The sequence below is a fragment of the Pelodiscus sinensis genome, chromosome 14 (assembly GCF_052426305.1).
Source record: "Pelodiscus sinensis isolate ZL-2025 chromosome 14, ASM5242630v1, whole genome shotgun sequence".
Lineage (NCBI taxonomy): Eukaryota > Metazoa > Chordata > Testudines > Trionychidae > Pelodiscus > Pelodiscus sinensis.
Window position 1 is genome coordinate 25,072,472 of NC_143065.1, and position 283,151 is coordinate 25,355,622.

The 283,151-nt window shown below is 42.6% G+C and overlaps 4 protein-coding genes and 2 long non-coding RNA genes across 9 annotated transcripts; 3 read left to right on the plus strand and 3 right to left on the minus strand.

The window, feature by feature from the left end:
• Positions 1-3,356: 3,356 nt before the first annotated feature.
• On the minus strand, positions 3,357-180,500 carry ATP8B4 (ATPase phospholipid transporting 8B4 (putative)). Its single transcript, XM_014579493.4, has 27 exons — positions 180,322-180,500; positions 170,323-170,381; positions 145,870-145,983; positions 143,622-143,720; positions 130,332-130,393; positions 109,273-109,345; positions 106,111-106,181; positions 100,466-100,548; positions 84,325-84,483; positions 82,400-82,488; positions 80,974-81,170; positions 72,536-72,744; positions 71,061-71,104; positions 69,217-69,382; positions 57,388-57,576; positions 49,140-49,255; positions 45,327-45,491; positions 42,380-42,491; positions 40,835-40,940; positions 35,389-35,536; positions 32,128-32,311; positions 29,813-30,036; positions 20,501-20,584; positions 19,648-19,893; positions 12,393-12,531; positions 10,487-10,617; positions 3,357-7,789 (listed from the first exon to the last, which is right to left on the minus strand). The coding sequence occupies exons 1-27, from the start codon at positions 180,383-180,385 to the stop codon at positions 7,640-7,642; spliced, it is 3,483 nt and encodes a 1,160-aa protein (XP_014434979.4). The 5' UTR covers positions 180,386-180,500; the 3' UTR covers positions 3,357-7,639.
• On the minus strand, positions 49,294-51,555 carry LOC149523598 (uncharacterized; the record flags this gene model as incomplete). Its single annotated transcript, XM_089781866.1, has 2 exons — positions 49,294-49,443; positions 50,662-51,555. Coding segments are annotated over 2 exons (1,044 nt in total), but the record flags the coding sequence as incomplete, so codon positions are not given.
• Positions 180,501-204,543: 24,043 nt separating the features above from the next.
• LOC112547750 (uncharacterized) lies at positions 204,544-225,553 on the minus strand. 3 transcript variants are annotated; one of them, XR_016350662.1, is made up of 3 exons: positions 212,854-213,801; positions 206,886-207,001; positions 204,544-206,291 (listed from the first exon to the last, which is right to left on the minus strand). It is a non-coding gene; the product is annotated as an uncharacterized LOC112547750 (long non-coding RNA). The 3 variants fall into 3 exon arrangements; XR_016350663.1 differs by having other exon boundaries at positions 213,099-213,800; XR_012895753.2 differs by lacking the exon at positions 212,854-213,801 and adding an exon at positions 225,206-225,553 and having other exon boundaries at positions 204,547-206,291.
• Positions 225,554-225,561: 8 nt separating this feature from the next.
• AFG2B (AAA ATPase AFG2B) lies at positions 225,562-245,959 on the plus strand. The gene is made up of 8 exons (XM_006135047.5): positions 225,562-227,135; positions 230,159-230,344; positions 237,854-238,012; positions 239,573-239,782; positions 240,225-240,452; positions 241,654-241,788; positions 242,962-243,087; positions 244,047-245,959. The coding sequence occupies exons 1-8, from the start codon at positions 226,059-226,061 to the stop codon at positions 244,197-244,199; spliced, it is 2,274 nt and encodes a 757-aa protein (XP_006135109.3). The 5' UTR covers positions 225,562-226,058; the 3' UTR covers positions 244,200-245,959.
• Positions 245,960-246,246: 287 nt separating this feature from the next.
• COXFA4L3 (cytochrome c oxidase associated subunit FA4L3) lies at positions 246,247-253,134 on the plus strand. Of its 2 annotated transcripts, none has more exons than XM_075897186.2 (5): positions 246,247-246,393; positions 248,711-248,771; positions 249,084-249,172; positions 250,199-250,259; positions 252,138-253,134. In XM_075897186.2, exons 2-5 carry the CDS (start codon positions 248,727-248,729, stop codon positions 252,204-252,206), a joined length of 264 nt encoding a protein of 87 aa, XP_075753301.1. In that variant the 5' UTR covers positions 246,247-246,393; positions 248,711-248,726; the 3' UTR covers positions 252,207-253,134. The 2 variants fall into 2 exon arrangements, with proteins under 2 accessions (XP_075753301.1, XP_075753300.1); XM_075897185.2 differs by lacking the exon at positions 246,247-246,393 and adding an exon at positions 248,328-248,540.
• A 7,475-nt stretch (positions 253,135-260,609) lies between these two features.
• Positions 260,610-272,117, plus strand: LOC142818269 (uncharacterized). Its single transcript, XR_012895654.2, has 3 exons — positions 260,610-260,980; positions 262,182-262,300; positions 271,600-272,117. It is a non-coding gene; the product is annotated as an uncharacterized LOC142818269 (long non-coding RNA).
• Positions 272,118-283,151: the final 11,034 nt, after the last annotated feature.

Genomic DNA, 283,151 nt, shown 5'->3' on the forward strand with positions numbered 1-283,151 from the left:
CCCAGTATTCCTTGTAGACATGGTAGTTCTGTCTGGTTCAATACAGCTCGTTCTCCCTAGTCCTGACTTGAAACTCACACAAAGAAAAATGGCAGGCAGGTACATTTTCAATTCAAATTTCAACACCTTTTCCCATTGGCTCTTCTGGCTTCCTGCTAACACCCCCTAGCTACCTGAGTTTAACCCTTTAGTTGCTGGGTGCTGGCCAGCTCTCTTTCTATCCATCACAGTCTCCCGTATCAAAAATACAATTCTCTTTTTTCATCTAGCCACAAACACAAAAGGGCAATCTAGCAACCTACAGCATGGACATTTCCTGTTTCTTTTAACAAATAGTGGCAACAGGTCCCCCTAGAATCTGTCTCTGATAGCTGGGGATACCATAGGGTTTAGCAGAAATATGTTCTTCTGCCTCTTTGACTCTTATGAGAATGGGGAAATGAGTTCTTAAAGACTATGGTATACAATCCTGGAGACTGCACTTTGACAGAATGAGAAAATTTGGGTGTTCCAAACTCTGTTCCAGCAGAGTTTTAACTATTAGTCAGGCAACCTGTCCTGAACAGGTCAAAGAGTAGGTACTAGATGAAAGGCAGTCCATTGGTCCTCCACATTGGAGCTTTAGGCCAACAACTTATTCTTACAAAAATTTTGAGTTATAAAAACATAGTAAGATAGCTATTCTAGCAAACAGCAGGACAGCCAGGGGTGGCAGAACCTTGTTTGTGTTGTAAGCAATGTCTGATGGCATGGGAAGAGATCAGAGGCGATACCTAGCCCAAGCAGGGTAGAGGGTCAGCTCCAGGATTGAGAGCCGTGGTGTGTGGTAGACAACATCTGTTGCTTCTCTTTCTCACTACTCCCTGTGTAGGTGGTCTTAAGGGTCTCGGCTGGTTTGACCTTTTGCAGCAGACTGACCTCAGCCAATAGCAGAGCCAATATCAAAAGAGTATCTTAGATGGGTTAGGGCCCCATGTAGCAAACTTTAAGACAAAATTGACTCAGGTGAAAGTTTAATTTTTTTCAGTTACTTTTATAGAATTTGAGGAGGCAGATAGAAATATTAGTCAAATAATTTCTGACAGTGGGTTTGGGTCTGTCCCGAGGCGCACCTCCCTGTCCTGGAGCATACCCCTCTGCAAGCTCAATCTCAAAGTTCAGTGCCCCTAACTCTGGGGAAATCAGGCCCCTCTGTGCCGAGTCACAAAGTTCAGTGCCTAGAGGCCTGAGATGCCGGAGGGCTCTCCCTGGCTATTGAAAAGCTGAACTCCAGTTAGGATAAGGGTAGGGGGACTCGGGCCCTCCCACTCCACCGGGTTCTGACCCAGGCCCTGTTGGCAGTGGAAACTGCACTGCCAGCACAGCGGGATGTCCGCCCGAAACACGCTAAGCTCCCAGAAGGGTAACCCTCCACCCTGGGCCACTTCCTACCATCTCTGGTAAGTAGTTCAGTCCCTGGGGTGCGGCCCGGGGTACCTGGGACTTGTGGCTGTCTCTCCCCTTGGTCAAGGCAGTCTCTGGGATCATGGCGGCTGCTACTCCTGAGAAGGCTGTGGCTGGGTTGGCTGCTCCATGTGTGGCTGCAGTTGCTTGCCTTGCTCCTCCGGAGGTGGGTGTGACTCCAGGGACAGCTGCAAAGGTTGCTCCTCAGAGGGCAGCTGCAATGACCAAGCTGGCTTAGGAGCTCCAACTTGAGCTCCCTCCCTCCTTGCAGTTCCCCCTGAATGAGCTGTATCCAGGCCTTTTATATAGTCCCCACGCCAGGTGCATGCCCAGCTGGTTAAAAGGGGCGGTGCTTCCTCTACCCACAGGCCTTTCTCTCCCCTCTCTTTAGTATGGGGCATATCCTCCCCACCATAGGGTCCAAGCTGAGAGAATGTCCCTCTCTCTGTGCATTGTAATGATGACCAGATTCGTTGAGGCATTCTGGTTGACCTTCAGTGCAAAGTTCAGGTTCCTTACCACATATTTGCTTGCTTTTAGTTTATGGATTTTGATGGATGACAAAGAGATGGATATACTACCTACCTGTAGGCAGGGGCTGAACTACTGCTTGCAATGAGCCAGCTAAAAGGAGAGAGCAGCCCTGGGGGTGGGTATGCTCACTCAAATTGTTTAGGCCTGCAACCTAATTAACTGTCGGTATGTAAATACAGCTTATGATGGGATGGGGAAGGAATCTGGAGTGTGGTTATGTAAATCCAATTCAGCCAGGGCTGATCGAGGATCAGTTGTTAGAATGGAATGTGGTGTATTGTCACTAATTTGGCAGTTGTGGGGTCAGAAATCATGCTACCCCTAAATGTAGGAACTGTAAAATATGACACCAGTGCTGCAGGAGAGACACGATCATTGAAAGGGGTCTCAGATAAACAAGCCTCGCCCTTCCAGAGCTGAGTGAACTGAATTGAGGGAAAGGACTTGAGCCAGCCTGCTTCATGCCTGGCAGGTGTGAGCTGTAAGACTGGTTCGACCTGTCTCTCCTCCCCCCACCCCCGTCTCCGCCCCTCCGTGTTCTAAGGATAGATTTAAAGCAGACTCCATCAGGAGTCTTTTTGCCAGCCTAGGTGGTGGATAAAGAGTTGAAATCACTAAGAGCTGAAGTCACTGGTTTGGCTTCGAGCCAGACCCATCACGACCAGCAGAGCAGTTGGTGGGAGCGACCAGCGGGCGGCCGGTAGAAGAAGCAGCAGGTGACAAGCAGAGTGGCTGGTGGAAGTGACCAGCGGGTGGCTGGTAGAAGAAGTGGCAGGCAGCCAGCAAGGCGGCTGGTGGAGCAGCAGACCACAGGAGCAGCACAAAGGCGGCATGGCCTCAGGCTCAATGAGTGGAGTCATCAGGGTCATGTGTCTGGGGCTACATCTAGACTACACCTCTCTATCAACAGAGAGTTGTAGATTAGGCACACTGAAATTGCTAATGAAGTGGGGATTTAAATATCCCATGCTTCATTAGCATAAACATGGCCGCCACTTTTTTATGACACAGAACTTTTTCGAAAAAAACAGCAGTCTAGATTCAGATCTGTCGAAAACAAACCCTTATTCAACAGATCCTGTAAACCTCATATTTTGAGGAATACAGGATCTGTTGGAAAAGGGTTTATTTTCAACAGATCCGCGTCTAGACTGCCAGATTTTGTTTTGTTTTTTCGAAAAAGCTCTGTGTTGAAAAAAAGCGGTGGCCATGTTTATGCTAATGAAGCACGGGATATTTAAATCTCCGCTTCATTAGCAATTTCGACATGCCTAATCTACATCTCTTGGTCGACAGGGAGGTGTAGTCTAGATACACCCTGGGTCCACACTGACTGGAAACAGCTGTAAGTGAGGCATTTGAAGTAGAGTACGGAGAAAGTTTGGGTATGTGAATGGGACCCTTACATTGTTGGATTGGTGAGCCTGAGAGGCAAGGGACATTGCTCAATCCATTTGAGCTGAGATGGTTACTCATGGGTTGGTTATGAACTCTGTTGTGGTATTTTCCCAAGCTAATGCCATGTGACCTCTCTCTCTTTCATTAAAAGTTTCTTTTCTACACTCAGACTCTGTACTTGTGAGTGGAAAAGCATTATCTCTCAGAGGCGCCCAGGGATGTGTGAATTTTCCAGGCTACTGGGTGGGGGCTCAAGCCAGTTGTGGGTGAAATGGATGAAAAGGGGCCCCTAGATATTGAACCTGGCCCTGGCTGCTGCCGGCACTACCTGGCAGAAAGATTACATACCCACTAAGGAGGGGAATCCTATTGCTTGTTTTGAAGGTAGGTTAGGCACTAAGAAGCCCCTTGTTAAATATAGCAAAAGCTAATATAAATGAAAAAGTTCTTTGAAATGCATGTAATGTAGCATCTTTGTATGTACTTTTTGGAAGAAGAGCAATGCATATTTTGGATGACTGCCTGGGAAATTCCAAAGGGTTGAAAATGTACAGATGCCATTGATTTTAGTGGGAACCAAGGATACTCAGTATTACTGAAAAAATCAGACTGTTTTTCTTTCATTAGCAAACCAGCATCTTTCATTTACTATAATGCACTTATTTAATTTTTAACAGCATTTCTGTAGTGTTCATCATCAAATAAAAGTAGCTGCTAATGTGCTTTTATATGATCTAAGCAGCTAATCACAACATTTTCACAAAGGCATAAAACCCAAACCAAATGTATTATTAATACTTATAAATAATATAATTGTAAAAAATACTGAGGACATACATAATGTAAATAAACATGAAACACTGTGTAAAAATGCAAAAAGTGTTTCCTATTACAAGATGGTTCAGACAGTTTGGAATGAAATTTACATACCTATACAGCTTTAAATATTTCCCATTACCTAAGGGTATATCTAGACTACAGGGTTTTGTCGACAAAAGTTGGCTTTTGTTGACAAAACTGTACCTGCACCTTCACTACCGCCGCATTCTGTCGACAATAAGTTGACAGAACGCAGCAGTTTTGTTTACAGTGGTGAACCTCATTGTACAAGGAATAACGCCTTTTTTCAAAAGTACTCTTTTGAAAAAAGGCGCTATTGCATGGAAACAGTGCTTTTTCGAAAGAGAGCATCTAGACTCTCTGTCAAAAAAGCGGCTTGCTTTTTCAACAATACTAATCGTAGTCTAGACGCTCTTCTTTGACAGAGGCTTTATCAACAGTATCTGTCGACAAAGTCTCTGTCGAAAAAGGCGTGCAGTCTAGAAGTAGCCTAAAGGTATGTCTACACTTGCACCCTCTTTTCAGAAGGGAGTTCTCCCGAAATAACCGCATCTACACAACGTTTTGTATTTCGAAATAGCGCCATAACATGATTATGCAAATGAAGCGTGGGATATGTAAATTCCGGCTTCATTTGCGATTTCAAATGTCTTCATTTGCATCCCTCTAGCGAAAGAGGGTGCAAGTGTAGACATACCCTAATAGAAAAATGTATCAGGCCAAATGCAGTCTGGTATAAATGGGTATATAATTTTGTTCAAGTTCTTGGAGTTTTCATGGATTAAATTGGTCCACTGTCCAGTCAAGTAAATAAAGTTTTGGGTTCTCATTAGGAGTTGTCTCCATGAAGCACTTTTGGAGTATTATCCTGACATATCCCTCTTGTTTACCTAGGCACACTGATTCGTTCAATAAAGCCTTTACTTACAGATTTACCTGACAAGTAGTTAATAAACATTACTAAAACAGTGAACTACAATTGGTCTTTCCCACACAAAACTTAAAACTGCAAAGTTTAATACCAAAACTTATTTTTCTTTAGAAACTACAGAATGACACAATTTTTCATCAACAATATTAAGAACTAGTTTTGCTAATGCAATGCAATTACCAAACAGTTGCCAGCATTTCAACATCTTTCTATTCTCCGTGGCCCATTCTTTTGTGTAATGTTCAATTAATTATAAGTACAATTTTAAAATAATTTACACCTTATACACTTAACCTATAGGTCATGAATATTTATTTTACAAAACTCTTGTAATTTGGAATTGTTCTTTTTTCCCCTTGATAGGACTCAAACAAGGCACTTATTAATCTACAAATAAGCAACATGAAGACCTCATTTGTTATGCTCTTTTTATTATTTGCAAACTTAAACATTTAGATTGTTCTGCATTTGGATTGTTCCAAGTAATTTCACTAAAATTTTGGGCCTGATAGCTTTCAAAGGATAATATGCCAAATTCTGTGGTAATTTATACTGCTTGCAATCCATTTAGTTTGAACAGAATTATATAGGATATAAATCACTACAGACTTTGACAGAATGATTTTTTGTGCTAGAAGAAACACACTGCAGTGTGCAAATTTGTGAATATCTTGTGCCAGATCTGGAAATTAATGCGCAGCATGATTATACATTCCTTCTACCCAAAATAATCATGTACAAACCTAAAGAAAAATAAAACATGTAAGGCAGATAACCCCTGGCTATTTCAATCTTCAAAAAAATATTTTTTGTTAATTACAATTTGCAATACTAAAATTTAGGTTCCCTTTGGTGACATCATGCTGGGTCAGTTGGTGAAGGTATATTTTAAACATAAGCTTACACAAAATATAGTATAATTTCTCCTAGAAGCTAAATGGAGTTTTTTCCTCATTAACTTCAGTTATCACTTAGCAGTATTAAATAGCATTAAAAAATCTTCCACGTCAACATACCGAAGCTAAACAATATAAAAGATAATTCTCTGCTTACTATCATCTATACTCCAGGAAGAAGCGATAGCTGGAAGCTTATATTTTGTATTTCTTTCCTCTCTTCTACACATTATTTAAACTGTGGACTGGGAACTTGCTACTGATACATGCACATCAGGGTTGGAGCCCAACCAAAAACCTGGATATACAACCACAGAACTGTGTGTTCAAAATCCAGAACTGAAAATATATGGTCTCAATATCAACAATATACAATTCTTACTGTCCCCCAAATCCAAATTTCTATCATAAGGTAGCTAAGGTGCAAAGTAATATAAGGGCACATCAATCCTTTTTAAAATGAAGCTAGACCTCTGCTATGTTTTCACAGAGATTTACATTGAAAAGTACGGGTTTTTGTGAAATTTTTGAAAACAGAATTGTAAAGCAGATTTCCTAGATTCCACACAAAATCTGACAAAGCCCCTTCCTTATGAGCATTTCTTTTTTCAATTGTCACAGTAAAACCTCCAAGGTGCTAAAGACAATGAAAAAAAAAAGTTGGAGCTGATTCTCTTCCCATGTATGTTTTTGAAGTTCTACTGAATTCTTTAAAGTGATATCCAATTTACAAGGGAGCAGAGAAGAGAATTCCATTATATTTCAACAGGAATTAACTTGAAAGGGTTATGCCACAATTTCTAATAATGCATTTACCTACTAAACAGCAAATAATATAGACATGAATGCAAACAACAGAAATGCCCTGCACATGTGCACAGATATTGTATATATTATACAGTATTTTGTTTTTAGTTTCAATTTACAATATAAACAATTAAAAAACTAAACTACAAATATTTAAAAACATACACCCTGAAATCATTTGACTTTGAAATTTCAAAAATTTTAAATTGTTTAAAAAAGTACAAGTCAATTAAAAAGAGGTCAATGACTTTTTAACATGGTTTTGTTTTAATAGTTTTCAACATTGTAAAATAATTATATTGGAATATATAACTAATTCAGATAGTTGAATACTGCATTTTCCATTAACTTGGAGGGAAATTTCTGATAGATATTCTCTTGGATTGTTCAACCTCTTAAAGTAGCTACACACATTGTTTTGCTTTGCTACATGCTTTTCAGAAAAAAAAAAGAAAAAAGAAATAAAAACAAGAGAGCCCTTTGAAAAGATTGTATGTTAACAACTTACTTGAACACGCTGCAAAATATGGCAGGTAAGACACTTCTGCTATAGTACTAAGCATACACAGAAGTTTCATGCTTAATGTTTATGAAGTGGCAAACAGTGCAAAGATATGGCCACTGTTGTTGTTTTTAATAAACTTGTTTTCATTGACTCATAGTTTCACTGTTCTGTCGCTACTAAAGCTGTTCACTGTTGTCTGTGCTGCTTTCTTATGTCAAGTCTCAATCAACTGATGCTATTATGCATGGTCCTTGCTAATGATGATATTTGATGTGAATTACTGACTCACATATTCTTTCCAGATGTTATAAGTTCCCCAAAGCCCTCTTGATGAGAAAAAGCATATGCAGATCTTCTTGAGGTTGTTCTGGACACCCGACGCATGTGTCTTTGTAATGGTTTCTGCTTCCTTCTAGCCCTCTGCAACTTCCGAACCTTGGGAGGGAAAGTTTCTATTGGTATGTGAAATTATTATTGTATTATAAACTCTGGCTAATTTTTAGGTAACACTTATACTGGTGAAGCCTTTATAATAAAAAAAACAATTAAAATGGAAAAACAAAAGCAACATCATAGGTGAAAGATTTTCATTGGATTTCAAAGTAAAACTGTGTGTTGAAGCATGATGTTCTGTAGGGCTGAGCAAAGGCCTTGAGAAAGATTCTGTGGTATGCATCTAGAGGCCCAGCATAGAACTTGTAGCCCAGGGAGACATAGGACTAAGATGGCTTAAACCACTTTTATACACTCCGGCTACGTCTACACTGGCATGAATTTCTGAAAATGCTTTTAACAGAAAAGTTTTCTGTTAAAAGCATTTTCGGAAAAGCGCGTCTAGATTGGCAGGATGCTTTTCCGCAAAAGCACTTTTTGCTGAAAAGCGTCCGTGGCCAATCTAGACGCGGTTTTCCGCAAAAAAGCCCCGATCGCCTTTTTCACGATCGGGGCTTTTTTGTGAAAAACAGTACTATGCTATCTACACTGGCCCTTTTGCGCAAAAGTCTTTCGGAAAAAGACTTTTGCCCAAACGGGAGCAGCATAGTTTTTCCAGAAAAGCACTGATGTATTTACATGAGATCGTCAGTGCTTTTCCAGAAATTCAAGCGGCCAGTGTAGACAGCTGGTAAGTTTTTCTGGAAAAGCGGTCGATTTTCCGAAAAAACTGGCCAGTGTAGACACAGCCTCCCAGTCCCAGAGTGTCTGGCATAACTGCAACAGCCCTGAGGCCTCTCTGAGTTATGGCAACTTCCATGGGCTACCCTCTGTGCAACAGCACTGCCTGGAATCTCAGTGCTACACTCCTGCTTCCTATGCCAGAGTTTATGGAGAGGGCCTTGGAAAACAGACTTACGGCTGTCTTCCCCAGTGCTTGCACCAAGGGACTACTTCCATAGCTGAACCAGTGCTTTTAGACCCCTTTATGCCATTCTGGCTCAGTGAAATACAGAGGCCAGAATAAAGCTAAAAATCCATCCCCCTCCAGAAGCCAAGAGTTCTAATCACGCTGTCACTCTCTGTGTATAAGGGACTCTCTGTCTTTCACAAACCACTTGATCTGTCTCTTCTTCCAGATCCGCAGAATGGGAATAATACTTAGCTACCTCAAATGTCTGTTATGAGGAGTTTTTAGTTAATGTCCATAATAGCACTTTGAAGATGTGAGGTACTATGTAAGTGCTATGAAAAGCAGGGGACCTAGACCTAATTTATCACCTTGGTGACACTGACATTTGCATCATTTTGTCAACTCCTTTTCCCTCCTCCATAATTAATGCTTTTAAATTAAAAAAAAAAATCAAAATATATGTTGTTATCGAACTGCAACCTCCCCTGACATTCTGTTACACTTATTTATACCCAATAATTATAATGAATATTAGAACACAATGGGGATTTTTATATTGCTTACTAAAGTACCACATAGATGGAATATAATTTACAATTTTATTTTTATACATTTTTATGAATAGTGAAGGAATATCAGAAAACAATCTGTTTGTTAAGATTTGGCATGGATTAGTTTTACCTAGACTTCTATTCTAATAAAGTTTAAAACAGCAATTTATGTGAACTATTCCTCTACAGTCAATGGGATAATTCACATATGTATGGGAAACAATATTTGGCCCAAAATATATAAACTATTAAAAGATCAACTATTGTGATGCGAAATCCCTTATTATTCAGTGTTAAGAATCTAAGACCTTATTATGCTATCAGTAATTATACAGAAGCTGCCATATAAATCAATTTGCTTTAAAAATACTGGGATAACATTGTCCTTTGTGTGATTTAAATTCTTTTACATTTATAAATGAAGTTTTTAAAAGCTGACCCAATAGTCTATTATAAATTAAAGATTATTTTTCACTTCTTGCATGTGCGAAACTCTAAATAGTTTATGGTGATACTTTGAGGGAACTAATGGTATATTTTCCCCAGTATGGGTTGGTCCTCCCTGATCCAGCCCCCTCGGGACCTGATTGGTCCTGAATGAAGGATGTTACCAGACCAGGGGAGGTCAATTCTGCTCCCCTCCCTTGACTCCACTCCCGGCTCCAACTGCCAACCCTCCTCCTGGCTACCCCTGAACTGGCCGCTGCTGCCCTGCTGGGCTCCTGGCCAATGGCCCATTTGGGCTGCTAGCCCTGTGGTTTCTGCCTGAACTCCATCCACCCCATAGCTGCCCATAGCTGCCTCTGGACCTGGCCCTGGCTGTCCTATGGCTGCCGCCAGATCTGGCCCAGATCCATCCCGGGCTGCCTTGCAGCTGCCTGGCCCTGGAACTAACCCAGGGCTGCCACTGGATCCAGCTGGGCTGCCATCAGGCCCACAGCTACTCTGTGGCTACTGCAGCCAGCCCATCTGCTCCATAGCAGGGCTCCCAGCCCAGCTCTCCTGCTGCCTGGGTCCCCACCTCCAGAGCTCTTTGCTCCAGGAACATCCATGGTTCTGCTGAACCTTGGATGTTGCCGGACCAAAGAGTCTCGGTTTTTAGTGGTTCTACCTGTAGTTCTTATATCAATAAGAATTCTTATAAATTCTGTCTGTTTGGTAACATTTTAGTTCTCTCCATAAAGGGAGGGATGTAATGATAAAGAAAAACACCCACATAATAGGATTAAATCATACCTTATCCGTTAGCGTTGGATGTAAATCTTCCTTCAAAAATCGGAATATTATTACAGGCATGACTGAAACTACAGTAGTCAAGAGAATGACAAGCCAAACACTTATCTGGCCCAGGGAAATACGAGCATTTCCTATTAACACAAGAAAATGAAACATGTTTGTTAGGCATACAAGGCTGTTGTTAATAGTTTGCAGTTGTGAGATATATTAAATTGCTTTTTCTTTAGGTTAACATATGTTTCTGTTACAAAAATTCTTGAATTTTTCTAGAGATACAAATGCTTACTGCTGCAATTCTTTGGCAACATCTTAAATTTGACATGATCGAAAAATACAACATGGATTCTAAAGGAGGATTTAAGTTAGTGGCTGCACTGATGAACACGTGCAGCAAGAGAAGACAGTGGTAGCACTACTATTTTTTTTCTTCATATCAAATTCCTCATCTATTTTTTAATTGTCAGATAGTTCTGTTCAAATGCCCTGATGACAATCTCCACTTTTTGGACCAATACTCTGATTGCCTTATTCTTTTTTCACATATGATTCATGAGAAAGTTACATTTAAAGTATCTACTCTCAATGAGACACTCATTTTGAAGCATCATCATCAAAATATATCAATTAGCTTTACTGCTAGAGCCACATTACAAGCCATGGTCTAAAGGACAAAAGATCTATATCCAGTTGCTTGTCATATGAGCCATCCAACAGACATTTAACTAACACTTTCATTAAGAAATAAACACATTTTCAACTCATCTCGTTAATTATTTTCATTTATTTAATATTACTCAATTTCCCTCCCAAACCACACCCAGGTGCTCTATACTGAGTAGCAATTTTCTGTTTATCATGATGTGTTGACCGTCATAGCAAAATTGTCCAACCTACACTATAGACAGGCCTCAGTGGAATTATTCAGCTCAAGAGTAATTATATTTCCAGTTGACCATTTAAGTTGCTACTGGTGAGTTTTCTAATAGTATCCTATGGAATAAAACTATTGACCCATTTGTGCCATCAAAATCATTCTACAACATTCAACCATGACTCTGATTATCAAGATTTCCAAGCATACAAGGTAGCGTGATTATCTGCAATATTAAGAAAGGTTTATATTCTTCTAGGATTTAGAAGACACACTTTTAAGTTAACATTATTCAAAATTTGATTGGAAATGCACACAATGTAAGCAATGTAGGACTGGAATTTGTTTATGAAGGTTTCTCTGAGGTTTGGGTAGTGACAAGTATTCCTGTTCCAGAGGATTTTCCTGGGTGATTCAACCTGTATCATACTATCAAATTTTATCTGGCTCCAGCTATCTCCAGCATAAATAAACTCATCTTAAGTCATCAAATAGCTTTGGAAGTTTCCTGATGCTTTGAGCTTCTTGGCACTGTGAGAAAAAAAATCCATTTCCTGTAGCTTTCATTTGGCTACCAAAATGCATTTGAAAGAACACAGTAATCATCTGACTCAGTGATTATTGAAGTGGACTTATATGTCTGCACATACTACATCTTCTCAGCAATTGTTCTGACCCCATTGTGCAGGGGAGTTTTATGGATGCCTGGGATTGTGGGTGTTCTCGCTAGTGCTCTGAGCTTTAGTAACAGGCAAGAAAGGAGGGGAAAAAAAGCTCTCTAAAGCTCTCTAAAATGTAAATTTCACAAATGTTCTTCATTCTCTTTATTGTTTCCAAGGCCTCTCAATACAGTTAGGATGCTTTTGTACACTTGCAAAGCATTAACATTACTTGAGCAATATCAGTTCAGTTAAGTAAAATTTCCCTCCCATACCTGCAATTCTTCTATGTACTTATGAGATCTCACCCTATATAGATTGTGGCAAATTGCATAAATATTGCCTATATAAATCTCATATGAGGTAACAGACTCACCTACAAAAGGAAAGTGGTTTGGGAATATACCAAAAATCCCATTACTGTGCATTGCAAATAAAATAGCAAAATACACAGCTATACTACCCAAGATGAAAAAACGATTGATGGCAGTCCAGTAACTGGTATCCAGGACTATCTGCAAATAAAATGAGATAAAACATATTATACAAACCATCTTTACGGTTTGGAAATATACTACCGTCTTTTAGCAAATATACCCCACACCCGAGAATAACCCACACCCGAATATACCCCACGGTTTTTGCAATTTGAGTAAAAAAATCTTGTATACCCCGCGCACGAGTATAACCCGAAGAGTATACAAGACTTTTTTTCAAATAGTGCGGGGCAGGGAGGGCTTCTACGGGTGGTGTGGGAGGAAATTAGCCACCCTCCAGACGAGGGAGCACTCACCCCGCCTAGTTCCCGCACAGCTGCACAACCTCCGGGCACTCACCCTTCTGGGTCCCGCGCAGCCACACAACCTCCAGGTGGGGGAAGGAGAGTGCTCCCCCACCCCTTCCTGCAGCTGCGCAGCCGCCAGCCTCTAGCCTCTGGGTGGGGGAGCGTTCATCCCCCGGTTCCTGCAAAGGAGCGTTCCCCCTGCCCCTTCCTGCGGCTGTGCAGCCTCTAGCCTCCGGGCAGGGGAGTGCTCATCTCCCGGTTCCTGCGCAGCCGCAGGAAGGGGCAGAGGGAGCGCTCCTGCAGAGGAACCGGGAGATGAGCGTTCCCCCGCCCAGAGGCTGGAGGCTGTGCAGCAGGGGAAGGAGCGGGGGAGCGCTCACTACCAGGTGAGTAAAAAAATGTTGTATACCCCGCACCCGAGTATACCAGGCAGGGGGCTGCGGGGTGTGTAAAAGCGAATATAACCTGCAGGTTATATTCACTAAAATATGGTACATAACTTAATCAGTGGAGTAAGATGTATCTAAACAGAGAAGGGATTTGGGATTTTTTTTAAAAAGTGATTCAATGTTCTGCATCTGTTTGGCACTTTTTAATTTTTCCCATCGCATGTTCTCATTTTAAAAACTTTTAATTAAAGATTTAATTGAAAACTGCACCAAAACTGTAGCAGATAACTTATTTAATCTCTTCCACCATACATACATAAATTTTAGGAATTTAGTTTAACTTCCAAATGAAATGTTCTTAAAAACACTTTTTAAATGGGCAGATTAATACTTACGTCTGAGATTATGTATATTCAAGTCCAGGCACAAGTTCTTAGTTACATTCAAGTCAGGAAAGCAAGATTTGTATCTTCCAAACAATAAAAATGTAAATTTAGGAACTAAGGTAAAATAACTTTAATTATATGCCACCATGTGGCTCACTTGACTTTTGCATATTTTTGTGCAGGGAGAAAAATTAGTTTATAATAAATAACTTTGTGAAAAGTAATGAGCAGTCCTGTGGCACCTTAGGCTCTGTCTACACAGTGTTTCTTAAACTTTTTAAGACTGAGGAACACCAAACAATAATTTTTTTTAATGAGAAACACCAAACATTTTTTGTGGACAAAAAAAAAGGTCACCTGCTCCTTTAAAGACAGCCATTTGTTTTCTATGACACATCTCCGACTGCCTCACAGCACACCAGTGAGCTGTGGAACACTGTTTAAGAAACACTGGTCTACACTGTAGAGCTTTTTCGGGATACTGGAGGTATCCTGGAAAAGCTATGCCTCATCCAAGGAACGCATCCACTTTTTCGGAACAGTTTCCAAAAAAGTGGACCTGCTCTTTTGGCATTCCTGTATTCCTCATTGTATGGGGAAAAAGGGATGTTCCAAAAGAGGAGGTTTTTCCAAAATATGGCTCCGTGTAGATGGGCCAAATTTTGGAAAAGCCACTTCCAAAAAAAAGCAGAAAAAGATACGCAAATTTCAGTTTGCTTATCTTTTTCCAACTTTTCTTTGCACTCTACACATAGCTTTAGAGACCAAGAAATATATCATGAGCTTTCGTGGTGTTCACCCACAGGAGATATGGGTTTTTTTACTTTTATATTTTTTCTGACAGTTTATTCAGCAGAGTAGTGATTGACTCATTTCACCTGCCTGGCTGTCATTGGGGCAATCACTGCACTTGGCTGCAACACTATGGGCATGTCTGTATTACAATTAAAAATATGTGACTGGCCCATGCCAGCTGACTCAGGCTCACAGGCACAGGCAAGCAGATGAGGACCTCTGGAGAGAGCACATTGCCATCCTGTGAGCCCTGCAGCACTCCCTGGACCAGCAGGACTCGAGACTGCAGAAGGACTTGAAGCTGTGCTGAGATGCCTGGCAGGAGCTGCTGCAGCAGAGCCAGACCACGCGCACAGCTTTCACCGCCATCCTTGACTGACTGGTGGCTGTTCCTGATCCCACTCCTGTTCCTGCTCCTGCTTCTGCCCTCCCTCCACTTTCCTCTAGCCCCATCCCCCAGTGGCCATTGAGGGCCCCACAAAAGAGGTGGTGGGACCACCCAAATCAGATCCCAGTCCCATCTCTTAACCTCTCTTCCACACTCCTCCTCCCTCTTTCACCAACCTCCCCCTCTCAGGTTCTTTCCCCAGTTTCTCCCGTTACATTTACCCTAATAAAACAAAACCAGTTTATTCTTTCAAAACAAAAAGTGTGGTTTATTGTGACTGCAAGGAAGGAGGAGAGGGGAGGGGAAGGTGGAAAGAGAGGGCAGGGGAAGAGAAGGGTATGGGAGGAAAGGCACACTGGGCCACTATAGAGGCCCCTTCTGGGGAGGCCCAGGGGAGAGTCTCACAGCTGGCCCTGACTGAAACTCTCCTTTAGGATCCCCCTGATGCATACAGCCCCCTGATGGGCCTGTCGGATGGCAGCCATGTGCGGCTGCTCGAAGGCCCTGCCAAGCCACACAGTCTCTGTCCCTCCACTCCCATCCTGGCAGGAACTTATCCCCCTTAGGTTCCCAAAGGTTGGTGGAGGACACAGCATGCAGCCATCACTTGGGGGATGTTCCACTACCTGAAGTCCAGCCGGGTGAGGAGGCAACGGAACTTCCCCTTCAGGTGCCCAAAGGCACCCTCCACCACAATGGCCTGCTGAGCCTGGTGCTAAAACGTTCCTTGCTTTAGTCAAGACGTCTGGTGTAGGGCTTCATCATCTAGGGGAGCAGAAGGCAGGCTGCATCCCCTACAATGCACATCAGCATGTCCACATCTGGACCCCGATAGTGTGGTCAGGGAAAAAAATGCTGGCGTACAACTTCTGGAAGAGGCTGGAGTTTTGGAAGATGTGAGTGTCGCATATTTTCCATGACCACCCAACATTGATGTCTGTGAACTGGCCAGGGTATTTCACAAGGGCTTGCAGAACCATCTAAGAGTACCCCTTGCAGTTGATATATTCGGAAGTTCGGTAGCTGGGGCTCGGATGGGAATATGAGTGCCTTCAATAGCTCCCCCCTCTCCCTCGCAGTTGGGGAAGCCCATGGCGACAAAGCCGGCAATGGTGAGGGCCACGTTGCCCAGGTTGATGACCATGTGCAGTAGGATGGTGTTGATGGCCCTCACCACCTGCAAGAGACATGCAGATAATCACCTGGTTGCCAGGGCTCTCAGGAGTTCCCGAAGTCCAACCGTCCCCTCCCCGACACACCAGGAGCAATTCCTACTTATCCCATCCCATCTCCCAAGAGGGCTTTGTGAAGGCAGGACGGAAAAACCTCCTATGGGAAGGAGCTACCTCCACCACCACCACCACCACCACCACCACTCTCCCCACTTCCCTAAGAAACCCCATTCCTGCTGTTCACCACCCTCCTTGGACAATAACACAAGAGCATCATACCTGCATGACCACGCCCCCAACAGTCGATCTCCTCATGCTGAACTGATTCCCAATAGAGCGGTAGCTGTCCGGTGTGGTGAGCTTCCAGAGGGCAATGGCAACCCGCTTCTGGAGGGGGATGGTGGGTCTCATGTGGGTGTCCTGTGGTGTAAGCACAGGGGCAAGCCACTCACACAGCTCCAGAAAGATGGCCCTCCACATGCAGAAATTCTGGAGTCACTGCTGGTTGTCCCACCACTCCAGGATGAACCAGTCCCACCAGTCAGAACTGGTGTCCAAACACCGGAAGTGGAGATGCACAATGTGTAGGGGAAGTCAAGTGGGGTCAAGATGCATGAGCAGAGCCCAGAGAGAGGGAAGGAAGTGCCACGCAATGAGCTGGGGGTCCTCCTCCTGCAGGGCCACAAGCGCAGCCTGCAGAAACTGCGGCAGGAGGTGCAGCGTGCAATATAAAAGCCATCAACTGCTTGGAGGCAGGTCCGGCTCTGTGGCAGGAGTGCTATGGTGTCCACAAGGGCAACCAGAGCAGGCAGAGAAAAGGCTTTGTTGTCCCTCAAGGAGGGCAAAAGAGAAGAGCCTAAGACACGACTGTACAGAGGGGTCCCTTTAAATTCAAGCAGCTACAGGATATGACTGTTGTCCCAATGCCCTGCCTGAAGTGCTTCTGGGTGGCCTTAAGTCCGATTCAACATCCAATGAGTGTGGACGCTGTATTTCGAAATAGCTCTGCTCTGTTTTAATGGGCATTTGCTTTGTAGATGCTTTATTTCGAAATAAGCTATTTTGGAGTATTTCTTCTGAAATATCTTATTCCAAAAGAAGTGTGCTGTGTAGACGTGAACTCTGTGTGGAAACCACGCACACCTCATCAGTTCTGTTAGAATTTCCCATGAGATTTGAAGTTCAAAGGTACCACAACTCAAGGATGTAAACCAAATGAATTAATGCTGGAAAAAAATACTTACATGAACCCGTGTGTACCAGAACCACCACCGAGCTCAGAAGAGCTCTAATATCAATAGAAGAATATCACCCCTTTATTCTACATATACAATGATTGATTGTACAGTACATGCAGACCTACTGACAGCAATTCTGGGCTCCAGGGCAGAACAGTCAATGCGCCCCCACACATGCACAAGCTGAGTCTATAGTCCATCTGTGTTGGCTGGTGCTCAGCAATCTCCCAGCTGCATACAGGGCCCGGAACAACCCATCGTCTCTGCCCCAGGCAATGGCCACACACCAGTCCTGCTTCTTTCTGCCCCTGATCTGCCTCCATCCTGCCCCTTTTCCCAAGCCCCCCGCTTCGCCCCTCCTCTTCCTACCCCCTCCCAAACCCAAGTCCCCTCCCCTGAGTGATGGCAGAGTGGAGGCTGTGAGAGGGGCTGGCCCAGCCCCTGCTGCTGGCACCAAGCCTTCTGCTTATCCCCTGGGCCATGTTGCTTGGGGGAGGGATTTGGGGAAATGGGCTGGAACCACAACCTGCTCTGCTGGCTGCCAGGCATGTCACTCCACTTCCCATCGCTGGTGAGAGTGGGGGTGGGCCCAACCTCTGCTTGTTCCTGGGTTGCCCTGATCATCACGGGGTTTGAGACAGTGGCCCCGAACCATTATATAGACAGGACCACTCTGCTTCCACATGGTGCTTATCTCAGGTGGCTCCTGAAAGCAACTGGCACACCCCTTTGGCACCAACTCCTAGACGGAAGGGGGTAAGTGATCTCCATGTATTGCTATCCCAGGCACAACTCCTGCAGCTCCCATTGGCCACAGTTCCCGGCCAATGGGAGATACCGAGTTAGTGTTCAGGGTGAGAGCAGTGCTTGGAGACCTTTCCACCCCAGAGGTTGCAGGGACTGTGCTGGCTGTTTCCAGGAGTCTTAGCCCTGCAGCAATGCCCGGCTGCAATGTAAGTTGCCCAGCCCCCTGGTCAATTGCTCTCTTTGCCCCTCCACTCCCATACCATCACAGGCCTGAATATATACAGTAATCTATGCCAGCAAAAGTAAGATTAGAATCAAGCCTAAAATGTGAAAGCTGTTTCTGAAAGATTTACAGGGATTAGGGACAAAATATGAAAAGGTAGAGAGAACTGTTTTGTGTGATTAATTCAAAAAAATAGGAGCTACAAGAGCTGGGTGTATTGTAGACTCTACCACACACTTCCCTGCGTGAGCTTGTGCAAATCACTTAGCTGCTCTGGGGTCCAGGTTCCCTCTCTGTAAAATATGGTTAGCTGTAGTATCAAACTCAAGTCAATAATACCTGTAAATTGCTTTGAGATCTTAAGAAGGAAGGAGCTATACTATATAAATGCAATTCTGCTCTGCAGTGACAGATCATTCTGAAATTCTCTATTCAATTCATGATCCAATAAATATGAACTCTGTCAATCTTCTTTCATTCTTTAATGAACATAGCACTTAAACTAAATCCTGACCTTATTTTGATTTATGGTTCACCAGCATCCCAAAGATTAATCATGTAACTACTACATACATTCATTATATGCTTCCTTATCAAAAGCACATTCTGAATTCTGGAATAATTTGTAACAATTATAGCTATTAACTACAAATAATATGGTATGTCAATGTGAGCAGTTGCTCAGTCCCATCATAACACAAGGTGACTACATAGCTAAAGTAAAACACAATACAGCGTTCTGAGAGAGTATTAACTAAATGTTTCCCAGTCCCTTCCCTCCCACCCAGGGAAAGAAACCAAAGGCAGACAGGGAGCAATCTAGTAAAACTAAATTATTTCCTCCTGCCTGATGGCTCAATCAAATTTGGTGAATGTGGCTACTTTCTATCAGAAGGTCCACTGTCCCCAAAGTTACCACTCACCCTGCTCTTCCATTTCTTAATTGCTCTCATCAGGTCCCTGTTGTCTTGGGAGACATTAGACAGACTTTTCTGGAGATCAATATCTTCATGCCAGACAAGCAGGACAAGACATAATGGGGCAGATTCTCTTATTTCCAGGGGGAAACTTTAACTTATTTACCACACAGTCAAGTTTGGGGTTTGCCCATTACAATCCTTTGCATTCAGTATTAAAATACCTCAAAAAAGGGAATGGTTTTACCTAACAGAAAACTATTATGGGGAATTGACTGTGACAAACATGTTTATTACCTTCAAAAAACTCTCTCAAAATTGTTTAAGGCCTCAACAGGAACAGTTTTCTCAGTTAAGTCTTTGATTACCAAGCTCTTTAGCCTATACTCAAAAAATAAATCATGTTGTTGAACCTGTTTCTAAGAGTAGGAACATCCTGATTTAGACTATAAAGTATATTAATATATGCATTTTAGAAATTGGCTCAATCCTCTGCAACCTTAAACCTTTAACAGGAATTTCTGTAATTAGAAATGAGGGGGGGGGGGGGGAATACGGAAAAATATCACCAAACACAAATCTTTATTTTTACCTGAACACTGACTATAATAACTAAAGATGTTGCCATTGTGACAGCAAAAGACTGGTAGTCAGCAATATGTTTTCCATCTTCACCAGCTGTGTTGTAAAATGCTCCATAAGGAATGAAGAAAAGGGCAAAAGAGGTGTAGATTCCATGTGCTATGCAGATGAAAAACTTGCGTTTATTGAATAGTAGATTTAGTTGCCCAAGTTCATAGAGTTTTCCATAAGCCATGCTATTCTGCTCATTAACGTCCTGTAACAAATGAATATGGATAACGTGTTACTTTAATAGTGTCAGAAAATATTTAAGTTTGTATGCCACAGAATGAGTACAATCTCTGTGACTTTAATAAAGTGTGGTAGGGAAGAAGATCCTTTTTCCTGCTTTCTCCCACTAAAGTTGCAAAGGCTGATGAGGGCTCCACTGATATGGGGGAGTCTCTAATAAGCATGCAACCATCATAGTTAGCTCCTATGCTATGTTCCATCTCCCCTGATCTTGGTATAGGAAGCAAGAGGGGCAGGTAAAGGTTGTGGATATCACACAGAGTGCTCTAGCAATCCACATTCTCTGATGGGGACAGTCTATTGCTGAAGCTAAGGCATAGGCTTGTGAAGAACCAGTCAAAGATTCATGAGGTGACAGCCAATTTCTTAAAGAACTACTCTGCCTTATACTGGGGCCATTTGGGAACTGGATCCCAGCATTAATTAGAGTAGCCTGAGGAGCAGATAAATAAAGGGGATTTAATTATACATTATTTGCATATAAAACTGACTTATTAATGATGTTATCAATACCATTTACTGCTTCCATTTTAGACATTTTAGACAATGGTATAAATAAGATAAAATGGTACCTGGTCAAACAAACCCATAGCTAGTACAGGCAGTGAAGTATAAACAATGTTGAACAGGGTAATAAACCACGGGTCATAAACAGTCTGAAAAGAAAATGCAGGTGATAAAGAGAATAAGTGCCATTTTCAAAATTATTCACTAATATTATTTGGCACAATGGAACACACAACAGGATGCTTTTCACCTTCTCCTCATGAATAGGGTAATTCAATTTTGAAAATAGGTAAAATAATGGCTAAGAGTTTAGTGATTTGCTTTCTATGCAAGGGGTTATGCAATAGTACAGAATACTTAATTAAGAAAAATGGGGTAGCTGGCAAATTCAAAATGTTTAATAAACTGCTTGGTTAGTGCATTTTTCCTTTTACGCCAAAAAAAGATGTAATATTATTCCCAGGCTGAAAATGGCAGAGTGATATGAAGGGATGATTACTGAACAGCAGTATCAAAATCCCAAACAATCTCATAGTTTTATTACACATTTGTAGCACACTTGGCTGCTTGACAGGTTTCAGGCATGTGGTATGGAGAAGGGATCTGGCCAGCTTGCATTCAAGTCAACTTCTCTTGTAACCTTTGAACAGGCTCGCTATATCTTAACTCATCAAGCAGAAAGGATGTCTGGTTCCATCCTAGGAAAATGGCCATGTCTGAATTAAAACATAAAGGACCTCTACAAGGATCAATTTGGATTTATGCCTGAACTTTCCTAGCAACTTAAAAGCACATTAGCTCATTGCTAAGTTTATACAAACAATAACTTGTGAATCCATTGAGTGATGAAGACCTTTTATCCTGCTTTTTAGTTTCCTTTGCTTGAAAGTTATAAAACTATATTATTATGAAAAGCCAGTCTTGCAGAAAACACAATATAGAATAGTAAGAGGTGCTCTGCATCATCTGTTCCTTATTTATGCAATTAACAGAAATGCACCGGAGCACTGCAGAAGGAATTAAACATATTTGAATATACAGTATTCCTTTCTGAAATTTTAGACAGCCACTATATCTGTTAAGAGCTTTGGATAACTATTTCACAGGTAATATAAGCCTTTGAGACTAGTCTAAGAATCACCTGCTATTTTAATGTTTTCAACTGTGACTTGTTTATATGATTTGGCATAATACAAGGGTTTTTATATTCATGGGCAGCATAATTGTTTCCATATTAAGAAAGTTTTCCCTTACATCTCTGTAGTGTTGACAATGGCATACTGTCATCAGATACTTTCATTTCTCAAGCAAATAATGCCAGTACTTGCAGCTTGTTTGATTCATAATTTTCCTAAATAAGGCCCCAAGAAATGTTTTGGTACAATCACTTCATGTGTTTTCACGGATATCCATGAGTCCACATATATGTAACATAACATTGTAGAAGGTTGCAAGATTACAGCACAGAAGTAGTTGCCACAAGCTTGTGAACCCTGTGTGAGTATTTGAACCCCACAATGGGAGCCTGATTCAAAATCCCACTGTGGTCTATGATAGACTGTCTATTGACTTCTGTGGCAGCTTGAGTGGGCCCCAAAAGTACACACCAATCTCACAAACCAGGGCACCATTCCTGAATCCCTGTCTATAGTCTTGTCAGACTAGTGCTAGCTGGCTGGAGGAAGAGAGTAAGTTCTCTAACCTATGTATCTATTTTAGAAGCTTAGATTGCCTCCATTACCGGGATATCTTACCCTCTCAGTTTTTGCTGTACACTTTACAATATCCCTGTGAGATAGTGTTGTATCTTTGCTCTTTACATAACATTAAGAATATGAGGAAGTCAAACAGACATGGCTGGGTTCCAAATAACCTTATTCTTATATGGCTACATATATAACCTGCTACTTTAGGGCAACCTGAAGGTTCGGATGGCTTCTGCAATAGAGACTGGAATGCCCACTGGAGAGCTCCGAAACTATTTCAAGGGATACCACGCAATCCCCATTCTATAGAGGAGTACTTATTATCCCCATTAAAGACATGGAGAACTGAAACCCTATTCTGGGCTTATACAGTTGTACTTTGGCTTTCATAGCATCAAATTCACATCCCACAGTTACGGGAGGCAACTGATTCAAATATAGGTGAGAAGAGACCATAATTTATCACAACTTCAGTTGCAGAAGATGGCAGTCCTGGGGATGTGTGTGTTGGGGGGGATGTAGCTGTATGAATCATAAGTGTCAGATATATTGTTCAGGTTACTTCATGAGGGGCTCAACCAGGCTGTTGGGTTACCATTAAAATCAACTAAATATCAAAGTCCTAAAACTGAACCAGCCCTAAAAATATATTAATGTAAAATGTCTAACAAGGTGGGTTTTTGGTTTAGGTAATGATTCACAAACAAAACTGGACTTTGAATGGAAGAAAAAAGCATGTTTAAAGAAGATAAGAAATGTTGACATTAAAGAATTATCATGTTTTCCATCATCCCCTCTCCCTTTAAACAGATTAAAGGGTACAGAGGGATAACATACTGATTTATAACATTGAAATAATTGCTAATGGTTAGATGAAGAGCTTTGATAGCTATATTTTTTAATGATTAGTAATTATAGTCAGTGAAGGAGTACAGCTGAGGTAACATTTAGGCCAAGGTCTTACTGGCATAAATATGGTTTTGCCAATTCTTCTTTTACACAGAATTGCTAATTGACTTAAATGCTAACTTGACAATGCTGTGCTGAATGTTTTGGGGTGAAAATACACAAACCAGTAAAATCAAGAAGCCATTTTACTGGGAAGATCTAGGACAGAGTGATACAAAATAATTCCATGACACTGAAACTGCAAAACAAGCAGAAAAAAATGCAGAATTTGAGTAACTGAAGCCTGACCATGCATACTGCACGTGTAATCTAAAACTCAAAGGGTTGATGTGTTAAGAGCCAATTTGATAAAGGTTTCTTAATTTGTAATGTAAATATACAGACAGTCCCTGGGTTACGTACAAGATAGGGACTGTAGGTTTGTTCTTAAGTTGAATTTGTATGTAAGTCAGAACTGGTACATATTGTACCCCAGGTGTCCCCAATTCAGCCGCTGCTGAAACTGACCAGCGGCTGACTACAGGAAGCCCGAGGCAGAGCTGCTTTGCCCCGGGCTTCCAGGAATCAGCCGCTGATCAGTTTCAGCAGCAGCTGACTTGGGGACACCTGGGGTAGAGCAGCTGGGGCGCTGCTGGGTTGGTCCCGCCGCGCCAAAGGTCGGCGCTACCAGACCAACCCAGCAGCGCCCCAGCTGCTCTGTCCCAGGCGTCCAGATTGAGCCGCTGTTGAAACTGACCAGCAGCGGCTGAATCGGACACGCCTGGGGCACAGCAGCTGGAGTGCTCTGCCCCAACCCTAACCCTAACCCTTGGCGCGGCGCGACCAACCCAGCAGCACCCCAGCTGCTCTACCAAGTCCCCAAGTCAGCTGCTGCTGAAACTGATCAGTGGCTGATTCCAGGAAGCCCGGGGCTGAAACTGACCAGCGGTGAGAAAAGCCTGGTCTGCAGTCTGGAGCATTGCCGCCAACATGCTGCTTCCATGAGCAGTCACATGTGATCCTATGGGGGACAACCACCTTCTGTAGCCAGTCCATGGATTCCTTCCAAGACACTCCTCAGACAGTCTTGGGCAGCAGCATGGAGGATAGCATGGATGAGGAGGAGAATGGTCAGCAAGTGAGTAGGCCACCCTATGTTACAGAGAGCCAAGAATCTTTTATAACCTTGGAGACAACTTCTCTTCCGAGGCACTTCTGGTGAGTTCACATTTTTATCTTGCTAAAAGTAGGTTGAGGCAATTGGGTGTGATCTGTGGCGGCCACTGTGCCTGCCCAGTGAGGGGTCCTCGCAACAACTTATTAAACGTGTCTGAAGGTGGAGCAGGAATCCTCCCTGTACATCTCTATAAAGCTCTCACAGAGGGACTCTTTAATCCTTCTCACAAGGTTGCTGGGGAGGCCTGTCTTATTCCATCCTCCACAGCATGACACCTTTCCATGCCAAGCCACCAGTAAGTGGTCTGGCATCATTTCAGCACAAACCATTGCACAAAAGGTCCTTTCTGGTCTCATGCAGTCAGCATCTGCTCCCTATTACTCAGTGTGATTCAGAGAAGACTGATATCTCACATGGCAACCTGGATGACTGGGAAAGCTACTAGCTGAAGCCTCTGCAGTAAGCCCTCATCCTCAATGAAGAATTGCTTGAGTCCCTGTGCTTCTCTGCTGCCACGCCCAGAACACGTGTCCCCCTCCTGCCCATCTGCCCCTTGTTGCATAAAAAAGCCTCTGCCTGAGCTTATTTGATTTATATAGATGGATTTTCTAAAGCTACACCAAACTGCAAAGTCTAAGGTTTTAAACTGCAACTCATTGTGATCTTTGTCAAACTTTGTAATCTGTGTAACTCTCAGAAACTTACTGTGAACTGCAACTTTGTAATCTTTTTTAACTCTCAGCCACCCTGCTTGTAACTTTCTCTAAGCTGCATTCCCCCATCAGTGAATGAAGAAAGAGAGTGAGAGTGTGTTTGAAGAAGGCTTGGAACAATAGAGCACATTTCAATGAGTCATCACAGTCTGGGCATGCTCCCTGCTGGATAAAAGGAAGTCTGGGCATGCTCCCTGATTATGAGGTGAATGAGTCACAGAAGCCATTCAGACACTATATAAAGAGAAGGAGCACATGTGAGACTCTCTCTTTTTCCTTCCCCTGCTCCTGAGAAGCTCCTCTCCAGTGTCTCTCCTCCTGACCAGCTTCCCCAGCCATGATGAGCAGATAGACCCTCTAGGATCCACATGCCTTGGCTCCTTCTGCAACCCATATGTCTGTAGAATAGTAATAGATATGTAGCCATGTTAGTCTGGTCTAGCTGAATCAAAAAACAGGACTATGTAGCACTTTAAAGACTAACAAGATGATTTATTAGGTGATGAGCTTTCATGGGCCAGACCTACTTCCTCAGATCAAATAGTGGAAGAAAATTGGCATGACCATATATACCAAAGGATACAATCAAAAAAATGAACACATATGAAAAGGACAAATCAAATTTCAGAACAGAAGGGGAACGAGGGGGGAAGTAAATGTCTGTGAGCTAATGATATTAGAGGTGATAATTGGGGAAGCTATCTTTGTAACGGGTAAGGTAATTAGGGTCCTTGTTAAGACCTAGATGTAAAGCATCAAATGTAAGCATGAATGACAGTTCAGAGCATTCTCTTTCAAGTCTGGTGTTAAAAGGTCTTTGAAGCAGGATGCAGGTAATCAAGTCGTTGAGACAATGCCCTTTCTGGTTGAAATGGCAAGAAACTTTTGTCTTTGTGATCCTGTCTAATATCTGTTTTGTGTGCATTGATTCTTTGGCGAAGTGTCTGAGACGTTTGTCCAATGTACATAGCAGACATGTCCAATGTACATGTGCTGACAATGTCCATCTGCTATGTACATTGGACAAACGTCTCAGACACTTTGTCACAGTTTCTTGCCATTTCTTGCCATTTCAACCAGAAAGGGCATTGTCTCAACGACTTGATTACCTGCATCCTGCTCCAAAGACCTTTTAACACCAGACTTGAAAGAGAATGCTCTGAACTGTCATTCATGCTTAAATTTGACACTTTACATCTAGGTCTTAACAAGGACCCTAAGGACCTCCCCTCTCATCCCCCTTCTGTTCTGAAATTTGATTTGTCCTTTTCATATGTGTTCATTTTTTATTGTATCCTTTCGTATATATAGTCGTGCCAATTTTCTTCCACAATTTGATCGAGGAAGTGGATCTGGCCCATGAAAGCCCATCACCTAATAAACCATCTTGTTACTCTTTAAAGTGCTACATAATCCTGTCATATGTCTGTGTAAGTGTGTGAGTGCCTGAGGGCAGGAATGAATGGATGTGAATGAGTGAATGAATGGAGGGGTGTGTGCGTGCTTGCTTGCGTGTGTGTGTGTGTGTGTGTGTGTGTGTGTGTGTGTGTGTGTGTGTGTGAGTGAGAGAGAGTGTGTTCTATCTTCTTTAGTTTAAACCTTTGGTGGATGCTTTCTCCTCTTTAGTTTTACCTAGTGGAAATAAACCCATACTAGTGTAACTCTGGGTGGTCTCCAGTGAGAATATTTTTGGGGTAACACCCCTGTGGTAAGGGAAAGTCACACTCTTATGGCAAACAGGGGGTGCCAAACACAGGGTCCCCATGTGAGCTCCTGCCTTGCCAGCATACCCAGACCTCCTCCCTCTCACAGCCTCATGCTCTGGGCCTGTCCCTTACCATTCCTGCCATCAAACTGAGTCCAACTGCACCCCTAAGAACTCTGAGGTGTACCTACTGCATAGTGGCTACCTAAAAGCTTAACTGTGGCCTTATACACAATATATCCCTATTGTCTTTAGACTATACTTTTATACTAACAGATTAGGTTCTACACTCTACAATGTATCTCCTGTAAAGTCTGCCCTTCACTTTTTATTACAGCAGGATCAGCAGTGAGACTGCTTCGCACACCCTCTGTGTTGGGCTGGCACACATCTGCAGGCAAAAATGGAGTAGGGATGACATATTCAAGGAGCAAATGCAATCCACCCACTTGGACAGGGAGCGCTTAAGCAAGCAGAGGAAACACGCTGCTGAGGAAATGCATGCAGAGCACAAGGACAGGAAAGTGTGCAGGGAACTGGAAGTGTGGAACCAGGAGAGAGTCTTGTCATCCATGGCAGATACGAAGGACTGTATGGCAGCTTCCAGGGATGCTTACATGCACAAGCACCCCCTTATTCAGCTCTGGAAGACTAACATTCCCTCCTCACTGAGTTCCATAGCCTCCTCTTCCAGGGGCCCTAAAATTCAGGGGAGAAGGGAAGGAGGGAATCAAGGGTAGCCTCACACTCGGCCCCTAGGGATGTGTTATGAAACAAAACACTGTCCTCGCAATTGTAATGACTCCCTCACTCTGAAGCTCCCATCCTGGAGTCCTTTTCTATCCCTATTGTGTTCCTTGAATAAAAACACATGATTTTTGTGCAACAGTCTCTTTATTGCTTGTGTTGGGGCAGGAGGGAGATTACAGGCAAGCACACTGAATGCAGGGCAATTTGTTGAAAGCAACATTCATGACTCTCAAAACTGTCCATTCATAAAACTGTCTTTCAAAGTCTCTCTGATTTGCACTGTCCCGCACTGTGCCCTTCTTATTGCCCTGGTGTCTGACTGCTCAGAATCGCTCAGCCAGATATCATCCTCCCTTAGTCTCACAAACATTATGGAGCACACAGCAGGCTGCCACAACAATTGGAATGTTGCACCAAGTCAGCAGACTGTGAGACCTTCCCTTTAAATGCCCAAAAGCACATTCAACCATCATTTTGCACTTGCTCAGCTTGTAGTTGAACTGCTCTTTACTGTAGTCCAAGCTGCCCATCTACAGCTTCATGAGCCATAGGAGCATGAGGTAGGCTGGGTTGCCATGGATCACTATTGGAATTTCAACATCTGAAATAGTAATTTTTTCATGGTCTGGGAAAAAAAGTTCCAGCTTGCAGCTTTCTGAAGAGGCAGGAATTCCTAATGATGCATGTGTCATGCACTTTTCCTGACCATCCCACACTGAAGTTAGAAAAATGGCCCTTGGAATCCACCAGCGCCTGCAGCACCATCAAGAAACCTTTGTGATTCATGTACTTCTTGGCAATGTGGTCAGGTGCCAAGATGAGGATGTGTGTTCCATCTATCACCCCACCACAGTTAGAGAACTCCAGTGGGGCAAAGCCCTCCACTACGTCCTCCATGTTTCCCAGTGTCACTACTCTCTGTAGCAGGATATTGATGGCCTTGGCTACTTGGATAACAACATCTCTCACTGTAGATTTTCCTACTCCAAATTGATTTGCAACTGACCAGTCACTGTCTGGCATAGCAAGTTTCCACAGGGCAATTGCCATGTGATTCTCTACTGTCAGAGCAGGTCTCATTCTGGTATTCTTGCACTTCAGGGAAGGAGAAAGCAATTCGCAAACTTTCATGAAAGTGGCCTTATGCATGTGAAAATTTTGCATCCACTGCTCATTGTCCCATACCTGCATCACAATACGGTCCCACCAGTCTGTGCTTGTCTGACGGCACTAGAACCGGCATTCCACTGTGTCCAGAGTATCCAATGATAGTGACCTTTGCTAGTCACTCAAGTGCTTTGCAAAAAAGTATTTTCATGACCTCCCGAGATTTATCCTAATTCCAGCAGACCCTGGATACATGCTGAACATACTCTAGCATTAGATGCACCATAGTTAATATCATTATCATAATACTTTGATGCTCAATGGGATCCATGCTTACATTGCTATGGTGTTGGTGTGAATAACCAAGGGAAAAAAGGATGCAAAAAGACTGTTTGCTCTCAAGCGGGGGGGAAGGGAGGAAATAAGTGCATTATGGGACATTGATAACATGTACCCAGAACCACATGCTGCACAGTTTTGGTTCCAGCATGCACTGGGAGCATAACCCATCATGAAAAGGGGTGTAGGTACTGTGGGATAGCTATCCACAGTGTATTGCTCTCAAAGTCAACAGTAGCCACCCTACTGGGGAAATGCTACTTTACATTATGTTGAATCTTGCACACACACACCTTTGACTTTACAAAATCTGGTGCTAAAAATTTACGTTAATAAATTTGACCTTATCTCTCAATGTAGACACGGCCTCTGACATCAGGTGGTTGGCATTTACTAAAGGCCTTAGACTTTCAGTAATTTCTGCAGGTCAAACATGAGGACAGAAAAAGCAGGATTTGCTGAAGGACACCAGGAGTTCCCCATGCCTCCAAGCAGATTTGAGAGACACTTTATATTACCTTTCACTTTGACTAGACCTTAGTCAGAATCAGTTGGCTTAGCATAAAGCCTACTTACATGACTGCAGAATTTGTAGATTTAAAGCACTCCTGATAACCACACAAATAAGCCTCTGGATTTAGCCCTAAATAAACTATTTACTGGATTAGAACATATGCTTAACAGAAAAAAAAACCCTCATAAAACAGCATGGCCTTACAAATAAAATCATGAAATGTCACAAAAATTTGGAGGAAATGAAGGAACTCATAGTATAATAATTACAGATTAATTTTTAAAGAAAGAAAATAAATGCTAATATGATTTTAATTAACTTCCAAATGATTTTCACTAAAACATTTGGATTGTTCAGTTCAGTTTTCTGACTTCTAATAATCCAATAATTAAAAGGAAAACACCTTTTAATAGTTGGATACATTAAACATATATAACATTGTTTTGTTGGTTTATATACTTAATTCCTAAAAACTAACCTGAGCTGAGAAGCCACAGAAGAAGCCAAACCAGAAATGTACCAGAGTGAAGGCAATGTTTTTGTAGAAGAAATAACACAAGAACTTGCACATTCTGAAATAGGACCACCTGCCGTGAACAAGCAAGAGCCGCTTCAGATATCTGAACTGGGCAAAGGAGTAATCGCTGGCCAAGACTGCTTGCATTCCTTCCTCACCACTGATGCCTACACCTATGTGTGCACCTGTGAGTAAAAAAGAAGCAGAAATGTGTCTTTACTAAGTATTTGAAATAGATTCAGTGATTTGTTAAATGATCACTGTAAACATTTTGCTTAGTGAAACATAAATGGATATCCATTTTCAGATGATCCCGGCCTTACAAAGTGATATCCTGTGCTTCCCAGAGGTGTTTATCAAATTAACAGGAAAGACCCACAAATTTAGCATTATCATTACTATTATGCTGAATCATATTCTGCTGCGCCTCACCCTCAGCTTTTTAGGAAGTGCTAGCTGCTTCTCTAATAGGCTATGTCTACATTGCATGCTTATTTCAAAATAACTCATGTTAGTCTACACAGCAATCTCATTATTTTGAAATAATTTCAAAATAACAGACTTCTTACTGTAACTTCTGTAACCCTCATTTCATAAGAAGTAAGGGAAGTCAACGAAAGAATGTACTTACTTCAAATTCTTGCTGTGCAAACAGCGTCAAAAGTCGAGTTAAGCTAGCTGAAGTTGCATATCTTAACTCAACTTTAGCCCGCAGTTTAGACATACGCATACAGAATAATGTTTGTTATGATTATTTTTAAATGATTCTTTCTTTCTCTTTTATCCTTTCCCTTCTCACTGGAAGAAAAAAAAAGGTTATTTTGCCATTCTTTGCCAAAATAAGTGAATTGGAGGAGGATCGTGCTGTTATTGATGCTGATGCAGGAAACTTTTTTAAATGAATACAATTTAAATATTGAAAACCCAACTTGAAACTGAGAGTGTGCAAGGGATTCTTTTCTTTCTTCAGGTATGGGGAGTAGAAAAATAAGAAAACTGGTGGGGAAAAAAATACATGAAGTGACTAGTCACCGGGAACTAAGAAACCTGAGGAGCAATCATTGTGAAATTCTGAGAGCACAGCTGAATGCAGGGAATCACGTAACTGTTGCAGTGGTCTAGTAATTATTTTCCATCCTTGTAGTAAGACAGGCTCAAACCATTCAATTACAGTCTAATGGGCCATATTTTTCTTGACTATAGAATAGGGCTCAAACCTGCCATTCATCTGCTTGAAGAAATGACATTGAAATGTAGAGTTCTGTACAATGGCAAAATTGGGCAACAGTCAACAAGCAGATGACATATTGTAAGCAATCAATGAAGTATATTATTAGCTATATAAGGCATCTTAATATTTTATTTTAAGGGCTACCCATCAATGTATTATAAAAACAATATATTTACTATGCAATCTACTTACACAATAGCATATTTTAATATACAAAATATCTTCCAAGAAACTGATGCTACAATAAAAGAATTTACAATAGTTACTAATACTGTACTTGGGAAATGCATTCTTCCATGCAAATATTATAACACATAAGCGGTTTCTTCATGGCTGTACTGCATCCACCACTTAATCAGGACACAATTCAGTTGGGATACCTCTCAAAGTAGCCAAACTAATGATACTTACCACCAAGGAATTTTACTTCATTGGGATGCCAACATATGATTAAGTGGTACTCAAATGGAGATATCATGTCTTTGTAATTTTCAGAGATTGATCATAATTTGATACCTTTAAAAAATTCTTTACCTCTTCCAGTGCTTGTTTATCAATGTAGAAGTATTTTAACAGCATTTCTGCAGGCCCATTGAAAACTGATTAAAATTAAGCATTTTAAAAGTGGAAATAGTACAGAACTACCAGGATGCTGGAAGGTCTGGATTTGGTAATTATATTTCAGCTCATTCTGGGGCAAAATAGCTGTTGCTGTTCTGTGTGGTGTGGTTTGTTTTGTAAATGATAGAGACAGACCTCTATCATCTTTATTTCTTCAAAGAAACAGCAAGCTAAATGTGAGCAAAACAAAACAATCTGAGAACCATTTTAGATGGAAGCAAAAACTGCACCGTCTGGTTAGCTAGAAATTCTTCTTAGTCAGAATGAAAGGTGAACTAGTGGGGTATTCCAATTAAGATGGATTCATCAGTACATTATTTATCAAATACTTATACATATGAGTCCATTGATAGGCAAATCTTAACATGCTATTGGCATTTCTATTTATGTTTTTATCTGAAATTAGGACATAATTTCCTCTTACTTTTGATCATGCTGATGTCATTGGCTCCATCCCCTATGGCCAAGGTGACTGCATTCCTGTGCTTCTTAACCAGTTCTACCACTTGTGCTTTTTGTAAGGGAGTCACTCGACAACAAATCACAGTTTTACACATGCAGGCAACGTCTAGGAATTCATTCTCCAGATCAGCCTCAAGTGCATGAGCCTGCAATACAAAGAATTCCCTGTCAGAGTGCTAGTTCTGTACCTATAATTAATAGAAGAGGTGATGGGTAGAAAATGGAGACTAAATAGGAATAAATAGGAAATAAATAAGAATAAATAGGATACATATCTTTCTAATATTTCAAACTTACTAAACAGCTGAAAGCCTTTTAGCAGAAGATACCACACGTTGCCAGTAAAACAATAAAACAATCTCATAAATTGATATATAGCAAAAATATACATAGACAGAATCCATATACCCTAATGCACAATGAAAGCAAAGCTACATTTTATTGTAATATAGTTTCTTTAATAATATGTTCAATACAAAATGTAAAAAGGGATGGAAATAATCAAAAAATTGATATGTTAGTTATTTCAGTCTAGCACTTGACTTTCCAGGTAATTTTATAGAATTAAAAAGGGTCTAATGCAGTGAATCATCAGCTCCATTGCAAGTTTTTAGCTGCAGATACTCAGTGTATCTTTGTGGTTCAGCACCCATAGAGCTTCCTCACAATTCAGACACAGAAAATTCTGGCAATTATCATCACATAGTCTGGCCAAGCTCTGTGGTCTGCCTGTCTCCCTTGGATTGACATATAGCTAGTTCAACTATATGTGGCATGTGACCAGAGCCACTGGAAAAATGCATAAAATGTTCCCATTTTGACATATATTGTGGGATTTCATTCACTGTGTGGCAATTTCATTTAACTATAGTAGGGAAAGAAAACCCTCAGAAAGCACCAGGCAAGAAAAGGACTCTTCAAAATCATGGAAGAGGGAAAAATTCAGGTCACTGGTTTAGATATGGTGGTGATGGGGGTCATATATACCTGGAATGGTAAAAGATAATGCTTTTCTCATTCTTTGAAAAGGCATGAGTTGAGATTGCCTTTGAAACTGGTATCTCCAAGGATATATCTACACAGCAACATTATTTTGAAATAATTTTATTTCAAAATAACTTAGTCCGCATCTACACAGCAGGCAGTTATTTTTGAAATAATGTCAAAATACTGTCAAGCTGGAGGACTGCTTACTCCGACTCCTGTAACCCTCATTGTATGAGGAGTAAGGGAAGTCAGAGGAAGAGTGCTCTATTTCAAAATACATGCTGTGTAGACTCTCCCAATTTCAAAATAAGCTATTTTGAAATAAGCTACGCAATTGATGTAGCTCAATTTTGAGTTAACCCCTGCTGTTTAGACCACCCCAAATGAAAAGGGTAACTAGAAACTTTATCTTCTTTTCAGGTTGTAATCTTAAATTTTCCAAAACCTGATAACCAGTGTCCCCTGTAAGTGTATGCTTGAGTGGCCACCCAAGAGAAATTCAAATGCCACCAAGCTAATTAACAACAGCACTCTCAGCCACCCACAGCCAACAGCACATGTTTCTATTGGTGATACACATCTGCAGATGCCTTGTACATACAACAAAATGTATTCCATGCATGGGGAACACTGCAGCTAATATCCCATATTTTTCCCCTTTACTTTGACTCTCTGGGTACATCTAAACTATATCCCTTTTTCAATAAAGGGATATAAATTAGACGTATCGAAACTGTAAATGAAGCCAGGATTTGAATTTACCATGCTTCATTTACATAATGGCGTTCACAGCTTTTTTTCAAAATGACGCTTCTCAAAAAAAATCTTGGTCAAGATGGGGATCATTTGACAGAAATGCCCCGTTTTGAAAGATGAGGGTTACAGGATCTTTCAAAATGGGGCAGTTCTGTCGAACGATCCCTATCTTGACCGCAGGTTTTTTTCGAAAAGCAGCTTTTCAAAAAAAAGCCATGGCTGGCGTTATGTAAAAGAAGTGCGGGAAATTCAAATCCCAGCTTCATTTACAATTTCAATACGTCTAATTTACATCCCTTTGTCGAAAAAGGGATGTAGTTTAGATGTACCCCAAGATAAGACTGTGAATGAGGAAGTCACTTGATGTCAGTGGTGGTGTTTTCTCAAAGTTTTCACAACAGAGCAAGTGGTCTTATTCTAATTTCTTGACAAAGGCTGCTAAACAGTTTTGAGATGAAATGGAAACTACAAATCTGGGTATAGGAGAGAAACAGTTTCTGCAGACTACAGTCTTTCTGGTGAATCCCTGGAGTGGAGACATACTTTCCATTGTTTCCACTGTGTAGAAAGCAACACATAATTATGGCTGGAATGTAGCTGGAGAGAACTATGCATCTTAAACTAACTTAAATGGCTGTGGATCTTAGGGAAAAGCTTAAATAATATTCCCATTTACATCTTTTTCTAGCAAGAAACTGTCTGAAGGCAGAGCCATTCTTATTCATAATTTTTTAAAAAGAAAATAAAAATCAAAGAATGTGAATGTACTAAGATTATTATATGTCTTCATGAGTAGCTTATTTTTCAAAAGTGAAGCCTGAGCTTTTATGTCTCTTAAGTGAACAAGTCAGAAAATCGTTTTGATTCTTTTTTAAGATTTTGAACCTGAACTACATTAAAGTAATTATGACAAGAAACAGATTCCTAATCACAGCAAATTGTTTTGGCATCCCTGTAAAATGCTGATATTTAGAAAACCCACTGGAGGCATCTTAATGAGATTAATTTAATTTAATTTAATTTAATTTAATTAGTTAATAATTTAAGGTCAGGTTGTGCTCTCAAACAGCAAACATCAAAAATAAACAGCATTATATTTGCCTAATTGCATTCCCTTAATTAATTGGCATTGATTTGTGATATTCCGCTCACACCCGTACTTAAATAACAACAGCAGTAGTCTATGTCTAGTTAAGAAGGGATAAGATTGTGTGGACTAGTTTTTATTATGGGACCTTCTCCATTGTGGCAGTTATTAAAAAAAGCTGTATACAGTTACTCATTTGATTTCTCTTCCATGCACATCCAAAAGTTAAGAAGTAATTTTAATTGTCTCTTGCAATCATGTTAGCCTTTGTTTGTAGCTTTCTTATGAAACAGTTTTAGAGTCTGGAGAGAAATCTGTCATCATTAGAAAACAAAGCAGACATGATTATTTGGGTTGGGAAGGAAAGGACAAAATCTGAAAAAACTGACTTACCAGGCTATATCCATTTATGACTAATGCATAGTCACCATCGACAATTTCTTCCAAGACTGAGCTCTGCTTTGATTCTTGCTTTTTTTCACAACTTGCATGACCATTGGAAAGATCTTTGCTTTGTCCAAACAAATGTTCTTTCACTTTCCTTAAAAGAAGAAAAGAATGTGTTATTCTTAATTTTAATTAGACAATGATTTAAGCTAATTTCAGTTCTGCTGTTCTCATCTATCTACTACTAGATCCAAGGTCTTTCCTTGTCTGGCACCCTCAGGACCTTACTCATCCAGAATGAGGGAATTAGTTGGATATGGGGAGGTCCTCTGCCACTGACCTCCCAGGATGCTCCCCCTGCCTGCTGTTGGCTCTGCTCTGACCCCACTGCCACTGGGCTCCAGCCTGAAGGGCTGGCTTGGACTTGGGCTCTGATGTGCTAGTGCTCTCCAGGATGGAGCTCCCCCAGCCTCCACCGGGGATCCACGCCTGGGATGGGGCTCGTCTATCCAGCTGCTGCTCCGACTGGCTGGGACCCCCCTGGATGCACCCCCAGCCGCATGGCCCCGCTTCTCCCCATCCTGACCAGGGTTCTCCAGGGACAGGGTTCACAGTCCCAGGCGCTGGGGCTCTCTGATCCAGCAACATCTGTAGTCCTGCCAGACCACAGATGTTGCCAAATCAGAGAATCCCGGATTTCAGAGGTTCAACCTGTATATATTTCAGAAACTTTGTCTGTTTGTTCAAGAACCCCTAAACAGTAAGAGCTAAGACCACCACATTTGGCATGCAGCTTCTTATCATAACTTAAAGCAAGGTCAGGATTTGGTTGTGCCAGGAAAATGGGATGTGCCTAGAATGGGATTGCTTCCCATAAAGCCATGCAGAAAAGAGACATAATCACCAGTCAGATTAAAGGGGCTGGTCTCGGAGCATACTGCACCTGTCTGGAACAACCTCATCCCTGAGCCAAGCACCTTTTGGGAGGGGACTGAAGCTTACCCCCGATTCACATGGGAACACTGCTGGCTGTTCCCCCTTTTTAAGGGAGCATGGGAAAAGGGCACAATTTTCTGCATTCCTCACTCTGACTGGGGAACACAGGGGGCAGACATGCTGTGTACTATGCTCTTGCTCCCAGTTTTTGAAAAATATAATAATTTAAATAAAGCACGTATATTTCCTTTTATTTAAAAAAAGAATTGAGTTAAGGACCTGGGTAAATGTGCTAATGTATCAGAAGCAGCAAGGGGGGGAGCAGGAGCTGGTGCCGATGAGGAGCTGGCATTAAGCAGGCTCCCCAGGAGCAGTGGTGCCACTTACCCCTCCCCCCCACACACACACACACATTCTTTCGAGAGAGGAATGCAAATGCAGTCAAGCAAAATTGCAAATGCAGCACGGATTTGAATTTCCCGTGCTTCTGGTGCATATTGTGTCCGGCCACTTTTTCAAAATACCCTATTTTGAGATAAAAAACACTGTGTAGACACGGTTATTTTGAAAGAAACCCCTTCTTTTGAAATAACCCTTAAACCTCACTTTTTTAGGAGTAAGGGTTATTTTGAAAGAAGGAGTTTCTTTTAAAATAACCACATCTACACAGCATTTTTTATCTCAAAATAGGATATTTCGAAAAAGTGGCCAGACGCGATTATGCAAATGAAGCACGGGAAAATCAAATCCACACTTCATTTGCAATTTCGCTCAGCTGCATTTGCATTCTGCTCTTGAAAGAGAAATGCAGTGTAGACATACCCTTCCACTGCTTACTAGGCTTTTAGAAGACATTTAGAGGTAAATTAGTGCTAAATAACAGCACAAAACACTGAGTGAGGCCTGGTCTGTACTGGGACCTTAGTCTGAAATAACTCCCCTAAAGTCGAATTTGTAAGCAATCAATCCACACTACCAAGCCTATTATTCTGTACTCCTGCTTTTCATGAGGAATAACACTATTCCCAAACTTGTAAGTCTGAAATTACATTGGTGTGGACACTCTGGTGCTTCCTGGAGCTCTGAATCTGAGGCAGCATGTCCATATTAACATAGTGATAGAAATGTAGCCGTGTTAGTCTGGGGTAGTTGAAGCAAAATGCAGGACAATGTAGCACTTTAAAGACTAACAAGATGGTTTATTAGATGATGAGCTTTCGTGGGCAGACCCACTTCTGCCCACGAAAGCTCATCATCTAATAAACCATCTTGTTAGTCTTTAAAGTGCTACATTGTCCTGCATTTTGCTTCATATTAACATAGCCTGCCTCAGACTATATCTGATGCTTCCCTGTAGTGTGGACCCGGGACTTCAAATTTGTAAAGTCGAATTTAGTTAATTAGAAATAATCTTCTAGTGTAGGCATGGCTTAAAAGACAAAACTGGTGGCTGTAAATAAACGTTATAGGACTGTGGAAAACTTAGCCACACCCATGATAAGTGAACATCTGGCTAATTTAAATCATGCTGAACCACAAATGTTGCTAGACTGGAGAGTACCAGACTAGAAAGGTTCAATTTGTATTAAAAACTTCAGTGGAGGGAGAAATTTGAAAACTCTTAAGTCTCTTTGGCTTGAAAGAGAGTTTGTTTCAGAACATCAACTAAGAAAATAACCACTACCTACACAGAGTTAAAAGTTAGAGGCAACAGGCCACTTGCTCCATTAGAAAGTTTAGATAGATAATTCTCCCCATTGATAACATCTCTAAACAAATCTTTTCACTTCAGTGACATAGCATACTGTGCATGCAGACTTCCTAGATGTGTTTCTCAGAAACAAATATGAAAATGTATGGGTTCCCTGTTTTATTAAGTCCTTTTCTAGTCAGCATTAATGACTTAATTTCTGCTTTTCTTTATCAGTAGCATATTCCAAAAAGAGTAAAATGCAAGCCAGGATTTACTTGTATTCAGTGATGTCCTCAGATACATGCTGGAATTCATATGGGTTTACATATCTGAGAGAAGTACTGTATTTTATGAACTAAAGCTTTTCTTCTACACCATCTGATAACTGGAATCACATACGCATATATAGTTATTTACATATGTGTACTACATCACCCAACTCTTTGACAATCTTTTGTCTATTCAAACCATGGTACACATTTGTATCTCATTTGTTCCTATCATCCATATTTCTAAGGCTATATCTGTACTGCACTCTAAACTCGAAATAAGATACACAATTTGCACTATGCAAATTACATAGCTTATTTTGAGTTTATTTCAAAATAAAGTGCTATTTTGAGACATCCCTTAACCCTCGTGGAATGAGGGTTACTGGGATGCCGAAATAGCGCGCCCATTAATTTGAAAAATATTTCGAAATAACAGGTGGCTTGTGAAGATGTGGGGTAGCTATTTCGGGATTCTTCTGGTATCCCAAAATCACTTTGATGTGTAGACATAGCCTCAGATTTTAAAAAGTATACATCGTTTACTCTGATTCACCATGTCCATATTTGGTTCCCCCACAGCTTTCTTTCTTGAACCCTGGCCTCAAGCTCTATGAGTGATTTTCACACTGGATTTCAACCCTCCACCTCTATGCCAAGCTCAACAATTCATACCCAAATTAATTCCTACATAAATAGTTTATGTAAAAATAGATCCCATGTTGACATAACTCATTTTATCAAGCAATATATAATGTATAATGTTTAATCAAAATACACAAATCACAAAGGCTAAAATAAAAGTGCTTGTTTACTTTAACTGTTGTATTATGTAGTTACCCATTATTCAGATTCAAGATGCATTAGTTACAGGAATAGGTTGGGACTGAAATGCCCAAACCTCTTGGCTGGCTCTAAAATACCAAGGGATAATTAGGTAAACTGATGCCTTGTTTGTCTGATACCCAAAATAGGCAAAAATTTTATGTCCGTGGTAATTATTGAAAAAATGCTATGCTTGGCTCTACTGCAAGTAGAAAAAATACACAGAAATGAAAAAGAGACTCAAATAAGAGAAGAGAACTGAAAAAGGAACACATTTTTAAACTTAAAGGAGGAAAAAAGGAAGGGAGAGAAAGATATGGCCTACCCAACAATCTATTCAGTATGCATCTGGAAAATGTGAAAGGATGCTACTTCCCGAAAGACAGGGTTCTAGTAATAATTTATATTGTGCTCTAATCTATTCCAATTAAGGAAATTTGCATAAAAATCCAACATTAAAATCATTATGCCATCTATGAGTATTATTCAAAAAGTCACAGCTGTCACATTGAGTGAGAGAGAAGACAAGTGTGAGAAAGAAAGAAAGAGGTTGAGATCTATGCCATGCAAATCGTGGCATATGGACCATGAAATCTTTGTCCTTCTGTGAAATCTGGCCTTTTGTGTGCTTTTACCCTATACTATACAGATTTCATGGGGGGAGATCATCGTTTCTCAGATTGCGGGGCCTGACCCAAAAGGGAATTCCAGGGGGAATCACAAGGTTATTTTAGGAGGCTTATGTATTGCCACCCTTACTTGTACACTAGCTTCAGAGCTGGACAACTGGAGAGTGGTGATTGTAATGTTGGCCATGAGCCTAGCTCTAAAGGCAGCACCTTGCCAGCAGCAGTGCAGAAGTAAGGGTGGCATGACTATACCCATGTCACCCTTTCTTCCTTACTGCTGCTTTCAGAGCTGGGTGGCCAGACAGTAGTGGCTGCTAAAGGCCCAGCTCTGCAGGCAGCAGCACAGAAGAAAAGGTGGCAACACCATAAAATACCATTCTTTTACTTCTGTGCTGCTGGTGGTGGCGGCTTTGCCTTCCTGCTCTGCTTCTTTCAGAGCTGGATTCTCAGCAATCAGCCACCATTCTCCATCTGCCCAGCTCTGAAGGCAATGCTACTGCCAGCAGCTGTGTAGAAGTAAGGGTAGCAATACCGCAGCTCCTATACAGTAACCTTGCAAGCCCTCTACACAATTACAACACCATGACATTTCAGATTTAAATATTTGAAATAGTGAAATTTACCGTGTTTAAAATCCCATGACCATGAAATTGAGCAAAATGGTTTGTGAATTTGGTAGGCTCCTTAAATAAAGGTAATAAATGGACAAGAAGGAACCAAGTAGTGAGGTGGTACAGGATGGGATCCATGAATATGTAACCCAACAGGGTACTGCTACCACAAATTTCTGATTATAAGCATAAAGGCGCATGAACACCTACAGTAGAGCATGCACAGGGACAGCACTCAAAGAAGAACCCATGCCCTATCAGCATAGAGGGGGAGGCAACTAGTACTCTAGCTTGGAGTCTGGAGTACTAGCCTCAAGAAGCTGGCTTTTTGTCATCAGATAAGCATGTTGTCACACTTCTCCGACAACTTCTAGAACTTTAACAGATGGAATGTTAAGGAAAGATTTGTAGCATCACAGGGAGGGAGTCTAATTGTAGTATTTTGTCTGCATGAAAGAATAATACAATATATTTTAAATGTGTATTTACCTGAGTTCTTCACGCACTTCCGTTACCGTGTGACCAGCCACTATGAAAATCTCATTCATGGTATCAGTGAGTATGTGGCAGGAGTAACCAACATTCATGGCAGTTTCTGAGAGACAATATTATCAGTTTTGCTTAGCATAGTTATATTAAAATAATTACTTATTTATTTTGTAATGTCAACAGAGCATACTGAGAATACAGCAATATCATAATTAGAGTAATTCTCTAAGGGTATGTCTACACAGCAAAGTTATTTCGAAATAACAGCCATTATTTCGAAATACTTTCCTAGTGTCTATACAAGCAACTGCTATTTCGAAATTAATTCGAAATGGTGGAGGGCTTATTTCAAAATTGGTAGACCTCATTCCACAAGGAATAGCACCAATTTTGAAATTGCTATTTTGAAATAAGCACTGTGTAGACGCTTATTAGGGGGCTTCCAGCCCTTTCCCAGAGTGGCCTGCTGTCTGCCCTGGCCACAAGGTAACTTCTGACCTAATGCCCTACCAGAACAAGTTCTGGCTGGTCTTAAATGCAATTCAGTGTCCAATCAGTGTGAACGTGCTATTTTGAAATAACTATTTCGAAATTAGATATTTCAAAATAATGCTGTAGTGTAGACATACCCTAACATAATTACTAGCTTTGATATAAATGTATTACTAAAATGTACCTTTCTCTGAGCTATATTTTATAGATATTCTTTATAGTGCATTAGTGCTTAAAGTCCAACTGAGATCAGAGCCCTATTGTTGTAGACACTTGTTCAAAAAGTTTCTAAATAGAAACAGAGGTTTCTAAATAGAAACAGCCAAGAACAAAGTGGGAAGGGAAACTGAGGCACAGGAAAGCAAAACAATTTGCCCTATTCAAACAGAAGATCAGTGAAAAAAAGAAGAGATTAGAACCAAGTATCTCAACTCCTAATTCAATGCTTTATCTGCTAGATCACATTGCTTGCCATGTGAGGTGTATTTTTCTATCCAGTGGAAATTACCTATAGGCAACTAGTCTTGTGCACTAGCAAAAACTGATTTAACCCAGATAGGATCATCATTAGAAAAACCATAAATGCTATTTAACTATCTATTTGTAGAGCTTGTTTCTGAAATAAAAATGCTCACGTACACATGTTCCACTGAGAGCATTTTTAAATTTCCACTGGGCACCGGTGGCAAGTGCCATATCCAAATAATTTGAGACCCAAACAAATACTAAGTTTATGCGGAGAGAACACTGCCTGAAAGGCCATAGGCTACAGGAACTCTCCTCTGTTAAGGTGGATGGTGTTCACCAGGAGATCCAACAGTCACTGCATTGCCATACTCTTGGCATGCCCATGCACAACTCAGCAGTATCTGCATTGTACATCAAGCTCATAGCATTCTTCTTTATTAATAATTTATTAATTTTAAATGAAAATAATGTTCAGGGAATGGGCTCCCTGAGCACCATACAAGGGAACTGTGGAAGTCTCACTACTTATGGCTTTCTGTCACCCCACGTTTTCACCCCCAAAATTACACATTATTAATGAATTACCTTGCTTGTCTCCTGTTAGAATCCAGATCTTAATGTTCGCTAGTGATAAACTGGCAATTGTTTCCGTGACTCCTTCTTGTAACTTGTCTTCTATAGCAGTGGCACCTAGTAACTTTGTAAGGAAGCAGAACATTTAAAGTGACTTTCAACAAACTTTGCAAATAATTTTCACCAGCAACTAGAACTGGGAAATATAAATAGGACACATTACATTGTTTTATACATCTACAGATAGATAATATCAAATCAAACTTTAATACAATATAATACCCTTGACCTGCACTCACAGCTTCTATTGAGAGCAATGGAATTTTCTCCAAGTCTAAAGGCAGTCTACAGTGTAATTTGCATCAAGAACTACATAACCCATAGTTTCAGGGCAAGCTCGCCAGGGGATCCCCCGGTTGTGGGGACAGAGAAGCAGAGCTGAAGCCCTTTTCTTGCCCAACAGGCTAGCAGCAGACCTAGAATTGTCTACAGAATCTTCTAGGTTGTAGTTTCAACTTACTGGGTTAAAACTTGCTTACTAGATACTGGTTAACCAGTGTGTAGGAGCAGCTTGCTGTGAATGGAAGGCTGCCCCAGTGGGGCTAAGAGCTGGCAGCAGCCCCCCCAGCTCCGGGGCCATGGCCGGAAGCCTCCAAGCACCAGCGTTGGTGGCAGTCCCAATGCCAATGCCAGTGCCAGTGCCAGTGCCAGGGTTAGGGCCAGGAGCCACCAGCTGAGCCCCTGGGCTGAGGCTCGGAACCTTTGGCCACCGGCAGCAGTGGCAGCCTGGGGCTGGGAGTCTCCTGCCCCCGGAGGTGGTGGTGGCATCCCAGGGGGTAGGCCCAGGAGCTTTCTGCTGCTGGCAGTGGCAGCAGCAGCCCCAGCCCTGGGAGCCTGCTGTTGGCGGTGGCAGCAGCCCCAGTCCCATAGCCAGGGATCCCACTCAGACAATTAACCTACCATTTAACTGGATTAATCAGGATTTTACATCTCTACTCTTAATATGGCTATATCTCTATATCAGCCTCAACCAAAGGCATCCTTATGGGGATGGGATGACCCTGAGGCTCTGACTGGGCAGGGCTGATTAATCACCTGTGAAGCTGGGCTTACAGGGAACAGTGATGGGGACTCACTACTGACCATCACCAGAAAAGTCAGTAGCAAACAGTTTATGAACCCTATTTTGATAGGAAATTTTTTCAGTTAAAAAATTAGACTAGTTCTAATCACCATAAGCATTTGTAAGGCCATACAGCACTTTACAATAAGGCTCCTATACACCATTTAATGTAAAGGAACCTTAAAGTGTTTACACCTCTTTTACACTCCTCTGGAATTTAATAAGAAAAATGGGAACAATTCACTAAGCAGGCAGGTTGCTACATTCCTCTCTATCTGAGGGGACACAGCCTGCCCCAAATCTATCTCCTCAGAAACACCCCAAACCTATGCCCCAGCATGCCAAGCTTGCCTCAATCACAGAGGGTATGTCTACACTACCCTCCTAGTTCGAACTAGGAGGGTAATGTAGGCATACCGCACTTGCAAATGAAGCCCGGGATTTGAATTTCCCGGGCTTCATTTGCATAAGCGGGGCTCCGCCATTTTTAAATCCCCGCTCGTTCGAACCCTGTGCCGCGCGGCTACACGCGGCACGAACTAGGTAGTTCGAACTAGGCTTCCTAGGTCGAACTACCGTTACTCCTCATTCCACGAGGAGTAATGGTAGTTCGAACTAGGAAACCTAGTTCGAACTACCTAGTTCGTGCCGCGTGTAGCCGCGCGGCACAGGGTTCGAACGAGCGGGGATTTAAAAATGGCGGAGCCCCGCTTATGCAAATGAAGCCCGGGAAATTCAAATCCCGGGCTTCATTTGCAAGTGCAGTATGCCTACATTACCCCGCTAGTTCGAACTAGCGGGGTAATGTAGACAGACCCAGAGTGTCTCTCTTTTTCTCTCTCACATGCATGACTGCCAAGCTCCCCTGCCCAATCCCGGCAGTAATTTTATGTCTCAACCACCTGCTTTGGGTGCTCAAACCAATCTGCCTGCACTGCTGGGAAGGGACTCCTGACTGCTCTTGTGGCTTCCCTTTACTTCCACATCAGAAGTAATTTTCCTGCAGGGAAGCAAAGAAATCTGTGAGGGCTGTGAATTCTGCACATACAGCAACACAAAATTCCCCCAAGAGTATTTAACTGAATATATTACATATTGAAAGTTGTCTTTCTGTTTACAAAGCACCACAGATTATGTTTTCTAAAATGGAACATACATGTGACCTGATGAGTATTTTAGGGGAATTTAAAAGAAAATCAGGTTAATTTATATTTAAAATGAGTCATTACCATTGGAAAAAAATCCCCTCACTGATTGCCTCGACTATTTTAAAGCCTAACCACAGCTGGCCTAGACATTCATTGGCGTCCTTTTTAACAAAGAGAGGCACTGATTGAATGTGAGCATATATCAAGACCACAGCAGTCTTGCTTGCAGCACAGAATCAGGAACATAAAAAGATATAAAAGTATTAATCTATGGGTACGTCTAGACTACAGGCTTTTGTCGACAGAAGTTTTGTCAAGCGATACTGTCGACAAAGCTTCTGTCGACAAAGAGCAACTAGACTACATCCAGTTCTGTCGACAAAGCAAGCCGCTTTGTCAATATGACAGTGTAGACGCAAAGGATGGAGTGGATGCAATAACGCCTTCTGTCGACAGAACTCTGTTGACAAAAGGCATTATTCCTCGTAGAATGAGATTTACAGCCGTTGACAAAACTGCTGAGTTCTGTCGACATTATGTCAACAGAACTCAGCGGCAGTGTAGACGCAGGTATAGCTGTCGACAAAAGTCCACTTTTGTTGACAAAACCGTGTAGTCTAGATATACCCTCTAATACAGCATCACATTGCAAATACACTTTTCCTGTGCTGTATCTCTCAGAACATACCATCATGTCTCTTTCAATCTCTTCATATGCTGCAGCAAGATGTTCATTCCTGCTATCCAATGAAGTGTTTGCCTCCTGAAGTATTGTAAACCACTCTTTAAAGTGCTCTTCAGTCAAGTTTTTGTATGCAAGGGCTAAGGTCCGAAGGCCTTCTCCAGCAAACTCCTATCACATAAAAATAAAAGATGAGCAGTATCTATGGGAACTAAAGTAGTCATAACCAGATGATATTAATTTCTCACTCTCTTAACATCTACATTGATTATGGAGTCAATAAGCGAAGATATTCTAAGATACCATGAAATAAAATTCTCATAATCCTTGTTTCTACAGGATTTTAATGCTTCTTCCTTTTACTTAAGGTTGTAGGCAATTTTCTACTTATAGCTAGATTTTGTTCTTTAAAAAATAACTTTAATGATTGGTGATAATTTTTATGTATACGAATATTCTAACAAAGATTTGTAGTTTCTAATATTATGTAATGTCAGATACAAATTAAAAAATGGAACAATGTTAATAAGAGAAATGTTGCATCAGAGCTGAATATGAATCAGTATCTAGGTATTAAACTGATGAAGGATTTAATCTAAAAAGCAGCTAATGTGCCCAGACTACTCTCTTTAGCACAATTAACTAAAATACTTAGCACATTTTGGGTGCTACCACAATGTAAACAATAAATAATAATGTTCATTGTGTACATTATCACAAATCCATCATCTTAAAAGCATAATACCCAAGTAGGTATCAGTGGAAGAACTATAAGAAGCTGGACTGTAAAGTAGGAGCAGAAATGTCTCAAACAGGACCTCATTATCTCCAGCCTGATTCTGGCCTGAATATTTATACCTGCCTCTGGAAATTTCCACCACATGCATCTGATGAAGTGGGTCTTTGCCCACAAAAGCTTATGCTCCAACACTTCAGTTAGTCTATAAGGTGCCACAGGTCTCCGTGCCGCTTTTGCAGATTCAGACTAACACGGCTACCCCTCTGATACTCAAACAGTATGTTAATCATAATGGTTGCATGACATAGTATTATGGTTCAGGGTGCTACCAATTTGTTATGCTTAGGGCACTACCAAATTCACAGTGCACTTTGATCATTTTCATGGTCATAGGATTGTTAAAATAATACATTTCATGATTTGAGCTATTTAAACCTGAAATTTCATGATGTTGTAGAGGCCCTAACACCCTTCCCCCCCCCCCCCAAAAAAAAAAGAATTGTGGGAGGGGGAGGTTGCAAGGTTATTGTAGAGGTGGGTGTGTGTTCATGTTAACCTTACTTCTGTGCTGTTGCTCATGTTGGAGATGCCTTAAGAGCTGAGCATCTGGACAGCAGTGGCTGCTGGCTGGAAGCCCATTTCTGAAGGCAGAGCAACAGCAAGCTGAAGTGCAGAAGTAAGGACAGCGTGGCATTGCCACCCTTACTTCTGTGCTCCTGCCTGTAGCGCGAGGCCCTCAATCAGCAGTCAGCTCTGCCGAAGTGCCCAGGCCTGAAGGCAGCAGCATAAAAATAAGGATAGAAAGGTATAGTATTGCCACTCTTACTTCTGCACTGCTGGCGGGGCATGGCTTTCAGAAGTGAGCATCTAGCCAATGGCCATCACCAGTGTTCCTTCTAAGCAGCGTGGCAGCACAGCATCACCAGTAATTAATCAGCCATGCCCAGTCAGCCCTGTGCACAGAGCCCTGAGCCTCTGACTGGACAGGGCTGATTAATCACTGGTGATGCTGTGTTGCTGTGCAACTTAGAGGGAACACTGGCCACCACTGTCTGGCTGCCCAGCTCTGAAGTCAGTGCAGAAGTAAGAGTGGCAATACCATGATCCCCCCAAAAATAACCCTCCTAAAATAACCTTGTGACTCCCCTATAACTCTCTTTTGGGTTAGGACTCCCCAATTTGAGAATGGTCTCCCGACTGAAATCAGTATAGATTAAAACACACACAAAAAGACCAAAGTTCATGGAGGGAGACCAGTTTTGACAGTCTGTAACATGTTTTTCATAGCCTTGAATTTGGTAGGGCCCTAGATATGCTGACAACAAAGGCCTTAGAGTGAATGAGAGTTGTGGCTGAGTGAACCACACTAGGGCTACGTCTAGACTACATGCCTCTGTCGGCAGAGGGATGTAAATGAAGCACTTCAAAAGTGCAAATGAAGCCGGGATTTAAATATCCCATACTTCATTTGCATAAGCATATAATGGTGGTCTTTTGAAAAAGCGCTATTTTGAAATTAAAACCACAGTCTAGATGCGTTTTTTTCGAAAACGGGGCTCATTTTTTGAGGTTTACAGGATCTTTCGAAAAAGAGCCCCATTTTCAAAAGAACCTGTGTGTGGGTGTGTGGGTTACAGCTGCCCAGAATCCAAATTTGAAATCACTGGCCAAAACTCACAGATATGCATACATACATTAACAGGTTAGGTCCTTCAACCTAAAGAAACAGATATAAAACTAACAACCCAAGACTTAAAAAGAATAAAAACAAAATTCTCTGATATGTTATTAGCTCATGCTAATTAATTGAGACTCTGATCCTGTATCAGGATCGCCTGGAGCAGATTGCTCAGCTCATGCAGAATCCCATTATTTCTTTAATATAAAAATGATTGCATACATGATGTTATTCAGAATGCACACATTCTTACAGATCACACAGCATATTACATAACTTTATTATCCAAATTACATTCCCTCGTTCATATCTTAGAATTTCAACGACTGACTTTTTTCGAAGTCTAACAACTATCATGAGCAATTTTACTCCTAAAAAACAAAAACATTTCAGGAACTGCAGCTCATCTTACCAAATAAAATGGTTTATGGTGCTTCACTAACAATATTTTTCATCTTCAGTGAATATTTGAACATCCCATGTTCTTTTATAGCACTATTACAATTAATTTATAAGCAAGAATGAAAAACTTTAATTTAATGGACTGAAAAAACAATAAGGCTTTGGAATTAAATTAATATAATGGAAAGAGAAAATTAGAGTGATGTGAACAAAAAACCATAACACTGCAATATATAAGTACACATTCCTTAATTTTACTGGGCAAGTATGAAAATTCAAGGTCTTAGTATTTGAGCAATTGTAAAAATCATATGTGTGTGAATCCAGCCTTGCTTTCATAAAAACCATGTTGGCCTTCTGGAAAAGATTAAAAGAAAGCCAAGAAAGCTCTATTACAGAGATGAAAACAATAGTTATGTTTGTAACCAATATTACTAAACCATCATACTGTATACTTAATGTCAAAGGAGTATTTTTAAAAGAAGCATGGAATGGTTTGTATTAAATGTGGACACTTACAAAGAACATGAATTCTAAAAAAATAAATGAAGGAAATGAGAGCTTTATCCAGTTTCCCTTAAAGTTCACATTAGGTTAGACCCTAAAATTGAATAAAAGAGACCTATTTTCTTTAACAGCATAGTACCAAACTGGATACTTTGTATCCACATTCACAGATTCCCACTGACTTTTCACAATGGACTCAAAGGCATAGGATACCTGACAAACACCCTAAATATACCAGCTGTTTCAGGAGTTAACTGTGCACCTTAAAAGCTTTGTCACTTAACTGGATTCCTCTTTCTGCGAAACCAAATGAGGCTGAAATTTAAGAAATTCTGGCTCATTTCATAGCAGAAGGCCTATTACGGTATGGAAGCAGAAAGCATCTGTATTTAGGAAAGTACTTAAGCACATGTTTAACTCTAAACTTAAGTCCCTAGATGCATGCTTAATGTTAAGTGTGTGGTTATGTACTTTTTTGCATCAGTGCACATACCTCAAGATGATCTGATGTCAAAGACATTAATTCTTCATTGGAGGGATGAAGTCTCTCAAATAAAATGGTATCTGCTCCCTTGCAATAAAGTTTTATCTGCCCATCTGGGGTTTGAACTGAATAAGAGAAGAGAAGTAGAAATTTAGACTGACAATTACTTTTCTTCAATTTTCTTCAAATGTTTATTTGGCCTACCAGGTCTAGTTAGATGTTCTCTATATATACTAATAGAAATACAGCAGTCTGCACATAGAGAAAACAATCCCATCACCTGGGTAGGAGTTGAGTACAGTCCCTGTACACTCTAAAAATTAACAGAACATATAATTGATATTTTTTCAGCCAGAGACTGGGCAAAAACTGGAGCCTCTCAAAACTGAACTCCTTTGAATCCAAGGGGTAGCTGTGTTAGTCTGAATCTGCAAAAGCGGCGAGGAGTCCTGTGGCAGCTTATAGACTAACTGAAATGTAGCATAGGTAGAGAAGGGGTGTAAGTGGATGAAATCTGAGGAAGCGTTGTTCCAGGTCAGCCATAAAAATGTTGGCGTATTGTGGGGCCATGTGGGTGCCCATAGCAGTGCCACTAGTCTGGAGTTATATATTGTCACCAAATCTGAAATAGTTGTGTGTGAGGATAAATTAGTAATAGAAATGTAGCAATGTTAGTCTAGTGTAGCTGAAGCAAAATGCAGGACTATGTAGCACTTTAAAGACTAACAAGATGGTTTATTAGATGATGAGCTTTCGTGGGCCAGACCCACTTCCTCAGATCAAATAGTGGAAGAAAATAGTCACAACCATACATACCAAAGGATACAATTAAAAAAAATGAACACATATGAAAAGGACAAATCACATTTCAGAACAGAAGGGGAATGCAGGGGAGGGGGGGGGAAGGAAGGTAAGTGTCTGTGAGTTAATGATATTAGAAGTGGGGAAAGGTAGATGTCTGTGAGCTAATGGTATTAGAGGTGATAATTGGGGAAGCTATCTTTGTAATGGGTAAGGTAGTTGGGGTCTTTGTTCAATCCCCCCGGAGAGTGTCGAATTTTAGCATGAATGACAGTTCAGAGGATTCCCTTTCAAGTGCAGATGTAAAAGGTCTTTGTAGCAGAATGCAGGTAGTTAAGTCGTTGAGACAGTGTCCTTTCTGGTTGAAATGGCAAGAAATTGTTTTTTCTTTGTGATCCTGTCTGATATCTGTTTTGTGGGCATTAATCCTTTGGCGAAGTGTCTGAGACGTTTGTCCAATGTACATAGAAGACGGACACTTTCGGCACATGATAGCATAGATTATATTTCTGGATGCGCAGGAATATGTGTTCTTGATCTTATAACTCACTTGGTTAGGTCCAATAATGGTATCAGCAGAATGAATATGTGGACAAAGCTGGTAACGGGGTTTGTTGCCAGGGAAGGTACCAGGGTTGGTATTAGTGTGGTATGTCCTGTGGTTGTTGGTAAGAATCATCTTGAGGTTACGTGGTTGTCTATAGGAGACTATGGGTCTGTCTCCTAGAGCCTCTTGGAGTATGGTATCCTGTTCCAGTATAGGCTGTAGTTTATTGATAATGTGTTGGACAGGTTTAAGTTGGGGCTTGTAGGTGATGACAAGTGGTGTTCTATTGTTGGTTTTATTGGGTCTGTCTTGAAGTAGATGGTTTCTAGGTATTCGTCTGGCTCTTTCAATTTGCTTTTTTATTTCTCCGGGTGGGTAGTTGAGATTTATAAATGCTTGGTAGAGATCCTGAAGCTTCTGGTCTCTGTCAGTGGGATTAGAGCACATGCGGTTGTATCGAAGGACTTGGCTATAGACGATGGATCGTATGGTGTGTTCTGGATGGGAGCTGGAAGCATGTAGGTAACTGTATGAGTCAGTGGGTTTTCTGTAGAGAGTGGTGTCTAATTTTCCATTGTTGATTTGTACTGTGGTGTCGAGGAAGTGGACCTCTCGTGTAGAATGGTCCAGGTTGAGGTTGATGGTGGGGTGTAGGTTGTTAAAATCTCTGTGGAATATCTCCAGTGTTTCTTGGCCATGCGTCCAGATCATAAAAATGTCATCGATGTAGCATAAGTAGAGAAGGGGTGAGAGGGGACGGGAGTTGAGGAAACGTTGTTCTAGGTCAGCCATAAAGATGTTAGCATATTGTGGGGCCATGCGCGTACCTATGGCTGTGCCGCTGATCTGGAGGTATAAGTTGTTCTCAAACTGGAAATAATTGTGGGTGAGAACAAAGTTACATAGGTCTGCTATCAGGTTGTCAGTGGTGTCCTCTGGGATAGTGTTTCTAATTGCTTGTAATCCGTCTTCATGTGGGATGCTGGTGTATAGAGCTTCTACATCCATGGTGGCAAGGATGGTGTTATTGGGGAGGTTATCGATGTTTTGTAGTTTCCTTAGGAAGTCAGTAGTGTCTCAGAGATAGCTGGGGGTGTTGGTTGCGAAGGGTTTGAGAAGAAAGTCTACATAGCTGGATAGACCAGTAGTGAGCGTGCCAATACCAGAGATGATGGGACGTCTGGGGTGTCCAGGTTTATGGATCTTTGGAAGCAGACAGAACAATCTTGGTCGGGGGTCAGAAAGTGTTTCTGTGTGGATTTGTTCCCGAGTAGCTGTGGGGAGGCTTTTAAGGAGATAGTGTAGTTTCTTTTGGTATTCCGAGGTGGGATCAGAGGAGAGAAGTTTGTAAAATGTGGTGGTCAAGGATAAATTCACAGAGTTCAGCCACCAGTTGTGCTGTGGCATCATCAGGGATACTGACAGCTTGTACTCCATCTGCATTTGGGATGTTTGCATAGAGAGCCTCTACATCCATGGTGGCTAGGATGGTGTTTTCTGGAAGATTTCCAAGGCATTGTAGTTTTCTCAGGAAATCCGTAGTGTCACGGAGGTAACTGGGAATGCTAGTGGCGCAGGGTCTGAGAAGAGAGTCCACATAGCCAGACAGTCCTTCAGTGAGAGTGCCAATGCCCGAGATGATGGGGCGTCCAGGATTTCCAGGTTTGTGGATCTTGGGTAATAGATAGAACAACCCTGGTCGGGGCTCTAAGGGTGTGTCGATTTGTTCCTGTGCTTGTGTAGGGAGTGTCCTGAGCAGATGGTACAGTTTCTTAGTGTATTCCTTAGTGGGATCTGAGTAAAGAGGCCTGTAGAATTTGGTATTGGAGAGTTGTCTGGCAGCCTCCTTTAGGTAGTCAGGCCTGTTCATGATGACAACAGAACCTCCTTTGTCAGCTTCCTTGATTATAATGTCAGAGTTATTCCGGAGGCTGTGGGTGGCATTGCGTTCTACACGACTGAGGTTACCAGGCAAGCGATGCTGTTTTTCCACAATTTCTGCCTGTGCACGTCGGCGGAAGCATTCTATGTAGAGGTCCAGACTGTCATTTCGGCCCTCAGGAGGAGTCCATGTGGAGTTCTTTTTCTTGTGCTGTTGGTGGGAAGGTATCTGTGTGTCAGTGCATTGTTGAGTATTGTGTTGAAAGTATTCCTTGAGACGGAGACGGCGAAAGTAGGCTTCCAGATCACCACAGAACATGAATCATAGTGGGGGTGGCGGGGAAAAAAGAGAGTCCCCGAGATAGAACAGACTTTTCTGCTGGGATGAGAGTGTAGTTGGAAAGATTGACGATATTGCTGAGTGAGTTAGGGGTACCACTGTTGTGGCCCCTTGTGGTAGGTAGGATTTTAGACAGCTTACAGTCCTTTTTCCTCTGTAGAGAAGTGAAGTGTGTAATGTAGATCTCCTGTCTTATTTTAGTAAAGTCCATTTGTGGGGAAGGTTGGTGTTTTATGAGAGACTCCAGATTGGAGAGCTCTTTTTTGATGTTTTCCTGTTTGCTGTACAGGATGCTGATCAAGTGGTTCCTCAGTTTTTTAGATAGTGTATGGCATAATCTCTCACTGTAGTCTGTGCAGTATGTAGATAGCAATGGATTTTTCACCTTCAGTCCATTTGGTATAATGTCCATCCGTTTGCATTTGGAGAGAAAGATGATATCTGTTTGTACTTGTGCAAGTTTCTTCATGAGGTTGATAGATTTCCACTCCATACGGCTAAATGCAGTGCCTTGCATGGTGTCAAGTATCAGAGGAATAGCCGTGTTAGTCTGAATCTGCAAAAGCAGCAAGGAATCCTGTGGCACCTTATAGACTAACTGAAGTGTGTCTATAAGGTGCCACAGGACTCCTCGCCTCCTTTGAATCCCTGGATCTGAAACCTCCCCAACAGTGTTGTTTATAGAACAGGTTTTTCGGTTTCTGTGCCCTTAAAGCCTCACAACAGCAGATGAGCTTGTAAGATTCCAACATTTGGGGGTAGTATATCACAAAAGATTTGCAAGATATTGCTACGTTCAAATTTGATCAAAACTTACTCCTAATTAAATTTCAAACACAACCCTTGAACTTTAGTCTAAGTAATCTACATCTAAATCCAAACTCTGGCATTCTCAGTCCATCTTTAGTTATCATACACAACCATTCTCCAAAAAATCTTCACAGAATCATAGAGAAGTAGGATTGGAAGGAACCTTGAAAGACCATCTGATCTAGTCCCCTGCACTGTGCAGTACTAAGTATTATCTATTCTAGACCATTCCTGACAGGTACTTGTCTAACCTGTTCTTAAAAACCTCCAATTGCAGAGATTCCAAAACCTCACTAGGCAATTTGTTCCAGTTCTTAACTACCCTTAAAGTTAGGAAGTTTTTCCTAATATCTAACCTAAATCTCCCTTGTTGCAATTTAAGCTCATTATTTCTTGTTCTGTTTTCAGTGGCTAAGAAGAACAATTTATCACCCTCTTTCATCTATCCTGTTATCCCCCCTTCACATCTTCTCTTCTCCAATCTAACCAAATCCAGGTGGGTTTTCTTCTATCTTTTCTTGTATGTCACGTTTTTTAGACCTGGATTTTTTTGTTCTCTTCTCCGGATTCTTTCCAGTTTGACTTTCCTAAAGTGTGATGCCCAGAACTGGACACAGTACTCCTTATCAGACTTATCATTGCTGAGTACATTGGAAGAATTACTTCTCATGTCTTGCATACAAAACTCTTGCTAGTATGTTCCAGAATTATGTTTGCTTTTTTGTCAATAAATATTATGTTGGTGATTCATATTTACTTCGTGATCCGCTATAACCTTACAATTCTTTTCTGCTGTACTCATTCCTTGGCTGTCATTTCCCATTTTATATTTGTGTAATTGATTAGTTGTTCCTAAGTATAGTACTTCGCATTTGTTACTGAATTTCATCCTATTTATAGCTCACCATTTCTCCAGTTTGTCAATATCAGTCTGAATTCTCACCTTGTCCTCCAATCCAGTTGCAACCTCTCCCAGTTTAGTAGTGTCCACAAAGTTTATAAGTGTACTCTCAATGCCATTGTCATTTATGAAGATTCACTTAATTCCTTTAATAATTATTGCAATTTCTCATTCTCTTTTTTTATGACACAGGTTAGATACAACGAGTATTCCTGTGGCTCCTTAGCAACTAACAAAAATATATATAGTATTATGAGCTTTCATAGGCAAAACCCACTTCTTCAGATGAGCTTCTGCATCATCTGAGTTTGTTTCTATTGGAATGAAGTACCATAACATGAACATCACTTTACAGCGCAGAACCCCTGAGGCAAAAGCAAGATAGCAAATAGTATATTATGAAAGATACTCAGGAAGAGAGTCCTGTGTAATCTCAGGGCAATAGCTTCTGAGAGCATGAGCAGTTGTATTTAATGAGATCAGGAAGGGCTCCAAAGAACTGATTAATTGTGGATGATGGTTTTCTACCTCAGAAAAGAAGTAGATATATACCAGTAAACCAGGCATTTTATAAATATATTATGGTGGATACAGAATCTGTTCTATAGAAACTTTTTAGGGCACTAATAACTCAAACATCTTGCAGTAAAAGCTTCAAACTTGCTTTTGCCTTTAATCCTCAGAGAGAACTAGTGTATAATGATATGTTTACCAGGTTGGAATTCAAGACTTTTTAGTTATTACTTTTGGTCTCCATATGTGTTTTAATTTTCATGAGAAAACTGGAGAATTTCACAAGCCCCACTTCATATAAGCAGGTGCTGTCTTTCTCATCTCATATTAAAAAAATGTCCAACCTTTTTCGTGTGAAAACTCAATCAATAGATTTGCAAGTTTCTCTTGGTAATTTTTCTTTTAAAAATAGATGGGTTCTTAATAGTGTTTTATGTAAGGTTCATGGTTAATAGATGGAAGGCAAGCAGAAATGTAGGATACAATTGGTATTGAAACTAGAATAGATCAGAAAAAAATTGTCCAAATTTGCAGCTTCATCAAAATTGAAACATTTTACAGAGTTGTGTCAATTTTGGTGAAATTAGGATGGAAACCAGGCAGGTCTCCAATGCAGCCCACCTGGTTTCCCACTTGCTTATCCATCTGCCTGATGGGATACAGAGAGCCCTGGATCTCAGGCTTTCGGGTCCTTGATAGCCTTGCTCCGAGGATCCACCAGCTCCATAGCAACCCACCAGACCAAGCGCACCAGTCTATTTCAATAGAATTTTAAAATGTTTAGATTTTGTTCCAAATTGGAACCAAATGAAATTTCAAAATGTCAAAATCCTCCACAAAATGGAATTGCTTTTCTCCTCCCCCTCAGTTATGAGGAAGCAACTGTTTCTTGTTATTTAGCAGGCTCTTGTTTGTGTAGCTCCTTTCTGAGTAAAGGGGTTCAGCTTGGGAAGTAGCTTTCAGAAGATATTAAAACAATTCTGAGTCTGTTTTTCATCATGTCTTCCATTACCATCACTTTTCTTTTCTTCCGTTTTCTAGCCCTATTCATCTCTTCTTTCATTTTCCTTCATCTTTTCATCTGTCACCTGAACATGCTCTCTTGTCCACCGTCCCCTTTTTCTCTCCATCATAAGTGAATAAATTATTAAATGATTTACATTTTAGTCTTTGTTGTATGAAATTTTTCCTAGTCTTCTTTCTCCTTACATTTTCTAATTTCATCTGAAACGGAAAGCATTTAATATATACTATAGGGTTATAACAAATATTTCCTATTCTAAGCATAGGGGAAAACTGTGGTAAATGTTCTCGAAAGCTCACTTTTTCAAGGCAACAAATTAATCATGTCTTTGCAGACTTAGACCTTTTTTCTAGTCTTATTCTGAAAGCCAATTTTTATGTGGTTTTGAATCACACTCTACAAATTTTTTCCTATATACTTAATATTTATATTATTTAGTTGCTAATATAAATAATTTATACTTGTTTGATTACTGTAAAGTGCTTGATTAATAGAACTATGTAAAACCAATAAATCAGTACTAATTGTAAATCCCCATAGCTGCTAGTCACTTGCTCTACAGAAACAGAATGAAAAAAAGAGCAAAATAGTTTTTCAAATGCATTTCATTATCAATTTTACAGAAAACAAAATTAAATGTAGTTAATAAACTACTGCTTCTATGCTTTGCATCCTTTCATCCAAGGATCACAAATGTGTTTTACTAAACTGAAAAGTATTATAATCCCCATATTACAGATAAAGGCTATGTCTACACTGCAGGCTTCTTGCACAAGAAGCTTTTTGTGGAAGAGATCTTCCGCAAAAACTTCTTGTGCAAAAGCACATCCACACTGCAATAGCGCATCGGAAAAGCGATCTGCTTTTGCACAAGAGAGCTTCCAGACTGCATAGATGCTCTCCCACAAGAAAGCTCTGATTGCCATTAACAGAATGGCCACCAGGGCACCTGTGCTTCTTTCAATAGGCTGGTTTTGCACAAAAAAATCCTGCTGCCCATGCACACACACCTTTTTGCACAAGAGCTCTTGCTCAAAAAGGAGTTATTTCTCATAGAAAGAGGAATACCTATACCACAAAAACCCCTCTATTCTGTTGATTCACTGTAAATTTTCTTGTGCAAAAACGCGCTTGAGATGTGGATGTGCCACGAGTTTTTGTGCAAAAACTCCGCAGTGTAGACGTAGCCAAAGAAAGGCACAGTCTAAATTACTCCAAAGTACTGTGATTCTCTAGCAGAGGAGGAAGTGGCACCTAGAGATTCCTACTTCCTTCCTTTTTCTAACCATGAGACTAAATTAGTTAGCACTCTCACTGGTAGTTAAAGCCTAGCTTTTAAAGCCTAGTTAAAGCCACGCACAGCTAGGCTTTAACTACCAGTGAGAGTGCTAACTAATTTATGAAAGAAAGAAAGAAAAAAGAGAGAGCTATATTTTGTACCTATTACAGACATCCTTTTCCTGATATTGTTAAAATCCAGAATTGCTAAGAGCTGGTATGTAACAAGTTTGCCCATTTCTTCCACAGTTATAGTATCTGGGGTCCGAGACTTAAAAATGAAGCCAAAGTTTCTGGCAGCAGTTACTAGAGCACCTTCATCTGGCGACTGCACTTGGTAAATCAATTCGCCTACAAGGGAAAAAACAAATATTGTAAGTAACAGAGTCCTGAGCCATGAATTAATAGCTTCACTTCTAGCACATTAAAGATTAGCAATATTGAACAGTATTTCATAGCTGATACCCTTTACTGAATGGGGAACTTTACTGTCTGATTGCACTGATCCTTAGACTGGGGGAGAAGGGAAAAAGGGTGGGCAAATTTTCTATCACAAAACTTTTTGTGAAAGTATTTTTTCTGGGAACAAATCATTACATCACAAAATGCATCGTGTGTGTTTGGGTATCTTTCATTCTCCATCAGTGCAACATAATGATGTGGTGTCAGCCATGAAAATAGTCTGTGGAGTTTAATATCAAAACTTAATTAAATGGCAAGCAAACCAAAATTTTGCCTCCTCTGTTGTCCAGGCCCTAGGTGCTACTGCCAGGAGGGCTCTGCTTTGGATGGCAAGCCTGCAAATCAAGTAAGACAACCGTGTGGGTTTTGGAAGAAACTTGTAGTGGATAAGTGGTCAATTTCTGAATGCTAGGGACAAAGATACATTCAGGGCAAGACTTTTCAGAGAAAGTCCATTCTATCCCTCAGCCTTGGGAGTGCTGTACAGTAATTACCATTAAGCATTTGATATTTCCATTAGCAGATAAAAATAACTTTACCACCAAACAAATTGAAAAGTCCCTTCTACTCAGGTAAAATGTTAAAGAATGTACTCAGCATATTTGAGCTTGATGCACTGCATGCATCAGTTGGCTTTATATACAGTAGAATCTTACAGGAATTTAGGTCTGGATAGAGTCCTAGATGTATAAACCTATAAGATATTGCACATGTAGATAAGGTCACTGGACCCATTTTTCAGATATAGTTACTTTAATATGTCGACATTTCTATATGTGGATACTCCACACTGAAGTTAAGGGGCAGTGTGTACTAAGATACACAGAAATGTATTGGAAGACCAGTTTTCACATTGTCATTCTGTAAATATGCACAAAAGATAGACCTTTTTTAACCATAAAAGGTCTTTCTGAAAAGGTCAAGAAATCTGTATGGTATCTAGCCAATAAACAGAAAGAAATGAGTAATTGCCTCGGAATCAAAGTTTAATCATCACTACAAAACCCATCTGAAGCCCTGCTACATGACAGACCCAGAAGCAGTCAGGTGGCACAAAAAATAGGAACTAAATTATTAACACTCAAGTGACCAAAATAGTCCCAAGAAGGAACTTTAAACTAGTGCAGATGTCTCCACTAAAAAAAACAAAACCAACCAAACAAAACTTTTTTTCATTCTGTGTCTCACTTCTGCAGTCCTGAGATTGCTATACAAAAGTAAAGAAAATTATAGTTAAAAGAAGAGTAAAACCAACTTTAATGAAATGGTACAAGTTGGAGAAATAAATTCCATGAAGTCAAGAAATTCAATACATTAATGAATCAAATTCTTCTCACTGCACTAGCAACAAAGTGTCCATGGACGTTGATGGAGATACAGCAGATTTACAGAGAGCAGAATTTGCCCCTTGTTTCTAAAAGTCTTAACTCAGTTTCAGTGCACATTCTATATATTTCATGCTGTACTGCAAATAAAACAAACAATATTAACTAATATTAAGATGTACATTTAAAGACTAACATCTGTAGGAAATATTTATTTGCATGCCTAATTTTTTAATGATGTACAACAAAAATTGCATCCAGTATGAAGTAGCTGAATGTATTGGGCTGAGACTAACAAATAAATCTTTGGACTGAGACAATGCAGTAATATACAGGCAGTCCCCGGGTTATGTACAAGATAGGGACTGTAGGTTTGTTCTTAAGTTGAATCTGTATGTAAGTCGGAACTGGCGTCCAGATTCAGCCGCTGCTGAAACTGACCAGCGGCTGATTCCAGGAAGCCCGGGGCAGAACAACTCTGCCTCGGGCTTCCTGTAGTCAGTGCTGGTCAGTTTCAGCAGCGGCTGACTTGGGGACGCCTGGGGCAGAGCAGCTGGGGTGCTGCTGGGTTGCTCCAGTAGCGCCGCTCCTCGGCGCTATTGGACCAACCCAGCAGCACCCCAGCTGCTCTGCCCCAGGCGTCCTGATTCAGCCGCTGCTGAAACTGACCAGCAGCGGCTGAATCAGGACGCCTGGGGCAGAGCAGCTGGGGTGCTGCCGGGTTGGTCCAGTAGTGCCCAGAGCGGCGCTGCGGGACTAACCGGCAGCGCCCCAGCTGCTCTACCACAGGCGTCCGGAGAAAAGCCTGGTCTGCGGGGGGGGGGGGCGTACTCGCTGCGCCCCGCCCCTCCCCAGCAGACCAGGGAGATGCGGGGGGCGAACCGAGACACACTGCGGTCCCGCCGCCCGGGTCCTCCGCGGCTTTGCTCCGCATCTCCCTGGTCTGCTGGAGACCAGCAGACCAGGGAGACGGGGAGCAAAGCCTCTGAGGACGCCGGCAGCAGGACAGCCGCAGCGCGTCTGGGCTGTCCGCTGCCCGCATGCTCCCCGGCTTTGTTCCCCGTCTCCCTGGTCTGCTGGTCTCCAGCAGACCAGGGAGACGCGGAGCAAACCCCGTTCGTAACTGCGGATCCGACATAAGTCGGATCCGCGTAACTCTGTGACTGCCTGTATTCATCCTTAACAGATTTTTTTTAGAACGTTCTGAACACATAAAAGAGGAGAAGGTGGTATAACTACAGCAAAAACTGAAGCTCAATCAGATTAGCTTCTCAAAAACAAAATATATAAAAGTACTGCTCTGAGCATTAATAATAACAATACTTAGCATTTCTGCTGTGCCTGAGTTACATCTTTAGAGAGAGTCTTACAAGCACTAATTATTCTTGCATAATCGAAAAACAAAGCATTAAAAAAGGAAATTGTGTAATTCTAGTAAAATTAAAAACTGTTCCATGGAAACTAGAACATATTGTACTTGCTCTCTTATTAATTAAAAAAATCCAATAGATATAAACATAAATACAGTCCACCTTTTGTCACCAATATAAAACTCTGCCACCTGCCAGGGAAATCTGAGATCACAGTGCACTTCAAACTGCTCCAGAATGAATAAAGGATGTGGAAATCACAAGCTGTTTTCTGTAGCTAAATTTGCTCAGTGCAGTGCCCCCCTCTTACACAAATGCTCAAAAGTGCAGTTCATATTCTGGGTATTAAAAATAAAAATATCTATGGAACTATCTTAGGAAAATAATCATTAACAACTTTGCTGAACAACAAATGAATTTCTTCCCATTTATATTCGGAGTTAGCTAGCAATGAAGCTTAACTATGTGGAAAGTGTGAATGTTGCCATGCCAGACATTTACAATTTTTATTAATGTTTACAAGTACAATAAACATATCAAAATATCAGATTCATCACAAGCCAGCCATTTGTTGGCAACATGGTTATGAAAAGGTCAGATGAAGAAGAAAAAATTCCTAAGGCTACGTCTACACTGCAGGCTTCTTGCGGAAGAACTGTTTTGCGCAAGAGTTCTTGTGCAAAAGGTCTTCTACAAGAGCATGTCCACACTGCCATGTGCTTTTGCACAAGAGATGTGCTTTTGTGCAAGTGCGTCCATGGCAGTGTGGATGCTCTCTTGCGCAAAAAAGCTCTGATTGCCATTTTAGCCATAGGGGTTTCTTGCACAAGAAAATCATGTTGCCTGTCTACATTGCCTTCTTGTGGAAGACCTCTTACGCAAGAAGGCTTATTCCTCGTGGGGAGAGGAACAACTCTTCCGGAAGAAGTCCTGTTTTCCAATGCTGTACTGTAAATTTACTTGCGCCAGAACGTGCGTGCAGTGTAGACACCCGGCAAGTTTTTGCGCAAGAACACATGTTCTTGCGTAAAAAGCCTGCAGTGGAGATGTAGCCTAGAGGTCTCATTTTTTTAATTAATTTTAATTCAGTTACAGATTTGGTAGAAAATCTGCAGAAATGAGAATTTTTACATACAGAATATATATTGTATATTTTGGGAAGATACATTGTATCTGTACAAAACACAGAGATTGAAAACTTAAGTGAAAAACTGAACCCAATAAAAATGATAGAAGAGAGAAGTTTTGGATGCCCCTTCTTTGCATTTATGAAATTCTCATGGAAATTATTCATTAATTTTTGGGGATTTAGCTATCATCTTTCTTATTAGAAAAAAAAATGAAAAAGGCTAAGTCAACAATCATATGAGCAGTGAAATAGACTGATTGATCCTACACTGAATGAAGGAGGAGGATTGAAAATTAAAATTGTCCACGTTTAAGGCACTGCTTGAATTCAACTTTAGACTGTAGTGACACAGTCATTAGCAATTGACACAGGTTTATGAGGGCTGTATGCAGCAAGCTGGTCTTTGTCTAGATCCTAAACATAAATGGTGTCTTGTTGGTAGTCTGAAAGAAGCCAAGAATAAAATAGGCATCAAGACTAAAATACCTGCTGAGTCCTAAGACTCTCCAGTTCAAGTCACATTGCCAGTGCAAACATTCCCACAATAATATACCATTCTCCCAACTGAACTTATGAATGGACAGAGATTATGAGTGAACAGAGGACTTCTTTAAAACAGAGACCTCCTGACCCTACTCTTTAACTTTAAAAAACTGTAAAGGCTGTTTACAGTGTCCAAATGAGTTAGTATTAACCGGATACTTACTTCCTAATGAACTGGAAGAGTTTAGAGTTACTCAGTATTTTCTAAAACAAAGTTCCTGATTTTTTGTATTCAAGAACTCCTATCAATTTCAATCAACTTCAAAATCAACATAAGGGGGTTTTAGTATGAATTAAAGATTTTTGTGCCGTTTGAAGTTGAAAAAACATGCATCAGAACAAAACACAGAAAGACAATTACAGGTTATGAGATCATGTCTCAAAACAGTTATGCATAAGCACTAGCCAAAATGTGTTGCATCTCAGTTAATCATTACGATATGGTCCATTTCCTTTTGAACACACCACAGCAGCAATATAAACCAACACAATTTGATGAGGTTAAAAAAAAAGAATTTCTCCTTTGCAAACCTACTCCTTGGGAGGCAGATAGGCTCATTGTCTCACAGATTAGATAAGATAGTTACTTGTTCCGTAATAAGTGATTTTTGAGATGTGTCCATTCCACATGCACTGGTGCCAAAAGTTTTTTCCCTCAGCAATATGCATAGAGGACTGGCTCTTGCACCCTTTGGAGTAGCGCCTGTATAGCACAGTAGAAGGGGCACCACCAGCTTCCACCATCCTCAGTTCCTTCTTACTGGAAAATCTGAAAGTGCGGAAGGAGATCAGTTTGTAGAATAGACATGAGCAACACATCTCAGGGTATGTCTACACTACAGAGTTTTGTCAGAAAAATGCCCGTTTTTCCAACAAAACTTGAGGAACGTCCACACTGCAGTTGTGTTCTTCCGCAAGAAAATCGAAAGAACAGAGGGTTTTTCCGACATTGGTAATCCTCATTCTATGAGGAAGAAGCCTTTTTGCGAAAAGATGTGTGTAGACGGGGAAGAGGGAGTTCTTTCGAAAGAAGAAGAAAGAAGAAAAAGCACAGGTACCCTGGTGGCCATTCTGTCCATGGCAATCACAAATGACATGTGAGAGAGCATCCATGCAGTCTGGACACTCTCTTTTGAAAAAGCAGATTGCTTTTTCAATGCACTTTTGCAGTGTGGACTCTCTCTTTCAGAAGAAGTTTTTTCGGAAGATATCTTTCGAAAAAAGCTTCTTCCAAAAGAAGCCTGTAGTCTACACGTAGCATCAAAAAATACTTGTTATGAAACAGATAACTGTCTTTTCTTCTCTGAGTGCTTACTCATATACATTCCACATTTGGTGACTCCAAGCAGTGCCTGTGGATGCAGGCAGGAGTTGGTGGCTGTGTACATTGTTGCACAGCTCTGCCAAACCAAGTATTGTCTCTGGTCTGCTGAATGATGGCATAATGAGACATGAATGTGTAGACAGAGGAGCATGTCATAGCTCTACAGATGTCCTTAATCAGGATGTGCACCAGGAGTTCTCTTGTGTTTGGGTAAAAATCAAGATCCGGTCTGATAAATTATTTTCTTTGAATGAGAACTAATGGGATCTTTTTGTTGCTGAGCAAGAGTCCCAGCATTACGATGGTAAAGTATTGTCTCTTTAGGTATTTTTTTAATTTATGTAGGTCCAAGATGGGCCTCCATCTTTCTGATATTTTGGAGTCAACAGGTATCAGGAATAAAAGCCCTTTCCCCTCTGTAGAGCTGGTGCTGGTTCTATTGCCCCCATTAGGAGAAACTTATCTAACTCCTCTAGGAGTAGAGTCTCATGAGAGGGGTCCCTGAAAAGAGACGGGGAAGGGAGTTGGGTTGGAGGGAAGGAGAAAAAGGGCTGGCATAACCTTTATTTCCAGAGCCCATCTGTCCGAGGTTATTTGGAATCAGGCGTGATAGAAAAGGTTCAGACTGTACCAATGATGTGTGGCAGTAGGAACTAACGTTGAACTCTTGACCAATTCCTCAAAATGCCTGTCTAGACCTTGCAAGCTGGGATGAGGCAGGTTGGTCCTGGGGCTGTCTCCTCTTTTTCTGTTTCTGGCAGCACTTTAGGTTGAAACCTCTCTGTGCAGTGTCCAACAACAATCTGGATTGAGGAGTGGAGAGGCAGTTCTGTTTCTTCTTAGGCTGGGGGACACAACATGCCTAAGGTCTTAGGAGTAGCCCTGGAATCTTTCACTGGGTGCAGAGATGCATCTGTGGTTGTAGAAAATAATTTTTGACCTTCAAAGAGAAGATCCTCAACTATATTTTGCACCTCCCTAGGAAATTCTGAGAGGTGCAGCCAGGATGCCTTGAGCATGACGACAGATGTCACCAGGGAGCGTAATACCTTGTTCACAGAATCCAGAGAGACCTGTAAAGAGACCTGTAAATCCTCCAGATAGGACTTGAGAGAGGCCTTGTATTCATCTGGAAGGTGTTCAATGAAAATTTTCATTTTGTCAAAGAGGCTATATGGGTACTTCGACAGTAGGGGCAAATAATTTCTACTGAATTGTAGGAATGTGCAGGAATATGCCTTGTGGCCCAAAATATCAAGCCTCTTCCAGTCCTTGGTGTATTGTATGGACTTGAAGTGGATCTGCTTGCCCCTGGTATAAGCTGCTTCAGCTACAAAAAAGTTGGGAGCCGGGTGTGTGAAGAGAAACTCAGCACCTTTGGCTGGCACATAGTATTTTCTGTTGGCTCTCTTAGATGTTGGCAGTATGGGGTCTGGAGTCTACCAAATGATTTTTGTGGGATTTAGGATAGGCTCGTTAATAGGGAGGGCTATTTTAGAAGAAGCAGGTGCCTGCAGAATATCAGTAAGTTTGTGCTGAATTTTGGGTACCTCAATGTCATGTGAATCTGCTACCCATTTTTACAAGTCCTAGAAGGACTTAAAGTCATCCCCAACTGTCAGTGGTGGGGGCATTATGGAGTCATCAGGTGAGGATGACGAGAGGTGCGAAGGAGGGAGAGTGTCCTCCTCTTGTGTCTCCTCCAGGTCCTCCACATCCTCCTGGATGGTGTTGGATCTTGTGGATACTGGAGGCTTCGGAGCCAATGCCTGTGGTTTGCTCTGTGGGGCAGCCTGAAATGCTGCCATTTGGGTTCCAAAAGGACCCTAAGGATCCCATCTTTGCCACGACTGAGGGAAAGGTATGAGTGGGAACCATGGCTGTCCAGTATATTATGTGCAGGAAGGCTTTGCCTTTCTAAACTGTCAAGCATAGCCTCGCCAACACTCCGCCCCCAGAACACCTGTTGTAGGTGTTCTGGGTGTAGAGCATTGCTGCCCCCAGCATTCACCCTACCGGTGCTCTGGGGCTGAGGAGGCTGGGGCCACACTGTGCACCCTCCGCCCTCCTCAAGGCTGGAGAGGCTGGACCATGCCGCCTGGTGCGGCACACCCTCCTCCATCCCACTGTGCTCTAGGGCTGGAGAGGTTGGGCCATGCCACATGGTGCACTTTCCTCCCTCCCCCAATGCTCCGGGACTGGAACGGTGAGGCTGGGCTGGATCAGGCCAGACCAGGCTATGCGGCATGCCCTCCTCTGGGGCTGGGAAGGCTGAGGTCATGCCATGCACCCTTTGCCCCCCCTCGAAGACTGGAGCGAGTGCACACCTGCCCGCTCCCCTCCCCATGGTTGGGAAAGGGGAATGCATGGGCAGTGCACTATCCAGCCTCTCCATGTGAGGCAGGGAATAGGTGGGGCCTCTGCATAAGGGGCAGAGCTGGAGGTTTGCCTCCCCAAGCCCTGCCTTCACCAACCACCCATGGTGGGAACCATGGAAAAAGCTGCCAATCTGGGCTTTGTCCTATTGCTGCTGCCACTGTAACTGCAAGGTGGGTTTGCGTGGAGAATGGTGAGGAGAGAAAGAGAATTCTTCATCATCTTCATCCTCGCTCAAAAACGGTAGAGCTGAACTTGAGGGTGTAGCAAGCCAGCCTGGTCCCTCTACAATAGGCATGGCCCAAAAAGTGGACTACTGACATAACTTTGAGCTCCTGATATGTGGTCAAAGAACATGGTGGAAGAAACACCAGTACCAACAGTGCAGTCACCTGTGTACACTGTGGTGCGGAGTTGTCATGGCAAGTCTTGGTTGCCATTGGTACTGAAGAGGTGTCGGTACACAGCCCCGGTACCGCCTTACACAGGGTCTGCGCCGATGGCTCTGAGTGGCCCTTATCTCCGAAGTGGTGCATCAGTTTCGGTGCCACTTGCCCTGGTACCAATGGTACCGGTGGTGCAGGTGAGATTCATCCACACACGTCTTTTTGCGCAAGAGCTCTTGCACAAAAAGGCTTATTTCTTGTAGAAACAGGAATAACTCTTGTGCAAAAAGCCCTGTCTTCTAACTATCTACTGTAATTTTTTTGTGCAAAAATGTGCTTGTAGTGTGGACGCTCCGTAAGTTTTTGCACAAAAATGGCCATTTTTGCACAAAAACTCTGCAGTGTAGATGTAGCCGGTATGATTGGTTCTAAAGAGTGCAATACCATAGGGGTATGTCTACACTGCATTCCTCTTTTGAGAGAGGAATGCAAATGCAGCCAAGTGAAATCGCAAATGAAGCGCAGATTTGAATTTCCCACGCTTCATTTGCATAATTGCATCTGGCTGCTATTTCGAAATAAAAAACGCTGTGTAGATGCTGTTATTTTGAAAGAAACCCCTTCTTTCGAAATAACCCTTAAACCTCATTTTTTTAGGAGTAAGGGTTATTTCGAATGAAGCCATCAGTATAGAATGAGCATGCAACAGGGCAATACAACATTATGAAGATAATTAATCTTTATCCTGAAAGGGGGACTGTGATGCAGCAGACCACCCAATATTCCCAATACAGGCAGTCCCCGAGTTACGCGGATCCGCAGACCAGGGAGAAGGTTAGGGTTAGGGTTAGGGTTAGGGTTAGGGTCTCCAGCAGACCAGGGAGAGGAAGCAAAGCGGCGGAACACGCGGGCAGCGGACAGGGCTGTCCGCTGCCCACGTGCTCCGCGGCTTGGCTCTGCTTTGCTCTGCTTTGCCCCCCCGCCCCCCTGGTCTGCAGACCAGGGGAACGGGGGGGCAAAGCAGAGCAAAGCAGAGCCAAGCCACGGAGCGCGTGGTCAGCTGACAGCCCAGACGCGCCTGGGCTGTCAGCTGTCCGCGTGCTCCGCGGCTTGGCTCTGCTTTGCCCCCCCAGGGGGCAGGGGGACGGGAGGACGGGGGGACCGGGGGGACTAGGGGGACGGGGGGCAAAGCAGAGCCAAGCCGCGGAGCACGCGGACAGCGGACAGCCCATACGCGTCTGGGCTGTCCGCTGCCCGCGTGTTCCGCCACTTTGCTCCCCGTCCCCCTGGTCTGCAGACCAGGGGGACGGGGAGCAAAGCAGAGCAAAGCCACGGAGCCCGAGTGCAGCAGGACAGCCATTGCGCGTCCGGGCTGTCCCGCTGCCCCCGTGCTCCGCGGCTTTGCTCCTGACAGCTGTGGTACAGCAGCTGGGGCGCTGCCAGTTGGTCCCGTAGCGCCGCTCTAGGCGCTACTGGACCAACCGGGCAGCACCCCAGCTGCTCTGCCCCAGGCGTCCGGATTCAGCCACTGCTGGTCAGTTTCAGCAGCGGCTGAATCAGGACACCTGGGGCAGAGCAGCTTGGGTGCTGCTGGGTTGGTCCAGTAGCGCCGAGGAGCGGCGGCGCTACTGGACCAACCCAGCAGCACCCCAGCTGCTCTGCCCCAGGCGTCCCCAAGTCAGCCGCTGCTGAAACTGACCAGTGGCTGACTACAGGAAGCCCCTGCCCCGGGCTTCCTGGAATCAGCCGCTGATCAGTTTCAGCAGCAGCTGACTTGGGGATGCCTGGGGTTCTTAAGTTGAATCTGTATGTAAGTCAGAACTGGCGTCCAGATTCAGCCGCTGTTGAAACTAATCAGTTTCAGCAGCGGCTGAATCTGGACGCCAGTTCCGACTTACATACAGATTCAACTTAAGAACAAACCTACAGTCCCTATCTTGTACGTAACCCGGGGACTGCCTGTACTGGTATCGTGATGGGGATTTTTTACAAAAATGAGGAATTATAGTAAGACTAGCATCTCTTCATGAACAACACATGGCACGAGTCAACCACATTCAGAGGCTTCCTAATTTTCCATTTCAGAGTTGTATCACTTTGCAGTTGAAGATATTGTGAACAGTACCAGGCCAAGTATTATACACAATTTGTTCTCAAACACATGAGCTAATTGGCACATCCAAGATATGTACCATATATTCCACTTGTAAAAATATCCAAATCAGTACTAACAGGCTCAACAAAAATAAATCTATGCAATACTCCAAAGAGAGGGAATAATTATTCTTTCTTCTCCTTTGTGGGAAGACTTTTAATAAAGATCCGCCTGAGTTCTAATTTTGCACATGAATTTATGTGCAATAGTACCTACCCATGTTTAAACGCTTGAACTAAATTATGGACTGGTATAATAAGAAAGACAATACAAACAGTATATTCATATGTGGAAACCAGACAATTTCAATCATGAAAAAGTATTTGAATGTGTCAAAGAACATAAAAATCAATTATTTGTTCGTTCAGCTAATATTTGAATGTACCGTCACTTAATTTGAGCTCAGAAACATCCAACATTGTGCCCAAATACAGAGTTTTAAGGATGTAAAATCTGCACCTAATGGCTCACTTCTCTCTTTAAAACTTTGGCCTTAACCTATACATTCTTAAGTTAGAAAAGTTGTATACGAACCAAATACAGTGAAAGCTTTGTTATCCAGCACTCTGTTAACCAGAAAACTTTGTTAACCAGCATTGCCCCCAGCCACAATACTGTCGCATCTTCAGGTGCACAGGCCTGTCTTGGTTTACCATTATTGGTTTAACAATTTTTTATTTAAGATGTACTAATCATCTTTAACTCAAAATAGAAATGTGAGACCTCACGCTACAAAACTACCAATATTAAAAACTCGAGTTTTACTATTATTGTCCATTGGTTTTTCCTAGGTTGATGGGACCCTCAGATAACCAGAATTTTTAGATAACTGGAATGCTCTAATCCCCGAGCGTGCTGGATAACACAGGTTTTACTGTAGTTAGAATAGCTTTTTTATAACTAAGTTTTTCAATAGTTTACCTGATTTTTTTTCTTCAGGCATGACTGTATGGCAGAGGGAAAGCAATCTAAAGAATTCATATACCATTGGGTCTTCTAATTTAATGGATTCAAGCAGGCTGTGATCATAAAACTGGAATTTTTTATCTGCTAGAGGGTTAAATGAAAAATCCACTGGCACTGTTTTCTGCAAGAGAAAAAAAAATTTTTTTAAAGAGTAAAGATTTTAAATAGTTGAGGTCCTTTCATTTTGCTGTTTTGGTATTAAGAGACAATATTAGAAACCCACACAAAGTGAAATGGCATAATTTAATTTAATGGTATTACATATCTGGATTTTGCATTTGTAATGAACTTTTTGTTCTCACAGACAATGGTCCATTACTGTAGGCCTTCTTCTCTGGAGTACCTGGAATGAACATCTGCTATACACTTAAATAATGAGTTGCAACATGTGGCCTACCGCCCATCATCTTCTGCATGAACAGGGCACACCCAAACTTGCTATGAGGAAGGTGGAAAAAAACCCAACTGCACCTGAGCTAATATGGTGGAAAGGAAAAAATTCCTTCCCAGCCCCCTTCGAAAGGGAGGCTAGGGAAATGCCCATAGCAGATCTGACCAACAACCTGGTATAATTACCACCAGAATAAGGAGAGAGGGTGAGTGCTACTAATCCTGCTCTGTGAATAAGAGGGGAGGGTCCCAGGATGATCTTTTAAAATCCTTCATTCCTGGGTGATGAGGCAGCCACCATGCTGGCCTTGTTTCAGGTAGTTTTACATCTCTCACCTCTCCCCACAAGCCATCAAGTATCACTCTCTTCTTTCAGCCAGCCCAACAAACAACTCCTCAACTTAAGATAAAGAATGGTGATTGTTACATAAAAACATTAAGTGCTTTAAATTACCTTAAACAGTACTTCTTAAAGAGTCCTAAAGGAAGATGTAAGCAACTGGGCCCCTTGCCAGGCCCCTGAACAAGGCAGGGGGAACTCTGCTCCACGAACCTGGAAGGGGTGGGGCCTTGGGTGGAAGTGGTAGGGCTAAGGCCAGGCAGCTCTCAGAGCCATGCCTCCCCCAGGCAGCCCTTAGTGCTGTGCGACTATCTGGCAGCAATTTAAAGGGTGCAGGACTCCGGCTGGTGCTGCAGTAGCAGCAGTGGTGGCCAGGGGATCTGGGACTTTTTGTATTGCTGGGCCCTAGGGGCAGTTGTCTCCTTTGCTCATTCCTGTCTGTGAGTCTGCATGTAAGGATATGTCTACACTTCGAAGTTCACCAAAATAGCTATTGGAAAATAAGAGTGTGCATACAGATTCTCACATGGCATAATTATTCCAGAATAGCTATTCTGATAAATTTTTAAATGTAAACAAACTCTTTGGTCATGTCTACACTACAGATAAGATCGAAGCAGCCACAGTCGATCTTCTGAGGATCCAATTAGCGGATTTAGTGAAGACACGCTAATTTGAACTGAGAGCGGCACTCCCATCGATGCCAGTAGTCCAGCTTCTATGAGGAGTAAGAGAAGGCAAAGGGAGAGTTTGTTCCCTTCGACTTCCCGCAGCGTGGACAGCACCAAAATTTGAGTTTAGATCTTTGACTTAAGCTACACAATTAATGTAACTGAAGTTGAGTATCTTAATTTGACCTTATTCTGTAGTGTAAACCAGGCCTTAGAGGGAAAAGAAAATTCAGTTTTTCATCTTGCCTATGACTTACTATATGTTATTCTATAGGATGTTTCAAGTTCAGGAGAAATTAGTGATTTATTGAAAATTAATGATCTATTGAAAATATTTTAATGATGAAATAAGCCATATTATAAATATTAAATATTTAGTAACGTGGTCATATCTATACCTCATTAACTTCTGTTTTCCTGCCCAACTCATCATATACATCACCTACAAAATACAAAGTTAATTAACGCACAAAAAGACATTTAATTCCAGTTTTAGCATTTTATGAAGTAACTTTTTAATTTTTTTTAGACTATTAAGGTAAATGGCAAAGACAAAAGCATTCAAAAATATATAATATTGCAATGGATTATGATACAGCCAATATTATAATAAAGTAAATGTTTCCATTCTATTGTTCATGGTATTTTTTTTCTCCGGCTATTGTACTTATTTTGATTGTGTAGGGCCTGATTCTGCAATCATTTATGCATAAGAATCTACTTAGTTCACATGAGTAACCCCATACTAGTCTATGGAACTATTCTAAAGTAAAGATATTTGTTGCATATTTGCTGGATCAGGCCCTGAAGTTTTATACAGCATTTATTAAGTAATTGAGACATAAAAATATTCACTTGCTGCAAAAATAACCATATTTGCAGTATTACCTAAACTTCTCTATATTTGCTATAGAGATTACCTAGAATACTAGTACATATTAATGTAGTTATATTAGTAGTCTAACATTCTCTAAGACAGTTGGCAGGCTTTTAAAGAATGATCACTTTACACTATATGATTTTAATACCATGTTTTTTATATTATACCTGTATTTACTAGTGTAAAAGTCAAGTAATACATATCAGCCTTTCACCTTAAATTATTCAGTGTCTTTTAATCTGAAAGTTAAGTATTGGAGTAGCTTTTTCACCTCTGAAGATGTGAAATCTTGACTTAAATTACAACTGAAAAGGAGTTCACTGGTCTCAAGCTATTCCCTAGGGAACAGGTGTTAAGGTTACACAAATGTTGTAAAATAGACACTTGAAATACTAGGTATTAAGCCTGTGGCAGGGCATGATTTCATTCTATTTGTAGAGATGTGGGATAATTTGCCCAGTAACTGCTAGGTGCTAGGCAATCAATCATTTTCTAACACTGGACATTATTACAAAATAATTATATTATAAAGAAGATTTCTCAGACTTTACAAGTAGTATCATGAATATGCATTTTTTAAAATATTACTCAGTTTTAGGAAGATTTCAATAAATCACTGAAGGTTACAATGTGCCCTGAAAGTTCATGAAAAAGCCCCCTACATTTAATTTATATATACAGTGTAATGACTATTTGTGTTATCTCCATTCTTTAATCCTGCATTAAATCCTCGACTATCAGAAGATGGACATGGTACCTCTAAACCCATACTTACATATTTAAGCAACCACAACAACATCAAAACCTGTTTCTCTTATATAGAACCTGATCCCAAACGTACTGAAGTTGTTCAGAGTTTCTACATGGACTACAAGAGAAGTTGGATAAGTCTCATAAGGAACAAATGTACTTAATAATCAGGAAATGAGCTAAACTCAACATCAAAATTAGAAGTAAACTTTACTGGCAAAATATTAATAAGAACTGACATACCATATGTTTTTCCGTTAATGGAGCATTTGTTAAAAGTCATTATGTTCTGAGTGATTGTTCCAGTTTTGTCTGAGAAAATATATTCAATTTGTCCTAACTCTTCATTGAGTGTGGTAGTCCGAACTTCAGCAGGTGTGTCTTTTTTGGGATAATACATTTTAAGATCACAATTTATGAAGTGGCTGTGTCCAAGTCGAATCACTTCCACACTTAAAAAAAAAAAGACACAAAAACACTTTTCAGAATCATAAAATCTTTTGAATGAAAATATATCAAATGTAGGCCTTCAATCAAACTAGTCTTTACAATTCAGAGCAAAAGAGCTATACAAAGTGAACATTACACTACTCTATACAATAATATCTCAAACTTTAATTCCTCTGTGAAGTTTCATACGTGGTAAGAATGATGCCATTAAAAACATTATGCAAAGTTTATAGTTTATAAGCTTCAGGGGGTAGGCGAGTTACATACAGGATAAACTTAAAAGAACAACAAATGGTCTGGTAGCACTTTATAGACTAACAAAACATGTAGATGGTATCATGAGCTTTCATGAGCATAGCCCACTTCTTCAGATGAATTCAAAACACTGGTCATCTGAAGAAGTGGGCTGTGGCCATGAAAGTTCATGATACCATCTACATGTTTTGTTAGTCTATAAAGTGCTACCAGACCATTTGTTGTTTTTTAAGTTTATAGTTTATGTAAAACTATGTTAAAAAACTTGATATGACATTACCAAGAGAGAATAAAATACGGACTGTCTAAATTAACATATACTAAGTCTTTTCAGGTTAATACTCCACGAATGAGTGAAGTTATGTTTTCCCTTATTGGGCGGAGGCCTGCATTTTTAGAGATAAAGATCATGGGGTCTACAAAACTATCTTCATGAGGTCAGCTGACAACTGGGATGTCTGTTAATGTATACAGTTACAGATTGTTGCAGATATAAAACTGATCTACAATGTTCTATTTTCCCCCTGATCTTGTCAAGAGTTGGGGGGCAAACTGGAATTCATTGCACATTAGGCTGTTCTATGGATTCCACTGCCTTTTATTGGTGCTATTACAAGATGAAGATAGCCATAGCACAGTGTACTACAGCCCTGTCTCCAGCCTCCAAAATATCAAGACTTCATGTACTACTTTGCAGATAGGTATACAAAAAGCCAAACTCTTTAGTAATCTATATAAATGAGTGAGTAGTCTCAAGTGAGTTCCTAAGGGCCATTGCAAGTATCACCATCAGTGGCAGTAATAGTCACTTTTTAATGGGAGTGCCAGCAGAGAAGGGAAGGAGTGAAAGACTCTGGACTGCCCTAGTCGTGGGAGGAGGCATAGGTGCAAGGTGATATAAGATAAGATGGAAGTGCTGGTCTGGATAAATGGAACATTTTGAATCTCTAAGGGTGTGCAATGTAATCTCTTTTCCACAGATTACAGTAAATTAAATATATTTTAAATTTTATATTAAATGCTTGCATACAAATAAATCATTTTTAGCCTCTTACAAGGGTTTTTAAGCATTATAATCTTTTTCAATAAGACAGTTGTCGGTGCTGATGTATTTGCATATAGCATGTACATGTTTAAGGGCACAGCACACACACTTAGGCTGTGTCTAGACTACATGCCTCTGTCGTCAGAAGCATGTAGATTAGACACATAGGCAAAGGCAAATTAAGCCGCGATTTAAATGATCGCGGCTTCATTTACATTTACATGGCTGCCGCGCTGAGCCGACAAACAGCTGATCAGCTGTTTGTCCGCTCAGCGCGCTAGTCTGGACGCTCCCCTGCCGACATCAAAGCCCTTTGTCGGCAGCCCCGTTATTCCTCGTGGGACGAGGTTTACCGGGGCTGCCGACAAAGGGCTTTGATGTCGGCAGGGGAGCGTCCAGACTAGCGTGCTGAGTGGACAAACAGCTGATCAGCTGTTTGTCGGCTCAGCGTGGCAGCCATGTAAATGTAAATGAAGCCGCGATCATTTAAATCGCGGCTTCATTTGCCTTTGCCAAAACAACAAATCTACATGGCTCCATCGATGGAGCCATGTAGTTTAGACATACCCTTACTGTCTATGTAAAGCCATGAAAACTTATTTATTGATATTCTAAGTTAGGAACTGGTTGTGCTTCAGACTTCATAATTCGATAAAAAAAATCTTAAAACTCTAAATTGAGTCAGTAGGAAATACCTTGCAAATAGCTTGTTCTTACCACTGGTCCAAAGTACCATAAGCAATTTGTGGTGAGATCTACTACAGCCAGATCACAGAATCATAGAGCTGGAAGAGACCTCAGGAGGTTATCAGGTCCAGCCCCCTGCCCAATGCAGGACCAATCCGAACTAAATCAACCCAGCCAAGGTTTTGTCAAGCCGAGACTTAAAAACCTCTAGAGATAGAGATTCCATCACCTCCCTAGGTAACCCATTTCAGTGCTTCACCACTATCCTAGTGAAATAGTTTTTCCTAATATCCAGCCTAGACCTCTCCCACTGTAACTTGAGACCACTGCTCCTTGTTCTGCCATCTGTCACTACTGAGAACAGCCTCTCTCCATCTTCTTTGGAATCTTTCTTCAGGAAGTCGAAGGGCTGCTATCCAATCCCCCCTCACTCTTCTCTTCTGCAGACTAAACAAACCCAAATCCTTCAGTCTCTCCTCATAGGTCATGCGCTCCAGCCCCATAATCATTTTGGTCACCTTCCACTGGACCCTCTCTAATGCGTCCACATCCTTTCTATAGTGCGGGGCCCAGAACTGGACACAATATTCTAGATGTAGCCTCACCAAAGCCAAATAAAGGGGAATAATCACTTCTCTGGATCTGCTGGCAATGCTTCTCCTAATGCAACCTAATATGCCATTAGCCTTCTTGGCTACAAGGGCACACTGCTGACTCATATCCAGCTTCTCATCCACTGTAATCCCCAGGTCCTTTTCTGCAAAATTGCTACTTAGCCATTCGGTCCCCAGCCTGTAACAATGCTTGGGATTCTTCTGTCCCAAGTGCAGGACTCTACACTTGTGCTTGTTGAACCTCATAAGATTTCTTTTGGCCCATTCCTCTAAACTATCCAGGTCACTCTAGACCCTATCCCTGCCCTCTAGAGTATCTACCTCTCCCCTAGCTTAGTGTTATCTGCGAACTTGCTGAGGGTGCAATCCATGACCTCATCCAGGTCATTAATAAAATTGTTGAACAAAACTGGTCCAAGAACAGATCCTTGGGGGCATGCTGCTAGAAACCAACTGCCAACCTGACATCAAGCTGTTGATCACTACCCGTTGGGCCCAACAGTCTAGCCAGCTTTCTATCCATCTTACAGTCCATTTATCCAATCCATATTCCCTTAACTTGCTGGCAACAATATTGTGGGAGACTGTATCAAAAGCTTTGCTAAAGTCATGGTATATCACATCCACTGACTTTCCCATGTCCACAGAGGCAGTTACCTCATCATAGAAGCTAATCAGATTGGTCAGGCACAACTTGCCCTTCGTGAATCCATGCTGACTGTTCCTGAGCACTTTCCTCTCTTCCAAGTGTTTCAGAGTAGATTCTTTGAGGATCCCCTCCAGGATTTTTCCGGGGGCTGAGGTAAGGCTGGCTGATCTGTAGTTGCCTGGATTGTCCTTCTTCCCTTTTTTAAAGATGGGCACTACATTTGCCTTTTTCCAATCATCTGGGATCTCTCCCGATCTCCACGAGTTTTCAAAGATAATGGCCAAAGGCTCTGCAATGACACTTGCCAACTCCCTCAGTACCCTCGGATGCATTAAATCTGGGCCCATGGATTTGTGTATGTTTAGCTTTACTAAATAGTTCCTAACTTGTTCTTTCCCCACCAACGGTTGTCCACCTCCTTTCCATGCTGTGTTGCTTAGTGTGTTTGTCTGGGAGCCGACCTTGTCCATGAAAACAGAGGCAAAGAAAGCATTGAGTACTTCAACTTTTCCCACAATCTCCCACTAGGTTACCTCCCTCATCCAATAAGGGCCCCATACCCTCTCTGATCACCCTCTTATTGCTAACATGCCTGTAGAAACCTTTCTTATTATCCCTTGCTAGCTGTAATTCACATCCCTTGCTAGCTGTAATTCCAACTGCGCTTTCGCCTTCCTGATAAGTCCCCTGCAGGAGCGGCCCAAGGTCGGCTGCGGCAGCTGGTGCCCCAGGCGGAAGGCGCGATTGGCGTCCCCGCCTGCACGGCCGTCAATGGCCATGACGTAATCATCAGGTGCCTGGGCTGGCGGCACCCTAGGCAACTGCCTAGTTTGCCTAGGCTTACCAGCCGCCCCTGCTCCCCTGCATTCTTGAGCAATATATTTATACTCCTCCCTAGTCATCTGTCCAAGTTTCCACTTCTTGTAAGCTTTCTTTTTGTGTTTAAACTCACCAAGGATGTCCCCGTAAGCCAATCTGGTCGCCTAACATATTTGCTTTTTTTGCTGCGCATTGGGGTGGTTTCTTCTTGTGCCTTCAATAAGGCTTCTTTAAAATACTGCCAGCTTTCCTGGACTCCTTTCCCCTTCATGCAAGCATCCCAGGGAATCCTGCCCATTAGTTCTCTGAGGGAGTCAAAGTCTGCTCTTCTGAAGTCCAGGGTCTGTATTTTGTTACTCTCCTTTCTTCCTATGGTCAGGATCCTGAAATCTACCATTTCATGATCACTGCTTCCCAGGTTGTCACTCGCCTCTACTTCCCCTACTAGTTCCTTCCTGTTTGTGAGCAGCAGGTCAAGCTGCAAATGGCCCCTGGTCGGTTCCTTCAGCACTTGTACCAAGAAGTTATCCCCAACATTCTCCAAAAACTTCCTGGATTTTCTATGTACTGCTGTATTGGTCTCCCAACAGATGTCAGGGTGATTAAAGTTGCCCATGAGAACTAGGGCCTGCAATCTGGAAGCTTCTCTCAGTTGTCCAAAGAAAGAGTCATCTACCTCATCCACCTGATCCGGTGGTCTATAGCAGACCCCAACCACAACATCATCATAGACCCATAGACTCTCTACAGTCTTTTCTTCCTCTATATACTGGAGCTCTGAGCAATCATACTGCTCTCTTACATACAATGCAACTCCTCCTCCTTTTCTCCTCCACACAGTTTATACCCTTTCATGACAGTGCTCCAGTCATGTGAGTCATTCCACCAAGTCTCCGTTATTCCAATCAAATCATAGTTATTCTACTGGGCTAGGGCTTCTAATTCTTCCTGTTTGTTTCCCAGGCTTCTCGCATTGGTGTAAAAACACCTTAGATAACCAGGTGATCACCCTACCTTTTCCATCCAAATCAGGGGTTCTCCTTTGTTGCTCGTTCCTTCTGGTGATTCTTCCTGGTGTCTGACTACCTCACTTATCTCAGGGCTTTGGTCACCATCCCCCAATGAACCTAGTTTAAAGTCCTCCTCACTAGTTTTGCAAGCCTTCCCTCGAAGATGCTCTTTCCTCTCTTGGTTAGGTGGATCCCATCTCTTCCTAACAATTCTTGTGCCTGGAACAGAGTCCTAGGGTCGAAGAAACCAAAGCCCTCTCTCCGACACCACCTGCATAACCACGCATTTACTGCCTCAATTCAAAGATCCTTACCCAGACCTTTTCCTTCAACCGGAAGGATGGATGAGAACACCACTTGCACTTCAAATTCCTTGATCCTTCTTCCCAGCGCTACATAATCTGCTGTGAACCTCTCAAGGTCATTCTTGGCCGTATCATTAGTTCCTACATAGAGAAGCAGGAAGGGGTAGCACTCCATAGGTTTAATCACTTTGGGAAGACTCTCGGGTCACATCCTGAATGCGAGCTCCCGGTAAGCAGCACACTTCTCGAGATTGCAGGTCTGGACGGCAGATGGATGACTCAGGCCCCCTTAGGAGGGAGTCCCCGACCACCACCAGCCATCTTTTTCTTTTGAGGGTTGTGGGCATGGAACCCCCATCCCTAGGACTACGCATCCCATGCCTTCTGGTAGATGGTGTTCTGTTATGATTTCTTCCCTGAGAGGTCCCTGCCAGAGCATTCTCCACCACAGTGCCTGTGGAGAGAGCCTGATAGCAGTTACTTAACTCTACAGAGATAGGGGATACCTGAGTTGGCCTTCTTCTCCTTTTAGAGGTTACATGCTGCCAGATCTCTTCCTTAACTTGTACTGCCCTGACTGGCTCTTCAGCCTGCTGTGCCTGCAGGATTAAACGCTGCCTTCTATCGAGGAAGTCTTCATCCTCTCTGATAGAACGTAGGGTCAATACTTGGCCCTCAAGTCCTTTAATTTTTTCTTCCAAAATGGTGACCAGCTTGCACTTAGTGCCGATGAAATCCCTTCTGTCTTCTGGGAGGAAGACAAACATGGCATATGCTGTGCAAGTAACAACAGCAGCCCTATCACCATCCATACCTGGCTTCCTTCTGAGAGATTCCTCAGATGCTATTCAATGCCTCCTTGAAGGGGAGGAGTGTAGTGAAAAGATGTTAAAGAATGGCAAGTGTATCTCTCCCCCTTCCCTCTCCCCTTCCCAACTCACTCTCCAAACTCTCTGTTAACAGCCCCTGGTTGCTGATTAACTCCTTTATAAAGCCCTGGACTGCCTGATAGCCCCTCCTCCTGATTAAGGCTCAACCAATGAGCAGAGGCTTCTAGATTTCAAACCCTGATTAAAAGCTCACAGCTTCCACCTGCCAGCCACAGCACTCACTCCATGGGGACTGGAGGGGGAAGGGAAAGGAGAAAAAAAACCAGCTAAAAACAAGCTCAGCACACAGCAAGAAAACCCCAAACACAAACGCAAACACACACTACAGACAGTCACTTCCCTCAAGGGTCCTGTATTAGCTTCCTCCTTTATCTGGAGAACTCCCTCTCCAAACTCCCTGTTAATAGTCCCTGTTCGCAAGCCACTATAGGAAGCAGATTATCCGCACCTTGGCATTTATGTTTTCGGACTGTCATTCAAAGCAGGGAGAAGAGGGGTTGTATGTGGAACATTGTAGCATTCATTCATTTATTCTCTATCCCATTTTTTTTTACTTTAAAAGTGCATGGAGACATATATATCCATATCCATATCCATATCCATATCCATATCCATTTCTATCGATCAATCGATCGATCGATCGATCGATAGATAGACAGATAGATAGATAGATCACTGATCACTAATGGCAAGGACCTGCATGCACCATAGCCAAGTAATCAAGTAACTGTAAAAGATAAAACAATATGTTTTTCTCATAATAAGCAAAAGATTACAAAAAGCTTTAAACAGAAAATTGCACTTTTTTAAGATCAACATAGCTGGCCTGGGGAATGGACATAGTTTAACTGTGAAAAAAGTAATGGAAAGCTCTCAGGACATTTAAAAAGAACACTGAAATATGAAAAGATCACAACTTTTCTCTGCTATACCCATTATTTTGATGAGCCTCATTACATTTTGGCCCTGTCAACCATGGTAGTCTTATTTCCTGTACTGTACATACCTCTATCAAGCACAAGTTTTACTTCTCAATGACAAAATGAAGAAATGTATTAGAAGAAGCTCCAACACCATAAACGCTACTCTTAAACCCATACTCCAGCAGAAATAATCAGCAACTGACAAACACTGCATCACTTTTATTCTTTATTAAGATGGATTTGAAATTTGAGGAAGCCATAAAACTATTTTAGATCATTTTGCTAATTTTCTATTGTGTAACTGCAATGTTAATATTAGCAAAGCGAAAGATGGTGTTTTTATGAATAAACACTGATTCGATTAGATAAGCCCTCAAATAATATAAATTGAGGATTTTAATTCCCATATTTTTGAAGGAGGAGCTGGAACAGTGTAAAAATTGTGCAAACAGGGATCTTAGTTAAGGAATAAGGCCCTCTCAATAATCTTGTTCGACATCAGGTTTAAAAAAATGTTTGCATAAAGCCTCAACATTTAAGGAAGAAGAAGTAAATGTGCACACCAAGGACATTCTGAGGAAAAAATGAACAACAAATATATCAGAAAGGCGATGAATCCATTGCTATTTGTCAAACATGTGGTCAGGTGCAGGGAGTGACAGATGTCCACCACTGCTTACCTGTCAGCTGTTGGAGAACGAAGCAAGAAGGAAACAAAAGAATTGACATAAGTCAATGAAAAAGAATTCTAGACAAGAAAGAAGACAAGAAAGCCAGCACATACTGTTCTCCAATTCTAAGCATTATCTCCATAATGGTATGTCTACACTGCCACCCTAGTTTGAACTAGGGTGGCAGTGTAGACATACCCTAAGAGAATTGAGTTTCTCATATACAAAGTTCACAGCAGACCAAGTTTTAAATACACAAAAATTAAAAGGATAAAGCATAATATTGCAATTAAGGGAAAAAACTTGAGATGAAAAAGCCATTAAGATTTATATGCTTTATAAAATCATAATCTCTCATCTTACCTCACATACAGGGAAATAGGCACAACTGAATTGAGTATGATAATGTACGACCAAAATGTGAGAAATCCTGAAAACACAGAACTGTCCACCACTTCATTCCAAGAAAGGTAAATTCTGAAATGGGCCCCAAACTGATGTTCCCATATTGAGCTTCCTATTGCCAGAATTATTCCCATACATACCAAAAAGCCAAAGATCTGAAACAAGAACAGCAGAAATGGTTAGCTTTTTCTAAATGTGCACTATTTTCTAAAATGAATGCATGAAAAGGACACCTTTCATCTACAGATAAATATTGCCTAGTCTAAGCAAACAGATGCTTAAGATCCAAATTAGAATTACCCAAGGTATATAATATTTCATGTCTAATAAGCTGGAGGAAAAGGGAATCTCATTTGGTTTTATTTTGCCCCAAATAAAGGCCCATATTCTGAGTCCATACTTAGTTTGTCCCTATTCCTTAGTCAGTTTGACTAATAATGCTATACAGTAATACATAAGCTACAAATAGTTGCAGTTATTACAAGAGTTGGCAAAAAGGTCTTTTTTATTGCTGTGGTAAATAACAAAAATGAACACTTGCTGTGAGTGTTATTATAAGAGTTTGGTTTAAGATGTGTTTTTCTAAATCATGGGTAAAGTATTAATTTTAACATGGGACAGAACAGCTACAAATAACTTAAAAAATGCAAGTAATGTTTAGATGTGCTGAAAAAATATCAGTATTTCTCACATCGAAACTTCTTTCTTCATCCACAACCTCTTCTCTGAATCTTTGGATTTATTCAGATAAAAAGTTTCAGGAACTACATAATTTCTCCCATGATCAAAATCACAACACTTTAAAAAGTAGTAGCTCTGAAGTCTGCCTATGCCAAAATAGCAATGTTTTGTTTCATTAAGAAACCATAAGGAATTTGGATGTGTCCTAGGCATTAGAGACCAAGTTGACACAAAAGTGAAATACTCAGTCTGCTTAAAGTTCCTAGTTACAAATTTTCTGTGCCAGATCTTTACTGCCTGGGGATAACCAATTACAAAAAAAATTATCAGGAAGGTTACAGTCTTGTTTATACTGAACTTTAGGAAGTTTGGACCAATGGTAAGAGATAAGAAAAATATCTGTAAAACTTGTGCATTTGTCTTCAACTCACCATACCAGTGGCTTCATGAAAAGATACTACCCTAAAAACAGAGATTACTACTGCTTATAAGTACTCTTGTAATGCAGGAGTGATTAGTGACAAATAATTGTCTTCAGGCTAGATAGTGTGTGTCTTTCAACCTAATCTATGTATCTGTGTTGCATTCTTATTAGTATTGTACAATGCAGAAATATCTACTGATACATATAATTTAACAGAGAAGATTAATTATGTGGATGCAATACCCACTGATTTTTCCTGATCTGACTATAATAACTTACCCATAATACTAAAGTATTCATCAGACGGTCAATGCTTGTTCTTTTAAATTTAGTTCTACCACTGTTTTGCATTAATTTAGTGTCAGGGCCTATAAAAAAAGTAACAGATCTTTTTTTTAATCATTACATCATAAATTATTCACTAAAAGTATTAATTATTGAGTTTTTTAAAATACACATATGTAAACTACTTTTTTCTAATGTACATACAAGAAATACATTCTAAAAACTGAGATATTATCATTTTGTAATATTTAATTGTCTAAAAGCATTCCTGAGCTTTCACAAACAATTTTGAAAAATATTCAGTAGCTACAGAAAGGTGGTTAGGCTGGCATGGTGAAAATCATCATATAATTTGAAATCTTATTACTCCAAAAATATTTCATTCCAGACTGAGGTAATTTCCAACTACCTAAATTCATTAAAACTACAAAATTAAGAACAAGATGTTCTGTGTTCTTGTCTTGCCTCTGCTACAGACTTCTTTACACATCACCTCACTGAGCTTCTTGTCTACCTATCACAGCAGGATTATCTGGGGTTCAGATTGTTAATGTCTTTAATGCACTTTGAGGTGACCAATTGAAAGGTGATACTCAAGTGACAATTATTCATTCATTCGTCCATTTATTAATAGCAATTAGTTTCCACAAATTCTGTAATGCTGGCTCACTATAAAGCAAAAGCTCAGACTCTCCTCTCGTTGCTGAAGCAAAACTTACCATGTGCTGGGCTACATGGAATATAGTTGACTTTTATGTCACTGGAGATTATTGAGCATATAAAGTAATGTATGTTAACATCAACATGGTCTTCAAGGTGCATCAGCAGGCTGCTGTTTGATGGCAGCCACAGAACTCATAAAAGCTCCTTAAAGCTAAGCCTCTTTTTAATTCCAAAATTTCAAGAACCATGACCAAAAGCAAAGGAATCTGACTTTTTTTAGGTATGGGTTTTAAATGTGAATTCTTCTTCATTGATAATTGTAGTATAACCAAGGGCTCTGAGTTAGATCAGATGAATATTGATTTGCACAATGCCTTAATTTGACCATACAGAACTTAATTACCTCATATATCTTTACATATATTATTAGTTTAAATTCATGCAAGGGTCCCTCTCTCTCTCTCTCTCTCTCACACACACACACACACACACACACACACACACATTTTGTTTTATATTACACACATTTGGTGTAAAAATAAATAAAGTGTCAGCTTTTGCTCATTTTCTATGCCCATCGAGCCATATTATGTTGATGAGTATGGAAGTCCATCTTTTATTTGGCAGGCAATTTTACAGCTGCATTCTACTGTGTTGTATCTACCCAACCTGATCATTTTCCTTGTCTCCATTACTTTGCATTACTACGACACATGAAAATCTATGATATATCTGTGAGCATCTATTGCATTCTTCTTACAATCTGGCTAATTAAAATACCATTCGTTTTTTCATCAGACATCATGTTAATTGGACAGGAAAGTACATTTTGTGCTTGGGCTGGTAAAGTCATGACTATTTTGTAAGGCTGATCTATTAGTTTCATGTTTATTACATTTTTGTTCATGACTTTGGAACAATGACACCCTCTAGAACAACTTAAGTTTGAGATGCTTGTATAGACGGATACAGTCAGATGGCTAGTGCCTGCTACCATCTATTGGTAAAAATAGGAGAAAGGGAGTCAAAAAACCAGGCCCTACTCCTGCCTCTGCTAGTGACTCATTGTGACACTTTGGCCAAGATAGTTAACTTCTCCATGCTTCACTTTTTGGCCCACCTATATACTTTTGTAAAATATTTCTGAGCCCCAAATACTATGGCTCCATAAGAATGTGGAGTATTTATGCCAGTTGTTACAGATACCAAGCCATTAGGAATTAAAATTGCTGTTAATCTATATAGGTTTGTCTTACCTGCAAAAATAACCATTCCAAAGCACCAGTTTGTGTTTCTCAACACACAGCCTCGTAGCAGCATCTTTTCATTATTAAGCAAATACCTATTATTTTTCCAGAAAAGAACTCCTATGAATTTATCCAGCTTGTTGTTAGGAGGTTCACAGACAACAACACCTGTAAAATAACAAATTAAATTCTTATCCCCCCTTAACAGAGTTTACCAGGATAACATTTTATACTAATTAGCAGTTTCTGGGTAACTTTTCAGGCTTGTCTACACTTAAAATTCTGTAGCTGTTCCACTATAGAGCCTCAATGTAGACATAACCTTCTCTGACAAAAACTTTTACCATTGGTATAGGTAATCCACTTTTCAGATGTGATAGCTAAGTCTACAGACGAAAATTCTTAGAAATCAACAGCACAGATCTATGCCAGGGTTATGCCAGTAGAACTATGTCTCTCAAGGGGAGGGAATGGATTTGTAGGAAAACCCTGCAAGACTCACAAGCTCTTTTATACCACAACAATCGGTGGTTCGATGGCATTTACAACCCAGGAAGAAACATCACTGTGCCATCTATGTGCGTGGACTATTAGGTTAATTATTTCTTTACAGTAATTCCTAAATGCCCCAACTGAGATCAAGACATTGTGTTAGAAACTGTACAATCACATAATGAGACATAGTCCCTGCCCCAAAGAGTGTGCTGTTTAAACAAGCAAGAGAGACAGAAGGTGGAAGTGGAAACAAAGGCACAGAACAGGGGCATGATTTCCCAAAGGTCACACAGCAGGTCATTGGCCTAACAGAGTAGCAACAGGTCTCTTGATTGCCAGTCCAGTGCCCTATTAAATAAATGACACTATCGCTTCCTAATAAAACACCTAGTAATATTGATGTTAATGTGGCCTATTAGTATTAAAGTAGCACACTGTGCTGCCATGTGGGAGTTTTGTAGTAACAGGCGATTGTTGACATCTGTGCCCCTACAGACGGCCACACAGATTAGTAGCAAGCTGGGTCTTTGGAGTGGGAGAGAGGAAAAAGCTTCCTGCACTATTCTTGTGTGCATATCTTTTGGTCAAGAGCACAGAGAGACAAGATTACGTTCTCAGCTTCAGATAAAGAACTATGGTTAAAGTCCATAGAAAATGAAATGGGGTGAGAAAAGGAAAAAATAAGTTGAGCACCAATATCCATGTCTTTGCTTTTAAACAAAGTGGAAACTATATCAAGAGGAAAATGTCCCTTTGCTTTTCAGGACTCATTTTTCTACATTCATCTGCCAAAAATCCTTATCCTTTACAGGAACATTATTACAAAGGGTTTGTCTACCAGGCAAAAAAATTACTCACTGCAATGAGTTGTAGAGCCTGGATCAACAGACTCAGGCTCACAGAGCTCATACTATAGCCCTAAAAATACCATGCAGACATGCAGTCTTAGGCTGGAGCTTGAACTCTAAAGCCCAGAGAAAGGTATGGGTTTCTACAGTTAGATGCAGGGCAGTGGCTTGAACATCATGAGCCCAAGACTGTAGGCCTGGGCTCTGAGATTCACTGCCATGTAGAAGAAGAGTTTGGTTTGATTTGGGTTTTTTTGCCATGTACACACACCCTAAGAGAGCACCTGCAGGAAAGGTTACTATTCTCTTAGGCTACGTCTAGACTGCAAGCCTCTTTTGAAAAAGAGCATCTAGACTGCAACCAGTACTTTAGAAAAAGCAAGTCGCTTTTTTGAAAGAGAGCACCCAGTCTGGATGCTCTCTTTCAAAAAAGCACAGTTTGCATGACATAGCACCTTTTTTTCGAAAGAGCATTTTCAAAAAAAGGCGTTCTTCCTCATAAAATGAGGAGTACCGCCGTCGAAAGAAAAGCCACATTCTTTTGATTTAATTTCGAAAGAACACAGCTGTAGTCTAGACGCAGGTGGAGTTTTTTTTTAAAAAAGGCTACTTTTTTCAAAAAAACCCTGCAGTCTAGACACAGCCTTAGGGTATGTCTACACTACAGCATTATTTTGAAATATCTTATTTTGAAATAGTTAATTAAAAACAAGTTATTTCAAAATAACGTGTCTACACACAAAATGCATTTTGAAATAGCATTTTGTTATTTCGAAATAGCGCATCCACTGAATCGCATTTAAGGGCGGCTGAAACCAGTTCCAGCAGGGCATCAGGTCAGTAGTTGCTTTGTGTGGCTGCTGACTGAGGCTATCTGAGGCTTGTGCTTAAAGGGACACCCCTGGACAGCCGGTTCTTAGCTTTCCCTGCTTACTTGCCTACCTTGCTGAGGGACAGCAAAGCATTTTTGTCTCTGCTTGATTTGGTTGCCCTGACTCGGGACACCACAGCACTCGGCACCATGGAGCCAGAGCTGCCCCTGGGCACTCTGGTGCTCATGTTGGATGTCTTGCTGCAAGCCTGTCTGCAATTGCTGAGACTGCCTGGCAGCATCTGCTGCAGCCCAAACTCCAGGCCCTCTTCCAGACTCCACTTAGGGCCACGGAGGAGCAGCAGTAGCGCCCGGATGCCAGCGTGCCCCACCGCATCTGGCGTCTGGACACCAGCAGTGACTGGTGGGACTACATCATCCTAGAGTGCTGGGGAGACCAACAATGAACCCAGAACTTCAGGCTGCAGGCTGTGTCTGACCACCGGGGCCAGTTCATAGACATCAACGTGGGCTGGTCTGGCAAAGCACATGACACACGGGTTTACCGCAACTCCTCCATGTGCCAAAGGCTGCACACCAGGACATTCTTCCCTGACCACCGCATCAGCGTCGGGGACGTGGACATGCCTGTGTGCCTGGTGTGGGGTGCAGCCTATCCCCTACAACACTGGCTGATTAAACCCTACACGGGACACCTAACCCCTCCTGACAGGCCTTTAATGTCAAACTCGGCAGGGCCCACATCGTGGTGGAGGGGGCATTTGGCTGATTGAAGGCCCATTTTAGATGCCTCCTCAATCACCTGGACCTCTCAGAGCGGAATATTCCACACGTGGTGCCAGCGTGTTGTGTGCTGCACAATTTGTGCAAGATGAAGGGGGAGGCTTTCCTGCCAGCCTGGATGACAGAGGGTGACCACTTCGCTGGCCTCTACACGCAGCCCCACACAGCTGCCAGACGGAAGGCCCATTGGGGGGCTGTCCGTATCCAAGAGGCCCTGCGGGATAGCTTCCACCTGGAGGAGGAGTGAAGTCTCCCTGGCATGCCCCACTGGGGCCTCGTGCCTTATTCCACCCTCACATCCTTCCACTTTCCCCTCCCTAACCCCCCTTCCTGATGTAAAATAAAAACATGTGTTGCCAAAACCAAACTCTCTTTATTGACCATAATTGGGCTGAGGGGGGAATGACGGTAGGAGAGGGGAGGGGGAAACCTGGGAGGAGGGAGCTGGAAGGAGGAGGCAAGGGGAGGAAGGAGGAAGAGAAGCTCAGGGTTGGGGGTCTTGCTGGCCCACCTGTCTCCCAGCACTGCGGATGCGGGGGCCTCAGTGTCCCTGGGGGGGAGCGGGTATGGAGGGTGGGGCGGGTCAGGAGCGGGGGGGAGCAGGAGTGAGAGAAGGAGTGACAGCTGGGGCAGCCACAGGGGCTGGAGTGGCAGCAGGCAGCAATCTCTGCACCAGGGTCTGCAGGTGGTCGCGGATGGCACGGCCCTGGTCAAGCAGCTCCTGCAAGCTCTCCTGCCGTAGCTGCAGGTCTTCCTGCATCCATTGCTCCTGGCTGCGGACCTGCCCTAACAGTAACTGCAGGTGCTGCTGCTGGTACTCCTCCTGGTTCCGGGTGAGCCTGCTGGCCCAGGTGCGGGAGGCTGTCCTGGGAGGGATGGTGCGCCCTGCACTTGCAACTGCTGCGGCTGTGGAGAAACATGAGAAGTGGTCAGTTATCCCTGGGGACACAGTGGATGAAGCCCAGCCCCACTCTACAAGGCGAGGACGGCAGGTCTCCGCATCATCATGTCCTGTGAGCTGGCCCCTGTGCTGTATATAGTGTGGGTGTGGGGGGGGGGGAAGAGGAGATTTGCCCTGCCTCTGCATATAGGGGACTTCTGGAGGGAGGGCATCATGCAGTGTCCCTCCCCGGGGTCAGGAGCATGTCATGTGCCTTCTTACATACTTATGTGTGGGTAACAGGCCAGGGCCCCTATGTGGCAGCCAGCTGGGGCCACATGCCCAGGGTGGCACGGCACACACACAGGTTGCTGCGTGCTCCGTGGTCAGCAAGGCTGACACATGTGGTCCCTGGGTTCCCTCTCCCCACCTCACCCGCCACTCATAAGGGGACAGTGATGGCACTCACATGTTGAGGCCTCCCAGGCCTTGGATGACACCGGCGACAGGCTTCCTGGGATGGCTCGGGGGTCCTGGGTGCAGGGCATGCTCTCTCCAGGCACCTGGCCGTCCTCCTCCTTCTCCTCAGTGTCATAGGCAGGGCCCTCTGCCCCAGGGTCGATGACCACCTGGGGGGCACGGACTGTCTGACCCCCCAGGATGTGGTCCAGGGCATCGTAATAGGGCAGGGGTCTGGGTCAGCCCCTGGTTGGGAGCAGCCCCCTGAGGTCCTGGCATAGGCCTGCTGCAGCTCTTTTATTTTCATGCACACCTGCTCCTAGGTGCGCATGTGGCCTTTGGTGACCAGGCTGTCAGCCCTCCACCTTTAGACAGCCATGTTCCTGTGTCTAGTGTGGAGATCGTGGACATTGGAGGCCTCCCCCCAAACCTCAATGAGGTCCATGATCTCCGCACTAGACCAGGAAAGTGCCCACCTTTTGCGGCCCCTGGTAGGCTCCTGGGAGCTGCCAGCCTGCTCCTGGGGAGCGGTGGAGGGCTGGGTGCCATTGGGTTGCTGGCTTATGCTGAGCAAGGTGCACGGACTGCTGGCTCTGGGCTGGCAGGCTTGCAGCTGGCAAGGGCACTGTGGCCAGAGTCTACCCCTTTAAGGGCTCCAGAGGTCAGGGGGAGCAGAAGAGTTTTCCTGGTTGTGCCCAGAGTGGCCACCAGGGCACTCTAGGAAGGGCTGGAGGCCCCCTATTTCAAAATAAGCAGCTACACAGTGCTTATTTTGATTTAGCTATTTCGAATTTAGCGTTATTCCTTGTGGAATGAGGTTTAACAAATTTGAAATAAGTGCTCTGCTATTTTGATTTAATTTCAAAATAGCAGTTTGGCTGTGTAGATGCTAGGAAAGTTATTTTGAAATAAGGGCTGTAATTTCGAAATAACTTTGCTGTGTAGACATACCCTTAGGTGCATCTACACAGCATCCTAAATTCAAAATAAGATACACAATTTGTCCTGTGCAAATTGTGTATCTTATTTCAAATCTATTTTGGAATAGCTTATTCTGAAATTTGACTTCTCTACACCGCGCCAAATTTGGAAATAACATGCTATTTCGAGCCATCCCTTATCCCTAGTGCAATGTGGTTTACCAGGATGGCAAAATAGCTCATCCATTATTTTGAAACATATTTTGAAATAAGGGGCAGCTTGTTTAGACGTACCCTTAAAAGATCTTGATATCTTTTTAGAAAAATTGCTTCCTAAAATTAAAGTTGAGCATTAAGAGTGGAAAAATGGCCTCTGCCTTTGAAACTTTTAGCTATTAATGGGCCTCTTTAAGATTTTTTGCATAGTTAGTTAGTTAGTTAATGACTATTACGGATGCTGATGTGTAGGGAAGCAACAACGGTTCTCTATTTTTGTTTGTCTTTGGCCATTTTCTCCAGTGTGTCCCAGTTGTAATTCATTCTCTTCATATCTGCCAGTCATACAGGTCTCCAGAGAGGACTTAGGAAGGCCATTGCACAAAGTTGTAGGAGAATTCTTTGTTGCTGTTTCCGTAACAATTTTTTTTTTTTTAGGTCAAGATTGTTAGCCCTGAGCTGAACCTCCAACCTGGAGGACCAGTGAATCACACTTGGTCTGGTCTCTACCCTTTGTCCTGTCCAGCATGGATGATCCTACCAGGAGCACTAGGCTCCCCCAACATAGCTCTAGGGGTCACTGAGACACACAAGACCCCAAGCGCGACAAGGGTTTTTGCATAGTGAGAGGGTTTTTTTTTTAAAGTTCATATTTCCATTTTCCTGTTGATCAGACAGCATCTAATCTCCTGTCATTGTGTAAGCCTGGTCACATTTTCAGTAATATTAAGATTGAACCAGAGCCAGCCCAAGCTACGGGCTGACCGAGCTACTGGGGGTGGGGCCACGCATGCGCCACGTGCCAGGGGCGGGGCCGCACATGCGCTGGGCGCCCAGGGGCAGGGCCGTGCATGCGTCGCACTCACGGGGGCAGCACCGTGCACCCGGGGCCCGGGGCGCACGAATGGCTCAGGCTGGCCCTGGATAGAATGTCAATTGTATTCTGTATTTATATTTCGGATGAAAGTATAAATATTCAGCTGATTAAATATTGTATTCGTCAGTCTGAAAACTGGGGCTTCTGATAAATGCAGTACATGTTTAACCAGGGTACAGCTTGTGTTTATTTAGTGTGTATAGGAACACCAGTGATTCTTTTCAGCTGTCCAGAAATGTTTTCACTACTCTTGTTTAATTTGTTCCCTAGTCCTGATTAGAAAATGCTCAAATTTGGGAAAAAACTGTTAACACACAGTACTGTGCTGCAGATGGTGAGATAGTCTAAAAGAATTCCATTAATGACATCTTGCACATTATGTGGTGTAAGGCAAAAACAAACTCCTGGTGCAGCCAACTGGGAATAGTACTTTTGGAGTGAAAACAGAAATGGCAGCCTACAGCTTGCAGGAAGAGAAAGCAGAGAGTGACAGAAGGGGCCACCCACTTATTCAAAGGTGATATACTTTCAAATTAATTGCCCCTGGATTTGGCCACATCCCAAATTCAAGTGTATCTGTTCCTAATTCTCATGGCCTGAGGGTTGGGAGTTTGGCCCAACATAAAATGTGAAAAACAGATTTGTCAGATGCTAAATTCTGTGTAGTTCAATATGCAGTGCTGAAATCTGCTATTATGAAACTCATGAACACTCCACTTCACCCAAACTAACCAAATTTTGTGTATTTAGATATAGGGAAGGTGGAGCCTTTTCATTCGCAGTTACACAAACAGTAGTTATTGTCTCCCTTATTTTAAGACCTCTCACCAGGCTGTCCTACTTCTTACACTATTTCTTTTCCTTTCTGATAGATTTTGTTTCTACTTTGAAAACAGCATCTTTATAACAATGGCTTGGTTCTACAGTTAACTCATATTTCCTACTCTTTAGGGTTATAAGTTGACCATAAACATTTGCTGTGGGCTGAAACTTAGCATTATGCATGCAGTGACTGGTTGAGAGGGAATGGTTTTAAAAACTGTAAAAAAAATTGTTTAAAAATAAACAAATCTACATTTATAGGTAATAACTTTCAGTAAGGTGTCTCCTATTGACCTTTCAGAACTGAAACACCAAAGATTATATTTCTCCACTTCTTCCACTATTAAATTCAGAATACGTTCTATGGTCCCTGATTTCTGGTAATATGTAAAGTAGAAATTCCATATATTATAAGAAAAGTTGTTTTTCATGATTTATCCAGCCAAACCTAAACAGTCAATTACTGGAAATCTTGCTACAAAGCTGTTTGCAAGATTTCCAGCCTAATGTTTAGAGCAAAGAGTCTCAGTCCCATTTTCTAACATTTCAGAAAACCACATGAACTTCAGGATCTCAAAAGAATAGAGCTTTTTGAGGATTATTTAGCATTTAGTGTAACTAGTACAAATTATACAATGCTCACTGCATTGGTATCTGAACACATAGGCCAATCTTGTAAATTGTCTTAATAGTTTATAAGCTTAGGCAAAAAATCTGTTGCCTGATTTTTAGCATAATATATCTGTCTATTAATACATCTTGGAACTGCCTGCATGGCCTACCAACACAGAACATAGAGAAATGCAGGACTAGAAGGGACCTCGAGAAGTCATCAAGTTCAGGCCCCTGTGTATGGCAGGACCAAGAAAACCTAGACCATCCCTGAGAGGTGTTTGTCCAATTTGTTCAACGGTGGGAACTGCACAACCTCCCTTGGGCTGTGTCCAGACTCAAGGGTTTTTTCGAAAAAGTAGCCTTTTTTCAAAAAAACTTCACCTGCGTCTAGACTACAGCCACGTTCTTTCGAAATTAAATCGAAAGAACTCGGCTTTTCTTTCGACGGCGGAAAACCTCATTTCACGAGGAAGAACGCCTTTTTTCGAAAGTTCTCTTTCGAAAAAAGGCGTTCTTGAATGCAGACAGGGCTTTTTCAAAAGAGAGCATCCACACTGCCTGGGTGCTTTCTTTAGAAAAAGCGGCTTGCTTTTTCAAAAGAGGCTTGCAGTCTAGACGTAGCCTTGAAAGCCAATCCCAGAGTTCAATTACTGTTATAGTTAGAAATTTCTTTCTGATATCTTACCTACATTTCCCTTGCTGCAGATTAAGCTCAGAAGTGTTTGTCCTATCCTTTAGTGGGCATAGAGAGCAATAATGTCCTCTTTATAACAGCCTTTAAAAATATAGAAAGACTTATCAGATAGCCCCTCAGTGTTCTTTTCTCACAACTAAACAGTCCCAGTTTTTTTCAACCTTTCTTCATGTCAGGTTTTCTAAACCTTTTATCATTTTTGTTGCTTTCCTCTGAATTCTTTCCAATTTATCCAAAGCCTTCCAGAATACTGTCATGAGAACTGAGGGACTAAAATTGTAATGCCCAGAATCGTACACAGGTATTAAGCTGGGGCCTCACCAATGCTAAGCAGATTAGAACAATTATCTTCTGTGTCCTATTTACAACACTTCTATTGATCTACCCCCATCTTTTTTGGAAACTGCATCCCATTGATCACTCATATTCAGTTTGTGGTCCACTATACTCTCACATCCTTTTCAGCACTACTACCATCTTAACAGTTATTCCCCATTTGATTTTTCCTCCCTAAGCGATCTGCAAATGTTATAAGTAAGGCTGCAATTTAGTCACAAGTATCTTTTACACAGCTTGTGTCCATAACTTATACTATATGTACCCCCTGAATAAACTCTGGTAAGAGGGGGTGCTGCTGGTTAGAGTGACCCAGGGGACCACTGCAGTGGAGCGGAGCCAGCAGCATCAGCTGCCAGGGGCTGCTGAGCAGTGGCTTGTCTGGGACCACTCAGAGTGGCTGCTCTGGCCACTTGGGGAATGCTTCCAGGAACTGCTGTGGGACTGACAAGCAGTGACTGCTCTGGCTGCTCCAAGACCACTGCTATGGAGGCAGCTGAACCAGGGCTGCTCTGGATGCGGGTCCTCAGTGGAACTGTGCTGGCTGCTGATTAGGCAGTCGGTCCCTGGGGCCAACCATGACAGCTGCTGATCAGATGTTGCCCAAGCTGCAACCAGTGTGGTTGTCCCTAGGCACTGGGCCCATGAGCTAGCTGCTTTGGTGGCCCTGGGGTCAGCTGGCCACCAAAGAAAACATGGAAGTCATGAATAGTCACAGAATGTGTGACTTCCAGGAGCTTTGTTGAAGACATAGACCCCTAGTTATAAGCATATCCTCTACTCAATTATCCACGTCTTTAATGAAAACACTGAACAGTACCATACCCAAGTCTCATCCCATGAGACACCATTAAATATGCCCTCCCAATTTGACAGAAAACCACTGATAACTATCAGTTGTGCAGCCACCTTATATTGGCCACATTCCCCTAAGTTACTTATGAGAATATCACCCAGTACTGTATCAAAAGCGACATTAAAAATTAAGAAATATCACATCTTCTGTTTACCCTTTATTAATAGGCTGGTAATCCTGTCAATATAATCCTATCATAGAACATTTCTATGGATTCAGTGGGCCACAGGCAACTGAAGTTCTTAAAGGGAACAGCTGATGCAGCTTTTCTCATCAAAGAAGCATAATGCAGGACAATGTAGCACTTTAAAGACTAACAAGATGGTTTATTAGATGATGAGCTTTCGTGGGCCAGACCCACTTCCTCAGATCAAATAGTGGAAGAAAATAGTCACAACCATATATACCAAAGGATACAATTTAAAAAAATGAACACATATGATCTTCCACTATTTGATCTGAGGAAGTGGGTCTGGCCCATGAAAGCTCATCATCTAATAAACCATCTTGTTAGTCTTTAAAGTGCTACATTGTCCTGCATTTTGCTTCAGCTACCCCAGACTAACACGGCTACATTTCTATCACTATTCTCATCAAAGAGATACTGATTCTGCTAGTACTTTAATATGATGAAAGAGGAACCTTTTCAGGAAACGAACTTTCCACTTTAGCGTATGGAAATAGCTATTCTTTATTATTGGAGAGTCTTTTTAGAATATGAACAATACGTAGAAAATTTAACTAATCATTTCAGAACCTTCCCAACTTTAATATTTCTTAGTGCAGTGCAGTTAACAGGAGAGGGAGGGTTTGTCTACTGGCTACAGAGAGGGACTAAGAATTAAGATTTTTTAATTTTTTCTCATTTTGCCAGGGATTTAGTGTATGATCTAACTCAAATCACTTTAGCTTTACTGTGTATTCATTTGTAAGATAGCTGTATTACTCAGTCCTTCAGTGGGATGCTGTGAGGAATAATCCTTTGCTATTTAATAGCAAAGTACGAATAGTGAGCACTTCTCTCTGATAGTCTTTAACAAACAAAAATGTTATGCCCAGGAACTGCCTTCACCTTCTCCTTCTGTAGGCCTTTGTTTTGAATTAAAATAAGCATAAATATATATCAAACCCTGTATACTGTCATGAGAACTGAGGTACTAAAATGCGGATAGATATTTTGCTAAACATAAATGTTTTATTTTTCTCTTTTTCAGCTGCATGATATGCTGTCAGAATAGCCACAAGGTACTGGATGTTTCCTGTAAAAGGACTCCTAAACCTTTCTCTGATACAGAATTTAGTATTAACAGCCATGAAAAATATGTAAACTTGTCATAAGTTGCATAAAACAGATCACAACAGCAGTCAAAAATCAGGGAGATGAAAAAGACAGCATTAAATGGGAAAAGGCGTATACTGTAGTTGCTTCAAGAAATCAGACTGAAGTATGTGCTGCTGATGGATATTTTTAGGTTCTCTTTGCTTGGAAAAACTCTTCAATGCCCATAAAACTCTAATAAGAAAGTAAAAAACTGAATGCTGGCTCAATATAAATATTTATTCAATGTTAGAATCATTTATGAGAGTTTACCAACTGTATAAATTATTTAGACAAAAATGTCCCCCTTCTTTTATTGGCTCAAGAGCGGCTTGTGTCCAAAGAATTAGATATATTCAAGACACCAAATGCACTTTTTCATTGCATTTGAAAACTATAAAATACACCATTACAGCAGAGAGCCTTTCTACTTTCTTCTATATTCTCTGTATTTAGCAAAATCTACAAAACGAAGCATTTTTGTGAGGATTAACAAAAATAATCTCCAATCATTGAAACTTTGATAGTGGAATCATGCCTCAGTTTAGCAATAAATTCCAATCTAAATAATATAAACATGGATTAAAACAGTAAAGATCCCAGTAAACTAACATAACAGCAACTTGTGAAATTTGCATTCACTACCATGAAAATCAGGATTATATAAAAGATTATTGTCCACTGATTGAGCATCGATATTGCTCTAATCCACATGGGAGTCTTCCACGGATTTCAGCGGATTTTCAACCATGCCCTAGATTCATGATAAAGGAAATAATCCAACTAATATATTACATCATCATCAACCTCCAAATGAAGCATAAATCAGAAGTTAATGAATATAGATATTTAAAATTTCATCCTTGACCATTTGTTCCTGATACTACATCTTTACCCGTAATTGGTTGATTGCTTGCTTCCATAACTGTATGCACCAATTTGGAATGCTTACTTGTTAACTCTTCTTTCCTGTCTATCTAAAACTGTAGCCAAAAATCAATTCTCCCTCTTCGGTTCCCTTAAGCAGCTTACTTTCTTTTGCTGTATCAAATTGAAGCTCCTCATCCTCACTCAAAGCTCTGCACCACTGACATGTCCTACTTTCCATTGGGCTTTGTCCTCAAAGATCCTTTCATCTCCTTCACAAACCTTATGGTTTTAATAGAATCCCTTATGTATGCAACAATCTACCACTTGTTCCTTCCAATCCCTCTTTAAGTTTGCTTCATCTTAATCAAGAACATTAATCTGTACTCTGGCATCATCTGTATCCACTGTTCTATCTGATTTTCCATCTCTATTGTGTGAATTAAAATGTAAGCCTCTTGCAAAAGTCTGTTGTGTTACCTTAAGTGTTTTTAAAGCTTGTAGTGACATTATGGATGCATCTGAAATGGTTACATTTGAGATGAGGCCATGCTTTTTCAGTTGATCATCAAATTTTTCATGCTTTTTCTCAGTTCGAAGGTGATTTTTATCATATTTCAATGCAGTCATTTCAACCACTGGATGAGAAGGCCCATCCAATTTTAATTTCTGCGACTGCATTCCTCAAAAATAACTGAAGCCAGGAACTTCGAACATTTTTGAGTCCTCCATGAAGAAGAAGATTAAGGTTTATAAAACCATGAAAGTTTTATACCACTTTTGTCCCTTCATATACAATTTTTAATAACATTTATCTTTGTTATATAATTTGTAAAATAAAATATACAGCTTAGTCAATGTAAGTGAAAATCCTGAAATAAGGAGTGCTCAATTTCACAAAATCAATACTGCATTAACAGATTGTACTTTTGGGGATCTGAAGTTTCTGACCTCTCCCGGTCACAAACAGAACATGTAAAAAATTGTGTATCTAAAGGATTTGCCAGAAACCAGGTCTGCCCCATATAAATCCACCAAAAGCAGCATCTTTATTATTTCCCACCCAGCTCATTGATAGCTTAGCTTTTGTCTCTTGCTGCTGACCTTGTGAAATTTAGCACTACAGAAAAAATCATCCATTCTCTGTCTCAGTCCTGGCTCTTGTGGAAACTCCTTCCTGGATTTAATTTAAAAAGGAAGACTAGAACTTCAGAAGATGATAAACCATGTTCAATCTCTGTCTTGTTCTCCCTCATACCTATGGAGATCCATATGTGGCTCTGTAAATTCAATCTAAATGTGAAATATTACTGGATTCTGATGTAGAACAGTTATGTTTTGTTTTAATGAACATGAAGTAACATTTTATATGGCTATCCTGAGCTAGCTCCTGTTTTGGTACTTTTGTCTGCTCGTTTTAATATATATTTAACTTAAGTGAATGTGATTTCTGGGCAGTGATAGCTTGTAAAAAACAGATTGGAAATTTAACAACATAACTACAAAGAGAATTTGAAATTGACAATAAATCACAATCACTAATCTAGATTCCCCTGTTTACACTTCAAGTTAGAAGCATCCATGTTTTGATGAACAAACTAGATAATTCTTGACAATATCAAATGTTTGCTTCAAACGCTATACATGGAACTGAGAAAACTCTTAAGTTGGAAAATGAAACTACAGGAGATGTGTTCGGTGCTTAGTTGTCTTCAGCGGCTTAAGATATGAGCTTTTCTTAAAACTTGGAGACCAGCATTGGAATGATATGCTTGTGAGAAGCAGGAAGGCTCCTATCCAGGAGAATTGATTATACCTGAATAAATGGAATGATCTCAGGTAAAAAAAAATATAAATATTTTAATGTAGAACTGTACCTGAATTTCAGGGGGGCAAGCCAGAGTTCTGTGTTTCACAGGAGACACACCAAGATCTGCCTTGCGGTGTGTGTTGGTGGTTCTGCAGATACCTTCACATATTTAACAATGGCATCTTCTGCTCACCCCTTGCTTGTCTTCTACCCAACATGGTGGAAAACATGGAACAAGTGACCAGTGAAGATGTTCTGTTCCTGCTCCTTGTTTTCACACTGAAGTACATGACTGGTGAGAATTTTGGACATTTCTTATAAGCCAAAGATGGGTGACCAGGATGGCAATTGATCCAATGTTACTGCATGATACAGAGACATAAGATATTGCTAACACTGTAATTATATGACCATGGATGGACTGGTTCTTCTCTGGCTCAGTCCTGGTTCTTATGGAGACTCCTTTCTGGATTTCATTTAAAAGAGAGGACCAGAACTTCAGAGGACCAGACAACCAGCATGGTGTGGTGAGATCACTTTATCTTGGAAACCTGGCCAGCGGCTTCAGAATGAGGAAGCAGATGTTCATGGAGCTCTGTGAGGACGTAGCTTCAACCCCAAAGCAGCAGAACATTCCCTTCCAGAGACACATACCAGTGCAAAAACAAGTGCCTATTATCATCTGGAAGCTGGCAATGCCAGACAGCTACCAGTCAACTGCAGACCACTTTGGGGTGCAGAAGTCCACTGCTGGGGTCTTGGTGCAAGTTTGTGAAGCTATCAATGCACTCATCTGCCAAGTCCAAAATTCTGGAAAATATAGCTGGGGTCCCAAATTCCATAGGGGCCACTAATGGCACTCACATAAGCCATACTTTAGCCACTGAGGAGCATGAGTGAGGCCATTAGTCAAAAAGGATACTACTCATTCTTTCTTCAATGTTTTGTGGAACACATGGCAGGTTTATGAACACTGGACACACAGGAAAGGTTCATAAAACCAGGAGGTTGAAGAGATCAGAAATGTACTTAATAAGGGATAATAAACTTTATTCACCAGAAAAAAGCATGGTTCTGTACAATGTGCTTTATCCATTCTCAGCACTAAGCTGGAGTACAGTGCTTTATCCATTCTCAGCACTAAGCTGGAGTACAGTGAATACCTACCTATATCAGACTTTCTGAAACTTCCTGGTTCAGTTCTGACGGAGCCATGTAGATTTGTTGTTTTGGCAAAGGCAAATGAAGCCGCGATTTAAATGATCGCGGCTTCATTTAAATTTACATGGCTGCTGCGCTGAGCCAACAAACAGCTTATCAGCTGTTTGTCCGCTCAGCGCGCTAGTCTGTACGCTCCCCCGCCGACATCAAAGCCCTTTGTCGGCAGCCCCGTTATTCCTCGTGGGACGAGGTTTACCGGGGCTGCCGACAAAGGGCTTTGATGTCGGCAGGGGAGCGTCCAGACTAGCGCGCTGAGCGGACAAACAGCTGATCAGCTGTTTGTCGGCTCAGCACGGCAGCCATGTAAATTTAAATGAAGCCGCGATCATTTAAATCACGGCTTCATTTGCCTTTGCCTATGTGTCTAATCTACATGCCTCTGACGACAGAGGCATGTAGTCTAGACACAGCCTCAGTCACACAGCTCATTACTGTCAATGAGAACAGCTGGGACACAGACCTTATATTATTGGGTGAAGGTCAGGAAGGAAAGGGTTTGGGAGTGTTGTGGGAACTAGACTTGAGGACTCAGTACCTAGCACATGCAAGTTATTCTCATCAATAATACAAACTGGCACTGAGGTACAGAGCCATGCCACAGCCTGAAGTATGTTCACATCGATGCCCCTTAGAATTGCTAATGTTCTTGCTCTGTACACACTCTGAAAACCTGTGCTTCTGGGGTTTAGATGTGGTTGGTATGGAGGGTAAGAAGGCTCTGACATAGCCATCTGCTTGGACCTGTGTGCAGTCAACAGTGTAGATATAGTGGTGGCGTTGCATAGGTGTTAAACCCAGACAATAGTGAGCCAAGAAAAAGAAAGTAAAAATAGAATGAAGTATATACATTGTGGGGTTAGGGTATAGGTGTTACATCTGCTAAACTTCACTATGGCCTTGATCTTGATGGGCAAAAATAATCTGTTTTTTAATAATATTAAGCTAATTAAATTAGCCCCCATTTCCCAGGTTACAACACAGCCAGCCAACATGGCCTCAAATGTGTCAGTTTTACAACTTAACTTTTTAATATCTTTTTAATCATATTAACTTACTACTATGCTAACTTGATTGAATAGCCCACTCTATTTTGCAAATCAAGACATATCCAAAAACAGGACAAATGATTTGGGATATGAAAGTCATACTGGTAAACAACATCTTTAAACTTGATAGTGAAAGAACGAGAACTTGGCATTTGATATCTGAAGTCATTTACCTCTCACCTCTAGTAGAAAACCAAAACCAAAACCAAAAAAGATAACCTCAGTTCCACAGAATTAACTTTTATCGCCACTTACCATCAAATTCCGCAAGCTTTCTCATATCTGCTCCAAGTTCTGAAGTAACTGGTAAAGCCTGACGTACTTTTAGGTTTGTCTCACTGTAAAATTAATAACATGACCTTTATACAACACGTTTTCCAAACCTTCCCCCTTGCTCTGCCTTCTCTTATCCCCTGGGACCTATATTTGGTACCATAGACTCTGACTTTGTGGATTAATACAGCACATTTATAGAAAGACAAAAATTCAGACTCTTTAATGTTATTCTGAAAGAACACATTTTAATTTCTGTAACTGATTCTTAAAGTATGAGGAGGACCTTCAGTTTTAATAAGTGCTGGCATCATAATGAATGCACATCTGTATCACTATAATTTGTTTTGCTTCTTTCAGCAGAGGACATAACAAATATGATTTAGTCAGAGCCCATCCAGGCATCATGAACAAATTGCCATTTGAAAAAGATTAACACCATGACAAAGATGGATATTTATGCTACAAAAAAAGGTTCTCATGAAAATGTAATAAACCCTAACCTTACAGTAGCTGAAATTGAACTGGGAAAAAAGGGCATCGGAGTCACTCTTGCTTAGGAGGTAATTTGACAGGGCTCTCTTTGTGTGCATTTACACTGCACCAGTAGCTCGAAATAAGCTACACTATTGTGTAGCTTATTTCAATCTTATTTCGAAATAGCTTGTTTCAAAATTTGGCAGTCTACACAGCACCAAATTAAAAAATAACCTAAACGTCCCTTACTCCTCATGGAATGAGGTTTATAGGGACGTCAGAATAGCAAGCCCATTATATTTTGAAAGACGTGGAATAGCTATTTCGGGATACCTACAGTATCCCAAAATAGTGCTGCAGTGGAGATGTAGCCTTTATGGCTAAATATTGATTTACTTATAGGATCCAAAATTTTCCAAACTTCAGCACCTAAAGGCACCCAAAGAAGTGGCCTGATTTGCAGCTGTCACTGACTGAACATTGAACTAGTCTCTTCTAGAAAATAGGGAGATCGCCTGGAAAAGGCCTTTCTCAGAGTCCTAGATATTCCAAATAAAATTTTGATGTGTTCTCCACTGCTGCCCTTTAACTAATGTTAAAGATCACATACTTTTCTAGAAACATCTCCTAAGAGAACACATATGCATATGGTTGTTAGAAGATATTAGAATATGAAATAATAATAAAATCAAAACAAATTAATGCCTCAATTTTTAGTTCAAGTTAAACTATAGCGATATTAAATTAGTACTTACAAATTTACAAGTATGTAAACCAGTGATATCAGTCATTCACTCATATGTATATATTTCTTCCTTCAAGTATACATATTACTTCTTTCAAGTTAGAAAATTAATTTTTCTCAAGAGGTGAAGTCTAATCTGGATACCAAGGAAATTATTCCCAGAACTATCTCCTGGTATTCAGAAACTCAGTACAGGCAGTCCCCGGGTTACGTACAAAATAGGGACTATAGGTTTGCTCTTAAGTTGAATTTGTATGTAAGTCGAAACTGGCTCCAGATTCAGCCGCTGCTGAAACTGATCAGCGGCTGACTACAGGAAGCCCGAGGCAGAGTTGCTCTGCCCCCGGCTTCCTGGAATCAGCTGCTGATCAGTTTCAACAGCGGCTGAATCTGGACTCCTGGGACAGAACAGCTGGGGCGCTGCCGGGTAGGTCCCCACAGGACAAACCCGGCAGCACCCCAGCTCCTCTACCCCAGGCGTCCCGCAACAAAAGCCTGGTCTGCTGGAGGGGGGGGCGCAGTAGCTGCGCCCCCTTCCCCCCAGCAGACCAGGGAGACCCGAGCAAAGCCGCAGAGGCGCAGAGTTCCCGCCGCCTCTGCGGCTTTGCTCCTGTCTCCCTGCTATGCTGGGGGAGTCCCCACCAGCACAGCAGGGAGACAGGAGCAAAGCTGCACAGGCGGTGGGGTCCCCCGCCTCTGCGGCTTTGCTCCGGGGCAAAGGAACAAAGCTGCACGGGCAGCGGGGTCCCGCCACCTGTGCGGCTTTGCCCGGGTCTCCGTGATGTGCTGGGGGGGACTCTCCCCCAGCACAGCAGGGAGACAGGAGCAAAGCCGCAGAGGCGGGGGACCCCACCGCCCGGGCGGCTTTGCTCCGGCGCAAAGGAGAAAAGCCGCACGGGCAGCGGGGTTCTGCCGCCTGTGCGGCTTTACTCAGGTCTCCCTGCTGTGCTGGGGAGCCCCCCCAGCACACCAGGGAGACCCGGAGCAGCTTTTCTCGCCCCGGAGGACGCGGTGGCAGGACCGGTGCGCTCTGGGCGGTCCCGCCGCCCGCGAGCTCCGGGGCGAGAAAAGTCCCGTTCGTAAGTGCGGATCCGACATAAGTCGGATCCACGTAAGTCGGGGACTGCCTGTACTGAAGGTTCAAATAGTTAGATATGTTATAAATAAGTTTCTTAGAGTAGGGTTTTTTAACTTTGGTTCTATTATGATGATTTTATGTGTTTTTCTATCTGTTATTCAGTTTTATATTTCATTAATTTTTTTGATCTTGTGTAAGACTGTTACTCTATGTGAGCTATCATTCCCATTACACTATATAGGCTCTCATACTGTCATCTAGCACCATGGTATATCAGTATATATCACCAATAAGCACAAAGAAAAATGTGACTTTCCTAATTATTATTTGTTATTGGTTTCCAATAGCACCCACATTGCAGCAGGTGCTGTAAAAGCACCAAATATATAAGCCCTGTGCTTTGTGATGGTCACCACATGAATGTATTTAAAACTGTTACAGCATTTGACAAGTACACCATTCACAAACTTAAAGACTCTGCACGTTCCCATCCTAGTAGCTCTCGTGTGCTATGTTTCATAGCAGTGCCATTGGAATTCTCTCACCCTCCCCTCGCTGTTCCTGAATGTTTTGATGGAGAGGTTGTAAAACGTGGCATACTGTGCCAGTCATCTCAGCTCTTTAGGTCTGGGGCTCTAATAAGGTATCTGGGGAAAAGGGCAAGAGGGACTGGGATTGCAAACTGTGGAGAGTTCTTCTAAAAAAACTCTAGTAAGAGATGAGTTATACTTCAAGTGGTCTACACATTTCTGCTCTTGGGATAATCCGATCAGCAATACTGTGAAATAAAGAAGGAGGATCATGGAGTCCATGACTGAAGTACCACTAAGGATGTTAAAATGCAGTTATCAGGCTAATCATGCAGTCAATACAATTTGTATCAACTATACAATTGGTCAATGGGACCGCTCTGCAGAGCCACAGTGCGGGTAGCTTCAGGAGCCAGCTCGAGCCAAAACTGAGCAATCCTCGCTCGTGCCAGCTCCGGGAGCCACCTGTGTTGCAGCTCTGCATTGTAAACGCAGTAAGAGCCCCTGGGATCTTACTACATTTAAAGTGCAGAGGTGCAGAGATGAACGTGAGCCAGGAATACTGGGTGCTGGATCACGCTGAGTCCAGCAGCCTTGTTCACGGCAGACAGCCCTGTCTGCCACAAACAGAGGTTGGTGCTGGAGCAGCCCGAGTTCATGGCGGTCAGGGCTGGTGCGGGAGCAGCTTCTGTTCACGGTGGACAAGGCTGGTCACCATGAACAGAGGATGCTCCTGAACCATCCCCTGCTGGCAGCAGCCAGGGCTGGCCACCAACAGGGGCCGCTTAGCAGCAGCAGCCCCTGTCTCTAGGGGGGAGGCCCAGCTTCCCACTGGGAGCATCCCCTATTCCCCTTCCCCGCCCCCCCCCCCCCCGCCTACTGCTTCTAATAGAGGCAACAGTGGGGAGCAGACAGCACCCGAGAGATGGTGTTGGGAGGAAAATGGCCTTCTCCTTCTCTGGCCTGCCCAGCACAATTGCAGGTCCCAACTTGCCAGCCCCGGCAGCTGTTCTGAAGGGAGGGGGCCTAGTGGCAACATGGGATGGGGAGGTTATGACCTACACATGTGCCCACACACACATGGCCTATAGCTTCTTTCCACTGGTGAGGCAGGGTTTGGAACTTTAGATGGACCTGGGCTGAAGCCTCAAGCCTCAGCTGACACTTCCCAAGAGACTGAAGCTCTGAGCCCCAACAGGTGCACTCCAGCTCTTGAACTTCTGAAGACTGTCATATGAGGCTTAGCCAGTCAGTAAGTTTGGCCACCTCTGTTGTATTTGGACTGAAGGTACATTCGTTCTAGAGTAGAATTCATAAAACTGTATAGCATCATCTGGCATTGAAAATGCTACAGCAGTTTCCATGTTGTCATCCACGAATGTCTGTTTTCCAGGCTCTAAATCTGTGTCCTGAGACTTCATGTCCCATCAACAATTTTTGGAAAAAGTATCTGGAACCTCCACTCAGAATAGTTGTTTTTACCCCAGTGATGTAGACAGATGCAGATGGTATTAAATCTGATGACATGGCTTTTCCCTGAAGTCTCAGAGGGGATGACTTTAATGAATGTATATGTTCTCTTTTCAGGGAGTTTTGTAATTTAAGTATCTTCCACAAGGTTATTTACTAATTTGGACAGTCTATTTGGGCTAGACCCAATACACAATAGCACTAGGAGCTGCTTAACACTGGAACAGACTTTGGAAATGGTAATGTTCATTCCAGTAGGGGTATGAGTTGCCTTATGAAATTACCATGAGTTCCAGATTTAGGCTTCAGTTTCAAATCTGAGTCTGATATTGGAACTGAAAAGTGCTGAGAGCTACTCACATGGCTATTCCATGTGCCACTCATATCCCAACAACTGGGAGAGTCAGATCCAAATCAGTTTATTTGACAGGATTGGCTCTAATAATCAAAACTGACCCTGTACTGTTCCACTACTATTGGAACTAGAGACAAAGAACGTGAGATCCTTCAGGTCCTTTTCTGTGGCATCTTTAGTGTACTGATTCTAAGTATCCAAGGCAACGGAGGCTGTTGCGGGCCTGTCTTTATTCACAGAACTGAAATGACAGATACCAAAGGGTTTAACCATCAGGGCCTTCTTCAGTAGAACGGTGTAGAATTGGTTTAGAAGCTTTTTACAGATTCTTAGATTAATGGCACTATATACTGTACACCAAGGAGAGTGTCCTTTTCCTAAGCACACTAGATATCTCTGATGGCCATCAGAGGTCGGAATGATAGGTGGATAAAATCCTAGCCACTTTCTTTTAGGAACCACCATAGGATCCATGAGACTGCACTGGGGTGCAAAACCTAGAGAAGCCTCACAAAATAAAAACAAAAGAAAGGATTTCAAATAAACAAAATAAAGGACTGAACTCATCCTAAAACTAAGACGAGCTAAAATTAGTTAATGGCACTGTTGAACGAAGAGGTGGATCTGGGTTGGATCCAGGGAAGACCCAGTCTCTGCTACCACAAAGGGATGGAACAGAAGAAACTGGAGCATGACACCTAACTTATAGCCTTGGCCTCAGAATATTCAGCAATAGCAAGAGAAGGAGCAGGAGGCAGTGAAAAGTGATCCAACTTAACTGCTATTAAGTGCAACACTGTCCAAGCTATGTCACCTGCATATCCCCAAAGGTGGGATTTTGTAGAGAAGAAGAAGAATGTAAGGAATACAATATATCTGTGATAATAGCTGGTGTTCACATGCCATATGCGCATAAATAATATATTTTAAAATATGGTATTCTGTTTACTACTGTAACAGATGAAAACTTACCCATCAAGCTCAGCTGTTTCAATGTAACAGAGTCCATGTGGTTCACTACTAGATAGAAGTAATAAATCAGCCTGTAAAAAAGGTTATGTTAAGTATATTCTATCATCTCAAAAAGCTGTAAAATAATTGTAAAGGCTCATATAAGATGCTAAAAGTTCCAAAATATACCATCATGTTCTCTGTAAATTTTCTTATCTATAAATATGACACAAATAATTCTTTAAAATTCTCAATTTCTGAAACAAATTTTATTCCCTAAATTACCAGAGAAAACATACATACGGACTTCATGAGCCTGATACTCACCTGGGCTGTGTCTACACTACATGCCTCTGTCGGCAGAGGCATGTAGATTAGGGTTGTAGGCAAAGGTAAATGAAGCCGCGATTTAAATGATCGCGACTTCATTTACATTTACATGGCTGCCGCGATGAGCCGACAAACAACTGATCAGCTGTTTGTCGGCTCGCCGCTAGTCTGGACGTTCCCCCTGTCGACATCAAAGCCCTTTGTCGGCAGCCCCGTTATTCCTCGTGGCAGCCATGTAAATGTAAATGAAGCTGCGATCATTTAAATCGCGGCTTCATTTACCTTTGCTGAATAAACAAATCTACATGCCTCTGCCAACAGAGGCATGTAGTGTAGACGTACCCCTGGTGTCAACTGGAATAGCTTGAATGACTTCAATACATCCATGAAGTGGACTGACATTTTTACATAAGATTCATATCTTTAAACAGTGTAAATCAGTGTATTTCCATTGAAATGGGATGGCAATCTGGTCTAAAATGTGTAAGACTGAGTCTTTTCATCATTAAAAATGGTTCCCATTAGTGAACATTAAGGTTTTTCAATGAAAAATTCCTGCAGGATTTTGCGTATAGGGATTCAGCATACGATGCTTGTGTAGATAGTACTAGCAAATGTTATTGCTGTGTTGGCAATGCCTGTACTTCACATCATAAAGTGTGCCCATTTTTACTTGACAGATCATAGTATTTTGAAGGAGAATTTTTAATATATCGTGACAGGATGAACTGTAAATACTCCTATTAGGCCCTTGTATAGGCACAAAGGAATAAGTGAAGGAAAGAGTGCTTTTCTATCCATGTAAATAAAACTTTAAACATTACTCAAATGTGTATTTGTGTTGGATTACAATACTATCCTTTTGAGAAAAGTATTTTCAGTTATAAAGAATCAATGCAAATTCCAAAGGAGGGTATGTCTACACTACAAAGTTAATTCGAACTAACGGACGTTAGTTCGAACTAACTTTCATAGGCGCTACACTAGCGCTCCGCTAGTTCGAACTTAATTCGAACTAGCGGAGCGCTTAGTTCGAACTAGGTAAACCTCATTTTACGAGGACTAAGCCTAGTTCGAACTTACTAGTTCGAATTAACGGCTGTGTAGCCCCTTAATTCGAACTAGTGGGAGGCTAGCCCGCCCCAGGTTTCCCTGGTGGCCACTCTGGCCAACACCAGGGAAACTCTATTGCCCCCCTCCCAGCCCCGGACCCCTTAAAGGGGCACGGGCTGGCTACGGTGCCCATGCCAGGTGCAAGCCTGCCAGCACCCAGCTAGCAGACCCTGCACCTGGCACAGCTCGAGCCAGCCATCCGATGCCCTCCAGCCCTCCCCCTCTTTCCGGGACCAGGCTGGCGGCTCCCGGGAGCTTGCCCAGGACCACACGAGGCGGCCACCCGCCTGGTCTAGGCACAGGAAAGTGGCCGTCTAGGGCAGGGGAGCTGCCAGCCTGGCCACCCAGGAGCAGGTGTGCATGAAAATCAAGGTGGTCCACTGAGACCCCTGACCCTGAGCCCTGAGCTTACAATGGCCGTACTGGGTCAGACCAAACGTCCATCTAGCCCAGTAGCCTGTCTGCCGACAGTGGCCAACCCTAGGGGATGGACCGAAGACAGTGACCAAGCCATTTGTCTCGTGCCATCCCTCTCCAGCCTTCCACAAACTTCGGGCAGGGACACCACTCCTACCCCCTGGCTAATTCCACTCCATGGACCCAACCTCCATGACTTGATCTCACTTCTCTTTAAACTCTGTTCTAGTTCTAGCCTTCACAGCCTCCTGCAGCAAGGAGTTCCACAGGTTGACTCTTTGCTTTGTGAAGAACAACTTTCTGTTACTAGTTTGAAGCCTGCTACCCATTCCTTTCCTTTGGTGTCCTCTAGTCCTTCTATTATGGGAACTAATGAAGAACTTTTCTTGATGCACCCTCTCCACCCCACTCATGCTTTTAGAGACCTCTATCCTATCCCCCCTCAGTCTCCTCTTTTCTAAGCTGAAAAGTCCCAGTCTCTTTAGCCTCTCTTCATATGGGACCTGTTCCAAACCTCTGATCATTTTAGTTGCCCTCCCCTCTCCCACCCTCCCTCTTCCCCTCTCCCACCTCCTTTTTCCAGTCTCCCCGAGTTTTGTTCAATAAAGAGAGATTCTATTTTTGACCACATGTGTCCTTTATTTTGTACATCAGGAAGGGGGGCTAGGGAAGGGTAAGTGGAAGGAGGTGAGGGAGGAATGGGGTACAAGCCCCCGATGGGAAGGACTGGGCTGTCTCTGCGGGCTTCTGGGGGTGGAACCTCTCCTGCTGCCCCCTCTCCCCAGATGGCAGCCTGCGGCAAGTGCAGCCGGTCTGATGGCTGAGTGCTGTGATGTGCCCAGTGTGGGTACTCCGGGCACTCCAAGCCAGGACTGCTTTGCAAGTGGGGCACCCCTGAGAACTGTCTGTCCGGGGTGGGGGTTGGGTCCCTTTAAGCACAGCCCTCGGTTAGCCTGAGACAGCAGCTCCACGCTCTAAGTCCTCATCTGATGCCCTGCCGGCACTGCTTCCGGCCATCCTTAACCCCGGTTCAGGGGCCACTCAGTGTGGACATGCTAGTTCGAATTAGCAAAACGCTAATTCGAACTAGTTTTTTAGTCTGGATCCGTTAGTTCGAATTAGCTTAGTTCGAATTAACTAATTCGAACTAAGTTAGTTCGAATTAGCGCTGTAGTGTAGACATACCCGGAGATATCAATGCATGTCAGAAATACGGGGCAACAGTCACACAATTCACACAAAAAGATAGAGAGGGGCAATTATTTATTACTATTTTCTTTCTCTGAAACATATATTATAGAAGAAAATATTTGAACTACTTACAGCTACAAATGTATTATTCTCCACTTTGATGATGTCACCAGGTTTTATGTTCATCCATTTTGCATTCTGTAATCTATGAAAGATGAAACAGATACATACACACTTAATTTTTTCTAAAAATATGTTTAATGAGAGATAGTATTTTACTCTTGCAGTATTACGGTCATTTACAAGGTATGAAATATACACTGTTACATTACAGAACCAGTGCAAGCGTGCCCTACTCAAAATAAATGTTATGTTCTATTATTAACAAACCGTCTTTATGACAAACTACTAACTACTATCCATTTTACAAGTATTTGTGCTAGTGCTAACATTATTAAAGACTTTATTCAGTAAGATCTCTATCAGATTCCTGTGTACTACAACGATCTTTGTCATAATCATTTCACGTATGGCTGGAGAGCATGAAACAGAGATGGAGAAGGGAAGTGAAAATATGAGGCAGCAAGAGAAGGATGATTTAGATGCATGGGATAAGACATGGAAAAAGGAAGAAGAGAAAACACGGAAGAAAATGAAATTTTAATCCCTTTTCAAGTTTGTTTGAAACATTTTGGTTTTGCTAACATTTGAAAAACTCTAGCATGTTTGCACTGGCTAGCTCAAATGCATTGTAATTAGGGTTCTACCCAATTCCTGGTCCATTTTGGTCAAATTCACAATCATGGGATTTTAAAAGTCATAAATTCCATGATTTCAGATATTTAAATCTGAAATTTCACCCTGTTGTAACTGTAGGAGTCCTGACCCAACTCTGAAGGCAGCTGTACAGAAGAGTGGCATAGTATGGGATCACCACTCTTACTTCTGTGTTGCTATTGGTGGGGTGCTACCTTTAGACCTGGACTCCCAGCCAGCAACCACCACTCTCTGGCCACCCATCTTTGAAAGCAGTGCAGAAATAAGAGGGGCAATATCACAAAACCCTGATAATAAATTTATGACACTCCTCCCTAATCCTCTTTTGAATTGGGACTGCCAGTTTGAGAAACACTTGTCTCCCCCCATGAAATCTGTATAGTATAAGGCAAAAGTTCACAAAAGACTAGATTTCATAGTCCACAATGTGTTTTTCACCACTGTGAATTTGGTAGGGCCCTAATTATAAAGCAGCAAAGGTTCTGCAATTATTAAATACTGCCTTGAATCAAAAGGAGAGAAATAAATGGACCCATATTGACATTTTTGCAAGGATTTTCCAAAACTGTAGAGAGCTACAGGGAAAGCAGACACTGTACAACAAACTTTCCGTTTTTATACAAAATTCACTGAGCTGTCAGAGAGCTTATGTCCTATTGCAATGAAGTGTTAAAAAAAGTACTTCTCTTCAGTGATACTATACCAGTACTGACCAAATCCAATCAAGTTCAGAATAAAGATGGATTATTACAAGATAGTAATAAAAGTTGGTTTTATTTTTAGCTAAAAAAAAATCTAATTTACTTGTCTTATAGGCTGGAAAAGAGTTTAAATATTTATACAACTGTGAAATATGCTCTGCACTATCTGCATACTAGGTCATTTGGCATAGACATTTGAAGAACTTCTCTTTAATACTGATCCAAGTACATGTTGTTCTGGAAAGTTTTCAATTGCAGCATTTTCATCTAAAGCCAGAATTCACTCATTTTCCAGTCCTATTCTCTTCTGTACTTTAGTGGGGAAATGTTAGTTGCAGCACATTTAACTTAATTTTATTTAGTTTTTCAGGTGCACATACGTATTTGGATAATCTTTAAAGGAAACAGTTGAGGGGAATGTAATTTATTTACAGTATTGTTTCTTGTGCTAATTTGTATGACAAAACTTGAGGGCAAATTTAATTGATCAAGATAGATGTTTTAGTCATCATTTATAGTCCAAATGGGATCCTAGATCTTTATACTCCTGAGTTTCATGACAATTTGTGTCCCAAACTAAAGGTAAATATCATAGTTTGGGTCCATCTCTAATTTATATTAGTTGTCTGTTATTAATCTAACCATTATAAAATCTATGTTTAAAGAACGCTCATCCCAGCAAGTTCTGAAAGTGCTTCAGAATTATGATTAGCTCAGAGAAAAGGCATAACCTTGCTCTTCAAGTGCTCTCTAACAGGCAACTCAGAACTGCAGCCATCTTCCTACAGTTAAGGGACAAGTCACCATGACATTTCAGGGGTAAGGATTCAAGAGGAATCCAAGAATACCACTAAGCAAACACACTTACTAATATTAACATTAGCCTGTGACACATACTGAAAAGAAGTCAACAAATGCAAAGCTATGGCTCAGGCTTTGTCCTGAAATAATTCTCTTCTGGAGGAATAAGCAGGGAGAGAACTCATATCATCCTCAAATAAGGGGCTGCCTCATGCTTCATCATGGATTTTTTTGACTTTTAACAACTTTTAGTAACTATTTTATTTAAATATGATTTTAAGCAGTAAAACATCCGTAGGGGACGTTTATACTTGGGATTTGGTTTTTTTTTTAAGGAACTATTTTCTGGAAGGTTTTATAAAATACTTCATATTTACAAAGCTTCAGAAGGATAACCGAGTTAGTCTGTACAGGAAAAACTTAAAAAACAGCAAATAGTCTGGTAGCACTTTGTAGACAAAAAACATTTAGATGGTATCATGAGCTTTCGTGGACACAGCCCACCAGTCTTCTGAAGAAGTGGGCTGTGCCCATGAAAGCTCATGGTACCATCTACATGTTTTGTTATTCATATTTACAGGAGGACCAATCTAAACCTTCACTAAATACATAATGCAGCCAAACAACACCCTCATTAACTGTGTCTTATTTACATAGGAAATAGAACTTGCTCCTTCAAAGCTCTTTCAGTTGACTAAATATTTACAGGGGGTGCACAGGACCAGCATATCATCCTCCACAGTACTTCAGCCTCAGAGTATAGCTGCAAAAGCAAACTATAGGCACAGCCCACCCCAGTAGTCAGAGTCTGAGTTGAAACATCTACACGGCTGTTTTTAGCAGTGTAGTGCATGCCATGGGAGCTTGAATCTATAGACCCAGGCTCTGAAACTTGCTGTCACTGGTTTTAAAATAAAGTGTAGATACACCAAATGAGCCTTTTCTGCAAGCTTTGCAAGAGTTCTCTACTGGTTCCACACAGGTTTACATGGAGAGTGGAATAAAGCAGTGTTTCTCAACCTCTTTTTATAAAGTACCCCTTTTTAAAAAAAAAAAAAAGTGCCCCCTTTTTAAAAAAAATTATAAGTACCCCCAGTACCTACAGTTTTCAGACACACACAAACATATTCTACCATTGCAACACATTTGTTTAAACAACTTAATCACAGTTGGGCGGGCGATGAAATTTTTGTGTATAAAAAGTACAAAAATAATAAAGAGCTGTAAAACTTAAAACAAAAATTCAATTTTCTCCAAATTTCAGTTCTGTTGACATACCCCCTAGATTTCTCTCGAGTACCCCTAACGGTACTCAGACCACTGGTTGAGAAACACTGGAATAGAGAATTAAAATGATGTTGTGAGATCTCCAATTATATAGATCCAATCATTTTAACAGGCTGTACAAACCATGGAGAAGAATTGTAGCCACTGTTCCAGTCCAAAGACTCCACTGCACCCTTGCATCTTGGCCCAGATTAGAGTGTTAATTCCACTTTCCAAAAACTGTACATTTTATATCTCAATTTATTTGGAGTGGTCACTTCACCGATTCATATTTAATAAAGCAATATATCTTCTTACCATATATTTTAGAAATGTCTGTCTGTCTGTGAGTCCGTGTGTTCAAGAACTCTTCCTAAACAGTAAGAACTAGAACCACCAAATTTGGTATGCAGCTTCCTCTTATCATAACTTAAAGCAAGATCAGGGTTTGGTTGTATCAGGATAATGGGATATGCATGGGATTTGTTGTTTCTCATAAAATGGAAAGGGATGGGTGCGGTAGGAAGGAGTTATACTACAGTATGAATACAAGGGGCAGCAAGGGGCCAGAGATGGAAGTGGTACAGCTATAACCCCATATGACTATCAGGGAGCAGAGATGGAGAAAGGGATAGCTATCTACTATGTATTTCAGACAGTTTGTCTGTTTGTGTGTGTCTTGTTTGTCTATCTGTCTCCCCCAGCCAGGGGATATGCACCCTTCCCCCATCTATGACTGTTGCAGCTGCCATGGCCATAGACTGGCGTTTCTCATCTAACCCTAAGATGCTGTGGTGAGAGAGGGCTGGGGTAGTCCTCTTTCCTCCAGGACAGGCTGCAAACTGAACCCCAGCCCCCCTGAACAGCAATTATTTAAATGAAGAACAACAAAACATATTTGAGTTAGGGACCCAAGCAGCACTGAGTAAATCATAGAATCATAGAATCCTAGGACTGGAAGGGACCTCGAGAGGTCATCGAGTCCAGTCCCCTGCCCTCATGGCAGGACCAAATATTGTCTAGACCATCCCTGATAGACATTTATCTAACCTACTCTTAAATATCTCCACAGATGGAAATTCCACACCCTCCCTGGGCAATTTATTCCAGTGTTTGACTACCCTGACAGTTAGGAACTTTTTCCTAATGTCCAACCTAAACCTCCCTTGCTGCAGTTTAAGCCCATTGCTTCTTGTTCTATCCCCAGAGGCCAGAATGAACAAGTTTTCTCCCTCCTCCTTATGACACCCTTTTAGATATCTGAAAACTGCTATCATGTCCCCCCTCAATCTTCTCTTTTCTAAACTAAACAAACCTAATTCCTTCAGCCTTCCCTCATAGGTCATGTTCTCCAGACCTTTAATCATTCTTGTTGCTCTTCTCTGGACCCTCTCCAATTTTTCCACATCTTTCTTGAAATGCGGTGCCCAGAACTGGACACAATAATCCAACTGAGGCCTAACCAGCGCAGAGTAGAGAGGAAGAATGACTGCTCGTGTCTTGCTCACAACACACCTGTTAATGCATCCCAGAATCATGTTTGCTTTCTTTGCAACAGCATCACACTGCTGACTCATATTCAGCTTATGGTCTATTATGACCCCTAAATCCCTTTCTGCCGTACTCCTTCCCAGACAGTCGCTTCCCATTCTGTATGTATGAAACTGATTGTTCCTTCCTAAGTGGAGCACTTTGCATTTCTCTTTATTAAACTTCATCCTATTTACCTCAGATCATTTCTCCAATTTGTCCAGGTCATTTTGAATTATGACCCTATCCTCCAGGTTAGTCGCAACCCCTCCCAGCTTGGTATCATCTGCAAACTTAATAAGCGTACTTTCTATACCAATATCTAAATAGTTGATGAAGATATTGAACAGAGCCTGTGCCAAAACAGACCTTTGCGGAACCCCACTTGTTATGCCTTTTCAGCAGGATTGTGAACCATTAATAACTACGCTCTGAGTACGGTTATCCAGCCAGTTATGCACCCACCTTATAGTAGCCCAATCAAAGTTGTATTTACCTAGTAAATCTTCTAGAATTATGTATAATTTTAAATCAAGAAACACCACCCTTTTCATCCACAAAGATAAATTACTCTATCTTTATGTAAGGGCCATACATTTAGTCCAAACAACCATTTTAAAATGAACTTACATATCCAAACACACCCAAAGCCATCACTCTGCCCTGTTCGATCACTGCAATGCCATTTATTATGCTTTAAATGTATAAGTAATTGCAGGCTGAGAGCTTCAAAAGAGGTGATCCATTTTGCAGTTACATAGGCAGAATCGTATGTAGAAAAAAATCCTTTAGAGAGCATATGGAAACTAGATACTGAACATCGGACACCATTTTGAACCTAGATTGTCTTGGATATTTTAATTAGGTCACTTAACATATCACAAAAGTATTAAGTTGCATTAGTTGGAAACGGAGACATAAAATTTAGGGTGGGACTTTCAAAAGAGCAAAGGGGGTTAGTTACCCAATCATCAATGACTGCAAATGGTAACTGGAACCCTAATCCCCCCAGAATCTAAAGAAAATCCCAGCCTAATTTGCTGTCAAAATGTACAGAGATTGAGAGAGAAACATACAGAGACTGAGAAGATAGTGCTTCAGAACAGAAGAGCTTCTTTGGAGCTCTACCTATTAACTCATTTTTTTAATTTTGTTTTTGATATTTCTGTAATATCCTCAATGAGTTTAGGTAGCATACAGTACATATCATGATTCTGTGGATAAATACTATCCCAATTAAAATGTGAAAATATTGAAGAACAAAATGCTGACTGTTTTGATATTTCTATTCCTTTTCAAAATTCCCCTCTGACTAACAGGTCACCTCATGACACATGGAATTTTGTTCCACTCCTTCATAAGGAAATCATAAGGGTTCATCTGGGGAGTCATCTGGAGCCCTGTGAATTCACTTCAAATGCATTAAAGTGACTCCAGTAGAAGCCAGACTTGCAAAGATAGCTATTCAATTAATATAGATAGTTTTGGATGGGCTCAACATTCTTCTGGATTTTTCCCACTCTTTAGCAGTAAAGGAGTCAAGGTCTGCTAGAACTGTATCTGTAACAGGGCTCCCAGAAGTCCTGGCACCAATCTAGGGAATCTGATGAGTGTATCTGTGTGGTTGATTTGTTCTCTTTTTGTGCAGTTCCCTAGTGTAGACAAGATTTAATTTCATCTCTGGAAAGTGTCATGGTGAAATATATAAATGGAGGATTATGGTGATAGGACAAAATACAATATAATGTAAACATTTGGATATTGGTGGCAATACATCTAGTGCTTTTTGTATGAAAGTTTACTTTAGCATTTTCCATTAGTATTTGATACAACAAAATCCCATCTCTTGGGGCTCAAGTATTAAAAAGCATCTTAGGTTAAAGATCAATTTTTACAGAAATATGAGTTTTACTTAACAATTACAATTTCTTGTTCGGAAGACACATTTGTGAATTAGCTCTCCTTGCAGAGACGACATTTCAAATAATATAAAATGTGTAATATGGAACAACAGCCCCTATACTTTAAAAACACCAGAACAGAATAAACCTTACTCCCTCCGGAAGGGAATAACTGGACCTGCTGTGGCACCAATACACAGCACAACATTAGATTAGCCATTCAGATGCCCCTAATGGGGCTCTTAACTAATTAGTTTGTACTAGAGAAGGTCAAGAGAGAACAGAATGTTTGTTGAATTTGGAAAAAACTAATTATGCAGCATAGCAACTAACACAATGTTATGTGTGATGCAAACAAACAAAATAACAGTGTTTCTCCAGGGTTTGGTCTAGTGTGGTGAAGTATCCATCTTTGCTGAGGGGGGAAAATTTAAGCTGTAAATATCCAGATAGACACAATCAAATCTAGTCCTAGGCACGTGCAATACTAGTGATCATTTGGTCCTTATAATTCTGTGCTCCATCAAAATCCCCATATTTTTGTGCTGATTTAGCAATTCACAGGATGGCCCATTCTCCACTCCAGAAACAGGTCTGACAGTAGGAAACTTATTGCCAAACAGGATCAGAGTGGAGGAAATCCACTGTTAAATCTTTCCACACCTCTTCCCATCTCTGATAACCTCAATTGGGGCCTCAATCATAAAATCATCTCTGATCAGAGTTGCATCTGACTAACAAGAAGAGTCTTTCCTCATTCAGGTAAGGCAACAGATTAATTAAAAAACAGTTGCTAAACATCACCTCAAACTATTTTCATGCTTTGTTATTAGAGAAAATTATGTGATCTAGGCATCTACCAAGTTTTCTATCAGTTTTTTCTTACCGACTCTCTTTTAATAAAGATATCAATTGTAAATATGGAGCACCAACCTACTACAAGGCTTCCTACTTCATTTATGTATAGTATGAATTCCCCTTTTATTACAGCCACTTCTTTCTGGTGAGGCAGCATTGTACCAATAATGCATTATCTTGATTCCATTTGTACATAACATGCAGTCATTCAGAGAACAACTGCACACAACAGCTTAATTTAACAGATTATCAGTATTGCAATAAATCTAATACTAAATATTTTAAACTTAGCACAAATATTTACATCCAAATCTTGTATAACGAGACAACTTGCTCTGAAAGACCACAAGAATCTGCCTGAATTTATTTTGTGTTTTTTTTTTAAATGGACCATAGTTCTATGGACTGTTTACCTATTTTTAACCAGTACTCAGTGTTATTTAATGGAATTCAGCCTATACAGGGAAGGAAATCACAGAAGTCTTGAACAAAGCAAAACATCACTATCCTAATACAGTCCACTGATCACTCCTTCCCTGCTGTGACCACTGGGATTCTTCTCTCTTTTTGTCTGCTCTTATACTGCAATTGTTCCAAATGTACATTACAGTCTTCCTATTTGTTACATTTCATTGCTTGAGATTTATGTATTTATTTACTAGTAACTATTTTTGCCATTTGAGACATTTTTGTTCTATGACTGCTTTACAGCTGCAATATACAAATATTTTATTTGCAATTCAAAAATCTGCTTAAACAAGTGAGTGATCAGAAAATAGATGTCCTTTAATAACATGTTATTCATTTAAAAATAATTGAAACCAAAAAGAATCCATTTTAAAAAAAATCTTCACAGACTCATTCCTAAGAAACAAATATTCTGCCTCACTGGAACCTCAAACTGGCCTAGCTCTCTAGAAATCTAGCAGACCTATGGTTTTATTTATGAGAGTTATTTGCAGTCAAGGAACTCAGTATTTCATCTTACTTTGAGTTGATTTGGCAAACCTCCTGTAATGTTAATGTTTTCACACCAAGAATTTCTTTGGTTACATGTTCTAACCACAAATCAAGCTAACTACAATTACACCCAGGAGAATAGAAACAGAAAAAAGCTCAGAAAAGATTTTATTGTCACCATGTTCCAGTTCAAAAATAATTGCATCACAGCTGACCATATGCATTTCTCCCTGAGATGAATGCTTATACTGTATGTTTAAATAAAAAGAATTAGAAGTATCTGTAAAGCACTACATGGTAACTCCCAGCAATATTACAGTTCATATTTTCATTAGCTCCAGATAAACAAAGTGGCACAGGCCTGCTAGCATCTTTCCAAAAGCAGGCCCAAGAAACACTTTGAGAAATACTGCTTTTCAGTATGCATGGTAGCCTTATTTATTTTGATACTGTTTTTAGTAGAAAGTGCCAATCAATGAACTAAATACAAATCTTGTTAGTGTTTTCAAAGTAGTACAGATATTGTTCCAGCATCTAGCAATCATGAAATGTATGGACTGCAGGAGTGGACTTTTATTACATTGCTGAAAGATAAATAAATGGACAAAGACTCTGGATATTCTTTCATCTATTTTTATTTACAATATGAACTATAGTTTCTGCTATTTCTTTGAACAAGGATGCCAAAAAAGCCCAGCATCAGTGTTATGAAACCATGCCAGAGATAGCACTTTCAGAACGCCAGCAAATCAGCTTTGTCCTCATTTTCCCAGACAGACTTCAGCTCCTCTGTGTGTGTTTCATTATAAACACCCTAGAAGTACCTAGTACCCAACAGCGGGCTGCTGGGTCCAATACCTCCTATAACAAACCATTCCAAAAGTCCCTCCACCCCAGAAGACATAGAGATACATGACATGGGAAAAAGTAACGGGAAACCTGGAAATGGCAGAGATGCTTAATTGCTTCTTTGTTTTGGTCTTCACCAAGAAGTCTGATGAAGGAATGCCTGATATAGTGAATGCTAGTGGGAAGGAGGTAGGGTTAGAAGATAAAATAATAAAAGAACAAGTTAAAAATCACTTAGAAAAATTAGATGTCTGTAAGTCACCAGGGCCTGATGAAATGCATCCTAGAATACTGAAGGAGCTGATAGAAGAGGTATCTGAGCCTTTAGCTATCAACTTTGGAAAATCATGGAAGACAGGAGATATTCCAGAAGATTGGAAAAGGGCAAATATAGTGCCTATCGATAAAAAAGCAAATAAAAACAACCCAGGAAACTACAGACCAGTCAGTTTAACTTCTGTGCCAGGAAAGATAATGGAGCAAGTAATGAAATCATCTCCAAACACTTGGAAGATAGTAAGGTGATAGGGAACAGCCAGCATGGATTTGTAAAGAACAAATCATGTCAAACCAATCTGATAGCTTTCTTTGATAGGATACCAAGTCTTGTGGATAAGGGAGAAGTGGTGCACGTAGTATAGCTAGACTTTAGTAAGGCATTTGATATGGTCTGGCATGATATTCTTACCAATGAACTAGGCAAATACAGCTTAGATGGGGCTACTATAAGGTGGGTGACTAACTGGCTGGATAACCGTTCCCAGAGAGTAGTTATTAACGGTTCACAATCCTGCTGGAAAGGAACAAGTGGGGTTCCGCAGGGGTCTGCTTTGGGACCAGCTCTGTTCAATATCTTCATCAACCATTTAGATATCGGCATAGAGAGTACGCTTATTAAGTTTGCAGATGATACCAAGCTTGGAGGGGTTGCAACTGCTTTGGAGGATAGGGTCATAATTCAAAATAATCTGAACAAATTGGAGAAATGGTCTGAAGTAAACAGGATGAAGTTTAATAAGGACAAATGCAAAGTGCTCCACTTAGGAAGGAACAATCCTATTCATACATACAGAATGGGAAGCGACTGTCTAGGAAAGTGTTCGGCAGAAAAGGATCTAGAGATTATAATGGACCACAAGCTAAATATGAATCAACAGTGTGACGCTGTTGCAAAAAAAGCAAACACAATTCTAGGATGTGTTAACAGGTGTGTTGTGAGCAAGACACAAGAAGTCTTTCTTCCGCTCTACTCTGCGCTGATTGTACCTCAGTTGGATTGTGTCCAGTTCTGGGCACTGCATTTCAAGAAAGATATGGAGAAATTGAAGAAGATTCAGAGAAGAGCAACAAGAATGATTAAAGGTCTAGAGAACATGACCTATGAAGGAAGACTGAAAGAATTGGGCTTGTTTAGTGTGGAAAAGAGAAGACTGAGAGGGGACATGATAGCCCTTTTCAGGTATCACAAGTACAAGGGAGAAAACTTGTTCTTCCTGGCCTCTGAGGATAGAACAAGAAGCAATGGGCTTAAACTGCAGCAAGGGAGGTTTAGGTTGGACATTAGGAAAAAGTTCCTAACTGTCAGGGTGGTTAAACACTGGAATAAATTGCATAGGGAGGTGGTGGAATCTCCATCTCTGGAGATATTTAAGAGCAGGTTAGATAAATGTCTATTAGGGATGGTCTAGACATTACTGGGTCCTGCCATGAGGGCAGGGGATTGGATCTGATGACCTCTTGAGGTCTCTTCTAGTCCTAGTATTCTATGATTCTATGGGTATGGCTACACTAGCCACCCTATTTCAAACTAGGGTGGCTAATGTAGTCTTTTGAACTTGCAAATGAAGCTTGCATGTTCCCAGGCACCGCCATTTTTAAATGCCTGGTAGCTCGAACTACCTGCCCGCGGCTACATGCTACATGGGCTAGGTAGTTCGATCTAACACTCTTAATTCAAACAGTAGTTCGAATGAACTAGAGTGGATAGTGTAGCCATACCGTATGATTCTATACCATTAGGAAACAGTAATTGTGACATTCTGCTCAGGAAAAACAATTCCTCAGCAATGTGTCCAGGCTGAACCTGAAGCTATATGAGAGACTCACTGAGAGAAAGCATGAAACTCATTGTGGACATGGGCACTGAAATCACCCTGAAAAGTAAGTCTTGATAAGTCATGAGATAAAAAGAACTCAAATCACAGAGAGCTCCAAAGCGGTAGCAAAGTTGTCAGAATATCATCAACATTACTTGAGGCAAAATCCTGAACTGCTGACTTCAGTGAAGATATGACAGTTTACACTAGTTGTCCCCCTACATTTTATCCTCAGATTTGCCACCAATTGGACATACACACATTATTTTGTTTTTAGACATCTTTGCCCACATGTCAAGCCAGACACAGAGAGCACAGGCATAACTCCCCCCCAGTCCAGGCTAAAGTTCATAGTGAACCAAATACCTTATTGCAGTGGTCACCAACCAGTAGATCAGGATCTACTGGTATATCTTGGAGCTTCTGGCAGGGGATCCTCATTGGATTGGCCAGAGGTTATCAAGCACTGCACTTCAATTGCCTCCACCCCAGACTGCTGTGCATCTCCTGCCCTTTTCCTTGGAGCTGTTCCCTCAGGAGCCTCTGCTTTCTGTTCAGGGCAAGGGAGACAAAAGAGAGGGCACTGATGCCAAGGTGCTCCCTCGTCCACAGAGATCTTATCTCCACAGAGCAGAGACGGGGCACAGCAGGACTTGGGATAAAGTTTGCTGGCTGCTTTGGGAGTGGTGCAAGGCCAGGGCAGGGGTGAGCCTGCCTTAGCCCCACTGCGCCACCACAAAGAGCCATCTGAGGTAAGCAGTGCCACGCTGGTGCCCACATCCAGAAACCCTGCCCCAGTCATGAACCCCCTCCTGTACCTTAAGCCCTTGCTCTAGCCCCGAGCACCACTGGATCCAAATACCCTCCCAGAGCCTGTGCCTAGAAACCTGTCTGGCACCCCAACTGCCTGCCCCAAGCTCAGCTCAGAGTCCAGAGCCTGCACCCCATCCCTCTGCCCCAGACTGGTGAAAGTGAGGGAGTTTGGGGGAGGGAGGGAGGATGAAGTGAGAGGGGGTGGGTCCTTGTAAAAGGGGCACAAGGGTAAAAGAAGGCAGGGCAAGGGTATTTGGGTTTGAGGTAGATCTTGGACTGCACTTAAATTCAAAAAGTGATCTCGTGCTTAAAAAGACCACTGCCTTACTGGATAAAGGCAACAAAACAGGGATGATGGTATCAGTCAGCCAGGCCCAGTACAATAAGTAAGGCGAGGCTTTTTTTGTTTTGTCATATGTGAATCTTCAAAAAAGGAATTGATAAACAGTTTAGGCCTTTTTATCTGAAACTGGACAAGTTAGAGGAACACATCTGGTACTAGTAGAATTCTTCCCTTGTGTATTAGCTGCCAAATAGCAGGATGCTTCCCAAGTTTGCAAAGAGTAATTTTTTACATTGAAAAAATCTACCAGGTTTTCAAGCCAGAGGTGGGAATAAAATAATTCAAATGTACTTTAAGTGCTGACAGTTCAGTAAAGGAATACAGACCAAATCACTCCATCCCTCATCACTTCCCCTAAATGCCACATACCTTTCAATACTTAGTTTACAAAGCTTGTGGGGCAGCGTTTCAATGGGACCTTAGTCCTGCCTCCCTTTGGGGGAATAATTTTACTTTAATAAAACTTATGCACACACCTTGCACTTGCAACAAGAATCATAAATCCTATCATTGGGGTGCCCATTTCAAGGGTTTTGTTTGGTTGGTTTTGTTTACAATTGGCACACAATTAGAATCATAGAATTGTAATACTGGGATAGTCCATCTAGTATTACAGATCTCTGATCTCGTCATCTAGTCCAGATCTCTGCTCTCGTGCCAGGACCAAGAATTTTCTAGATCATCCCTGAAAAGTGTTTGTCAAACCTGCTCTTACAAATCTCCCTAAGTAATTTATTTCAGTGCTTAATCACTGGCAGTCAAAAATGTTTTCCTAATGTCCAATCTAAAACATCCTCGCTGAAATTTAACCCCATTGCTTTTTGTCTATCCTTGTCTCCCTCTTTCTTGTAACATTTTATGTACTTGAAAACTATTATGTCCCTTCTCGGTCTTCCCTTTCTCCAGGCTAAACAAACCCATTTTTTTCAATTTTCCTTCATAAGTCATATATGCTATACTTTTAATCATTTTTGTTGTTCTTCTCTGGACTTTCTCTAGTTTGTCTACATCATTCTGAAATGTGATGCACAGAACTGGACACAATATTCCATTTGAGGCCTATGGGTAGAGTGGAAGAATTATTTCTTGTGTCTTGCTTACAACATTCCTGCCAATACATCCCAGAATGTTTGCACTTTTTTTTAATTAGTTGCAGGAGCAGAAAAGGGACATCATTTGAACTGAACATCTGAGTCTCTGTCTACACTACAAAGAAAAGTCAGAAAAAGATACGCAAATTGCGAACCGCAATTTGCATATCTTTTTCCACTTTTCTTCCACTTTTCCACTTTTTCCACTTTTCTTCCAAAAGAGGCTTTTCTGACATTTGGGGGAAATTACACAGGGACAAATGTTGGAAAAAAAACCTTCTTTCAGAACATCCCTTCTTCTTCATAAAATGAGATTTACAGGGATGCCAGAAAAACACATCTGCTGTTCCAAAAAATTTTTTGAAAAAGCAGACATGTTCCTTAGACGTGGCAGAGCTTTTCTGGGATACCTCTGGTGAAATAACTCAAGGACAAAACCTCTTCTAGTACAAGATATAAAGATTTAAAAAGAGAGTGTTAAATGTTAAATGTTATACTCTTGTTAAAATTAGGCATTTAAAAGTATCACCAGCTGTAATGCAATCATAATTCTGGAGTTGTGAAACAGACTTCCCATTTTTGATGTCTGAGTTCTCCATGAGGGATCAACAACTCTAAAGTTTGATTCCGCTGATGCCCAGGGGTTTTGCTTCCAGCCCCAAGTCCTGCTCAGCTGCTATCTCCCCGCACAGGGGCTCAGCCACTGTCCTTGGGTTCTGCTCAGCTGCTGGGCCCAGTGCTTTGCCACTGGCCACACCACTGGGCTTCACCTATTGGGCCCCACACTGCCACTGTGCCTGGGAATATAGCCACAGGCCCGCACATGGGATCCTGGCTGCCAGCCCCAACTCTAGGTGACAGTCAGGAGTGTGGATAGAGGTAAGGAAGAGGGTGCAGCTTGACACCCACACTCCAAAAATTGTTTCCTCAACACTGATAACAATTTGAAGCATGTATGGGGTTATTACCATTTGATTATTTGGGGCAAGGATTCTTCTGCCTAGATGGCTTTGGCTGAGTCATTTGCTATATTTGTATGGATTTGATGATGTTATTGTTGTTTCTGTGTATTATAAATTGACTTATAGTCAAATGATAGGAGCTTTACCCTGCCAATAAATAAAGTTCTTAGGACTGTCATAGTTTCTTTGGGCCAATATATCATTGTTTACTATAAAGCAATTGTGAAAATGTTTCACTGACCTTTGCTTTTAAACAGAGGGACTTGGGCTCAAAGTTAAACTGAAGCTTACAGTTTGAAGTATCTATATAGCAAAGAAAAATATTGCTTAGAGTGGCTAAAATGATCAAAAATATATTTTTAATTTTCATGCAAATGTTTATAATACTGAAAACATCCGGGAAAGAGAATTCACAAAAATCTAGCCTTTCACTTTGCAGTTTGGCATCAACTGTTCTCCAGATACATCTCACCACTTCTCAGACACTTATCAATGTAATGTCTGCCCTCACTAAGTAGACAGCTTCATATGATTCACTCAGCCAAGTACATTGAACAGAAGTCAATGCACCCACAATCGTATGAGTTGAATTCACCATTTTTAATTATGTGAGTGTAAACCACGCACCTATTAGGTATGGTGCAATGTCCCAGGAGAAAGGGAGGGAGAGAGAGAGAAAAAGAGAGAGAGACACTGCACCTCTTTTACACAGAAGCCTATGCAAATGAAGCACAGATTGGCATATTGCTGCACTTCATTTGCATAATTAATTAGGGCTCGTTTTTGTGCAAGAGGCTTTTGCGCAAAAAAGAGTTGTGTAGATGGCTCTTTTTTGCACAAAAGCCCCCTCTTGCACAAGAGCCGTTCTTCCTCATTTTTTCAGGAGGAACGGCTCTTGAGTAACAAACCTGACGCGCTATCCATGACTTTTTGCTATCTGGAGGACTAATGATCTATTTTTTAAAAGAATGTACCTTACAAGTAGCTCTTGCTGATGCCACTTATTGCCCATTCACTTGGTCAAAAGAAACATTATTTGGGCCTGGGCCTGTGCATAGCTCCTTCTGTACTTGGTGTCCAATACAGAAGTAGTTTAAAATGTCATTTTACAACATAAAGAAAACACAGCTCCCATTGACTTCATGGGGCATCCTATCAGCACTTTGTAGGAGTGAGTTCTTTTAGCATCATTATGTATAGTTTATAATCAATAAGCCTTAGTTCAGAATTCTGTGATGTTCTGATATATGATAACATAAATTTCTTCTACTGGTGGCCTATTCCTTTTATGAAATAATGATTTGGCAGTGAGAAACATAACAGTGGCTATCACACCAAAGAAAGAACATTGTTGCTTCCCTTCTAAAAACTAGTGCCAGACGAGACAGCGTTTTCTATAAAGATCCTACTTATATGCAAAACCACCTCTCTACATGACCAGGACAACTTGGGCAAAGGAACTGCTGTTGAAAATGGAAAACTATCCTCATAATTTACTATAGAAAGGCAATGGGTCCAGTCACTTTGTATTCTTAGATTTCCAAACTATTTAATAATGCAATCTGTTGTTAATAAAAAAAAGTGACAGTGTTGCCGATTTGTCAGATCTCCTGAGACAGCTGTTTGTAGAACGCTTCTTCTCAAAAGAAAAGATGAAAAATACAAGAATAGAGGTTGTCCATAATGCTCTTCCCATTAAGTATCCTATTTATTCAAATTTTAAGTATTTGACACATAGGATATAATTGCAATTATGACAACATATAAAATTCAAAAATGACAAGGCTGCTTTTCATTATTGCTTTTTGCATGACTTCCATGTGTCAGTAATGAATGCAGCATGATATTTACTATAGCAAATGATATTTACTACAGCAAATGATGCAAAGATATTTTAAAGAAGCAATTTAAGCAGGAATCTTTGGTGGCAGCACCTAGCTAGCCACAAAATTTGTATGTTATAGACAAGTATAAATTTTCTATACAGCAGTCTGAAGATCCCAAGACTGACGATTTCTCACCCTTATACTACATTTGCTGCATAAACTGATTAATTTTATGCATTGTTCATGTGGTACATGAGTGGAGGAGGGCAAGGGAGAAGATGTCACAGAGGAAATGAGAAGCTGAAAAATGCCATGTACTTGTCCACAAACAGGGAGGCTAACAAACTTGCAAGGCCCCTGGACAATGGTCAGGGAGGGTACCGGTTCTGTACTCCTAGAAGGGGCAGGGCTTTGGGCAGAAGGAGTGAGGGCTGGGGTATCCAACCCTCAGCACCACACTGTAATTATGTCCCCTCCCTCAGCCAGCCCTCAGCAAAAATAAAAGACTTCCAAAATATATTTTTATTTCTGGATTTTTAAAGTACATTTTAACATTTAAATGCACTTGAAAGACAATAAGAATGATAAAAGAAGGGATTTCTGAGTATGACAATGCTTAGCAAGTGAAACAAGGAAAGACATTAGAAACTGAATATTCAGCCAGCTGATAATGTTAGCTTCCGATAGCTTGGGCTTCCCAACCTTTGTCCTCTATGCTCTCCAAATCTCAGAGAAGACAGCCAGTCTCTGATAAAGGGCCAATTTCTCTTAGGTTTTGAAAGCAGAACTCCAGTTCAGATTGTGGAGTTTTATGCACAAATTGGCAAAAAAAAAAATCAGGTCTTTACATAATAGAAACCTCTTGTCTGATGAAGTACTGACACTGGAATACTCCAGAGGGGTGGATGACGCATATCCCAATGATTGGAATTGGGTAGGAGTCAAGCAAGATAGATTTGGTATTCTACAAGCCAAAATAAAGCACGACATTTCTCTTTGACTTTTTATTTTCCTTGTTATAACAATTTTAAAAGGGCCTTCAAAAAATTGGAAGTGATGTTGAGGGAAAACAGAGTGGTCTTGAGTCAGCAGATGAAATGCTAAAGTAGCTACAAAATGAACTCTGACTGAGCCTACTGCAATACCCTCCAGCTTCAAGTGCAGGAGATAGTCATGTATTAACTGGAGAGGAGCATCAGTCGTGGTGATCTTCCTTTGCACAGCCTAGGCTGAAAATCAGAACCATTTAGCCAGTCACTGACCTGGCCATCTTGGCCACTCCATCATGCAGTGGCAAAGCCACTCTGACTGACATTGCCTGGATCAGTACCCCAAAGACAGAATCTGAGGTCTCCCACACCTCTTCCACCTAGAGGTCCAGGTTGGTAGTGACCCTTTTCAAAAGGTCCTAGTGGGCCTTCATCTCATCAAGCAGGACCCCCGCCCAGGGTACCACTATCGCCTCATCTGATGATGAGAAAAACGAAGCTTAGTCCAACTGGTTCTCTTTCCCCCATGCCAGCTGGTCACCCATTGTTTCCTCCATCTGAGGAGTGAGCATCCTGGCCACTTCCTGTGCATGTCCATGGCTAGCTGAGGGTACTGAAGGAGCCTCCAACACTCCGGCCAGTGAGTGGGTAACCTGAGGCTGCACTCGAAAGCCCCATGGAATCCATGAGCACCACTGTGCCTGAAGCCACAAGGTGCCTTGTTAAGCCACCTGCAGCACTGGTTGAGGAATCACTGATGCAATGTAGATGGCTGCACTGGGGACAGGGAGACAGGGTCTGACACAGCACTAGCAGAGAGAACGCTGATTGACACCCAGGAAGGGGATCGTGCACTGTACTCTCTCCGGTACCGACAACCTGTGACCAATGGTGATGTTGGTGACTGAGAGAAGTGACTAGACCAGCATCCCGGAGACTACAATGATCCTGGAACTTCCTTCTGATTAGTAATGACTGGTGTCGAGAAGTGACTGCTGATGCCATGATGTTGAGTGGGACCGATAGGCTGTGTTATGTTACCTTGTGTAACTCTGTGCTGGTGAGTATTGGTGGCATGGAGAGCAGTACCATGGATGTGGAGAAATGTCCCTAGAGTGGAGAGATGCATATGGGAAGCGACTCTCCCTATAGTGCTGCTGTTGCCAGGGGGCTGTTCTCCAACTCCAGTGACACTTGAGGCATAGCATCCTGCCCCAGTCTCTCTCTCACGGACTGCATGAGACTACAAAGAGCTCTCCTCTCCAACTGAGCGGGAAAGTGAGACCAAGTGTGCTCAGCAACCAAGGGGCAAATGGTGGCTTCCCTTTATGAAGGCACCCAACTGGTGCCAGAGAAGGTGGCATCAGCATGGTTAAAAATGTCTTGTGTCTGAAAAGTCTCCAGAGTTGAAGGCACTTGAACCTCCAGAGTGGGCAATGGGGAGTGGGTAGGACTACCCTGGGCAGCCTGCATAAGGGTTTTCTCCAGCACCCCAGTCTCCCACCTGATCCCCTTTCTTGGCCTAAGCCTTTCACAGGCTTGTCCCTGATTGACTTTTTCAGCCTCTTAGTCAAAGCCAGTAACAATGACCAATGCCAGGCTGTGGGAGCACTCCACACCGATGCACTGATACTCGGTACCAAGTCCGAGTGCTGTTCCCGGGCAGTGAGGGTAGACTCCATGAGTAAAGCTTTTAAGTTTATAACTCTATCTTTTATTGCCCTTGGGCCAAAGGACCTGCAAATTCTACACCTATTCAAAACATTCACTTCTTCTAGGGAGCGAAGGCAGTCAGCAGGTGGATAACTGACTGGCATAATTCTGTGGCAAGTGGCACAGGCATTAAAGCCAGAGAAGCAGGCATGCCCCGTCCCCATGCCGAATCCCAACAGGGACTAACAAACTGTTAATCTACAACTATTCACAAGTACTTATCTAAGGGGGAAAAAATTAAAAAACGAGTGATCCTGTAGCACCTTAGAGACTAACAAAAATATATGTGTAGTATCATGAGTTTTCGTGAATACAATCCACTTCCTCAGATGAGTGGAGCAAAAGGCACAGAAACCCCAACATTTAAGTTACAGATTAACACAGCTATCCCTGTGGGACTTTAAAACATGCAAGGCACTGCATTCAGCTCTATGGAATGGAAATCCATCAACTGCACGAGGAAACTCACACAGCCTTTCCTTCATTCATCTGAAGAAGTAGGTTATGCTCACAAAAGCTCATGATACTATAAATATTTTTGTTAGTCTCTTCGGTGCTACAGGACCACTCATTTTTTAATTACAGACTAACATGGCTACCTCTCTGAGACTTATCTAAGGGGGACTCTATGCACAAGTGAATAGGGATAGTTAACTAAGCTACATCTAAGGCAGGAGCACACTGTTCTAAGCACTGTCACTGATGGCAAGAAGGAACTGAGATGGGAGGGGCTGGGAGCGCCTCATACCAGGGAACGCTGAGCCAGTCACCTTTGTCAGGGTGGGGAACCTTTTTTTTGAGTTGGGAGCCACTGACCCACAGAAAAATCAGTCAGAGGCTGCACACAAGTAAAAAGCACAAAAAAACCCCACAAAAAAACCAAAAAAAAGTTACTTGATGTGGCCCCTGACTGAGAAGGAAAAAGACACTCCCCACATTCTCCTTCCACACCAGAGCTTAGGGGGACCCAGCCTAATAGATTTTGTGTGCTTTAGCTCTGCAGTGGGGCAGACGAGCTAGAACAGGCTCCCCAATGCTGAGGGTGGCCCTGAGCCTTGAGGGCTGGATCCAGGCAAGCCAGGGGTCACATCCAGCCCCAGAGCCTGAGGTTCCCCACCCCTGCCCTAGGGGTACTGTTTAAGGAAAATATTCCAGCACCAGTGCCTGTGGAGAACACACATACCTATGTTGAATGGACATGAACAAGCACTGGAAGAAGTTGTAATTTTAGCAGGGACTGAGAGAAAGATGCAAACAGCACTTGAGAAGAAGATGAAACAAGTTGGTTTTGAGGGAGTAGTAGAATGAAATCCTGGCCTCTTTGAAATCTAGGGCAAAATTCTCATATCTTCAGTGATGCCAAGATTTTGTTGATGGTGACAAGAGGGATGTTGTTCCAAACATAAGGAGCAACATGAAAGGGGGAATTAAAACGAGAATGGGATGAACAAATAAAGGGAGCACCACAAGAATGTGCGAGGAGTAGTTGAGGCAACAATTGATAGAGTGGGCAGAACCTAAGAATGAGGAGTTTGAATTGTATGTGGCAAAAGAAGTGGTGGTGAACACACATGGCATGAAAGTAACACAGCACTATAATGACTTTGATTACTTTCATAATTATTATTTTTCCCCTTTTTTGACATGCACAGGCAGTCAACATTCAGGGCTAAAAGTTAAAAATAAATTGACCATCATTAAAATCTGTTTCTTACTTGCCATCAACGAGAACTTCAACCTGTCGATTGTTCACCTGGTTATCACTCTTATGGCGAAACTGCAATATTAATCAGCAAAAAATACTAGTTAGTTTTTTGTTATCAACAGTGAATACAAGGACCTGATAAAACAAAAAACTTACGTATACAGATAACTTTAAGCAAGCCATCTCCATGTGTGAAATACATTGACTTCATGGGAGCAGAATGTCACATATTGACTTTACATAGTTTTCAAGACACAAAAAATACTTTAATAAACACTTTAGAGTTTACCATTTAAAAAACATAGTATTCATTTGCCCCACAATAATTTAGTTAACACATGCAATATTCTAAGAATTTAATATAACTGGGGGCTGCTATGCTGGAGAACTCCACCTTCTGGATGCTATGCTTGCCAATCCCCCCCCCCCCCGACACTACATGAGCCAACCCCCCCACCTCTGGCCGCTACACACGCCAACTCCCCCCCCCCCTTCTCTGGCCACTACACACACCAGATCGATCCCCCCACCTTCCAGCTGCTGTGATCAACAACCCATCCCTCCCCTGGCCGGTACACTTGCCAGTCCCGCCCTCCCCCAGCTGGTACACTCACCAACCCTCCCCACCAGCCTGTTCCTGCACCCTCACTTGCTCCTGCCCCCTCTCCCTTGTCCCCACATTCTACCACCAGCCTGCTCCTGTACCCTCTCCCTTAGCCCCACACCGGACACCCAACCTGCTTCTGTTCCCTCCCTTCTGGCCAGACATCCTCTCCCCAGCACAGAATCATAGAGCTGGAAGAGACCTCAAGTCATCAAGTCCAGTCCCCTGCCCAAGGCAGGGCCAATCCCAGAATACTGAGAGTCAGGACTGGTGGCTGTAAGCAAACTTTACGGGACTGCGGGAAACTTGGCCATGCCCATGATAAATGGACATCCAGCTAATTAAAATCATGCCAGACCATGATGTTAGCAGACAAGATAGCATCGGACTAGAGAAGTTCAACCTGTACAACTTAATAGCTGCTTAACTACATTTACATATAATCTTCCTTCATAAATCAATCCATTCAGCCTCAGCATTTTTGTTGCTCTTTTTCCAACTCTCTGAAATGTACCTACATCTTTCCAAGAGATGACCAAACACTGAGAGCAGTGTTTCTAGAGCACTGTCACAAGACTCATCTAGAAAAGTACTATCATGTCTGGGAACTATAATCACTAGCCCAAAATTGCATTGGCCCTGTGTTTTCCATATTGTATTCTAAATTCAGAGCTAATAACTTTATAGCTCCTTTTCAGCATTAATGTTTTCCAGGTATCTCCTTTCCCATATTTTGATCATTTCCCCCTATATGTTGTAGTTAGTAATTTTCCCAAATTGGATTTCATTTTGGTTTTTCCTATCTTTTTTACTAGCCTCTGTAAGTTCTTTTATATTATTTGTTTGCAACACCTCCCGGTTTAGTTTCAAACTGCAATTGAATTAATTAATATGCATTTTTCGTTTACTTCCAGTTGACTGATGACCATGTTCAGTAAGACTAAATCTAACACCAGTCCACTGAAATCCAAGTATCACCAGGACCTCAATACATAGGGGTATGTCTACACTACCCCGCTAGTTCGAACTAGCGGGGGTAATGTAGTCATCCGCAGTTGCAAATGAAGCCCAGGATTTGAATTTCACGGGCTTCATTTGCATGAAGCCGGCCGGCGCCATTTTTAAATGCCGGCTAGTTCGAAACCCGTGCCGCGCGGCTACACGCGGCACGGAGTAGCTAGTTCGGATTAGTAGCCGCGGGGATGCAGGTGGGATGGTGCTGCGGGAGCCGGGCGTGCGGCTCCTGATGGCAGCTGTAACAGACGCTGTGTGCCCCTTACAGCTGCCATCAGGCACCCCCCATCGGTTGGCACCCTGGGCAGCTGCCCGGCTCGCCCATGCCTCCTTCCAGCTCTGGCCCCACCCATTCTCACCACTGCCCTACCTCCATCCCACCTTGACTCCAGCCCCTCCCCCAAGCACACTCCATCCTCACTCTGATTCTGTCCCACTCAGCACTTCCTGTACGCTGTGGAACAGCGGTTTGTGATGGAAAGGAGGCACTCGGACAGAGGGGGAGGTGTTGATCAACAGGACCAGCAGCAAGCAAGAGGTGCATGGGAGTGGGGCTTGCAACAACCACAGCACTGGTACCATGTATTTGCTGTTTGTTATTATTACGTCAGCACTTCTAGTTCCAGTTCCACTGAACACACCTTGCAGAATCAGGGCTCACAGTTATAAATAAGAGTATTTTAGTCTGATTTTCAAGGAACAATTAGAGAAAAATATTAATCTTCACTCATGTCAATTAGTAAGCCTATTTGCCAAAGTAAGTGCAAAGTAAGTGCTACTCTATGTCAGTTGGTTACAGACTCTAGCCCAACATTTTTTATTTTCAACTCTTTGGCCTCAGAAGGCTTTTTCTATTTCTAAGGCACATATGTTCAATACATATTTTATTAAAAAATCATTTTTGGCCCAACATTCAATCATCATTACATTTTATGACTGTCTTTGAAGATGAAACATGCAAGATGACTTATTTTTTAAAAAACACTTGTTACAGCATGTATTTTTATTAAAGAAAAAAAAACCTAAGTTGCTGTCAGTGGTTTTGTTAATGTCACGTGTTAAAGAAATCCAAAGCAACCTAGGCTTTGTACCTGATATTTTACTTTAAATGTAATAATACATTTATTTAAACATGGTTCTCCTGCATATCAATAGCACAAATCGTCCCAAAATTATTTAAGCTCTAATTTGGCAGAAATTTTCTTTTATATAATTGTAAAATTTGTTATTTTTTATTATTTGTCATTTGGTAAAATTTTGTACATTGTATGGTCCATTTTTTTCTCAGTATGAAGTAAGTTCTATTTTATGACCAATTTTTAAGGAGATCCGTGAGCTGTAGACTAAGCTTTATGACTCCCAGGTTAGGTGAATGCTTTTTCGGTGAAGTCTTGTCTGTGGTTGTTTGGAAGCAGCAGCAAGTAAATTTCAGGATAGCAAAGACATCAGTGCTTTTAAAATTTGTAGAATGTGTATACTGTTCCCATTAGGAATGTAATTGTGTGGACAATTAAACAATTAAACTATAAGCAAACCTTATCAGTTAATGCTATTGACTACACACATCCCTCCTGCCCCCCACAAGTAAATTTTTTAGCGGGCTGGCCAGCAGCACGGCTCAGGGCTCAGTCCCGGCTGGTACCAGGTCCCTGGATCTACCCTCGCTATGGCTATGCAAAAAAAAGTAATTTAGGAGCTGGGCAGGCAGGCAGCCCAGCTCAGTCCCAACTCATGCTGGGTTGAGGGAGCTACCCCCACTGAAGTTCCTAAATTACTTTTTTTGAAGAGCCAGAGCAGGGGTAGCTCCCAGGACCTGGCACAAGCTAGGACTGAGCTGGGCTGTCTGCCCGCCCAGCTCCTAAATTACTTTCAGTGCAGAGCTGCAGCAGGGGTAGTTGCCAGACCTGGCAGGAGCTGTCCCTTACTGATAAATCATGTAGTCAATAAAATTTTTGTTGACTACACTATTAATGAATTACACACTTAACATGCCTAGTTCCCACTGAGCAGTGGTAATGGCAGTGGTTCCCTTCATGCTCAATAGGCAGCCTCCTTCAAAAGGTTTCCACAATCAAAGCACAGTAGAGAGGACTCCAGACTAGATCCTTACCTTTTCTTTTTCATTTTACTCTCAACATGCTTTGATTTCTTATATAGACATGGGCTGGAATTTTCAGAGGAACCAAGGTAATGGGAAATTCAATGGCATATGAGCAACTTAAAGCATTAGGCTCCTTTGTAAATCCCAGACATATATTTTTAATGAAAGGAGAAAGGACAACTCCATAAGTGGAAGTGAAGAGGTGGGCAGAGAGATAATTGTTCATAGATTTTTAAGACCAAAAGGCACCATTATGATAATGTAATCTCACATCCTGCATAATACAAGCAATAACATTTAACCCACTGATAACTTCTACTTGAGGTTAAGCATTTCTGTTAGAAAGACAGCCAATTTTGATGTAAAAACTACAGCTAAGTCTACACTGTGCACCTTACGATGAGTGGCTGTGCTGCTGCATCGGCACTTCTATAAGGTACACTGTGTAGCCACTCTTCGTTGCCAGGAGAGATCTCTCCTGGTGACAAAATAAAACCACCCTGAATGAGGGGTGATAGATTCCTCAATTGGAGAATGGCTTCTGCCAACAAAATGCTGTCTACACCAATTTTTCGTCATTAAAACTTTTGTCATCGGGGAGTGTTTTTTCACACCCCTGAGGGACAAAAGTTTTAACAGAAGTGTGAGTATAGACAAACCCTGTACGACAAAGGGTATGTCGGTACTGAGTCTTACAGCCTAAGTCAATTGACTCAGACTCAGAGAGCTTGGGCTGTGGGGCTAAAAACAGCTGTGTAGATGTTTGGGTGTGGTCTGAAGCTTTGAGACTGACACACATATATACCTTTTGCTGGATTTCAGACCCCGGCCTCCAGACTGAGCCTGGATGAAGACACTGCTTTATTTAGCTTCATAGCTGACCCAGTCTCTGAAATCTGGCACAATATCTCTTGGTAACTTCTTCCAATGATTGATTATCCTCACTGTTACAGGGCACCATATTTTTAGACTGAATTTCATAGAACACTAGAACTGGAAGGGATTTCAAGAGTTCATCAAGTCCAGTCCCCTGGCCTCATGGCAGGACCAAGTACCATCTAGATTATCCTATCTAGCTTCAGCTTCTATTGAATGCCTTTGTGTGATATATCTACTAATAAATCTCATAGAACTTTATTAAGTCACATTAATCATCTCTTTACAATGCTAAATACACAGAGCTTCTTAAATTTCTCACTGCAAGGACTTGTGTTCACTACAAAGTGAATCAACGCTACAGTGATCGATGCACTGGTGGTTGATTTATTGCTTCTGCTTTGACATAATATATCGACCTCCAAGCTCTCTCCCATCAACTCCGGCACTCCACCTGGGCAAGAAGAGTAGCTGGAATTGACAGGAGACTAGGAGAGCAACCCTTTCTGACCTTACTGCATGGAAGACACCACAGTAAATACATCGACTTTATTTGTATAGCTGAAGTTACATAGGTTAGATTGATGGTGGGGGGCGGGTAATGTCGAATAGGCCTAAGTAAGGTTTTTCAGAACCCAAATCATTCTTGTATCTTTTTTATGAACCCATTCAAATTGTTCAACAACTTTTTTGGAAGTGTGGACACCAGAAGAATATCCATGTTAAATACATCAAAGGAGAATGAAGAATTACTGACTGAAAGCTTCAGGAATAAGCTAACAAATTGACAGAGAATAGAAGGATAGGAAATCCTGGCTCTGACAGAAACTTTGCTTTGATGGAATAAGATGAACAGTATAATCTGTGTAGGTGAGGTTTAATTAGAGGAATAGGTGGAGTTTCTGAAGGGAACTTCTGGGCATCCCCTAGCTGCTGTTTCCCCTCCCTCACAGGCTCTGTGCTGGCTCCGGCAGCTCCATCCTGCGACAGAAGAGGAGGCAGCCATGCACCTAGCAGCTGGAAAAGAGTGGTGGTTTACCCTTCAAAATGCTGCTTTTTTCCAGCTACTGGTTGTGTGACTGCCCCCTGTTCCTACAGAGTCCTTCAGCCAGCACTTCAGCTACTCACCACCACCTGTGCCTCTTGCCTGCTCCCCTGAGACTTCAGGTGAGCTTTTTTTTTGTAAGTCAGATGTTTGTAACTTGGGGAGTGCTTGTGCACATACATTTTCTTGGAGAGAGACAAAGCAAACATAAGATGAAAAAGAGGACACACAAAATATGAACAGAGCTCATCAAAAGCAGTTTATGTCAATTTCTTACTATATATTAAACTTATTTGAGAATTTATCTTTCAGTGTCTGTCATCCTTCTAGTACAGTGGTAATGGAGATAACAGTTCTTTTTTTTATCCCCTTTTCCAAACATTTTTTCTGGCTAATCCCAATACTTATTTGATACTACTGTTTTTTAATGAAGACCAATACTGATTTTTCTCACTAATTTTTGAGAGTTTGTATCCCTGTTTCAGGACTTCATATACATGTGGAACAGATTAAGTTGCTCATCCATTTTTGTGTTCAAGTTTACAGCACCTCAGCCCTTCTGACTCATATCAACGTTATTTATTTTTATACATATTAAAGGTCACAAGCTGGATTTGGTTTTCCTTTGGTTGTAAATCTTAAATCTATAGCCAATTTCTGATCACTATAAGATTTGTTCTGATTTTTTTTAGTATTGTTAAGAGACACTTATGTGAGAGAGGCAATATAGAATAATGGCTTATGAGTGGGAAATCTTGTCATTTGTTCACAGCTTTGTCACCACTTCATTTGTGTGATCGTGGGGAAATCACTTGAAACTCTTAGGGTATGTCTACACTACCCCGCTAGTTCGAACTAGCGGGGTAATGTATGCATACCGCACTTGCTAATGAAGCCCGGGATTTGAACAAATCCCGGGCTTCATTAGCAAGTGCGGTATGCATACATTACCCTCCTAGTTCGAACTAGGAGGGTAGTGTAGACATACCCTTACTTCTTAGTTTACCCATCTGTAAAATTAGTAATAACTATCTACCTCATAGGGCATTGGAGAAACTTCATATTTGCAAATTACTTTGAGATCCTTGAATAAAATATATTTTTGTACTTAATCCTATCTGATATTGTTTGCTTTCTTTTCTATAGTAAAATATACTCCTCTTCTTTTACAGAGAATGGGTCAGATACCTTCAATTTTAATGAGGTACTTCTCTTCACCCATTGTAGCTTAAATCTTCATCTCAAAAAATATATTGGAATTGGAGAAGATTCAGAAAAGGGCAACAAAAATTATTAGGAGTATAGAACAGTTGCCAGATGAGAGATTAATAAGACTGAGACTTTTCATCTTGGAAAAATAAGGGGGGGTATGATTGAAGTCTAAAAATCATGACTGGTGTGGAAAAATTAAATAAGGAAAAGTTATTTATTCCTTCCCATAACACAAGAACTAGGGGTCATCAAATGAAATTAACAGGCAGTAGGTTTAAAACAAACAAAAGGAAGTATTTTTTCATACAATGCACAATCAACTTATGGAATTCCCTGCCAAAGGATATTATGAAGACCAAGACCAGGGGTCTCAAACTCCTGGGCCGTGGACCAGCTATGATCTGAGCACTTCCCCAATCCAGCCCGTGAAATATTTTGAAAAAGTTATTTAATCAGGCCCACATGGCTGCTGGCCCTGGGAAGAGGGACCACATGCAATGACTCACCCGTGCACATGGCTCCCAGCAGCACCCAGCTCCTGGTGTCCACATAGTCCCAGAAAGAGGGTGCCACTTGGTCTGGGAAGCTGCACTGGCTGCCTCTGCTGACTATGCTGGCCAGGAAGCCAGTGGAGCTGATGCACTTCTGCAGCTAGTAGGGCAGGGTTGGTAGATCTCACCTTCTGTTACACCAGGCAAGGCAAGGGATCCCAGTGCGAAGACACAGATGTCAGCAGAAGAGAGGGCAGGTAGGATTCCAGTGCAAGGGCACAAATGTTAGCGGGGGCAGGTAGGATCCCAGTCAAGGGCACGAATGTTAATGGGGGCATTCCAGCACAAGGACATGGGGCTTTTTGGTGAGGACTCAGTTTCATGTCTTTTGTAGGATCCTGGTCTCTGTCTGGGTTCCTGGCCACAGGAGGCAGAACTATCAACTTGCATGTACTTTATTGCCAACTCCAAGCATTCAAAACTCATGAATCAGCCCTCCGACTCCCCAAAAAGAGAATGAGAAATAACACTTTTGAGCTTACACAGATCTTTTCATCAGCTCTGAGAAATGTTCTCAAAGGGTATCACCATTAAATACAAAGTAAAACACATTGTTTAGCATAAGTAGTTAGCATATTTTTAAGGGACCATTCAAGGTGGAGGGGCCTGTTAACTGGAGATAATGGAATTACTCAGGAACTTGCAGACACTATGATGGTTCATGCTGTCGTGTTCAGTTTTCATCCACAGATCATGGTAACAACCAAATTCTTTCAATTTAAAATCCAAGACTGAGCTTATGATGATTGGGCTCTCCCAGTAAAAATGTCATTTTCTCCCTGTTTTTCCTCTCCCTTTAAATCTGTTTTTATTTTTGCTAACATCAAAGCTTGTAATCCTTAGAGTCATCTGAGTCTGATTAATATGAGCCTCAAAAAAAGAAAATAAAGCTCTGACTGTGAAATGTGTACCATCTCACTGGGATACAGAGATTCTTAATCATGCCTGTATAACGTTCTAAGTGAACTATTTCCAATAAGTCACGAATCACTCTCTTTAACACTTTCCTCAAGAGTCTTTTGTATCTCTCAGCTGCTGAGATTTCAGAAATTAACTCCTTGTGTATGACAATCTCTCTGGTCTCCAGTGAAACATCAGTGTCTTTAAAATTATTTGGCTTACATTGAAGTCATTGCCAGGGTCCTTTACACCAGCGTTACTCAACACGCAGCCCGCAACCACTTTGCACACGGCCCGCGGTGCCTTGAGTCACTTTCTGGGTTCATTGCTGGAGCTCTAGCAGCAGCACTGAGCTGAGCCGCATGGCTTTGGCCAGACTGCATGCACAGGAGCTGCCAGCCTACAGTGGGGGAGGGGTGGCGGCAAGAGGTGGTGGCAGAGCACACCTGCCATGGCAGCACCTCCCCGCAAGCAAAGCTGCGTCTGTGTGTGTGTGGGAGCTGCCAGCCAAAGGGAGGGGGAGGATAAAGGCGAGGCAGAGCTTGCCTGCCATGTCTGCCATGGTGGCAGTGCCTCCCCAAGCCAGGCCACATCAGTGCATACACAGGAGCTTCCGGAGACGACAGGAGGTATGTGGCAAGGCAATGGCAGAGCAGGGCAGCGAGGCAGCGGTGGAACCAGGCAGCGAGGCTAGCATGAGAAAGGTCTGTGCTGGGGCTGGGGCTTGGGTAGTAATCAATATAATGGTCTGTAGTGAGTTGAGGGTCAGTAACAGGGAGTCAGCAATAGAGATGTAGCCGTGTTAACAGTTTCTTGCCAATTCAACCAGAAAGGGCATTGTCTCAATCACTTGACTACCTACATCCTGCTTCAAAGACATTTTAACACAAGACTTCAAAGAGAAACCTCTGAACTGTCATTCATGCTTAAATTTGACACTTTACAACTGGGTCTCAACAAAGATGCTAATTACCTTACCCATTACAAAGATAGCTTCCCCAATTATCACCTCTAATATCATTAGCTCACAGACATTAACCTTCCCTCCTCATCCCCCCTCAGTTCTGAAATTTGATTTGTCCTTTTTATACGTATTCACTTTTTTTTTTATTGTATCCCTTTGGTATATATGGTCATGCCAATTTTCTTCCACAATTTGATCTGAGGAAGTGGGTCTGGCCCATGAAAGCTCATCATCTAATAAACCAACTTGTTAGTCTTTAAAGTGCTACATAGTCCTGTCTTTTGTTTCATGGAGTCAGCAGGCCTGAACAGAGGCCTGTAACAGGAAAACAGCAACTGGCCTGCAATCTAGTGAGCAAGACTTTGGTTCAATAACACGGCAGCCAAGAAAGGGGCCCTATTGATAATTGTGTGATTGTGTAAGTTAGGTCCAGCATGGAAGGACATAGGGAGGCACCGAGTACAGACTGTAAGCCAAAGGGAAGTAGCGGAACATCTTAATAAAAATGACTTGGTACAAAGACTCCCCAAAAACGAATGCACATACCGACGTAGTTCAGGACCGGGCTGAAATTGACAGCATGAAGGATAGTAAGTAAGCCCCCCACTTCTGCAAAGTGAGGGGTAGTGACTAGGCAGCAGAGGGTGGCAACCTGGTACATAAAGAAGTGGTGTATGTTGTTTGTATATGTCTATAAAAGGATGCTGCAAATGATGCACACTGACTGACCCAGAGCTGCCCAGCTTTTGGCTGTCCTGAGGAAAGTGGGACTTGAACCCACAAACCTATCCTCCCCAGGCAAATGCCTGCTCCCCTAGGCCTGACAGGAGCCTGCCCCCATCCACCTTACTATCAGGGAACCCCTAGTCCTTCCTGCCCCAGGGCTGCCCAGCCATCCTGTCCTGTGGGAGATGGTACTTGTACCCATGACTCTATCCTCCCTAGGTGAGTGCCCTAGCTCCTAAGCCACATGGGAACCCACCCCACAGTTGATGTCATTGCCTAGACTTACAGAATACACAGTGGCTAACCGCTGTTAATAGCTGTTATTTGGTAATAGGCCTGCTATGTGTTGGTACATCGTCAACGCGGGCCAAATGCACAGTGGTTTAGCGTTGAGAATTTCTGCTAATAACTGTTAGTGCATCGCATTTGACAATAAACCTGCTCGATTGATTTGATCCTTGCCTGCATCTGTCGTTTCCGGGGGCTCTCAGAGATCTCCTGTGTTGACCCAAATGCATGGGCTCTAACACTCTAGATAAAGGGAGTACTGATATTGACCCATGCAGCCAAAAGGTTATTATCGCCAACAGAGGAGAAGTCCTGTCAGGAATGCACCGGGACAACCCCGAGAACCCTGACCAGACAACACTGAACACTGACAGTATGACATGGTCTTCTGGTGATGTATACTTTAGTAGTTAAATTGCTGAATTGTCATTGCTCATTATGACTGTGTAGTCAAATGAGTGGAAGTTGGGTAAATATTGCATTTTATTATATCAGCAGAACTGACTTAAATGGGGCCTGCATGTTGTGTAGTCTTGCTTTAATCTTTGTATTCATGCCTGTCAGTATCAAAGAAGCTATTTGCATATATTTGCAACCACGCTTAAATTGCGGCCCTCAGCATGTGATGTGAGTATCATTGTGGGCCTCGGAGCTTCCAAAGTTGAGTAGCCCTGCTTTATACACGATCTTGGAGAACTTATTATCTCATACTTTTCAAGACAAAACCAACTGTTCATTTTAAGTAGATTAGTGCTTGATCTCAGCTAGGATTAGTAGCCATAAATCTCCATAATATGAACCATTAATAACTATTTTCTCAAGTTATGCCTACACTTGCACCCTAGTTGGAACTAGGAATGCAAATGCAGGCATTCGAAATTGCTAATGAAGTGTGGATTTAAATATCCTGCGCTTCATTAGCATGATCTTGCTGGCGTGCTAGTTCGAATCAGAGCTGATTCGAACCAGGAAGTGTGCACCAGGACACGGTAGTTTGAACCAAAGCCCTTGGTTTGAACTAACGTTACTCCTCAAAAAATGGTTAAATGGTCTGATACAGTAGAAAGGGCGGCCTGGCCCAAACCACTTCCTGCGTCTCCCGTCGGCTGCAAACAGTAAACCAGAACCAATGGGAACTGCGAAGCTCCATGGCTGCAGAACCAGTAAATAAACATACCACAGCTGCCAATTAGCAGATTTCTCAGAGTGAATCCACTTTTAGAAACACTGCCTTAGCAGGAAGTTGCTCCCGAGGCAGCACAAAGACACTGCAGTTGAACAGGAGTGCTTCACCGTGAAATGGGTTATGGAGGCCAAGACTATTGAAGATAATATCCACTACCTATTAGAAAAGGGCAATGGATAGGAATAACTCTTTAATTTTATTCATTATGTATTTTTGACAGGCTTTTATGCCTCCCTACTGTTTTTTGTCCTGACCTCTTCTGCCCTTTCCAGGCCCCTATGTATGTTTTTTGAACAAGTGTGCATTTTTTGCATCATTAGCCATGTTGGAGAATTTTTAAAATTGTATTGAATTTCTCTTTTGTGGAAGCTGTAAAAATATAAATTAGATGCATTTCCCTCACTTTAAGATGAAAATATGCTTTTTATACAACTGGTATGTGCCTAAAGTAATTACGTATTTCTTTGGACAGAGGAATAAAGATATTGTGGCAGGGATCTGGTCAAACCCCCTGGATCCTGCGCTTCCTTTGGTATGCCTCAGAGGCTCACGGTGACCCTTCCCCACTGCCTCTTGCTCCTCTCAGAGGTGAGGGTTCCCCACTTAATGAGCCATTCTCATTACAGGCAAGTCACTAGTCTGGAGGGGAAACCCCTTCTGTGATCCAAAAGTCCCTTGTTCCCTGATGGCGGCCTACCTGGCGTGGTGAGGGCTGGTCCCATCCACTTATTCTGGGTTCCAGCCCAGGGCCCCAGATAGTGGCCACTAGTGAGGCTCCTGCCTTTATCCCCACAAAATAGAAACCTCTCCCTGAGCCACTTCCCCAACCACTGCCACGCAGGAGCGGCCCGAGGCAGGCTGCGGCAGCTGGCGCCCCAGGCAGAACGTATGATCAGCACCTCAGCCTGCATGGCCATCAATGGGGTGACATCATCATCGGGCACCCCGGGTGCCCTGTGACGTCATCATCGGGCGCCATTGAAGGCAGCACCCTAGGTGACGGCCAAGTCGGTCTATAGTCACGGGCCGCCCCTGCATGCCACGGTACCTTTTCCTGGCCCACGAGGCGAGAACTTCTAACTGGCTACAGGTGTTACATTAGTGTGCTGCTGCAGGCCGGTGCTTAATGAGTCTCAGGTGTCTATCTCTCAATTCCTGAGTGTACAAAAGGAGTTTATATAAGTGCTTTAGGATTCCTGAAAGTCACTATGAGATGTATTATGATTTCATTGTCATTGCTTCATACAAATGTTATGTCTCAATAACATATGCAGAATGCAGAAAACTGGGAGTTTTGCAATTGAATTAAATAAGAGCAAGATCAGTCAATGTAGCCCCAAATGCTTTACTGAAAGAAAAGTGACAAGACTTTGGCCATTATATGGGAAAATTTAACAAAGGTTTTTAAAATGATTATTTTAAATCAGTATTTTAATATTTCTTTTGGCAATTATTAATTTTAATCTGTTTATACAAGATTTGGGACAAAGATTTACCACTATCAAATCATTTGTGATTTAATGAGCAGACCGTTTTAACACTGTGAATAATAGATACTGAGAGAATGAGTAACAGAGTGGAAAACATAAACTTTAAATCTGTTAAACTGAGCAATAACAACAAGTCTACAGAACATATTTTAGACACTGTGCCTTTTAAGACCTACATATGCTTCAATGAGAGCAAATAAACAAATCTTTGTGAATACTTGTTCTCCTTCCACACCGTGTGGTGACAGAATCAATGTCATTAATAATATGCTGCATAGTAATTTATGTAACAATATATGGATGGCTGAAGACTTTGTAAAAGTAACTTATTGCAAATACTTACACAGTCATCTGTGGCATCTTTGACTGCAGTAATAGTAAATACCATCACTAAAGGCACAATGGTGGTAAACCAAGATAAGGAGGATATTTCTGGGATCAGCTATAAAATAAAATTGTATTAAATACTTTTTAAAAAATCTTAGTGAAATCTCAACTAATTTAAAGTAACTAATAATGTTCATAAAAAGTAAAGAAAATATGTTCCATTTTCATATAATTAATAAAGTCAGGGTAAAATTGCACCAAATAGAATATTACTTAAGTGAACAGCCAGGAGGAGATGAGCTAAAAAGGAGAAGAAAAAGGAGAACTAGAGAGAATATGGGGAGAAGAGTGGGAGAGATGTAGGAGAGAAAGAATAAGAATTGATAGCAAAATGAGAGAAAAATGGAGAGAAGAAGAGATGCAGAGAAAATGAAGCAAAAATAGAAACCAAAGAAACAATAATGACAACAGAAATGACTAACTCACACTGATTTCAGTGGGAGGCATTCATAAGCTATGAAAGGAGAACAGGGCCCAAATAAGGCAAAGCCCATGAAACAATACAACATAAAAGAAGATAGAGTATGAACTAAACAACAGTGAGTAAAATCCCCAAATACATTTTGCCAGGTATATGAAATCGTAAAAAATGAAACATGAAACACAAGGGAGGACACTCAGAAAGAGGAATAACTCCAAAAAGTGGGACAAGGTGGGTGAGGTAATATTTTTGTTGGACTATCTTCCATTAGTAAGAAAGAGATGCTATTTCAGCTGCACAGAGCTCTTTTTCAGAGGCTTCTTCTTACAAGATCCCAGACCCGAAAAAGAATTCTGTGTAGCTTGATAGGTTGTCTCAGTCCCCAGTAGAAGATGGTTCAATAAAAATATTAACTCACCCAGCTTGTCACTCCAAAATCCTGAGACAAACATGGCTATAATACTACTGCATACCATAGGTGCTGGAAGTAGGAGTGTGTCTACTCTGCATCATTATTTCAAGATTACTAGCATTATTTCGAAATAACAATGTGAGCGTCTACACGGCCATTCTGTTATTTTGAAATAATTTCGAAATAACGAGTGGCTTATTCCAAAATCTGTAAACCTCATTCTACGAGCAATAATGCCTATTTTTAAATAGCTGTTTCAGAATAAGGCATGCGTAGAAGCTCCTCACCAGGGCCATTCTAAGTTATTTCTTCCAAGTGCATCCTGAGGCTCTAAATCAAGATAGCATGTCTACATTAGGGAAGCTTGCCTTGGACTAATTTTCAGGCTTCCCTATACTGTGGACGTGCTAATTTGAAAAAAGCTATTTCTGAATAACTATTCTGGAATAGCTTATTTTGAAATAACCATGCAGTGTAGACGTGCCCTCAGGGTGCTGGTGGTGATGCAGCACCCTGTGGTTTGAAGTGGTTTCTATTATATGCAGGATTTACAGTTTGGGTCAATGATTCCCAGCACCCCCAATACACAAATTGTTCCAGTAACCCTGCTGCATACAAACAGTGAGACAAAACAGAGAAAAGGGTCAGCAAATAAATGGGAGCTACAAAGAACAAGAAATTAGAAAAAATGTTTATTAAATATCAGAAAATATTTTTATTTTATTGAGCTTTTTAAAAAAATGTTTTGTATTATACCTGTACATTTGACTAGGATTTCATTTAAATATAAATGAAAAAGTCTTCCGAAAGTTTAGACTAGGGATTCCGTTATAGAGAGACTGTTCTGATTGGACATGTGGATTTCAATTTGGACAAGAATTGTTTTCTACATCATTTCACATACTCCAAGCCTCCTACAGGAATCAGAGCTGGTTTACTTATCCAATCAACTTAAGTTTAAAAAGGAACAAGTAAATCAGTTTGGATAAAGTGAGTTCTGACCCGAGCCTTCACCTATACCTCAAACTGCATCTAATCATTTGAGGAAATGCCCTAACAAAGTTGTCTGGTGCTATTGCTCCCTTCTCTGCATGTACCCAACAGGCCAACTTTCTCCCCTTGTCATGTCCATGTAATATTATCTTGGAAACACTCATTATTAATCAGAACAGTCATTTTAGGCTTATTTGATAGCTGTCAATCAACAGGCACGTTTTAATATCCATGAAATCTGATCAACATAGAACAATTCTACTCATTTCATAGTGTAAGTGGCCACTGCATTGCTATAAATACAAATAAGTGCGTCTTTTTGTTAAGAGGAGAGAGTATTATCACACACTTTAGAGAAAAAAGAAAATTATACATCACCTGTAAAATAAGAAGGAAAAGGAAGTAAGCATTGGCAACCCTCTGGAACTGTTCAAATAAGTTAACTGGCAAGAAAGTAAGAATGTTGTATCTAGATGTTTTGATGTGATTGTTCTGAAAAATAAGAAAGATGTAAAGCCTGTTAGTACCAGCAGAAAAAAAAATCTAAATGTATACCAAAATCTACTTCAAGTTTGGAACACATAGCAGTAATGATATTTACTTAAAATTAGAAAGTCATCTTGCAGCATGTCAATTTTGTTACAATTATTCCTTAAATTATTGATTATCATTATTACTTAAATAATTGGTAAGAGGGGTTCTAATTTTCAACAGTGTTTTAAATCACAATATAAAATCTTTGGGTAGTAAATGGGAACTTCCTTATTCTAAGCTCTTAGGAAGGTGAGAAAAGTGTGCACAAGAAAAGGTGAATCAGGAAGGTTAGACACATATACTCCTTATTCAGGAGCAATACCTAATAGTGGGGGGTCAGGAGGGGATCGGGAGGGGAATTCCAATAAGGGTTTCATGCATTCCCCAGAGGATGTCATTGCAAGACAGAAGCACAGAGAAGGCAGACATTAAGCTATGCTAAGAGTAAAATGGAGTACAACCAGTAGCAAATTGCACAACCACATACATTTACTTGATTCTTACTGTAATTCTCTAAAATATACAACCCTGTTTAAAACAATCTACATTTAGCTTGGCTGCTATGAAAGCTGGGAATTTCTTTTTAGAGGGGTTTGCAAGATCCATAAATAGAACATATTTCATTTCTAAAGTGGACGTTGGCATTCTGGTTATTTTATTACCCTACTATCTATTGTCCTCTCTTTTGATGTTTTACTACAACAATTTTTTTCCTTGGTGACAACTATGATTATTTTTACAATACTGTAATATGAATATAATAACACTTTAGCATTTGTTAATACATATTATATCAATGTTTCTTATGCAGCATAGTATAACACATTACATTTGAAAGTCTGTACCACAATGCATTGTTCTTTCAAAAGGCTAGCAAACTGATATCAAGGGGTAAATTACTTTAGTCTGTATCAGCTGTTATCATGTAATTTAGAACATCAGTTGGAGAGGTCTATCCTTTCAAGACATGTTGATTTGTAATGAATCTTAAATTTTGCTAGTAACCACAAGAAAAATGCTTTGTAAGTGATATTTATAATTTGCTGCTGGTGGAATGTCTGTTATAACCAAGACACAAATGAGAGTTCACCTGAAAGTTGCACTGGTCCAATCTTTTCCACAAAGGGTCCATTTTAGTATCCAAATATACATCCTCCAAGCCATTGGTATATAAAGCAGTAAGTTGTTCAAGAATGGCCACAAAATACCCATAAATGTTGTTAGAATGCTAAATGAAGTCCACTAGTGGACACTCACCAGATTGTTGTATTTGGGCCAACCCTCTGGATTCCATATGCTCTTGGCATTCTGGGTCTAGGCACAGTCTAGGCACTGGCTCTAGGTTTCTAAGCACATTCTTAAGGTAAAGATCCTTTGTCTAGGACCCCTTTTGTGATATAGAGCTCTGCATTCCTAGGTCTGGGAAAGTTAGTGCTGGCTCTTCCAAGCCTCCCCAGTAGTTCTTTCAAGGTCCCAAAGTTCCACCATGTTGTAGACCTTTCAGATTACTGTTTTTCCTTCAGGGACTACATGACAGTGAAAGTAGTAACACTTTATAAAAGAATTTCTAAGCCAATCACACTTTACTCATAAAGCACAAAAGATATGCATAGCTACAGAAAATAACAAAAACCAAAAACATGCACATAAAGGCCTCCCTCCAGGATACTTATCACTTCAAGAACCCTCAGGTTTTGGTTTGCCCTTCTACAGCCCTGGGTCCCAGGACCATCCTCTCTTCCTGCAAAGCCTTGCAATGTGGTCTCCTCTCTCTTTAAAATGGCAGGTAAGAAACCCTTCTTTTTATAAGTTTCCAGTCCCCATGTCAGATGACTGTTCCTATTGGCTTGAAGTCCTGCACCAGCTGATCCCTTGCTTAGTTACTAGCCCGCCTGGAAGAACTGGTTCATCAGGTGGAAACTGGCTCATTGTCCTATAATGCTTCCATTTTAATTAGAGACCCTCCGGGTTAATAAAACTTGATTGTTTCCCAGTGTTAGCCCTCTGAACACACCGACAGGAATCCAAGTTTGGTATGGAGATTAAAAGACAACAGTGAAGGTATAGTGCAATTTTACAATCAAAACAGAATTCACAAAAGAAAATGGAGTTTAGAGTTTGATATACATACAGACAGACAGACATTAGATAATATCCTAGATCACTGATTATCCTGAATCACATTGACTGTGGGTTGCTTGCTTGAAGAAATACTTTCGTATGTTAGTCATCAAATCTAGCTCTCTGCACTCATGGCAGGACCAAGCACCATCTGAAACATCCCTGGCAGGTGTTTGTCTAACCTGCTCTTAAAAATCTCCAATAATTTTTCTCCATTCTTCTTGCTGTTTATTATTTTCATTGGGTGATCCCTGGTTCTTATGAAGGCATAAAAACACTTTTTCTCCATATCATTCATGATTTTATAGACCTCTAAAATATGCCCCCTTAGTTGACTCTTTTCTCAGCTGAAAGGTCCTGTCCTTCTTAATCTCTCCTGTATGGAAGCTGTTCAATGTCCCTAATCATTTTTGTTGCCCTTCTCTGTACCTTTTCCCATTCTAATAACTTTTTGAGAGGGAGTTGACCAGAACTGCATGCAGTATTCAAGGTGTGAGTTTGCCAATGATTTATATAGTGTCATCCTATTTTCTGTTTTATTATCTATCCTTTTCCCAGTAATTCCTAACATTCGGTTGACTTTGGCTATGTCAAGACTGCAAGCTTCTTTCGGAAGAAGCTTTTCCAGAAGAGATCTTCCGAAAAAACTTATTTAGAAAGAAAGCGTTTACACAGCAAAAGCACAACAAAAAAGTTATCTGCTTTTTCGAAAGATAGTGTCCACATTTATTGGATGCTATCTCACATTTAAGGCCACCCGGAACCAGTTCAGGCAGGGCATTAGGTCAGCAGTTGCTTCCAGGTGCTGTTGCCTAAGGTATCCAAGACGCGTGCTTACAGGGACTGCCTCCCCACAGACAGACGTTTCTCAGCTTCTACTGTTTGCTTGCCTACTTCTCCGAGAGATAGCAAAGCTTCAGCAGTGTGCGCTCTGGTTGCCCAGCTTTTGGACACCACGGCATACTCCTTGCCATGGAGCCGGAGCTGCCTCTTGGCATGTGATGGCCCCACATTGACATGCTGCAGCTTCTCCAGTACTTTGTGCAGACTGTCTTGATGGTCCTGCCCCAGTTTGACTCTGAGCTCATCAGTGAGTCCCTCTGCCTTGATGCGGGAGCAATGCCCTTGCCCCTAAACCCTATCATAAAGAGACGCTTCTGGAGGCTGGACACCAGTTCCAACTGGTGGGACCGGCTGGTGATGGAGTGGTGGGACAACCAGAAGTGCGTGGGACAACCAGAACTCCTTTATGGAGCTATGTGCCTGGCTCACTCCTGCCCTCTGATGACAGGACACCCACCTGCAGCCCACCATCCCCCTGGAGAAGTGAGTCGCCATCACCATCTGGAAGCTCGCCACCCCAAACAACTATTGGTTGGTGGGCAACCAATTCAGCATTGGAAAATCCACCGTTGGGGCCCTCCTCATGGAGGTAAGTCACTCTCGGGCTGCAGTCCTTACAGGGAGGGAGGAAAGTACTGGAAAGGGCGAGCCTCGGGAAAGGGGGATACAGGGGGTGGGGTGGGGTGGGAATGGAGGGGGGAAGCCCGTCCCCGGGTGAGTCTGCCATCCCACCCTGACACAGCCCTGCTGGGGTGGTGGCCTCATAGGGGGTGGCTCCTCGGGTGTTTGAGGGGGGAGGGGAGTGGGTGGGGCACCTCTCAAGTCCTGAGGCACTCCCCCTCATTCTCTGTTTTGTGTGTTTCTTTGTCTCTTTCTGCAGCTGGTGAGGGCCATCAACTCTGTCCTATTGCGCAGGGTCATCCACCTGGGAGACCTGGACTCTATCGTCACTGGATTTGCTGCCCTAGGGTTCCTCAACTGCAGGGGAGCCATCGATGGAACCCACATTCCAATCTGCGCACCACATCATTGAGCCATCTAATATATCAGTCACAAGGGCTATCACTCTATGGTGCTGATGGCCCTAGTCGACCACCATGGACAGTTTATGGACATTTTCGTTGGGTGGTCAGGCAGGAAACACGACGCCCACATTTTCAGAAACTCCAGCCTCAACCAGAAGCTGGAAGCTGGCACATTCTTCCCCCACTGTGACTTTCGGGTTGGGGATGTGCAGATGTCACTGTGCATCATGGGGGACACAGCATACCCCCTAATGCCATAGCTCATATAGCCGTACACCAGCCACCTGGACCCCAGCAGGGACCAATTCAATGCCCACCTCAGTTGGGCCCGAATGTAGGTCGAGTGCACCTTTGGGCACCTGAAGGCGCAGTTCAGGTGCCTCCTGACCCACCTTGATGTGGGGGAGCACACATGGGCATCCTGTATGATATGCAGCAAACCTTGGCCCAGAAGGTCTGGGATGATGCTGAGTGGTGGACCTGCCTGTGGTGGGACCAGCTTGTGGGGCAGGGTGAAAATGTGTGTGCCACTATCTGGGAAATGATGGCACACCTGGGTCCTATCCCTGCTCCTGCCCCCCAGCTATGCCCACGCCCCCACCCCCAGTCCTCCAAACTATGCCTCTTCCCCCTCCCTATGCCATGCCTATGCCCCCTCCTCAAACCCCCTCCCCCCGCCATACCTGACCCTGCTCCAGACCCTCCTGACCACCCTCCTGTTGTCCCAGGCTCCACCCAACCCTGAGGTCGCCGCAGTCCCCAGACCCGAGAGCACTTCCAGCCGCACCATGCGTCACTTCCGGTCCTGAGCCCTCCTCCCCCCACCCCCATTCAGGTTCTCAGCCCCCTCCTTCCCAGTTACTTTTATTATAAAGAAAATATACAAAGATTTTGTTGTTCAACTCAAAACTGGTGTGTTTATTGAGAGTACAGTGAAGGGGGGAACGGGAGGAGTTGTGGTGGGAAAGACATAGTGGGGAGGCCCTGGGGAGAGTTACTGAGTCCTTGAGAGAAACTCTCCCTCAGGGCCTCCCAGATGCGCACTCTCAGCTGATGGGCCTGGCAGATGGCAGCTGACCACGGCTGTTGGAAAACCCTTCCCTCTCAGCCGGCCTCTGCCCCCCACCCTGGTAGAAAGGCCTCCCCCTTCCTCTTCATGATGTTGTGGAGAACACAACACGCCGAAACCACCTCAGGGAAGTTGTGCTCCCCTGTTCACCCTGTTTTCTGGATAATTTATGAATATGTTGAACAGCACAGACGCTGGGGAGGGACGGTGTTATTTCTCTATATATATTTATCCCTACTATTTCCTAACTTTTATCCAGTTACTGACTCATGAAAGGACCTCAAAGAATTTTAACAGATTACTGAAGGAATATTTCTCTCTATAAAAGCCAAGCTGGGACTCTTCCCCAAAATATTGTGTCCCTCTAGGCATCTGATAATTCTGTTCTTTACTATAATTTCAACCAATTTAGAAGATACTGAATTTAGGATTACTGATTTGCTATTGCCAGAATGGCCTAACAAGAGTTAATGAGGGAATAATTCTTCATATGCCCACCACAATCTATTGCAAAAGTAAATATCAGTGTTGCTCAGCTCCATATCCTCCCAGCTGCCTCAACTTTGGCCTGAAAAATAGAGACTTTTTTTTTAACTAGACTTAAACATACCGCTATTATAGTTTTAGGTTGGTTGCATTAGCCAGGGCTAACTTAAAACAGATCCTCTAATAAAATAAAATACAGAACTTTCTTTACAAAAGGAGCTTAAAACATATATTTTTATGTTATATTTGCCCGTAAGATACATTAAACAATGGGGTTGTAAAAGTTTAAGGATGAAGTCTTCATTAGTGGTGATGTGTGTGTATATAGAGAAGACTGAAAGAACCCAAATAGCCTTTTAGATATTTTGTGATGAATGGGCCTAAACATTTACCCCACTTATGAGCTCCACTGTCAGAAATGAGTGCAAGTTCATAAAGTGTCATAAAAACTTATAACAAATGGCTGACAAGAAAAGGTACAAAAGGGAGACAAAGACTGAATTAGTCAAAATGAAAGGCCCTACTGATATAACAAGAACTCTGTTAAGATCATGCCTGGTAAACAAGAGAAGTGTGGGTTCAGAAATCAATGAATGAATCAAAGTTTGTATCAGAAATTATGCATAATTGATTAACAAAATGGATGGCTATTCCACCCGCCTCTGACTTTTGGGGTCCTGTGAAAGAGACTTTGTGGGGGCAGATTTGCATGCTGGCTGACTGAAGACAAGAGAGTGGGAAGGGGTGAGTTTCACCATCATGGATGCCACCCTGGCATACAGCTTGACACCCTTGCACCTTCATCCTAATCTTGAGAGATGTCTTCACTAGACTGTGCCAAAGAAAGAGATCAAGATCACACCACCATTGCACCAGCTACAGCTAAATTCTGGAACACCGCCTGGGATGTGAGACTTTGGCTATATCTACACTTAAAACCCTATAGTGGCTCAGCTACAGTGTCGCAGCTGCACCACTACAGTACTTCAGCACAGACTCTTTGGGAAGGGGCTCCCACTGCTATAGTTAATCCCCAAGAGGTAGTAGCTACATCTATAGAAAATTTCTTCCTATTGGCCTAACACTGTCTACACTGGCAGTTAGGTTGACATCAGGGATGACACATGGCAGGAGGGCAGGAGGTGGCATATGCCCCCACCAAATGACATGGGTGGGAGATGTAAGGGGCCAGCAGCCAGTGGGGCCAGAGCCTTTGGGAAGCCCAGGGAACTTGGGAGGGGGGCTTGAAAGCAACAGCGGGGATCAGGCCATCCACTGAGCTCACCGGCAATGGCGGGGAAAAGCAGAGCAATGTGGCCCTAGCTTGTTCTGCTCCCCCAGCTCCTGGTACATCACTCAGAGGAGGGGGCAGGACTTGTTTGGCATAGCCTTGTCTCTCAGAAGTCTGAAAAATGTAGCTATGTCAGTGTATGTTCAGTGTAAATCCACCCTTACTCTCTAAATAGCCTGATGCTCATACAAATTTGCCAAGTCTTGGAGTGGCAGGAAAAATTTGTGCTGTGCTTACGGGCAATGACTGAGAGGGTCACGGGGGGGTAGGTCCCCCTAAATGGGAGTCTAGTGTTTTTTTCCTTCCCTATTTTTTTCTTCTCCTTCATCTCTTTCTCTCTCTTTTCCTGCTTTCTTATAATAGTCTGGCTTAGTGCTCGTCTACACTACCACTTACGTTGACATAAGTTAAGTTGCTCAGGGGTATGAAAAAGGTTCCCTCCTGGATACCTCTTTAAGTCAATGTCTCACTGTGCTATGCTGTCAGGAGATACTTTCTTATTAGCATAGCATATCTTCACCAGGGCTACGTCTACACTGGCATGATTTTCTGAAAATGCTTTTAACGGAAAAGTTTTCCGTTAAAAGCATTTTCGGAAAGGCACATCTAGATTGGCAGGATGCTTTTCCGCAAAAGCACTTTTTGTGGAAAAGCGTCCGTGGCCAATCTAGACGCGGTTTTCCGCAAAAAAGCCATTTTTGCGATCGGGGCTTTTTTGCAGAAAACAGTACTGTGCTGTCTACACTGGCCCTTTTGCGCAAAAGTCTTTCGGAAAAAGACTTTTGCCCAAACGGGAGCAGCATAGTATTTCCGGAAAAGCACTGACGATCTTACATGAGATCGTCAGTGCTTTTCCGGAAATTCAAGAGGCCAGTGTAGACAGCTGGCAAGTTTTTCCGCAAAAGCAGATGATTTTGAGGAAAAACTTGCCAGTCTAGACACAGCCCAGATGTATTGCAGCAGCACAGCTGTATCGGTGTAGCCACACTGATGTAGTGCCGTAGTGTGGAATGAGTTGGCCAAGAATGCATATTTTACAACACTGATGTATGTCTATGAGCAGAAGAAGACAGTTAAATGCAATGCTATAAATAGCCTGATGCTCACACAAATTTGCCAAGTTTTGGAGTGGCAGGAAAACTTTGTGGTGTGCTTAGGGGCAATGAATGGGAGGGTCATGGTGGGGGGCAGTTCCCCTAAATGGGAGTTTAGAAGGTGGGCCAGGCACCTGCTGCAAGAGTCTGCTTCCCCTCCCCACAATCACTGTTAGAGGAAAGTGAAGCAACCGGCCCAGCCTTAGGGCAAGGCGAGCAAGATGGTTGCCTTAGGCCCTGCACCTTCGGGGCCCCGTGCTGCCCAGCGCCCACCTGCTCAGCTGCTCTTTCGCTGCCCTTGCTAGAAGTCACCTGGCCACGCGATGTAGCCAACCACGACATGCTGCCTTGGGCCCCACAAACTCTTTGTCCGGGCCTGGAAGTGACATGGTCCTAGCCTGCACTGTTCCCCCAGCACCCATCTGCATTGCTCAGGGAAGGGGATACGACTGTCCACACACACACTCACACTCACTCTCTCACTCACTGACTGGAAGCAGAGCAATGCAGCCTATAGTCAGAGGAGTGGAACTGACTGGGGCCAGGCCACTCTGCTTCCCCTGCACCACTGCTGGTGAGTGAAGAGTGGGCGACCCCTGCTGCCAGTGCCAAACCCCCACTAGTCCCCCAGGTTGCATTACTCAGGGGAGCGGGCTTGGGGGAAGAGGTGGAACAGGGGCAAAGCAGGGGCAGGGACGAGGTGGGGAGGGGTGGAGCAGCAGTAGGGTAGATGCAGGGGTAAGAAGAGGTGGGTCAGGGTGGGGACTGATGCAGAGGGAGGGTTGACTTGGCCCTCCCCTGGGTAGGAGCCGTACGGGGAGGAGTCACATGGGGGGAATTACGTGCCCCTCCACAGCAGTCAACCCTGGCTGTGCTTGTTTTCCAGCAGCAAGAGTGAACATGAGAGACACCATCAAAGGCAGAAGCAACATTTTATATCTTTGTTGTTCTTTTCTCCCCCATTGTGTGTGTGTGTGTGTCTTGTCTTCTAGCAAATAGGATTCAGACTTTAACAACGACAGCTCCAACCTCTGTCAACTAATTTCTCTTCTTTTCCCTACAAGCTTAGTTATTACAGGTTAGACCTCCCTGATCTGGCACCCTTAGGACCTGACTGGTCTTGGATGAGGGATTTTTCTGGACATGGGAAGGTCATTTCAGATTCCCTGCTGCCATCCCCCACCACCAGGCTTCCTGGCTCCCTTGCAGCCCAGCTAAGCTGCATGTTGGTTCCCTGCCCACCCCTCACAGCCTAGATGATCCGCGCACCAATTCTCGGCCCTCTCCCCTCGCAGCTCTACTGAGCCGTGCACCAGCTCCCAAGCCCCTACTCCCCTGCAGTATGCCAGGACTCTGATCCTGAAATATCCATGGTCATAACAGACCAGAGAATTCCGGATTTTAGAGGTACAACCTGTACCATCTTTAACATCATTTTAATACCACTTTAAAGACCATCAGACAAAGTGGATTTCCGTCTAAAAATTCTTTCCAGCTAAAATGAAACAAGAAGAAATACTGTTAAAATGAAAGCCTTACCTTATACTTTACATTTCAAATGTTGCAGCTGTTTCTCCTTTTTTTTTCCCCCTCTCTATATCTTTAATAAAAGGTTTAAAGGGTTTTTAATGCTGTGTACACCATGGTAGTCAGCAGGTTAAGGTCTCAATATTCTAAACCCTGAACTTTGTTTAAAACTGTTTAATATTGAACCATGATGGTGTAATGTTAATACCATTGATTCTTTGGACCTGTATTAATTTAGGTGGAATATATAACAGGTCCCAAAGTGAATATGCAATGCAGACAGTTAAATAAATGCATTTTTTTTATTTGCAAGATAATTTGATCTGCAAGACATTAAAATGAGTAATATGGAAACCCATTACATCATTTTTAAAGTAGACTTACACTTAAAGTACCCTTTTGATATTAGAACTGCACTAACTTCACCTAACTACTTGTTCTAGTAACGGATAGATTTGGGGTCTAAGTCGGTGGTGGGCAAAAGGCCTTCTGCAGACTGGATCCAACCCGTCAAGTGGGTTGATCCGGCCCGCGGAGTCCCTGCTGCTCCCCTGCCCCCAGGCCAATTAGGGCCAGGGGGTGGGGAGGAAGCATATGAAGTTTCCTCTGCCCTGCCCCTGCCCTACAAGGAGCACGTGGTGGTAGGGTGGTAGGAGACTTTGTACATTCCCCCACCCCCAACCCTAATTGGCCTGGGGGCAGAATGGGGAGTGTGCAAAATCTCTTCCCACTGCCAGAGGCAACCTCTGGAAGGGGGCAAAGACTTCACTCACTCCCCCACTGCCAGACCAATCCTGGTCTGTGGGTGGGGAAGCAGGGAAGTGTGCTGGCCCCACCCCTTATGTCTGAGGCTCTGCCCCTTCCGGAGCAGCTTGGGGCCACTTCAAAAATTTCTGAAGTGGCCCCCGGTAATAAATTATTGCCCACCCCAGTCTAAATAATATGTACTGCTTTTCCCAACTCCATTCCTAGGGTTCAATCCATCTCCCGCTGAAGTCAATAGGAATTTTAATTTGCCTTCACTGGGAATTAGATTGAGTCATTGTTGAGCAGGTGCAAAGAGACCAATGAACAAACAGAAATGACGAAATGCAACATCTTCTCATCCCTAAAGCTGGTCCTTCCAAATGTGAAAACATTAGTGCTTACTTAGATTATAAGCCCTTTGGGGCAAGGACTATCCTTTTGCTTGAAGTCTGTAAGCTTCTAGCACCATATGGTCGGGCTCTATTACATGGACTTGTAGGAACCATGGTAATACAAATTTTCTTCTTCCCTGAGTTAATCCCATTAAGCAGAAACTATTCTATGAGTTCCCTCCTTCCAAATTGCTCTTGTTCAGTGCCCTAACCACTATCACACCACATGCTAATATCTCTTTATGACACATAATTGTTAGGACCATGGTTTACATGACTATAATATTTTAAGCTGGAACTCCCCCATTTTTCATTTGAGCACATCATTAACATACTAATTTTTCATGTGGTCTTTCTTGCATCACTGGTCCATCTTAGCCTTTATTTCTGTGGAACAGATCACGCACTGTCATACATTAAACTGGGTGGACCACCATTTTATAGCCTTTCCCTTTTAATCTTACTGGTATCTTCCTACTACATAGAAGGAGGAGGGAGAAAAGTCACTGGAGATTTTTAAGAGCAAGTTAGACAGACATCTGCCAGGGATGATCTAGATGGTGCTTGGTTTTGCCACGAGTGCAGGGAACTAGACTTGATTACCTGTCAAGGTTCCTTCCAGTCTGATGAGTCTATTATTCTATTTCAAGCTTCCTCCATGCCCCAGTAGGGATTCTGTCTTGCATAGGGCTTATTTTTCATCTGGTGTGAGAGGCTCCATTATGAGTTCATCGTTTTTGAAGCTGCTTTGTTCTCTTGGGTTTTCTTCATTTAAAAATGGTTCAAAATATCTTTTACATTGATTCTTTATCTATCATCAGTCAGCGCCTTACCAGTTTTACCTTGATGAGCCTCACTCATTTCCTTTCTTGCTCAAGAACCATGGAGTAGAAGACATAGCCTCAGGGAGTGGTCTGCATGCTTATTTGCTGAATGTGAGAATCCCAGGTTGAGACTAATAGTATCAAGGTCTTGTGAGATACTCATCATGGCTACAGGAATTGGAGTGTCTAACTCCCTCAGGCACATTTGCAAGCACTAGCTAAGAGCTCTAAAAGGGTGATTTTCAATACAATCCTGCCTGGTTATTCCAATAAAAAAGTTGACTAAACTAGTATCAAAATACAGTTAGAATGTTTGTTTGCATAATACCAGATATGCTGATCAAAGTTTTACCAGAATTAAACCATCATGCTTTCATCTAGACGGGAATTGGTACTCTATAGAATATAAAGCTGGAATGGGTAGCTTTGGGGGTGCATCCTTGCCAAGCACCAGAATTCATGTAAATGCATGGTGTTTTCATTCTTGTTCAACTAGAGCAGTTAAATCATCTTCTATATGTCTTTAAATATTAAGAGAACCAGTTTCTTCTTTGTTCTCATAGTCTTCTGTTCCTAAGTTTATGCTTGTTTCACACCAAAGCTAGGAACTGAGATCCAGTGCCTTTGCTATTATGTAATACACACACACACACACACACACACACAAAGCTATTGTCAAAAGCCTACAGAGAACAAACAGCATTTTATTCAAAATAATACTAATGATTTTTTTAATTGTATATCTAATGTCCAGCTAGAACAGGCAACAAGAAATAAACATCTCATCCAGAGAATAGCAGCTGACTCTACATGACTGTGCAAATCCATAAGCCTTTGGCCTCTAGTCCCAAAGGAAAACATGGTATTAACTGAACCAACCTGACAATTGGTACACAGGCACATAATTAAGCTGTAACTGACATCTGGTAGTACCTCCATAAGGTATAATAGCAGGAAACCTAATAATAAACTAAGAACATTATACTGGCTGATACAAGATGTTACTATGTATAACAAAATAGTGCAAGTTAACAAAGTAAATGTCTCTTCTTTATGGAATAGGAAGGGGAATTTTTCCTTTACGTTACAAAGGAGAGATGTGAACACAAGCTGTGGTTACTCTGAATAGCCGCTGCAGAGAAAAATGAGAAAAGATCATGTTGTTTTTCATCACTATATACAGTATTTCTGTAGTGGGGAGAAATAGATCACTGTTGGGAGGAGAAAATCAATTTTATTAAAAGTTATTTTGTTATTTGGTGACTCATTGTAAAGCAAGTAGTTTCACAATGAGAAGTAAGTTGGGGCTACCAAGTTATTTAATACTGATGTAATATTCCAAAAGATTACATAGTTTTTAAGACTTAGCAACATTAATCTCCGATGCCAGCTGCATACAGAGCCAGTCTAACATACTAATAGTCATTTTCCAATGAGCAAAGAAATTTGAAATTGAGCTTTTATACTCAAAGAGACTTTCAGCTTGTCCACATTTGAAATGCTACGGCTGAAGCTGTGCCCCTATAGCACTTCAATTTAGACAAGGGTTGGGAAATCATTTTTGAAGGGGGCCACTCCAAGAATTTGGTAAGTGGTCATGGGCTATACTTTTCTATTATATTATGGAGAGCATGCAGGTTCTGGGATAGAGGTTGGGTGCAGAAGAGAGCTCAGGGTAGATGATTGGAGTGCAGGAGGGATCTGTGAGGGAGTTTGGTGAAGGAGGGGGTTGTGACCTGGGGCAGAGGATTAGGATGCAGGAGGGGATGCAAGATCTGGAAAGGGGGTTGGGTACAGGAGAGATTTCTGACCTGGGAAGGAGATAGAAAGTTGTGCAGGGTCTGTGAGGAAGTTTGGGTGCAGGAGGAGGTTGTGACCTAGGGCAGAGGGTTGGAGTGTGGGAGAGGATGGTATGTCAGGTGCAGGCTCTGGATGGAAGGCATTTACCATAGGCAGCTCCTAGCTGGCAGCCCAGCAAGACCCTTAGGCAGACTCCCTACACTACAGGCAGCTCAAAGAGGCCAGCTGCTGAGGCCAGTGTGTATCTCTGCATGGGGCACTACTTGTGGAGAATGGGACAGTGGATCTCCATGTGCTGCACATGCAGGCAAGCACTGACCCTGAAAGGATTGTGCTGGGGATGGTGGGCAGTGTGAGGAGACACCTCCACTCCCATACGCTGGGCCCAGCAGCCAGCCACTTTCAGTGGCATGTGGACCTGTCTAGCCTGTGAGCCAGACTTTGCCCAACCCTGGAGTAGACACACTACCACAATAGGAGGGGGTTTCCCATCAGCATAGTTAATCCATCTCCCCAAGAGATGGTAGCTAAATTAATATTACTAAAAAGCAAAAAGTAGAAGCAAAGACGGGAGAAGATTACAAAATCTGCTGTGCAGTGAAAGCATATAGATATGTGTGTTTAACTCCAATGAAAACAAAACATGGATATGGGTTATTTAAACATCCTCCTGCAGTGCTGTAAACCCAAACAAACAATAATGATATTATAAGCATATGTGAGAATGAATATAATGAAACTGACCAGCTGAAACAAGAATGGAACGCAGTCTCTTTTCAATGTCCAAACAAAATGAGATTTTATTTATTTGAATTTTTGCAAACAACAATCTAAGTATCCACTTCCAGTACTCTAGTACCCATAACAAACTTTGTAACATATACTAATAAATGTACACAATGAGATCAGGAAATAAACCTTTATCTCTCTGTGGATACCATCTTGGTGTTACAACTGAAATAATGTTAAATTAAAAATACTTTTCACCACATGACAGTGTTTTTAGATATGATTTTTATGTTGACACCAGGCCTTTATTCATTCTGCAATGAATAGATCATGATAAGCTCATTCTATTGAAGTAAATCACTACGAGCAAGGGATTCAGCTAATTAGTGTCACAGACTCATGATGGGATTCATCAAGAATGAACCCTAAAATCTTACATTATGTCAAGAACCGTAATGATAACACCAATGAAAGCTGTGCATGTTATGCGTGCAGAGGGTAACTCATGGCTCCAGAGAACATAATGTTGCAATTCCCATAAGGGGTACTCGTGTTAATAAAACTCAGAGGCTATGTCTAGACTGCATCCCTCTATCGACAGAGGCTTTGTCGACATTATCTGTTGACAAAGCCTCTGTCGAAAAAGAGCATCTAGATTACATTACACGGATTGAAAATTTGATCTGCTTTTTCAAAAAAGAGCATCCAGACTTCCGGAAACTCTGTCGAAAAAAGAAGGCACCCAGAAGTGATACTGGCAGGGCATGGGGGCAATCTTTATTTCCAGTTGCTGCTGCCTGCCCTTTGCAGAGACACATGCTTAAAGGGATCCCCCTGGACAGCCATTGCTCTGCTCCTGCTTCTGGCTTGCCTATCTCCTAGAGGGAAAGCAAAGCTGCTGCAGTTTTTGCTCTGGTTACCCTGCTTCCTTGGACACCACAGCAGTTTATTTTCTGGGTTTTTTTCTGCTTTTCACTTTTTATTTGGCCATGGAGCCTGAGCTGCATGCAGGGGCGGATGCAGAACATAGTGTGTACATTTTCATAGTAGGTGACTATGCACAAGTCATTAAAGAATAAGGCAATGTATACACTGGGAAGATTTGGCGACAAAAGTGCTGTCGACATGCAAAAGTCGCCAAAAGTGAAAACCGGTCAAACCAGTTTTATTGCCTCCTGTTGTTGATATTTCATGGACATGTTGCTAGTACCCTGTCAATGGATAGAGTAAAGCAATGTGGGTAAACATCCCACAGTGCAGTGTTGTAGGAAGGCAGGGCTGATCTCTGTGCCTCTTAGCATTTTCTTGTATCTCTGTGAGCTCTCTGTTCTGAGAAATGTCAAAGCAGCACAGCAATCTCACAAGACTTCCATCTGAAGCAGAAGTTTGCCTGCTGCTGCGTTTCTAACAGGGCAGAACAGAAGCATTCCAATGATTTGCTCTTTGTCTGCTCCCCAAATGGAGCAGCTCACTCAGCTGTCAGATACTTTCCACGGCTTTGAAATGGGAGGGGTGCGTGCCTGCAGGGCAGCAGACATCACAAAACACTGAGCACAGCCACCAACAAAGGCATTGTGGGTTACTTACAGAAGCCAGTTCTTTTGATAAAACAAAGCAGAGTCCACAATGGCTCTTTGTCAACAATAAAAGGAAGGGAAAAGGCAAAAAGTCTCTCAATGGACTGGATGTTTTTTGTTGCCAAAACGGGGTGTTTTTCCTGACAAAAGTTGCATTACAGTGTAAATGTTCTCATTACCTTTTGGTGACAAAACGTGCCAGTGTAGACAAGCCCTAAAGCTTAACTGATCCCAGGACTGATTATTAAACCCTTTATTATCTTATGAACTAAACATAGATGATCCACAAATCAGCTCTCCTGCAATTTAGACAAGGAGGTGCAAATCCACCCCTCTGAATGATTAATTTCTTAGTGTCCAGCATAAGTGGTGGAAAAGGAGATGCTGGGGGGTGGAGGGAAGTCTTGGTAATATCTCATATACCAGGAGCACAAGTTTCAGCAAGTCTTCTGCCAATTTAGGTGGGATTTCTTCTTTCCTTCTCCTATTTGCTTTTAGTTGTGCCTGGCCAACTCAAATAGATGGCTAGAGCAAAACTGAGAGCTCATTTCATAACTTAGTGTATTTTCTGAGGTACATTGTGCAGCCCAATCAGAGTCTGGCCACCTAAGTTGGCTGCTAGTAAACCCCCCTTTCTGTCCCTCATCCTAGTCACTCATTTGAGCTATAATATTGAATTGAGCAAAAAATAAAGCATTCCTGGGAGTTTTTCCCTCAAAGATAATGGGCTTTTGCATTATCTGAGCTGGGACAGCCAGACTGTTCTTTCATTGGGCCTCTGCGGTTTACAAATGGAGTAGAAAACTGTTGTAAATGTCTAGTCTTATCCAAGTCCTCTGGCTGGTTCAATTCCTTATTCAGGCATCTGCCTTCCACTGTGGTCTGACCCTTTGATTTCCTTCTGGAGCTCATTTTCAGCTCCTTAAGTCTTTTCTGCAATTCCTCTTGGTTAGCTAGTTCCAGATTGCCTCAAGCTAGCCTGGTCTCCACTATTTCATGGAAAAGCTTCTGATCTATGACAGTGAGATTGCTAGACGCCTCATCAATCTGTTTTACCATTCTGGACCATGAGTTTTGCAGCTAGGCGTCCCAATCTCTGCAGATACTTTTTAGTTCCTTATCCAGAGATTTCACCTCTGCCTGCAAGTCATTTCTGATCCCTTTCTGGCAAACCTCCAGGTACATACCTTAATTCCTTTTGTGAAATCTCCAGCTCCACTTTTAGGTCTGGTTTTAAATCCCACTGGTCATATTTTATTTCTGCACGCACATCCAGTATCAGTCCTGACTTTCAAAGTGAACATTACTGCTAACATCAGTGTTGCCCCTTTTCTGCCCCTAGCAAAACTTTGGCTAGCCAAAGTTTGGGGGCACAGGGATAGTCCAGTTAGTAGGAGAAATTGGCAGGGTCTGGTATTTTCTTTCATTCCGTCTCATATATTTCCAAAGAATGCACAAAGTAAAAAAAACAAACAATTAATTTGCTTAGAGCTAGTAGTGGATTTACCATGACACCAGTGGCTTTGTAACACTGGGCCACCCAAGTTCAGAAGGGGCATCCAAGGTAGAAGGGAAACAAGCACAGGAAAAAGTGATGGTGATGACCAGGTAGTAGACTAGCATGTAGATAAAAGTAGAGGGAGAAAGCCCTTGGGAACCTGAAGTCATCAGCCTAACTCCTCACTTCAGAGCTTGCTCTAATGGCAGGATGGGTGATGAGGGAGGGATTTGTTAGAATTGATCAAGTATCTGCTTGTTGTGGAACTTTATTGATCTGAGACCACAACCACATAGAGCAGGTATGGGGATCCTGCGGCCCATGGGCCACATCTGGACCCTTCAGGGGTCCCCTAGCATTAGGCAGCCCATGCTGGCACTCCAGCCCCACTGCTGTCCCATTGCAGGGCTGGAGTAAACAAAAGCTACTAGGTTGGGCTCCCATAGGCTCTGGTGTGCCAGGGGAATGTGGGGAGTGTCTTTCTTTTTCTCAGTTGGTGACCACATCAGTGAGGGGTTTTCTTTGTTTGGTTGGTTTTTGCTTCTCACTTGTGTGCAGCCCCGGACTCATTTTTCTGTGAGTCAGTGGCCTCTGCCTCAAAAAAGGTTCCCCACTCTGACATAGAGCGATTGGAGAAATAGGGTGGTACTGGAGACGTGACAGTAGGTTGTCCAAATGAGGAAGGAGATAAATCTGTGGGGCATTTCCCCTGGTCACTATGAAATGTTTGCTCACTGAGGACACTGGTAAACCTACATGGGTATGGCTCAATGAGAAAAACCAGGGGAATGAGGAAGCTGTGTATGACAGCACATATAATAATGCAGAGGTTTGTGATCAAAATGAAAAATGCCTCTGAGATTCAGTACCAGAGATACTGCGGCACCAATAGCATTACCACACCAGGCTCATACTCAGAAGGGGCCAATAATGACTTCATGGGGGCCCAAAAATGTTTGGTGCCAGGCCCACAAAATATTAATTCAACCCTGTTTACAGCCCTAAAAACTCCAGCACCAGACTGAAAAACTCTCTCTCAGCAATATATACTGTAATCAATGTCCACTGTTTTGCTTTCTTCCTCCTCAGTATCTCTCAGTTTTTGTTTTTTCTCATTCATTCTCACATATACATCCACCCTGGTCACAATACATAGTGCAATCCCTACCCACATAGTGCTAATTTCTGAACAGACTCCGTTAGTCCTCATTTTAGGTGTGACCACCTTGCGTGTTTTTAACAAGAATCTTAAGTGAAAGAAGCATTCACACTCCAGTTTTAATGAGGTTTTAACACTAATCATAACAAGGTTTCACCAGCTCTTAATATCACAATGGAAATATGTCATACAATAATGGCTGTAGAAGAGAAATTAAATATTGCAATACACAGAAAAAGTTCAAAAATACTAATTAAACATATGAATTAAGACTTAGAAACTATTACCACCAGATCTGAGAATATTTACTCTTTAATTTAATGGAAGTTTGGGGGATTTACTAAATTGATAATTAAGAACAAACTTCCTCCTGGCCAGACACCTACCTCTAGCCCGCTCCTGCACCCTCCCTTGCTCCGGCACCCTCCCTCCTGGCCATACACTGAACCTTCCCTTGCTCTTGCCCCCTTCTCCTGGCCAGACACCCTACTCCCAGCCTGTTTCTATACCTTACCTCCTACCCATACCTTGCACCTTCACCCCTGCTGCACCCTACCTCCTGCCCAGATCCTGCACCCCCATATCTCTCACTGGCAGCCATGTCCTGCACACTGGACCCCTTATTTTTGTCCCAATCCCAGAGCATAGGGGGAGTTCACAAAATCCACTAACCCTGGAACTCCAGAAGAGTGAATCTGGCCTATGAGAACCCCTGAACAACTGTCCTTTCTGTCCCTCCCCTTCCTCTCATGGGACTGGAACACCAAAGGATTTTTCTGTGGGTCAGTGGCTACTGACCCATAAAGGTTGTGTTGGACATAAATTAATATTTACTTTATTTAAAATGAAGTTTGATAAACCAAGATGAGACATTTAAAGTGCTTCATCTGTTTAATAATTTAAATTAATATTTCCTTTCTTACTGGTTAAATTAAGCTGTTCTCCCTAGCTGTAGTACTAGCAAAATGGCTTGGGCATAATTATGTAATCAATGGTGAGTTTCCATTAGCAACTGGTGGTCCACGGAAAGGTTTGTACTGAGCCAAGTGGGCGACGGGCCAAAAAGTTCAAGAACCATAGGTCTAAAGGTATGTTTTCATAGTCACTGAAAGCAAGCCTTGATACCTGGGAAGAGAGTAGACTTACGCTAGTATGGCTCAAGCTAACATTCTAAAAAGAGTAATGCAGACATTTCAACTTGGGCTCAGGGTACATCTAAACTGCAGAGTTTTTCCAGGATACCAGAGGTATCCCAGAAAAGCTCTGCAGGATCCAAGGAAAGTCTGCTTTTCAAAAAAAAATTTCAGAAAAGCAGATGTGTTTTTTCGGCATCCCTGTAAACCTCATTCTACAAGGAAGACAGGATGTTCCAAAAGAGGCTTTTTTTCTGACATTTGGCCCTGTGTACATGGGCCAGTTGTCAGAAAAGCCTCTTTCGGAAGAAAAACAGAAAAAGTGCAAACCACAATTTGCGTATCTTTTTCTGATAGAACTTTGTCGTCTAAATACAGCCTCAGTCTCTCAAGCCCACCTGACCTCCTGGGTCTAAAAGCCCAAGCCACAATGTCCGTACTTTTAATTTTAGCACATTAACTCACGTCCTGCTTTCACAAGCCTATCTATCCACCCTGGAAGGCTGGCATCCAGTTGCAGCAAAGACATGCTATTTGAGTTTTCACAGATTCTGCTTAGTACTAAAATATATAAAGTAGGATCTGCTTTTTTTGAATTTTCTAAATTGTATTAATAATAAATACATAAATAATAATGATGGAAATATATATGAAATGTTAAGAAATAAATGAGAAAGCAAAACAACCAAATGTTTTATATTTCAGCCCCTGAAAGTGGAACATCAATTGAACAATATAAAAATGTCATAAGCTTCCTGGTTAAGTGAAAATACTACTTGTCAAATTATGGAATTATGCAACAAGATTTAAAAATGTTGTGGGACACTTGGAGTTGGTGGTTTTTCCAGGAAATATTGTAAATTCACTCCAAGTTCAAGACAGTGTTCTACTCTTAAAGGAGTACAACAAACATCACACTTCTGTATAATATATTCAAATATTTGCTTGACAAATTGAACCATGGCTTTAAAGACCATAGTTAAAAAGACATGTCAAGACTGTTAGGCTCATGTTTAGGCTCAATCTTTGTTCATTACTCTATCTCTTTACTTAAAAATCTTTGTATGTTTAATTTTAAAAAACAGCCACCAATCATTGCAGCAATGAGCTATTTAAAAAGCTATCAAAACTGTACAGGTCCTGGATTTAAATTACAGCATGTGTACACAGTAGGGCAAAAGTTGAATTAAGATACACAACTTCAGCTACATCAATTGAGTAACTGAAGTCAAAATAGCTTAATTCGGCTTTTTGCACTGTTTACACAGCAGGAAGTTGAAGAAAGAACACTCTTCCTTCAACTTCCCTTACTCCTCATGAAATAATGGCTTGCTGTGTTGATGCACATTTTGTTATTTCAAAATAATGTCAGTTATTCTGTGTAGATGTGCTGTGTAGATGTGCCTTTACTGTTAAAAATGAAGGATTCCTGTAAGAGGAAATATATTCACCAGAAGTCACCATATCATTTGGCTCTCCACTATCATGCTCCTGTAAAATTGTGAAATAGGAATTTCTTTTCAATGAGTCCTTTTGTTAGCTATTACTGGCTGATCAGTGATCCTAAAATAATTTTTGTAATACATAAAGCCCTTTTTAAAATATATAATAATCACAGTTCTTTGTTTAAGTTATTCTTATTCTTATTCTTTTCTAAATCTAAAATATTCACAATAATTAAAAAAAAATACTGGGACTGACTAAAAAGCCCCCAACAGTTTATAATAATTTATAGATTTCATATATATGCTTGCAAACTACTGTTCATTTGAAAAAGGGCTGCAAGTTAAGCTACCGAGAAAAGACAAAAGTAAGACCAACATAGATTTCTAACATTTCAGGGTTTTTCCTAGCTTGCCAAATAACTAGAGTTGCCACACACAAAAAGAATTTAACCCTATACACTGGCTAATGCTTGTCTGAGTGCTTGAGGGTATTTAGAGTTCAAGTGCTTGGAAGAAATAACTGTTAATTATTTATATTGTGGATTGAATCTCTGACACAATCACTATAGTGATTTCTCAAAACCAAGCAAACAGCTAATAATGCAAAACTTATATTAAATACAAATTATTGTCACTTTCCATGACTAATTCAGAAATGTCATCCTCCTTTTCATTATTTTTTAAATTAAGTCAGTCAACAATCCACTATAAATTGCAAACATAACAATGAAAGGAAAGTCACATGTCACATTGGTAAGTCAGGTTAGTCTGTCAGGGTATGTCTACACAGCAAAGTTATTTCTAAATAACAGCCATTATTTCGAAATAACTTTACCAGCATCTACACAGCCAAACCACTATTTGAAATTAAATCAAAATAGTGAAGGGCTTATTTCGAAATTGGTAAACCTCATTCCATGAGGAATAGCGTCAATTTCAAAATTGCTATTTCAAAATAATCTCTGTGTAGATGCTTATTTTGAAATAGGGGGCCTCCAACCCTTCCCAGGATGCTCTGGTGGCCACTCTGGGCACAACCAAGAAAACTCCTCTCTCTTCCCCCTTCCCTGGAGCCCTTAAAGGGGTACAGTCTGGCCACAGTGCCTGTGCCAGCTCCAAGCCTGCCAGCCCAGAGCCAGCAGTCCCTGCACCTGACCCAGTGGCCCCAGCATAAGTCAGGCAGCCAGTGCCAGCCAGCCCTACACTGCTCCCCAGAAGCCTGCCAGGGGCTGGAAAAGGCGGGCGCCTGCCTGGTCCAGTGTGGAGATCAGGGACCTAATTCAGGTTTGGGAGGATGCCTCCAACATCCATGATTTTCGCACTAAATGGAGGAATGCAACAATCTACAGGCGGATGGCTGCCAGCCTGGCCACCAAAGACCACATGCAAACCCAGGAGCTGGTTCACATGAAAATAACGGAGCTGCGGCAAGCATATGCCAGGGCCACAGTGGGCAGCTCCCAACCAGGGGCAGACCCAGACCCAGACTCCTGCCCCTATTTTGATGCTGTGGACCACATCCTGGGGGGCAGGATGGTCAGTGCCCCCCAGGTGGTCATCGGCCCTGGGTAGAGCTTGCTGCCTCCTGCTGCTCCAGCCCCCACTGCCTCCCCAGCTACCGCTCCTTCTCCCACTCCTTTTCCTCCTCCCACTTCTTCCTTCCCACCCTCAGCACACCCCCAGCGATGCCGAGGCCCCCATACCCACAGTGCTGGGAGACAGTTGGGCCTGCAAGACCCCCAACCCTGGAGCCCTGAGCTTCTCCTCCCCCTTACTCCCCTTGCCTCCCCCTGCCAGCTCCCTCCTCCCAGGTTCTCCCCTCCCCTCTCCCACCTTCTTTCCCCAGTCTCACCTCAGTTTCATTGCCCCTCTCCCCCCAGTTTTGTTCAATAAAGAGGCTTTGTTGTAATGAACACGTGTCTTTTATTGTACAGCAGGAAGGGGGGTTAGGGAGGGGTAAGTGGAAGGATGTGAGGGAGGAATGAGGCACAAGTCCCCAGTGGGGCATACCAGGGAGACTGTTACTGCCTGCAGAACATGCTGCCAGGCTTGCAGCAACACGTCCAAGAGAAGCACCAGAGTGCCCAGGGGTGGCTCCGGCTCCATGCTGCAGAGTGCTGTGGTGTCCTGAGTGAGGGCAACCAGAGCACGCAGAGAAAAAAATGCTTTGTTGTCCCTCAGCGAGGTAGGAAAGTAAGCAGGGAAACCTTAGAACTGGCTGTCTGGGGCAGGTCCCTTTAAGCACAGGTCTCAGATAGCCTCAAGCAGCAGCCACACAAGGTAACTCCTGGCCTGATGCCCTGCCAGAACCAGTTCCGGCCGGCCTTGAATGCAATTCAGCATCCTATCAGTGTGGACACGCTATTTTGAAATAGCAAAATGCTATTTCGAAATGCATTTTGTGTCTAGACGCATTATTTCGAAATAAGCTATTTTGAAATAACGCTGTAGTGTAGACATACTCTTAAAAATAAACTTACGTTTTAAAAGCACAAAGGAAACCACAACTTTCCTTCATGAAATCAGAACTAAGCCACCCAACCTGAATTTTTACAATTCTTGAAAGCGTTATTTTAATCATTTTCACATCAGTTATGTTCAGAATGAAAAATACTTTTAACATCTGTGAACATGGACTTTGAAAAAAGGAACTATATCATATTATAATATATTGTACAGATTATACAATATACTACTTTAAAGCACAATTAGGAGAAAATGGGCTAAAAATTGTGATCAATGATCCATTAGGGAAAAAAGGACAAATAAATTAACCAATTTAATCATGATGATCTAAAAAAATCCATTAGCTGTGTAGTAGTTGACACGCTACATCAAAAGAGGTTGCTACAGTGATTTGTATTTATCATCAATATATTCTTTTGGAAACACTGAACTGAGAAGGCTACAGTCTGTAGGGCAGATGGGAAATAATTCACTGCATATGCGTAGAGGAGGAGGAGTCTGAGAGTTATAACATATATATATGCATACAAAGAACACATTCTTTTTTGAGGATATTAAGCACTCTACCACCTATAAAAGTCAAAACACTCCTGTGCACTCTGAATGCCCCAGTGGATGGCAGTGCACAGAAGCCAATCAGTGCTGAGTGACAGGGTTAATGTTTCACTTTTCACAAGAGTCCACGGGGTTCCATGAGATGTTACTTATAATAGGCTCATGTTTTTAGATGAAATCCATGTGCACAACGTAAGTAGATCAGCTCTTCCTCAGGTGATACTGACATGGCTTGTATTATAAAACAACAAGTATTCGAACTGCCAGTAACAGACAAAGAAACTACTTCCTTGAATCTAATTAAATGAAAGAGTCAGGTTGGGTTTTTAACCTCCTCTGTCAAAGATTTCCAGCTCAACTGTGTAGACCCAGGAAGTTCAAATAAGACCTTAGTACTTCTCTGAATCAAAAAACATAAAAGCTTTGGGGATTTCCCCAACATTAGTGAAAACTATCAATGCACTTGCATGGGAATATACTGTGCAAAGTTTGATACTGAATATGAATTATACTCACAGCATACTGAAATTTTTCATTATGTTCAGGATCGTTGGCTTTCACCCTTCGCTCCTCCTCTGAAAAAAGAAAAAAAATAGCTTAGGAAATCAAATAGAGCTAAGAACAAATGTGTAAGAGACCAGTACATAAGTAACACTTCAATGACATTTAGAATCACCAATACAGAAAAAATAAAATTAAATCCCAATATAGTTCAATTTTTTTAAAGCTAATTTTCAGATACTTCAGATAATTCATTATTAGAGAGAGGTTTTTTTGTTTGTTTGTTTGTTTTCTATTTCCAGGAATTCCTGTTTCAAATTTAAACCTCCAGATTTGTTCCTGGCCTGCAGTACTACATATCTGGGCTTGTTTAGTTTGGAAAAAAGAAGATTAAGGGGGGACATGATAGCGGTTTTCAAATATCTAAAAGGGTGTCACAAGGAGGAAGGAGAAAATTTGTTCCTCTTGGTTTCTGAGGACAGGACAAGGAGTAATGGGCTTAAAGTGCAGCAGGAGAGGTTTAGATTGGACATTAGGAAAAAATTCCTAACTGTCAGGGTGGTCAAATATTGGAATAGATTGCCAAGGGAGGTGGTGGAATTTCCCTCTCTGGAGATATTTAAGAACAGGTTAGATAGACATCTGTCAGGGATGGTGTAGACGGAGCTTGGTCCTGCCTTGAGGGCGGGGGGCTGGACTCGATGACCTCTTGAGGTCCCTTCCAGTCCTACTATTCTATGATTCTATGATATCAAAATGTGCAACCAACTAATTTTAATCTCACAAAATCCGATTCACTTCTCACTGAGAAAGTGACAGTGCATTCTGCAGTCGTGCAAAAGAATGTACTTAATTTAATATGCCACATTGGTATTCTCATACTTGACTAAAAAGACAAAATGGACGGTTGAGATTATGGGCTAAACTATGGCTCTTCCTTAGAAGAGCTCCCAGAACAGGAACACAGGAAGCCCCTCTCCCAGCACAGGAGGCAACCATCAAGTGACTTCCTGATTATCTGACTGCAAGGGGCAGAAAGTAATATTAAAAACACACACCAGAAAGGCTTATGTCTAACTAACCTAGGAACATCACCAATGCAATACAGGTAGTCCCCGGGTTACGTACAAGATAGGGACTGTAGGTTTGTTCTTAAGTTGAATCTGTATGTAAGTCGGAACTGGCGTCAGCTGCTGCTGAAACTGATCAGTTTCAACCGCGGCTGAATCTGCACGCCAGTTCTGACTTACATACGGATTCAACTTAAGAAACCCAGGCGTCCCCAAGTCAGCTCCTGCTGAAACTGATCAGCAGCTGATTCCAGGAAGCCCGGGGAAGAGCAACTCTGCCTCGGGCTTCCTGTAGTCAGCCCCTGGTCAGTTTCAGCAGCAGCTGACTTGGGGACGCCTGGGGCAGAGCAGCTGGGGTGCTGCTGGGTTGCTCCAGTAGCGCTGCTCCTCGGCGCTACTGGAGCAACCCAGCAGCACCCCAGCTGCTCTGCCTCAGGCGTCCTGATTCAGCCGCTGCTGAAACTGACCAGCAGCGGCTGAATCAGGACGCCTGGGGCAGAGCAACTGGGGTGCTGCTGGGTTGGTCCGGAGCGGCGCTGCGGGACCAACCCGGCAGCCCCCAGCTGCTCTACCCCAGGGGTAGGCAAGAAAAGCCTGGTCTGCTGGACGGGGGCACTAGCTGCACACCCCCCCCCCCCCAGCAGACCAGGGAGACGGGGGTGGCGGGACCACCCAAGTCCTCCACGGCTTTGCTCCGTCTCCCTGGTCTGCTGACCTGGGAGACGTGGAGCAAAGCCGCAGAGCACGCAGGCAGCGGGACAGTCCAGGCGCGCCGCGGCTGTCCCACTGCTGGTGTGCTCCGAGGCTTTGCTCCCCATCTCCCTGGTCTGCTGGTCAGACCAGGGAGACGGGGAGCAAATCCGCGAAGCACGCCCACAGCGGGACAGCCCAAGCGCGCCTGGGCTGTCCCGCTGCGGGCGTGCTCTGTGGCTTTGCTCCCCGTCTCCCTGGTCTGCAGGGAGATGGGGAGCAAAGCCTTGGAGCATGCCCGCAGCGGGACAGCCCAGGCGCGCCGCGGCTGTCCCACTGCGGGCGTGCTCCGCGGCTTTGCTCCCCATCTCCCTGGTCTGCTGGTCAGACCAGGGAGACGGGAAGCAAAGCCGCGGAGCATGCCCGCAGGGGGACAGCTCAAGCGCGCCCGGGCTGTCCCGCTGCGGGCGTGCTCCAAGGCTTTGCTCCCCGTCTCCCTGCAGACCAGGGAGACGGGGAGCAGCTTTTCTCGCCCCGGAGGACAGGGGCGGCGGACCGCGGCGCATCTGGGCGTCCCGCCACTCCCGTCTTCCGGGGCGAGAAAAGCCCCGTTCGTAACTGTGGATCCGACATATGTCAGATCCACGTAACTCGGGGACTGCCTGTACTTCCTTGAGCACTAGCTATGGATAGCAGAGCAGAGAGGGAGAAGTCGGGGAGTGAGGGGGAGGCAGGAAAAAATGTGTAGGGAGAGATTTTAGGGAGTATATTTTATTTTAAGAGGTTTAACAAGTTCACGCTGAGCATGTTTCCTGCTGCATTAGGAGACATTATGACAAGTTGTACTCTATGCACGGTCAAATTTGATTCTTAAAATAAACTAAATTTTACCAGATTAATTTTATAATAACATACTAACACACTGTATAGCTTATTCAAATGATAATAGATAACATATATAATAATTTACATGTAAGCAACTCATTTTACTCCTGTTAGAATAAGTTGAGGATAAAATACCTACTATCTGGAGTTCAAAAAGTTAATGGTTTTATCCCAGTGTATTTCCACTGAAAACTCTAGGAAATGGAAGTTTGTGTAATTATTATATTTTCCATCTATAGTAGAACCCTCAGTCCAACAGCTGAATAAACTAATATTCACTAGATTTGATACTATATGTTAGGTAATTATGATGTGGTTCCTGATAATGTCTACTTTTATTATTTGAATTTGTAGTACAGGTTGGACCTCCCTGGTCCAGCATCCTCGGGACCTGACTGGTCCCAGATGAGGGATTTTGTTGGTCCAGAAGAAGTCATTTCTGGCCCCCCGTCACTGGTCCCCTCCAGCCCTGACCCGACCGCCTGCCTCCCAGCCAGCTGCCTGCCTTGCTGGCTCCTGCTGTCCTGTCAGCCCCTGCTTCTCTGTCAGGCAGCCCCACCACCTCTGCACACCTGGCTTCTGCTGCCGCGCTAGATAGCCCAGTCGCCGCTATGTGCTGGCCTCCTTTGCCACACTGGGCAGTCCAACTGCCTCTGCATGCCAGACTCCTGCTGCAGCACCCAGTTCCTGCTCCCACACCAGGCAGCCCTGGTGCCTCTGCGCACCAGGCTCCCGCTGCCCTCCCAGGAAGCCCCACTGCCAGCCATCGAGCTCTCACTGCCCTACCATCCTACAGGGCTCCCAGGGGCTAGCTCTCCACTGGAATTCTCTGGTCCTGGAACATCCATGGTCTGAAATGTTGCCAGAACAGAGCCCCAGTTTAGAGAGTTTCAGTCTGTACTGGCACTCCCATGGTTCATTAGGAGGGTTGAAAACTTTAGAACCACCACACAGACCTCTGCTACTTGATCTAATGGCATAACCTATAGTAGTCATACGCTGTCATCTTCTATGTGGGCCAACACTAGTCAGCAGTGAGGCACACAAACTGTGTTCCTGGGTTTCACAGATATTTGAAGACAGCAGAACAATGATGAGACACAGGAATCTTAGGTTTAACCCCAAGTCTGGAGAAGAGTGTGCTCTAGTTGGCAGAGATTCTTCTGACCATTCTCAGTGGGGAGGGCATTGGGAGTACAGGAGAGACAAGATCCCTGGCCTCTATTCTCATGCCAAGTACCTCCTTAGCCTGGAGCAGTTGAGTCAGCAATAACAGAGAAAGTCCAACTTTACCCCTCTTTCCCTGAGCAGGAGCATGCTCAGTCACTTTGTGGAACTTATGCATGCTTAATCCAGCCAGAGATTGAAGCTGTGAGGGGATGGAGCATGCTCAGTTGCTCCGGTAGGATGGCATTGCCATAGACCAGTGGTCACCAACCAGTAGCTTGGGATCTACTGGTAGATCTTGGAGCCCCTGATAGGTTATCCTGACTGGTTTGGCCAAGAAGCTATCAAGTGCCTTTACTTCAATTGCTCCTCCCCCCACAGTTGTGCAACTCCTGCTCTTTGCCTTAGAGCTTCCCCCATCCTCAGGAGCCTCCCACTTGTGTGCAGAGCAGGAAAAGGAGAGAAGGGGCACAGATGTCAGGGTGCCCCCTCTCCCACCTTGTATTCTGTCTCCACAGAACGGGAGGGGGGGCACAACAGGGCTTGGGATAGAGGGAGTTTGCTCACTGCTTTTGGGATTGGTGCAGGGCCAGCACAGGGGTAAGCCTGCCTTAGCCCCATTGCACCACCATCCAGAAGCCACCTGAGGTAAGCAGTGTCCAGCTGGAGCCAGCTCTGAACTCCTGATCCATTCATAAACCCCCTCCTACACCCCAAGCCCCTGCCCTAGCCCTGAGCCCCCTAGACCTAAACTCCCCTACAGAGCCTGTATCCTGAACCCCCTCCTGCACCAAAACCCCCTGCCTCAGCTCAAAGCCCCTCTCACATTCCAAATCCCTTAGCCCAAGACCAGAGACTGTGCCCTAACCCTCTACCCCGCCTCGTGAAAGGGAGAGAGGATGGAAGAAAGGAGGATGGTGTGAGCAGGGGCAGGGCCTCAGAGAAGGGGAGGGACGGAGGCGGGGCAAGGGTATTTGGGTTGAGGTAGATCTGGATTGCACTTAAATTCAAAAAATGATCTTGTGCTTAAAAAGGTTGGAGACCACTGCCACAGGCTCAAGCACATGCAATGAGATGGAATCTTCAGAGATTTAAGATGTTAAAATTAAAGAAGTTTCTACTAATCACATGCAAAATAAAAAAACCTTATAGCGTAGGCAACCTTGGACACATTTTTAACAGCAATGACAAAAGGCACATCACTGACACAAATACCATCCCATGCTAAATTTCAAGTCTCAGCTTCAAAACATTTCAAAGAAAAGACTACTAGAATTTAACATGGGAAAAACAATTACCTCTTTCTTAACCACTTCCTTGTTAAGAGCTGAACAATTTTGACTAAAAATTTCAAAACAAAATGTGGCCTGAATCAAACACCAAACATGGAAAATGTCAGCCCAAACAGTTAAAGTTTGGCAAAGTTAGAGGCAATTGAAAACAGGCTTTACAATAGGACGTGTCAGGCAATAGGCAGCACTACCAGCCCTACCTATAATCTGAAGAGTTACAGTTCATTATATTAGGCTAGTTACACATCTCACTGTAACAGGATGATATTGTGATGCTGGCAGAAGCAAGTGCCAGCTCATGCCAAAATGTATGTCTCAACTGAACACTAACAAATACATAGCTGGAATCAATCTGACTCCTCTCTATGTTAATATTGTTAAAACAGGTATTAGAATTATGAGAATGTGCTTAATGTTTAGACTTTATTGAATGCTTGTGAATTATTGAATGCATTAATCTCATGCATAACATCAGTGTCCCATACTACAAGGTAATATTTGAGCAGTTGTATTGTAAGCCTCTGTGACGATCAGAGAGGAGACACACATTAATCAGTGTGAAGTACTAATCTGTAACAGAAGAAGTTATGTCATTCCAACTAGGAAAGATTCAGTGACACTGGATGGGCTATTGTGTGATGTTAAAGAGGACAAAAGACTTTGTTGTTCTGCCCTACCCCCAATGAAGATGAGTCATACAAGTTAATTCTTTGCAGCCCAGAGCACGTAGCAGAAGGGGAATTAGAGAGCCCAAACAACAAGAAGTAGGTACAGTAGAGTCCGGATTATACGACCTTCGCTTATCCGACCCTCTGGTTTATCCGACATAGCCATTCGACATGCTATTTACGCGTCCATGCATCACATACCGCCATGGCCGTAGCTTCGTTTGTTCCTCTGCACCAGTGATTTATGTTTGTGCTGTGATTGTGTTTCATTTTTCCAATTGCTGATTGCCTTACTGTAATATAATTTAATTGTTTGAATAACATTGCATGTGAAAAGAGAAAAAAGTGGTTCTTTCCATTGAACAAAAACTTGAAGCATTAAAGAGAATAGACAAAGGCGAGTCCATGTTAAAAATTGCATCTGAACTCAGTGTGGGGCGAGTTACAATTGGTGACTGGAAGAGGAAAAGAAGTGAGTTAGAAAAGTGGTGCTCTGATCAACCCTCAAGTGCAGGACTGAAAGACAGAAAAACAATGAAAAATGTGAATATGAAAAAGTGAGTGAAGCTTTGTTCTTATGGTTCACACAGAAAAGTGATAAGGGCATGCCTATCACAGGCCCGATTCTGCAAGAGAAAACTCTGAGTTTCCAAAAGGAACTTAATGAAGGGGAACCTGATTTCACAGCTAGTGTACGCTGGCTTGATCGCTGGAAAAAAAGATACGGGTTAAGGCAGCTCAGTATATGTGACGAAAAATTATCGGCAAATCAGGAAGGGATTCTGAAATTTAAAACAAATTTTCATTGTCTCATCAAAAATGAAGGATTATCAGGTGAGCAGATATGTAAGTGTGATGAGACAGGCTTAAACTCTAAAATGCTGACTTCAAAAACTCTAGCTTCCCAGGCTGAAGCTTCAGCTCCTGGGTATAAACAAAGTAAAGAAAGAGTGATGATTCTAGCCTGTAGTAACACTACTGGTATCCACAAACTAATACTCACATTTATTGGAAAGGCAAAAAACCCATGAGCTTTCAAAAACATAGCACCTACTACTCTATCAGTATCGTACAAGAATCAGAGGAATGCGTGGATGGATTCAGCAATTTTCCAAGGCTGGTTTTTCAATGAATTTCTTCCTTCAGTAGAACAATTTTTGAATTTGCTAAACCTACCAAGGAAAGCAATCCTTGTCATTGATAATGCACCATCTAATCCTAGGATGAACTGATCAGTGGGGACATTAGAGTGATTTTTCTTCCTCCTAATATCACCTCGTTGTGTCAGCCTATGGACTATGGTGTGCTTGAAGCGTTAAAGAAAAAATATCATCGTAAGCTTTTAACAACGCTCATTGAGGTGATAGACGATGGAAATGGTATGCTAGATAAGCTAAGGACAGTGAACATAAAAGATGTTATTTATTGGATTGCACAATCATGGGAAGAGATTGAACCGCAAACTCTGGCAAGATCATGGAGAAAGTTACTTTCGGAAGACAAAAACACACAAGAAATGGTGCAAGAAATTGTGTTCAATCTCTTCCCATGATTGTTACAACAAATTCCAGGGTGTGAGAAGGTGAATGATGATGATATACAGGAATGGATGGAGAAAGACGAGCAACAAGAACTGACTGACCACGACATAACAACTCTGGTGAATCAGGATGACAATGACAATGAAGATGATGAAGATGAAGATACAAATGACAATGACAAAAAAGAGAGAATTAGTCATAGCGAAGGGGTCAAGGCTCTCGAAGCGGCATTGGCTTACGTTGAACAACAAGCGGAGGCAACTGCTAGTGATGTTATGTTATTGAAACACTGGCGCGACCTCATCGCAAGGAAGAGAAACAAAGCTGGGAAACAAACTTCAATCACTAATTTTTTTAAACAATAACTTTAACGTTTGCCATACTGCATAGAAAATGTTCTGTACTCTATGATGTTACTTGTTCTGTGGAATAATAAGTAATAAATCTGATTTCATACCAGTTTCCATTTTATCCGACATTTTCGGTAATCCGACCACCCCTCAGTCCCGCACGGTCGGATTATCGGGACTCTACTGTATCTCTATGCTGTTAGAAATCTGGTTTCTAGGCATATGCAATATATCTTCAGTTGCTTAGGCTGGGTTAGCCCTAAAGTATATGTATAGAGCTTGCTTATTATAGATGCTCCTATTACCTTTTGAAAATTAAGACTGTAACTGATTTATGTATATATGTTTACCGGCTTCAACCTTGTAAATAACTCTCTAATTTCCTTTTCCTATTTAATACATCTTTATATATTTCATTATAGACCTGGCTATAAGCATTGCCTTTGATGTGAAATCTAAGATGCAATTGACCTGAGGTCTTTTGGGACTGAGAATATCCTGAATATTGTAATGATTCTTGGTGTAAGGGACCATTTATCACAAAGGCAGACTCATCTGGCTGATGAGACAGATAAGTACTCTCAAGGCAGCTGTCTGTATCTCCATGTTAGAGCTGTTATAGTGTCTGATGAGTTTCTACTTAATAACTGGTTGGTGAAATCTGAGTACATATATATAGAACTCTCAGTCCATTTGGCATTTGTGCCCTGCTCCCTAACAGCCTGCTCGGAGACTACCAGTATCATTGCAGGTATGATACATTTTTTAAAAACAATAAAGTTTCTCGTATTGGACAGATGCTTCTTTTTACTCACATTAATCTGACTCAAATGATTTCACTTCCCACAGGATGCCCACAACAGCCAATTAACTTCGGGTTACAACAGGTTTATCATTAACAAAGTGCTTCTAGTGCAACACATTTCTTTAATCAACATAGACACTTCAAAAAACTTGAAGCAAAGAATTCATTTAGCTATTTCGCAATGACTTTATCATCTTTGAGTGCTCCTTTAGCATCTCGATCATCCAAGGGCCCCACTGATTGTTTAGCAGGTCTCCTGCTTCTGATATACTTAAAAACATTTTACTATTACTTTTTGACTTTTTGGCTAGCTGTTCTTCAAACTCCTTTTTGACTTTTTTATTATATTTTTTACACTTAATTTGACAAGGTTTATGCTTCTTTCTATTTTCCTCACTAGGAATTGACTTCCACCTTTTGCAAGATGTCTTTTTATCTCTCATTGCTTCTTTACTTGGTTTTTAAGCCATGGTGGCACTTCCTGGTTCTCTGTGTTTTTTTAATTTGGAGTATACATTTAAGTTGAGTCTCTATTATAGTGTCTTTTAAAAGTTTCCATGCAGCTCACAGGGATTTTACTTTTCTCACTATACCTTTTAATTTCTGTTTAACTAACCTCCTAATTTTCGTGTAGTTCCCCTTTCTAAAATTAAATGCCACAGTGCTGGGCTGCTGACGTGTTTTTCCCACCACAGGGATGTTAAATTTTATTATATTATGGTTACTATTTCCAAGTGATCCAGATATATTTACCTCATGGACCAGATCCTGTCTAAATCAAGAATTGCCTCTCCCCTTGTGAGTTCCAGAAGTAGCTGCTCCAAGAAAAAATCATTTAAGGTATCAAGAAATTGTATCTCTGCATCCTGCCCTGAGGTGACGTGTAAGCAGTTAATATGGGGATAATTGAAATCCCCCACTATTATAGCCTCTCTAATCTCCCTTAGTATTTCATAGTCATTATCACAGTCCTGATCAGGTGGTCGATAATATATCCCTACTGCTACATTCTTATAATTGGAGCATGAAATTACTATCCATAGAGATTCTATGCAACATTTTAGCTCATTTACCTTTTATGATAAGCACATTTTGTGAATTAATAAATGCCATACAGCAAAATAAGTGCACTAAGATTAGGCAATACATTCAAGAAACAGGAAAAGCACAGGTTACACTGAATCGTTTATTTTCTGTTAAAAACTAATTTCAGAGTTCCAGCTGATGTGGATAGGTGGTATCTGCTCCAGAGTAGAAGTGAGAAAGCTAAACTAAGTTTCATTTTCTATTCCTCACTTTTCAGATGCATGTCAGAGCTAGAAAGCATGAACAGAAACTTAAAAGAAATGAAAACTTGAGCAATGCAAACCAGATAACTGTGAGCTCATATTGTCATACAGAGTCACATAGTTGTCAGACAGAGACCAAGAAAGATAATTTTTATCAAACTGATACATCCTTACAGATGTTCCCCACAACATCAGCAAAGAACAATTCCCAACTGTCATAATGAGACCTTAGAAGAATAAGCTTAAATGATAGTCACCTATTGAAATATCTTGATGCCCATCTCCATCACCATTCATTACAGCACTTAGATATGCTACCATGTGCTTGGCAGCCAATGTTTGCAGATTAATGTGGCTTAAGAGCCTATGTTCTTCTCAGTAAACTTTGAGCATTGCAACATTTCCAGAAACAGCTATCGTTGAAACCAAAGTCCCACTTCCCCTGCAGTACGACACTGATAAGCTCAACAGTCACAGCCGAGGTATGAAAAACGGAAGGTGTGAATTGTCCCAAGAGCAGCAAAAATTATTGACAGTTAATAAATTAATATAAGCTATAACAGTTCAGCTTGAAAATAGAAGTGAAAGAAGTGAAAAAAACAGGATAACTGAAGGTTAGCATTCATAGGAACTTTTAATTACAAACCAAGTTGTGAGGGAGGATAAAGGAAAAAATGTCTTTGATATTTATAATAGAATTATAGAACTATAAGGTTACAAGTGACTAGCCAGCCTCCTTTTAAAAATTTCCAGTAAAGGAACTCTCACGATCTCCCATGGCAGGTTCCATTGTCCTACTGTTCTTGCAATTAGGAAGTTTTTCCTGAGATTTAATCTTAGCTCTACACTAGGGCTTTATTTCGCAATAACACACACACACCGGTAGAAGGTAGAGTGTTTGCACTACCAAGCCCATTATTTTGAAATAAGGGGCTGCTTATTTCAAAATCTGTACTCCTGCTTTTCTCAGGGAATGATGCTAATTTCAAAATAATTATTTAGAAATAGCACTAGGGTGGATGCTCCAGTGCCGCTTTTTTGAAATAACTACTCCCCAGAATAATTCAAACCAATTATTTGCCAGTGCATCCTGGGTCTCTAACTTGAGGTAGAGTATCCACGTTAACGGAGCCTGCCTCAGACTAATTTTGAGGCTTTCTATTTCAATTTTGTAAAATCAGGAGTTAATAAGTTGAATTTAATTATTTTGAAATAAAGCCCTAGTGTAGACATGGCCTGAATGTGCTATGCTGTAATTTGAACCCATTGCCTTGTTTCCTGCCCTCTGTGTCAAGAGCGTACAACTTTCCACCATTTCTTTTATGACAGCTTTTCAAGCATTTGAAGACAGCTATCATATCCCCCCCTTAATTTCCTCTTTTCCACACTAAACATACCCAATTTCTTTAGCTTTTGCTCATATGGCTTGCAGTCCATCCTTTTGATCATCTTTGTCACTTGCCCTCTGGATCCTTTCCCATTTCTTTATATCCTTTCTATGTATTGGTGACCAAAACTGGATACAATACTCCAGCTATGGCCTATACAGTGCTGAACAGGGTGGTACTATCATCTCCCGTTATATGCATGATGTGCCTCTGTTAATGCAACCCAAAAGTGAATTTGCTTTTTTGCAACAGCATTGCATTGCTGACTCATGTTGAAGTTGTGATCAATTACAACTCCCAGATCCTTCTCAGAAATGCTGCTGCCAAGCTAATTATTCCCCATTCTGTATTTGTGCATTTGGTTTTTCTTCCCTAAGTGTAGCACCTGACTTTTTTTTCTGAATTTTATTTTATTGTCTATAGCCCCCCTGTTCTCCAATTTATCAAGATCCTTTTGAATTTTAGCTGTATTCTCCAAAGCATTTGCAACTCCTCCTGCTTTGTCTTATGTGCAAATGTGATCAGTATGCTCTCTATTCCTACAACTAGACCATTAATAAAGACATTCAATAATACTGGATGCAGAACAGACCCCTGTGGAACCCTATTCCGAGACTTCCTTCCAATTTCACATCATTTCATTAACAGTTACTCATTTTTTGCTGTTGTTTAACCAATTATGTATCCGTTTAAAGATAGTCTCACCAAGCCCAAATTCCTCCAGCTAACTTATCAGAATGACATGTAGGACTGTGTCAAAAGCCTTACTAAAGACCAGGTATACTATGTCCATTGCATTTCCCCTATCCACCAAACCAATTATCCTGCCAAAGAAGTAAATCAAGCTGGTTTGGCATTTGTTCTTAGTAAATCCTTGCTGGCTGCTTGTGATCACCCCTGTGCATGTTCTTGTTTTAACTGCCATGCAGGAGTTCTTTTAGCTGTGTGAATCATCAGGAATACTGCAAAGGCAGCACATTCAACCCCAGGAGAAATGGGAGGGAAGGTTATTAGATCATTCAACAAATTATTGTTCTGATCAATCAAGGAACTCTATTGGCAAACTCCAAAGATAGTGCCTGAAATTTGTCTTTAGCCAACACATGAGACATGCACAAAATCAGTCAGATCAGAGCTATTCTAGTATTTCAGATTCCAAACAAAAGCTACAGAAACCCTCAAGCCTAAATAAATCAGGAGATTACTCACCCCTGCAGGAGCAGAAATATTCCTACTCTTAGCCCAAAGAAAGGACCCAGGTTAATGCCTCCCCATGAAACTAGCTTCATAAAACTTCTCAAAGAGTCTCACATGCTTTGAACTTAATTGCTTCCTGTGAGGTGTGCATAACTTCCATTATCATTATAATATGAACAATACCCTGAGAATAAAATAGGCACCACAGAAAAGCAACACAGTATAGACTCAATCATAGATTGGTTCACATTTGAATTAAGCTTGGGAATGTACCAGTTTAGCTAGCAGAATTTTAAGAGATCTACACTTGAGTACAAGACTGCTATACCAAATTATTTATTTTCACTGTGTGCCTGGTTCTTCAAGGAGCTCAGGCAACTCCTGGATGGAGCGAAGCACTTTTTACTGACTTTGAGAATTGAAGTTGATTCTGCATCTTCTACAATGAGGCCCATAGCTTTCAGTCAGATTGCAATTGTCTCAGAGAGCAGCTACTGCTTCTGTAAAAAGCAGTAGCTCACTGTTATCTTGTAACAGAAATACTTACTAATAAAGCTTATTAAAGGTAACTGGAATTATTAAAATACTTCATGTTCCTTTAAAATAATTCATGTTCCCTGGAATTGCACATTCACAAAGAAATAATTCGAATTATACTCTGACACTCAGATAATCATTTTTAATATAAAAAGATACCTTTAATTGAAAAAAATTGTCTAATTTATTTGCACTTAAAGATAAGACTTATTGGGGGGTTTAATAATGAAGAATCTTTAATCAAATATACTTGTAAGCAATTACATTTTAAAAAGGAAGATTTAATTAATGAAAATAAAATAAAAATAAAGCCCGCACATTTGTAAAACAAAATTCTACCTACACATTCCACTTTTATTCTCAATTGAATAAGATCTCAATGGAAGAGCGTCTGAAACATAATTGGTTTAAAGACAGAAACTTCTCAATTCAGATCCCATTAGGCTTAAAATGTTCATTATATGAAGGATCATTATAACAAAACATGTCAAACTGATTTGTAACAGGCAGGATTTCCATGTAATTGAAAGGAAAGATTACCCATAATACCAACAGTGTGATTCCATGGTACAATGATATTTATATCTCATCATATACTTGAACATTCTCTCTTTTAACCGGTGAATTGCTTTATAAAAGGAAGCAGCTTGTCCTGAATGCAACTATCCATGGGATATTTGTTTTCCTTACAGCTACACATGTCTATAATAATATAATATCTTATACACACACAAAACAGATCACTTACCTAATAATTTCTTCTCTTTACAAATCATCACTTTTCACAGGGTTCCAATTGCCAGCCTACATGAATAAAAAAAAATAAAGCACTTATCAAATGATACTACCTTGCACTGCTATTTTATGTCTAATATAGTGAAAGGATCAAATTAATTCTTGTGGTATTTAGTTATTATTGTTCATATTAGTTACTACTGACTTAATTTAAGTTTGCTTTTTTTAAACTAATTAGATATTAATAATTTGGTAAATACAAATAGAAGAAAAGCACACCGATAATTTGGTTAAGATTCTGCTCTGGAATGTGCAGGCACTCACTGGCTTCAATAATAACAAGAGAGAATTTAGTCCATATATAGTTGGGGATTTATTTTTAAAAATAGTAGTAGCAGAAAACTATGGAACACCAGCTAGTCCCATGGTGTCCAGCCAGTTCTGAAGCCACTAGCCATGTTCAACCAGACAAATAACCACATTGCTCAAGCCAACTAGCCACACTCAACCAGCCAAATAGCCACATGTGGCTAGTGGCTACTGTGTTGGACACCATGGACTGTTAGTCAATGTGCTGTTGCAATGATAATATTAACATTTCTTCTCTGCAGAGCCACACCTATTTCTAGTTCTATTCATTGGAAATATTCTAGGTAGTTCAACAGAACTGCAATGAAATCTATTTACCATAGATCAGACATCTCTCCCCACTCAAACATACACAGAATATTTGCATTTTTATTAAAAAGGACACAAATATTTTACAGTATACTCATAAGATTGTTCAGAAAGTAAATTAGTTCCAAGTATAGCCCATGTTCCTTGGGGCACCTAACACTGCTTCTCTGGCAAGGAGCATATAAAGAGCACTTATGTTGTAGCGGAGATACAATGCTTTGCTAGTGCAAAGCATAGCAGAGACAGTAAGACTCTGCTATGACTGCTGCTCTTTTAACAATTATTAATGTCAGTGGAAATAGGCCTAAAATAAAATCATGGATGAGAAAATTAAAACTTCTTAAGCTCAAGTCTGAGCAGACTTTTAAAGCTGGTCAGAAATTGCATTTTAACAAAATACGCTTTTCATCAAAGTCAAAGAGTTTAGTGGAGATGTGCTTATTTAAACTTTCAGCATGAATTTATTTTGGTTTGATTTGGGGTTTTGGGAGAGAGAAAGAGGCAGACACTTTGTAAATGGGTTCAAATCCCTACTGTACCTGAACTGGAGCGATGTGGGATGAAAATCTCTGCTCTGAATCAGACAAAGCAGGGACTTGAGTCTGATCTCCCATATCCCAGGACTTTGGAAGTCACGGATTCTGTGACCTCCATAACAAAATTGTAGCCTTGACTCAAGTAGGGAGCATAGCAGCCTGAGCTCCAGGTGGGATTCCTGGAGCTGCCAGGGTCCCTGTCACAGAGCAGTGAGCCTAATAGCCAAGAGGTACCCAACTTTAGCCATTTCCACTAGCATTCACTATGTTAGGCATCCTGTCATCATCGGTTTTCTTGGTGAAAACTGAAGCAAAGTAGTTGGTAATAAATGAAGCCAACAGAGACCAATGATGAAGCTTAAAAGCAAAAATAAAAGAGTAACATAAAAGACAAAGACCTATACAAAAACTGGCAAATAAGTGTGTAATCAATTTTTAATGTGTGGTAGCAAAGAGAAACCAAATAGAAGTGACTGTGACCTAAAGGACTGAATAACTTAGAGTATGTCTAAACTACAAAGTTAATTTGAACTAACAGTCGTTAGTTCATAGGGGCTACACATGCAAACCACTAGTTTGAACTTAATTCGAACTAGCAGAGCGCTTAATTCGAACTAGGTAAACCTCATTCTACGAGGACTAACGCCTAGTTCGAATTAAGTAGTTCGAATTAAGGGCTGTGTAGCCACTTAATTTGAACTAATGGGAGGCTAGCCCTTCCCAGCTTGCCCTGGTGGCCACTCTGGGCACAACCAGGGAAACTCTTCTGCCCCCCTTCTGGCTCCGGAGCCCTTAAAGGGGCACGGTCTGGCTACGGTGCCCGTGCCAGGTGCAAGCCTGCCAGCACCCAGCCAGCAGACCCTGCACCTGGCACGGCACTAGCCAACCACTCGCTGCAACCCAGCCCTCCGCCTCTTCCCGGGACCAGGCTGGCGACTCCCAGGAGCCTGCCCGGGGCCACAAGAGGCGGGCGCCCGCCTGGTCTAGTGCGGAGATCGGGGACCTCATCCAGGTTTGGGGGGAGGCCTCCAACGTCCACGACCTCCGCACTAGGCACAAGAAAGTGGCCGTCTAGGGCAGGATAGCTGCCAGCCTGGCCACCAAAGGCCACATGCAAACCCAGGAGCAGGTTTGCATGAAAATCAAGGTGGTCCAGTGAGACCCCCCGATCCTGAGCCCTGAGCGTAGAACAAAAAAACATAAGAACAGCCGTATTGGGTCAGACCAAAGGTCCATCTAGCCCAGTAGCCTGTCTGTCAACAGTGGCCAACACCAGCTACCCCGGAGGGGATGGACCGAAGACAATGACCAAGCCATTTGTCTCGTGCCATCCATCTCCAGCCTTCCACAAACAGAGGCCAGGGACACCATTCCTACCCCCTGGCTAATATCACCCTAGGGACCCAACCTCCATGACTTTATCTCACTTCTCTTTAAACTCTTTTATAAGTTCTAGCCTTCAGAGACTCCTGTGGCAAGGAGTTCCACAAGCTGACTATTTGGTTTGTGAAGAAGAACTTCCTTGTATTAGTTTGAAGCCTGCTACCCATTCATTTCATTTGGTGTCCTCTAGTCCTTCTATTATGGGAACTAATGAAGAACTTTTCTTTATGCACCCTCTCTACATCACTCATGATTTTATATACCTCTATCATATCCCCCCTCAGTCTCCTCTTTTCCAAACTGAAAAGCCCCAGTCACTTTAGCCTCTCCTCATATGGGACCTGTTCCAAACCCCTGATCATTTTAGTTGCCCTTTTCGGAACCCTTTTCAAGGCCAAAATATCTTTTTGGGGGTGAGGAGATCACATCTGTACACAGTACTGAAGATGTGGGCGTACCATAATTTTATATTTCCCCTCCTCCTTCTTCCCTTGGCTTCCCCCTTCCAGCTCCCTCCTCCCAGGTTGCCCCCTCTCCTCTCCCACCGTCTCTCTTCCCCTCTCCCACCTCCTTTTCCCAGTCTCCCCAGAGGTTAATCCCCCACCCCCACCCCAAGTTTTGTTAAATAAAGAGAGTTTGTATTTTTGAACACACGTGTCCTTTATTTTTTACATCAAGAAGGGGGGCTAGGGAGGGGTAAGTGGAAGGAGGTGAGAGGGGAATGGGGCACGAGCCCCCAATGGGGAGGACTGGGGTGGCTCTGCATGCTCCTCAGGGTGGAAGCTCTCCTGCAGGGTCTCCTGGATCCTGACAGCCCGCCAATTAACCCCCCTGGATGGCAGCCTGCGGCAAGTGCAGCCAGGCTGATGGCTGAGTGCTGTGATGTGCCGAGACAGGACTGCTTGCTGTCCCTCATCAAGGTAGACAAGCAAGCGGGGAACCCTAAGAACTGTCTGTCCGGGGTGGGGGTCGGGTCCCTTTAAGCACAGCCCTCGGCTAGCCTGAGACAGCAGCTCCTCACTCTAAGTCCTAACCTGATGCCCTGCTGGCACTGCTTCCGGCCAGTCTTAACTTCGGTTCAGGGTCCACTCAGTGTGGACATGCTATTTCGAATTAGGAAAACGCTAATTCGAATTAGTTTTTAGGTCTAGATGCACTAGTTCGAATTAGCTTAGTTCGAATTAAGTTAGTTTGAATTAGTGCTGTAGTATAGACATACCCTTATACCAAAACTAGCAATGTCTGGGAGGAAAGTCAAAATACAAATCGGATGTTTATATCATAGTGACTACAGAGTGGAATTTAGAAGAACGTAGCTGATGCCGTAGTTAAGAGCTGAGTATTCTGACTCAGCTAAATGTTAGTAAAACCTTTAAATTTTAAGGGTAGTTCCTATCATTCTTTCCTTCTACCATTTCCCTTTTTTTAACCTTCATTCTTTCCCATTTCTTTCTCTTTATTTAAGCTGTTTTTTAAATTCTCCACAATGGTCAAGATTGCTGTATTTTACTCTCTTAAGGCACAAAGGGAATCTGTTTTGAGCTTTTGCCTCTTTCAGTCCATTTTTTGTTTTTGTTTTTTAATTCTCTTCCTCCTTTATTTGTTCTTCAAAACTGATAAGGAAGAAGCAACGGGCTTAAATTGCAGCAGAGGAGTTATAGGTTGGACTGTAGGATAAACTTCATAACTGTCAGGAACATTAAGCATTGGAATAAATGTGTCGTTCTGTGACACCTTGGAGACTAACAGATTTATTAGGATATCAATTTTCCTGGGTAAAACTCACTTCATGGCATGGTCTACACTGGTACCTTAGTCTGAAATTAGCCCCCAAAGCTGATTTTGTAAGTGATACATCCACACTACCAAGCCCATTACTCCAGAATAAGGGGCTGTGGAATTCAAACTCCGTAGTCCTGCTTTTCATGAGGATTGGACTCAGTGGCCTCCCAAGGTGTCTTGCAACCCTGTGTTTTGATCTGATAGGTGGTGATGGCCATCAATACCATCCTACTGCAGAGGTTCATCATGCTGTGCAATGTGGACGCCATCATCTTTGGCTTTGCCGCTATGTGACCTCATCCACATCCCCATTCTAACCCCCAACTGCCGAGCCTCCAATGATATAAATAGGAAGGGGCACTTTTCCATTGTGCTGCAGGCCCTCGTGGACTGCAAGGGCCTGTTCAAAGAGATTTATGTTGGGTGGTTAGGAAAGGCGCACAAAGAATATAAGAACGACCATACTGGGTCAGACCAATGGTCCATTTAGCCTAGTATCCTGTCTGTCAACAGTAGCCAATGCCAGATACCCCAGAGGGAGGAACACAACAGGTAATCCTTATGTGATCCTTCCTCTGCCACCTTTTTCCAGAGAGAGGCTAGGGACACCATTCTTACCCATCTTAGCTAATAGCCATTGATGGACCTAACTTCCATGAATCTATCTAGTTCTTTTTTGAACCTTGTTAAAGTCCTAGTTTTCACCACATCCTCTGGCAAGCTCACATATTCAGGAACTCGAGCCTCTTCCACAGGATGCATGCTGGCAGTTTCCCCCCCAACCACACCATCAGGGTCAGGAAGGTGCACATGCCCATCTGCATCCTGGGCAATGCAGCCTACCCCTTGCTCCCCTGGCTTATGAAGCCCTACACAGGATGCCTGGAACCCACAAAGGAGATCTTCAACAACAGGCTCAGCAGGTGCCACATCATCATGGAGGGTGCCTTTGGCCGCTTGCAGGAGAGGTTCTTGAGCCTCCTTACCTGCCTGGACCTCGGCAACTGGAACATTCCCCACGTGTGGTGGCCTGCTGTGTGCTCCACAACCTTTGTGAGAACAAGGGGGAAACTTTCCTGTCATGGTGGGGGACAGAGGCTGAGTGGCTGGCTGAGGCTTTTGAGCAGCTGGGCACTGCTGCCATTCAGCGAGACCATCAAGGGGCTGTGCTCACCTGTGAGATATTGAGAGAGAGTTTCAGCCAAGGCCACCTGTGAGACTTTTACTTGGGCCTCCCCACAAGGGGCCTCTGCATTGCTTCTGTGTGCCTTTCCTCCTCAACTTCTCCCTTCCTCTGCCCTCCTTTCCCACCTTCCTGCCCCCTCCCCAAAGACCAAATAATAAAACATTTTTGTTTGGAAAAACACCTCTGATATTTTTATGTGGGGAATATACAACAGGGGGCGGGGGGGAACTGGGGAAAGAACCTGGGAGGATGGAGGGAGGAAGAGGGGGGAAAAGGAGCTCAGAGATGGGGATGGGACTGGCACCTGCCTCGGTTATCTCATAAGGCTTTGGCTGTTGGGGAGGTCCCACCGCCATATGTTCATTAGCCCCAGCAGCCCGTGGCGGGGCTAGGAAGGGAAACTAGAGGGGTGGGGACAAAGGAAGGTATAGGGACTTGGGCAGGGAGTTGAGGGGGCAGGGATGAATGCTGGGAGTTGGGGGTGTGGGGACAGAGACTTGGGCAGAGAGTTGGGGGTGAATGTGTGGGGAGGTGGCTGGTGGACCTCTACACAACTGCAACCATGTGCTCCATCACAATGGTAATTGAGGAGAACATGGCCTCATGCTCCCAGATCATCCTCCTCAGCTTCCGAGAAGCCCAGTACTTCTGGCGTTCCTCCTTGAAGTTCTGGTTGAAGGAACAAAGGCAGTCAAGATGTTCCCACACCAGGTCCTTGCAGGGTTACCTCCGCCTGTGGCTCTTGGGGGGTCAGGAAGATGATGCTGGAGGTGGTAGACACACAACACTCACAGCTGGTCCAGCTGTGAAGAAAAGTGACAAGGGCAGTCATTCCAGGAGACATTGCATGAAGCCTAGATCTAATCTCTGAGCTGACACCAAAGGTCTCAGTTTAGATGATGGTGACATGCTTTCAGCAAGGCCATTTGTTGCCTAGACAGCAGGCACTTTCCTGCAGGGCCATGGATGTCCAGGGGAGCTTCACTACCCCCACGTCCCAGGAACAAGCAGGTATGGGAAGGTGCCATCCAGGCCAGGAGCGTGTGGGCAGGAAGGGGGGTGGGGCAGTGGCGGCATCCTGCAGAGAGAGAACTTTTATCCTTGCCCACTGGAAGAGAGGGGGGAGGGTGTTGGAGGAGGTGTGTAAGTGGCAGATGCCACTTTCCAGAGAGTGCTACTGGGGTCCCTTCCTCTTCCACCCCCCAGCAGATTCCCCTGCAGGGCAATGGTGTCCACCACATCCCTGTGCTTGCCCAAGAGTGCAGGCATAAGCCTGTGCTGTGTGCAGCACTGCTGTGTGTTCCCAAGACCCCAGTCTCCTTAGTGGTGGCTTGTCGTGGGAAGGTGTCCCGCCATGGAGTCCAGAGGAAGACAGGCCTGTGCAGGAACCTTGTGAGGAGTGATGGGTTCCTGTGTAAGAGCATCATGGAGCTGAGTGCTCTGGACTAGCACTCCATGTGTACTATGTGCACAAGCTGCTGTGTGATTCTCAGATTCCCAAGCAGAGAAGGCTGAGCAAGGAGTGCACAGCCCTTCGCCATCCCTCACCTGCCCCCGCATGTGTATAAGGAAAGTGATGGAACTCACCGGAACTGCCTTCTTCAGGTTCGTCTTAGCCCTGGGAGATATCCTAGGGGAGAGACCGGCTGCAGGCTTATGGTGACCTCCGAGCTGGCAGGCATGTTGTCCAGGCCGGCCTTGTCCTCCTCCTCCTCATCATCATAGCTGTCATCCTCCTTCACAACCCCACCCTCATGGAGGCTGACAACAGGCATGTCCTGGACAGAGCCAATGAGGAGCTGGGAGGTGACTGACCCTTCTTCCAGGATGGCATCCAGCTGCTCATAAAAGTAGCAGGTCTGTAGTGCGCCCCAGAGTGGAAACTTTGCTCCCTGGTCTTTACGTACGATTTCCACATTTCCTTAATTTTCATCCACACCTGGTCCAGGGTGCAGCTGTGCCTCTTCAGGGACAGGCTGATGGCCATCTGGCCATACACGTCAGCATTGTGCCTTCTGGTGCGGAGATCCTAGAGGTTTGTCTCCTTGCCCCAGACCTCGATGAGATCAAGAATCTCTGCATCAGTCCAGACTGGTTCCCTCTTTCACCCCTGGTCAGGGGCTTCAGAGGTGGCTGCAGGTGTGCTGGAAACCATGAGGAGTCAGAGGGAGTGCTGGGGTCAGTCATGGCTCTAAGGCAGGCTGCTGTGTGGCACAGAGCTAGCAGGGTTCATGTTGTGTCACAAGCCCTTTCCCTTCTGCCTGCAGCTTTAAAGTCTACAGGAGAATGGGAGCAGTGGTGTTCTCAGGGGTGTGGCCAGATAGGCCACAAGTGCAGCTGTGAAAAGCCTCTGGAGGCCAATTATTTAAAAATAACAGCAGCTGAGCATCCACACTAACACTATTTCGAAATAGCAATTTCAAAATAAGCGTTATTCCTCATCACAAGCAGGAGTTGTTATTTTGAAATAACAAGCCCGTTATCTCAAAATGATTTTGAAATAACAGGCTTGCTGTGTGGATGCTCGCCTTGTTATTTCAAAATAATGTAGACATACCCTACAGTGCTACTGGACTCCTTGTTGTTTTGCTGAAACAGAGCAACATGAGTACTTCTGAAACCTGTCATCAAGTTAGAGAAGTTGTTCTACTCTGAATATTTAATTTTAGAAATAGGAAAGGATAAATTGATCCTGGGTGTAACTCCACTGAATTCAGTAGGCTTGCCCAAAAGGATTAATTTAGCCCCAAATATTTTTCAAAAATAGACCAACACAGAAAAGTCTGCTTGATAATGTGCTGAGACACATAGATATCTCTATTTACACACCTGCTACACTAAAACAATAATCCATAGAACAGCTATTTGTATTGTTACATTTTGACATTAATGTTTAACACCACAGAAAATGAATAAATATTTGTGCTGACACAAAATATATGTAGTAGGTACAATTTTCAAAAGCATACCACTATTTTGTTGTAAACTGAACATAGTTTAGAAATAAAATCACAACTTAAATGAAGAAAATGTTTCCTTTGAAGTTTTAATTAGACATTTTAATTACCATTCTGAGAGTTTATGAAACAATATATAGAAAGATATGACCAAACATTTATGGCATCATGTTTTTAAAATAATTTTGACACCTGAGCTGAGTTATATTAGACGGTAGCTCAATAAGTGCTGAATTTCAAGCTTTTATTTATTTCTTCCCATCTATTTTAAACATCTTGTCAATTGACTCCAATAAAAATATTAAACAAAAGTATGTATTATTTGCAGGAACTCAGGGAAGAAAACAAAACATTCACTATCAATGATTATCAAATTAATGGCCATTGTCATGCAATGTATTATAGAGAATACCACTGAACCCATTAAAGAACTGTTTCCAAAAGCAAGCGAGAGTTTTGATAAATTGTTGTTGAAAACTGTTAGGAACAATGAATTTACATGGAAGATTAGGAGATATAATTGGAGCTTCCACATTTAAGATGTAAACCTTCCATCTCCTGTCACTGTTTCAACTTACCAAAACATTACAGTTGACTCTGGCTCTCCTGCTTTGTGATATCATATTCCAAAAAAATCATCTTTACTTTTTATCTCCTTGCTGCCAGATGTTCTAGCTTAAAGAAAAAGAAGAAATAAAGTCTGATGGAAAAGAGAATTTGGCTGCAGAAGTGAAGCCTACATTACTTATATTTTCAATAATAAATTAGAAGCCCTACTGAATAGGTCTTGACAAACACATTCAAACATTCTAAATGCTCCAACCTCAGCTAAAGACATTTCAGATTTCATATATGGCAGCCAAAAAGCATGTCAATAGACTATTCATAGCCTCATCCTCATCAGAACAGAAATTATTCCATTTAATGATATGTGAAGATTTGGTAGCCATTTTAAGACAATTTATCTGTTTGGTCTTTAGTTAAAAAAAAACAACAGAAAAGTATAAGAAGCTTTCTTTCAAGCCTCTATGATAATACATTATCAATAACTAGAGCAAAGTAGCTTGCGCCACCTCCTGTTTAATAAATGCAGTGGTCCAATGTAAATTAGCCTCCTAGCAATTTTCTTCAACTCTCCAGAGGCATAGTATGTACACAGATAAGACATACAAAAGAGACTGATTTGTCAGGTTTTAATTCTATAGTCAAATCATGCCATTGGCATTATTCACTGCTAAAATGTCAAATATTTGAAATATTCCCTATTTTGCATTTAGGCTGTGATGTCACCAAACAATGTTTCATTCTTACCTACTGTGCCAATTGATATTCAAGATTTTCCACAAACAGAACTAAGTTTTCTAATACAGTTTAATTATTAAACTTTCTGTTCTTTATAAAAGTTTGTCGGTTTGGTTTTAATTGTAATACATTTGCCCTGTTCTATTATTCCCCCAAAAAAGGGAGTTGCATTTTCCCATAAAATAAAAAAATGACTGCTGTACAGTCTGGTGTTAAAAGACTAGTGATTAGACTTTTATCTTCTCTAAAACAACACATATGATCCTGTAAAATATAAAAGCATATGCTAAGTAATTACAGATGAAGAAGAGCAGGTCTAATGTTACACCGACTAGAGGGTTGAAGCAAAGCAATTACCTGAACAAATGGTAACATGGCCACAGATGTTGCTTGAACAAGTATTTAATGTAAAACTCATTTTTATATTAATTGCAGTTAAACTCTCACTTTTTCACTTTATCATATAGTTTCTACATTGTAACAGTCAAATAATGTAGTTTCAGTTGCTATCAATATGAAATTTAAAAGCCTTGACCTGTTGTAAAGTTCTGAGATAAGGACTGATAATAAATTCTGTCCTGTTCTATAACACTATCAATCTAACTGGGAGCCAGATACAAATACCTCATTAATACACTAAGTGGAGGCATGGCTTCCCTGCAGAAAGCAACATGACCCACCACAAAATTCGAGGTTATGACAACAGGTATGTTTACCCTATCATGTCTTATTCACTCACAGTATCTCATTGCCTGTTGTTGGGAGTAAGCCTGTGAATGTGCCATTATTAGAAAAGTCACTTGCTATTTCACCAATTTTGTTCTCAATTCCACCTCAAAATAGGTAACTATAAACACACTGGGAAGACTTTGGGTAGAAATTAGATCACTCTCCACCCTCCTTTTGATACTTTTCCTGTCTACATTCCCCCTTAAAATGCTTTATTGGTCTAAGGGGGAAACTAGACCAGCTCAAATGAAAATATTCTGCTTTTAAGACAAAATTGTAACCACAGAGTCAAAAGTATGGCAATGAAACATAAGACCAACCCCAAAAACTTAGTTTCTTACCACTAAACAACCCTCAATATATATCTTGTCTTTGGAGGACATATTTTTATAAAAGGAGATAAAAACCACAAGTCACACACTTGGCCACTTACCACTGAAGGAGACTCTTAGATAAACAATCATATTCTTTCAAAAGAAAAGAGTGAGGAATTGAAGAGGAGGGTAAAAAGAGAAAAAAACTTAAATCAAAGGGCTGAAAATAAAATAGTATACAGATGTGCGGAAGGGGCCACTTTTGCTTCTCCTCTTGCAGCTGCTGTCACTGCTTTGTGGCTGCTTTGTATACCACACCTGTTCATTTACATGGTGTCATACTCAGCGCGCCTTGGGACCTCCTTTTGTTTCTCATCAAGAGGTACAGTATATCATGTTCAAATAAGACTTCCACCATGGAATCAGATCTGTGTGAGAGAGGAAAATATGCTACCAAGTTATAAAGAAAAGTGTTTAACTTTTAAAGCTTTTACAACATTAAAAGTAAAAACATTCTTGTATTGATCTTGTAATTAATCGAGTGAAATAAGAGTGACCAAACAAAAACAGCATAAAAAAGAAAAAAAGCCAGGAACAAATATAGTGATTATATAAATCAAATGATTTATGCTCTTCACCCTCCCCCCCCCCCATTCCCCTCCACACATACACACACAAGAGAGCAATTATTCCTTTTCCTGGCACTAAAATCAGTGTCAAGGTGATGATATATTTTTAGAAAGCATTTTAATTCCTGGAATTACAGCATCTATTCACCTTGGTAAAGACAACTACTTATGGCCTATACTAAAAGGCAAAGAGTGTTTTCCATATTATAAAGTAATTATCTTAGGGTCCAGTGCTCCGCTTACTTCAAGCTGTCTTACTTCAGGCTGCAGCTATCAACTCTAAAACAATTATATTTTTTTAATTGTTCAACTGTATTTTTAGACATAGCACCAAAATACCCCATAATTTTAAAACCAATTGAATAGGTTTTTGTTCATTGGTTGTTTTTCCAGCAATGTCAGTTGGGTACAAGGCTCTACTTCTTCTTACCTACCAGGCAAGTGAAATTAACAAAAACTCCTAAATGCTTTAGGGATTTTACAAAATTTACTCTGATATTCCACTCACAAATGGAGCTTGGAAAATTAAAGGAGAAGCACTTCAAGAATGGAGTAGGAAGCATGGAATTCTGGGATTTTTACTATGGCAAGTAGAGAATTATGAGATTTTGTGCATGAAATGTGAGAACCAGAAAAACAGTGTCCAAGCACTCCCCACAGCCTTCACTGGCCACAGTTCTCCATCACTGATCAATGGGAGCTGCAGAAGCAGACAAGGACAGCACATGGAAACCCCCTGTGCTGATCCACTCAGGGGTTGCAGGGACATGCCAGTCACCTCCAGGACCACAACCACCATCAGGACAATGACTCCGGACATGATAGGTTAGGCATTTTAGAAATCACTGGCTCCAGTCAAACCTTATTTTAATATAATCTATAAGTATAATGAAGTCCTTTTTATATTTTATTACTTTTGCAGGCAGTTGGTCCTCCAAATGCATTAACCTTTTCCTATTTCAATACACAATTATTTAAACAGTTACTTTTTTATATCAAAAATAACTAATTATATAAATAATACGATGCTATTAAACAAAAAAAACCTTCTTTTGATGTCATTCCATCACTCTTTTTAAGGGACTCTGTATTATCACACTATTGGAAAGGGATTGGAAGAAATCGGAATCACCTAAATTAGGTCAAAATCAGAAGAGTTGGTTAGAATTTCTTTTTAAATCAACAGCAAACATACATAGAAGGTTAAAAAAAACCTGTGAAAATCTTTACTAAAAATTAGGGTTCTCAAACAATTAAAAAATTAATCACAATTATTCATGAGATTAAAAATAGTCAGAATTAATCACAGCTTTAATTGTGCTGTTGTACAATAATAGAATGCCCATTTACATTTTTACAACATTGTTGATGTTTTTCTACATTTTCAAATGACACTGTTACGGCTAGCATTGCAAAGTATTTACATGCTAGTTATTCATATACCCCTTCACTCTTCAACCACCATGCCAGAAAACATGCCTTCATGCTGATGACGCTCTTTTCAAAATAATGAATTAATTAAATATGTGAGTGAATTCTTTTGGGGTTTTACATATATTCTGCCATATATTTCATGTAACGGCAGCCTCGGTGATGACCCAGCGTATGTTTTCAATTTAAGAACACTTTCATTGCAGATTTGACAAAACACAAAGAAGGTACCAATATGAGATTTTTAAAGATCGCTACAGCACTTGACCCATAGTTTAAGAATCTGAAGTGCCAACCAAAATCTGAGTCGGATGAGATATGGAATATGATGTGAGAAGTTTTAAAAGAGCAATCAGAGCCTTCCTGTAATCTAATGATAGAAACGTAGCCGTGTTAGTCTGGGGTAGCTGAAGCAAAATGCAGGACAATGTAGCACTTTAAAGACTAACAAGATGGTTTATTAGATGATGTTTATTAGATCATCATCTAATAAACCATCTTGTTAGTCTTTAAAGTGCTACATTGTCCTGCATTTTGTTCCTGTAATCTGAGTGTTATCAATTAGAACTTTCCTGTTCTCACTTTCAAGTGAGAAGCAGGCAGCATTATTGCATGTAAATGTAAACTAACCTGTTTTATTAGTTATTGATTGAACGAGAAGTGGCACTGAGGGGAGCTTGTAGGTGCTAACATTTTACAAGTTTTGTTTTTGAATGCAGTTTTATACAAATAAATTCTACATTTGTAAGTTGCTCTTTTGTAATAAAAAGTTTGCACTACAGTACTTTTGTGAGCTGAACTGAAAATTTCTTTTTTTACAGTGCAAATATCTGTAATAAAAAATAAAGTGAGCATTGTATACTATATTTTGTGTTGTAATTAAAATCTATATATTTGAACATATAGAAAAAAATCCACAAGTATTTGTAATAAATTTAAATTGGTATTCTGTTTCAAAGTTTTCAAAGCATTTCACTGCATTTCAAAGCAGCAGTGTTGCTTGGAGCCCAGGGTCAGATAGGGACTCCCCATCAGATCCCAGGCTCGATTTCCATGGAACCCGGAATCAGCTAGGGAGTCCCCAGCTGACGCCGGGCTCCACATGTTATTTCAAAGAAGCAGCACCGCATGGAGTCAAGGTCAGCAGGGGACTCTGAATCCCCCACTGGCTCCAAGCTACATGAGGGTGCTTCTGCTTTGAAATGCACAAGAGCCCCCATTATCTATGAGAAATGAAAAACCTCGACAGACGGAGATTCCACCACCTTCCTAGGTAATTCCATTCCAGTGCTCCAACATGCGGAAGCTCACCATGCCGGACAGCTACCACCCTGTGGGAAACCAGTTCAGTGTGGGGAGGTCAACCGTTGGGGCCATGCTCATACAGGTTTGATTCTCTTACTCTTGTCCTAGGAGGGTGGTGAAGCACTGGAATGGAGTTACCTAGGAAGGTGATGGAATCTCCGTCCATAGAGGTTTTTCAGTCCCAGCTTCACAAAGCCCTGCCAAGGATGCGGTACTTGGCTTTGCTCCTGATGTGGGAAGGGGCTTAGACTCAGGAACTCCCTAGGGCTTTGGCAACCCTGTGATTCTATGATTCTATAGGTGGTCAAAGCCATCCACACCATCCTGTTGCAGAAGGTCATCACCCTGGGCAATGTGAACCCCATCATTGCTGGCTTTACTGCCATGAGTTTCCCCAACTGTGGGGGGGCCATTGACAGCAATACATTTCCATCCTGGCCCCCGACCACTATGCCTCAGACTTTATCAATAGGCAGGGGTATTTTCCATTGTCTCACAGGCCCTCGTGGACCACCAGGGCAGGTTCATGGACATTTATATCGGGTGGTCAGGGAAGGCAGACAATGCCCGTGTATTCAGGACTTCGAGCCTGTTACAGAGGATGCATGTGAGCACATTTTTCCCCAACCGCATCATCAGGGGCAGGGAGGTGGACATGCCTATCTGCATCGTGAGTGACACAGCCTACACCTTGTTCCCCTGGTTTATGAAGTCCTTCACGGGGTGTCTGGACCCCACGAAGGAGACCTTCAACAACAGACTAAGAGAGGGTGCTGGAGGGACTTTGTGGGAAGCAGTTTCTGGAGGAATTCAAGGGGGAGTGGATGAGAGTGCGGGCGCTGGGAGTTGGGGGATGGCGAGTGTGGGAGGTGGATGGTAGAGTAATTGATAGCCATGACCAGGCTCTCCACAGCGGTGGTGACAGAGAAGCATATGGCCTCGTGCTGGTGGGACAGCTGCTCCCAGATCATCCACCTCAGCTCCCGGTCAGTCCAGTGCTCCTGGAGCTCCTCCTCAAAGTTCCAGTTCAGGGAATGGAAGCAGTGTAATTCCTACACCAGGTTGTCACGGGTTTGCCAGTGCCTGCAGCTCTTGTGGGGTCAGAAGTATGTGGGAGGTGTTACACACACCCCACTCACAGCTGGACGAGCTGTGAAGAAAAGTGAGAAGGCCTCATTACCTCCACATCCCAGGGAAAAGCAGGCATGGGAAGTTGCCAGCCAGGTCAGGAGCCAGCGGGTGGGAGAGGAGCACGGGACAGCTCGGCTTTCTTCTATATCCCGCACACACTGGGTCCAACAGTGGCAGTATCCTGCAGAGGGAGAACTTCTATCCCTGCCCACTGGAGGAGAGGGGGACAGGCTATTGGGGGAGGTGTGTTTGAGCAGCAGACACCACTTGCTAGGGAGGGTGGTACTGGGGTCCCCACTTCTTCCTCCCCCCAGCAGGTTCTCCGCCTTGCCACACTTGACCAGGAAATGATGCTGCCTGCGAGTGCAGGCATGACCATATGCTGTATGAAACACTGTGTATTTCCATGACCCCAGCCTCCTTAGCGGTGGTTTGTCATGGGAAGGTATCTCACCACAGAGTCTGAAATAAGCCAGACCTGTGCAGGAACTTTGTGAGAAAAAGCGATGGGTTCCTGTGTGGCAGCTTCAGGGGGATGGGTGCTCTGGACTAATGCTCCATGTGCACTCACATGCACAGACTGTTGTGTGAGCCCTGGGCTCCAGGCCAAGAAGGCTGCATGAGGAGTGTGCAGTCCCTTGCAGCCTGCCACCTGCCTCTGTGTGTAGATAAGGAAAGTTATGGAACTCACCTGTAGTGCCTTCCCTGCCATCGTTAAAGGCCTAGGAGACATCCTAGGATGGGGGTACCAGCTCTAGGCTCATGACCACCTCCTGGCTTTCAGATATGATTTCCTGGCTCCTCCTCCTTCTCCTCGTCCTTCTCCTCCTCATCACCCTGGTCCACAGCCCTGCCCTCCTGAAGGCTGAGGTCAGACGTGGCCAGGCCAGAGTCCATGATAAGGGGGAGGAGTGGCAATCAGCTGCCCTCCCAGGATGGCATGCAGCTGGGCATAGAACCGGCAGGTCTGGGGTGCTGCTCCACTGTGGGAACTTCATTCTCTGGCCTTGGTGTAGGCCTGTGCACTTCTTTTATCTTCATGTGCACCTGGTCCAGTATGCACATGTGGCCCTTCTGAGCCAGGCTGGCAGCCATGTGGCTGTACACATCAGCGTTTCTGCGCATGGTGCAGAGATCCTGGAGGCTGGACAGCTCATCCCAGACTTCTATGAGATCCAAGATCTCTGCACCAGTCCACGAGGCTTTGGAGGTGGTTGCAGGCGTGCTTGCAGCTGTTGGGAGCTCAGAAGGAGTGCTGGGTCTGCCATAGCAGCAGTTCAGGAAGTGCAGGGTGCCGCTGTGTGGTGTGGGACTAGCTGGGCCGGTGTGGTGCTACAAGCCCTTTCCTGCCTGCCTGCAGCTTTAAATCCTGCAGAAGGGAAACTAGAGTTTTGAGGGGTTTGGACAGAGTAGCCATCAGGGCAGCAGTGAGAAGCCTTGAAGGCCAATTATTTTGAAATAAGCACAGCTGAGCATACACACACACCCTATTTTTAAATAGCAATATCTAAATAGGCATTATTCTGGAAGAATGAGGGGTTATTAATTTGCTCTAGCAAGCCTATGTGTGGATGTTCGCCTTGTTATTTTGAAATAACTCTGTCATGCAGACATGTCCTTAGGTAGATGTTTTCAGTTTTAAAAACTGATGTTTCTTGAAATCAAAAGAGGTCAAGTTACATCCCATCAAACAACCTTCATAATGTTTTGTATCAGTCTCTGGAAGCCTCCAAGCCAAGGGGCACTTAAGTAGATATTGATGACTAAAGACTTAAAAGATGGCATTTTACTAGGTTAGTAAGTTGAGGGTCAGTAACATGAAGTCAGAAGGCCTAAGGCCTGCAACATGGAAACAGCAACAGGCCTACAATCTAGTGAGCAAGACTTTGGTTCAGTAACAGGAGCCAAGAAAGAGGCCCTATTGATAACTGTGTAATTGTGTAAGTTAGCTCGAGCATGGAAGGACACAGGGAGGCACTGGGTACAGACTGTAAGCCAAAGGGGAGTAGTGGAACATGTTAATAAGAAATGTCTTGGTACAAAGACTCCCTAAAAACTAATGCACATACCGACCTAGGTTCAGGACCGGGTCGAGATTGACAGCATGAAGGATAGTGAGTAAGCCCCCCTTCCGTAAGGTGAGGGGTGGTAACTAAGCAACAGAGGGTGGTAACCTGGTACGTAAAGAAATGATGTAAGTTGTTTGTACCTGTCTATAAAAGGACACCGCAGAGGGTGCTCTCCAGCCGACCTTGGGAGGGGCGCACTAGGCGCCTGAACGGCAGGTGTCATTGCCTAAACTTACAGAGTGCACAGTAGCTTAACTTTGACTAACTGCTGTTAATATCTGATATATGGCAATAGGCCTGCCCGGTGTTGGTACCTTGTCAACGCGGGCCATAGTGCCCAGTGGTGTAACATTGTACTGATCTCTGTTACCAACTGGTAGAGCTTCGCATTTGACAATAAACCTGCTCAACTGATTTCAAACCTTGCCTGCATCTGTCATTTCCGGGGCCTCTCAGAGACCTCTTGTGTTGACCCAAGTGCACGGGGTCTAACACTCTAGATAAAGGGAGTACCGATTGCTACGCATGCAGCCGAAAGTTTAACAACGGAGTAGAGGTCCTGTCAGGAGTACGCCAGGACAACCCTGACCAAACGACACTGACACTGACAGTCCAGACCACCAAAGGTACCGAGGTACGACACAGCCCACAGTCGATTTTTTTGCGGCCCTTAGTGCAGCGTGGGTTTACAGGGCTCAACACATGGCCCACGGGTGGGATCCTTTGAACATGGCCTCCCCTAGGAACACGCTCCACAACGGCGACACATTGAAAGACACAAGTGGACAGACAGGTACAGGGTGTCAGCATTTCTACCCCCAGAAAGGAGGTGCTGGGAGCGCTGGGGCACTGTGGGAAGTTCTGGCTGTTTAGCCTTGTGGGTAGAGCCTAAAAGGTGCTGACTGGCTTATACTGACCACATTTGGGTCCAGCACTGCGGCTTCAGCCTTAATCTTTGTATTCATGCCTGTCAGTGTGAAAGAAGCTATTTGCATATATATTTGCATGTATATGCAACCACACTAAAGTTTCAGCCCTCGGCATGTGCTGTGACTATCATTGTGGTCCCCGGGGCTTCCAAAGTTGTGTAGCCCTGGGTTAGAGCCATTCTTTACATCCCAAACAAAATCTACATTAGGACAGCATTACAAGATGTTACCTTATAACCTTTGGTTGGGTGCTATTTATGACATCCCTGTAATGTATTTTACCCTAAATTACAGATATATGCTCTCATCTGTTATTCTACTTTAAACAATTTTCCCTCCTAGGAATCTCAGTGTTTCTTAAATATTAATAATTTCACACATGAACACTAAACAAGAAACTTAGAATATTATGTGGTATTTCTGTTTAAATCAAAATATTGAGTAGATCTTTTAAATTATACTTTGAAGGTCAGTTATACCAATATATTACAATTGCTTTATGTCACTCTGAAACACCACAAAGCAATCAAAGCATACTGCCCAGTTTTGTCAGCAGAATACGAAGCAGCTGAAGTGTACCCTGTTTTCACATACCATCCTCTCTAGGGTTGCCAGGTGTCCAGTTTTGAACTGGACAGTCCAGTATTTGAGCTTTCTGTTGGGGAAACAAATTGAGAAAATATAAATGAGAAAATATAAATGTCCGGTATTTTCTAAATTCGATGTAATGTAGATTGTGATGTAATGTCAAGTGTGTCCGGTATTTTTGTTGAAACCATCTGGCAACCCTAACCCTCTCTGGCTTCTTACATGCTACATTGTTTTGCACGTGTGCATAAATACACTAGTTTCCTCATTCTTGCTGTTGAGTAAATCTGGTGCAATGGTTCATTTTTTAAATAAGTAGAGAGGAACGATGACCATTTTCACTGCTATTTTTCATATTTGAATTTGTATCTGTCAACAGAGTCTAAAGCATAAAGTCTTCTCCATAGAAACTCATGAAAAACTGTTCTTTTTCAAAATGGCTACTTTCTCCCATTGTTCTCAATAAGAGTGACATCACAGACTGCCAAGGGCTCCCAGCTGCGCTGCCGGTTCCCCTTGGTGCAGGGCTCTCTGCCATGCCACTGCAGCCCCCCTGCTGTGAAGCTCCTGGCTGCACTGCTGGATCCTCCTGCCATGGGGCTCCAAGCAATGCCACCGGACCCCCCCTGCTGCAGGGCTCTGAGGTTCAGTAACATCCGTGGTCCTGCTGGATCAAAGAGTCGCAGCCTAGGGAGGTACAACCTGTTTTTCTAACATTCACTATCAATTTTCACAGTTTAAATATGGCTTCCTTGCTGCAGAAAGACACATTTTTCCACCCTATTGGCACAATCATGGCACCTAAATGAGCAACAAAGCAATCTGATTCTGTATTTTTCACAGTGTGTTGATTACTGTGATGCTAAACATGCATACTCAGTCAAGGAGTTTAAGTAAACAGGACCACCCCATCTGCTTTTACAGTAGGACTTATGGAGGCCATGTGTTTGGCACTCATAGATATGCTGCATTGTATAAACCAGAGATTACATATTTTGTATCATAATGTATCATTTTCTGATTCTGAAAAGATTTCAAAGGAGAATACACCATCTTCTTCTATATATCTGCTACCCCCACATGGTCTGCCATTGAAATAATAGGATAAGAACAGTAATCAAGGTGTAAAATTGCACCATACGATGCACATCAGTGCCGTTAGACTGTAAGATTAGCTCTTCCTTATAATTAAAAATATGTTCTCTTTGAAAATACCTTTGTAAAAAATAAATAAATAAAAAACAGAAGAATTTACATCCAACAGAAGGGCTGCGTCTAGACTGGCATGATTTTGCAGAAATACTTTTAATGGAAAAGTTTTTCCATTAAAAGTATTTCTGCAAAAGCACGTTTAGATTGGCACGGATGCTTTTGCTCAAAAAGTGCTTTTGTGCAAAAGCATCCGTGGCCAGTCTAGACGCGATTTTGCGCAAGAAAGCCCCGATTGCCATTTTAGCCATCGGGGCTTTTTTGCGCAAAACAGTTCTTCCCTGTCTACACTGGCCCTCTTGCGCAAGTATTCTTATGCAAGAGGGCTTTTTCCCAAGCGGGAACGTGAAAGTATTTGCACAAGAAGCATTGATTTTGTACATTACAAAGTCAGTGCTCTTGCGCAAATTCAAGTGGCCAGTGTAGACAGCTGGCAAGTTTTTGCGCAAAAGCGGCCACTTTTGCAAAAAATTTTGCCAGTCTAGATGCACCCAAGGAGTGATAGGCCTGTTGCTCCCCCTTCAATCTGCTATCTGATGTTCCTCCTCTTGCACCAGCTACCAGTACTTCCTGAGCAAAACCACGGTAGAGGCAATAAAGAAAAACAACTCATTGGTGATTCTGTATATCTATACCCTTCAAAATAATGTAACATAAGGCTCAGAGAAAGATTTTTCACATCATACACAGTGTCCCTGCTGCAGTCTTTGATTGAGGATGGGAAAATTAAGGAACAGGAATTTCACAATGCAGTCGAGAATTTTTATTCAACGTTTCTGAAGTAGGTGCAGTACTGGAATCCTGCCTTTGAGTGCAAGAAAAGTTTGAGTGGGCCCTGTTGAGAAACATGCTAGCTTGGGATAATATACAAAGCAGTCTTGCCTTTGCCACACAAGAATTCCCATCCTATGTTTCATAGATGGGAATCATCTTTTTGATGAATGAACAAATGCAAAACCACTAATATCTTGTCACATGTGTGACTGGAACACTTAGAAAACTCCCATTTCTGAAAGGTGACAGAAGGTTTTTTCCAGAATTGGACAGTAAGATAGTGGAATACTCAGATCTGGCATAGGTAATTGAGTTTGTTTTGTGTTATGTCAGGCACCACAGCCCTCATTAATGCAGTTTGGTCACCTGAAAAATCATGTGTCAGTGTTTCTACCATGAAGGCTATTTTGTTTCTGGGAATGAATTTTGACCTAGACTATGCTACCTTTTATGAAAAGTTGCTGAAAAATAAATGGATCCTTCAAAAAATTGCTTCACATGACAAATAGAGTACACAAGAAGCATCGCACTGTACAGAAAGCAAGATGAGGACAAGGCAGGCACTTCTAAAGGGCAGTAACTAATTAATTATCAGTATATACTTTTAATTTTTACCTATTGATAATGCTATAATAATGCAGTAAGTCTTTTTAATTGGTGCTCAGTAAATTTCATGTTATTTTGAACATTTGTATTGCACAGTTGTGATTGACTGCTGTTCAACTCACTTGAATCGAAGTAATTTTAACAAGTGTCCAGTATTCAGCACAAGGAAATATGGTCACTCTACACATTTCCTGTTTCTCTACTATCAGAACGCCTTCTCTTTATAGCCTACAGGGACTCACATGAGACAAATATTTTGATTGAGGTGTACTTTCTGCAAACAGACTGCAAAAGCATCAAGCAGAAAAAAGATAGCAGCCTGAATGTGCCACTTAATCCTATTTGCAAGCACTATTTAATTTTAGAATTATATTAGCTATACTGTGAATGTACCTTTTTTTCTCCCCATGCTTTTTGCAAAAGAGATGAGGATCACTTATACCTGTTCCATGTGAAGTCCTAGCATTATACCTACTAAAAAGTCTACTGAAAAATAGAGGTGGTCTGAGGTGAGGAGGGTTAGCCTGGTAAATTCCATTCTAGATCCACTATATATCACAGTAAAGGGGCAACAGACAAGCACTCCAAACATTGTCCATTCTATTCTTTAAACAAACAGAGTCAATTTTGCAGTCCTTACACATCCAAAATTCTCACTGACTTCAATGCAGGATTGGGCCCTCAGATAGGAAAGTGGAGCAAACACATTGAATATGGTCCTGTAACAAGACATGAACATAAAATTTATCTTCTCCAATCCTGACCTGCCTTTACAATTTACTTATCAAGAATTTCCTTTGCAACTGAGCCTCGTGTTTGTAATGAAGAATACCTAAAGGAAGTAGAATATGACAATATTAATATATGTTCAACTCTCTACCAATCCCTAACCTTGCTTGTTTTTTATCTTTCTCTCTCTCGCTCATATACACACGTCACTCCCCGCATCATGCTATCTTTGTCTGGTGAATAATACATTAATAGAACTTTTTTCAAATACATTTTCCATTAAAACAGGCTGTGCTAAACCACTATCAATTGAGAGAGCTTTAATAAAATGTATCAATACTGATAAAACCCTCTTTGGTTGAACCTAATAAAATTTCACAAATAGATAATTATCTTAACATCTAGCTTCTGTTGTATGAAATGAATTCTCAAAATAAATTTACCTAAATTTTAAGAATTCTGATATACTGGGATTGGCAAGCAACATCTTACTATATCTAAACAAGCAGATAGCACTAGCATAAATTTCTTGTTCTCAACTTAGTTTTTTAGGATTCTTCTTAAAAGAAGCAAACCGTGCACAATCAAACGAGGAAGCGAAGGATAGATGAAGATTCTTCCCCAGCAATAATCACCAATGGACCCTATATGAAAAAGTAGAAATAATGATAAATCTGAAAATAATATGAACACTCACTGAATATGTTATCTGGTTTGATTTGAGATACCATCTGTTGAAAATCACTGAGGACAAAGCTGGATTAGATTTGGTTTCTTCTAGAGTTGATGACTGCTCCCTTTAAAATGATCTATCTGCAAACAGACACACAGTCATTCCTGAAGTTCAGCTGCCATCTAGTGGATGTGATGAAAACTATAATTTTTTTTAAAAGACTTGCTTTTGGACTGGAGTCAGGTTCTAAGCATGATAATTGTTCCAGAGGTGTGACTACCTAGGGAAATGGGCTTGAGACGACTACTTTTATTTTTTGACTTTGTGTTTTAACATTGAAAAACATTGCCATTCAATCCCATATACTTTCTAGGAACATCTGTAATTCTGGTCCTGATCCTGCAATTGAATCCATATGGGTAAACATCTGCACCTGTGTGAACTTCAATTAAACATAATGGGGCTGCACCTTACTTCAGTAGAGCCAGTTGAAAGACTAGTAAAAAATAAGAATTAAATTCATGCTAAAGTGGGCAGCTAAAAATCACTAGTCAAGATATGCTTAAATTAAAATTCCAACAACGTTATACTTACTGTACTACATAACTTGTATATTTAATGATATGCTTTTTTATATAAGCAGTAACATTAAGCAATAATTAAACAACAAAATGAAAAGAGGAACAGAAACACTGTGCATCAATAGGGCCCAGTCTAACATTTATTTTGGGAGGTTAAATTATGTAATTATTTTGTGACTTTTCATTGCAGTTTATTCTACCAAGAACATAGCTTCCACATTTCATCCTTGTATTTTTAAAGTTAATATAAGAAACTTTTAATATTTTAAATTCTTACTTAAGCCTTGTTCATATTTCATTATGTGAACAGGACAAGGAAACTGATGCATCCGCACTACCAAGCCTGTTGTATAGACTTTAAGGGCCGTGGAAGTTGATTTCAGTTTCCTGCTCTGCCTAAAGCATTACGCTATTCCCAACCTTGCATGGTCGAATTTACAGTAGTGTAGATGCAGCATTGCTAAAAGTCGAGGTTATTAGGGTTATTCTAACCACTTTGGTCAGAGCTTGTACCACTACTGTTCTCAAGGTGAGCAGAAAAAGCCCTGGGAAAATTTGAATTGCATTTCCCATGTGGCCAGTGTTGTGAGAATTTCTCAGAGCAAGCAGCACACAGCACCATATGCAGACATGACTTTGACTAATTTTAGTAACATGGCGATGAGTTCAAATACTTCTGTTCCCATGGGCTCCAGTTCCCAAAGGTGCAGAAGAGTGCCAGTATGGAGCATCCAGGAGATCTTGGACCTCACTGAGGTGTGGGAAGATGAATCTGTTCTCTCCAAACTCTGAACCAGAAAGAGGAACACAAACTTTTATGGCAAGATCACAAGCTGCCTGGTAACTAAAGGCTATCCCGGGGATGCATAACAATGCCAAGTCAAAATAAAGGAGCTGAGGAAGTCCTACCACAAGGCAAAGAAGGCAAGTGTAAGGTCTGGTACAACTCATGCAGCTACTACGAGCAGCTGGACATGATTGGGGGGCAGCCAGCTTCCCCAGCATGACCGTGTCCAGCCAAGACACCTTGGCATCAACATGAAGGACAGAATGGTGACAGAGCAGGGGAAGGAGGAAAAGAAGGAGGAGAAGGAGGATGGCCAGCTGGCAATCCCCGTGAGCCAAGAGCTGTTCATGACACTGGAGCCAGTCCCCTCCACCCAAGACGTCTCCCAGTCAAGCATTGACCCCAGAGAGGGCACTTCCAGTGAGTTCACAAACTTTTTCCAAGCGTATTACAAGCGTATTAAGGCAAAGGGGTGCGATATGTGGCACGCTCTGTGAGGGGTGGAACATCTTGTTAATGTGTTTACTGATGGAGCGAGAATATTGCCCGCACATCTCCATTAAGCTCTTAGGATACCTCTACACTGCAGTTATTTTGAAATAAAATATTCTGGAGCAGTTATTCTGAAATATCGTATTTTGAAATAGCACATCTACACTGCAGGGAAGCCTCAAAATTAGTCAGAGGCAGGTTTCCCTAATGTAGACGTACTCTCTCGATTTAGAGCCCTAGGAGGAATAACTTAAAATGTCCCTGGTGAGGGGCTATTCTGAAATAGCAGAAGTGGAGCATCTATACATTCCTTATTTCGAAATAGCTATTTTGGAATAGGCGTTATTCTTCGCAGAATGAGGTTTACAGAAGTCGGAATGAGTCATCCTTTATTTTGAAATTATTTCAAAACTAGCCAATTAGCCCATCATAAGACAGGATTTTCAGGTCTCTCCTCCACATCGGTCTTCTCTCCTGAGCCTCTGGTCTCTCGCTCTCTCTCTCTCTCCTCCTCCTCCTTCTACTGCCTCCACCTCTCTCTCTTAGCTCTCGTCCACCTCTTGCCTCTCTCTCCTTCTCCCTCTCTTTCTCTTCTCCCCCTCCCGCCTCTAACTCTGTGTTTCTCTTCTCCTGCTGCTGCTGCGTCTCTCGCACTCTCTCTCTCGCTGTCCTCCGTCTCCTCTGTTCTCCTCTCTGTCTCCTCCACGTCCTCTGTGTCTGCTCCGCTTTCCTCCTTTTGAATCTTGCGCCCTTTCCTGATGTCAGAAACGCATGCTTGTCCAGGCCCTCCCCCTGGCTGTTGCCTCCCGTCGTGGCGCTTGGCTGACTTCTGCACCACTCAGCTGGGCTGCTACACAGGAGCAAGCGGCTGTTTACGGTCTGCGCTCCCCATGCAGCACCCCCGTTGCTCCTGCGCGATGGACTGGCTGAGCGGCACAGAAGTCAGCCAAGCACCAAGGCGGGAGGCAACAGCGCCGTTCAGAGGAAACAGCCAGAGTTTCAGCATTCCAGAGTCATAGACATTGGGCAACTATGTATATGATAATAGAATTGCTGTGTAGATGGCCATTATTCTGAAATAACTTTGCTGTGTAAACACACCCTTAGATGGGAACTCTTTCATCCCTCTCACACTTTTTTTGGGAAGGCCAGTCTTATTCCATTCTCCATGGTAGGGTACTTTCCCATGCCAAGCCACCAGCAAGTGGTCTGAACCACGTACATTGCAGCATAAGGCCCCGGTTTATGGCCATATTTAGTCAGCATCTGCTCCCAATCACTTGCTGTGATTTGGAGAAGATTGATATCTCACACTGCATCCTGGATAAAAGAGAAGGGGACCCTGTTAGAACTCTCCCCGGGAAACCACCTGTGACGGACACTGTTGGAAGTCACCCCATTCCGTCCCCTGCCGGCAGGCTCCTGCTCTGGCTGGAAAAGTAGCACTGTCCCAGGAGCCTGTGGGTGCCAGACCAGGCATGTGCTGGATGCAGCAGGAAGTAGCTCCCTCCCGTCCCCCATCCTCTGCAGGCTCCTGCCCTGGCTGGCCCCTTACCATTCCTCCCTGCTTCTGGGTAAGGATGTTAAGGACTAGTCAACTAGTTGACTATCCAATAAGCAAATGCTTATCAGATAGTCAAGTTGACTATCTAATAGAGGCAGCAAAGGGGGGTAAAGGGAGGTACTTCAAAGCAGCAGCACCACAAGGAGCCCATAGTGAGCTCCATGCAGCATTGCCCCTTTGAAACACCTCCTTGGGGAATTTCTAGAGAAATGCTGCGTAGAACCCGGGGTCAGCTGCGGAGTCCCCAGATGATCCCGGGTTCCACGGAAATGCCGCAAGGAGTCGCTCCACGTGGCATTTCAAAGCAGCAGTGCAGCATGGAACCCAGAGTCAACAGGGGACTCTGGCTCCGGGCTGCACACGGAGTTCCGCATTCCTCCTTTGAAATGTACAAGAGTGGGGGCTCTTGTACATTTCAAAGGAGGAATGCGGAAGTGCTTATCAACTAGTCAAGTAGTCAATGGAAACTCCATCAACTACTCAACTGGTAAATTACGCGATACTTAACTTCCTTACTTACGGGACGGAGCATGTCCCAATGCTCCCCTGAGAACCCTGTGTACCTGCTGTAAAGTGCTAGCTCTAAAGCAAACATTTGGTCTTGCACAGAACACATCTCCACTCTCTATACAGCGACCTTCAGTGTAGACAGCAGATTAGGATTAGGCTTAACTCAATATATCTCCTGTAACGTCTGCCCTTGTAACTTTTCTTATTGCAGCTGGGACAGCAACCAGCTCGCAGCGAACTTTCCCTCTTATATCATTTGCCCGCCTGGCTCAAATCTGCAAGCGAAAGCGGACAAGGGAGGACGTGTTCTGGGAGTAGATGGACTTCATGAACTCCCTCATGGAGGAAATGTGGGCAGACTGCCTGGACCAAATTGCGGAATGCTAGGAGAGAAGAGCCGTCAGGAACCAGTAGGCAAGACAGCAGGAGACAATGTTTGCCTCCTTGACCACTGTGATGGAGCACCTGGTTTCATGTCCGGAGAGACCCTCCCCTCTGAACCCTGTTGGCCTTGATGACAGCCCCAGTCCCTCCTCCTCCAGCTCCATTGCTTCCACTCCCAGGGTCTCCAAGGGCAATCAGGGTACAACGACATGGAGGGGGAGGGACTCAAGGAAAGCTGTACCCTCCAGGACCTTGGAAGGCAAAAAGCAGTCCCACAGACATTCCTGAGACCCTTCTCCCCTCTTTGGGTTCCCTCTTCTTTAATTTCCCAGCTGTTTTCCCTTACTAAAAACTCGTATTCTTTGAACAATGGTCTCTATATTGCTTGAACTGAAGGGGTGGAGTGGAAGATTAAAGGCAAACACAGGGAATGCAGGGGCAACTTGCTGAAAGCAAAATGGAAGAGTCTCAAAACTGGCCATGCATAAAACTGTCCTTCAAGGCCTCTCTGATTTGCACTGCCCCTTGATGTATTCTCCTTATGGCACTGGTGTCCAGCTGCTCAAACTGTCTGGGTAGGCACTCTGCCTCAGCACCCCATCCTGACAGATAAGTTTCCCCCTTGCTCTTACACAGACTATGGAGCACACAACAGGCTGTCACCACAAAGGAAATGTTGCATTTGCTGAGATCCAACTGAGTCTGGAGACTCCTAAACCTACTCTTTAAATGTCCAAAAGCACATTCAACCATCATTCTGCACTTGCTCAATCTGTTGTTGAACTCCTCCTTACTGGGGTCCCGACTGCCCACGTACGGCTTCATGAGCCATTTACTGGTTAACCAAGGATCACAATAGGAATTTCCACCTCTCCGATTTTGCTTTTCCTGTCTGGGGAAAAAATTCCACTCTGCATTTTCGGAAGAGGCAGGAGAAAGAGAAAGAGAGAGAGAGAGAGAAGGAGAGAAAGGCAGGAGGCGGACAAGAGCTGAGAGAGAGCGCGAGGAAGTCAGAGAAGAAGAGAGAAAGAGGCCGTTTACACCACTTGCTCCCGCATGGCAGCCCAGCTGAGCGGCGCAGAAGTCAGCCAAGCGCCACGGCAGGAGGCGAAGGGGGGCAGGGCGGTGACATACAGGGCGGTCTGGGTCTCCCCCCTCCCCCACAGGCAGGCAGCAGGGGAATCAAGTCCCCACCATGCCAGCTCCAGCTCCCCATTCCCACTCCCCCCTCCCTCCACAGGCAGGAAGCAGGGGAATAAAATCCATAGTGTGCCGGCTTCAGCTGCTTGGGCAGTAGGAACAGGGAGTCCCAAACCATGCCAGCCCCAACCACTTGGGCAGCACGCGCTGTCTCAGCAGCTGGAGCCGGCGTGCTAGGGACTTTATTTCCCTGGTGCCTGCCTGCGGGGGAGGGGGGAGTCCCAGACCACGCCAACTGCAACCGCTCGGGAAGCTTGCACCGGGAAGCTTACTCCTCCCCTCCCCGCGGCAGCACGCGCTGCCTGAGCAGCCAGAGTCGGTGCAGTCCGGGACACCCAACCCCTTCCCTGCGCAACGGACCAGCATTTTAGGTACCACACTGGCTGTTCGGGGGGAGGAAGAGCAGCCCGTGCACTTCTGGTACCAGGCGCGCGGCTGCAGAACTCTCCCCACCCCACCGGAAGCCCGCACTACCTCCGTTATTCCTGGAGGTCGCATCAGCGCAGCATTCATCTTGGGGGTTGGGGCAGTGAGGGGGCCCCCAAAAGCCTCACAATCGACTGGTTGGAATCCCAAGATCGACCAGTAGATCACGATCGATGGGTTGGTGACCACAGGGCTATTGACATGTTCTTCTCCATAGTCATAGCAGGTTTGATTCAGGGATTCTAGGGTCTCAGCACAGAGGAAAGCCATTTGCAAAGTTTGAAGAAAGTCACCTTGTGCATTCAGAAGATTTGTAGCCACTGATGACTGTCCCATCTCTGCATCACAATGCAGTCTCACCAGTGTCAACTTGTCTCACAGTGCAAGAACCAGCATTGCACTGTGTCCACAGGATTAAGCTGCCAGTCCATGCCATACCGAGATTCGTCCTTGTCCTCTTCCTGGAGGAGCAACATGCGTATGCTCTCAAAGTACTGTGCCATTAGGCATACTACGACACACATCAGCATCACAATGGTTTGCTGCAAACTGGGTTCCATGCCCACACTACTATGGCATCTGCATGGGCAACTAGAGCACAAAAAGACAGAAGCACACTGCCTCCTGTTGATCTCATGCAAGGGTGAAAGGAATAGTTGAGTGCATTATGGGACGCTGATGACATGAGCCCATAACCACCCACTGCACAGTTTTGGTCCCAGTGGGCATTGTGAGAATAGCCCAGAATGCAAAGCTGCCCATGGTGCATCGCTCTTTGAGTTGATGATAGGCTTCCTAATGGTGACATGGTACTTTGGAATACATTCTATTCTTCCCCACAGTGAGAACATGGACTTTTGACTTCGTAAAATTGTGTGCCCAGAAATCAATCATATTAGATTCTACCTTATCTCGTAGTATAGACATGTCCTAAGTGTTTCTGTAATGCAGGGGTTCTCAAACTTTGTGATACCATGATCCCCTAAAATACTAAATATATTTGTGTGACTCCTCCCCACACCCTCGCTGCCCTGGGTCGCTTCCTCCCTCCTTCTCACCAGACTCCTTGCCCTCCTGGGATTCCTTCAAGGTGTTTGCAGTCCTCAACGCCCTTCCCGCCTGCAGGCTCCTTTCCCACATCTCTTTCTCCTCTGTGCCTCTTTTCGGCTCCGCGTCCCTTTGGTTTTCTCTCTCTCTCTCTCTCTCTCTCTCTCTCTCCTCTCTTCTGTCTCCTCCTCTGACCCCCATGTGCCCTTATTTACCTTGGGGTCCTCTGCATTATGGGACAGTGGGACGACCCAATCCCCCAGCCCGCTACCTGAGGGACCCTGCCCTCTCCCAGCTAGGGAAGCGTTCGGTCGCCCGGCAACCGTGCCCCGGCCGGCCCCTCGCGCGTCCACCCCCGCCTCACTCTCCTGTTGCATTGCTCTGTGGCTGCACCATGGAGCACAGGGTCAAGGCAGGCTGCTTGCTCTGGGGCTGCACTGCTCTGATGATGTTGGTGATCCACCTCCCTATCTTTAGCTGATGCCAGCTCCAGCCCTAGGGAAGCTGATGGTGGCTGCCCAGCTGTTCCAACAGTGGGGGAGAGGGGTGATCTGCGGGAACAGCGATCTGTGGCTAACGGGAGCTGAGATTTCTCGTACCTGCAGAGGCGCAGGTAAACAAAGCATTTTATGGACAGCCAGTGGCTCGCCCTTACAAGCCATGACCCAGAGTTTGAAAACTCCCTATTTAAGGTACAGAAGCAGCAACAAACGAGGTGATTTTTATTTTGTTTTCAGTTGGTTGGCTAGTTGAGGATTTTCCCGTATTTTCTCTCCATTTCTATTTTATCTTTCTTCTTCTCTGGACTCTAATACAGATAGATTATTATGCTATTGTTTTACTTAATGAATGTAATTCCCACTACCAGTTTTCCAAATGGTATAGCTATATATACATTTTCTTTATTAAAATAAAATTGTAATGGAAACAAAGTGTCCCATCCATGAACACATAATTCAGAAATCAACAAAGAAAGGTCCTGTCCTTACTCCCACTGAAGTCAAAAGCAGCCAAAGTCAACAATTTTAGTAATTGTTATTTGAAACTCTTTGCCACAGAGTTTGCAGATATTTTTCTTTGTCATCAGAAATCAGAGTTTCCAGATGTTACAAGAAATCTGTTCTAAAGAGTGAACATGGGCCATAGTGCCTGGTTTCAAATATACTTTTTTCCTAAACACAACCTTTTAACACCAAGCAGAGGATCTGTCACTTCCAATTTCGAAATTTCTCCATCTCAGAGCTAGGTCTGCTGCCCTTTTATAAATTGAATTATTCTGCCTCTTTTTCTTAATTGAATATAGACAGAAATATGTTGATATTCAAATTATGTTCTTTCAGAAAAAAAATAACCAAAAAGAACGTATTTTAAAAGCCGGGCTTAAAAATATTACCTTTTCTCTCTGAATGCTAGCTTCAGACAGTCCTTGGCCAGCCAACCTGGCTATCAGACCCAAAGCAAGTGGCTCATTTTTTAAGTAGTACATCTGCATAACATCAAAAATATTTGTACATACTTGCACTGAGATGTCTGCTATGAAAAATGCTCAAATTTATATCAAAAGACAGAAGGGAGGACAGAAAATGAGATAAAGAGAAATGAGATTTGATCAAGAACTGAAAAAAAATGCAAGGGAGAGTAGGTGGGACTACTCAAGCAAGAATTAGTTGGAAGGGGAAAGTTTCCTGGTTTCCCATAACAACTGGGAGAAGATGCTCTATCTCTCTTGGCCATCACCTTTCATTCATACTATGTTTCTACCTAACATTTACAGTCATCTGAGGCTCCACTTAGGAAGGAACAATCAGTTCCATACATACAAGATGGGAAGCGACTGTCTAGGAAGGAGCATGGCGGAAAGGGATCTAGGAGTCATAGTGGACCACAAGTTGAATATGAGTCAACAGTGTGATGCTGTTGCAAAAAAAGCAAATATGATTCTAGGTTGTATCAACAGGTGTGTTGTAAGCAAAACTCGTGAAGTCATTCTGCCGCTCTACTCTGCAATATTTAGGCCTCAGCTAGAGTACTGTGTCCAGTTCTGGGCGCCACATTTCAAGAAAGATGTGGAGAAATTGGAAAGGGAACAGAGAAGAGCGACAAGAATGATTAAAGGCCTAGAGAACATGACCTATGAAGCCAGGCTTCATGAACTGGGCTTGTTTAGTTTGGAAAAAAGAAGATTAAGGGGGGACATGACAGCGGTTTTCAAATATCTAAAAGGGTGTCACAAGGAGGAAGGAGAAAATTTGTTCCTCTTGTTCCTCTTCAAAGTAGGAATAAGATCCTCCGGAAAAGGGCGCTTTTTCCGGAGGATCGGGGCCAGTGTAGACGCTCTTTTCCAGCTTTTCTAAAAGCCGGAAAAAAGCAGCGGACATTTTTATTTAAATGCCGCGGGGGATATTTAAATCCCCCGCGGATTTCCCTATTACGATCGCTGAAATTAACATGCCCCTTCCGGAAAAGGGGCCAGTGTAGACGTAGCCTTAGTGTAGACATGGCCTTTGTCTGTGAGTAGCTCCATAACATTGAATAAGGCTACTATTGTGAGTAAAGGATATACTTAGCACAGATGGGACTTAAAGTATAAAGAAGTATTTAAAGAATCCACTACATCAAAGGCACAGTCAGACAGAATCCAGGAAACTAAAAGCGATCAGCACTGGAATTCTGCTGATCTCATCAGTTACATGAAAATTCTTATGGAGAAAGTCCTGTATGGGCCCAATCCTTACTGAATCAACTGACTTAACTCGAAAGTGGCTTCAGTGGGTTTTGGTTCTGGCTTTCTGAACAGATATGCCTCATAGAATCATAGAATCATAGGACTGGAAGGGACCTCAAGAGGTCATCGAGTCCAGCCCCCCGCCCTCAAGGCAGGACCATGCTCCGTCTACACCATCCCTGATAGATGTCTATCTAACCTGTTCTTAAATATCTCCAGAGAGGGAGATTCCACCACCTCCCTTGGCAATTTATTCCAATATTTGACCACCCTGACAGTTAGGAATTTTTTCCTAATGTCCAATCTAAACTTCCCTTGCTGCACTTTAAGCCCATTGCTCCTTGTCCTGTCTCAGAAACCAAGAGGAACACATTTTCTCCTTCCTCCTTGTTGAGCATCAAAGATTTATGGTAATCATATTAACCAGTATGAGCCTTCTGCTGGAGTATATACAGGGTCTGCCAGAACATGGAAGAATCTTGGGAGGCCATGAACATAGTCTTCTGTGAAGCACATTAGTTGAGTGACTGACATATGCCACAGACTTAGAGGAAACAAACCTGAAGACAGTTGGCAGTTTTTCAAAGGGACTTGGTTAAGGACACAAGAGCAAACTATTCGACTGTGTAGGAAAGAGAGGAAATATGGCAAGAGATCACTGGTTTAACCAGGAAATCTTAAATGTTCTAAAAATCAAAAAGAGTAATAAAAAGTGGAAACTAGGTCAAAGTACAAAGGATTAATATAAGCAAATGATGCAAATATGGCATGGCAAGATTAGAAAGGTAAAAGCACAAAATGAGCTCAATCTAGCTAGAAACAAAGGTTAAGAAAACATTCTACATATACACTAGAAGCAAGGAGAAGACTAAGGACAGAGTAGGCTCATTGCTCAATGAAGTGAAAGAAACAATAACAGAAAACTTGGAAATTGCAGAGGTGCTTACCTTCTTTGTTTCGGTTTTCACCAAGAAGTTTGATGGTGACTAGATGCCTAACACAGTGAATGCTAGTGGAAATGGGGGAGGGTTTAGAATTAAAATAGGAAAAGAACAAATTAAAAATTACTTGGAGAAGTCAGATGTCTTCAAATCACCAGGACCAGATGAAATGCATCCTAGAATACTCAAGGAGCTAACAGAGGAGGTATCTGAGCCATTAGCTATCATCTTTGAAAAGTCATGGAAGTTGGGAGAGATTCCAGAAGACTAGAAAAGGGCAAATATAGAGTCCATATATAAAAAGGGAAATAAGAACAACCCAGGAAACTACAGATCAGTCAGCTTAACTTCTGTGCCAGGAAAGACAACGGAGAAAATAATTAAGGAATTCATCTACAAACATCTGGAAGATAATAAAGTGAAAGGTAACAGCGTAGATTTGTGAAGAACAAATCAAGCCAAACCAATCAGACAAGCTTTCTTTGATAGGACAACAAGCCTTATGAATAAGGGGTAGATGTGGTTTACCTAGATTTTAGTAAAGCAGTTGATACAATCTCGCATGACCTTCTTATCAATATACTAAGGAATACAATCTATATTGGGGCTACTATCAAGTGGGTGCATAATTGGCTGGATAACATTTCTCAGAGATTAGCTATTAATGGTTCAGTATCATGCTGGAAGGGCATAAAAAGTGGGGTTCCACAGGGGTCAGCTTTGGGACCAGTTCTGTTCAATATCTACATCAATGATTTAGACAATGGCATAGAGATTATGCTCATAAAGTTTGCAGATGATACCAAGCTGGAAGGGGTTGCAAGTGCTTTGAAGGAGAGGGACATAATTCAAAATGATCTGGACAAACTAGAGAAATGTGCTGAGGTAAACAGGGTGAAATTTAATAAGGACAAATGCAAAGTACTCCACTTAGGAAAGAACAATTGCACATATAAAGAATGGGAAGTGACTGTCTAGAAAGGAGTACTGCAGAAAGAGATGTAGGGTCATAGTGGACCACAAACTAAATATGAGTCAACAGTGTGACACTGTTGTAAAAAAGCAATCGTTCTGGGATGCATTGAGTGTTGGGAGCAAGACATGAGAAGTCATTCTTCTGCTCTACTCTGTGCTGATTAGGCCTCCTTTGGAGTATTGTGTACAGTACAAGAAAGATGTGGAGAATTTGGAAGAAGTCCAGAGAAGAACAACAAAAATAATTAAAGGTCTAGAAAACATGACCTGTGAGGGAAGACTGAAAGAATTAGGTTTGTTTAGTTTGGAACAGAGAAGACTGAGAGGAGATATAGCAGTCTTCAAGTACCTAAAAAGGTGTAACAAGGAGGAGGAGAAAAATTGTTCTCCTTGATCTCTGATGATAGGACAAGAAGCAATGGGCTTAAATTGCAGCAAGTGAATATTAGGTTGGACATTAGGAAAAACTTCCTAATTGTCAGGGACGTTAATCAGTGGATTAAATTACTTAGGGCAGTTGTGGAACCTCCATCATTGGAGACATTTAAGAGCAGGTTAGCTAGACATCTGTCAGGGATGATCTAGATTGTGTTTGGTCCTGCTGTGAGGGCAGGGGACTGGACTTGATGACCTCTCGAGGTCCCTTCCAGTTATGGTATTCTAAGAGTCTATGATTTAGGGAACACAGCAGAGACAGAAAAAGAGCTCATGCTGGGAGCTTTGGAGGGGGTCACAATTATGAGGATAGCCTTCTGATCAGGATGAGTGTGAGGATACTTTTGACTCCTGCTCCTGGGACCTTGGTGAGGAAGGAATGTGGTTCTTCAAGGCCTAGAAGGGGTGCCGGTGCATGAAGCTGCCGTGGAAAGCTGTCATGCAATTCATCACTTCCACAATGGTCTTCAAGACTTTCTCCTAGATCTTCTCTTCCAATTTCCTGCACACTCTCCTGTTTTCATACTCCGCTGTCATCTCCAGCAACAGCATTCTACTCCACTTGCTTAAACATTCCCTGTCCAAGTGCGAGGACAGCATTTGCTCCTTGAACATGTCATTCCCACTCCATTTATGCCTGACATCTGTGCCAGCCCAACAGCTAGCAGAGCCAGGAGAGTGTGCAGCATGCTCACTGCTGTTCCCAATGTAACGAAAAGTGAAGAGCAGACTTTACAGAAGATAAATTGTGGAGCATAAAACCTAATCTATTAGCAAAAAAAGGAACAACATTAGGGATATATATTTAAGAATAGGTTAGATAAATGTCTATCAGGGATGGTCTAGACCAGGGGTCTCCAAACTACGGCCCGCGGGCCGGATGCGGCCCGCGAGGCCCTCTCATCCGGCCCGTGGAGACCTTTTGTCTGGCCCCGCCTTCTTCCGCGTGCCGGTGTGACGAGGCGACCCCCGCCCGTCCCTGGGGCGCCGCCGAACGGGCCCTTCTTGCCGCGGGGGAAGGGCCCTGTCAGGGGTGTGCGGCGTGTACTCACGCCGCGCAGGGGCAGGAGAAGCGGGCCGCTCCGCTGACAAGCGGCCGCGCGGCGGCAAACGGCGCAGGGGGCGGGGGTTAGCAAGGGCGGCGTTCCCCCGCACAGACTGACAGGGCAGCCGGCCAATCAGGGGGCAGGATGGGCGGTGGTGGTAACGCCCGCCCGGCGACGTGCGGGGGAACGTGAACCCCGGCGGGAACTTTAAAAAGGTGACCCCTTCCGCCCGGGGGGGGGGGAAGGAGTGAGCGGTGGCAAGCAGGAGAGAAGGACAGCGTGCAGAGGAAGGGGAGAGCAGGGGGAAAAGCCCCCCCCTTCCGGGAGAAACGGATTCGCAGGCGAATATTCTGAAGAGGAAACATTAAAAGCAACAATCTCTCTACCATAAGTGGATATATTTGCACAATATATTCAGGTAAGTTTAACTTAAGAAATCATAAGAATTTTTAAAAATTGTTTCGGGTCATTTGCAGCTATTATTGCGACAAAATTAGTTCGCATAATCAGGTTTTTTGAGCGATATTGTGTGCAAGATACTTTCAGTTTCATTATTTATTCATGTTGAATTCACTTTATTTTAGTGCCCAGCGATGGCCGAGAAGAGGAAAAGAAAAATAGACGATGAGTGTCGGCAATTTCAAGAAGAATGGAGTTTGAAATACTTCTTCATCAAATCCGGCGAGAAAACATTGTGTGTGATTTGCAATGAAACCGTGGCTGTGATGAAAGAATACAACCTGCGCCGTCATCATCAAAGTAAACATCAGGAGAAATATGTACAGTTGAAGGGTAAAGTCCGTGCCGAAAAATTTTCTAAATTACAAAATCAACTCACATCTCAGAGGACATTGTTCAGTAAATCCTCAAATGAAAATGAATCCTTAACTAAGGCCAGTTATAAAGTTGCCTACGTCCTGGCTAAAAGTGGCAAACCCTTTACAGATGGTGAAGTAGTGAAGGAATGTTTGTTGGAAGTGGCTGAGGAACTTTGCCCAGAAAAGTCAAAACAATTTGAAAATGTAGCTTTGGGTGCGAATGCCATTGCCCGCCGTGTTGCAGACATGGGTGAAAACATTGTGACTCAAATAGCGAAAAATGCAAGCAAGTTTCGCCATTTTTCAATTGCAATGGATGAATCGCTGGACAGCTGCTCCACCTCTCAACTGCTTGTGTTCATTAGAGGTGTGGATGAAGACATGAACATAACACAAGAGCTGGCTTCCCTACATAGCATGTATGGCACTGTTACCGGAGAGGATATATTCAATGAGTTGAAAAAAACATTTGCTGATTATAACTTGGACTGGACTAACCTCAGTTGCCTGACTGTTGATGGAGGAAAGAACATGAGTGGCATAAAGAAAGGCTTGGTTGGACAAGTGAAGCAGATGTGTAATGAGAAAAACATTATACAACCAATGTTCCTGCACTGTATTATTCACCAGCAAGCTTTGTGTGCTAAATATGTGGACATTAGCAGTGTACTGAATCCTGTGGTGAAGATGGTGAATTTAATAAGGTCACATGGGCTCAACCATAGACAGTTCAGAGACATGTTGAAAGATACAGACACAGAATCGCAAGATTTACCATATTACACAGCAGTAAGATGGCTAAGTTTTGAGAAAGTTCTGAGCAGAGTATTTAAGTTAAGAAAGGAAATAGGTGACTTCCTGGAAAGTAAAGGCAAGCCACAGCCATTACTGTCTGATGAAGAGTGGGTATGGAAATTGGCTTTTGCTGCAGACATAACTAGTCATTTAAATTTTCTGAACCTAAAACTACAAGGAGAGCAAAATCTAGTTTCTGATCTATACACCCACCTAAAGGCCTTCAGATCCAAACTTGTCTTGTTTTTGGAACAAGTACAGGCCAACAACTTGACGCACTTTCAGCAGTGCAAGGTCTTCATGGCTGAAGCAACAGCTGAGTTCCCCACGTCATTTGCATGCGAGATCATCAAAGACCTCCAGCTGCAGTTTCAGCAGCGGTTTTCTGACTTGGATTCAAAGGCAGAAGAAGTGAGATTGTTTCAAAACCCATTTGAAGCAGATGTGGCCAGTTGCCCAGATGAACTGCAGCTGGAAGTCATTGAGTTGCAAGCAAATGACCTCCTTAGGGACAAGTTCAAAATAGGACTGGTGGGTTTTTACCAGTTTTTGCCCAAGGAAGACTTTCCTAATGTCAAAACTTTTGCATCAAGGTACCTTTCAATCTTTGGAACAACATACCTGTGTGAACAAACATTTTCAAGAATGAAATATGTGAAGAACAATTTGAGAACAAACTTGTCCGATGATAATCTCAGGTCACTGTTGATGTTAGGGACAACAAATCTAAAGCCAGAAATGTCTGCTATTTTGGCATCCAGGAAACAATTTCACCATTCACACTAATACAGGTGTTCATGTGTAGTGTATCAATGTGTTATTAAATAATAACTGAATAAAATAATATTAAATAAATAATTAAAAACAATATCCATGTTTTGATTGTTTTTTATTTGGACCTCAAGTGTGTAGTCAGCCCCTGAACTGCTGTTTGATAGTTAATGCGGCCCTCGGGCTGAAAAGTTTGGAGACCCCTGGTCTAGACAGTATTTGGTCCTGCCATGAGGGCAGGGGACTGGACTTGATGACCTCTCGAGGTCCCTTCCAGTCCTAGTATTCTATGATTCTATATTATGTACAAGGCCACAGTTATGCTTTTAAGCAGCCACCATGCAGCAGGTACACCACCGAGTTCTTAGGGAAGCAGCTAGACTCAGTTTGGCAGCAGGCCAAAGCTTGAGACTGTGGGAAGGAGAAAGTCTGAGGGTGGTGGCGGGGCCTGTGTCTTTGGCACCCCATTTGCCAGGAAAGTGCAACTTTCCCTATCCACGGGAACATACGGGCAGGTGGGGGAAAGAGGTCCAGGCATAGTGGTAGGGCAGAAGCTCACACGGTGCCCAGGTGTTTGGCACCCCATTTGCCAGGAAACTGCAACTTTCCTTCCTATGGGACCATGAAGGCAGGAGGTAAGAGGGCATGGAAGCAGGGCAAGACAGGGGCTCATGCCTGAGCAAACAGAGGTTTACTTCAGAGATATTGGCTAATAGCTTTTCTGGTTTATTCAGATTGCCATGCAAAATATCAGTATTCAAATATCTCACAGAGTGATAGGGAGCAGATGCTGACTGATTGTGGCCAGAAACCTGGACCTTAGTCTGCAATGCTTTGTGATGCAATGATGCCAGGCCACTTACTGCTGGCTTGGCATGGAAAGGTGTCCTACCATGGAGGATGGAATAAGGCTTGCCTCCCTGGAAAACTTGTGGGAAAGATTAAAGAGTTCCTCTATGAGAGCTTCCTGGAGATGTTCAGGGAGGATTCCCACTGCATTTCCAGTCACGTTAACAAATTGTTCTAGGGAATCCACCACTGTGTGGGCAAATTAGGTGGCACAGATCACACCCAAATGCTTTAACCCACTTGTAGCATGATGAAAAATGTGAACTCACCAGAAGTGCCCTCTCCAGGATCAGTGCCTGGCTGTAAGATGTCCTGGGAGGCAGCGATTAACTCCAAAGACCTAGGTATTGGTGACATCAGTTACCCTGCTCACATGCTGGAACATTCTCCTCCACCTCCTCTTCCTCATCCACATTGTTCGCCAAACTGCTACCTGTGGCTACCAGTGTCTTGGGAGGAATCCATGGACTGGATGAAGCTGGTAGGATCTCCCCTAGGATCACATGCTGCTGCTCATAGAAGCAGCATGTTTGTGGCAATGATCCAGACTGTCCATTTGCCTCCTTGTCTTCTAGTACAACCACCTCAGCGCCTTATTTGTACGCAGCACTGCTGAGCATGCCTGTCGTATCCTTTCTCCTCCATGCCATTTGCAATCTTGGCATAGATTTCTGCATTCCTTGTGCTGGTTCATAATTCTGCAAAAACAAGTTTCTCTCTCCAGCTAGGAATGAGGTCCAGGATTTCTTGCATGCTCCATGCTGGTGTGCATCTGTGACCCTGAAAACTCATGGTCATGTGTACTGCTTACTCTGTGGTCTGCTTGCGCTGGCCACACAGGAAGTGAAATTCAAATTTTCCCAGGGCCTTTTCTGTTCACCTGGAGAGCAGTAGAGTTGGAAGTGGCCGGATCAGTCATTGCGGAGCACTGTGGCATACCTCCCAGAAGCTAATAACTTTGACTTCCACAGCACTTTGTTTGTATTACTGTAAAGTTGACTATTGAAGGTCTAATTTACCATTACTCCTCATGAAAAGTAGGAATACTAAAATTGCCTTTGAAAACCCCTAAAGTCGATTGAACTGGCTTGGTGGTGTAGACTCATTGTTTAGAACAGGGGTGAGGAACATCAGGCCTGTGGGCTGGATGTAGCCCACAGTTTGCATGGATCTGGCCTCTGATGCTCAGGGCTCCATCCCAGCTTTGGGGAACCCATCGCCCCACAAGGGGCTGGAACACACAAAATCTACTAGTCTGGGCTTCCCCCAGACTCTGGCGTGTGAAGGAAATGTGGGAAGTGTCTTTCTCCTTCTCAGTTAAGGACCACATCTGTGGGGGGGTTAGATATTTTTTTCTTTTCACTTGTGTGCAAAGTGATTTTTCTGTGGGTCAGCGGCCCGGGACCTAAAAAAGGTTCGCCACCCTCGGTCAGAAGTTCGACCTAATGCGGCTACATTCTACCTAAACTCTCAGAGTAGGCCATTTTACCAAGCTCGGATACGTGTTCATAAGACCTCTGAATAAAAATGAATTGGTAGGGCACAAAGCTAGAGAATCAATTCATTCCCTAACTAAACAGTTATTTCCTAGTCAGGAATGTATTCTTCTCTTTGATACACATTCCATGTGCTTCGCATTATTAATTGCTGAACTGATTATGACATGCATGCTATTTTCCCCTACCAAGGAACTGGATGACATCCTTCTGGCTTCCCACTTCCCTGAAGCAGGAGTTTTAACTGCTGCTCTACCCCAGAAACAGAGCTTGAGCATACCCTGCCCACCCTCCACGGTGCAGAAGGACAGACTGATGGGCACTGGCAGTGAGTGAGGTTTAACCCAAGGGGGTACGATTGAGACACAACGTGGCCCCCCTAAGGGCTGCAAGCCTGTTCTAGCCCTAGAGACTATTGGAAGGGGACGGAGGCACAGGAGGCGATTCTCACCCAGCACAGGGTTTGCTTTGGCAGTGGTGAAAATAACTTAACATTTCTTACAGGCATTGCAGTGGGGGTCCCTGCCAGCTCTTTAACTAGCTCCCCGCTGGCTTCTGCCGCAGCTCAGGCAATTCTGCAGAGGGCACGTCCGCTTACTTTCACCTCCGCTCTTTACGCACGGGAGACCGCCCATAGCGGCGGCTGGAGACGAGGCCTGGAGGGAAGTGGGTAGGCGGGGCTGGGAGACAGGCAGCCCCTGGGCGGAGTCTCTCACGGCAAGGGGGCGGACCAGCACAGGCGTGCTAGGGGGGAGAGCTCGTCTTGGGGGCGGGGAGAAGGTCCCTCGCTGGCCAATAGGAGAGCGAAAGGGAAAGAGACCTTCCGTTAACAGCCTTAACTCAGCAGTAACTGAACGGAGCCCCGGCGGCGGGAACAATGAACTGCCCCTCACGCACTCCTCCCTCCTAGCTCAAGGGCGTGGCCGAGCAGGAGACGGTGACGTACGCTCGGCTGACAGTACGCATGCTCAGTAGCCGGGCGGAAGGAAGGCCGTTTTCTGCTGAGGCGGGGAGCGCCTGTTTGGTCCCCGCTGGCGGGACCGCGCGCCGGCAGCGTCTCCTCGCTGCGTGAAACCTGCTCAGCCGCTCGTCTCCGGCTGCCCCGGACCTAGCTCCTGCCCCGTGCCCGGGTTTCTGGGGTACTCGAGAAGCCACCCAGCGCTTCTGTAACGGAGGGGGGCATCCCTCCCTCCCTCCCGGGGTTGTAAGGCGCGGGGAAGGGTCGGTGGGGGGCAGCGAGCTGCCAGTGCTTGTCTGGGGGTTCCCCTGTATGTGACGTGGGCGAACCCGGCCCTCTGCGCTTGCCAGGGGCTCCCTTTGCATGTGCTTTGCCAGCACCCGCAGTAATACCGGCTATGGCGGCTGCTCGCCTACAGCTGCTCCCCTTGGATCCGGGAGACGAAGGCACGCAGAGATGCAGGATGGGACCCGCCACTCTGTCCTCTCTGGGAGCCAGGCTCGGGGCCCCAGTCAAGATCACGGTTCCTGGTGGCTGCTGTTTGTGCACTGCTTGGCCCAGGCATGATGTGACTGATGGCTACCTGCAGCTAGATCTGAAATGCAGAACTTCAGGTTTAACTGCAAGCAAGTTGAAAAGTCTCACACTGAGTGTCAGCCACTTGAAGCTTTTGGCCTGTCACCCGCTGAGAAAAGTAATAGTGAAAGTGGTACTTAGGAATCTTGCCTTGAAAAAGGCCACCCCACAAGCAACACTGCAGGAGATAGTGAAAGAGCTGCTGAGAAATGTGTATGTTTCTCTTCACCATGTTGTTACTGCTGCCCCAATTCCTGGAAATCCAGTGGTGTGTGTTGAAATACTGTCTGTAGATCCATTTACAGAACAAGCTGGCCTGATAACCCCCAAAACTAATATAAATGTTGAAGAAGTGGTCACTTTAGAATGGTACAGACACTTGTCAAATGATACCACAAAAATTTCAGTTGCAGGAATGGATGATTTGGGCAGCTCTTTGAAGGAGAGAATTGTTTTGCCTTTCCATTTCCCCAAAACCTTCAAGAAGTTGGGTATCTCTGTCCTTAGTGGAGTACTGTTGGTGGGCCCTCCAGGTGTGGGGAAGACTCTTCTTGTAAAGGCAGTTGCAAGGGAAGTGGGAGCATATTTACTTTGCATCAGTGGTCCAGCTATATATGGCTCAAGGCCTGGAGAAAGTGAAGAAAATTTGCGAAGAGTTTTTGAACAAGGCAGGGAATTGTCCTGCGAAGGACCAACCATTCTCTTTATTGATGAAATTGACTCTTTGTGCCCTAAACGGGGAAGTTCGAACAGCATCCCTGAAAATCGCATTGTTGCTCAATTGTTAACACTTATGGATGGCATAGGCAGTGAAAATGAGATGGTTGTTATGGCAGCAACAAACAGGCCCGATGCCTTAGATTCTGCACTGAGGAGACATGGTAGATTTGACCAAGAGGTGAGAAAAGTCTGTTCTTCTTGATTAGTTTCTGACACTTCAATACCATTTGTCATTTTTCTATTGAAAAATCATTTCAGGGCCTAGTGATGGTGTTCTGCAATGTCACATTCGGTGATCAGATTTGATGCCCTATGTCTTATGGTTAGATCAGTGACCCACAAAGGAGAAGGAAAAGTTACCTTTTTGCTACTTTATAGTTAGGCTTGTAGGGTTTTTTCCCCTTCTTGGTTTTTACATTGTTGATTAAAAAGCACGTATTAAATCTGTACTTACACTAATGTAGGGCATTAACTGAACCATACTATGTTGATTTAAAAACTGGAATGATTCAGAATTGTTGCACATTAAATGGGCTAACTGACAATTACATTATGAAACCTATAAATGGAAGGGTTAGGGGTTCACAATCACTGATATAGTCTGCAGCAGACACACTGTTTGGGAGAATAAATAATTGCTCTAGGTCACAGGTAAGATGCACAAGCAATGTGTGTTTTTATTAATGTACCCAAACAAAAAATAGGAATAAAGAACATGGGCCATATTTATAGGGGGAGGGATTCTATCTTGGGAAGCAGTGGCTGAAAAAGACTTAGGGGCTATGGTTAATAATCAGCTGAACAGAGGTGTCTAGTGTGACACTGGCCAAAAGCATTAATGCTATACTTCTTTGTATAAACAGGAATACTGAGTTAATAGGGAATTTATTTCTATATTTGGCACTCTTGCAACTACTGGTGGAATACTGAAGTTTTAGTGTCCACAATTCAAGAAAGGTGTTAATAATTTGGAAGTGGTTCAGAAAAGAGCTGACAGAATGATTAAAGAATTTGAAAAATGTGTTAGAATAGGACAGGGAATCTTTTTTTGTCTGGGACCACTTACCCACAAAAAAAAATCAATTGGGGGAGCCACAAAAGCAAAAAAACCCAAAACCTCACTACTTGCCTGCTCCCAAGTGAAAAGCCAAAAAACAAACAAACAAACAAACCCCTCACTGGTCACCTGCTGTCAAGGTAGAAAAGAAAAAAAACACCTCTTGCTTAAATGGGTGACTCCATGCTCCAGCCCTGCAGGAGGGGCCTGGGCTTCTGGCCTGCAGTTCAGAGACTTGTCACTGGCAAGATGAAATTAAGCTGGGGGATGGAGCCACTCGTGGGCTATAGATTCTCCACCCTTCCTTACAGTGATACAGTCCAAAAATTCAATCTATTTAGCTTAACAAAGAGCAGGCTAAGGAGTGATTTCCATACACAAGTTTCTACATGGCAAACAAAATCTTCAGTCTAGTAGACAAGGGTGTTTGGAAACTGACTTTCAAATGGAAATGCTGCATACATTTTTAACAGTGAGGGTAAGTAACCATTGGCACAAGTTAGGAAAATCCACCATGTCCCTTCCTATCACAGAAAATGTTTTGAACAAGATTGGTCCAAATGAGCTGCTTCAGTTCAAATATGAATTGGTTCAGGGAAGTCCTGTAAGAAGTTTGTGTTACACAAGATGTTAGACTGATTGATCATAATCTACTGGATATGCAGATATGCAGCATAAAAGTACTTTTGCTGGTATTCATCATTTTGGTTGTTGAACAGGTATAAATTTTACTTCAAATGCAATTAATGGCCAATATAAGGTGTATCTATGCTTGGAGTTACACCAGCAAAATTTTTCGAGGATAGGCCTGGCCTAAAAAATGAGCTGAGCTGCTGGTAGAAATAGCAGACTGTATTATCAATAATGTATTAAGATAGACAAAATCAAATTATTTCAGTGGGGCACCATTCACAAGCACTAAAACTACATCTAAAAATGAAAAGTAGTACATTGTTAGGGCTATGGTCTCCAACCAGTTCTGAAGCAGCAGCCAGTATAGTGTCTATAGCTATACCGAACTGGCCACACTCACTGGCCAAATAGCCACATGTGGCTAGCGTGTTGGATACCATGGTTGTAGGGACTTTTTGGATTGTGCATAAATTGATGATATTCATGTCTAATAGAGGTAGTTCTAAAATCTAAGAACAGATAGAATCATACTAATTCGCACACACAATTGACACTTGTCACTTTTATGAACGATTTAATAGCAGAGTTCTATAGCCAGAGCCCCATTTTAGTTAAGGTACTCGCTTCATTATTTTTACAAAATATACCATCTTTGATTGTGTCTTATCTCAAACATCAAATGCTAACTTACAGTTGTCAAAATAAATTGACAAAAAATACATTTAGCAAAATGATGCATCCTTGTTTCCTTTATTGTTTATCCATGCACTCTCTAAAACTTTGAACCTGCAACAATCTCGATGCAAGGGTCTGTTCCAGGATGATGGCCTAAAATGTGTCATTCACAAGCGTTATCCCAGATCCTTCAAATTAGATAAATTATGCTGAACTACATTCACGCTTATCTAAATTTTAAGGATTTTGCAGCATTTAATGAAATACACAATTTTGGTTAAATTTTAGCAGATTTTCAGTAATTTATGCACATTCTCTACGCATTTTTATTTTATTCATATACACCTATTGGTCCTTTTTTGTGCTACTGAATTACATTTTTGTACAGTCATGTTTTCTTTGGTCCATGTATTACAGAGTTTAAAGTAATCATTCTCCATGGGGTTTTTTTCTATTTGACTTGTGGCCTGTACAGTTTTTTAAAATAGAAAAGTATGTTGTCACTAGCCTCCTGTGTTCTTATGTTCCAAAGAAATTATTATTTCACTATTAAATCTCCCATTGATTAATCTTTAAACACTAAGTGGCATTCTTTATAAAACATGCATTTGTTCAAATTAAAATGTATGTGTAAATGAAAAGTACTGATACAGTTCATTATATCTTCAAAGGATTATAGAGCTATTAATTAGTCCCTTGTCAAACAGTGTAAAAGGAGGAGAATTGATGCAAGGGAGTCCAAGATACGAACAATATAAGTGACTTGTCTAGGTCTGCAGAGATGAGAGAGGAATAGCAAAACACTGATAAATTTCCATTTATGGTATTTGTTTTAGATTATCATTGGAACGCCAACACTTAAACAGAGAAGATCTATTCTACAGCTGATTACTTCTAATATGCCTATTTCCACTGATGTTGATTTGATTAACCTAGCAGAAATGACAACTGGATATGTTGGAGCTGATCTTACAGCACTCTGCAGAGAAGCTGCTATGCAAGCTGTCCTGCGCAGCTGTTTGGTAAGGAGTCAGTTTAAACCAGAAAGATATCATTATTTATATTTATCACTTTTCCCCACTCTATTTTAATATATATGATGATAAATTAGGTACGTGAGAATATTCAAAACAAGCAAGCAAGCATTATAGATGTAATTATAAGCTTTCCTATAGTCTTTCAAGCCATGCCTTAAGTTGAGTGAAAAGTCAATGTAGAATATCTGTATTCTCTCCATAAGCTATTTAGTGTTGTACAAGGCTGGGAACATAAGTTCTTAATTGAAGAGCAAATGCTATATGTTTTTTTCCACTTAAGATGAACTTTTTATCAGCTACAGTCAACTTATATAAAATTCTGTTTCTTAATAAGGCGAACTATGTAGTAGTTTGTGGTTTGCACAAATACTGACTTATTTTACTAATCTAATATAACATGAATATACTGGCCAAAAGAGAACAGTTAGGGCACGTCCACACAGCAGGGCTAAAGCCAAAATAAGCTACGCAACTTGAGCAACATCAATTCCATAGTTTAAGACAAAATAGCTTATTTCAGCTTTTGACACTGTCTACACAGCAGGAAGTGTGAGAGAGAGCACTCTTCTTCCAACTTCCCTTACTCCACATAAAATTAGGGTTATAGGAATTGGAGTAAGAAGTCTTCCAGTTGGACGTTATTTTGATATAGTCCATGTCTATACCACATGCAATTATTTTGACAATGTTATTTCAGAATAACATTATTCTGAAATACCACTGCTGTGTAGATGAGCCCTTACAGTTCCCCATGGCACAGGAGTAATATTTCTGGGATGATGCAGATATAGATCTCAAGGAAGCATTGTTTGTTACTTCCACACACACCCCTTTGACGGCTAGCTAGGAGAAAGACTTGAAAAGCCTTCAAATGTTCCTTTGTTCAGCGAGGCAGAGTGGGGTGGAAGTCAAGACAGAGAGAGAAAATAAGGACAGCCTGAGTAATTAGTTTCCTTACCTGAAAAGATAATGAAGTAAATAATAAAGCAATCAATTTGCATGTATCTAGAAAGTGAAGTGATATGTAACAGCATGGATTTGTCAAGAACAAATCACGTCAAACCAACCTAACGACTTTCTTTGACAGGGTAACAAGCTTTGTGGAAAAAGGAGAAGTAGTAGGTGTGGTACATCTTGACTTTATTAATCCTTTTGATACTGTCTTGAGATGTTCTCATAAACAAACTAGGGAAATGCAACCTAGATGGAGCTATTGTAAGATGGATACAAAATTGCTTGGAAAATCATTCCCAAAGTGTAGCTATCAATGGCTCACAGTCCTGATGGACGGGCATAACAAGTGGAGGTCCTGTAGAGATCAATTCTGAGTCTGGTTCTGTTCAATAGCTTCACCAATGATTTAGATAATGGAGTAGAGAGTACATTTATACAGTGTGTGGATGATACAGAGCTGGAAGGGGTTGTGAGTGCTTTCAAGATAGAATTCAAAATGATTTGGACAAACTGGAGAAATGGTCTAAGGTAAATATGATTAAATTAAATAATGACGAATGTAGAGTACAGGCAGTCCCCGGGTTACGTACAAGATAGGGACTGTAGGTTTGTTCTTAAGTTGAATCTGTATGTAAGTCGGAACTGGCGTCCGGATTCAGCCGCTGCTGAAACTAACCGCCAGTTCCGACTTACATACAGAATCAACTTAAGAACCCCAAGCGTCCCCAAGTCAGCTGCTGCTGAAACTGATCAGCAGCTGATTCCAGGAAGCCCGGGGCAGAGCAACTCTGCCTCGGGCTTCCTGTAGTCAGTGCTGGTCAGTTTCAGCAGCAGCTGACTTGGGGACGCCTGGGGCAGAGCAGCTGGGGTGCTGCTGGGTTGCTCCAGTAGCGCCGCTCCTCGGCGCTACTGGACCAACCCAGCAGCACCCCATCTGCTCTGCCCCAGGCGTCCTGATTCAGCCGCTGCTGAAACTGACCAGCAGCGGCTGAATCAGGACGCCTGGGGCAGAGCAGCTGGGGTGCTGCTGGGTTGGTCCAGTAGTGCCCAGAGCGGCGCTGCGGGACGAACCAGCAGCGCCCCAGCTGCTCTGCCACAGGCGTTCGGAGAAAAGCCTAGTCTGCTTGGGGGGGGGGGCGTACTAGCTGCGGCCCCCACCCCAGCAGACCAGGAAGACGTGGGCGGCGGACCGAGACGCACCGCGGTCCCGCCGCCTGGGTCCTCCGCGGCTTTGCTCCCAGTCTCCCTGGTCTGCTGGAGACCAGCAGATCAGGGAGACGGGGAGCAAAGCCTCTGAGGACGCCAGCAGCGGGACAGCCGCGGGGCGTCTGGGCTGCCCCGCTGCCGGCTTCCCCAAGGCTTTGCAAGGCTGCGGAGGGGCTCGGGCAACGGGGCAGCCCAGGCGCGCCTGGGCTGCCCTGCTGCCCGAGCCCCTCCACGGCTTTGCTCCGCGTCTTCCTGGTCTGCAGACCAGGGAGACGCGGAGAAAGCCCCGGAGTACACGGGCGGCAGGACCGCGAGGTCCCGCATTCCGTGTCCTCCGGGGCCCCGTTCGTAACTGCGGATCCGACATAAGTCGGATCCGCGTAAGTCGGGGACTGCCTGTACTCCATTTAGGACGGAACAATCAACTGCAAACATATAAAATGGGAAATGATTTGGACAAACTGGAGAAATGGTCTAAGGTAAATATGATTAAATTAAATAAGGACGAATGTAGAGTACTCCATTTAGGAAGGAACAATCAACTGCAAATATATAAAATGGGAAATGACTATGTGGAAAATGACCACCTAGGAAGAAATACTGCAAAAAGAGATCTGCTTGTGGACCACAAGCTAAATATGAGTGAAAAGTGTACCACCATTGCAAAAAAAAATTAACATAATTCTAGGATGGATTAGCAGGAATGTTGTAAGTGAGACATAAGACGTAATTCTTCTTACTCTGCACTGATTAGGCCTAAACTGGAATACTGTGTCCAGTTCTAAATGTCACATTTCAGGCAAGATGTGGACAAGTTGCAAAAAGGTACAGAGAAAAGTAATAAAAATGCTTAAAGGTCTAGAAAACATGACCTATGAGGGAAGACTGAAAAAATTGGGTTTGTTTAGTCTGGAAAAGAATACTGAGAGGGTATCTAATAACCAGGGCTTGACAAACGGCGGCGAAAACCGCTCGCCAGCCCTGTACTGCGCATGTGCAAGAGCTGCAATGCGCATGCACACGCCGCAAATGAACGGGGTGCGTGGCTGGAATCTACTCGCCATGGGCAAGTAGATTGTATCGTTTGTCGAGCCCTGGTGATAATAGTATATAAGTACATAACAGTCATCAGCATGAGTAATAAAAATTGTTCTTCTGAACCTCTGAGGATACGACAAGAAGAAATGGACTTAAATTGCAGCAAGGGAGCTTTAAGTTGGATGCTGTCAAAAGCTTTCTAACTGTCAGGGTGGTTAAGCACTGGACTTGATTGCCTAGGGAGGTTATAGAATTTCTATCATTGGAGATTTTTAAGAGAGGGTTAGACAAACACCTGTCGGGAATGGTCTAGAATAATACTTACTCTCAAGGTCCCTTCCAGTCCTATGATCCTATAACATCCAGAGTATCTCTGTAATCATAGGAACTGTAGGAAATGTATGAGCAATTTATATTCCTCCCCAGACAATTTTATTTATATAACCTCCATCACATGGATCCTGCACAAAAATTGAAAATGGTAATTAAAATTAAGTAATTAAAGTAATTAAAATAAAGTTGAGCCCTGTAGTCCAAACAGACGCAGCTATTCTACCAGCTCATCTGCAAAGTGCAGCTTATTAAGTTTTATTAGGAAATCTGTAGTCTACAGCAAATGTGATACGGAGGTAGCTTGCCAGGCTGCAGGAGATTGTACAATAGAGGGAAAGAAGGAGGAAGGTCCAATAGCTTGCAGACAGTAAGGTTTTTAGCACTGTGCTGAGAAAACATTGTGTCTCAGATTCATACACTGCCAGTAGAGCCTGTGTTTATACTTACAGACTTGGTAACCCTAAATCACCACTGGTGGTAGCAACAGTAGAACCTACTACTAGTATAAAAAAAACTCACACAGGGCATTTTAGATTACATGGTAGGAAATACTGGAATCTTATCTGTCTTTAAGCTTCTTTCTTGGGTGTCAATGCAGTAGGTAGTGAACTATAGCTACAAGGTTTACTAATGTAGAAGAGAAGACTATGCAGAACATTGAATACTACCAGGGATCAGTCTGGCATCTGATGAGATCTGAGGATGAAAAATAGATTCATAACCCAACATTTTTGCAAGCCTGTATTCCGTAAATGTGTGAGGTGAGAGGATATGTTGTGATGATTGGGTTGACAGTTTTACCCTAGTTGTACTTTTTAAAATTAAGTTTACATGAGAATTCATAAGATATCACAGTAGCCTATAACTACAAATACTGATGGGGAAAAGGTATTGTGACGGTCAGGTCAGTGGGTTCCAAAAGAGTGCTAGAAGGAAAGTATGTGAGCCTTAGACTAAGTAGGTCTCTTTCCCTGAGTGAACTGACAGGGGCTGGCGTAGACACAGCAGGAACTTTCCAGAAGCAGTCTGGACAGTCAGGCCAGTTAGAATATCTGGGATTAATTAGGAGCCTTCCACAGCAAAGGGAGTCAGGCTAATTAGACCACCTGGGGCCAATAAAGAACCAGTTGAGACTTGTTTAAAAGGGCTCCTTTTCTGTTAGGTGGCACATGAGGAAAAAGGAAGGTGCCGAAGTACGGAGGCTATGTCTAGGCTGCATTACTGGATGTATCCCGGAAAAGCAATGCCGTGTTCAAGGAACACATCCGCTTTTCCCCCCAAAAAATTTAAAAAGCAGATGTGCTCTTCTGCCAATCTTGTAAACCTCGTTCTACAAGGCATAAGGGATATGTCAAAAGAGCACTTTTTTCCTAAATTTGGCGCCGTGTAGACGTGCCAAATTTCGGAAAAGCCTCTTCGAAAGTAAATCAGAAAAAGACATGCAATTTGCGTACTGCAAATTGTGTATCTTTTTCCGATTTAATACTGCAGTCTAGACGTAGCCTGAGAGTGAGAGGAGTTTGGGTGAGAACTGGGAGCTGCAAGGCAGGAAAAGAGTGTTGGAGGATCAGGTACCAGAGGAAAGGTACTGGGAGGGATCGTTTGGGGAAGTTGCCCAGGGAGGTAGTTGCCAGACAGGGAGTAGAATAAACCCCATCTGTTACTGCTGTTTTAGGGTCCCTCAGCCGGAACCTGGAGTAGTGAGTGGGCCTGGGTTCCCCCCACCCTGCCCACACCACTACAGAGTCCCTCTCTAGATAGGGAGACCAGAACTACAGAGGGACTAACCTGTGATGACTGTGGCTCAATGTGTTGTGAACCCTGCCTCTAGGAAAAAGAAAGAGGCTGTGTGCTGGGACACAGCAAGCCTCTGAGGCTGAACACTATCTGCCAGAAATGCAGGACCCCTGGGCACAGCCATAGCTTTGCCATAGTATGAACAGGAAACAAATTGAATTAGTCCAAACAAAAAGGCCCTATTGGTATAACTCAAAGACTCTGTTAAGATTATGCTTAGTAAACAAGAAAAGTATGGAACCAGAAATCAATAGACCAAAATTGGCGTGTCAAAAAGTAGGCCTAATTTTTGGACAAAATGATGAGTGGATGAGCTATTTTGCACATAATTTTCTTTGTGCATCCTTAAGGAAGGAGACTTTTTGTGAGGAAATATTAGTTACTAGAACAAGTATTAACATAATGGCTACCATCCCCATTGTTTTCTTGGACCCTGATGCATAGGGAGAGACCTATGTTACATCACCATCTCTACCAGCTATAGATGAATCCCAAGTACCTTGTGGGATCCAAATTCAACAGCAGTTCTAGCCCGTCAAAACTAACTTCTCTTTTTCTCCAAAAGGGAAAGGTGACATGGATGACTATCTTTGATATCTGAAAGACTGACAAAATAGGGTTCTCCTTCTGTAGACGTTTTTCAGCTAAAAGTAAAGGGAGCAAGGAATGGTGTTAAAATTAAAACCTTATAATATTTTACATTTCAAATGCTTTAACGATTTTTCCTTCCTTGTTTATTAACATTTAAAATAATTTTTAATAGAGTACAGGCAGTCCCCGGGTTACGTACAAGATAGGGACTGTAGGTTTGTTCTTAAGTTGAATTTGTATGTAAGTCGGAACTGGTACATATTGTAGGGGAAACTCTAGCCAAACATTTCTCCAGAGCTCAGTTTTATTCTCCCACACCTCACTTCTCTCAGTCCTTTATTCTCAAGCTGAGGTGTCTGCTGAGAAAAGCCGCTCCGCGTCTCCCTGGTCTGCTGGGGCGGCGCTAGCGTCGCGTCTCCTTGGTCTGCTGGGGGGCTCTAGCTTCGCGTCTCCCCGGTCTGCTGAGGGGAAGCAGCTAGTGCCTCACCCCGTTTGTAAGTAGGGATCCGATGTAAGTCGGATCCATGTAACCCTGGGACTGCCTGTATGTGCCCGGGTACTAAACAGGCTGAGGTCTCTGTATACCAAACCACAGACATTATTTTACACAGCATTCCTTGTAAGCTGAGCTCTTGGGTGGCCACCCAGGAAAGATTCAAATGCCACCTAACTGAGCAGAACGCCCACAGCCAGCAACACATGTTTCTACTGGTGATGTACATCCACACATGCCTTGGTGCACATAAAACATATTCTGTACATGTCTGGAAAAAAATTAGAAGAAACATTGATTTAATGCTGTTTAATATTCGACAGTGACTGAGTTATGTTAATGTTTTTGGCCCATATATTTGATCTAAATGCATTCTGCTGTATGTACTGGAACAGATACGTGAGTAAATGGAGACATTTTTCTCATTTTTGAGAATGAGCCAGAAATCCTATATGTAGTGAACCCAAACTCTGGGTTTATCAACAACTTCCCTCACAGGGATGTTAGAGTTTAACCATTAACCGATAAGCATCAGCTTATCGGTTAAATTCAGCTGGTCCCTGGGGAGGTGGCTTCGTTGCTGTAGTGAAGCCTCCTCCTTGGGAGCTGAGCCAGCCGGAGCTGGCAGTTCCACTTCCAGGAAGAGGGCTTCACTATGGGCTGTGCAGTAGACATTAAGCTTTATACTGCAGAGCCCGCAGTGTGTATAACTGCTCAGATTTTTAGCAGATACACAGTTACCATATTAAATTATTTTTAATATCCCTGCTAGGATTCCATGTGGCAGAACTAGCATAGATTCTGGAGAAAAGCAAGTATATTCTTTCAAACATCAGTTTCCTACAGAAGTGTCCAGCCTTGTGCCTTAACAAAAAATATATCCAGCCACAGTGAATGCACACTACTTTGTTAGCACGTGTTCGTACTTGTGTCTGTTGTACGTAAATTCCTTAGGATAGGGGTTCTCTTCTTTGTCAATTATATCTGACCTGTTGTAAAATGTTCGGGATATCTAATGGAGCTATAACAATTATTAATGATGCAAAGGAAAAAAACCAGTATTTTTTTGTGCATTTCTTCAGGATTCAGTTCACATGTTGATTAACATGGCAGACTTCCATGAAGCTTTTAAAAAAATTCAGCCATCTTCCTTTCGAAGCAGTGTTGGACTAATTGATTTTAAACCTGTTACTTGGGACCAAATTGGTGGTCTTGAAGATGTGAAATTAAAGTTAAAACAGGTAGAGTACAAAGCACATTTAAACAAAACTAATTTCTCCCATTTACCTCAAACTGTTCTATACGCTGCAGTATTGAAAAGTATTCTTATGGGAATTGCATCAGTTTTTAATTCTTACTTAAAATGTTATCCTAATTACAAAAGCATGTTTTAATATTTTTATTTTTTCAGCTCACACTAAAATTGCCTATAGACAGCACTTTCTGAATAATTAAATTTACAATCTCAAAATGTCACCCAGGAGCATACCATAGAAAATTAATATGAGCCATTAGAGGGCAGACACTGCAGTACATATACCCAGCTCATTGCAATTATCCTCAGCCCGGTTGTGACAATCTATACGTTTGAGTATTTTAAACTAAGGGGAAAGTGAGTTCCAGAGGCACCAAGTATGCCTTCTCAGAGAATTTCCTACCCACTGCCTTGTCTGTTATAATACAGGCAGTCCTCGGGTTACGTACAAGATAGGGACTGTAGGTTTGTTCTTAAGTTGAATTTGTATGTAAGTCGGAACTGGTACATATTGTAGGGGAAACTCTAGCCAAACATTTTTTTTAGTTTTGGATAGCATAGGGAAAGGTTAACTCCCCTCTAATGTTTGTTTTGCTGTCTGTTCCCCTGTTCAGAAGATTTCACATCTATTTCTGTCCCTGAGACAAACGCAGGACTAAAGGAGTAACTCATCAAATACCAAACAGCTCTGCACCATGCTTTGAGCTAATAGCTTTATTTCCACACACCACCTAGGGTTCTAGGAGGAGGGTCCTTTTTTTGCTAACACAATGAGGCCAGCACTTTGTTTGTTTTGGTGGAGTCTTTGTTTGCCCAGGGAGCCCAGCATGTATAGGGGGAGAAGGGGCGGAGAGGCTGCTTTTGTCTGCTGTTCGGCAGCCTGTTGCTCAGGGGAGGGGGCAGCCTGTTGCTGGCAGGGGGGGAGGGGGGAGGCGTGCAGGATGCGAGGCCGCGGGGGAGGAGGGAGCGGGCGTGGGGAGGCACTATTCCTCTGCCCTGCAGCTCTGCGGGATCCCTGTCCCTGTGGCCAGCTGCTGCAGGCAGAGGCCAGTTGGAGCCGGCCGAAGAGGAGGAGGAGGTGGATTCTAGGACCCAGGTGAGCGAGCCCCGGGGACGCTGCTGCACTCCGGGAGCCCGGCATGTATAGAGGGGAGGAGGGGCAGAGAGGCTGCTTTTGTCTGTTCGGCAGCCTGTTGCTCAGGGGAGGGGGGGGCAGCGGGCGTGGGGAGGCACTTTTCCTCTGCCCGGCAGCTCTGCGGGACCCCAGTCGGAGCCGGCCCGAGGAGGAGGAGGATCCTAGGACCCAGGTGAGCGAGCCCCGGGAATGCTGCTGCGCATGTGCGGGAGTTGCCTCACCCAGTTCGTATCTAGGGATCCGACGTAAGTCGGATCCACTTAAGTCGGGGACTGCCTGTAGAGGGTAAAATTTGAGTGTGTCCATTGACTTCAATTGCAATAATGCAACAAGGTAGAGTAGTGCTGTGAACACTAATTTTATTGGCGTATGTAAATCACTGCAAATGTTTCACCCTTTCTGTATTTACAGAGTATTGAGTGGCCTATGAAGTTTCCTCAGGCTTTTGTGAGGATGGGACTGTCTCAGCCAAAGGGTATTCTCCTCTATGGGCCACCGGGATGTTGCAAAACCACTCTGGTGAAGGCTGTGGCGACAAGCTGCCATTGTTCCTTTCTTTCTGTTAGTGGTGCTGACCTTTTTTCACCTTATGTTGGAGATTCAGAGAAGATTTTATCTCAGGTTTGGTTTTTAATCACATATAATTTGCTTTATTTTTGTATAAAGAATTCTTCACTACTATATTTTGCTTTTTGAGTCATTAAGGTCATATTCATCCGATCTAAAATGGTAATGTTCAGTTGATTTCAGTGGAGCTATTGCCATTTACATCTGCTGAACATACGGCCCTAAGTTATTTTTCAAACTCATTTAATCTACCAATTGTGTGTTGCTTTTTGTTCTTTGCTTGACTTGAGTATTCAGTTAGGAGCCTGGAGTCTGCTATACAGTAAATGTAATCCAAAGTGGTTCTCCATTGAATGTTGTAAATAAATATTTATTTAAAGTGAATTAACAGTTAAGTATAAGTACAAAAAATATGTAACAAATGTTGTCAGTTGACATGGTGGTACTTACATATGCATTACAAATTCTTTAGTTTATTTTATGAATCTAATAAAAGGTTTTTCGGCAAGCAAGAGCACATACTCCAGCAATAATATTCCTGGATGAGATTGATTCTATCCTAGGATCTCGATCAGCCTGCAGAACTGGACATGGTGCCTCTGAGAAGGTTCTTTCTGTCCTCCTTAATGAATTAGATGGCGTTGGAGTTAAAGTCACAGAGAGAAGAGAGAATAAATTACAGCTTGAAAGTGATTGTCAAGAACAAAATGAAAAGGAGAGACAGGTATGTACGCTCACTTTTTACAGGAAGAAGACTCATTTTTATTGCTGAGGTGCTGCAGAACAGCGGCTCCCAATCTCCAGTCCATAGACTGGTGCCAGTCCGAGAACCACTGGCTCCCATGCCACATCAGCTGCCATAGCTGAAACTGGCTATTTGCGGTGGTTCAGCTCCAGCAGCTGTAGTGGCTGATTTTTGCAATGGGGCTGAAGTAGTGGCAGGAGGAGGAAGAGCAGAAGGTGCCTCCCTCCCTCTTCCTGACTCAGTAATGGTGGCCCAGCTGGGGCTTTGCGTTCCCCCCCACCCACCCACAAGGGTGCAAGATGTGCTTGGGTAGGGAGAGTGGCCATCTCCTTCATGCCCCCTCCCTCCCCGTGCAGCAGTGATGGCCACACTCTCTAGAGGGGGCAGTCTCTTTCTCTGGGGAGAGTGGGGATGGGGGTGATGGGGTGTTGGGTGAGGGGATGGTGGAGTCACAGGGCAACAGAGTGTTGGCATGAGCAGTACAGGTCAGAGGTTAAAATGTCAAAGGAAGCTCAGGGCATGGAGTGGAGGTCAAACGGTGTTAGGCACTGGGGAGCAAGGAGCTGGGTTGGGGCTAAGTGGACATGGAACATTTTATTTGCAAATAAAATATTTATAACAAATATGCAAATATTTGAATTAAATGTTGCTGGTCTACCAAAAGTTTGTGAGTGAGTTTGCTGGTCCATGGCATAAAAAAGGTTGGGAACCACTGCTCCAGAAGTCTACATCATTAGCCTTCACGGATTAAAAAATCTTCTTTCTGCTGCCTCTGGCAACCTATTGATAGCATCCAGTATTTTCTTTTACACACATTGTTTTAATACACTTTTAACTACTTGTTGCCTTTGTAAACAGTTATATAGACCATTGAAACACTTCTGTGATACTTCAGTCTTATGTCCTCTCTACACTCAGATATGCACAGTCTTGCTAAACTCTGACCCCAAAAAAGTTCCACGTGCATTTTATATTACATATTGGTATATTGGCCTACACAAAGCAGACATGTTTGTACCAAAAAGGAATGTGATTAAATATGGATATATGCATTTATTGCCTGTATTGCCTCTCTTTGTCTCCTCTTAATTGATACTTACAAATTAGGCTTGTCCTGTAATCCAAAGTGCATAAAACATTCTATACATATCTAATTTGCTGCACGTATAATCTCATTCAGCTAGAGTTTCAAGAAGTTTTGAACAAAAATGTTATGATAGTTGCTGCAACAAATAGACCAGACATGTTGGATGATGCCTTGTTGCGTCCTGGAAGGTTAGACAAGATCATCTATATTCCACCTCCAGACCAGAAGGTAATGCATTATAAATCTGTACACAAATTTACATAGAGGTGTGAAGTTGTAGGTATACTATTTTTAACAACAAAAAGAGGCATAGTACTATAATGTATACAAGAGTGGGTAACTTTGCACTGTAGATTAGCTATCAAACATCTAGCTTTTGAAATAAATATGAAAACAGCATGGATATAATTAAAATGTATATAAAAATGTAACCCTTCACCCACTATGGTCAAAGCACTGGCATTTCTGGAACTTCCTTACTTTTGAATGTTTGATGATATATATTTCCTAAATCAATAATTCAGATTGAGTAATACCAGAATTGCCTGTGCTTAGGTCAGTTTATATTACTGGCCTTGTTCTTAGAAACTGAACTGATTCTCTGAAACTTTCCAGAAAAAGTCAGCAGAGAGCAAGTATGGACGATTTAAATCCAAAAGGCTACAATTTTGGAAAAAGTATCAGCAGCTGAAGAAATTAACTTAAAATGGATAGTATTAAACAATTTAACCATAAACATAGCTGCAAACTTTGTTCATAGACTTGCCAATCTCCTTACTAAAAAAGAAAAAAGCATGCCAGCCAACCAACCAACATAGCGTGTATGGTTGAGCATTCTACATTCTTTTTGTGCTTCTTTGTCTTAAATTCTAGTACTTCAAATAGCCTATACCAAATTAGGGGTGGGAGCACAAGGTATAGAAGAAGTCCAAAAGCACCAAGACCAATTCATGATTTTAAGAGGCATCATGAGATAGTGTGAAAATTATTGGGGTTGGTAAGGATATTGCAGCAAAATTGTAGCCCCTTGTCCTACAGACAAGGAAGATAGTTGGCAGCCCAACAAGAATTTTGGTCAAACTGGTAGTTTTCAGTCAAGATACTCAATTGATTATAATTATTGAACTTTGCCAATGAAATCTTTTCAACTGCTGTATTATTGTACTGCTTGAATGCATCATGTGATTACTCTATGGTAAATTGGATTTTTCTTGATAGTTTATCTCAAGCAGAATGTTTCTCTCCTTATTACTGTACTGTAATAGATTTGAGCATAGAACTTGCAGTACTAGGCAACACGAATAAAAGTGGCAGAAAATAGGCCTACATGAATGCTTTTAATAAAACAAATAGAACATAAGTGACTGTCCTTTATCTTTGTGTAATGTGCTTGTATCATAGGGAAGGCTTTCTATTTTGAAAATTTGCACACAAAAAATCCCAGTAGATTCTGATGTGTCATTAGAATACCTAGCTGTGCAAACCAAACTCTTTTCTGGAGCTGATATTGAAACTCTCTGCAAGGAGGTAAGAGCTTTTTGTTGGGTAAGTGAATATTTCAGATGGAGAGGCCCAATTATAGAAAATTCTAAGGCATTTCATATTTTTCCTCTATTTTTAATGAAAAGGATGTAAGATAAATTCCCAACATTTTATACAAGGTGAGTGAAAAAAATATGTTGTATGTGTAACATATACCCAGTAAATAAGGAACCTGTTAGCTCTAGGTGCAGAATTAATTGCCCTGAAGAGACAGTTTGTGAAGTCTGGGAACTCTTTACGGCAGAGAAAATATATACAGAAGGCAGATAATGCAACTTTACTGGTTTGCATTTTTGGGGAGTAGGGTAAACCCAGTCCTGCTTTCTGTCAAGAGCTCCTATCCTTAAACATACAGTGCTCAAAAATGTCTTCAAATAATGCAAGTATGGAGCATTAATTAATTTTGCTTTAGTAGGAACTACTGTGTATGGAGATGAGTTTGCTGTGGAGAATGCCTTTTCTTTCTGTGTCACAGACCTCCCCCTCCAAAAATTGTGGAGCATGGTGGCAGCACACTGCCAGAGTGTCTCTTCCCCTCTCACTTGCATTTACCACTATCTGTTGAGTTCTGTTTACTTTCTCCTTTCTCAGAGGGTAGCATTTAAAAGAGTATATGCTGAGAAACTTGGATTAACTGACCAAAAAAAATGATGCTGAACAAGTCGATTTTTGTCAAAATTCATAGGTTAAGTGGAATAAGGGACTACTAATACTTGCTCCAGAACCTATCCCTTACCTTTTTAAAGCATTTCTTAAAATCCATTTAGATTGTTCCCTTGTACTACACATCATATAATTTATTACTGAAATTAACATAAATCGGGAAGAAAGACTAGGATATAATGTTAATTTTTATTTTTAAGTTTTTGAATAGATTGATTTGTAATGTGTCAGCTCCTGACAAAGTGAAAATATTTCAAATTCTGTACATCTTGTTTTTTAAGGCTGCTTTGCAGGCATTACAAGAGAATGGACTTGAAGCAACTAGTGTGAAACATGAGCATTTTGTGAAATCACTCAAGACTGTAATGCCATCATTAACCCTCACAGATTTGAATTTTTATGAAAAATTATTTAAAGAGGAAGTATCTGCTTAAATCAGAAAAATTTGAAGAATGACATGCAAAAATTTGTCGGTTGTTTTGATTTTTTTTAATCTGTTGTGTAATCTTATATTATTTTGTGTAACAGATCTAAAAGTAACCTGCGCACAAAGATGCACATTTTCCTTTCCTTTAGTGTAGAAAGGATTGAAATAAATATATTCATGTTCACTCTGCTGGATTTTGGTTTAGAAGTATTAAGCATGGTCTTCCATAGACTTTCCACCTCCAAGACCCAGTCAGTAAGCACTTCTGTGAGCGAAAATTTCACTGTTAAGGCCAATACCAGTAAGAAATCTGACACAATCTAAGAGGCCATCCACAATTTCCAGAAATCTTTGAGGATTTGTATAGCATACTGAAAACTGCCTTTAACTGAAGGCTCAAGAATATTAAATCCTTAATAAAGATTCATTTTCTCCAAGGCACTTGATGAATTAAGTAGACGTAGACAAAAATTAAATTTTGAAAGTCAAATAAGTCACTTTTCATTTCGGTAAGATTTTTACTATTTTTGTACTGTAATGTTGTCACGATCACTAGTCGCTAGTTCCCCATAGTCCACAGAATAGTCTAAGCTAGACAAAAACTAAATATCTAATGTAAAAAAGCAGAGAATAAAGCTTTTAGAAAAAAAACCCTTTTGTGCCACATTGATACCTCATAAAGAAATAAAAAGGAGCATAAATTGCTTTTCATTGCTGTTACACAAGTCTGTATTTGCAATCGTAATTTGAAGCATAGATATTTTCCTTATGGACTGCAGCTTGCATTGTATCTCGTGTGTGCTGCTTTGTAATGTTATAATTTTATGGGTTTGTATGTACTCGAGCAAGATTTTACTTGTTCTAGATTACAGAAATCTTTCTCATGAAAGGAAAAATACATTCAAATCTTTTTTGCAATAAATATAACAATGTCTTTTAAAGCTCCTGAATTTTCAGAAAACATTCTCCTGATGGAGGCCTGTTATTGATGTGAACTAAATTTGAGTGACAGAGACTTGCTTAATATTAGGGTCCCTTACAGTGTCGCTGTTACACTTTTCCACATAGCAGGTGGATTTGGTCTATATTTAAGTCTGAATTTGCAAGCCAAGCCTTTCACAAACCAAAAAAGTAATCTAGTAAGAAGCTCTATTTTGCATGGTGAAGACTTTTTTTCCTTGGGGCTTACTGAAAATTTATCAAAATTTAATTTCCAAATGTAGATGAGCCCTTAGAATAAAACATAAAATATACTAAATAAATAAAATGTTAGGCTGCCTTGTATGAGTACAGTATAGTATACTAAGTGCCATTAACTGTGAGACCTGTGTACCATTAAATTCATGTCTAGGGGCCTCACAATCTGCAAATGCATGTGTATCATATAACTTATATTTGTATAGTATTTTTAGCAGCAGGCATGCCAGAAGCACTTTTGGCTATTGTAGGTATATAGCACCACTGAAATGCACTGCATTTGGTGGTCTGCACATTTTTAAATTTGGGAACCTGTTTTATCCAAAAGAGTTGTTGTAATGAAACAAGCAGATATCAGTACAATTACAAACCTACAGTCAAGAGTTAAGCAATAATTGGTGCTATGGGAGCAGTGGTTTTACGGACAATCTTTTTGCAGTTTGAATTTTGTCAATCGGTACCCAATTTTGCTCCTATATTTCATCATTCTTTGTGTTTGCATTGTAAATGGAAATTTGTTAAAATATACTAGTATCTGGAAGGGAATGATTAAATATTTTTACAGGTGTATTTTTTTGTTTGTTTCTCCTTTGGCTCGTCAGGGAAGGGATTTAAAAATGTAATTGTGTTTCTGTCCGGGAAAAGCTCCAGGACTATGCTTCTGTAGGTGGTAAGAAGAAACTCAAGTAAAATACAAAATCTAAGGTTAAAATTCAGAATGGGACATTTTCTTTTTTCCTGTTGTGTGTAATGAAACCCCAAGAAAATTATCTAAATAGTGGCTGGACCTTGAAGATTCCATGGCAGTTGGAGATGACAGCAAAGAGAGAGAAGCTGGCCACAGATTCAAGCTATTTAATTTATTAGCTCCACTAGTTCCACCACCAAAAGAGTACCCTGATGTTCTTGCTGTTGCTGGCACCTAGAAGCATTACCATCTTGCTGCAGGGTCCCTAAAACCCTAGGGCTGCTGTTGAAGATCCATGGTGATGAGAGACATATAGGTGAGTTAGAAAGGATTACTTTACCTGATCTCCTGTGTTTCCAGCATTGTGAGTACAGCTTTAGAGGGTTCTAGAGTTGAAAACTTGCTTGTGTACGGGATGTATTGGCTAGTGATTGAATCCAACAGGCTTACAATTATACAGGAACCCATAAACCCAGCTGAGTTTTAGAAACTGATTCAACAATTTACTGCTCAGATGTGGGTAGCATCTGTGATCAGGAAGTCTGTATTTCATATTCCATCTGAGCCATCCACCCAAGGTTTTGTTCCATTATTAATATCAACTAGTCAACCTCCAAATACAGCAGCCTCTTGCTTGTGCTCAGTGTTGATACCCCCTTGCTGCCTTCTAGTTCCAGAAACAGTCTTAGCAAAAAGCCAGCAACTGCTCTTCATACTTTAAATTGTGAATCATATCACAATGAGGGTGCCATGCCCCTTAGGCCACTCAACAGCATTTAAGGTAAGGCATCCTCCTGCAGAGGGCCTGCAAGGAGCAAGCTGGGCTTTCCCTGGAGTTCCTTCTACTGGCTGCCAGGGGCTACTTGGAGGGAAACACCATATAGCAAAACTTCCTGTTCTCCCCTCTCACTGCCCTGCCTTTGTTGCACAGCTGGACAAGTGTCAGCAAGGCTGCCTTGCACGCACAGCCCTACCCCAGCATTAGCTATTGCCTGTGAAAGGTAACAAGGAGGGGAGATCAGGGAGCACTGTTGGTAGGCAAAGAGGAGGCTGGTCAGGCATGTTGGGTGAGGGAGCCAATGGAGGCAGTTAGGAGAAGCAAGCAAGGAAGGAGCCCAGAGTAGGTAAGCAGGGAGCAAGTTAGGGTGAGTATGGGCAAAAGGTAGGTGCTCCAAAGTGTGATGGTGGGATGGGAACCCTGCCTGTCAGAGAGCCATTAGCGCAGGGAAGAGTGCAGGGGCCAAAGAGCTACCTCCTTATCCCTCCCAAGCTACCCTCTGGGGAGCCAGGCCTGCTGCTGACATTCCCCTAGCATTCTCTCCAAACAGACCTATAAACTACTGTCCCTATACACGCCACAGTTGAGCCACGTCCCTCATGCCATCCCCCATTTAACCACATGGAGCCACCCTCCTTTAACCAGCCCCCAGAGGAACTGCCCGCCTTTATCCCTCTCCCTGTTCCGCCATGTCGAGCCACACCCCCTTAAACCACTGCCTTCGCCAGCAAAGGAGCCAAATTCCCCACCAACCCATGCAGCCCATCCCACTCCACACACTTCTACCCGTCATTCCCTCTATGCAGCCTCCCTCTCACCCTCCCGTTGGTGCATACGCACCCTGCCCTCTACTGCTGTGCCCTATGCAGCCAGTCCTGCCCTGCCCCATTCTGTGTCCCATGCAACCATGCTCCCTGCAGCCAACCTTGCCCTGCCCCCTACCCCTTCTGCACCATACGCAGCTAACCCTGCCCTGCCCTCTATCCCTTTTGCACCTCATGCAACCCCTTCTGCATGCAACCAGTCCCGCCCTGCCCCCTTCTGTGCCCCATGCAACCAAGCTTGCCCCTACCCATTCTGCACCCTATGCAGACAAGCCTGCCCTGCTCCCTACCACTTCTGCACCCCATGCAGAAAACCCTGTCTCACCCACTACCCATTCTGCACCCCCATGCAGCTGGCCCCACCCTGCCCCCACCCCTTCTGTCCCTTATGCCGCCAATCTCAGTCACCACCTACCCCTTCTGTGCCCCACGCAGCCAACCCCACCCTGTTCTTACCCCTTCTGTGCTCCATGCAACCTGCCCCGCCCTGGCTCTACTTCCTCTGCGCCTCGTTCAGCCACCACCGTCCTGCTCCCTACCCTTTCTACGCCCCATGCAGCTAACCCCGCCTAGTCAACACTCGCCCCCCCGCGGAGCTGCGAGCCCAGCTCTTCGCAGCGCTCTAAAGCCCGGGTCGCCGCGTGTCCCGCAGGGGGAGCCGCTGCCTCATGCTGCCGGGTTTGCAGACAGGAGACTGCGAGGGGAAGTTGTGCATCAGGCTTTACGATCTCTGCACTGGGCTACGTGACTTGGGAGCTAGCCAGCCTGTTTGGGTGTGAGCCGTGCTATATAAAAGGCTGGACACTCCCCACACTAAAGCTGTGTGTGCAGTGCAGCTTTTCCCCCTCTCCTCCCGGCCAGGTAAACGCAGGGCGGGCTCCTTTGCCTCTAAGCGGCAGAGCGCATCTGGGATAGTGGGTTATTGGTTGGGACCTGCATGGTGATAGGGGATTATGTAGCAAGTGTAATAGCCTCTGCCCGGGGTGGTACCCACTAATGACAAAATTGTAACTGGGCACCCTTTCTTTCAGGTCTACAGCTGCCGCTATGGCCAACTTGGGCTTTTTCCAAATGCTAAGGAAATACAAAGAAGTAAGTGTTCAAAAGAGCCTTCTACAATGATCCGATCTGCCTTTCTGGCTCAAAGCGTCCGAAGGGCCTTTTAAGGAGCTTACATTAGAAGGTGAAATTTGCCAGATTAATAAAATGCACTTTCTAAAATAAAACGCGGAAGCAGAAGATGACATACTGGAATTGAGATGATGCGATGGGTGTATATTTTATGCCTTTGTGAGGATTTCACTTTCATTAAAGTTTTTTTAATGCATGTCTGCAGTGTGCATGGACTATCAAGAGAGACCTCTTGTTCTTGAAATCCTTGTCCTCTCCTTTTTTGTGTTTCAGCTCATTCCCTTGGTTGGTTTTGTTGGCTGTGCTGCAGTTGGGGCTGTAAGTTCTTCGTTGTATGCCCTACACCACAAAAGTGATGTGATGTAAGCTTTCTTATTTCTCTGAGTTACATACTTGGTATTGAGTTTTCTTTGCTGAACAGATACACTTGCCTGATTACCTCATGGACTTCAGAATATGGGAGTAGGATCTAGGTGAGCGGATAAAGAAAAATCTGAAATTTAGAAGATCGTTTAAATTGATGTCTTAATTTTCCAGATCATTGATTCTTCTATTGTATTTTTGTAAAGAATTTACTCCAGTCTGTTATTCCTCAAACTGGATTATATTTTGAAGTTGTTGCTCAGAATGTTTATTTTTTGTCTTCACTTTAGCTTAAGCTAAAAAGTTCTTGTGCAAAGTTTTAAAGTGTATTCAAATAGCATTTAATATGTCTCAAAGGAATGGGTTGATAAGGATTGTTTTTACAACACAAATCTATCTTTTTACATTTTTTCTGGTTAGAGAGCAGTACGCTGATTACCTCATTTCCAATACCCAGTAGCCTAGAGTCTGCTTTCACTTTACCATCTCATTCAATTTATTTCTCATACCCTCATTGGAGGTATTTTATTAATGACTCCTCTTTGAGATTTTAAATCAGATTGTTAAATATCAGACTGCTGTTGCTTATATCTAGATGACAATATTTTGATACCCATTATCAGTCACTACTTTATTTCTTTAAAATGATTTGGCTATTAATTTAGATCCCACACTTGCAACATTGAAGTCCATGGGAGCTTTAAAATTGACCTGAGATCAGAATGACAGGGCCCTTAGCAATAAAGGATAAGTCTTCCAGTAACTGTGACCTAAACAACAACATATTATTATTTATTAATCAATGATGGCATGTCTAGTGTCATACAAACTACAAATAAAAGCGAACCTCTCTACCAGTTTTAATGGTCTAATGTTGTAAACCTTCATTCATGGAAGTAGTTTTTACTCACATTAGTAGTTACACGGAAGCTAGTGAGAATACTCAGATGATTAAGCATGTGCAAGATCAAACTTTAAAACATTATCTTTGTTTTTTTTGTATAATTTTCATGATTCTTTTTTAGTATTAACAAGTCTGGCAATCCAGAACCTTGGGAAAGTGTGAATCCCAACAAGTCTCAAAAGGTAATGAATAAAATAATGTAGTCCATAAAAGTTGGCATCAAATGTAGTGCCAATTAACTACATTCTATTTAATTAGAAATTAAATTAATGTATATTAATATATTTAGAGTGTATGAACTAGCGGCATGATAATGAAGAATACAATCAAATCTGCAGTCCTAGTCTAATTCTGCAAAGTGCTAAGCAAAAACAACTCCCATTTACAGTACACTGAATTCAGTATGTGCTTTAGGGATACAAAGAATATGTGGGTAAGTCCTGTGTATTCATAAAATCAGAAATAAGCTAATATTATGGTTCTTAAGATATTTGTGGAGAGAGAGGTTCAGTAGGCAAACATTTATTGTGATTGTTGTGTTTACTGTGCATATATTGTAATGTTTTTATTTAAAATTCTATTTACAGGCAGTCCCCGAGTTACGCGGATCCGACTTATGTCGGATCCGCAGTTACGAACGGGGCCGTTCCTCTCCCCGATCTCCAGCAGACCAGGGAGAGGAAGCAAAGCGGTGGAACACGTGGGCAGCGGACAGGGCTGTCCGCTGCCCACGCGCTCCGAGGCTTGGCTCTGCTTTGCCCCCCCCCCCCGTCCCCCTGGTCTGCAGACCAGGGGAACGGGGGGTGGGGGGCAAAGCCTAGCCAAGCAGAGCCAAGCCGCGGAGCGCCCGGCCAGCTGACAGCCCAGACGCGTCTGGGCTGTCAGCTGGCCGGGCGCTCCGCGGCTTGGCTCTGCTTTGCCCCCCCCCCCCCCCGTCCCCCTGGTCTGCAGACCAGGGCGACGGGGGGCAAGGGGGGGCAAAGCAGAGCCAAGCCGCGGAGCGCGCGGTCAGCTGTCAGCTGGCCGCGTCCTCCGCGGCTTGGCTCTGCTTTGCCCCCCCCCTCTCCCATCCCCTTGGTCTGCAGACCAGGGGGACGGGGAACAAAGCAGAGCAAAGCCACGGAGCCCGAGGGCAGCAGAACAGCCACGGCGCGTCTGGGCTGTCCCGCTGCCCCCGTGCTCCATGGCTTTGCTCCGGACACCTGTGGTACAGCAGCTGGGGCGCTGCCAGTTGGTCCCGTAGCGCCGCTCTGGGCGCTACTGGACCAACCGGGCAGCACCCCAGCTGTTCTGCCCCAGGCATCCCGATTCAGCCACTGCTCGTCAGATTCAGCAGTGGCTGAATCAGGACGCCTGGGGCAGAGCAGCTTGGGTGCTGCTGGGTTGGTCCAGTAGCGCCGAGGAGCGGCGGCGCTACTGGACCAACCCAGCAGCGCCCCAGCTGCTCTGCCCCAGGCGTCCCCAAGTCAGCCGCTGCTGAAAATGACCAGTGGCTGACTACAAGAAGCCCCTGCCCCGAGCTTCCTGGAATCAGCCGCTGATCAGTTTCAGCAGCAGCTGACTTGGGGATGCCTGGGGTTCTTAAGTTGAATCTGTATGTAAGTCAGAACTGGCGTCCAGATTCAGCCGCTGTTGAAACTGATCAGTTTCAGCAGCGGCTGAATCTGGACGCCAGTTCCGACTTACATACAGATTCAACTTAAGAACAAACCTACAGTCCCTATATTGTACGTAACCCGGGGACTGCCTGTATTGTATATTGCTCAATGATACTTTGGGGCTGTCTACACTGCCCCCTCTTGTGCAAAAAAAATGCAAATGAGGCAAAGAGTGGAATTTGCATAATTAATTAGGCTCTGTTTTTGCACAAGAGGCTTTTGTGCAAAAATGGAGCCTCATTAATTATTCAAATGAGGTGCAGCAATATTCCACGTTTTGCCTCATTTGCCTATTTCTTGGGCCAAATGGGTGTAGTATAGACATAGCCCAGATTTATTTGGAGAAGATAACGGTTTGGTTTTTAATAATTTGCTCTTTGTATTGTTATTTTTATTTTTTAGCTGGTAACAATCAACCAGGAGTGGAAATCCATAGAGGAGCTGGAGAAGGTCAAAAAGATGATGAAATGACAAATTGCCATTACCTCAAAAATGAACTCTATGAATCTAGTGGAATCATTTCTGCACAAACTCGACTTTTGAAATCAGTGTGCGGAAATGCTTCTGCTACATTTTTAGGGTCTCCCTACCTTTTTGGACTCTGGATGAGGAATTTCATTTTGCTTTTAGTGGTTGCCTCAGAACATCCACACAGTCCAAAAATAAGCATCTCTTTCAGGTACTTGTTTCAACAGTCATGTTTAACTTGCTGTACAATGTTCAATATACAGCGTATTAAAGGATGGAAAATCCTTCGTATATGAGCTTTTTAGAATGTTGAATTCTTCTTCTGAAAATGTTATAGTTTGTAATTTTATATTTCTTTTCTAATAAAATGGGCACTTACATTTTAATGTTTAGGTTTTGCAGAAGTCCCTGTGATTTCAAAAAGAGCAGGAGTGAGTCCATAAGGAGTGAAAGTGCCAATATTATTTTAAAAGAGCCGCTCCAAAATAAAAACTCAGGTCTGTAGCTTCTTAGTTCTTAATTCCATATTTCAGTGGTGTTTGCTACTTGTGCCAAGATTCTATTTGTATATGGCAATATAAGCAGTCATAAAATACATGCGTAGTAGAAAAATGTAGACTTCCCATTCAGATATGCTTAGTCCTGATCCTACAGAGACTTATACATGCACTTCACTTTACACAGTGGTAGTTGTATCATTGACTTCTGTGGGACTACTTAATGCATAAATTTAAGCACATGTGAAAGTTTTTGAAGGATCAGACCCTACGACAATTTATCAGCACTTCAGTAGTAGAGAAACAAGAGCAAATCTTTTGTATGTATAAGTTCCTGCTGTTTATCCTTTAGGAATTGTTATTAAAGTAAAAGAAGATTAATTTGGAATGGACATACAATTTATTCTAATAAAGTCTTATTCTTTTTTATTGTACCTACAAGTTTAAGCATACAATGCAGATTCCCAGCAGCCATTTTAAAATTATTTCTAGCTAAAGAAGACAGCCCTAACAGCATGTGGCAAGAGAAAATAAAAAAAAATTAAATTAGGAATAGGATCCTATATAAGGTATATTCTGTTTAATTATATATTTTTTTCAGAAGATTAATTAGTGCAGAGATGTGTAGGCAGTTATTTAACACTATGTGTCTTCAATTTTGGGAATAATCACCTTAGAGGGTCTCTCTTCCTTCTTTATGTCATTCACATTCTGCCTCCAGACAGTATCATGTGTACTGACTATATGGTTTCTAACTATATTATATTTCTAAAATACATAAAATGTTCTGAATCACAAGTTTGTCAGGTAGAAGAAATCAAAGCAGGAAGATGAGCTACACTGCAGAATGACTTGCAACCTGTGGAAATAACTTCTCTTCATTAGAAAAAAAATGCCCCAAATGCTAGCAATGGTGAAGAGCTATAAATTGTTCAGCTTCAGTGCAAACAAAACTGAAAGTAATGAAGTTATACATCTAAACTGAGTTAAAGTGGCTTCAGAGTTGTCCAAGCTTTTTTGATTATGAGAAGTAGAAAATATTTACAGTACTGTTGTACTGCATTTTTAACAGCTGAGGGAGTAAAGCTAATTTTTTGCAAGTAAGGATGACTCAGCAGCATACATCTGACAAATAATTCCTTCAAAGGGGTAGCTGAATTAGTATGTAACTGGAAAAACTTAAAAAACAACAAATACTCTTGCAGCATCTTAGAGACTAACAAAACATGTAGATGGTATCATGAGCTTTTGTGGGCACAACCCACTTCTTCAGATGAATGGCTTTATAATGGTTTTATAAATAACTCCTGTCATACCTAACTAACTTCTGAAAAAAAATTGTGTGAGAGGACAAGAGGAATAATCAGAGTTATAAACTTTTTCTTTGTTAAAATTACAGTTTTAATAGGAATGGATCTTCTTTAATAGAAGATCCTTAGATGTGTAGCTGTAAAAATTCATCTTCCAATCCTCTAGAATATTGCCTTTTGTCAGTTTAAACAAAGATTTTTTTAAAATTGGTAAGCAATTCTGCCACTCTTTCTCATATTAAGATAATATTGGCTTGTTGTGGTTACTAATTGTACCCTAATGATCTGAAAACGGGTATGACTATTGCTTGACCAATAAACTTTGGTGGTGCATGCTGCTTATGTGGCTACCTAGTTAGCACTGTCCCAGCAGACTTTCTAGGCTAGTGCCAGGAGGATTTGATCTTAATAGCTCTCATGTGGCTCACAACCTTGGACATGTTCAGAGCTGTAATTATTTATCAACTTCAGAGACAAGACAGAAAAAACATAGTGACACAGGAACTGTTTCTGAGATCAGAATTCTGATGAAATCGAAGTTTGTAAGAAAATATTAATTCTGAGCCAGGCCCATATTTGTAAGTAAGGCTTATAGCCTCATTGAGGAATCTGGGGATTAATGGCTTCCTTAGCCTTCTGCAGAAAGGAGAGGTTGAAAGCCAGTTAGGTGTCGTAGCTATGACACCTCCTTATTTCCTTTTCTTGACAATGAAGACAAAAATCAATAGTACATCAGTGGTAAACTAACTATTCTGTGAAGAAGTGGTCTGTGAAAGGTTTCATTATTGCTAAAGGGTTCTGTAGAGTGTTGTCTGTAAGGGTACGTCTAGACTACAAGCCTCTTTCGAAAGAGATAGTCTAGATATCTACAGATTTTCAAAAAAGCCTTGCTTGTGTTCATGAACGCTTTTTTCGAAAAAAGGTATTCTTCCTCGTAAAATGAGGTTTATCGCTGTCGAAAAAACCACTGCATTTTTTCGATTTAATTTCGAAAGAACACAACAGCAGTCTATACGCAGGTGAAGTTTTTTTGAAAAAAGGCATAAGGGATCTGTCAGCAAAGGCTTTCCTTGTCGACCAAGCCCCGTCTTGACTGCCGGTGTGTGCCGACAAACAGCTGAGCCGGCACAATGCAGCGGCCATTTTTATTCTCATGAAGTGGGGGATATTTAAATCCCCGCTTCATTGACTATGTCGGTATGTCTAATTTACATGCCTCTGTCGGCAGAGGCATCTAGTCTAGACATACCCTCTGGTATGGATAATAGCAGTTAAAAAGATGGTAAATATAATTTGCCTTGCAATTAATGTAATTTATACTGCCAGTTAGTCTTAAATAAGAGTAACCTACCTAAACAGGTGTTTAAAGGCAAATGTATGTACTACACAGAGGTACACCAGCCCACAGAGTGGCAGTACATACAGAACCAGCATCAATATAATGTGCTCTGAGATTCTCAGAGAGCTGGGAGGGAGGATGGCCAATCTAATCCATTATACAAATATGGTAAGGGGTCCTATCCACACTACAGGGGGGAAAATTAGACCTCTACCATAGAAAAACTGGAACCCAGCTCTTCAGCAGGTATTTAGATACCTAAGGCCAATTGATTTCAACGGGAGACACTTTAACCACTTTTGAGTAACTGGATCTATGCCTGTGGTCACTGCAAAACAAAAGCTTTAGAGTGGAGAGGGGATCCCTTAACAATTTACAAGTCAATGGAAACAGGAACAGGCCCTTACATAGTTTTTTATTTTATTGTAACATACTTTATTTCATCCTTAAGGCAAGATTCTGAGCTGGGTATTTATAAAAAATATAGGGAAAGAGAAAGTTGGAGACTTCATTTTCTGCTATTCTTGTTGACAACATCTGCATTATCACATGCATTTCACTTGATTCATCTTATGACCTGTAGAATTTTCATTTACCTATGTGCTGCAGAGAGAGAGAAGGAAGTAACCTTTGATCAATATTTTTTTAATTTTTAACTCTGCAAACAGACTGATCGGTTAAAGCAGGTGTGGCACCTCAGTCTTGACCATGTTTCTTTACATATTAGTCATCTGAAATGTAACTATCAGTAATTTTTTTTTTCAGATTCAACATTTCTAAACTGTTTGTTTATTTCATTCTGCCACAATATGTCTCCAAATGTGTGTGCCTGAGAAGTACTTTGGGAAGAGATACTGTGTTCTTCCTCCCTCCATTACAGTAGACTTTACAAAAGTGTAATTCCATTGATGTTTGTGGAGTTTCTCCTGATTAATACTCTTGTATGTAAGAGAAAAAATTAGATGGCTCAAATCTGAGTTTAAATTAAAATTCTGAAATTATAAACAAGCAAGCCACAGACAGCTTTCCTTTATCACTGCACAGCATGCTACATTAGTTGCTGAGGCTGTAGATAGGGTTGCCAGGTGTCCGGCATTGACCCGGACAGTCTGGTATTTTCACCTCCTGGCTGGTAAAAAAAATTCAGAATATACCGGACACCTAAAATGTCCAGTATTTTCTGGTTTTTTTGTGCTGCCAGGAGGTGAAAATACCGGATACCTGGCAACCCATTCAGCAACTGGGCCCAGCCCCCCGGAATCCCTGCTTACCTGGTTCCGCAGGGAACCTCCCCTCTGGCTCAACCAAGAAAACAAGATGGCCATGGGCAAAAAGCCTAAAGACCCGAGCAAGGGAAAGCAATGCCTTCCTTGGGTCTTATTGCTCAACTTCTCCTCTTCCTATCCCTATTCTGACTCTGCACGCACTTAAAGGGGCCATGCTGTTTTATTTCTTTGCTTAATAACTCTTGAGGACCTTTTTTTTTTTTTGCTCAACTTTGGTCTCCCCCCTCCTTTTTTTTTCCCCTCGACTGAATTTTTCCCCCGGTGTTTTTTTGGGGGGGAGGGGAAAGAGGGGATGTTCAGTATTTTTGGTTAAACCATCTGGCAACCCTAGCTATAGATTATCTTAATGGCCATTCTGCATTTTCTATACAAGGTTTGCAAAAAAAATCCTAGCCTTGTTGAATTTAAAAAGAGTTTTGCCACTGATGACAATGGAGACAGGTTTTTACCCTCAGTTTTGAAAACTAAGGCCCAAGTTCAAGTTGATAAGTGCAGCTGAGCACATTAACTTCAATTCAGGAAAGCACTGAACTTTATAAGATGTGCTTCAGTCCAGTTGCCTACAGTACTTTCAGAAGTATCTTGTCCCTCCTCAGGGACACAGGAGGTGGTAATGTTTTTGACCACCTCCTGTGTTCTGTTTTGCAGAAGGTAGGTACTCACCCAGACCATGTAGATATCAGTCATTTGCTGTGTGTTAAAGGTTTCTCTTTCTTGCTTGTGTATCTGATTATGAGCAACAGCTGCCATTAGGCCTTCAGGCCTAAAAGCCTAAACTGCTAAAGCTAAAAAGATTTTGTTAACTGATGCCTGTAACAACACACATCAACATACAGCTCAGCACAGAGAGGAATGTGTAATACACGCACAATATTGGTTCGGACATAACTTTAATGTTGCACACTGTCTCACTCTTCAGTGCTTAGACCATCACATTTATATGCTAACTTTGTAAGATCCAGGATATTATAGATTTTTACGTAGTATGAGGCTTTTGACAATTGCACTAATGCGATTAATAAATTGCTGTACTTTTTCACTGCAAACCCTTTAACAGCATGGGCGGCAGGTTTGTATAATTTTTGGTGGTGCCCCATTAGCCACACCCCTGCCCCCCCTCCATTAGCCACGCCTCTGGAGGTAACATGCTTGGGGCAAGATAAACACATGACCAGAAGTAAACGGTGTCATGTCACCCCTCTCAAAGGGCTTTTCCCACCATCCTCCTACCAACAGGGATTAGTTTGGCCCCCACCAAACCCCCCTCATGCAACTATCCTGCAGTTGGGGCTGACCCGGACGTGGGCGGTCACATTCCCCTTGCCAGCTGCTGCTGCCACGCGCAACATGTTCAAACCAGTGGGCGGGGTGACACCCAGGTGTAATGTCGCGGCCCGGGATTTTAAAACTGCTGGGCGCTGCATTGCGCCATGCGGCTGAATTGAGGATTCAGAGTCTGGGGACTCCGCAGACTCCAGATCTGCAAACTGGAAGGCAGAAGGTGCAGGGGGGCGAGGGCACCCAGCGCATGGCCGGCAAGGGTTCCTCCGCAGCCCCAACAGGGCACTTCCCAAGGGGGGTTCAATGCAGGGTTGCAGGCCCCCGTCACAGGGGAGCTCAATGGAGGTTGCGCACGGCAGGGGCGGGTAGGTGACACTCTGGGGCCGGGGTGGGAGGATGCACGCGAGGGGGCAGGGCCCACTCCAGCTCCAAATATTGGTGGAGCCTGGGCACCATGAGCCCATACAACTCGCCGCCCATGTTTAACAGAGAGTAATAATGTCAGCTGGATTCCATTAACTATTGTGTATGCTACAGATAAAGTGACACGTAATTAATCTCGTTTTCCAGTACAAAATGTTAAAGTGATTAATATTTAAAAAAAGCAAAGTATCCATGAGGAAGAGGGTAAGAAGTGACTCTTTGAAAAAATAACTTCCCAAGAGCTTAATTTCCTTGGGCCCAAGCCTGAAATTTCTCTTCATGGAAGCAGTCCTTATTTGAATAATCACATTAGACTATTCCTGGATGAAACTGACCTCCTTGCAGGGGGCCAGCACAAGGTACATGCACCTGAATCCAACTTTACCTCACAAAATAGAGTTAAAAGAACAAGCCTGCTGTACCTGTTTCAGCCTTTGGGAAGTTGCATATAAAATTATGGGGGAAGCTCAATTAGAGGCATGATCTTGGAAAATCCAGAGTGATGTAATTCTGTGGGAGGATAGTGACTGCAGCCCGTTCAGGAATTTAAGAACAAATTAGCAGCGATAAAGCAAAAGGTATACATGAAGAAAAGATCTGAGGATTCTAAAGGTTAATATGGAGAGCACTCCGAAAGCTATTACAACCTGTATCCCAGAAATAGTTATATAAAACGTCAGTTAAACAAAGCAACACAAAGAAATGAACTCTTTCAATAATTAACTTTGGAGTATGTAGTGTATAGCTAGGAGCATAAAAGTTTTGGCTTTTACAAGTTGATCAATAAGTCGATCAATGGCCTGTCTCTGCTGTATCTATATCTTAAGAAAATTTATGGCTTTTCATTCACAGAATGCTTGAGAAAGAGACCACAGAAATCAAAGTCCACCTCTCTTTCTATCTCCTTTGCTACATTCTCTATCCTGTCAATTGTTCTTTACATGAATCGCTGTCTTGTCACACCTGGCACCTTGTCTAGCTCCCTTCACTGGAACTGTGGCACATCTAGCTTTCATCTAAATTATAAGCCTGAATCAAATGTTTAATGCTGTGTTTGTTTAACTTTAATAGGCAAGTTAAAAAGCCTCACTACCATCAGGCCTACATAATGGGAGTCCTGGGTCATGGTTTTCTCAGCACAGGTGGCTGATCACGTAAAATAAATTTTTGAAAGGAATTTAAAGAAGAAAGGAGACCGCTTTTACATTATGTATACAAAGTGGAACTATAGCCATGTTAACTGGGAGTCTCAATTCATTGGTGAGACTCTATGAGCTGCTTTGGGCAACTCTGTAATTTAAACAGACAAATTCATCACTTCACAACAGCCAGTTGAAACTCTCAGCAAAACCAAAGACTCAAAATGTTATATGTGAGCTGATCATATGCTGGAAGATCCTTTCTCTGCACATCAACTATGGCCAAATCAACTATCTGCAATTATTTGTATAGTCATATTAGATTCAACATGTTGAATCCTTAAGCACATAATCTTCCCAAGCAAAATGTACACACCTCTGAAAAACTCCATTGTAAAATGAAGTTCAATAGCAACCAAAGACCCACTTTATATATTCTCTGTTATCTTGCTCTATTCAGCTGCTTTATTTGGTTATTTGTAAAACAAACTCTAATGGATTAACTGTTTTACTATAATAGTACCATGAGGCCTTCACCCACATCACCCACATACTTGTGCTAAGCACTGTACAAATGTATAGTAAATGGCTGTCCTTGTCACAAAGAGCTTACAACATAAATAAGATACACAAAGAATGGAAAGGGAAACAAGCACAGAAAGGTGAAATTATATGACCCTATCCTCCAAAATAGTTGCAACAGCTCCCAGCTTGCTAGCATCTGCAAACTTAATAAGCGTACTCTCTATGCCAATACAGCTGGTCCCCGACTTACAAACGAGTTATGTACCAAACACTAGGTCGTAACTCAATCTGTTTGTAAGTCGGATTACGTTCACTGATGTACGGCCGCACTGTTCATAAGTGTGGATTTCGTTTGTAACTCGGGTTCCGGTTGTATAGGAGGTTGGTCGTAAATATGAACGGTCGTAAGTCAATGCGTTCGTAACTCGGGGACCGGCTGTATCTAAATCAGGGCTGGGCAAAATACTGCCCAGGGACCAGATCCAGCCTGCCAAGCCACCGGACCCAGCCCGCGGACCACCCTGCCGGGACCCTCAGGCACACGCATCTGCAGAGGTTTAAAACACAGGCCCTGCATCTCCCTGCTCGGTAGGGAGGGGAAGCTTTGTGAGATCTCCCTCCCCCAGCCCAATCCTCAGCTCCTATTGGCCAGAAACAACTGGCCAATAAGAACTGACCTCAGCCAATATCTCCGCTCCGATTTGCTGGAAACAGCCAGCCAATCAGAGCAGAGAGATTGGCCTGAGAGACTGGGGCAGCTGGAGTTGAGCGCCATGTGGTGGGAGCAGCCTGTATTTTCAAGCCTGCTGTGGCTGCAGCAGGAAGGGAGCTCAGCCTGCTTTGGGGTTGCTACAGCCTGTTGGCCAGGAGACACTTAGATAAACTCCTCCCAGCCAGCGCCTGCTTCTGGCACCCCGGCCCTCCTGCATCACAACTCCTCCCCCAAGTCATCATCCAAACTGCACCCTCTGCTCCAGGTGACAACTCCCTCCCAGACCTCGTACTCTCTCCTACACCCTTCCCCCAGGCCAGAATCCTCTCCTTCACCCACACTCCTTCCCTGACCCTACACCCCAATCCCCTGACCCAGGTCACAGCCCCCTCCTCCACCCAAACACCCTCCCAAAGACCCCACACCGTCTCCTGAACCCCACTCCCTTACTGCATGCTTCCTTCTGCACCCAACCTAACCCCTGCACCCCCTCCACAGAAAAGTGAAGCCCTTGACCACTTACCAAAATCTTGGCATGGCTCTCCCCACCAAAAATTATTGCCCATCCCTGGTGTAAGCAAACAACATAATGGCAACTGACCATAGAGATGAGATGATTTCACAGAATTTGAGGAAAAAGGGAAAATGCCTTTGGGAGAATATTGTTTACCAAGGAAGCAGAGTTCTGAATTGTCAGTGTGATAATGTGCAGTTCAATATTTGGGATTTATTCATCTCATTTAGTTGTCTTAATCCTGAAGTTCATGCCTACTAAAATGCATCTTTCCCAACCTCTCAGAGCTGGCATTTCACTAGTTTACACAAGGCAGGCATGGTAAGTGCCTCTGCTTAGAGGCAAGAGAGAATGTTTGGAGTTGGTAAATCTGAGCAAGCTCCTAGTGGTCCCAGGTGGGCTGTTTGATTCAGACAGGCTTGGCACAGCTAGGCTCCCCTATGTTCAATCCAGGTTGCTTCCAGTCCAAAGCCCTGAGGTCATCTCAGCCCCTCTGATCCCAGCCTAGGGGGGCGCAGAGCCGGACCTGTTAGGGAGGCTAGATATCAAACAGTTGCACATCCCAGGACTTACCTTTTATTGGTTTCTGGTGAGAAAGGACAGTGCCTATTGAAGCGCCTGAAGTATAAATATTGGTGGCTACAGCCTCTACTCCCTTTTCCTCTGTGGCTTGGTGTGGGAGGTGAGCATGCTAGAGGAGAGGCCCCAATCTGCTTCAGGAGCTGTGGGTGGGTCATCCCCTTGGCTCCTGTGAGGAGAAGTGGGGGTTCAGGTATGCTATTCGCACTGGCCATGAGGGGAGTGGATCGGGGTGGTGGTACCCCACATCCTCAGTCCCCTGCCATAAAACTCCTGCGCACACACCCCACACCTCCATCTTGAACCCATCATACACCTGAACTACCTGCCCTGAGTCCCTCAAACATCCCAATCCAGATTCCTGTACCCCCAGATCCTCAGCCTGCTGCCATAAGATTGACAGAAGACAACCTGAATGCATGCATGAAGCTAGATTTGACCACAGAAATGTGTGAAAAGATGCAGCAACAGAAGTCCCATTAAATAAAGTCTGTGAGTACAATGTTTCATTTATGCTATTATCAATCATCATGTCAATTATCAATAATATTACGTTGTATATTTTCAGTCATGAAAATGGGCATTCTAGTATGGCTCTATGTTGACCACTTGTTCTGAATTTTGATGTAGTTTGGTTCTTTGGTTTGAAAAGGTTGCTGACCCCTGCTTTACGTGAAAGACGTAACAGGGAGAATTGATATCTCAAACTTTGGTCATCAATAACTAAAGACTGTTGTTCAGTTTTAGCTCTCATTTCCCATTTTAGATCAAAACTACTCACAGGCAAATTATCAAAACGCTAGCTTGCTCTTGGGAGACCTTGATACCCCCAAAAAACTCTAATAATGCATATACTAATTAGAACCAACGTCTTAACTCATTTCCCAAGCTCAGTTCTTTTAACCTGTATCAATTTCTTTTTTTTTTAATTCTAAGTTATCGAATCAAACAAGAAAAACCTCACTGAATACTTTTAGCTATCAGTAATGTGATCACGAACACGGAGTATATGAGTTTGACATTTTTATTTCAATTTTGATTTCAAAGTAGTTGAACCAACAACTGGCGAAATTAAGCCCTTTAATTCTAAAATACGTGTAAAAATTGATGCTAAATTGGGCTATTAACGTCTCTTGCGTATTCCATTATCACATATTATACATTGTTTTAAGAGGTTCTCAATTTATGCAGAAATTTATATCTAAAATACAATGAGGGGCAAAGGGACTTTTTTCTTTTGTTTGGCTTGACAATGCAAAATTCATAAAACCAAATCCCTGTCTAATTGAAATCAATGAAAGTTTTGCTGTTTACTGTAGACCAGGAATTTGGACTATAGTAAATAAAATCTGATCTGTGTAGGTGACAGTTGTGCTCTTACAAGGGAACATGCTTTGTCTGGATTTTAAAATCCTTATTTTTAAATTTATGATAAATATTGAGTCAGTCACTCATTCAGTTTCTCAGATATTATAACGATGTTCTTTGAAAGGCAATGGAACAATACAGAGGTTCTGGTGTCCATTACATGTCATTTCTCTGACATTTTTCTAATATATTATTGTCACCCTGATCCTAGGTATACAAGATTTAGATATCCAGTTTAGATACGCATATCAACACTTCCCTGGTGTTATCTCTGACTTCCTGCCAAACCAGCTGTGCTTTTCTACAGCTCAGTGCTGCTAGCCAGTGTTCTACTAATCTAGCTCTTTCTTTTGTGCATGTGGTTTTGAAGTAAATAACTTACAAAGGTGGGTGATGCAACCATTGAAACCAGCTGCTCATCCTATAGTTATCAATTGACTCATTTAGTAAAACAGGCTTGTTGCCCTAGGACTAACTTTAGAGTACAAACAGAAGTAATGGGAATGATTTATTGATTGATTCTGACGGTACCTTGCTGTGTTGGATGTTTCCCAAGAAAGCTTTCAAATTAAATAAATGTAGTTCTGCTATTTGGTGCATTTTTAATTCATATTCCAATGTGACATTTCTAGTTTCCACATTCGCTGTATGGGGAATGTTTCAATATAACAATGAGGTCTACAAAAATCATTCAAATGGAAAGAATAAATCTAGAAAGAACTGGACACATCAAAAGACTCGAGCTGGGCCAAGTATCCATTTACCTCCAGAGTGCTGAATGCAGAACGAACACAATAATGGTTTAAAGTTATCTCACCTATTAACCACGACTATTGTAACTAGCACTATAATTGGGGGGGCCGTGTGATAAAACCTGCACTGCTGCAGCCCATGCTGCCCTTGGTCAACAGAAAAAACAGAGGACTTTAATCTCCAGAGCTGCCAGGCCAGAACTTTTCACAAGCGCTACATTCACTCAAAAACTGAACAATTCCCTATTATTGAAATGTGTGTTCTTGCTTGCTGCAGTTAGCTGAGATGCCATGTCTCTTAGGGTACATCTACACTGCATGGCTATTTTGGAATAAGCTATTCCAGAATAGTTATTTCGAAATAGCACATATGCACTGCAAAATTAGCCTAAAAAATTAGCCTCAAAATTAGTCAAAGGCAGGCTTCCCTAATGTAGACGTGCTATCTTGATTTAGAGCCCCAGGAGGCACTGGAGAGGAATAACTTAGCATGACCCTAGTGAAGGGCTATTTAAAAATAGCAGCAGTGGAGTGTCTATACATGCCTTATTTCAAAAATAGCTATTTCGGAATAGGCATTATTCCACCTAGAATGAGGTTTACAGATTTTGGAATAATCTGTCTTATTCCAAAATTATTTTGAAATATCAGAATGGCTGTGTAGACGTTCCCATTATTATTTTGAAATAATGCTAGTTATCTTGAAATAACGGTGCAGTGTAGATGCACCCTTATAGGATAAGGGCCATCTGCTTGGCACTCCTAAAGTCCTCCTTGCACTAGGAAGGGGACTGAGAGCTGCATTAAATGATTCTTCAGGCATAGCTCAGCTACGTCAGTTTACACCAAACCCACCTGGCCCCGTATTACATATAGCGCCTGCATGGCCTGTCAAGACAGAATGGGGGGGAAAGGTACCAGGCCAGTGTTATGCACTCTTGTGATTCTGGCTGGTAAAAGAGCTCTTTAGGAAATATTATCTTTGGGTGCAGGTTAGAGATGCCGTGAGATTGCTCCAGCTTTTGGGGCTGATTAAGCCCTCAGCAGTCCCTTTGATCAAAAGCCTAAGAAAGGTAGTTGCTCTATGTTTTACTGAGTCTCAGAATTGGTTTCTACACGAAAATCTAAAGGAGGTGACTGAAAAAGGCACAGATTCACTATATTTTAAGCAGCAATTATCTTTCCACCAACAAGAAAGACTTCTTGGAAGAGAGAGAGAGATTGATAGGTTTGTTTTCTGACACTGTAGCACGTTATGCGTTTACACATTTGTACTTTCCACCTTTAATCTATTTAGCTTCAGACTGTAGGGCTAAAACAGACAGCCCTTACTCTGACAAAAGTTCTATTGATTTAATTGGGAAATTTACCTTACAGAGGATAAGTAAGAACTACAAGATTTGGTCCTTTTTATTTATTCAATAAATGAAGACATCTCCAACTGAATTACAGGTCATAGTGAGCACTCACCGTGAAACTGAAATGGATTCCAGTTAGATGAGCTGCATCCTCAGAGAAAGTATGTGACTCCATTTACATTAGGAAGCAAGCTCAAAGACCATGAGTTTAGCAGGTTTCATATAAATTCATAGTGAAAACCTACATCTCTTCCATGATGTTCTGTACTTCACTGCCCCAATTATTCTTTGGGTAAATAGCAGTAATCATGAAGGTTTTTTGTGGTTTTGCTTCTCTGATGCCTAGGATTCAGTAGATCTTGGGTGATGTATAAGTATCTTCCTATTCAAGATCTTCTTTGAGAACAAGCTCAAAAAGAAACATGCATTTTCATGAATTTTAATGGCTCTCCCAGGATCCTCTTAAAGATATAAAAACTGTTGTAACTTGGTACTAACTAGAACAGAAGTCCTGGCTTTGTATTGCCTCCTGTGAAAGGAATGTTACAGACTACTGAATGCATTGTGAAGACTCTGTCCCTTAAACATAAACTATCTTTAGATTTGAGGAGCCTAGTAAATCAAGCAGCATTTCAGCTGCTCTCATTGATGTCTAACCCCAAATACTTCTCCTCTTGGTGGTTTTATTTTGGCCTCCCATTAGAATCCTGTACGTTGAAGAATTTCTCTGTAAGAATTTTCCTACAAGAATGTGGAGTTACCTTAGCAGCCCCTCCCACAAGTGTTTATTAAACTCCAACCACTTAACTTTTTGAGACACAACTGCAGCAAGTTTCAAAGGGGTACCCCTGCAAATGTAGATGGTATCATGAGCTTTTGTGGGCATAACCCACTTCTTCAGATGAATGGAGTTTAAGGGGTCCAAATAGCAGAGAAAGAGAGGGAACGGGGACGGAAAGAAAAAGAGAAAATTGGGAAAAGAATAGTCACTAAAAGATTCCATGCTAAATGAAACTAATAGAGAAGGTTCGAAGTACTCTGAAGTACCCGGTGTTTGGCCTTTTATGTCATTAGAATGTGGAATGTAGCAGATAATCCAGTTAAGGTCTTTTTAAAAACCTCTAACAAGTATCAAACTTGTAAATGAAATTACACTCTGCAGCTTCTCTTTCAAGATGGTTTTTGAAAATGGCTTGCAGCAAGGTTTGGGGGAAACTCCCATCTTAGCTGGTTTGTGCCTCATTATTAATATCATTATCCTTTACCCCATAAGTGGCCATTTCACTGTCATATCTTACACAGAATTTATGGTCAGGTTAAAAGAACACAGATCTAGTCTATCCCACTGAGAACAGAAAATCCTGAAGAGTGAGTGCACCTTTTATGAGAGGCTGGGAGGGCAATAGCCCCCCTCTCATGAAATTGGAACCCCTGGATTTCATATTTGAGGTCTGCTTAAAGCCCATGCCCTGATACCAGAGGCAGTTCTTAAATGCAACAGAGTTTGAGCTGCTTGCAGCTTTGCCTTTGGGGCAGGGAGATTAAGAACAAAAGGCTGGGCATTCAAGTCACTGAAGGATTGTTAGATCATTATGAACACATTGCCCAGTAATCCACTTAAAAGATGTGCTGCTGAGATTTGCATTTGGATCAATGTGTTAAACTTCTCATAAATGTTCTTGAAAAAGGGGTGAACGGGCTAATCCAAAATTGACTGCAAAGAGTAACCAAGGGTATGTCTACACTACCCCGCTAGTTCGAACTAGCGGGGTAATGTATGCATACCGCACTTGCTAATGAAGCCCGGGATTTGAATTTCCCGGGCTTCATTAGCATAAGCGGGGAGCCGCCATTTTTAAATCCCCGCTGCTTCGAACCCCGTGCAGCGTGGCTACACGGGGCTCAAACTAGGTAGTTCGGACTAGGTTCCTATTCCGAACTACCATTACTCCTCGTGAAACGAGGTGTACCGGTAGTTCGGAATAGGCACCCTAGTCCGAACTACCTAGTTCGAGCCCCGTGTAGCCGCGCTGCACAGGGTTCGAAGCAGCGGGGATTTAAAAATGGCGGCTCCCCGCTTATGCTAATGAAGCCCGGGAAATTCAAATCCCGGGCTTCATTAGCAAGTGCGGTATGCATACATTACCCCGCTAGTTCGAACTAGCGGGGTAGTGTAGACATACCCAAAGGGATTTCACAAAACTGGGTGAATGGGCAACAGGGGCAGATGAAATTCAGTGTTGATAAATGCAAAGTAATGCACATGGAAAAATATAATCCTAACTATAGATACAGAAATGATGGGGTCTAAAATAGCTTGGAATCATTGTGATTATAGTTCCCTGAAAACATGTATTCAATGTGCAGTGGCAGTCTAAAAACTATAAAGCTGACAGAATATTGGGAATCATTAGGAAAAGAATAGATAATATGACAAAATAACATATTGCCTCTGTTTAAAGTCATTGTATGCCCACATCTTGAATACTGTATGCAAATCTGGTCACCCCATCTAAAAAAAAAGATATATTGTATTTGGAAAAGGTACCGAAAGGGCAACAGAAATGATTAAGGGTAAGGAACAGCTTCCATATGAGGAGAGATTAACAAGACTGGGACTTTTCAGCTTGGAAAAGAAATGACTAAAGGGTGGGGAGATATGTTAGAAGTCTAGAAAATCATGAGCGGTGTGGAAAAATAAAATAAGAAAATGTTATTTATTCCTTCACTAATGTAACACAAGAAGCTAATCCAATTAAATTTATAGTTGGCATATTTAAAACAAACAAAACCAAATTATTTCTTCAAAAGCGGCGAGGAGTCCTGTGGCACCTTATAGACTAACTGAAGTGTAGGAGCATAAGCTTTCGTGGGCAAAGACCCACTTGGTCAGATGCAGTCAAATTGTGGAACTCTTTACCAAGGGATGGTAGAAAGGCCCGAATTATAGCAGGGTTCTAACAAGAATGATATAAGTTCAAGAAAGGTAGGTCCCTTGATGGTTACTAGCCAGAATGGGAAGGGATGGTGTCCCTAGCCTCTGTTTGCCAGAAGCTGGGAATGGACGACAGCAGATGGCTCATGATAATTGCCTCTTCTACTTATTCCTTCTGAAGCACCTGGCATTGGCCACTGTTGGAAGGCAGGATACTGGGCTAGAAGGTCCTTTGGTCTGACCACTTGCTGTAAGCCACTAGACCCCACTCCCCTTCCAGAGCTGAGATAAAGCCCAGGAGCCCTGATGGGGTCTGTCTCTCTTGACAGAGTTAGTAACAAAGTAAGAAAATACATTAAAGCCGTGGTCACCAACCCGTCGATTGGGGGATTTTGGAGGAGTTATTTTTTTGCCTCTCACTTGTGTGGCCCCTACTGACTTTTCTGTGGATTAGTGACCCCTGACTCAAACAGGTTCCCGTCCCTTCTCAAAAATAAAGACAATGCAGAAACTTTTGGTGTTTGACATAGTCATTTATTTAAAAATGAAGCCTGACCAACAAACCCCCAATTGGGGCCAAGCCCGTATCTGCCCACAGCATCATAACACTCCTGCACCCCCCTCTCTCCCAGACCCTAGATCTGAGCCTATCATACACTGGAATCCCTTGCCCTGAGCCCCTCACATACCCCAACCCAAATTCCTTCACCCTCACATCCACAAGCCTGTGGCTTGCTTAGTACCCCAAACCTCCATCTGACCCCAACACTGCCCGGCCTGGAGGCCCCTCTCTGAGCCAGCGTCCCCTTCTCCACCTCTTCCTGCATCCATATTTCCTCCCAGAGCTTGCACCTCTCACTCCTTTCCATACCCAAATCCCTCATTCCCACCCCAGAGCCTACATATCCTGTCTCAACCCAGCGAGGGTATGGCTAGACTGCAGGAGTTTTTCAGGATTCCAGAGATATCCCAGAAAAACTCTTTGCATCCAGGGATGCGTTTGTTCTTCCACTTTTTATAACAGAAGAGCAAACATGCTCTTTCAGTAACCACTGTATTCCTCTTTCCACAAGGAATAAGGGGGCTTCCAAAAGAAAGGGTTTTTCTGCAAGGTGTGTTGTGAGCAAGACACAAGAAGTCATTCTTCTGCTCTACTCTGCGCTAGTTAGGCCTCAGTTGGAGTATTGTGTCCAGTTCTGGGCACCACATTTCAAGAAAGATATAGAGAAATTGGAGAGGGTCCAGAGAAGAGCAACAAGAATGATTAAAGGTCTAGAGAACATGACCTATGAAGGAAGGCTGAAAGAACTAGGTTTGTTTAGTTTAGAAAAGAGAAGATTGAGGGGGGACATGATAGCAGTTTTCAAGTATCTAAAAGGGTGTCATAGGGAGGGGGGAGAAAACTTGTTCATCTTGGCCTCTGAGGATAGAACAAGAAGTAATGGGCTTAAACTGCAGCAAGGGAGGTTTAGGTTGGACATTAGGAAAAAGTTCCTAACTGTCAGGGTAGTCAGACACTGGAATAAATTGCCCAGGGAAGTTGTGGAATCTCCATCTCTGGAGATATTTAAGAGCAGATTAGATAAATGTCTATCAGGGATGGTCTAGACAGTATTTGGTCCTGCCATGAGGGCAGGCGACTGGACTCAATGACCTCTCGAGGTCCCTTTCAGTCCTAGGATTCTATGATTTTATGATTCTGACATTTGATCCAGTCTAGACAGGCCAAATGTTGGAAAAACCTGTTCCTACAGAAGAATTGGGGAAAAAAGCATCAGTATAAGGATTGGGGATAGCAAGTGATGGAGAGAAGGCGAATAGAGAGGGCAGGGCTTCAGGGAAGGGGTGAGGTCTTGGGGGAAGAATGGAGCAGTAGATCCTGGCTTGTTCTGTCATTTAGCTGCCTTGAATATTTTAAATAGGCAGGGTAAAAATATTTAAATAAATAAAATAAATTTAAAAAGTGATCTTGGGTGTAAAAAGGTTGGAGACCACTGCATTAAAGGTTTAAGGCTAACCAGTGTCCCTTAAGTGACTTGCTACAAGATGTCAGAATATGTTAGTGTGAATGAAGCTAATATTTATTTAATTTTCTTTCCTTTATATAGGCATTAGATACAGTGCTCCTGTAAGCTAGCTGCTAAGTTGTCTGCCAAAAAAAGTAAGAATTTTCCAGTGTCTTAGTAGCCCCAGGATAGAGATAATGCATGCAGGAGCAGCCCTAGACGGGCTGCCAGCAACTGATGCCCTAGGCAAAACACGCGATCGGTGTGCAATTGGCACCCCCCACTTCCAAAGCCCTCAACGGCCGTTTATCTTGGTGCCCTAGGCGACTGGTTAATTATGCAGCAGAGAGGTGAGTGCAACACCTATCATCAACCTTCCCTAGCAAATGCACCAGAGCACTGGGATCAATTGATTCCATCCTGTTGTTCTATGTGGCAAATGGAACAGCTTCTAGGGAACCAATATTCTATCGCATGAGCCACCTGACATGGACACAGCAGGTTTAATGGACTCTCATTTCAGGCATTCTGTGACTCCCCCACCCTAACTGCCTTTTTTCTGATGTAACTTATTTCATGTGCTGACTCATATATCGCTCTTTCCCCACCTTTATATCCTTGTGCCACCCCAACACAGACACATTGACACCAAAAAAGCTTAAAATATCTGGGCCTGATCGATTGCTATGACATTTACAGTATTGTAAACAAATATTAGCGGAAATGCAGACAATGGAGTTGCACCTCTTTGAAATTGCTGTAAGATTAGAATTGGGCTCATAGTTTAGATAAAGGAAGAGTCCCAAAATAAAATATATAATTTATTATGAACTAACTGAAACAAACCTGTATATAACCTTTGCCTTCCCATCTTGCTGTCACCACTTGCTATGATTTGTGCTCATGTTAATGTAAGACATCCAGATATCACAATAAATACTTATATTAATAACAGTTATTATGCATACAACTTTAAACTCTTAAGGAAACCATCTGTAAAGCAATTAGCATATTCATTGCATGCATAAGTAATAAATATATGTTCATAAAAATAGTTCTTCTGCTGTGAAATACTATTAGGAAAAAATTAAGATCTTTAATATATTCAGGTATTTTCTTTCAACAGATATTTACTTGTTTCCAGTTTTGCTTTTAAAACTTCAAACAAGTTACCACTAAATTGTTGGCTATTTTTAATCCCACTGCTAACTATTTCTTGATTGTGTGGCTGAAAACAGCCAGAAGTCATGTCTTTATCAATGATGTTATCTGGAGGTCTGCTCCTTATCTGCTTCTACCATAGGATACTGAAGTTTGACCAAGAGCTGTTTTCATTAATGAAATTTAATTGCCCTGCTTTGTTTCCTGACAGGAAAACAGCTGAGGAAACTACATTTTCCACATCCCCAAAGGCCAGAGCTGGTCCAGCAATTCAATGCAGTAAGAATGGAATCCTCGCCAGTCTTATAGGCAGCAAAACATTCTCATTGTGCTGTAAACCCTGAAATTGTCCTGCCAAAGAAGAGCTGGAATTTTTTTTTCTAATGTGCTCCCTATTCTTTTTAAACTAAATCTGGAAATGATATTTCCTTAGTTTCCAACTCTGCAAAATTTTCCCAACACGAACACTGATTAACATCACTCTAGAATTTGCTAGAACAAGGAATGTAGGTTAAGATTCTTAAATTGGAGCCATATCATGGCATTCGTTTTAAAACAGAATTCCCTATTTATGTGACTGAGGAGTGCTGCACAAATTTGATGGTAAAATATAATTTTATATAGGATACACTATATATACACACTTATTTAAGCAATTATACAACTTAACATATATTAATTCAGATTTATTTTTACTTTTTTTCTGTTATGTGTGAAAATGTTGAATGATGCATTTCTTCTTTCATAGAATCATAGAATACTAGGACTGGAAGGGACCTCGAGAGGTCATCGAGTCCAGTCCCCTGCCCCCATCATTTATAAGAATTAATTTTAGTAGGATTTGTGCCCGCATCTATTTGGGTGAAAATTGGAATCAAATTATGCAACAAAAACAGCATTTTAAATTTGTTTTATTAATTAAATAAAATGACCTTAAATATGCTGGATACATAAGAGAAAAAAATTTCTCAAAACATGTTTTTCATTTAAAACTAATTGATCTTTTAAACAAAGGAAGCATTCACTGTTGCTAGTGAATTGAGCTGATTGTTACTGGTTACCATGTCTGTCAGGATTTGAGAAATAGTTTATTTTGAAGGAACTAATCGAATAAACTGAAATGAAGGAAATATTCTCTTTGTACCCGCACAAGAGGTTACTGCTGGTTCCAGATACCTAGGGAGTAACTTCCATCAATTCTGGGATTTTACTTCTTTAAAACATTGACCACAATCGTATGGATTTTTGATTCAATATTTATGATTTTAATAGATTGTAATAAGTTTATACCTTAACTAAGGATGTGAATGGTTAACCAGTTAACTGGTAGGGGCTGGAGCAGCTCCCCGCTCACCACAGGCAGGGGGCTGCTCCAGCTCCACGGGGCCCACTGCAGGCAGGGGCTCCTCCGGCCAGCCAGAGCAGCCCCTGTCTATGTGGGGCCCAGCCCAGGTGGTGTACCACAGGCAGGGGCTGCTCCAGCCAGCTGACGGGAGCAACCCCTATCTGTGGCAGGTTTGGCCCAGCTGACTAAAGCAGCCCTTGTCTGTAGCAGGGGGTGCTCCAGCCCAGTGTACAGCCCCTCCACCTGTACCTTGTAAATTTAAATAGGTTTGTTTTAAAAATTAATTTTATTTCATTTTTAAATAATTTTAAATACATCATTGGGCTTTTGTTCATGCTCCTTGTGAATAGCTGGAGCTGTTATGCAAACCCTTGCTTATTTCAGTGGTTTGGGGTGAGTAGACTTTTAATTGAGAAATCCTTATAGAATCAAAGTGTTGCATTGTTATCAGTTTTGGTTCATCTCAACACACAACACTGAATTGTGCAAGATGTGGAAACCAGGCAGGAGTGTCTAGATGCAGCTTGATTAGCTGAGGACTAGGAAAAGAACAGCATCTTGAATGCTTACTACTTATAAATAAATGCCTTAACTTTTTTTTCAATGGGGGTGGATGTTTTTTGAAAATCTGATGTGTGTCACTTCTTAATTCTAATAAACATATTTGGGATGGGGGGAAAACATTAAAATTATCTCTCCCTGTGCACCATCCTGACTGCTGAGATTGGCTAAGGTGCTGCTGGTGATTTCCATTCTTGGTGGTGGGGTCTCAGCTGCAGATTACATTCCTCTGATGAGCCACTGGAGCCTCTTCATGGTGCAACATTTACCTGTTATAGCAGGCATGTATTTCATTTCGTTTAAAAGGTAGGGATTTTTTTTAAATAGAGAAGGGCATGTGAGAGTGGTGTTGAAATTTGCTGCTGCTTATCTTCTATAGTCAATCAGAGCTGAAATCTTTTTGTAATTGTGTAATCTAAAACAGGGATCAATGGGTGGGTTAATATTTCTGGCCATATCCTCAGCTTTCGTGTATAAGTGTAGCTCCATTGATATCAATGGGCCAGATTCTCCATACTCTATAAACACTTATATGAGTGCAAAGTGAATGTACAATACTACTACTAAATCAGAAGGATAAACATTTACACCCCCTTTGTGGAATGTATTTCAACAGGATTGCAAAGAGCCTTTTTCCCCTCTGTGTCTGTAATAGCTTGTAACTACCAAACACTATACTCACAACTGACCTGACAATTGATACTGCCAGTTTAGAGAAAAGGAAGTAAACACAAAAATAATTATTTTTAAGCTCTGTCAGTAACAGAAGAATCTTATCAGCTTGCCAAAGCAAAACATGGTTATGCGGTATTGAGTCACTGATTACTACAAGTACATGAGTTGGGGAGAGCTGTTCTCAACAGTTTATATACAGGCAGTCCCCGACTTACGCGGATCCGACTTATGTCGGATCCACAGTTACGAACGGGGCTGCCCCAGAGTACACGGACTGCGGGACCTCGCGGTCCTGCCGCCCGTGTACTCTGGGGCTTTCTCTGCGTCTCCCTAGTCTTTGCAAAGCTGCGGGGGGGGGGTCGGGCAGCGAGGCAGCCCAGGCGCGCCTGGACTGCTCCGCTGCCGGCTTCCCCGCGGCTTTGCAAAGCCGCGGGGGAAGCCAGCAGCGGGACAGCCCAGACGCCCCGCGGCTGTCCCGCTGCTGGCATCCTCAGAAGCTTTGCTCCCCGTCTCCCTGGTCTGCTGGTCTCCAGCAGACCAGGGAGACGGGGAGCAAAGCCACGGAGGACTCAGGCGGCGGGACCATGGTGCGTCTCGGTCCGCCGCCCGTGTCTTCCTGGTCTGTTGGGGTGGGGGGGGCGCAGCTAGTACGCCCCCCCGCCCCCAGCAGACTAGGCTTTTCTCCGGACGCCTGTGGCAGAGCAGCTGGGGTGCTGCCAGTTGGTCTCGCAGCGCCGCTCTGGGTGCTACTGGTCCAACCCAGCAGCACCCCAGCTGCTCTGGTCCTGATTCAGCCGCTGCTGGTCAGTTTCAGCAGCGGCTGAATCAGGACGCCTGGGGCAGAGCAGATGGGGTGCTGCTGGGTTGGTCCAGTAGTGCCGAGGAGCGGCGCTACTGGAGCAACCCAGCAGCACCCCAGCTGCTCTGCCCCAGGCGTCCTGATTTAGCCGCTGCTGAAACTGACCAGCGCTGACTACAGGAAGCCCGAGGCAGAGTTGCTCTGCCCCGGGCTTCCTGGAATCATCTGCTGATCAGTTTCAGCAGCAGCTGACTTGGGGACGCTTGGGGTTCTTAAGTTGATTCTGTATGTAAGTCAGAACTGGCGGTCAGTTTCAGCAGCGGCTGAATCTGGACGCCAGTTCCGACTTACATACAGATTCAACTTAAGAACAAACCTACAGTCCCTATCTTGTACGTAACCCGGGGACTGCCTGTATAAGAATACTAGGAGATATACCTGACATTGCATGGATCCTCAGAAAAGAAAATGAAAATGTACATGCCTCATTTTAATCACTGCTTTTGGGCTGGTAGTGAGGGGCTCAGTATATAGGCTTCTCCAGCGAGAGAGGACTACCTCAGCCCTCTTTCATGACAGCCACTTGGGGTACTTCTCCATGGCTGATGCAGTAAGCAGAACCAGGGGAGAGGTGCGTGTCCCCAGCTGGGTCAAGTCCAGGTTTGTCTACGCCTTGTGCTCTCTAGGTAGAGTGAGGAGTTCAGCAAATTGTGCACTTTCCCCTTGCTCCCTGACAAACAGAAACAGCGAGCAATGTCCCCATCCAAATAGGGGGTGGCGCTTTATCCCTTCTGCTCTTCTTAAAGGGTGTCTGGAGGTGAGTGGCTCGGGACTGGGGCAGTCCCAGGTGGCAGAGGACTCTACCCAGACTCTATTACCTGCCTGGTGATTGTCTCTTTTCTGTATGGTTTCATGAGAAGCAATCCCACTTCAGGCAGATCCCATTTTCCTGGCACAACCAAACCCTGACCTTGCTTTAAGTTATAAGAGGAAGCTGTATACTGACTATGGTGGCCCTAGCTCTTACCACAGTGGTGGGCAGTAATTTTTGATGATCAGCCTCTCCCAAGATTTTGGAAAGTGGTCAAGGACCTCACTCTTCCATGGTATTAATGGAGGAGATGCAGGATCTGGGGGTGTAGAGAGGATCTTGGGGTAAAGGACTGGGGTGCAGAAGGGAGAATGGAGCCTGGGAGGGAGTTTGGATATAGGAGGTGGTTGTGACCTAGGGTATGGAATTGGGGTGCAGGGTTTTGGGATGTGACCTAGGGTAGGAGGAAACTGTGATCTCAGGCAGGAGATGGGGTACCAGATCTGGGAGGGGGTATGAGTACATGTGGAATAGTGGGGCAGAGGGTTGGGGAAGGGAGGGGCTGAGGTGCCAGAGGAAGGTTCTTGCCAGGAGACTTACCAGCCTGCCTGCAGAGCTAAAGGCTTGCAGAGCTTAAAAAGTTTCTGCCTGCTTGACCATGTGCTTGAGTGAGTGAGCAGGAAGGAGGGTTGTGCTTTGTTGCTGCCTGTTATTCAAACAATCAGCTCCCATTGGCCAGTGTCTGTCCAGAAACTGGCCAATGGGATTGTGCTGAGGGCGGGCGCAGCATCTGAATCTTCCCCTCCAGACTCAAAGAGAAAGTGCCCCGCAGCCATGTTTCTGAGCAGTGTGTGGGGCTGCCGGGCAAGCAGAGAAGCCTGCCTAGGGCTCCCCATTGCCTCCGCGGGCTGGATCCGGTGGCTTGGCAGCCCGGATCGGGCCCACGGGCCGTATTTTGCCCAGGCCTGTATTACCATTTAGGAGGGTTTCTTGAATAAATGGACAGCTAGACAGACACACAAACTGCCTCAATGTATAGTAGATTCCATATAATAATACAATACTCCTTTCGGTGTGAATCTTCTTAAAACTCAATAATACCATACTATTAATTTTTTAAAGTATGACCGCATACTTTCAAGTGACTTTGCAGCTGCTTACAGAGATGATCAGAGAAGAGACAAATAATATTTCATTCTATTATATGACTGCCATTTGACTGATCTCACAGATGGTAAAAATACTATAGCATTACACTGTTCCTGCTACATCGTATGTGTCTCCCTTGTGAAGTGTGTTGCAATTGGTGGAAGCCTGTGTTATAGTGAGAGAGCATTTGGCTTGATAAATGACTGCAGCTTCTGCCTTGATAGTAGCAGCAGAAACATGAAGGAAAATCATTGTTATAATTATTTCTGTACTTTACCTTAGTACCAAAAGCTTACAGATATTTATTATAAATTAGATGAGCTATAATGCTACATTTAAAAGAATAACTTGACTTTTGGGCAGTTTTCCTATTGATTTAAGTGGGCATCACATCTCATTTTGATATATGTAATCTTTTTAGAAAAAATACACTGGAAATCTGGGATGTCAATGTCTCCCTCTTCAAGTAGTTGCATGTACATTAACTTGAAGTGAAACCTATTGCAATATGCAAAATAAAGAGTCACTTAAGTTTCTGTTTGTCTAGCTGTTAAGAAATAGAAATAACTGAAAAACCTGTTTAGAAGCGACACAGACACTCCCTCAAGTATGATTCCATGGGGCTAATCCTGCAGTCCTAAATTAAGGTAAACTCCTGTTGAAGTCAATTGCAGTTTTACTCCACAAAGGACTACAGAATTTGGCCTTCCTATCTCCTGTATTAAATGTGTATCTTTCACTATACCACAGAAATGATGAGCATTATTTAGCAGAGACTAAATGGTGAGGGATTAACATGATTAGAGATGAACATGTGATGAAGTAAATTGGAGGTGTTTTGAAGTTAGGGGAAATAAAATGTCTCAATTAGATGAGTTTTAATAAATGATTATACGCATAATGTAGAACCAGTGAAATATGATTAAGGGTTTGATCTTCCACTTTCTTGCTCCATTTTTATCTCAGTGTGACTCCACTGAAACTATCAGGATTCTGTTGGGGAGAATGCCTATATAACAAAGTGGAGAATTTGGTGTTCAACTGATATCAAAAGCTGAATGGCCCTTTTTTAATCTTGCTTTTTCTATCCTCTCAAGCAAGAACCTAGTGGGACAAATGGAGGCCCAAAGCCTGGAGGGATGGAAAGGACGGAGTGACAGCCTTCTAGTTCCTTTGTTACCATAAACAGGTATGGTCTGCATAAGGGGATAGGGCTAAGAGTAGTTTTTTTACCTAAGTCAAGTGAAAGATGGCAATATAATCAACATGATGCATGAATCAAAGCTGCTACCCCTGACTTGATCTGGATTCCCCCAAATAATCAGTAATATACACACACAAGGTCAAATGCTGCAGTCCTTCAGCAAAACTGTCATTGACTTCAATTAAAGAGGGCAAAATTGGCCCAGAAATATTAAAATGTTCATGCCAGAATGCATGCATGATAACATGCTATAGTCTAATATTGTTCAATTGGTATCTTGGTCTCCCAGGGCACATCTACACAGCAGGGCAAAAGTCAAATTAAGATATGCAACTTTAGTTACATCAATTGCATAGCTGAAGTCGAAATAGCTTAATTTGGCTTGTGGCACTGTCCACACAGCAAAAAGTCGAATGAAGAACATTCTTCCTTCAAATTCCCTTACTTCTCATGAAATGAGGGTTACAGGAATCAGAGTAAGAAGTCCTCCAGCTCAACATTATTTTGAAATAATGGCTTGCTGTGTAGACATGCACTCTGTTATTTTGAAATAACATCAATTATTCCAAAATAATGCTGCTGTGTAGACATACCCCCCAATGAGCCAATTTTATCTGCTTTAGTCCCCAACTCCTTCACTCCTTCTCACACACACACACCTTGTATCAGCTGCAGAACGTAAGTGGTTATACGGGTAAAAGGAACAGAGAAGTAAGAGATTAAATGCAGGTGTCAGTGCAAGAAAGAAGCAGCACAAAAGCATAAATTCTAAGGGCAAAGTATGTGATTCGACTTCTTATAATGCTCCTGGAAACTGCTGTAACTGAGAATATTAGTTATATTACTGTGGTACAAGTTAGAAGTTGGACTGCAATAAATATGGAGGGTGGAATTGCTGTGCATTGTGTTTTGTTTCATTTCTGCATTGCAAACACAGTTCATGCAAATTACATTCTGTGGTGTGTTTCAGGATTGTCCTCAAGTGCAGCTGTATAGAAAATAAAACTTACTTTGCAGCAATTTGTGATTAAATGAATTTCAATAAATCTGGTATGCTTATTTAATTCTCTGCTGTATGTTTGTTATCATAGAGAATAGAAGATTATGGACTATAGAGAATCAGACAGCTAGCAAGTCAAAGCAACTGTTTGTTTGGTGACCAGAATATTTTGTTCTGACTAGTTCATGAATGAAAGAAATCATTATAGCTATAAATGACCAATCCCTCTATTTGATTGTGCAATTTACTCTTTCTAAACAAGGGGTGTTTTTCTATTAGAGCTAAGATTTCTACACTGCTGTAAAATACAGGATTGCTTAATCTCTTGAAACTGAAGCAAAGAAATGAAAGAACATGTTATGGGAAGGAAGCTGTGGTTTTGAGTCTTTCAGATCGCCTGTCTGACTGACTTTTTGTTTTGCTTATTTACAGTCTGTGACTACAGCCCAACAGAAGACAGATTTTATACTGGTAGTATCAATAAATCCATACCATTTTGTGAAGTTGTTTAAAAAACAAGTAGTCCTGTAGCACCTTAGAGACTAACAAACATATATATATACAGTATCAGGCCCATATGCGGCGGGAGGGTGTGTGTGTACAGGGTGAGAAAGCACCCCTCATCTTTCCCCAAGTAAGCATGCTTTGGCTGCCCGAGCCTCCCTCCCCCATGTTCTGGGGGGTTGGGGGAAGGCTGAGGCTGCTTTCCCCACTTATTTGCACTCACACCCTTGTGATCCACATTTATAAAAAACCCACACACACCCTACAGAAATTCCTATGTATGGGCTTGAGTATCATGAGCTTTTATGGGCAAAACCCACTTCTTCAGAGTTATCATTGAAAAGACTTCTTCTCTAGAGGTGCATTTTCAGTTCAGTATGTTGTCAGTGTCTTCTAAATGAAGAAAAGCAGGTTGTTTCAAATTAAAGGCTACACACTGTGAGGAATACAAAATATGAATTTAACATCACATAGCAACAACTATTACTTCCACCCAAACAAATGACTCAGACCACAGCAAATTGTCCACAAGTAAATGTGTCATTGTATTTCATTTACCTGTAGCCACAATGTATTCCTACTCACAGTTTTCATTAGTATACTTAGGACTGGAGAGAGGCTCTTTACAATCATGTTAATGAATATGTAAGCCTACTTCCCACTTTCTGGTTAGCAATTCAGTGTTACGTTTGCCACATTATTCATTTAATCCAAATTAATCCAAGTATGCCTAAAATGGCATAACAAAATATCCCTCTTGGACTAAAATTTAAATCCTAACCCTAAAATCTGAAGTGAGAACATTTTCTTTAATGAATCTGGAAGTGATTCATCATGGTTACACCCAGTACACACCTATTTTTAAAATGGAGGATTAGTGCACCATCTACTGGTAAACAGAAGAAACATGATCTGGCTCTGACAACTTTTATCCTGAATTAACAACAAGTATTAAGGAAAGCTTAGCTTTGCTTCAGAACTGTGATTTCAGTGGCATGGAGGGAGGGAGGAAAAGGAATAATATCTACAAAATAGAGAGGCACTTTCTGTAGGGATTATTTTATCATGAAGCATTCTTACTAATGTTTTACACAGAAGAGCCATCAGATTTTAAAAGATGAATTACAGGCAGTCCCCGAGTTACGCGGATCCGACTTATGTCGGATCCGCACTTACGAACGGGACTTTCTCGCCCCGGAGCTCGCAGGCAGCGGGACCGCCCAGAGCACAGTGGTCCCGCCACCTCGACCTCCGGGGCGAGAAAAGCTGCTCCGGGTGCCCCTGGTCTGCTGGGGACTGTCTCCAGCAGACCAGGGACACCCGGAGCAAAGCCGGGGAGGCGGAGGGGTCCCGCGCCTCTGAGGCTTTGCTGTGGCAAAGCCGGGGAGGCGCGGGACTCCGCCGCCGCTGCCGCTTTGCTCCCGGTGCCTCTGGTCTGCTGGGGACCGTCTCCAGCAGACCAGGGACACCGGGAGCAAAGCCACAGCAGCGGCGGAGTCCCGCGCCTCTGAGGCTTTGCCACAGCAAAGCCTCAGAGGCGCGGGACCCCTCCGCCTCCCCGGCTTTGCTCCGGGTGTACCTGGTCTGCTGGAGACAGTCCCCAGCAGACCAGAGGCACCGGGAGCAGCTTTTCTCGCCCCGGAGGATGAGGTGGTGGGACCGCTGTGCTCTGGGCGGTCCCGCTGCCTGCGAGCTCCGGGGCAAGAAAGCCCCGTTCGTAAGTGCGGATCCGACGTAAGCAGCACCCCAGCTGCTCTGCCCCAGGCGTCCTCAAGTCAGCCGCTGCTGAAACTGACCAGTGGCTGACTACAGGAAGCCCCTACCTGGGGCTTCCTGGAATCAGCCGCTGATCAGTTTCAGCAGCAGCTGACTTGGGGATGCCTGGGATTCTTAAGTTGAATCTGTATGTAAGTCAGAACTGGCATCCAGATTCAGCCGCTGTTGAAACTGATCAGTTTCAGCAGCGGCTGAATCTGGACGTCAGTTCCGACTTACATACAGATTCAACTTAAGAACAAACCTACAGTCCCTATCTTGTACGTAACCCGGGGACTGCCTGTACTATAATTAGGTGCTTTCTCTGATGTGTCCTCATCCTTTCCGTAATAGGGAGCCCAAAATTGGAGCAATACTCCAGATGTGGGCTCACCAGTGCCAAATAAAGGGATAATCACTTCCCTAGATCTGCTGGCAATGCTCCTACTAATGCACCTCAATATGTCATTAGTCTTCTTGGCTACAGGGGCATACTGTTGATTCATATCCAGCTTCTCATCCACTGTAATCCCAAGGTCCCCGGCCTGTAGCAGTGCTTGGGAGTCGTCTGCCCCAAGTGCAGTACTCTGCACTTGTCCTTGTTGAACTTCATCATATTTCTTTTGGCTCAATCCTTCAATTTGTCCAGGTCACTATGGATCCTATCCCTACCCTCCAGCATATCTGCCTCTCCCCCTAGTTTAGTATCATTTGCAAACTTGCTGATGGTGCAATCCATCCCCTCATCCAGGTCATTAATAAAGATGTTTAACAAAACTGGCCTCAAGTTCAACCCTGGGGCATTCTGTTTCATATTGGCTACCAACTAGATATTGAGCCATTGGTCACAAACCATCACGCCAACTTTCTATCCACCTTATCCATTTATCCAAGCCATGCTTCTTTAACTTGCTGGCAAGAATACTGTGGGACACCGTACCAAAAGCTTTTCTAAAGTCATGTTATATCACATCTTCCTCCTTCCCCATAGCCAAGGAGCTAAGCAATCAGATTGGTCAGGCATGACTTGCCCTTGGTGAATCTGTGTTGACTATTCCTGATCACTTTCCTCTCTTCCAAGGGCTTCAACATGGATTTCTTGAGGATCCCCCTGCATGGTTTTTCTAGGGACTGAGATAAGGTTGACTGGTCTGTAGTTCTCTAGATCCTCCTTCCCTTTTTTTAAAGATCAGCACTACATTTGCCTTTTTCCAATCATCCGGGATCAACCCGGATCACTACGAGTTTTCAAAAATAATGGCCAATGGCTCTGTAATCACATCAGCCGGCCCCATGGATTTGTGTATATCCAGCTTTTCTAAATAGTTCTTTAACTGTTCTCTCTCCATTGAGGGCTCCCCACCTCCTGCCAATGCTGTGCTGTGTCCTGCAGCAGTCTGGGAAGCAACAGTTTTGGGAACACCCATCTATCATGCACTCATCACCCTCAATATTAAGGGACTGTGAAGTAGCCATAAAAAGTGTCCTCTACTTGGTATAATTTTTAATTGATCATATTGCTCCTATAGAGCCAGCTTTTGCTTTGTCCATGGAGTTCATCCATTTCTTTTCCATGGGAACAGGACCTGACCCATAAGCCATTTTATATAACAAGTAGCTGTTTTCCTAAACTTAAGCCTTCTCTAGGGTACGTCTACACTACATGGCTCCGTCGACGGAGCCATGTAGATTTGTTTATTGGGCAAAGGGAAATGAAGCGGCGATTTAAATAATCGCCGCTTCATTTAAATGTACATGGCTGCCGCGCTGAGCCGACAAACAGCTGATCAGCTGTTTGTCGGCTCAGCGTGCTAGTCTGGACGCTCCCCTGCCGACATCAAAGCCCTTTGTCGGCAGCCCCGGTAAACCTCATCCCACGAGGAATAACGGGGCTGCCGACAAAGGGCTTTGATGTTGGCAGGGGAGCGTCCAGACTAGCGTGCTGAACCGACAAACAGCT

What these genes read in the sequence shown, in the direction of transcription:
- ATP8B4 (XM_014579493.4), bottom strand. Translation starts at nt 180,385, where the DNA reads ATGGTAGCATATCTAAGTGCTGTAATGAATGGTGATGGAGATGGGCAT. An exon ending in CATTAACGGAAAAACATATG is followed by an intron (nt 71,105 to 72,535) that starts GTATGTCAGTTC and finishes TGTATTTTGTAG; the next exon opens with GTGATGTATATGATGAGTTG. An exon ending in TTATTATAGTCAGTGTTCAG is followed by an intron (nt 12,532 to 19,647) that starts GTAAAAATAAAG and finishes TTTTATTTGCAG; the next exon opens with ATAGTCCTGGATACCAGTTA.
- AFG2B (XM_006135047.5), top strand. Translation starts at nt 226,059, where the DNA reads ATGGCGGCTGCTCGCCTACAGCTGCTCCCCTTGGATCCGGGAGACGAA. An exon ending in TGAAATTAAAGTTAAAACAG is followed by an intron (nt 238,013 to 239,572) that starts GTAGAGTACAAA and finishes CTGTATTTACAG; the next exon opens with AGTATTGAGTGGCCTATGAA. An exon ending in AAAATGAAAAGGAGAGACAG is followed by an intron (nt 240,453 to 241,653) that starts GTATGTACGCTC and finishes AATCTCATTCAG; the next exon opens with CTAGAGTTTCAAGAAGTTTT.
- COXFA4L3 (XM_075897186.2), top strand. Translation starts at nt 248,727, where the DNA reads ATGGCCAACTTGGGCTTTTTCCAAATGCTAAGGAAATACAAAGAA. An exon ending in CACCACAAAAGTGATGTGAT is followed by an intron (nt 249,173 to 250,198) that starts GTAAGCTTTCTT and finishes ATTCTTTTTTAG; the next exon opens with TATTAACAAGTCTGGCAATC. An exon ending in ATCCCAACAAGTCTCAAAAG is followed by an intron (nt 250,260 to 252,137) that starts GTAATGAATAAA and finishes TTTATTTTTTAG; the next exon opens with CTGGTAACAATCAACCAGGA.